Below are 288,358 nucleotides of genomic sequence, written 5' to 3'. Positions count from 1 at the left end.
ACTGAATTATAAGCAATGGCAATCTATTAATGGGGAAAGGGCAAGAGTGCATAGAGAGACACCCTCTGTGGTGCAAGCATATAGGAAAGGCCAAAAAAGCTGAGATTGAACCAGAAACAATGAAATAAACTTGCTCACATCTTACCCTTCATCAAAAAGCACAGGATAATACTTTGAAAATAGTAATGTACTAAAGCATCACTTTTTAAAGCCACAGCAAAAAGAAAAGCCAGACCTCATGGTCTGATATGACAGACTGAACCACACACACATGAACAGCCATACAGGGTAAGATTTCAAGGGGAAACATGAGAAACATTTTCCTGAACGCATCTCCTCGAGCAAGGGAAACAAAATAAAAAATGAACAAATGGGACTACATCATGCTAAAAAGCTTCTGTACAGCAAAGAACACCATCAGCAGAACAAATGGGAATCCTACAGTATGGGAGAATATATTTGTAAATGACGTATCTGACAAGGGGTTAACATCCAAAATATATAAAGAACTCACATGCCTCAACACCCAAAAAGCAAATAATCCAATTAAAAAATGGACCGAGAATATGAACAGACACTTCTCCAAAGAAGAAATTCAGATGGCCAACAGGCACATGAAAAGATGCTCCACACTGCTAATCATCAAGGAAATGCAAATTAAAAACACAATGAGATATCACCTCACACCAGTTAGGATGGCCAACATAGAAAAGACTAGGAACAACAAATGCTGGTGAGGATGCAGAGAAAGGGGAACCCTCCTACACTACTGGTGGGAATGTAAACTAGTTCAACCTTTGTGGAAAGCAGTATGGAGGTTCCTCAAAAAACTAAAAATAGAAATACCATTTGCCCCAGGAATTCCACTTCTAGGAATTTACCCTAAGAATGCAGGATCCCAGACTCAAAAACACATATGCACCCCTATGTTTATTACAGCACTACTTACAATAGCCAAGAAATTGAAGCAACCTAAGTGTCCATCAGTAGATGAACAGATAAAGAAGATGTGGTACATATACACAATGGAATATTATTCAGCCATATGAAGAAAACAAATCTTACCATTTGCAACAACATGGATGGAGCCAGAGGGTATTATGTTCAGTGAAATAAGCCAGACAGAGAAAGACAAGTACCAAATGATTTCATTCATTTGTGGAGCATAAGAACAAAGCAAAAACTGAAGGAACAAAACAGCAGCAGAATCACAGAACCCAAGAATTGACTAATAGTTGCTAAAAGGAAAGGGACTGGGGGTGGGGAGGTGGGAAGGGAGGGATAAGGGGAATAAGGAACATTACAATTAGCATGCATAATGTAGGTGTGGGGGTATAGGGAAGGCAGCATAGCATAGAGAAGACAAGTAATGAGTCACTCTACAGCATCTTACTATGCTGATGGACAGTGACTGTAATGGGCTATGTGGTGGGGACTTGATAATGGGGGGAATCTAGTAACCACAATGTTGCTCATGTGATTGTATATTAATGATACCAGAATAATAACAAAAAAAAGTAATTTGCTAAGAGAGTAGAACTTATATATTCTCACCAATAAACAGAAGGTAAACATGAAAAAAGAATACTTTGAAGCAAATGAAAATGAAAATACAACATACCAAAACTTCTGGGATGCAGCACCATCAGTTCTAAGAGGAAAGTCCATAGCAAAAACCACCAACATCAGAAAACAAGAAAGAGGGGGGAGGAAGATGGCAGCATAGAAAGAACCTACCTCTTCTAACCTACACACCAAATCTAGTCCTATACACAGAGCATTTCATCCTGAAGAACTGAGGCCTGAATGAACACCTCCTTTACAATGACATGTAGAAAAATCACATAAAAAGCAGGAGAGATGGAGATGGGACAACAGTGGAAACCCCACCCCAAGCACTGTGTCCTGCTGAAGGGAGAGATGTTACTGAGAGATCTGGGGAGAATAACAACAATAGAAATACAACAGTTCAAAACCTTTGTGGTACAGGAAAAATTCTAAGAGGGAAGTTTACAACAATACAGGCCTAACTCAAGAAGCAAGATACCTCAACTTAACTCAGCAATCTAACCCAACACCTAAAAAAAGGAAGAATAAGCAAAGCCCAAAGTTGGTAGAAGGAAGGAAAAGATCAGAGTGGAAATAAATGAAATAGAGACAACATATAAAATAATATAAAAAGATCAATGAAACTAAGAGCTGGTTCTTTGAAAAGATAAACAAAACAGAGAAAACTCTGGTTAGATTCATTAAGAAAAAGAGAGGACTCAAAATCAGAAATGAAAGAGGAAAATATTTACAGCCAACACTACAGAAATAAGAATGACTCTAAGAGAGTATTATGAAAAATTAACCACAAATTGGACAGCTTAGAAGAAGTGAATAAATTCCTAGAACTATCCATCCTCCAAGACTGTACCAGGAAGAAACAGAAAATGTGAACAGACTGATTACTAGTAATGAAATTGAATCAGTAACCAAAAAACTTCCCCAAACTAAAGTCTAGAACCAGATGGCTTCACAGTAAAATTCTACCAATCATTCAAAGAAGAGTTACTACTTTCCTACTCAAATTATTCCAAAATATTGAAGAAGTAGGAAAGCTTCCAAATTCATTTTATCAGGCCAGCATAATCCCAATACCAAAAGCAGACAAAGACATGACAAAAAATGTAAAAGAAAATTACAGACCAATATCCCTTAAGAACATAAATGCAAAACTCCTCAACAAAATATTAGCAAATTGAATTTAAAAATACATTAAAACTATCATTTACCATGACCAAGTATTATTAATTTCAGGAATACAAAAATGGTTCAATATCCACAAAACAATTAATGAGACACACAAATTAACTAAAAAGATAAAAACTATCTGCTCATCTCAATAGATGTTGAAAAATCATTTGACAAAATTCAGTATTCATTCATGATAAAAACTCTCAAAAAGGGTGTATAGAAGGAACACACCTCAACATAATAAGAGCCAAATATGACAAACCCACAGCTAACATGATGCTCAGTGGTGAAAAGCTAAAACTTTTCCTGTAAATTCAGGAACATGACAAGGATGTATGCTCTCCCTACTTTTATTCAACATAGCACTGGAAGTTCTACACCCAGTGATCAGACGAGAAAAATAAATAAAAGGCATCCAAATTGGTAAGAAAGAAGTAAATTGTCACTTTTGCAGATGACATATACAATAGATAGAAAGCTCTTAGGACTCCACCAAAAGCTACTATAATTAATAAATGAATTCAGTAAAGTCACTGGAAAGGAAATTGATATAAAAAAACCTACTGTGTTTCTATATACAAATAATGAACAGAAAGAGAAATAAAGAAATCAATCTCACTTACAATTGCATCAAAAAGAGTAAAATACCTGTGAATAAATTTAACCACAGAGGTGAAAGACCTGTACTCTGAAAACTCTAAGACATTTGTGAAAGAAATTGAAGACACAAATAAATGGAAAGCTATTCAGTGCTCACAGATAGGAATAATTAGTATTGTTAAAATGGCCATTCTGCCCAAAAAAATCTATAGATTTGATACAATTTCTATCAAAATACCAATGACATTATTTACAAAGCTAAAGCAAATACTCCTAAAATTTGTGTAGTACTACAGAATACCTCAAATAGCCAAAATAATCTTGAGAAAGAGTAAAGCTGGAGACATCACACTCCTGGATTTGAAACTATACTATAAATCTATGGTAACCAAAACAACATGATACTGGCACAAAAACAGGCACAGAGATTAATGGAAAATATTAGAAAGACCAGAAATAAACTTACACTTACATGGTCAATTAGTAAACTCTTGAACATCAGCATTAGTAACTTTTTTCTGCATCCATTTCCCTGAGTAAGGGAAACAAAGGCAAAAATATACAGGTTGGACTACATCAAACTAAAAAGCTGCTGCACAAGATGAAAACCATCAACAAAACAAAGAGGGAACCTATTATATGGGAGAATATACTTACCAGTGATACAGCTGATAAGGGGCTAATATCCAAAATATATAAAGAACTCATAAAACTCAACACCAAAAAAAACAAATTATCCCAATTAAAAAATGGCAGAGGACTTGAGTAGACATTTTTCTGAAGAACACACACGTTTGGCCAACAGGCACATGATAATTGCTCAAAATCACTAATCATGGAAATGCAAATCAAAGCTACAGTGAGATATCATCTCAGACCTGTTAGAATGGCTTTTATCAAAAAAAAAAAAAAACAAGAAATAACTAGTGTTGGTGAGGTTATGGAGAAAAGGGAACACTTAAGCACTGTTGGCAGGAATGTAAATTGGTATAGCCAGTATGGAAAACAGCATGGGGGTTCCTCAAAAAATTAAAAATAAAACTACCATATAATCCAGAAATCCCACTTCTGGGTATTTATCCAAATGAAATTAAACACTTACTTGAAAAGATATACTCACCCCCATATTCACTGCAGCATTGTTTGCAATAGCCAAGACATGGAAGCAACCTATATGCCCATCAATGGATGAATGGATGAAGAAAATTTTATATATACATAATGGAATAATATTCAGCCATGAAAAAGAAGGAAATCTTTCCATTTTTGACAACATAGGTTGACCTTGAGGCTACCATGTTAAGTGAAAGAAGCCAGACAAAGAAAGACACATACCATATGTTCACACTTATATGTGTATCTAAAAACAAACAAACAAAAATAAAACAAGGTCATAAGTACATAGAACAGATTGGGCAGGAGGTAAGAGTGGGCAAAATGAGTGAAGATGCTCAAAAGGTACAAAATTCCAGTTCTAAAACAAATAATTCCTGAGATGTAATGTGCATCATGGTGACTACAGCTAATACTATAGTACTGTGTATTTGAAAGTTGCAAAGAAAAGATTTTTTTCTTAAAAAGTTTTCAGCATAAGAAAAATTTGTAACTGTGTGGTGATGGGTATTATAGACTTACTGTGGTGATTATCTCAAAATATATACAAATATTGAATCATTATGTTGTCTACCTGAAACTAATATAATGCATATCAATTATATTTCAATTAAAAAAAAAAGGAAGGCAGAGTATTGCCTTGTTTGACCTCAGTTGAGAACATGCCTATTGGGCAACTTAAAATTTGAAAATACAGAATCCACAAATAACAAGGACCAACTTAAATTTGTCTGGTTAGAAGGATATAAAATATTTTATTTAGTAGTTTACTGGCTTGATTTACAACCTTTAAATATTTAGACATATGGAATTGAAGGTTCGATTTTGACTCTTACCCATCCCCACAGATGCTAGAGGCAGGCCTGCTCCTTGACCTAAGGGCCAGGCCTGGACAGAACTGTGAGGCGGGCAGAGTTTGTGGCTAATGCCTTTAAATCCATACATTTTGGGGCATATAATACCTTATTTTAGTTCCTAGCCTCTTAATCCTTATTCACAAATCATCACTTCCCTATGCTTGGACACACATACACACGACTTTCTTTAGCAACCTATTATAGTTAGAATGGAAACCTATGCTAGTTAGAAAAGAAAACTCTGATGCACTTTCCATCTCACCGTACATCAAAATCTACCTGTCCCTGTCCCATTTCCTCAGGGCCCTATGATATGGTAGATAAGAAAATGGTGACTAAATAAATTCTTTTAAGATAGTAGGCTATTCCGCTCTATTAAACTGTGCCAATATGCTGCCATTCCCCGGTGATATCAAGCCTCAACTAAATTGACTTACTTTTTCTGGAAAATCCCTGAATAATGACTCAGTGGATTCAGTGAAGATTTTTAGATATGGTAGCAGATCTTTCTGGAAGTTATTTGAGGGTCACACATAGCTTTCAAATCATATCATCAAATTAGACTCTATTCCATGGGACATTTCGTGCATTAATGTGATCCTTTTCCCTAGAAGTCAGCCAAAAATATCATTAGGAAGAACAAGAGATACCCCGCTGTGTGTCCTGAAGGAGAATTAATGGGCCATTTAGCCAGGCAGAAGTTAAAACATCAAAGGATATAAGCTATGGGAGTGGACACAGACCACAGCTCTGCTGGGCCAGGTTCACTGCGTTCTTGGACAAGCAGGTCCACATGAGGAGGAAACTGGGGCAAGACTAAGAGCAGATGAGGTCTGACAAAAGAACAGTGCATGGGGGGAGCAGGAGCTGAGTGACTCTAGAAGGAAGGAGCTTTCAAAAAACATTCCCTCCCAGTCCTAAGTCTCTGGGAAGCTAATTTTTCTTTGGGACACTAAAAACAGTGGTCTCTACACTTAGAAATTTCACTGACCACATCCAATTTTTTAAATTTAGGACCCAAAAATTGCTAGCTTTTTATTTTAATAATTGAATACTTTCTTTAAAAACTCATGTTTGCCATTATAATAAATTCCATACAAGTTTCTAAGTTCTAGTGCCAGCTCCTCCATTGATTTGTTATATCATATTTGGGTGTCATCACCTCATGGCACCTCACCTCACCTCACATCCATATGCCTCCTGTTTACTGCCTGTGAGGTGGGAGTAATGCCCCTAGAAGCCCACCTATGCTATGGCCATTGCTCCACACGTGCATGCCATCCTACATGCTCCTGATGGACAGTTTCATTCCAGATGAGCTCCTAGAGGGAGGATGACTCTGCCAAGGTGACGGGTAACATGAGTCTATTCAAATGCCCTTAAAAGAGTGAAGTACTGGCAACAGCTATGGAAAAATGACTGACAGAGCAGTCATAGCCTGCAGCAGAGCTTCCTGAATGGCTTCTGACCAGGGAAAACGCACAGCTAGTGCCCACCCCTCTATATCATCTCTGAAAAGTAAGGACCTGTTTCCACATTATCACAATAGCATTTTTCACAGCTAGCAAAATTCATAATTATCTCCTAATGTCACCTAATACCTAGTCTACATTCAAATCTCTCAGTTATCCACCGCGCTTCCCACAAAAAAACATACCTTTTAGAACCGGTTTATTCAAACCAATATCCAATCAAGTACCACACATGACATTTGGTGAATGTGTCCCTGTAAATCCCTGTAAAGGGAGAACAGCCACCCTTCCTTTTTTTCCCCTCCTTTCTTACTGAAGATACCAAAGTAATGGTCTTAGAGAACAGCCACATTCTAAATTGTCTATTGGTTTTCTTGTGATTTTATTTACATTTTTTTCCTTTGTTCTCCACAGTCCTCATAAACTGAAGTTAGATCTAAAGGCTCAATTAGATTCTGGCTAAACATTTTAAGCACTACTACTTCCAAGGTGATGCTGTATGTACCACCCTGTATCACACCTGGAGATCGCACATGGCACCTGGTTATCCCACCATTGAGGTTGACCTGATCATTGGGGTAAGGTGGTGATTCCCCAGATCCCTCCACTATAAATTCATATTCTTCCCCTTGGGACCGGCTCTGGGTCTGGGCAGTGATACTACGTGACTATCCAGTTTCCCAGCTTATTTTGTGTCAGGCATTCTTCAGTAAGGAAGAGCTTTCTCTTAACACCTGAAGCAATGCATTTGTCCTGACATAAGTCCCTGCCCTGTGCTGGATTCTTTTCCTTTAATTACTAATATCCAGAATAAGAAGCTGTTGTAGTAGTTAGTCTCAATTGTGCAAGCAAGGTTTTGCTTTGTTTGGGATTGTTCTCAGTATGAATTGAGATTTATTGATTTTTTAAAGTATATTCTATATGTTTTCATCATTTTAGTCATTTTTTTCTTCAATCCTCAATTTGTTCCACTTTGACCAGTGGGAGCCCTCAAGGCTGGCTCCTGTATCCTTTTGACAAGATCCTATTACTTTTTAAATGCTTACTTCCTTTCCAGGCTCATCTTACACATTTTAAGCCCACCCCTGAAACCAGCCATCTCCTCAAGGTGGCCTGTTCCTTTTTGTGGGAAATGGTATTGATAAATCAAAACCTGGCCATTTGGGGTACTTTGCTACTGGGATGTCATTTTAATAATAGTTTTAATACATATCTTACCAAGTTTAACTTTATTTTGTCTTCTACTATTGGATTTGATAGCTTTACATTATATCCTTTAATTCCCACCTGTGTGGCACTCACTTAAATTGCTTTATTTCCCTTCCCCTTTTCTTTTTCCCTATTTTTATAGTTTTTATTTTTTTATACTTTGTCATACATATAATATTTAAATAATATTCTTCCACTCTTATTTCCACCTTTGATTAAGTCTTAGGTCTACGATAGATTGTATCCAATGCTTACCATCCATTCTTTGGCTTAAGTATCTCCTCCAATCATCTCCCGGTTGGCTGAATCTTATCTTCTAGTAGACTGCACAGAATGAATTAATAAGTACTTGCATATTCAAAATAGCTTTTAGGTACCCCTGGTATTTGAAGAATAAATCAAATGGATGTAAAAATATTGTGTATACAGGATGGCGGCATGAGTAGAGCAGTGGAAATCTCCTCCCAGAAACACATAGAGCTATGAAAATATACCAAAGAAAAATCTTCCTAAAATAGAGACCACAGGACACAGGACAACATCCAGACCACATCCACACCTGCAAGAACCCAGCGCCTTGCGAAGGGGGTAAGATACAAGCCCCGGCCCAGCGGGACCCGAGCGCCCCTGCCCCCGGCTCCGGGCGGGCGGAAAGAAACTGGTGCGGTTTTTTTTTGGAGAGTGCTTTTTGGAAGCCTTAAAGGGACGGGCCCCCGTTGCTAGGGAGGCAGGGTGGCGGGACCGGTTAGCAGGTGCCTGGGACGGGCACCTGAGGACAAAGAATATCCCGTGTTTCTCCCTGCAGGACCGGCGGGCGGTTGCCTGAGACCGGCGCCTGAGGACGGAGGAAATCGCGCGTTTTTCCCCTTTTTTTCCTCTTTTTGGCGAGCACTTTTTGGAAGCCTTAAAGGGACAGGGACCCCGGTGCTAGGGAGGCAGGGTGGCGGGACTGGTGAGCGGGTGCCTGGGACCAGAGCCTGAGGACAAAGAATATCCCACGTTTTTCCCTGCAGGACCGGGGGCGGGTGCCTGAGACCGGCACTTGAGGAGAGAGGAAATCGCACGTTTTTCCCCTTTTCTTTTTCTCTTTTTTGCAAGTGCTTTTTGGAAGCCTAAAAGGGACAGGGACCCCGGTGCTAGGGAGGCAGGGCGGTGGGACTGGTGAGCGGGTGCCTGGGACCGGAGCCTGAGGAAAAAGAATATCGCGTGTTTTTCCCTGTGGGATCGGTGGGCGGGTGCCTGAGAACAGCACCTGAGGACGGAGGAAATCGCATGTTTTTCCCCTTTTTGTCTCTCTTTTTGGTGAGTGCTTTTTGGAAGCCTTAAAGGGACAGGGACCCCGGTGCTAGGGAGGCAGGGCAGCGGGACTGGTGAGCGGGTGCCTGGGACCAGCGCCTGAGGACAAAGAATATCAAGCATTCCTTCCCTGCGGGACCAGTGGGTGGGTGCTTTTTGGAAGCCTTGAAAGGACAGGGACCCTGGTGCTAGGGAGACAGGGCAGCAGGACCAGTGAGCGGGTGCCTGGGACTGGCACCTGAGGACAAAAAAAAAAAAAAGAAAATCGCGTGTTTTTTCCTTTTTTTTTTCCTTTCTGTTCCCTCTCTCATTGTTGCTGTTGTTGTTTTGGTTTGGAGAGTGCTTTTTGGAAGTCTTAAAGGGGCAGGACAGGTCACTTAGACCAGAGGCAGGGAATCTGGGGATCTCTGGGCACTCTAACCCCCTGGGCAGCAGGGAGCACAAAGGCCCCTTACGGAGATAAATAGCCTCCCGGCCGCTCCCCCTCCAATGGGGCTCCACCATTTTGGAGGAGCAGCCCCAGCCAGGCCAAGCCCACAGCAACAGTGGAGATAAACCCCAAAGCAACTGGGCAGGAAGCAGAAGCCCTGTCTGCACACAGCTGCCCAGCACAAGCCACTAGAGGTGGCTATTCTCCCAGGAAAAGGCCACAAACCAACAAGAAGGGAAGCTCTTCCAACAGTCACTCGTACCAGCTCTGCAAACTATCTCTATCACCATGAAAAGGCAAAACTACAGGCAGACAAAGATCACAGAGACAACACCTGAGAGGGAGACAGACCTAACTAGTCCTCCTGAAAAAGAATTCAAAATAAAAATCATGAACATGCTGACAGAGATGCAGAGAAAAATGCAAGAGCAATGGGATGAGATGCAGAGAAAAATGCAAGAGCAGTGGGATGAGATGCAGAGAAAAATGCAAGAGCAGTGGGATGAAGTCCAGAAGGAGATCACAGATGTCAGGAAGGAGATCACAGAAGTGAAACAACCCCTGGAAGGATTTATAAGCAGAATGGATAAGATGCAAGAGGCCATTGAAGGAATAGAAGCCAGAGAACAGGAACGTATAGAAGCTGACATAGAGAGAGATAAAAGGATCTCCAGGAATGAAACAACACTAAGAGAAATATGTGACCAATACAAAAGGAATAATATTCGTATTATAGGGATACCAGAAGAGGAAGAAAGAGGAAAAGGGATAGAAAGTCTCTTTGAAGAAATAATTGCTGAAAACTTCCCCAAACTGGGGGAGGAAATAATCGAACAGACCATGGAATTACACAGAACTCCCAACAGAAAGGATCCAAGGAGGACAACAACAAGACACATAGTAATTAAAATGGCAAGGATCAAGGACAAGGAAAGAGTTTTGAAGGTAACTAGAGAGAAAAAGGTCACCTATAAAGGAAATCCCATCAGGCTAACATCAGACTTCTCGACAGAAACCCTACAGGCCAGAAGAGAATGGCATGATATACTTAATGCAATGAAACAGAAGGGCCTTGAACCAAGGATACTGTATCCAGCACGACTATCATTTAAATATGATGGCGGGATTAAACAATTCCCAGACAAGCAAAAGCTGAGGGAATTTGCTTCCCACAAACCACCTCTACAGGGCATCCTACAGGGACTGCTCTAGATGGGAGCACCCCTAAAAAGAGCACAGAACAAAACACACAACATATGAAGAATGGAGGAGGAGGAATAAGAAGGGAGAGAAGAAAAGAATCTCCAGACAGTGTATATAACAGCTCAGTAAGCGAGCTAAGTTAGGCAGTAAGATACTAAAGAAGCTAACCTTGAACCTTTGGTAACCACGAATCTAAAGCCTGCAATGGCAATAAGTACATATCTCTCAATAGTCACCCTAAATGTAAATGGACTTAATGCACCAATCAAAAGACATAGAGTAATAGAATGGATAAAAAAGCAAGACCCATCTATATGCTGCTTACAAGAAACTCACCTTAAACCCAAAGATAAGCATACACTAAAAGTCAAGGGATGGAAAAACATATTTCAGGCAAACAACAGTGAGAAGAAAGCAGGGGTTGCAGTACTAATATCAGACAAAATAGACTTCAAAACAAAGAAAGTAACAAGAGATAAAGAAGGATACTACATAATGATAAAGGGCTCAGTCCAACAAGAGGATATAACCATTCTAAATATATATGCACCCAATACAGGAGCACCAGCATATGTGAAGCAAATACTAACAGAACAAAAGAGGGAAATAGACTGCAATGCATTCATTGTAGGAGACTTCAACACACCACTCACCCCAAAGGATAGATCCACCGGGCAGAAAATAAGTAAAGACACACAGGCACTGAACAACACACTAGAACAGATGGACCTAATAGACATCTATAGAACTCTACATCCAAAAGCAACAGGATATACATTCTTCTCAAGTGCACATGGAACATTCTCCAGAATAGACCACATACTAGCTCACAAAAAGAGCCTCAGTAAATTCCAAAATATTGAAATTCTACCAACCAATTTTTCAGACCACAAAGGTATGAAAGTAGAAATAAATTCTACAAAGAAAACAAAAAGGCTCACAAACACATGGAGGCTTAACAACATGCTACTAAATAATCAATGGATCAATGAACAAATCAAAATAGAGATCAAGGAATATATAGAAACAAATGACAACAACAACACTAAGCCCCAACTTCTGTGGGATGCAGCGAAAGCAGTCTTAAGAGGAAAGTATATAGCAATCCAGGCACACTTGAAGAAGGAAGAACAATCCCAAATGAATAGTCTAACATCACAATTATTAAAACTGGAAAAAGAAGAACAAATGAGGCCTTAAGTCAGCAGAAGGAGGGACATAATAAAGATCAGAGAAGAAACAAACAAAATTGAGAAGAATAAAACAATAGCAAAAATCAACGAACCAAGAGCTGGTTCTTTGAGAAAATAAACAAAATAGATAAGCCTCTAGCCCAACTTATTAAAAGAAAAAGAGAGTCAACACAAATCAACATAATCAGAAATGAGAATGGAAAAATCACGACAGACTCCACAGAAATACAAAGAATTATTAAAGACTACTATGAAAACCTATATGCCAACAATCTGGAAAACCTAGAAGGAATGGACAACTTCCTAGAAAAATGCAAACTCCCAAGACTGACCAAGGAAGAAACACAAAAGTTAAACAAACCAATTACAAGCAAAGAAATTGAAACAGTAATCAAAAAACTACCCAAGAACAAAACCCCGGGGCCGGACGGATTTACCTCAGAATTTTATCAGACACACAGAGAAGACATAATACCCATTCTCCTTAAAGTGTTCCACAAAATAGAAGAAGAGGGAATACTCCCAAACTCATTCTATGAGGCCAACATCACCCTAATACCAAAACCAGGCAAAGACCCCACCAAAAAAGAAAATTACAGACCAATATCCCTGATGAATGTAGATGCAAAAATACTCAATAAAATATTAGCAAACAGAATTCAACAGTATATCAAAAGGATCATACACCATGACCAAGTGGGGTTCATCCCAGGGATGCAAGGATGGTACAACAGTCGAAAATCCATCAACATCATCCACCACATCAACAAAAAGAAAGACAAAAACCACATGATCATCTCCATAGATGCTGAAAAAGCATTTGACAAAATTCAACATCCATTCATGATAAAAACTCTCAGCAAAATGGGAATAGAGGGCAAGTACCTCAACATAATAAAGGCCATATATGATAAACCCACAGCCAGCATTATACTGAACAGCGAGAAGCTGAAAGCATTTCCTCTGAGATAGGGACCCAGACAGGGATGCCCACTCTCCCCACTGTTATTTAACATAGTACTGGAGGTCTTAGCCATGGCAATCAGACAAAACAAACAAATACAAGGAATCCAGATTGGTAAAGAAGAAGTTAAACTCTCACTATTTGCAGATGATATGATACTGTAAATAAAAAACCCTAAAGACTCCACTCCAAAACTACTAGAACTGATATCGGAATACAGCAAAGTTGCAGGATACAAAATCAACACACAGAAATCTGTAGCTTTCCTATACACTAACAATGAATCAATAGAAAGAGAAATCAGGAAAACAATTCCATTCACCATTGCATCAAAAAGAATAAAATACCTAGGAATAAACCTAACCAAGGAAGTGAAAGACTTATACTCTGAAAACTACAAGTCACTCTTAAGAGAAATTAAAGGGGACACTAATAAATGGAAACTCATCCCATGCTCATGGCTAGGAAGAATTAATATCGTCAAAATGGCCATCCTGCCGAAAGCAATATACAAATTTGATGCAATCCCTCTCAAATTACCAGCAACATTCTTCAATGAATTCGAACAAATAATTCAAAAATTCATATGGAAACACCAAAGACCCCGAATAGCCAAAGCAATCCTGAAAAAGAAGAATAAAGTAGGGGGGATCTCACTCCCCAACTTCAAGCTCTACTACAAAGCCATAGTAATCAAGACAATTTGGTACTGGCACAAGAACAGAGCCACAGACCAGTGGAACAGATTAGAGACCCCAGAAATTAACCCAAACATATATGGTCAATTAATATTTGATAAAGGAGCCATGGACATACAATGGCAAAATGACAGTCTCTTCAACAGATGGTGCTGGCAAAATTGGACAGCTACATGTAGGAGAATGAAACTGGACCATTGTCTAACCCCATATACAAAGGTAAACTCAAAATGGATCAAAGACCTGAATGTAAGTCACGAAACCATTAAACTCTTGGAAAAAAACATAGGCAAAAACCTCTTAGACATAAACATGAGTGATCTCTTCTTGAACATATCTCCCCGGGCAAGGAAAACAACAGCAAAAATGAGCAAGTGGGACTACATTAAGCTGAAAAGCTTCTGTACAGCGAAAGACACCATCAATAGAACAAAAAGGAACCCTACAGTATGGGAGAATATATTTGAAAATGACAGATCTGATAAAGGCTTGACGTCCAGAATATATAAAGAGCTCACACGCCTCAACAAACAAAAAACAAATAACCCAATTAAAAAATGGGCAGAGGAACTGAACAGACAGTTCTCCAAAAAAGAAATACAGATGGCCAAGAGACACATGAAAAGATGCTCCACATCGCTAATTATCAGAGAAATGCAAATTAAAACTACAATGAGGTATCACCTCACACCAGTAAGGATAGCTGCCATCCAAAAGACAAACAACAACAAATGTTGGCGAGGCTGTGGAGAAAGGGGAACCCTCCTACACTGCTGGTGGGAATGTAAATTAGTTCAACCATTGTGGAAAGCAGTATGGAGGTGCATCAAAATGCTCAAAACAGACCTACCATTTGACCCAGGAATTCCACTCCTAGGAATTTACCCTAAGAACGCAGCAATCAAGTTTGAGAAAGACAGATGCACTCCTATGTTTATCGCAGCACTATTTACAATAGCCAAGAATTGGAAGCAACCTAAATGTCCATCTGTAGATGAATGGATAAAGAAGATGTGGTACATATACACAATGGAATACTACTCAGCCATAAGAAGTGGAAAAATCCAACCATTTGCAGCAACATGGATGGAGCTGGAGAGTATTATGCTCAGTGAAATAAGCCAAGCGGAGAAAGAGAAATACCAAATGATTTCACTCATCTGAGGAGTATAGGAACAAAGGAAAAACTGAAGGAACAAAACAGCAGCAGAATTACAGAACCCAAAAATGGACTAACAGGTACCAAAGGGAAAGGAACTGGGGAGGATGGGTGGGCAGGGAGGGATAAGGGGGGGGAAGAAGAAGGGGGGTATTAAGATTAGCATGCATGGGGGGGAGGGAGAAAGGGGAGGGTGGGCTGCACAACACAGAGAGGACAAGTAGTGACTCTACCACATTTTGCTAAGCTGATGGACAGTAACCGTAATGTGGTTGTTAAGGGGGACCTGATATAGGGGAGAGCATAGTAAACATAGTATTCTTCAGGTAAGTGTAGATTAAAAATTAAAAAAAAAAAAAGAAAGAAAGAAAGAAAAGGGGGATTACTCCTTAACAGGATAAAACTATTGGTAAATCAAAGATCAACGCATGCTTTAAATATCCTTAATGTTGATCACTTAAAGGGTGTCAGATGATCAGCTATGGAGGTACTCTTTTCTGATAATATTCCTTTCTCTTAATTAAAAAAAAAAAAAAAAAGCAGTTACTGTGTGCTGACCTCCAATGAGTTCTGCACAGTGGTATAGAGGGCATGTCAAAGTGTGGGCAAAGGGTCTGTTTGTTTCTACGCAGAAGATCAAGGCCTAGCTTGGATACCCAGAAAATGAACTAAGATACGATATGAGGAGGAGCTTCCGGCATCAGCACTCTCTGGAGGACTCGTGCCGGGGGATGATCATCAAAAAGCCTCCACAGGGATCCGGACGATGCTGCGGTTGTGGCTGCATCCAGCCCACCGTCTCCTGGACTTGCCATAAGAAGGAGGAGGGAGATGTCTAGGCTGGCATGTGCATACAGTGAGACAACGAATTTGACTGGATCTGTACTGTTGGAACTCAACCAGGAGTTGGGAGGGGTGCAAGTTGTAGCACCCCAAAATCTCATGACTATAGACTATCTATGGTTAAAAGAACATATGGGATGTGAACAGATCCCAGAAATGGGCTGCTTTAATTTGTCTGATGGTTCAAGTACAGTTCGAAAATATCCATCATATCATAGATAAATTTTCACAAATGCCTAGGGTGCCTAAATGGTTTTCTTGGCTTCACTGGAGATGGCTGGTAATTATAGATTTGCTTTGTTTATGTCACCGTATTCCTATTATGTTAATATGTGTGTGCAAATTAGTTAGTAGTTTAAAACCTATACATACTTAAGGTACTATACAAGAAGATATGTCAAAGAAATAATCAATCCTCCCAAGTTTCCTTCATATGCTACATCTATAGCTTTTCTTCTTCCTTCCTAATTACAAACCTTAAATAGAATTCGTGCCTCATATCGAATTTACCGAGTATCATAATTCCTCCAGGTGGTAAAGATACCTCGAGACAAGTGCTGGGCATAGAAGCCACAGGGCATAAATCTGCAAAGAAGTTAAAAGCTAACCTTTGCAAACAATATGGCTTCTCTCTCACTTACCAACTTTACATTTCCCTGTATGGCCCCGGAAGATGACTGGTTAGCCAGAGACGGGTAAGATTCCTCAAGGGAGGAACAACCTAAGACAGGCACAGTTGCAGGGGGGCCATCAGGTGAGAATTTGGGGATCAACAGAGGTGAGGCTCAGAACCTCACCCCCCCTGCTTTGAGAGAAATCTTCTGCATCCGTGGATGTCTTGCTGCCCTTGTCTAGCCTGGATTAATACTTAGTCCATAGGCACACACCTGATCATCTGATCATCTACATTTGCCTTCTTACAGCACTAAACTATGTTTTCTACTTTTATCTTGCATCTACCTACCACTTCAGCATTTTATTAAAAATAAAAATAATAATAATAATAGGAGAAATGTGGGATCAACATATAAATCAAGTACAAAAATCAAATGAATATTCATATTTGACCTGATGGTTTATAGGTCATATTGCATGATCAAAACCGAAAGTTTCTGTGATGAATGCCCTTGTACTGTTCACCATGTAAGAATTTATTCACTCTGTAAGAATTCGTTCACCATGTAAGAACTTGTTCGTTATGCTTCAGAAGATTGGAGACTGACGAGAATTAGGCTTGAGATGGATTAATGATTGTACATTGAGCATTGACCCCCCTATACTGAATTTTATTGTTGTTAACAACCATTTGATCAATAAATATGAGAGATGCCCTCTCAAAAAAAAAAAAAAAAATACTGAAACTATTTTGTACTTATATTCAGATTAGCTAAATGAAATTATATGAACCATCGATAATTTAAAGACTTTTATAAAGTTATAACAATGGTATACTTGAAAAAAAAAAAAAGAATAAAATACCTAGGAATAAACCTAACCAAAGAAGTGAAAGACTTATACTCTGAAAACTACAAGTCACTCTTAAGAGAAATTAAAGGGGACACTAATAAATGGAAACTCATCCCATGCTCATGGCTAGGAAGAATTAATATCGTCAAAATGGCCATCCTGCCCAAAGCAATATACAGATTTGATGCAATCCCTCTCAAATTACCAGCAACATTCTTCAATGAATTCGAACAAATAATTCAAAAATTCATATGGAAACACCAAAGACCCCGAATAGCCAAAGCAATCCTGAAAAAGAAGAATAAAGTAGGGGGGATCTCACTCCCCAACTTCAAGCTCTACTACAAAGCCATAGTAATCAAGACAATTTGGTACTGGCACAAGAACAGAGCCACAGACCAGTGGAACAGATTAGAGACCCCAGAAATTAACCCAAACATATATGGTCAATTAATACTTGATAAAGGAGCCATGGACATACAATGGCAAAATGACAGTCTCTTCAACAGATGGTGCTGGCAAAACTGGACAGCTACATGTAGGAGAATGAAACTGGACCATTGTCTAACCCCATATACAAGGGTAAACTCAAAATGGATCAAAGACCTGAATGTAAGTCATGAAACCATTAAACTCTTGGAAAAAAACATAGGCAAAAACCTCTTAGACATAAACATGAGTGATCTCTTCTTGAACATATCTCCCTGGGCAAGGAAAACAACAGCAAAAATGAGCAAGTAGGACTACATTAAGCTGAAAAGCTTCTGTACAGCGAAAGACACCATCAATAGAACAAAAAGGAACCCTACAGTATGGGAGAATATATTTGAAAATGACAGATCCGATAAAGGCTTGACGTCCAGAATATATAAAGAGCTCACACACCTCAACAAACAAAAAACAAATAACCCAATTAAAAAATGGGCAGAGGAACTGAACAGACAGTTCTCCAAAAAAGAAATACAGATGGCCAAGAGACACATGAAAAGATGCTCCACATCGCTAATTATCAGAGAAATGCAAATTAAAACTACAATGAGGTATCACCTCACACCAGTAAGGATAGCTGCCATCCAAAAGACAAACAACAACAAATGTTGGCGAGGCTGTGGAGAAAGGGGAACCCTCCTACACTGCTGGTGGGAATGTAAATTAGTTCAACCATTGTGGAAAGCAGTATGGAGATGCATCAAAATGCTCAAAACAGACCTACCATTTGACCCAGGAATTCCACTCCTAGGAATTTACCCTAAGAACGCAGCAATCAAGTTTGAGAAAGACAGATGCACTCCTATGTTTATCGCAGCACTATTTACAATAGCCAAGAATTGGAAGCAACCTAAATGTCCATCGGTAGATGAATGGATAAAGAAGATGTGGTACATATACACAATGGAATACTACTCAGCCATAAGAAGTGGAAAAATCCAACCATTTGCAGCAACATGGATGGAGCTGGGGAGTATTATGCTCAGTGAAATAAGCCAAGTGGAGAAAGAGAAATACCAAATGATTTCACTCATCTGAGGAGTATAGGAACAAAGGAAAAACTGAAGGAACAAAACAGCAGTGGAATTACAGAACCCAAAAATGGACTAACAGGTACCAAAGGGAAAGGAACTGGGGAGGATGGGTGGGCATGGAGGGATAAGAGGGGGGGGGAAGAAGAAGGGGGTTATTAAGATTAGCATGCATGGGGGGGAGGGAGAAAGGGGAGGGTGGGCTGCACAACACAGAGAGGACAAGTAGTGACTCTACAACATTTGGCTAAGCTGATGGACAGTAACCGTAATGTGGGTGTTAGGGGGGACCTGATATAGGGGAGAGCATAGTAAACATAGTATTCTTCATGTAAGTGTAGATTAAAAATTAAAAAAAAAAAAAAGAAAGAAAGAAAGAAAAGGGGGATTACTCCTTAACAGGATAAAACTATTGGTAAATCAAAGATCAACGAATGCTTTAAATATCCTTAATGTTGATCACTTAAAGGGTGTCAGATGATCAGCTATGGAGGTACTCTTTTCTGATAATATTCCTTTCTCTTAATTAAAAAAAAAAAAAAGCAGTTACTGTGTGCTGACCTCCAGTGAGTTCTGCACAGTGGTATAGAGGGCATGTCAAAGTGTGGGCAAAGGGTCTGTTTGTTTCTATGCAGAAGATCAAGGCCTAGCTTGGATACCCAGAAAATGAACTAAGATACGATATGAGGAGGAGCTTCCGGCATCAGCACTCTCTGGAGGACTTGTGCCGGGGGGTGATCATCAAAAAGCCTCCCCAGGGATCCGGACGATGCTGCGGTTGTGGCTGCATCCAGCCCACCATCTCCTGGACTTGCCATAGGAATGAGGAGGGAGATGTCTAGGCTGGCATGTGCATACAGTGAGACAACGAATTTGACCGTATCTGTACTGTTGGAACTCAACCAGGAGTTGGGAGGGGTGCAAGTTGTAGCACTCCAAAATCTCATGACTATAGACTATCTATGGTTAAAAGAACATATGGGATGTGAACAGATCCCAGAAATGGGCTGCTTTAATTTGTCTGATGGTTCAAGTACAGTTGGACAATATCCATCATATCATAGAAAATTTTTCACAAATGCCTAGGGTGCCTAAATGGTTTTCTTGGCTTCACTGGAGATGGATGGTAATTATAGATTTGCTTTGTTTATGTCACCGTATTCCTATTATGTTAATATGTGTGTGCAAATTAGTAGTTTAAAACCTATACATACTTAAGGTACTCTACAAGAAGATATGTCAAAGAAATAATCAATCCTCCCATGTTTCCTCCATATGCTACATCTATAGCTTTTCTTCTTCCTCCCTAATTACAACCCTTAAATAGAATTCGTGCCTCATATCGAATTTACCAAGTATCATAATTCCTCCAGGTGGTAAAGATACCTCGAGACAAGTGCTGGGCATAGAAGCCACAGGGCATAAATCTGCAAAGAAGTAAAAAGCTAACCTTTGCAAACAATATGGCTTCTCTCTCACTTACCAACTTTACATTTCCCTGTATGGCCCCGGAAGATGACTGGTTAGCCAGAGACGGGTAAGATTCCTCAAGGGAGGAACAACCTAAGACAGGCACAGTTGCAGGGGGGCCATCAGGTGAGAATTTGGGGATCAACAGAGGTGAGGCTCAGAACCTCACCCCCCCTGCTTTGAGAGAAATCTTCTGCATCCGTGGATGTCTTGCTGCCCTTGTCTAGCCTGGATTAATACTTAGTCCATAGGCACACACCTGATCATCTGATCATCTACATTTGCCTTCTTACAGCACTAAACTATGTTTTTTACCTTTATCTTGCATCTACCTACCACTTCAGCATTTTATTAAAAATAAAAATAATAATAATAGGAGAAATGTGGTATCAACATATAAATCAAGTACAAAAATCAAACGAATATTCATATTTGACCTGATTGTTTATAGGTCATAATGCATGATCAAAACCGAAAGTTTCTGTGATTAATGCCCTTGTACGGTTCACCATGTAAGAATTTATTCACTACGTAAGAATTCGTTCACCATGTAAGAACTTGTTTGTTATGCTTCAGAAGATTGGAGACTGACGAGAATTAGGCTTGAGATGGATTAATGATTGTACATTGAGCGTTGTCCCCCATATACTGAATTTTATTGTTGTTAACAACCATTTGATCAATAAATGAGAGATGCCCTCTCAAAAAAAAAATATTGTGTATAATACATACTTTCTTGTGTATCTGTAGAAATTCTTCAACAACTCTATGCATTGAATGTGGATGCTGAGAAGTCTGATGAAGCCCTACTTTTCTCTTTGCAAGTGACTTGGTTTTTTTACCTGGAGGCCTACAGATTTTTTTTCTTTACCTTTCAGATGTAACAGTTTTATTAAGACATGTCTAGAATTAACTATAAGGGGAAATTTTTCCCAAAGTCATGGTATGTACTTGCAATATGTAAATGCAAGTTTTATTTCATGAGATTTTTCTGGGATTATAATTTTTACATATTAGTCCTATTTCATTGTTTTGTGTTTCTTTTTTAGGGTCTCCAATTCAAAATGGGTGAATATTCTTTGCCTCTCTTGTAAGTATACCATACTCTGTCTAGCATACTCCACCCTTCCACAGCCGACCACTTCTGGCTTCGCTCTGCAGATTGCTTCTCTGGGAGAGCTGCACAGCTAGCATTTGGGGACTTCCCATACGTGTTATTCTAAATTGGATCCTGTATCTTCTTTCTTGGTTTATTCTCTTATTATGGTGAAGCATATTCTCTGGTAAAATTCCTGATAAAATGTACATGGTAGGTAAATATTTTGAGACCTTGCATGTTCAAAAAAAAACATGTCATTCTAGCTTCTTACTCTGATCACATGTAATTTTAGGTTAAAAAACATTTTCACACAGAATTGCATTTTTCCACCATCATCTAGCTTCCAGATGTTGAGATTAACAATTTAGAAACTATTTTTAATTTTTTTCTTTTGCATGTGACTGTTTCTTCTGAAATTTCATACTGATGTTTCTCATGTTCTGTCATTTTCCATTCCTTGTTAGGGACACCCTGTCACTTCAATCTGGAACTTATATTCTTCAACTATGGAAAATTTTCTCACTTTTTAAATAATTTATTCTCCCTCAACTAGGAGGCTCATTTTCTGCAAACTCTTATGAATCAGATGCTGGACTTCATAATTTAATCTTCTAATTTCCTCAGCTCTTCTGTTTTTCTTCTCTTTTCTCTTTGTTCTTTCTTGGTGCTATTTCCTCAACTTCATCTCCCAACCCTTTCACTGCATGGTTTATTTTTGCTATCCTGTTTTAATCTTCCAAGAGCTCTTTCTGGATCTCTGACTTGTCTTTTATGTAGCATCCTGTTCTTGCTTATTATTGCAACATCTTCTGTATCTCTTTATAGTTTCTTTGAAGTTTGCTTTTGTTCCTTGCAGTCCTTCTTTTCACTAGCTCCTTTATCTTATTGTTTATTTTTGTTGTTGCATCTTATTATTCTTGTTGCTCTCTTATTTTGATCTCCTTGGTATTCAGGCCTTCTTTTAAAAAATGTCTGCTGATCCTTGAATTTTCATTTTTATGTAAGAGGAGCACAGTGAAAGATGTAAGTATAAGTTCTGTGTACATGAGTGGGACATGACTGCTAGAAAGCTTTCTCTGTGAAGTGATCGTGTATTTAGTCCACTTTGCACTGGAGACTTTCATGTGCCAATATTGGTAGGTATTTCCTCTGAAGAGATTAGTATTTCCAGAGAAGTTTCTTTAAAATTCATGCCTGGGAATGCTTGCTGGGAGCCAGTTGAAGGAAGGGTAACAGTCTCGTATTTAGGAATGAGATATTCACTCTTCAGCCTTCTTTCAGTTGCACGTCTCCACTTTGCCTCATGTCTTCCAGTGCAGAGACTCTCTGATTCAGTATTTCCAGAGATTAGACCTCTTGCTCCTTATGGGGTGGGAGAAATCTTCTGTTAGTGAAAGAAAAGGTCAGGAGCCTAGTGATCTAAATGCTACTTTTGCAAACTAGCAAAAAATTATCTTCGGGACTTGGGGCCAGGAGTAGCTGCTGGGGAAATCATTCTCTAGCAATCACAGTCTAGCCCTACAGTAAGGATGGGAAAACACAACAGCTCTAAGATTATACAGTAGAGTCAACCCACTTCCTGGAAAAGATTAGAATTAACCATCATCTTAAAATACCTTATCTGGTGATTAATAGGGCCTCAATAATATGTATAATCAAAATAATAGACCATTTTTGATAGTTGTGAAAGTAGGTGCCAAATGACTGTAATTTTCAAGTCTTTCTAAAACCTGATAACATATCACCTGAAAGACAATGCAGGGTTGGATCTTTCTGAGTTCAGTATACTTGAAAATTCAGAGCTGCTGAATGAGACCTGTGGAATGAGGAGGAACAAGCCACCCACACTGGGTTGGCAGGTAGTTCCCTTGGCACACCTGAGCTCTCACTTCAGGGAAATAAAAACATCAGGGCTCTTTTGATTAGAGGAAGTTTTAATACAAACAAAGGAAATAAAGTCACAAGGTTTGTTAGTTACAAGTCCCAAAATGGGCTTCAGTGAGCCCGGGGAAGGGCAATCTTTTGTCCCAAATCATGAGCAAGCAGGAGATAGAGAGCAGGGTAGTAAGGCTTAGTCCTTGTAAGTTAGTTGGGACAGTGGTCACTAGTTTTTCATAGGCTCAACTCTGAGTGGTCATTTTAAAAGATGCCCTGAGAGATACTTACCTGGCAGGGGAAATACCATGATCATGAAGGTGGTTTTCCCAGGGCGAGGCTTATCCATTGCACTCTGGCTGTGCTGACCCCTGAGATTTCCCCAAATGTGGGAAACTCAGCTGCATCATTTCTGGTAGTGGGGGACTGCATTCGTACCTTCCCCTTAAAATTAAAAAAAAAAAAAAAGCCCTGAGAAAAGCAAGGTGGGAACTAGTGGGAATCCTAAATTCAGGTCCTTTGCTAAATGTCCAGATTCGCAATGTGAGCAGGGCTGTTATACTGTAAAATGCTTAGGCAGGAGCATTTCAAAATAGCTGTTTCCTCAGCATAGGTAACAGAGCTTAATCTACCCCAATTTTGGATTTGTTATGTAGCTTTGAGGTCTCTAAGGTTGCTGCAGGATAGAGGAGGAAATGGGCACCACAGGGGGCCTGTCCACACTTGAATAGGCATGGCAGGAATAGTGGTTTTGACCGGAACTAAGTCTGTCCCTCTTCACATGTTGGCACAGAAGCTTGAGATGGTCTCCTAAGCCATGCTCTTGACATGTGCCGTCTGCTTGGGGAGGCCTAATGCTATAATGCAGTCTTAGTTTACATCTACTGTCCTGGAGTAATAACTGAGAAGACTTCCCTTAACTCTCTAAATTACCTTTGACAATAACTCATATGATCACTCTACATATGACTTAATGCTGCAAGAAGAGAGAATCACAAAGGAAAGGAGAAAACCCCAGAGCCCCACCCCTTGACCTGAGAATGCTGTGGGAGAATTTGATCTTAAATCATAATTTTACAGATTCTCCAAAAGAGTAGAAGAGGTTGAGAGAGACAGCTTTAGCCTTGGAGTAAAGTCTATGCCCTCTATGAATGAGGAGCAGCATCAGAAATGTCTGTAGGCCCCCAATGATTTAGAATGTAGTCTAAGATTTCTCTAAGATTAAGGACTAAGATTAATGATTTAGAAAAGAACCAATTTACAATGACTTTGCTAATGCTAATCTAGGTGAAACTGGACAGAGATGCATATTGCTGTCATAAAACTAACATTTCCTTACTTAAAGTTGAATTTGTAAGGTTTAAACTTTGTAAATAAATAAAGCATTTGACAACAGCAATGTAGAGGCAGGAAGGACTTATATACAGTTAAATATTTCAAGGCTTATTTTTGTCAAGAGAATGGTAAAAGTAACCATTTATATTAAAGTGTAATAAGTCAAGGATGCATGTTGCAATCTCTATGGTAACCACTGAAAGAATAGTAAAAGAATGCATAACAAACTAATAAAAATGGTAGGGGGATGTGAGGAAGATGATGATGTAGAGAGAGCATGAACCCATCTCCTTCCACCTTCACACCTGAACCCATCTCCTTCCACCTTCACACCAAATCCACACCTACACACAGAGCAATTCATCTTCAGGAAAAACTGAGGACAAGTGAACACCTTCTGCACAATGAGGGATACAAAGATCAAATACACAGATCAATTCAAGATGGCGGCATGAGAGGTGAGACAGAGAACTCCTCCCAAAACCATATATAATATGAAAATATAGTTAATACAACTAATCCTAAAACAGCAACAAGAAAGCTGCACCAGACTGCATACACCTGGAGAACAGAGCAGACATCATGAAACAGGGTAACTTATGAAAGCCTTGATCCTGTGGGACCCAAGCCCTTCCTCCACCCCAGCTCACCAGCAGGAGGAAGAGAAACAAAGCGGGGAGGGGGTGGAAGCATAGGACTGCTGAACACCCTGCCCTGGAGATCTGTATTGGAACACAAACCTACATTACATGGTGCTCTGGAGATTAATGGGGTTGGAAAGATAAGCAGGCGGAATACTTGAGACACTGAGATTCCAGCCATTTGTGGAGGACAGAGATCCACATCCGGCCACTCTGGGATAAAGGAAAGGCAGGCGGTCTGAGAGGTTTCCTAGCAGCAAGAGGGCTGCTGAAAGGGTGGGGATTGCACAGAGCTTGCTGCACAGAAGGGATAGATAGAAAAGGTTGTCTGAGTAAACTCTGCCCAGCAAGTTGGGAACTTTGAAGAGCTTCAGGTGCTCCATACCCCTGGCTACTCAGCTTCAAGGCCCCCCACTGTGATACACAGCCTGCTGTGCTTTCCTCCTGGCTGCCGGCACCAGCTAGCAAACCAGCAGTCACTGGGTTGGCCTCAGGCCACCAGAGGGAGGCCACACATATGACAGCTACAGACACAAAGCAAAGAGGCTTTCACCAGTGTGCTTGGCTCACTGGCTCTGACAGTGGAGACAGGTGCTGCAGCCAGGAAGCAAGAAACAATTCTTTCCTCCCCCCAGGCACCAGCACCACTCCCCTGTGACCCCCAACCTCAGTCCATGGGCTGAGCATCTCCAGAGACTAGATCTTCTGGGCACTACAGGGTGCCACATAGAAATATAAAATGTCAGATGAACCTGGATTAGATTAAAATCTCACAAACCCCAGAAAAACGGCCAAATGAAACTGAACTCACCAATCTTCCTGAAAGAGAGTTCAAAATAAAAATCCTAAACACGCTCATTGAGGGACAGAAAAATATTCAAGAATTCAAGGACAAATTTAAGATGGAGATTCAATCATTAAAAAATTCCATATCTGAAATGAAACATACAATGGAGGAATTTAAAAGCAGATTAGATATAGCAAAAGAGATGGTAAATGGAATAGAAATTAGAGAAGAGGAATACAAAGAAGCTGAGGCACAGAGAGAAAAAAGAATCTCTAAGAATGAAAGAATATTGAGAGAACTGTGTGACCAATCTAAATGGAACAATATTTGCATTATAGGGGTACTACAAGAAGGAGAGAGAAAAATGGATAAAAAGTGACATTGAGGAGGTAATTGCTGAAAATTTCCCCAATCTGGTGTAGGAGGTAGTCTCTCAGGCCATGGAGGTGCTCAGATCTCCCAACACAAGGGTCCTAAGGAAGATAACACCAAGACACATAATAATTAAAATGGCAAAGATCAAGGATAAAGACAAACTTTTAAAAGAAACTAGAGAGAGGAAAAAAAATCACATACAGAGGAAAACCCATCAGGTTATCATCAGACTTCTCAACAGAAACCTTACAGACAAGAAGGGATTGGCATGATATATTTAATGCAATGAAACTGAAGGGCCTCAAAACAAGAATACTCTACCCAGAAAGATTTTCATTTAAATTTGAAGGAGGGATTAAACAATTCCTAGATAAGCAAGAGTTGAGGGAATTTGCCTCCCACAAACCATCTCTACAATGTATTTTAAAGGACTGCTCTAGATGCAAGTATGCCTAAGGCTAAATAGCTGTCACCAGGGGAAATAAAACCAAAGCAAAGTAGACCAATTAATTACTAACCAGATGCAAAATCAAATCAACTACCCCCAAAGTCAATCAAGGGATAGACTAAGAGTACAGGATATGATACCTACATATATAAGGAATGGAGGAGGAAGAAAAAGGAGGGGGAAAAAAAGAACCTTTAGGTTGTGTTTATAATAGCATACTAAGTGAGTTAAATTAGACTGTTAGATAGTAAGGGAATTACCCTTGAACCTTTGGTAACCACGAATCTAAAGCATGCAATGGCAGTAAGTTCATACCTATCAATAATCACCCTAAATGTAAATGGACTGAATGCACCAATCAAAAGACATAGAATCACTGAGTGGATAAAAAAGCAAGACCCATCTGTATGCTGCCTACAAGAGATGCACTTCAAACCCAAAGACATACATAGACTGAAAGTAAAGGGATGGAAAAAGATATTTCATGCAATTAATAGGGAGAAAAAAGCAGGAATTGCAGAACTTGTATCAGACAAAATGGACTTCAAAACAAAGTAACAAGAGACAATGAAGGACATTACATAATGATAAAGAGGTCAGTCCAACAAGAGGATATAACTATTATAAATATCTATACACCTAATACAGGATCACCTACATATGTGAAACAAATGCTAACAAAATTAAATGGGAAATAGATACAATGCATTCATTTTAGGAGACTCCAATACACAACTCACTCCAAAGGATAGATCAACCAGACACAAAATAAGTAAAGAGACAGAGGCACTGAACAACATATTAGAACAGATGGACCTAATGAACATCTACAGAACACTCCATCCAAAAGCAACAGGATACACATTCTTCTCAAGTGCACATGGAATATTTTCAAGAACAGATGATATACTAGGCCACAAAAAGAGCCTCAGTAAATTCAAAAAGATTGAAATTGTACCAACCAGCTTCTCAGATCACAAAGTATGAAACTAGAAATAAATTACACAAAGAAAATGAAAAATTCCACAAACACATGGAGGCTTAACAACATACTCCTAAATAATCAATGGATCAATGACCAAATAAAAACAGAGATCAAGCAATATATGGAGCAAAAAGACAACAATAATTCAACACTGCAAATCTGTGGGATGCAGCAAAGGCCTTGCTAAGAGGGAAGTATACTTCAATACAGTCCTCCTCAGGAAAAAAGAACAATCTCAAATTCGAGAAAATAAAGAAAATAGATAAACCCCTAGCCAAACTTATCAAGAAAAAAAGAGAGTCTACACACATAAACAGAATCAGAAATGACAAAGGAAAAATCACTATGGACACCACAGAAATACAAAGAATTATTAGAGAATACTATGAAAAATTATATGCTGTAACATACTGGATAACCTAGAAGAAGTGGACAACTTTCTGGAAAAATACAACTTTTCAAAGCTGACCCAGAAGAAGCAGAAAATCTGAACACACCAATTACCAGCAAGGAAATTGAATTGGTAATGAAAAAACTACCTAAGAACAAAGCCCCTGGACCAGATGGTTTCACTGCTGAATTTTATCAAACACTTAGGGAAGACCTAATACCCATTCTCCTTAAAGTTTTCCAAAAAGTAGAAGAGGAGAGAATACTTCCAAACTCAATTTACAAAGCCAGTATCATTCTAATACCAAAGCTAGACAAAGACACCACAAAATAGAAAATTGCAGACCAATATCCCTGATGAACAAAGATGCAAAAATACTCAACAAAATATTAGCAAATCGAATTCAAAAATACATCAAATAGATCATCCATCATGCCCTTCCTTTCTGGTCTGTAAGGTTTCTGCTGAAAGGTCTGATAATAGCCTGATGGGTTTTCCTTTGTAGGTGATCTTTTTTCTCTCTATGGCTGCTTTTAATACTCTGCCCTTGTCTTTGATCTTTGTGATTTTAATTATTATATGTCTTGGTGTTGTCCTCCTTGGGTCCCTTGGGAGACCTGTGGACTTTCATGGTCTGAGAGACTATTTCCTTCCCCAGATTAAGGGGAGTTTTCAGCAATTATTTTCTCAAAGACACTTTCTATCCCTTCTTCTCTCTCTTCTTCTTCTGGTACCCTATAATGCAAATATTCTTCCGTTTGGATGGGTCACACAGTTCTCTTAATATTCTTTCATTTCTAGAGATCCATTTATCTCTCTCTGCCTCAGCTTCTCTGTATTCTATTCTCTGATTTCTGATTTCTATTCCATTAATGGCCTCTTGCACCTCATCCAGTCTGCTCTTAAGTTCTTCCATTGTTTGTTTTATTTCTGTTATCTCCCTCTGGAATTCATCCCTTAGCTCTTGCATATTTCTCTATAGCTCCATCAGCATGTCTATGACTTTTACTTTGAATTATTTTTCAGGAATATTGGTGATTATAGTCTCACCAAGCCCTCTCTCTGGTGTTTGAGGGATTTTGGACTGAACAAAGTTCTTCTGCCTTTTCATGGTGATGGGATTGGTCACTGGTGAGTGGCATGTGTGTCAGCTGGGAGAACAAAGCCCCTTTCTGCTTGCCAGTTGCTTTGCCTGTCTCCACTCTCTGGGCCAGTTAACCATACACAGGGAGCAGCCTCTGGGTTAATCCACTAAGCTGTCATGGGTGAGGCAGCCTTCTAGTGGCCTAGGGCAATGGTAGGGTTTGCAGGCCAGCAGAGCATGTTCTGCCACAGAAGCAAAGCCCCTTTGTGCCTCCCCGTCTCTGCGCCTGTCTCTGCTGTCTGTCCCTGTCATTGCATGCAGGGAGCAGCCTCTGGGTTAATCCCCTGAGCTGCCGTGGGCGGGGTGGCCCTCTACATCACCTCAGGGATTGGTGGGGGTCGGAGGCAATCAGCATGTGTTCTGCTGTGAGAATGGAACCCCTTCATGCTTCCCAGACTCTGCGCCTGTCTCCACTGCTGGTCAACCGTGCACAGAAAGCAGCCTCTGGGTTAATCCCCTGAACTACCTTGGGCAGGGAGGCCCTTGGGATGGCCTAGGGCACTGGTGGGGGTCACAGGCAAGTGGCGTGTGTTCTGCCGTGTGTTTGTGCCTCCCAGACTCTGCACCGGTCTCCACTGTCTGTGCTGATGCGCAGGGGGCAGCCTCTGGGTCTGGGCTGGTTAGTCACAGGTGGGGAGAAGCCTCTGTGTGGTTGCTTGTAAGCAGGGCTGCTCTGGGGCTGTCCCGCAGCAATAGCAGGTCAGTGTTTGCTTGCAGTGCCAGCAGGGTGGAAAGAACATCAGGCTGCTTATCACTGTGAGGGACTTTGGAGCTGAGTTGCCCCCCAGGGGGTTAGGGCGCCTGAAGTTCCTGAAAGTTCCCAGCCTGCTGAGTGTGCCAGGACGATTTTGTACACCTGTTAAACCGTTATCCCTTTAAGACTTTTAAAGTGCCTGCTTTTCTTTTGTCCCAGGGCAGCCAGCTATGGGAACCTGTTTGCAGTCTTAGTCTCAAATTTTGCTTTTCCGTTCCTCTTATATCCAGAGCACCATGCAATGTGTGTCTGTGCTCCCATGGCAGATTACTAGGGCTGGTTATTTAGCAGTCCTGTGCTTCCACTCCCTGCCCACTCTGATTCCCTTCCTCCCGCTGGGTGAGCTGGGGTAGGGGAGGTGCTTGGGTCTCGGTGGATCACGGCTGTGTATATTACCCTTTTCCATGAGATGTTGGGTTCTTGCAGATGTAACCTGGCTCGTGTACTGAATCTTGTGGTCACTCTTTTAGGAATAGTTGTATCTGCTGTATTTTAAAAACACATATGGTTTTGGGAGGAGATTTCTGCCACCCTACTCACGCCGTCCTCTTGAGAATCCTCCCAGTGTCATCAATTCTTGTTTCTTTTTGGCACTTGCATCTTTGTTGGAAAATTATGCTTTGAATTTTCATTCAATTTCTTTTCAATTTTTTTAAATTTCACAATTATATAAAATCACTGTTAATGCCACATGGGTTCATCGCTAGGAATAAGGAAACAACATGATTACACCCTGTCTGTGTGTGACCTGAGTAACAGGGACTCAGTGACCAATTAGCAGCAAACTTTGAAAGAAGTGATATGATTAGTCAGGGATCATGATGTGAATCTGTTACATATGTAGTGATTTGTGGACTGAAGACTCAGCAGCAAAGTTTGTACTTTATTTAGTTAATCACAGTTACTATACTGGTGGTAACTGAAATTTGAACTGTGTTGTTGGGATACTGCTGTTATTCAACTAAATCGTGTTCATAGAAATGTATGCATATTGGAACCATGCAAAGTGAGAAGTGCCTATAGCTTCTTTTTTACTGATTCAATATACCTGATACAAAGGAAGAAAGGAGAAAACTCCATAGTGGTGCCACACCATACTGGCACACCCAGGTCAGTTTCCTCAGATTCTACAGGCCTTGTTAGTCTTTTTTTCCACTACATTCTCCAGGATGCCAAGAAAGGCACTACTAGGGCACTAGGGAGTCTGGTGGCACAGGGAACCCAGTTTCTAATACAACTTGCTCCATTTATCATCAAATGGATAGGTTCCAACTTCCAATTATCATCTGATGTCTTATCAAAACATATTTTTCCCTTTGTTTGATTTTTTTAAGGGGTAACTTTTGGAAAGTACAGTTTGTACCATTTTAGAAATAGAATTCCCTGCCTAAAAAATCACCTTCAGTTTAATTATGAAGATGCACAGGAAAATAGGCCAATTTTTCATAAGCACACCCCTACCCATTCCAATAAATTAATAAGACAATCCCACCCACCCCACCCCTCCATCATTTCCTCTTTACTCCCTACTCACAGTAACTGTGAGAAATAACTGTGCTTCCCTCTGCTTCTCCCAGAAGCCTGTGCAAGGCCACAGGACTAACCTGACTGGGGAAAGAAAGCACAGGCATGGGCCAACCACTATGAAAGTATCTCTTCTATCCAACCATGGAAAAATCTCTAACAAAGACCTTAATCTTGACCTTCAAAAATAGACTGACAATTTCAAGTGGGCCTAAGGAACATAGGTGGGACACAGGACAGGGATGGGCTATAACACAAGATGGTAGTTCCAGATCAAACACTCCAGTCTGGGCATCCCCAACAAGGAGCGTGTATGAGACTGAGGGAAACGGAGCCCATCTCATTCCAATACATACCTGATCTGGCTCTGATGCTGCCTGCCCAGAAACAAAATTTGCCTGCAGAAGGCCCTGAAGTCACTTCACCTACTGTCCGGGGGCTTTCTGTCTGGTGACACTGCTGGGCTCTTCCCACCCTCACTTTTCTCTCCATTGTGTTCTTTCCAGATACCAACTGTTCAGTCTACAATTATTTTATTAACTTGTTTAAAGTTAATAAACAATTAACTTTAGTAATTATTAGGAAATTACCAGGTGTAAAAATAACTTTGAAGTTGAGTAAATTTAGAGTTCTGGGTGTCGGAAACAAAATTCAGGTGAGGAAATTAGAAGAGCTAATTGGCTTTAGTAAACATTTCATAAATGGAGCAGCATCCCATCTAGCAAATAGAACAGGATGCTGTCTGCAGTAAAAGAAAAGCTTTTAAAGGCAGAAAGGAGGAGAAAAAAGGAAATTATTTGCAAAGAATGCATTGTTTTAGGCAGGGCTGGCCCTCCTCAGGAAAACAAAATGCCTAATCAAAATGCTGACTGGGAAATTCCAGTTTGGCTGGTTAAAAATGTTACATTCCTGGAGGACATGGAACTGCAGTTAGGTTAGGTATTAAGCCTTGGATTACTGATGTGGGCATTAACATAAGTAACTTCATTTGGGGCCTGTTGTTTTCTTATCAGACTCTCAGTTTAACTGAGAGGTGGGATCAAAACTGAAAGCATTAGTGCCCCTCTCAGCTACCACTCCTTAGTTCTTGCAACTTTCATTGATCTTTTGTGTAGTATTCACAGGTCATGATGTGTTTACTTAATCTCTGTTATATTTGCTTGCAGTTTATGCCTTCAGGTTTACAATTATTGAGTCAATCATCCTCTTCATTCCTTTTCTGCCGTTTTGGTCTTAGAGTGGTCATTTGCTTTGTGGTTAATGGTTGCAAACATGCACTTAAAGATTTTGAGAGAATATAATGCAAACAGAGAGATTACTATGATCATGATTATTATAAGCAGGACAATTCCCAAAGTTTGGAGTGCACTTCAGAGCCATCGTCCCCAAGACCCAAACCAATCAAAATTAAATGTCCAAGAAAGACCCCCATGGAAGGAGTCATCTTTTTAAGCCAGGTAGCTTGTTCAGTGATCTATTATATAATTGAGTTTTAACTTCCCTAGAAATGTTAATCCGTGTATATCAGGTGGTGTTGGCCACAGCACAGACACCTTGATCAGTTGCAAGATAATCAAGAACTATTCTGTTGTCAATAACTTTGACCAGAGAATCTACCGATCTTTGTTGGGTGGCTATTGTTTTAGCAACAGACTCATTAGTATCTTCAAGAGCTGAGAGGATTTTGATCACATTCTCACCCCTAACCAGGGAACTATGGCCCTGCCAAACGAGGCAAATCCTGGTTATGAACGCCTCTGGGTAGGCCTCTTCTAACTCGACCATGTAAATGAAGAGTCCACGATGAAATGTCTTAGTTTCCTTGTAGGGGTGCAGTTGGATAACCGAAGCCACATTGCCTGGCTGTACCAGCCATCTAGGCATTCATAGGCCCAAGGAGAATGATAACGACCACAATTGTAAGCCCTCTCAGGGCACGAACCCCTTCTACTAAGGTGACACTGGTAATGGACAGACAGGAGCTTTTTATGACAACTTCAGCAGTCTTAAAGGCAAAGTTTACCCTGCTTAGCAATGGCCTGACAGATATGAATAATGGCATAATCTTTCCAGGCCAGTGTCAGTAAAGGAAAGGAAGGGAAGAAGAAAGGGCTTTGTGTTTAAAGTATGAAATCTTGATTCTTGGGAGGAAGCAGTCTACCTAGATGTCAGTTATGTCTCTTCCTAGTCAACTTGATTCAGATGTCTCCAATGCTTATATAGCATCAGATGTCAGGTGGAGCCTTCTTTAGCTGTGAGATATATATCCAGAGATTAAATCCCTGAAATTTGGCTTCCATGTAGGTAGTAAAGAAGGCCTTGTATAGTCCCTTCTCAGTACATTCAAGTGTAGCCTTTATTCTTACAGTTCAGTTACATGATCTGAAAGTTATCAGAAATCTGTACTCTAGAGTACTTGTCAGATTCTTTTTTATTAATTTCTCTGAAGATCAAACAAATCTTCAGGAAGCTTTTGTAAAAGCGTCTGAGTAAAACAGTAACCAAAAATGTCAAAAGACTTTAAAATGACATGGTCAAAGGTCTGATCAGAATTCAACACAATGTAACTGACAATGAAATTTGGTTATTTCTGTGACATATATTTTAAGATGATAATTAAAATTATGACTGATAATATTATATCAGGACAAATCAGAATCTGGGGAATTTAATATAATTTCTAGAATATATACTAATAACATTAACCCACAGAATTGTAACCTAATATTTATCATCACTTACTTGACAATGCCTATTATGTTATTTAGCATGCCAAATAGGCCTAATTAGTTTAATATATCTCTTTGATATGTTTCAAGGACCCTCTAAAATATCTAAAAGTTACAAAAAGGTAAAAAGGACTTTATTTAGAATTTGATTTTGAGGAACTTGGCCAAAAATGTCAAAAAAGTTTTAAAACACTTGATCAAATGGATTATAGATCACTGTCATCAAAGTTGTTTTTAGTAAAAATTTGTCATTTCTGTAAATATTCACAGCTTCCAAGGTGATGCAGTTTTTAAACATAAAAGAAGCAGGTGTGTTATGAGGTGGCATACTTGACACTTTTGAATGTAAGGATCCCATTAGCTAAAGCTCTTGGAACTGAACTAATACCTAAAAGGCATATGCCTCTAGGTGGAGGATTTTGTGCATTTTAGGGTATACCTCATGGCACCTAAGTTTTCTTGAGGTTGGCAGGTAACCTAGTGTCAATCTAACCTGTTCTGGGACCAATGGATCCTAACACTGGAGTCTTTGATTTAGGTGGCAGTCACTCTAACAGCTCTTAAGGGCTTGACCCATGCCCACCAATTTTTTCAGTTTTGGCCTCCAGAATCCCTACTGTAATTAACCATTACCACATGTGCACATGAATAGAAACCAAGAGTAACTGAGTAAATGGAACTATGGACAACACCAGTAACCAAGAACTAGAGAACTGGAGAAAGGACTGAACCAGCAGACCTCAAAGAATAGGGACTACAGACTTATTCCATACATATGGAGAATTGCAGCTGCCACCAACAGTTCCCAGCATGGAATCTGAGGAACAAGAACCGGGGTTTATAAGTTACTGCAGACTAGCAAATAGAAGGCCCTGCATACACCACAAGGCTTCTGATGTTCTCAGGAGAGGAGAGCTGGGGGGAAATTCTAACCCTCCTCTCAAAGACCCTCCATTTTCCCTTCCCCTCAAGCTTCATTTTATTGTCTTTGCTTCCTCTTCAAATTGGCCAGTTGCATAGTTTCTGTGTACATAAATACACAATTACCCTTCAACCCCAGTGAAAACCAAGTCCCAATTACCCTACGTCAACAAAGGACAGGAGTTACTCTTCCAGGATTCTAGATGGATCTTGACCAAGAAAGAAACAGGACTCCTTTATGCCCCAGCACCCAGCCATTTGCTCTAAAAAGACCACTAAATGAAAAGTTCTCCCTCAAGCAGAGCTGCAGAAAGAAGCAAAGAAATTGAGGGCTGTGAGGAAAGTCATTCTAAGATTGTCCAGACAGAAAGCACTCAGAAATTAGGTGGTGGAAGGCTATCCAAGTGTTTTAATACTGGGCTCTATGTTTGGAGACCTTGTTGGAAGGGTTCAGTATTGTGTTCCTTAACCACTCCATTGCCCTGTAAGGTACTATGTGAGGCACTTTGGGAAGACAAGGTGAGAAGGACAGGATTCCCTCTTCTCACAGAACTTCTGATACTGCAGCTAAGACAGAAATGTAAGTTGATACAAAACAGGGCAACATTTAGTGGAACAATATAAGAGAAGCCAAGCAGTGGGAGGTCTAAAGTGGAAAAGTGGTTATCCCATGTGAGGGATGAACAAGTGTTCACAAAAGAGGCAGAATTGGAACTTGGCTTTAGAGATGGAATAGGGTTTGATTAGAGAGAAAATCAGAGAGAGCACCCATGGCAGAGGGGACTTCATGAGAAAAGGTGTGGAAAAAAGAAAGTGTGGAGCATATCCCCAGAATATTGTGAAGTGTGGAATGGGGGTGAGAGGGAGGGGGAGGAATGCGCAGGTCCAAGCTCCCTCCTGTGTCCTGAGGCTGCTGGACATAAACCATGACCCAGATGGAGTTGCTTTTGTTCACCAGGTCAAGAAACACAGCCTGCTGCCCAGTGAGTCATCTCTCACCTGTGCTCAACTCTCCATATTCTCTGCCCACACCTGGCAACATTCCTGTTCTGCTTTATTAATGAGTACAAGGTATGTTTCCAGAGGCAACCATTAAAACAAAAAGCTTGGCTTCTACTGCAAGGGAAACTTCTTTTAAAAGCTCATCTATAACAGCTTACCCATAAACATTTGCTTTGTGGTAGTTATCTTTACTATTCTCACATACGGAAAATAGCAAATAGATGGGTAATATAAAGGTCTGAGATCTTGACAGAGACACTGGCTTGAGTTTGGTCAGGTGAGCCAATAAGTACATACCACGGTCCAGAGTACAATTTCTGTAGGGGGCACATCCACCAGGGAGAACTCTGCAGGAGACCTCGATGTGACTCAAGGATCCTGGTTCTCTACCACAATCAGGCACCTGTGCAACTTGGTATAAAAGCCCCAGAGTGGGCCCAACAGGTCCTAGGATCCACCCTGGATCTACCATTACTCTCTACATGGCTTCCAGAAAGTCACCTCAACCTCTGCATCTCAGATTCCTCATCCCCAGAATGAAGTATCTTGCTGATCTCAAAGGCTTGGTAACCTTTCTTAAAGAAAGGTTGGGAAAGGAAATAGTCTCTCAGGCCATGGAAGTGTATAGATCTCCCAACACAAGGGACCCAAAGAAGACAACACCAAGACATACAATAATTAAAATAGCAAAGATCAAGGACAAGGACAGAGTATTAAAAGCAGCCAGAGAGAGAAAAAGATTACCTACAAAGGAAAATCCATCTTTCTATCATCAGACTTTTCAGCAGAAACCTTACAAAAAAAAGGGAGTGGCACGATATATTCAATGCAATAAAACAGAAGGGCCTTGAAACAAGAATACTCTATCCAGCAAGGTTATTATTTAAATTTGAAGGAGGGATTAAACAATTCCCAGATAAGCAAAAGTTGAGGGAATTTACCTCTCACTAACCATCTCTACAGCATATTTTAAAGGGACTGCTCTAGATGAAAATGCTCCTAAGGATAAAGAGCTGTCATGAGAGGAAATAAAACCACAGTAAAGGAAGCAGACCAATTAATTACTAACCAAATGCAAAATTAAATCAGCTACCCACAAAGTCAGTCAAGAGATACAGAAAGAGCACAAAATATCACACCTAACATATAATGAGTGGAGGAGGAAGAAAAAGAAGGGAGAAAAGAAAAAGAATCTTTAGATTGTGTTTATAATAGCATAATAAGAGAGTTAAGTTAGACTGTTAGATAGAAAAGAACCTAGCCTTGAACCACTGGTAACCACAAATCCAAAGCCTGCAATGACAATAAGTACATACCTATTGATAAACACCCTAAATGTAAATGCACTAAATGCACCAATCAAAGAACACAGTTACAGAATGGATAAAAAAAATCAACACCCATCTATATGCTGCCTGCAGGGGACTCACTTCAAACCCAAAGACATACACAGACTAAAAGTGAAGGGATGGAAAAAGATAGGAAACAATAGGGAGAAAAAAGCAGGAGTTGCAGAACTTGTACCAGATAAAATAGACCTCAAAACAAGGAAAGGAACAAGAGACAAAGAAGGACATTATATAATGATAAAGGAGTCAGCCCAAAAGGAGGATATAGCCATTATAAATATCTATGCACCCAACACAGGAGCACCCAAATACGTACAACAAATACGAACAGAATTAAATGGGGAAACAGAATCCAATGCACTCATTTTGGGAGACTTCAACACACCACATACTCCAAAGGAGAGATCAACCAGACAGAAAAGAAGTAAGGATACAGAAGCCCTGAACAACACATTAAAACAGATGAACCTAACAGAACTCTATAGAACACTCCACCCAAAGCAGCAGGATACACATTCTTCTCAAATGCAAAGGAAACATTTTCCAGATTAGATCACATACTAGGCCACAAAAGAGCCTCAGTAAATTCAAAAAGATTTAAATTGTACCAACCAACTTCTCAGACCACAAAGGAATGAAACTAGAAATAAATGTGTAAAGAAAATAAAAAGGCCTCATAACACATGGAGACGTAACAACATGCTCCTAAATAATCAATGGATCAATAACCAAATTGAATCCAGAGATAAAGCAATATATGGAGACAAATGAAAACAACAGCACAATGCCTCAACTTCTGGGGGATGCAATGAAGGTAGTTCTAAGAGGAAAGTATACAGCAATTCAGGCATACCTCAAAAAGGAAGAACAATCCCAAATGAATAGTTTAAATTCAAAATTAATGAAACTGGAAAAAGAAAAACAAATGAAGCCCAAAGTCAGTAGAAGGAAGGACATAGTAAAGATCAGAGAAGAAATAAATAAAATTAAGACTAAAACAATAGAAAGAATTAATGAAAGCAAGAGCTGGTTCTTGGAGAAAATAAACAAAATAGATAAACCCTAGCCAGACTTATCAAGAAAATAAACAGAATCAGACATGAGAGGAAAAATCACTACAGACACCACAGAAATATAAAGAATTATTAGAGAATACTATGAAAAATGATATGCTAACAAACTGGATAACCTAGAAGAAATTGACAACTTTCTAGAAAAATATGACCTTCAAAGACTGACCCACAAAGAAACAGAAAATTGGAACAGACCAATTACCAGCAATGAAACTGAATTGGTAATCAAAAAATTATCCAAGAACAAAATCCCTGGAACAGATGGATTCACCACTCAATTTTGTCAGACATTTACTGAAGACATAATATGCATTCTCCTTAAAGTTTTCCAGAAAGTAGAAGAGGAGGGAATACTTCCAAATGCATTCTATGAAGCCAGCATCACTCTAATACCAAAACCAGGCAAAGACACCACAGAAAAAGAAAACTACAGACCAATATCCCTGGTGAACATACATGCAAAAATACTCAACAGAATATTGGCAAACCAAATTCAACAATACATCAAGAGCATAATATACCATGATCAAGTGGGATTCATCTCAGGGATGCAAGGATGGCACAACACTCAAAATTCATCAACATCATTCACTATATCAATAAAAAGGACAACAATCACATGATCATCTCCATAGATGCCAAAAAAGCATTTGACAAAAATTCAACATACATTAATGATAAAAACACTCAACAAAATGGCTATAGAGGGCAAGTACTTCAACATAATAAAGGCCATATACGACAAACCCACGGTCAACATCATACTTAACAGTGAGAGGCTGAAAGCTTTTCTTTTAAGATTGGGAACAAGACGAGGATGCCCACTCTCTCCACTTCTATTAACTTAGTTCTGGAGGTCCTAGCCACGGCAATCAGACAACACAAAGAGGTAAAACGCATCCAGATTGGTAAGGAAGAAGTTAAACTGTCACTGTTTGCAGATGACATGAAATTGTACATAAAAAACCCTAAAAAATCCATTCTAAAAATGCGAGAATATCTGAATTCAGCCAAGTTGCAGGATACAAAATTAATACACAGAAATCTGTTGCATTGCTATACACTAACAATGAACTAGGAGAAAGAGAAATCAGGAAAACAATTTCATTCACAATTGCATCCAAAAGAGTAAAATATCTAGGAATAAACCTAACCAAGGAAGTGAATGACCTATATCCTGAAAACTACAAGACACTTTTGAGAGAAATTCAAGAGGACACTAATAAATGGAAATTCACCCATGCTCTTGGCTAGGAAGAATTAATATTGTCAAAATAGCCATCCTGCCTAAAGGAATCTACAGATTCAATGCAATCCCTATCAAAATAATGACAGCACTCTTCAATGAACTGAAATAGTTCTAAAATTCATATGGAACCACAAAAGACCCCAAATAGCCAAGGCAATCCTGAGAAGGAAGAATAAAGCAATGGGGTTCTTGTTCCCCAACTTCAAGCTCTACTACAAAGCCACAGTAATCAAGACAATTTGGTATTGGCACAAGAACAGACCCATAGACCAATGGAACAGACTAGAAAGTCCAGATATTAACCCAAGAATATATGGTCAATTAATATATGATAAAGGAGCCATGGATATACAATGGGGAAATGACAGCCTCTTCAACAACCGGTGTTGGCAAAACTGGACAGCTACATGTAAGAGAAAGAAACTGGATTACTGTCTAACTCCATATACAAAAGTAAATCAAAATGGATTGAAGACCTGAATGTAAGTCATGAAACCATAAAAGTCTTAGAAGAAAGTATAGGCAAACTCTCTTGAATATAAACATGAACAACTTTTTCATGAGCATATCTCCCCAGGCAAGGGAAACAAAAGCAAAAATGAACAAGTGGAACAATATCAAACTAAAAAGCTTCTGTAGAGCAAAGGACACCATCAATAGAACAAAAAGGTATCCTACAGTATGGGAGAAATATTCATAAATGACATATCTGATTAGGGGTTGACATCCAAAATATATAAAGAGCTCATGTGACTGAAAAACCAAAAAGCAAATAACCCAATTGAAAAATGGGCAGAGGATCTGAACAGACACTTGTCCAAAGAAGAAATTTAGATGGCCAACAGACACATGAAAAGATGCTCCACATTGCTCGTCATCAGAGAAATGCAAATTAAAACCACAATGAGATATCACCTCACACCAGTTAGAATAGCCACCATCCAAAAGACAAGGAACAACAAATTCTGGCAAGGATGTTGAGAAAGGGGAACCTTTCTACACTGTTGGTGGGAATGTAAATTAGTTCAATCATTGTGGCAAGTAGTATGAAAGTTCCTCAAAAAACTAAAAATAGAAATACCATTTGACCCAGGAATTCCACTCCTAGGAACTTACCCAGGAATAGAGGATCCCAGATTCAAAAAGACATATGCACCCCTATGTTTATTGCAGCACTATTTACAATAGCCAAGAAATGAAAACAACCTAAGTGTCCATCAATAGATGAATGGATAAAGAACATGTGGCAGATATACAGAATGGAATATTATTCAGCCATAAGAAGAAAACAAATCCTACCATTTGCAACAACATGGATGGAGCTAGAGGGTATTATGCTCAGTGAAATTAGCAGAGAAATACAAGTACCAAATGACTTCACTCATCTGTGGAGTATAACAGCAAAGCCAAACGTGAAAAGAACAAAACAGCAGCAGACTCACAGAAGTCAAGAATGGACCAACAGTTACCAAAGAGAAAGGGACTGGGGAGGATGGGTGGGAAGGGATGGATAAGTGTATTAAGGGGCATTATGATTAGCACACATAATGTAGGGGGGCATGGGGAAGGAAGTATAGCACGAAGAAGACAAGTAATGACTCCCTAGCATCTTAGTGTGCTGATGGACAGTGACTATAATGGCGTATGTGGTGGGGACTTAATAATGGGGGGAATCTAGTAACCACAATGTTACTCATGTGATTGTATATCAATGATACCTTAATAAAAATAGAAAGGAAAGCTGTAGACTAATACCCCTCATGAATAACAGATGCAAAAATTCTTAACAAACAATAAATAATAAATAAAATGAAGCACTTACATTTACAGTAACATGATTATAAGCTAGGAGTAGGGCTGTTCTCTCATGCATGACTTAAGAATTGAGGAACTCATCTCTGGAAAAAATGGGCAGGCAAAACTTTAGAGAAGAAAAGTCCCAAAGCAGCCCGTCCTGAGCAGGATACTAGCTTGGGGCCATGGAGGAAGACAGGTGGAGCACCAATGCCTCTCTTGGGACATGAAGAGCTGCACAGGCAAGGGGTCTGAGTTATGTTCACATCCTGGTGTTGACAAGAGGAGAAGACAGGCTGATGGGGAGCAGAAAATCCCTCTCAGTAGCCACGTCAGCAAGATTAAGAGCTGTGCATGAGGCAGAACAAAAATAGAGTCAGGCTCCTTAAAGTGCATTTGCCATGCTTACATACTGAGTGGCACAAAGACCCTTTGGATGAAAAGGACACCATGTGTGTGCCTTTAGGACAATGAGGACACCAGGTCCCACACATCACTTGTCATGGAGAGAACAGAACACCTCCAGTTAGAGAAGCTCAGGAAAGTAAGCTCATCTGGGGCTGAAAGTGGGCCTGGGCCTTGCAGGAGAAAGGACCTTTGTGGGCCTCCTCGTAGCTTCTCTGAGGATGGAGGATTTGAGCTGGTATGTGTGAGGTATTTAAAGGCTGTGTGAGGATGCATTTGTCCTTCACTAAGTGGGAAGGTTGAAGCTGGGCCAAGATGTAGGTAGGAGGGAGTATACAGACCTGCCGACCTGCAGCTGGGTTCCCGCAAGGGAGCAGGAAATATGTTTGGAAAGTAGGTCAAAGCACAGTGAGAGCACCAGGTCTCCCTACAAGTTAAGGACAGGAGGTGGATGGAGACTTTGTGCCAGGGAAGCCATGCTAACGATCCAACCATGCCCAGGCCTGGGATGTAGGGATAAAGAAACTCCCCTCTGAAAACACAATTTCCCTTCATCTCTCAGCAAAGTTTATCTCTAGAACATCTACTTTGTCTTGGTCAAATTAAGGAAAAGAAGGATAGATTCACAAGGTAGAGCATAGTGACTAAGAGTGTGCTTTCCGTAGTGAGACTACCTGAGTTCAAATCCTCGCTCACTAATTATTATATGACTTAGAATGAGTCATTTGTTTTCCCTGTGCCTCAGGTTTGGCTTCTGCAAAATTGCTGGAGATGATAATTATCTTGAGGAATAGAGTCAACATGAAATGAAATAATACAGATAAAGCTCTTGAATAATACCTGGTACATAATAACATTCATCAGATGTTAACTGTTAGCACTGGGTAACAAGGAGAAGTCCCTGGCAAAGTGGGTCTCAACTTTAATATTTAAGAACTACTGGAGACGCTTCTCTAAAAACAGATGTCAGAGAGCCTGGGTTCGATATGAGGAATCTGCATTTTTCGTACCATTAGATGACACTGATGCAGGCAGTCCAGGAGTACCCTGTAAGGAACCTGCTGCCCTCAGGACTGCATGGAGTGGTGGAAACTCCCCAGCCCAATCAGAACTCCAGGGGCCATTTGTACAGGCAGCTCCCAGAAGGAAGGGAGCTGGAGACAGCGGTGGTGCTGTTCTTTCCAGCCCAGAGCACTCCGGTTACATTTGTCTTCTCTTAAGTTCTCCCAGCAGAATGCGGCCCAAACAAGGTCTCGCAAAGAGCAATGGGAATTTGGCAGGGACACCTCAGGACTAGTAATATCTAGCATCCCTGATTCTGAAAGGGGCATTTTGTGAGAACTTCTCCCCAGTGTCAAAAGTTTTCTGCTCCTCCACTATGAATGCTCTACCTTTAAAGAGGGCTTTAATATTTCTGCTGTCCCAAAGGGACAAAGTTTGGAATTGACACTTCATGCATGAGCTTGGGAAATTCTTCTGTAGCACATTAGGAAGAAGAAATGGAAGAGTTTTCAGGGCCGTGAACATTAAGGCAACCCTCCAGATGTGCCCTCCAACTCCTCAGAATGCCAGGAGCAGACCTGAATTCCAAACAATAGCAGGCTGAGACCCAAAAATGCTCTTTGTGGTCTTGGATCTCTCTGAGCCCCATCCCAGACTGAAGAGAATTCAAAATGATGCCTAACAGATTCCCTTGAAGTCTCATCCTACAACATTCTAAGTAAACACTTGGCATCTTGCTCACTTAGCAATGTCATGGCACTTGAGAATTGCAAAGTGCATGAAGAACATATGGCTTTGTTTTTTTGTGAGATTAGGTCTGGGCTCAATGTGGGAATTACCTCTCTAACAGCCACATGCATAGAATTGGTTTGCTGGGGAGGAGAGAATGGGATGGGTGCCCTTGCCCTTCATGCTAGAAGGCTCCTCAGCTAGAGTCTCCTTCCGTGCCATCCTTCTGTGCCCCCTGCCACAGGATTTGAAATTATGGCAAAATTATCCCCCTGAGTTTCATTTTGATGTTTCCAGGCAACCGAAATGAACCATTTTCCTTATATCATCATTTCCCTATCACTTACCTATCTTCTTTTAAGTGACATTCCTGTTTTATCTTCTTCGTAGTATAACTAAAAAAACATAGACTTCAGAGTCTGACAGATCGGGCCCTGTCACTTGACAGCTGTGTGAATTGAGGCAAATTACTTAACTTCTGTTTTTCTTGGTTTCCTTATCTGTAACATAAAACTACTATGGAAGCTACTTTGGAGGTTCTTTGGAAGAAAATATGTATAACTACTACAATCCTTGTTTTTACAACCGGTCCACCATAGGTATCCATAAATTCCTTCTTCTATTATCCATTCTGTTGTTCCCATTGCCCTCAGCCAGCCCCTCAGCCAGAAATGTTTCTTGATCTAATAGGATAATTCAAAATTTCATTCCTTAAGAATCTCAGTCACTAGCCTGTCTTGGGGTGCTATAGTCTGTCATTAACTCTTATCACTGAACATGGAGGTACCAGGAGATGCCCTCGAGAATTGCTTAGGTTCTAATATACTGCTCCTTACCTACATTATGTAGCAACAACTCTATTTCCCCTTAACAACCAGGATCCATAACTCCATTCAGTGATCCCCATCTTTGCCTGTTGTTTCAGTTCCATTAGGAATCCAAAGTGACCAAGTGGCATTTTCAATTTCGAGGTTAACTGAATCTTTCTGTGTCCACTGGGGGAAACACACCTCCACTGGAAACTACACTTCCAAGATTTCTAACTCAACAGAGCCCAAAATTGCAGAAAGGGGAAGCAAAGTGGGCTAGGTACAATAGGGAGAGGAGCCAGGTTACTTCCTCCCCTTGGTGGACTATGGAAAATTGGGGAAACAGCACTTTACATAACTTGCTGGCTCCAAGTATACACCACGTCTTGTAGGACAGCACCACAGCCTATCAGGTGTTGTCTTCTTGCGGGCACATAACCGAGTACACAATAGGTCATTCTTTACTTCCTGTTCTTCAGTGCTACCCAGGAGTGTGGCTATGATGCTGTAGCTGGTGCCAGAAAATCATTTGTGATGTTCTTTAAGCCAGTTTTTTATCTTTCATTAGTCAGTCAAAGGAAGCTCCCAAGAAGTCTGAGCAAAACCTTGTAATTCTCCCCTAATGTCAGACTTTTTACCTGTCTCTGAGGATCACTGAGGATCTAACTCTGGTTATGGGTCTGGAAGTAATGTGTTAGAATGAGTTTTGACATAAATAAGCTTCCCTTTGAAATGAATTTAGTTGAGGTCATTATAGAGACTTCAAGCAAGGGTGGTTATTAGAAGAACCCAGATCACTAGAATCCATCTGGATATCTCTATTCTGGCTAAAATCCCATTCTTTCCAATCAATGCCCCACTTTTATAAAAGATTTAGTGAGTCATGAATACCAATTTGCTCCAACTGTGCAATCCACAGCATCAAATTTTGGGTCTGATCTTCTTGATACATCAACTATGGCTATGACTACAAGAGATTAAAAGGTTCTTTTAAGGCAGTCATAAAAGCTCTCTGGTTTTCTGACTATCTATGCTTTAGGCCAAGAAACTTGAACCTTGAGTTTTTCTTATTGTCTTTTAAATGTTCTCCTGTGCAGTCAGAAGCCATTATCCCACCCCATAGTCCTCACGGTCCTCTTTCTGTTTCACAATTCTATTGAAGCAATATTTGGTTCCTCAAAGCCTTGCCTTCAACAGGCACTTTGTTACAGGCAACTCCAGTTGGAATTTGAGTAGCTGTTTCACCACTATACTTCATAGCCCACCAATATGTGTTTTTCTCCAGTGAATGAGGTCATTACTGCTACAAATCTCAATAGGTCTGATCCCCATATTTCAGGGTTTGTTTCTTAGAGCCATATACTTTATCCATCAGAAAAGCCTCTCTAGATATTTCAAGGGGGAAGGAATACATCTGGAGTTAGAGGCTTTCAAAAATGCAGAAAAGGCCAGGATACTGAATCCCAGGAAGCTATCACCAGCAATCTCAGGTGACATAGACCACTTAAGTGAGCAACTTTTTAGGAGGCCACAGAGAACCTATCTGCCATTCACCAAACCCCACCCTCTGCTTACACTGTCCTAGGAACAATAATGGCTTTCTCTTCTCTTCTGCCTTCCAAATCACATGTGAATGCCATTCCTTGAAAGAATAAAACCAAGAATCCTACTGTTAGGGATTCAGAAAAGTGTGGTTTCAGCCCCCAAGACACAGGGAAGAGCATAATAATAAAAATGGTGCAGAATCTTCAACAGATGATTTTGTTCAAAACGTTTTAAAAAGTAATTTCTTTAAGGAGATGATGGTGATTTTTTGGAGGATAGCATGGTATGGATGTGTGTGCTTATGTGGGTGTGTGTGCTTAATGTTCTTACCTGACAAAATTAAAAGTTGGCAACTGGGGTGGTTATCAGGACTATCTAATTCTTTTTCTTTCAGGTCTATTGGGGAACTGACTCTCCTTGAGTTCCCTGAGGTTAGATGTGGCTTACTTTAGCCGAACAAATGTGAATAGAAGTCACATATTTTAATTCTATATGGAAATTTTTAATTGCTGAGGTTTAACACTCTACCCTATTATTCCACTCTTGGAGTAGCCAAAGAAGCAAATGTTGATATGGGGGTGCAATGCTGACCTATCATATGGAAGCCAGTTGTTGTGGAGAGTTTCCCAACCCACAGTGGGCTTTGCTAGCACAAGAAATGGATCTTTATTAATTCAAGCCACAGAGATTTGGGGGTTGTTTATATAATCTAACCTATTAGATTATATAGGTTTATTATTTATAACAGAAAGGGTAAAGGATAATGATAAATGGTAAGCTAAAATCTGTGGCCTGGGCTAAAAGATCATGCAGCAGAAAGTGAGGAAATTTATATTGGAGGCTGGGGAAATGAAATTCAAGTTACCGAGTGGCAGATCATTTGGCAAAACTCACTAACAGTAACTTGGGAGGCAATTATGTATTCACTGCAGTTGTATATATAGAATTTGAAAACAGAGTGAGAATTGTATGTGTTTATTGCTGCACTTGGCAAAGAATTGAAAAAAAAATAAAAAGTGAGTCCATAAAAGAAACGGTTTTTATTTTTGGAAACCGGAACAAAAGGAAATATGCAGTCTAGCAAGATTGGAAGATAACTGTTTCTCAACTCCAAATTTATTCAGTAAAGATAAATTTGACAAACAAAACTTCATTAAAATCAGGCTTGAAGAATCAAATCAAGAGCCATTATACTGAGAGTTAACACCTGTGAATGGATTCAGGCATTTCAAACAAAAAATCTTAATATAGGTGTTCCACCAAGGAAATTCTTTTAATGAGGCGAAATAATTCAGGGAAAACATGCTGAAAGAGCGGCTCTCCTCCTGAAGCCCAGTGAACTCAAGGCCTATATAGGCACAGTTAAGTCAAGAGAGAGAGGGATGAAAAAGCAAACAGAGAAAATCTGAGAACTAGGTCTTAAAAAGAACTGCAGATATGACTATTTGGCACACGGAATTGATTGTATCAAATAGTTAGACTACTAAGTCTTTTAAGATCTTAAGATCCTGAACTATCAAAGGAAGCCTGGGTTTGGACTGAAAGGGTCTCTGTTCAAAATTTAAGCCAATCCTTGAACTCGAAATATCTACAGACAGCAAGTGGTCCAGGAAGGCTGCTCACACCCTTTCCCAATGTTCATTTCATTTGTGGCCAATGAGACTAATGTCAAGAGAAGAACCTTACCTAAGGGTTGCGGCCAAGGGCCGCAGGTCTAGACTACACAGCCCTCTCGGAGAGCCTAACTGGAGCCTAGTCTAGTAATGTTCCACTTTAAACAGTCTCAGAGAACAGATCTCTAAGGCTTTCCAGACTTTTTCACTGAGAATTAACCATTCATCCTTGATGTTGTGAATACACTATTTTGAAACCTCTCTCGCATTAGTCCTTTATATGCATGTACATCCATCTAAACTAAGTTTCTTGAGGGTAGGTGTAAACTTTTATTCAGCTGTGTGTCTCTAGGGAACATCAAGGCTAAAGGACTCTCAAAAATATCTACCTAGGTGGATTTCAGAATTGTTACAGATCAATATCTATTGCTCGCATTTATTTCCTTTCTAAATGGAAATGTTTATTGTGGTTATTCTTTTCCTGTTCCACCACTGGACACAGGGTGAGGCACAGGGGTGGGGGGGATAACTTGTCTTCTTAGTTCATAAATCTCACAATCCAGAGCCACACCTGGACTACAAACAGAGACTCTAGCCTGCACCCAGAAATCCTTGGTTTGGGGGTCATATCCTTTATAGAGGGTATGGAGGCTTCTGTGTGTGAGAAGGAAGGGAACCCCCTTCTCGGCTTAAGCCACTGCCAACATTCCACATGACGGAGACTCTGTCATCTTGGGCTCCTGAGTGAGGACAATACAGGACAGAGGTCCTCGTTAACCTGAAGTGGATGCACACCATGAGCAGAAATAAACCTATTTTGTGGTGTTTTTGTTGCCATAATATTATACAGCATATTGTGATTGGTTTGAGTATTCCTATGTGAGTTCTCCAAGTCATTTTAAAGCCTCCTTGGTTTGTGTGATCCAGGAATCTTCCTTGAAGGAAGTCTGTACCAAATTCCCATAAAATACAGAAGTGCTCTTTGCTTCAGTCCCAGCAGACAACCATCCCGGCCTGCCCCTCACTCTCCAGGACAGGCATGCACTACCTTGAGAGGAAGAATTATGAAGTGTTCTCTCATGTGGAGCCAATCTACCTCCCTGTCATTTCAACCCATTACTCTGAGTTCTTCTCTCCTATGCAACAGAAACACATCCTCTTCCATAAATATCCTCTAACAAGTTTTCTAGGTTATTGTCTGTCCCTCAAGTGGCAGTTTTCAGACACTATTTCAGACTCCTTTCCATCTCCTCACCCTTTTTGGATTGCATTGCTAACATCCACTTAAAATATTCTCATAGGACAGATCTCTACTCTTTCCCAGTGTCTCACTGAGAATCAACCATCTCCCTTGGTATTGTGAAAACCTTATTTATACACCTCTCTGGTGGTGCCTATGTATTACAGTCATTATTATATGCATATATGTTTCCCTATCTGGACTGAGTTTCTTGAGAGTAGAGGTAAATCCATTGATCTGTGTTTTTAAGGAACACCATAGCACTGGACACATTACAGGTACTCAAAGAAAGAAAGGGCATAAGGGGGGGCCATGACTGTAGTAGGTAGAATAATGGCCCCAAAGACATCCAGGTCCTAATCCCTTCAACTTATTAATGTCACCTTATATATTAACAGGGACTTTGCCATGTGGTTAAGTTAAGAATCTTGAGATGAGAAGATTATCCTGGATTATCCAAGTGGGCCCTAAATGTAATCATACGTATCCTTAAGAGAGACAGATAGAGGACAATTCTACTACAGAGGAGATAAGGCAATGTGACAACCTCAGCAGAGATCTGAAGGCATTCACCGTGAGCTTTGAAGATACAGGAAAGGACCATGAGCCAAGGAGTGCAAGCAATGCCACTCCAGCAGCTGTAGAAGTCAAGGAAACTGATTCCATGAGCCTCTGCAGGGAATACAGCCCTCCCAGACCCATGGTTTGGTGCTAGTGAAACTGATTTCAGAGTTCTGCCTCCCAAAATGTAATGTGTGGGGGTTTTTTAATTGAAGTATAGTTGATACACAATACTGTATTGGCTTCAAGTATACAACACAGTGGTTCAACAGCTACATACATTATTCAATCCTCACCCCCACTGGTGCAGTTACTATCTGTCAACATAGAAAGATGTTACAGAACCACTGGCTTTATTCTCCATACTGCACTTCCATCCCCATGACCAACTTATATTATGATTGAGATTTTTGTGACCCTTTATTCCCCTCATCCCCCACCCACCTACCTCAACATCTCCACCATGGTAAGTACCAGTCATATCTCAGAGTCTGAGTCTACTGCTGTTTTGTTCATTTTGTTTTGTTTTGTTTTTATATTCCACAAATTAGTGAAATCATATGGTATTTGTCTTTTTCCTCCTGGTTTATTTCATTGAGCATAATACCTTCTAGGCCATCCACGTAGTTGCAAATGGCAGGATTTCTTTCTTTTCTATGGCTGAATAATATTCTATTGTATAAATGTACCACATCTTCCTTATCCATTCATCTACTAACGGACACTGGTTGCTTCCATATCTTGGCTATTGTAAATAATGCTGCAACAAACATGGGGCACATATCTCTTTTCAAATATGTCTGATCTTATGACACAGTTTGAGGCACACTCCATGCATCTGGAACAAACCAGTGCCATGTTTGATACCCATAAGACAGCTATGCTACCATAAATTAAAATTTGGTTATCTTCAAGTCACATGATTTCCCTGGCTTTCTTATAGTACTGGTAGAAAGTACAGACCACCTATCAATATTCCTTTTATTCAAACAATATACAGTTCATTAAGTTAAAATTTATCACATTTTTATTTCAGAAAATCATATTTGAAATGGAAATTTTCACCTGAGCCTCCTCATCTATCCATGAAAGGCAATACTACCAGCTTCTGGTTTCTCAATTAACAAAGTAACAAGATCTTGCAGACCCATTGACTTAGTGTCATTTCTTCAGTTTTTCTCTTTTCATTAATTTTAGTATACAAGGAAGGGAAGGAACAAAAACATATGAAAGGCAATTCAGGATGGGACATCAACAGAATTTAGACTGCTTAACAATAGAACTAAAAAGGTACAGAGAAGACACATTTGAGGGCCTTACTCTCCCAAAGTTAATAATAATCATTGATTTTTTTTTAAAACTGAATTTCAGAGACAAAGTCTTTAGGGCTTAGATCTTTGTCATTTTTGATGGCTAGATCTTTGGAACACTTTGTCCACATCTGTAATATTAATACCGTAAAATGAATCTTCACATAAAAGTGAGATTATATACTTCAACAAGACCATCAAGATCCTGTTTTAAATGATATTCCATCCTCTTTTAAAACTTAGCTATAGCCCAGGTCCTGTGCCTCTTAAGAAATCTGTGTGTTCTTTTTTAGAGCATATGATTTAACAATTTTGATGTTTATTTCTGTGTTTGCTCAGATGCATGTTATGGAGGACAGGTCAATAAACAAAGTTTGGTTGCATGGTAAGACTAGTTCTGAACTGCATCAAGCACATGTAAGTGAAAATGCAGCCTTTAAATGCTTAGATGTAAGAGTGATTCAAACAGCACACTCTCAGTTGTTGAAAGGACTAGGCCACCTAAGACCCATTTCTAGCAGCGTGCCTGCAAAGCAGATGATGCAAGTGTCTGAGCGATTCTTAAGTCCAGGCATGAACTATGCAAATGCATCTGGATATTCACTAACAAAAATCACATGTGAATTAGAAGAGTTAGTGAGTGAACTTTCATCTTCATTGAGTTCTTTATCATGAGGGAAAAAAAGTTGCTAAGATTTATATTAACTGTTTAAGCAAAGACTTATAAAGTTGCTTAACCAAACTAATGGGGAAGCCTCTACTTGACTGCGTGGGTGGGAGGATGGATTCTCCAATCTCCTTCCCAGTAACCTAAGTTTCACCCTAGTAATTTTTTCCAGAAAATTAAAGAGCCTAATGGAAATTGACCTGACTTTTAGTGCTCTTGGCCACATTACACCTCCCTTCATCAGTCCCAAGGTCACACTGAAAAAGAAATTGACTTTTCTCTCTTTCCTTACTCTAATTATTCCCAAGAAAAACAACAAATGTTGCCTGATGGCTACACTTCCAAGTTTCTACTAGGAGAGGCACTACAGATGAGTAATTCCTCTTTCCTGACTTTTCCATTTCTCCTTTCATATTCTGACAAAGAAGCACTGTCAATTGTTTTTCTTCTTTTTTTTAATTAAGGTATGACTGATATACACTCTTATGAAGGTTTCACAAGAAAAACAATGTGATTACTGCACCCATCCTTATTATCATGTCCCTCCCCACCATATCCCATTGTAGTCACTGTCCATCAGTGTAGTAAGATGCCACAGAGTCCCCACTTGTCTTCTCTGTGCTACACTGTCTTCCCCATGACCCCCAAAACACACCATGTGTACCGATCATAATTTGTTCACTATTGCTTTTGTTTCCCCTGCCCAAGGAGATGTTCCAGAAAAAGTTGCTGATGTTTATATTCAAGAGATTTTTCCCTGTTTTCTTCTAAGAGTTTTATGGTTTCATGACTTACATTCAGGTCCTTCATCCATTTTGAGTTTACTTTTGTGTATGGAGTTAGACAATAATCTGGTTTCATTCTCTCACATATAGCTGTCCAGTTTTGCCAACACCAGTTGTTGAAGAGGCTGTCATTTTGCCATTGTATATCCAGGGCTCCTTTATCATATATTAATTGACCATATATGCTTGGGGTTATATCTGGGCTTTCTATTGCTTTCCATTGAAGTATGGGTCTGCTCTTGTGCCAGTACCAAGTTGTTTTAATTACCGTGGCTTTGTAGTAGAGCTTCAAGTTGGGGAGCATAATCCCCCCTACTTTATTCTTCCTTCTCGGGATTGATTTGGCTATTTGTGATCCATATGAATTTTAGAACTATTTGTTCTAGTTTGTTGAAGAATGCTATTGGTATTTTGATAGGGATTGCATTGAATCTGTAGATTGCTTTAGGCAGGATGGCCATTTTGACAATAATTCTTCCTATCCATGAGCACAGGATGTATTTCCATTTTTTGGTGTTAATTTCCATTTAATTTCTCTCATGAGTGTCTTGTAGTTTTCAGGGTATAGGTCTTTCACCTCCTTGGTTAGGTTTATTCCTAGTTATTTTATTCTTTTTGATGCAATTGTAAATGGAATTGTTTTCCTGATCTTCCAAGGATTCTTATTCACCTAAAATCTAACTTTACCTTCCTGCCTCCATGTAGGACCTCTTCTCCTCAATGTCATTTCCCCTTCTGCATCCAGGTAATGACATTCTTCCTATCTCAAGTTTGAATCCCTGTAATCCATTCTTCACACTATAGTCAGATTAAGCCTTCTAAAACCCAGAATTTAGCATGTATTCCCCTCCTTAAAGCCCTCCAATAGATGGAGCCCTGTTGCCTCCAGGATCAAGTCCAAATTCCTTACCATGCCTTATGTGGCCCTTTAAAATCTGGCCCCTGCCTGCTTTTTCCCACCACTCAGCACCTCCCTCCCCACTACCCATGCATTCTTTGACTCACTGAAGAATTTGCCTCCCAAACTCCCCATCTCTATTTCTCCCCTCTTTTCTTCCCATCACATTGCTACAGTGTCGGGGAACACACAGAACTAAAGATGTGTCTAAGTTTCTAGCTTAACTCATAGAGTGGATGGAGCCATTCATGGAAACACGGAGGAGAAGGCACAGATGTAGGGAATATGAGAGTTGGTTTTTTTAGACATCTTAGTTTGAAGGTACCTAAGGGACAAATCACAAGTGGACAGACTGAGCATACAACTGGAAAGGAGTGGGGGAAGCTTAGGAGAGAGGTCAGGGCTGAAGATACAAGATCTAGAATTCATTAGTCTAAGCTAGAAATTGAAGCCATGGAAGCCACCAGAAACATTTTGAAGAAGGAAGAGATAATGCTAATGGCAGAACACTGGGGAGGTGGGCAGAAAACAAGAACAAGAGAATTGAGAATAATCATCAAGAGATGAGAACATAACAGGAACATATGAAAGACAAAAGAGACGGTGATTATAAGCCTGTCAACTGCAGAAAACTCCTATATGATGGGAAATGAGGAAAGACTATTCAATGTAAGACTTAAGAAGTAACTAACTAGTGGTTGTCTATCACTTTAGTACTTTGTTTGCTCTTCAAAGGACTTCCCATGTACTATCTCTCATGATTGCCACAGCCCCAGAAGTCATCCAGAATGCTGCCCTAAGACACTAACTGGAAACTTGAGATTAAGCCTCAAAGCTTCTGACTCCTACATCAGTCCCTTCTTCCACTACAACACACTGCCTCTCCAAGACACATCAGCACATGTGGGCATTAAAAAAATCAGAAGCATTCACAGACTAGTGGAGAAAACAGACATGGGGAGATCACTTTAAAGTGGCAAGTGCTACCAGAGAGATGATAAGACACCCCAGACATAAGCTGCCAGGCCTAGGCTCGACTCCTGGAGGAGCTGAAGCCTCAGCAGAGTCAGGAATGATGGGATGAGTTAGCCAGGGTGGGAAAGCCAGCAAGGGGCACGGGAGGACACCAGGGCAAAAGAAGCAAAGCAAAAACAAGCAGGAACATGGTCAGTGAGTGCGGAGAGCTACAGGAAATGTGCTGAAGCCAAGGAGAGCATGAAGTGGACCGTGGGAGGAGATGCAGTTGGGCACAGGGCAGAGCCAGTCCTTGAGGGGGCTAAGCTTCATCACCCTAACAGTGACATGGTGGAAGGTCACAGGAGGACTTTGGGCGGGGGTGTGACAGAGACCAGTGTGTACCATGGACCCATCATTCAACAGCAGTGTGGACGCAGACAGGAAACAGAGTTGTGTTAATCGAGATGAGAGATGAGGAGGACTTAAAACAGGGCAGCAGAAATCAGACAAGGAGAGGAGGAGTCCATTTCAAGAAGTATGAGGGATGAAATAATGTTTTAACAGGCAGAGCATGGGGAACACCAACAAGCTACTGGACAGACATTTCCAGAGCAGCAGTATGCTCTTCTTTAAGAGGTTGATGATGTCTGCTGGTATCAATCATAGCACCAACTTTTTGTTTGAAAAACAAGGATAAAAAACACCTTGTTAAACTGTTTCTTTCTTTGGGGCATTTCATATTACCAGCAAGCAAATGAGGAAGCATGTTTCCTTACCTGATGGAGCAGTTACCTTCATTTTCTACAGGTACTTAAACTGTTGCAACACAACTAGATTCCTCAACTAGGCTGGCAGAGAATCCCAACACTTAACCCCCCTATCAATTTCCATGGCTGGAGAAAACTTCATACTATTATCAGTTGGCTAGTTGAAATCTCAGAAGAAATTGTGTTTGAAAGCCTCTAGCTCTGGTTCTTATCTGAAAATAAATAGCTAGGATTCATGAGTAACTGGAAAACTGAAGCCATGGAGGGCACCAGAAAAAGTCTGAAGCAGGAAGAGGTGTTGATGGTAGAACACTTATGACGTGGGTAGAAAAACAAGAAACAGAGAAATGAGAAAAGTAATCCAAAAGACAAGAACACAGCAAGAACATACAAAAGACAGTCTTGCCAATTGAGTTTCTACACACACACACACACACACACACACACACACACACACACACTCCAATCTAAAAGATTGCTTTTTAATCTCACCTCTTTCTATTATTTCTGGAAGTGTTAGGTCTCTAAAACCTCTGGATTACTGGAGAAGTTAAGTAGGGTAATATATCCAGAAATACCTCTGCACCACAGCACCCTGGTGGGAGAATGGATAAGCTGGGTCCCTCACTACCTTGTCGCAGAGTTAAGGAACAAGTGACATTCCATGGAATTCTCTACAGCATATTCCTCTGCCCAACCTACTCCATTTCCACTCCCAGTGTCAGAAAGGCAACCCCAGGAACAATGAATAAAATATTGAATAAAATCAAGGTTTTCCCTAGCCTAGATCCTTACTAGAAAGGGATCAGTCGGGCTCCAGGTATACAATAGGCCCAAATAATTAAAAGCAATTCTCCTCTTGTCTCTCAAATATACTATGCTGTCTTCCTCTGCACTGTCATCAATAATTATATATTGATTATTGGTGGGAAGACCCCTCTATGTTAAAAAACAAATTCTGCCTTGAACCTGTCTTCCTTTCAATCTTCTGTTCAATCTTGTTCCTTCATTTACCAACAGACATTAATAATTATGTCATGTTGATAATGGGGGGAATCTAGTAACCACAGTGTTGCTCATGTGATTATATATTAATGATATGAAAATTTTAAAAAATCACGAAGTATAAAACCCAAATATTTCAATGTGTGATGCAGGGCCTTCCATAACCTTATCTCAGAGAAGAATGCTCTGTGTCCCCCATGTTTTGGCCATACTGAAGTCCATACCACACCACTTCTGGAACCCTCTCTGTTTTCTCCCATCTCCATGCTCAGGCCCTCCTCAAAACTCTATGTCTACTCTTACAGTCTTATTTATGAGCCGAAGTCCAGCTCCATCAAATCTGTGCCTTGGGGCTTCTCCAGATGATCATAGTCAAAATTAATTTCTCCTTCTCTCCTCTCCTATTCCACTTTATACTTCTTCAATTGCCTTTCTTAATCTGCTTTATGTCATAGTTTTTTGTGAGTAGATCTGTCTCTGTTTCCCCTCTGCCCTCTCAACCATCCCTCCCACATATACACTCACACTTGATAATGAGCCCTGGGAATACAGGACTCTATACCACTCACCTTTGCACTCCCAACAGGGCCTAACACAGATCTGGACACAGAACACAGTCTCAATAATATTTGGAAAATTAAAAGACATTGCAATCAAATATGAAAAAAAAAGAGATTTATACAAAGACACTGGCAAACTATAGACTATTCTGGCTGGAGGCAACATAAAGACTATCTCCTCTAAACACTTTATTTTACAGAAGAGGAACTTGAAGTTAGATATGTAGAGATGCAAAATAGTAACATCTGTCAAGTACCATATAAGTAATTGGTGTCACATCAGCATGGAGTAGGCCAAGTATTATTTAAGAAGGTAGGACTTAACCAGATCTCTCTGATGGAAGAGCATCTAGGGTGCTCCAAGGAGGAAGGAGGGAATCAGCAAAAGTGTGACAATCAAAAGAAACATGATGTGTTGGGGAGAAAAATAAACAAACCAGTTTGGAGGGAGCAGAAGTTTCAGGGAAGTAAGTACATCAAACTCTGAGGCCCCATAAGGATCAAACAGAGAGTTTAGACTCTATCCTGAGACATCGGGATGTTCTTAAAAATATTTTAATACTTGGATGACTTGAACAAGATGGTGATTTTGAAAGATGAATCAGATACCAGGAAGATGAGGGGACTAAACTGGAACGAACACACTAGTTAGAAAGTAGGAAGTAGGAAGTCTGGACTTCATTGTAGCAGACTAAAAAGACACACACACACACGAAAACAAACCAGACTGATTCATCAATAAACTTGGGAAAGATGAGAGGAGAGAGGGAAACATCAAGACTGGTTTAAAGATTTCTAGCTTACATGGCTGGGAGGGGAAAGGTTTGAGGAAAAATGGGAGGGCAGAGAAAATAAACTGTTAGACCTGGAAAATTCCTTACAGTTTATCTTGTTCAAGTGGTGTGTTTTACAGATGACGACTCCAGGCAAAAACTGGGGCTGGAGAAAACAGGGCTTTGCTTTCAGTCAGAGTTCTTAGAACATGGCTCTCTAACTTCAAAGGCCAGGAACATAAACACCACTGATGGAGAGCAGTATCAGCTCTATGAGGATCCCATGTGGCCCCTGGATGAGGTTCATCCTGCTTCTCTTTCTCCCTCTGTGCTGCCCTGGATCAACTCTGGGCATGGGATTGTCTTCTTTTGCTGGATCTCCATGGCTTCCTGGTTTCCCTGCTGGGAGTTGCCACTTACCTAAGTCTAAGCCTTTTATTCTGCCCCAGACTCTCCCCCACTGCTTAGACCTGCCCTGAGCAGATGCACACTATTTCCACAGCCCCCTTCCTCCATTCTTCTTCATTCACTCCTTCACATTAATTCATTCATTCAATCTTTCTCTAAGTTCTGGAAATACAAAAGTAGGCAAGACATGCTTTTTAAAATTGAAGGCAGGCTCTCACCACTAACCCCTCAAAAAAGGAAATAAATAACTTAAAATCATGATAAGTGCTAGCAAGAAAAAAAGGGCTGAGAAAGAAAATAATGGGACTTGTGAATTGTGGCAGGGAATCACAGAGTAGTCAGAGAAGGTGCTCTGGGGAGGTGTCACATCAGTTGGAACTGAAAGGATAAGGAATAGCCAGCATTCCAGGAATATGCAAAGGCCCTGGGACTTTATATGCATTCCAGGAATTGAAAGAAGGCCAGAGAGACTGAAGTATAGTGAGCAAAGGGCAGACTTACACAACAAGGGAACTAGGTGGTGAGGAGAATTCTTTTAAGAAAAATATACAGAATTTTTAATACAAAAATTAGATATAAAAGTAAGTTTGTTTAGAATGAGAAAGAAAATCACATAAATTAGAAATTTGTGAAAGCTTACAGGAACTAAAAGTTTAGATTATTACATTTTTCTAGTGATTTGAACTTATCATTATGAATTGACCCACTCTAATAATGCTTTCTATCTCCAAGTCTACTTTTTCTAATAATACACCAGTTTTCTTTTAGTTAGTTGTTTCCATGGTATCTTTTTTTCATTCTTTAACTTTCAGCCTTTTTTAAATCTTATGTTTTAATCTTTCTCTTGTATACAGCTGATCATGGGATTTCTTAAATTCTATCTAAAAAAATCTTTGTCTTGTAACTAAAGTACTTGGCCCATTTAAAGAAATTACTGCCATTTTTGGATTTCAATCCATCATCTTATTATGTCCTTCTATTTAAGCCTGCTGCTCTATGTTCCTTTTCCTGTCCTTTCATACCTTTGTTTGAATCGATTACTTTTATCATTTGGTTTTCCACCTATCAGTTTAGAAGCTGCACACACTTTGTCTACTCTTTTAATGATTATCCTAGCACATGACTGACATGTCAAAGTCTGATGCCGATCTTCACTTTCACTCTCCTTCTGGGAAATGCAAGGACATTGGTGTACTTTGACTACCTCTGCCTCCCAGATTATATGTAATGTCATGTATTTTGATAGTACACAATTAAAATCTCACAAGATATTATTTTTATTGCCTTATACAGTTAATGGTTATTTAGATTCACCTACTTATTTAGACTTTCTTTGCTTTCCTTGCTACACCACAGAGCTTCCATCTGGCATCATCTTCCTTCTTAATGAACAACACCCTTTACATTTTTCTTTAGTATGGGTCTATTGAAGTAATTTTACATTTCCATTAGCAGTGTATGAGGTTTCTAATGTCTCCACATCCTCACCAACAATTATTATTCACCTTTTTAATCACACCCATTCTAGTGGTTGTGAAGTAGACTCTTATTGTGCTTTTGATTTTCATTCCCTGAATGACTAATGATGGGGAGTATCTTTTCATGTGTTTATTGGTCATTTGTATATCTTCTATAAGGAAATGTCTACTCAAATCCTTTGCCCACTTTTAAATGGGATTGTCTTTTTATTATTGAGTTGTAAGAGTTCTTTATATATTCTGTATACAAATCCCTTCTCAGATATGTAACCTGCAAATATGTTCTTACTAATTCTGTGGATTCTCTTTTCATTCACTTTTGTGATGGGATTGTTTTTGCACAGAAGTTTTTAATTTTGAAGAAGTACAATTCACCTGTTTTTTTCTTTTGTTGCTAGTGCTTTTGATGTCACATTTGGAAATCATTGCTTTATCCAAGACTATGAAGATTTACTACTATTATTTCTAAGAGTTTTATAGTTTTAGCTTATATGTAGGCTTACAATACATTTTTAGTTAATTTGAGTTTAAAGCGAGGTGAGGGTTCAAATACATTCTTTTGCATATGGCTATTCACTTGGCCCAGCAACATTGTTTGAAAAGACTATTTTCACCAATGCTTTGTAGTTTTCAGTGTAAATTGAATTGTTTTTACCATTGAATTGTCTTGACACTCTTGTCAAAAATCAATTTACAATAATGTGTTATTTCTGTATTTTCAATTCTATTTCATTGATTTATCTGTGTTTCATGTGCCAGTACCACACTGTCTTGATTATGACAGCTTTGTAATAAGTTCTGAAATCAGAAAGTGGGAGTCCTACAACTTTGTTCTTTTTCAAGATTGTTTTGACTATTCTGAGTCCCTTGCACTCCTGTATGAATTTTAAGATTAACTTGTGACTTCTGGGAAAAAATCCGCTGGGATTTTCATAGGGATTGTTTGAATTTGTAACTAAAGTCAATTTTATTTTTTTTTATTTATGGGGAATATTGCCATCCTAACAACACTAAGTATTCCAATACATGAACATGAGATATTTTTCCATTTTTTTCACCAATGCTTTGTAGTTTTCAGTGTACAAGTCTTAAACTTTTTTGTTAAATTTATATCTAAATATTATATTCTTTTTGATGCCATTCTAAATTGAATTGTTTTCTTAATTTCATTTTCAGAATGTTCACAGTTAATTTCTAGGACCTCTAGTACAATGATAAATAGAAGTGATGAAAGGAAATATTCTTTTCTTGTTCCTTAGGTGAGGCTGAAACATTCAGTGTCACTCGTTGTAGTAACTAATTCCCTGCTGAAACTTGTAAGCTTCAAATTTATCTCCAAGAATTTAGTAACTATAATAGTTCTACAGTCCATATGTCATAATTCCAAAACTGGTATCTCTGTGGATCTACTTTTTTCTGCTGGTTCTGGCTTATATTGTTTCATCTCTTGGTGTATGTCATTGTTTCTGATAGTTTTCAGGATGTTTTCTTTTTCAATTAGTTGTAGAAGCTATTTGAGGTCTTAGATGGTGTTGTCTTCCTCCACAGAGGATTTTGTTCCTCTTCTCCTGGGCGAGGCCACAGCTATTGGGAACCTCTCGAAGTATAGTCACAGCCCATTCCCAAGGAACATCCCACTGAAGTCCCAGTCCTGAGCAGGGAGCGTTTCAACAGTTGTTCCTCCCTTGGAGGGGGCTGGACCCCAATCCTTGTCTGTACCAAGGAAGAGAATAGTTTCACCTTTCATCCCTTTCCCTGGAATGGCATACATCCCAAGGACAAAACCATTTTTGAATGTTGCAGCTCTTCAGGGTCTCAACCTCTTGACTCCAACTTGTCTTATTCCCGTGCTAACATGCCAAAAGTATAACTTTGCTCCATTTGTTGAACACCTCCAGGGCAGAAGCACCTGAGCCTCATTATTCTGAACAATCTTTCTTAAGCTGACACAACCTCATAACTATTCACTCTTTTTCCTCATTATTATTTTTAAGGCTTTTTTTTTTCTGTCCAGCTTTTTTAGTTGTCTTAGAGGAGGGTTATTACCAAAACGAGAAGATTCCTTTTCATTTTAGTAACATTGCTCTTTGAATAGTAGATAAGAGTATATTTCTCCTTATACAGGTAGCTCATCTAATTAATGAAGGAATGACAAATTTTGAATATCATTGTTTAATAACATCTAATGAATTAATGAATTTAAGTATTGATTTAATAGCTGCTACTATCTCAAAAAGAGAGACATCACAAACCTCCTAGTGGAAAAACACAAAGACACACTATGAAGTAGTTGGCCCTAAAAAAAAAAAACCCTGAATCTAACAAGGCTCCAGATCTATCTACGAATTTATACTAAAGACAAGGCAACATGTCAAATTATATCATAAAGATGTTATAAGCAAAATCCAGTCTGTGAGTTTGTTCATGACAAACAACTTGATTTCTGTTAACAATAAATTGCAAGGGGGAGAAAAGAGGGTTGGGAAGACCTAGAAATTAAAATAGGTTTATAAGACATATCAAAGGAATCAGAGTACACAGATATTTGGATTCTGATATTTTAAAGACTGTTAAAACTATGAAATTTGTGATATGCTTGCGATGTTAATTTAAATACTGACTCAAAAGTGTTTGAAGATATTTTTAAATATTATTACCATTCTAACTGCTATAATACTATTGTGGTTAAGTTTATCAAACAGGAGTCTGTGTATATGTATATGTGTGTGTACGTGTATGTGTGTGTATATATATATATGTTACTACACACACATATATATAATATGTATATATTACATACACACACATATAATAATTATGGATGAAAATATTAAGGTGTCTGAGATTTCCTTAAAACCAACACAGGAAAATAGGAAGTGGATGGTGGTGTGGATGCCAGAAAAAAACAGACTTTTGTGTGAAGAATGGGAGAATGGGCTGGTGGGAACAAGAATATAGACAAGGACACCAGCTGGGAGCCTATTTTTGTGTCCAGATGAGAAGTAATGGTGATCTGGACTAAGGGAATGAAGCAAATGTGAGGTAAGGAAGAATTTGAGACATACATGGGAGATGGCCTTGATGGTAAATTGAATGTCTGAGTCAGGGAAAGGATAAAAGCAAAAGTGACTGCTCATTTTCCAGTTTGAATAACTGAGTAGATGTGGTGGCATTTACTGAGATGACACTTTAGGGATGGGCAGGAAGGGCAGGTTGGTAGGGAATAGACTTCTGTGACTTTTTTTTCCATTTTGACTTTGAGATTTCTACGAGAAACCCACAAATATGTCAAATCGATCATTGCTGAGCAGAGATCATATAACGTGGGATGAAATTGTATCAGTGAAGAGATGATTTTTAAATCGGGAGGAATTACTAAGTGCTGGAGGCTATAAGGGCAAACGTTTATTGGACCCTAACACATCAGGCTCTGCGCACCTGCGCAGTGGGGGAGACAAGGCGAGGGCACGTGCTGTGACGAAACATGGGCAAAGCATAGAGCGGGAGAGGGCGGCAGGATCCCTCTTTACCCTAGCACCCCACCCAGTCACAGGGATGGACTGTGAATAAGAGTCAACAAATGTGAACTAAATGACTAAAATGTTGTTAGAATCTGAACTTTTCAACTTCCTCCAAAGGAAATCACCGTTTTTATTGATAATACCATTCTTGCAGCCTTATCTTTTCAAAGACTGAATTTAAAAAGCTTTAAGCACTAGATAAAATATCATGGCCAGCATTTTGGATGTCCCCAGCATCAGGACCAGAGTGGGACTGAAGCTGCTAGTCAGAACAGCCTTGGGCAAACTAGGCTCCAGATTTCCTGGGTAGAGGGCACTGAAACAGTCAAACAGAGCGGGGAAGGCAGGCCCAGACTACACTCTGGCTGGCTCACAAGGCCTGTTTATGCAACATCACATTCCCTCCAAGTTTTCTCCCACCCTGAATGCACAGACTGTGAGCGAGTGCTGGTTTATAGGCACAGCTGATTCCAATCTCTTACTTGTCATGTTCTTACGTTTTATGATGTGTTGAGAAGACTCCTGGCAAAAAAGATTTTGTTTAAATGCTTTTTATTATTTTCTTGTTTGTGAGGTATCAGGCCAGAGGATGTGGGTAACCTGATCAACCTAGTAAAAATTTTAATCCATTCTATTTTTATGGCCTTTCAGGAAAATTCCATTAAGGGGAAAAATAATAGCTTTCAGAATTAATTCACAAACATCCTATCAACATGTTACCAAAAATGGGGCCCAGCCTTCTCAGAGGCCTCAATTCCTCTAAAAGTTTTCCTAATAATTCTTGTTTGGGAAGTGCATGTCCAAGCACTTGGGAAGCCGAGGCCTGGGCAGTGGAGGGGTAGCCAGGTCACTGATGGCGTGTGAGTCTGAGTGTGGGAAGGATGGAGGAAAAGACTTGGGATTTAAGGGCACGCCAATGTGCAGTTAAGCCCTTTCCCAGAGCCCGCCGACCACTGAAACTAAAGGTCTTCCTTGCCACCAGATCCATCAGAACAGTAATCACAGCTGAACTCATAATCTTTGGTTCTTAAACTAAACCCGTAAAGTGGGTATACCACATACTAAAACCCCCACTTTACAAAGAAGGGAATTAAAGCTGGGGAAAACTAAATGACTTGCTCAGGGCTGTACACTTTAGTGGGCAGCAGACTTGACCTCGTTGCTGCTGACCTCTGTATCAACCTTGGGTCCTGCCGTATGCATGGGCCAAACTATCTTCTGCACAGAGGTTTTGCTCCCTGATAAACATACCCCCACCTCTACTCAAAGAGCCTGGGAGTCAAAGGAGAGGACATTTGAGAGCTGCAACAATCCTTCTGCACATAGCGTCAGTCTAGTGGTTCTTACCTCATTTCTACTTCAATCTCATGAGAGTTGATGTACACCTGGGATCACTTCACCAGTGCAGGAAGACCCATCTGCAACTCCACTTCTTTCTCTCATTCAAGAGAAGTATAACAGAATCTAGACAAGAGGGATATTAAAATCTGTCCTAATTTATTTTCATGAAAGCCATTCACAACATTCTATTATTAGTAATAACAAATTATTAGTAACACAAATGACTTTCAGTGCAGTTCACAGCTGTAACCAGAAGTGATGCCTGTTCCTTCATCCTGGTAATGACCACTTACTCTTTTTTACACCTACTACTGTTTCCTATCCACAACCACCTACAGCCACCTTCGTCTATCAACCTCTCAGCATCTTCTGAGGGCAGAGAGCATGGGACTTGCCATCAGAGATACTTGGACTTGCATTCTGGCTCTGCCATGATGTGACCATGGCAGGTTACTCAGTTTCTCTAAGACTCAATATTTTTTTTTGGTATCATTAATCTACAATTACATGAGGAACATTATGTTTACTAGAATCCCCCCTTCACCCAGCACCCCCATATACCCCATTAGTCACTGTCCATCAGTGTAGTAAGATGCTGTAGAATCACTACTTGTCTTCTCTGTGTTGCACAGCCCTCCCCATGCCCCCACCACACACTATACATGCTAATTGTAATGCCCCCTTTCTTCTTCCCCTCCTTTCTCACTCCCTCCTTCCCACACATCCTCCTCAGTCCTTTTCCATTTGGTAACTGTTAGTCCTTTCTTGGGTTCTGTGATTCTGCTGCTGTTTTGTTCCTTCAGTTTTCCTTTGTTTTTATACTCCATATATGAGTGAAATCCTTTGGTACTTGTCTTTCTCCACCTGGCTTATTTCACTGAGCATAATACCCTCAAGCTCCATTCATGTTGTTGCAAATGGTAGGATTTGTTTTCTTCTTATGGCTGAATAATATTCCATTGTGTATATGTGCCACATCTTCTTTATCCATTCATCTACTGATGGACACTTAGGTTGCTTCCATTTCTTGGCTATTTTGTAAATAGTGCTACAATAAACATAGGGGTGCATCTGTCTTTTTCAAACTGGAGTGCTGCATCCTTAGGGTAAATTCCTAGAAGTGGAATTCCTGGGTCAAATGGTATTTCTATTTTGAGCTTTTTGAGGAACCTCCATACTGCTTTCCACAATGGATGAACTAGTTTACATTCCCACCAGCAGTGTAGGAGGGTTCCCCTTTCTCCACAACCTCGCCAACGTTTGTTGTTGTTTGTCTTTTGGATGGTGGTGATTCTTACTGGTGTGAGGTGATAGTTCATTGTGGTTTTAATTTGCATTTCCCTGATGATTAGGGAGGTGGAGCATCTTTTCATGTGTCTGTTGGCCATCTGAATTTCATCTTTGGAGAACTGTCTGTTCAGCTCCTCTGCCCATTTTTTAATTGGATTGTTCTTTTTGTTTGTTGAGGTGTGTGAGCTCTTTATATATTTTGGATGTCAACCCTTTATCAGATCTGTCATTTATGAATATATTCTCCCATACTGTAGGATACCTTTTTATTCTATTGACGGTGTCCTTTGCTGTACAGAAGCTTTTCAGCTTGATATAGTCCACCTTGTTCATTTTTGCCTTTGTTTCCCTTGCCTGGGGAGATATGTTCATGAAGAAGTCACTCATGTTTATGTCAAGAGATTTTTGCCTATGTTTTTTTCTAAGAGTTTTATGGTTTCATGACTTACATTCAGGACTTTGATCCATTATGAATTTACTTTTGTGAATGGGGTTAGACAATGATCCAGTTTCATTCTCTTACATGTAGCTGTCCAGTTTTGCCAACACCAGTTGTTGAAGAGGCTGTCATTTCCCCACTGCATGTCCATGGCTCCTTTATCATATATTAATTGACCATATATGTTTGGGTTAATGTCTGGAGACTCTATTTTGTTCCACTGGTCTGTGACTCTTTTCTTGTGCCAGTACCAAATTGTCTTGATTACTGTGGCTTTGTAGTAGAGCTTGAAGTTGGGAAGTGAGATCCCCCCCCCACTTTTATTCTTCCTTCTCAGGATTGCTTTGGCTATTTTGGGTCTTTGGTGGTTCCATATGAATTTTAGAACTATTTGTTGCAGTTCGTTGAAGAATGCTGTTGGTAATTTGATAGGGATTGCATCAAATCTGTATATTGCTTTGGGCAGGATGGCCATTTTGACAATATTAATTCTTCCTAGCCAAGAGCATGGGATGAGTTTCCACTTATTAGTGTCCTCTTTAATTTCTCTTAAGAATGTCTTGTAGTTTTCAGGGTACAGGTCTTTCACTTCCTTGGTTAGGTTTATTCCTAGGCATTTTATTCTTTTTGATGCTATTGTGAATGGAATTGTTTTCCTGGTTTCTCTTTCTATTAGTTCATTGTTAGTGTATAGGAAAGCCTCAGATTTCTGTGTATTAACTTTGTATCCTGCAACTTTGCTGTATTCCGAAATGAGTTCTAGTAGTTTGGATTGGAGTCTTCAGGGGTTTTTATGTACAATATCATGTCATCTGCAATAGCGACAGTTTGACTTCTTCTTTACTGATCTGGATTCCTTGAATTTCTTTGTTTTGTTGAATTGCCATGTCTAGGACCTCCAGTACTATGTTGAATAACAGTGGGGAGAGTGGGCATCCCTGTTTTGTTCCCGATCTCAGAGGAAATGCTTTCACTGTTCAGTAAGATGTTGGCTGTGGGTTTTTCATATATGGCCTTTATTATGTTGAGGTACTTGCCCTTTATGCCCATTTTGCTGAGAGTTTTTATCACGAATGCATGTTGAATTTTGTCGAATGCTTTTTCAGTGTCTATGGAGATGATCATGTGATTTTTGTCCTTCTTTTTGTTGATGTGGTGGATGATATTGATGGATTTTCGAATGTTGTACCATCCATGCATCCCTGAGATGAATCCCACTTGATTATGGTGTATGATCCTCTTGATGTACTTTTGAATTCGGTTTCCTAATATTTTGTTGAGTATTTTGGCATCTACATTTATCAGGGATATTGGTCTGTAATTTTCTTTTTTGGTGGGGACTTTGCCTGGTTTCAGTATTAGGGTGATGCTGGTTTCATAGAATGAGTCTGGAAGTATTCCCTCTTCTTCTATTTTTTGGAAAACTTTAAGGAGAATGGGTATTATGTCTTCTCTGTATGTCTGATAAAACTCCACAGTAAGTCCATATGGCCCAGGAGTTTTGCTCTTGGGTAGTTTTTTGATTATTTATTCAATTTCTTTGCTGGTAATTGGTCTGTTTAAATTTTCTGTTTCTTCCTTGGTCAGTCTTGGAAGGCTGAATTTTTCTAGGAAGTTGTCCGTTTCTTCCAGGTTTTCCAGCTTGCTAGCATATAGGTTTTGTAGTATTCCCTAATAATTCTTTGTATTTCTGTGGTGTCTGTCGTAATTTTTCCTTTCTCATTTCTGATTCTGTTGATGTGTGCAGATTCTCTTTTTCTCTTAATAAGCCTGACTAGAGGCTTATCTATTTTGTTTATTTTCTCAAAGAACCAGCTCTTGGTTTCATTGATTTTTTTTCTATTGTTTTATTCTTCTCAATTTTATTTATTTCTTCTCTGATCTTTACTGTGTCCCTCCTTCTGCTGACTTTAGGCCTCATTTGTTCTTCTTTTTCAGTTTTGATAATTGTGATGTTAGAGTATTCATTTGGGATTGTTCTTCCTTCTTTAAATATGCCTAGATAGCTATATACTTTCCTCTTACAACTGTTTTTGCTGCATCCCACAGAAGTTGGGGCTTTGTGTTGTTGTCATTTGTTTCCATGTATTGCTTGATCTCTATTTTGATTTGGTCATTGATCCATTGATTATTTCGGAGCATGTTGTTAAACCTCCATGTGTTTGTGAGCCTTTTTGCTTTCTTTGTACAATTTATTTCTAGTTTCATACCTTTGTGGTCTGAGAAGTTGGTTGGTAGAATTTCAGTCTTTTGGAATTTACTGAGGCTCTTTTTGTGGCCTAGTATGTGGTCTATCCTGGAGAATGTTCCAAGTGCACTTGAGAAGAATGTATATCCTGTTGCTTTTGGGTGTAGAGTTCTATAGGTGTCTGTTAGGTCCATCTGTTGTAGTGTGTTGTTCAGTGCCTCTGTGTCCTTATTTATTTTCCGTCTGGTGGATCTGTCCTTTGGAGTGAGTGGTGTGTTGAAGTCTCCTAAAATGAATGCACTGCATTCTATTTCCTCCTTTAATTCTGTTAGTATTTGTTTCACATATGTTGGTGCTCCTGTGTTTGGTGCATATATATTTATAATGGTTATATTGTCTTGTTGGATTGACCCCTTTAGCATTATGTAATGTCCTTCTTTATCTCTTGTGACTTTCTTTGTTTTGAAGTCTATTTTGTCTGATACTAGTCCTGCAACACATGTTTTTTTCTCCCTGTTGTTTGCATGAAATATCTTTTTCCACCCCTTGACTTTTAGTCTGTGCATGTCTTTGGGTTTGAGGTGAGTCTCTTGTAAGCAGCATATAGATGGGTCTTGCTTTTTTATCCATTCTATTACTCTGTGTCTTTTGACTGGTGCATTCAGTCCATTTACACTTAGGGTGATTATTGAAAGATATGTACTTATTGCCATTGAGGCTTTAGGTTCGTGGTTACCAAAGGTTCAAGGTTAGCTTTTTTACTATCTAATCGTCTATCTTAACTTGCTTATTAAACTATTATAAACACAGTGTGATGATTCTTTATTTCTCTCCCTTCTTATTCCTCCTCATCCATTCTTTATATGTTAGGTGTTTTATTTTGTGCTCTTTTGTGTTTCCTTTGACTACTTTTGTGGGTAGTTGATTTTATTTTTTGTCTTTAGTTAGTGTTTGATTGTTCTGCTTTCTTTGCTGTGATTTTATTTTCTCTGGTGACATCTGTTTACCCTTAGGAGTGCTCCCATCTAGAGCAGTCCCTCTAAAATACCCTGTAGAAGTGGTTTGTGGGAGACAAATTCCCTCAACTTTTGCTTGTCTGGGAATTGTTTAATCCCTCCTTCATATTTAAATGATAATCGTGCTGGATACAGTATTCTTGGTTCAAGGCCCTTCTATTTCATTGCATGAAATATATCATGCCATTCTCTTCTGGACTGTAAGGTTTCTGTTGAGAAGTCTGATGATTACCTGATGGGTTTTCCTTTGTAGGTGACCTTTTTTCTCTCTCCGCATGCCTTTAATACTCTGTCCTTGTCTTTGATCTTTGCCATTTTAATTATTATGTCTGTTGGTGTTGTCCTCTTTGGGTCCCTTGTGTTGGGAGTTCTGTGTGCTTCTGTGGACTGAGAGGCTATTTTCTCCCCCACTTTGGGGAAGTTTTCAGCAATTATTTTTTTGAAGATACTTTCTATCCCTTTTTCTTTCTCTTCTTCTTCTGGTACCCCTATAATGTGGATATTGTTCTGTTTCAAAGGTCACACAATTTTCTTAATATTGTTTCATTCCTGGATATCCTTTTATCTCTCTCGGCGTCAGCTCCTCTGCATTCCTATTCTCTCATTTCTATTCCATTAATTGCCTCTTGCATCTCGTCCATTGTGCTTTTAAGTCCTTCCAGAGATTGTTTTATTTCTGTATTCTCCCTCCTTAGCTCTTGCATATTTCTCTGCATGTCCATCAGCATGGTTATGACCTTTATTTTGAATTCTTTTTCAGGAAGATTGGTTAAATCTATCTCCTCAGATTCCCTCTCAGGGGAGGATGTCGGGGTTAGTCTAGTCTATATCAAATTCTTCTGCCTTTTCATGGTGATAGAGGTAGTCATGTGCAGTTGGCACATGTGTCAGCAGGGAGAACCAAGACCCTATCCACTTGCTCCTGGCCTTCCTTTCCTGGGAGAAAAGCGACCCCTAGCAGCTTGTGATGGGAAGATGTGCCACAGACAGGGTCTCTGATTCTTGCCCGGCCGCTGTGGGTGTGGTCATTTTCAGGCTGCTGCTCCACTATGGCAGGTCCACGCCGGAGGGGGAACGGGCAGGAGGTTGTTTGTCGCCATGAGGGGGCTCAGAGCTGGGATGCCACCCAGGGGGTTAGGGCTCCCAGAGTTACCCGGGATTCCCAGCTGCTAGGCTGAGTGTGCCAGGATGCCTCCATCCAGCTGTGGGGTACCTGTTCCTTTAAGACTTTCAAAAAGCACTCGCTTTTCTTTTGTCCCAGGGGCACCAGCTGCAGGGACCCGCTCACAGGTGTTACTGTCCCGTTTCCCTAGTATCCAGCACACCATGCACTGTGTCTGCACTCCGGGTACGGCTGGCTAGGGCTGGGTATTCAGTAGTCCTGGGCTCCCTCTCCCTCCCTGCTCTGACTCCTCTCCTCCCACTGGGAGCTGGATTGATGTGCGCTCAGGTCCCACCAGGCCACAGCTTGTATCTTATCCCCTTCGTGAGGTGCTAGATTCTCACAGGTGTAGATGTAGCCTGTCTGTTGTCCTGTATCTTCTGGTCTCTCTTTTAGGAATACTTGTATTTGTTATATTTTCAAAAATATATATGTTTTTGGGAGGAGATTTCCACTGCTCTACTCACGTCACCATCTTGGCTCCTCCTTGACTCAGTATTTTTATATGTACAAGGGAGATTATAAGAGTATCTGCCTTACATACTACTATGAAAATTAAGTGAGATGAGAGATATAGGTAGATATAGACAGATGAACAAAAATAGATAGAGGATAGATGCTAGATAGATATGTAGATAGACAGATATTGTGTACACAAGTTGTCACAATGTCTGGCATACATTAACCACTGGATAAATCTTACCTATACTTTTATTACTGTATCACAAAAATACCCAATCCAGTTCCACCCCTCTCCTTTACTGTGAAGTTTTCATGGGCCTGTGTTTACTATGTAAGAGTAGCTTTTGTTCTGAACTCCCTGCTAAATAAAACAGTAAGATATTGTAAACAATTAGAATGGGAGCCTGATCAAATTAAGCATTAACATTTATAGAATTTCTCCTGCAACTCAGCGATCCTAAATTAGCTGAGTTTACCTTGTCAAGAGATATATTAGTAATAGAAATGCGTTGTGAGTTCAGTCATCAGTCTTTACTTGGTGCATTGCTGAAGATTCCCTCTGCATTTTTAAAGACCACTTACCCCCTTGGCAATCCACTGGGTTAGTTTCCTAGATTTAGGGAAGGGCTACCAAGAGCAAAGTCTAAACTACACTCCGTTTCCTTTCTGCTCACCAGCATTGGCACTTACAGTCTGGTCCCAAATATTTGCTGAAATACTGCCCAAACATGGAGAAACTGCTCCAGCTATCAGGATTGCTTCAAGGACACTAACTGAGGTCAGACAACATCTCTGCCTTCAGATTGTCCAATAAGAAAAAAGAGAACTGCCCCCATGAAGGAGGCTGTGCACAGATGCACATCTGAAGAACCACAATGGTGAATGACTCAAAAACTGTGAATCCCATCACTGTACATACAGATGTGTCAACAAGAAAAAAAGTAATGGAAATAAAAATTATACAGAAAGAAAGAAAATATAATACCAAAACCAGGGAAAGACACCACAAAAGAAAGAAAACTACAGACGAGTATCCCTGATGAACATAGATGCAAATACACTCAACTAAATATTAACAAACTGAATTCAAAAATACATCAAGAGTATCATACACCATAATCAAGTGGGATTCATCCCAGAGATGCAAGGATGATACAACATTCAAAAATTCATCAACATTATCTACCACATCAACAAAAGGAAGGACAAAAAATACATGATCATTTCTATAGATGGTGAAAAAGCATTCGACAAAATTCAACATCCATTCATGATAAAAACTCTCAACAAAATGTGCATAGAGGGCAAGTAACTCAACATAATAAAGGCCATATATGACAAACCCACAGCCAACATCATACTTAACAGTGAGAAGCTGAAAGCTTTTCCTCTAAGATCAGGAACAAGACAAGGATTTCCACTCTCCCCACCCTTATTCTACATAGTTCTGGAAGTCCTGGCCATGGCAATCAGACAACACAAAGAGCTAAAAGGCATCCAGATTGGTAAGGAAGAAGTCAAACTGTCACTGTTTACAGATGACATGACATTGTACATTAAAAAACCTAAAGAATCCACTCCAAAACTAATAGAACTAATACCTGAATTCAGCAAAGTTGCAGGATACAAAACTAATACAAGGAAATCTGATGCATTCCTATACACTAATGATGAACTAGCATAAAGAGAAATCAGGAAAACAATTCCATTAACGATTGCATCCAAAAGAATAAAATACCTAGGAATAAACCTAACCAAGGAAGTAAAGAACTATACCCTGAAAATTACATGACACTCCTAAGAGAAATTAAAGAGGACACTAATAAATGGAAATTCATCCCATGCTCTTGGCTAGGAAGAATTAATATTGTCAAAATGGCCGTCCTGCCTAACACAATCTACAGATTCAGTGCAATTCCTATCAAAATACCTATAGCACTCTTCAACAAACTGCAACAAATAGTTCTAAAATTCATATGGAACCACAAAGACTCCGAATAGCCAAAGCAATCCTGAGAAGGAAGAATGAAGCAGGGGGGATCTCACTTCCCAACTTCAAGCTCTACTACAAAGCCACAGTAATCAAGACAATTTGGTACTGGCACAAAAACAGACCCATAGACTAGTGGAACAGACTAGATAGTCCAGATATTAACCCAAGCATATATGGTCAATAAATATATGATAAAGGAGCCATGGATATTCAATGGGGAAATGACAGCCTCTTCAACAGTTGGTGTTGGCAAAACTGGACAGCTATATGTAAGAGAATCAAACTAAATCACTGTCTAACCCCATACACAAAAGTAAACTCAAAATGGATCAAAGACCTGAATATAAGTCATAAAACCATAAAACTCTTAGGAAAAAACATAGGCAAAAATCTCTTGGACAGAGGAGAACCAAGATAGTGGTGTGAGTAGAGCAGCAGAAATCTCCTCCCAAAACCATATATATTTTTGAAAATACAACTATTCCTAAAAGAGAGACCCGAAGACACAGGACAACAGCTAGACTACATCCACACCGGCGAGAACCCAGCGCCTCGCGAAGGGGGTAAGATACAAGCCACGGCCAGGCGAGACCTGAGCACCCCTCACCCCAGCTCCCGGCGGGAGGAGAGGAGTAGGAGCGGGGAGGGAGAGGGAGCTCAGGACTGCTAAACACCCTGCCTTAGCCATCCGCACTGAGAGCCCAGACACACAGTGTGTGAGGTGCTGGATACTAGGAAAACAGGACAGTAAGACCTGTGAGCAGGACCCCGTGGCCGGCACACCTGGGACAAAGAAAAGCGAGCACTTTTTGAGAGTCTTAAAGGGATAGGGACCCCACAGCTGGACAGAAGCGTCCAGGGACACTTAGCTCAGCAGCTGGGAATCCCAGGGAACTCCGGGTGACCTAACCCCCCAGGCGGCAGCGTAGCTCGGAGGCCCCTCACAGCAATAAACAGCCTCCCACCCGTTCCCCCTCCAGTGCAGTTCTGCCATATTGGAGAAGCAGCCTGAGGCTGGCCATGCATGCCCACAACAACTGCGGAGCTCCACAGCGGCCAGGCAAGAATTAGAAACCCCACCTGCATGCAGCTACCCAGCACAAGCCGCTAGGGGTCGCTGTTCTACAAGGAGAGGAAGGCCACAAACCAGCAAGAAGGGACTTTCTCTTAGCCAACACGCATGCCAGCTCCCCACAAATACCTCTAGAGCCATGAAAATGCAGAAGAATTTGATACAGAACAAGATCACAGAGGCAAACCCCAAGAAGGAGATAGACCTAGCCAATATCCCTGAAAAAGAATTAAAAATAAAGTTCATAACCATGCTGATGGAGCTGCAGGGAAATATGCAAGAGCTAAGGGATGATGCCTGGAAGGAGATTACAGAAATGAAACAATCTCTGGAAGGATTTATAAGCAGAATGGATAAGATGCAAGAGGCCATTGATGGAATAGAAACCAGAGAACAGGAACACATAGAAGCTCATGCAGAGAGAGATAAAAGGATATCCAGGAATGAAACAATATTAAGAGAACTGTGTGAGCAATCCAAAAGGGAACAATATCCTTATTATAGGGGTACCAGAAGAAGAAGAGAGAGAAAAAGGGATAGAAAGTGTATTTGAAGAAATAATTGCTAAAAACGTCCCCAAACTGGGGGAGGAAATAATCGATCAGACCATGGAAGTGTACAGAACTCCCAACAGAAGGGACCCAAGGAGGACAACACCAAGACACATAATAATTAAAATGACAAAAATCAAGGACAAGGACAGAGTTTTAAAGGCAGCTAGAGAGAGAAAAAAAGTCACCTACAAAGGAAAACCCATCAGGCTATCATCACAGTTCTCAACAGAAACCTTACAGTCCAGAAGAGAATGGCATGATATATTTCATGCAATGAAATAGAAGGGCCTTGAACCAAGGATACTGTATCCAGCACGATTATCATTTAAATATGAAGGAGGGATTAAACAATTCCCAGACAAGCAAAAGTTGAGGGAATTTGCCTCCCACAAACCACTTCTACAGGGTATTTTAGAGGGACTGCTCTAGATGGGAGCACTTATAAGACTAAATAGATGTCATCAGAGAAAATAAAATCACAGCAAAGAAAGCAGACCAACGAAATACTAACTAAAGGCAAAAAATAAAATCAACTACCCACAAAAGCAGTTAAAGGAAGCACAAAAGAGCACAGAATAAAACAACCAACATATAAAGAACAGAGGAGGAGGAATAAGAAGGGAGAAAAATAAAGAATGACCAGATAGTGTTTAAAATAGCTCAATAAATGAGTTAAGTTAGACAGTAAGATACTAAAGAAGCTAACCTTGAACCTTTGGCAACCACGAATCTAAAGCCTGCAATGGCAATAAGTACATATCTTTCAGTAATCACCCTAAATGTAAATAGACTGAATGCACCAATCAAAAGACATAGAATAATAGAATGGATAAAAAAGAAAGACCCATCTCTATGCTGCTTACAAGAGACTCACCTCAAACCCAAAGACTATAGGAACAAAGAAAGACTGAAGGAACAAAACAGCAGCAGAAGCACAGAACCTAAGAATGGACTAACAGTTACCAAAGGGAAAGGGACTGGGGAGAAAGGGAGAGAAGGGAGGGATAAAGGTGGGGAAAAAGAAAGGGGACATCACGATTAGCATGTATAATGTGGGGGAGGGGGGGCATGGGGAGGGCTGAGCAACACAGAGAAGAGAAGTAGTGATTCTACAGCATCTTACTACGCTGATGTACAGTACTGTAATGGGTTTTGTGGGGGGGATTTGGTGAAGGGGGGACCGTAGTAAACATAATACTCTTCATGTAATTGTAGATTACTGACAACAAAATTAATTAATTAATTAATTTTAAAAAAACAAAGAAAGAAAGAAAGAAAGAGAAAATAAAAAATAAAGCAGTACCGGACAAGGTCCAATCCCAGTGAGAAGTGAGATCATCTCAGGATCTCACATAAGAGGATTCATGAGATTCTGCCAGAGTCAGCTATAGCCACTCTATCAGCTGTCAGATCCATTTTTAAAATCTTAAATCTGACACTGGTGCTTCACTTACTCAAAATCTTTAATGGCACCATGCTTTTTACAAGGGATTCCCATTGAGTGATCTCCATGTCAAAAATAAAGATATGCCATCCAGACAAAGCTGGAACCCCCAGGCCACTCTCTTGTCCCTTCACTCTTCCATGCTTGGTTCTCCAGCCCTGTTGTATAATCATCACTCCAGACTTTTCCTTTAAGTCATCAAGTAGAAACAATGCACCACATTCTCCCACTTCACCTCCTACCTCCAAATGCAGAGATAAACCTAACCTCCTATTAGGAAATTTTGTTAAGATTGAAGCTTATACAACTTGGGGAGAGGGGTTCTTCAAAGAAAAGAATACACAATTATGAATATAATATTTTGTATTCATAAGAAATTACACAAAGCTCACATTTTTTAAGGCTGGAAAATATCACAATGCCATACTACATAGAAAAATTAAATAATTTTTTATGAATTAACTGCCTGAAACATCTAGTATTTTTTCTTACAGTTTTTTTCACCTGCATGCTCTGATCACCTCTTCATATGACAATGGCTTTATAACATAATTTTCTATGGAGAGAACAGAAAGATAATGCAGTCTTTGCCTTAATATGGTTGATCAAAATCTCTGGGGAGTTTTAACTGGTAATTTTTAAAAGTTTCTTTTAATTTCCCAATTCTGCTATTAAGGATGTCATGTAAAGTTTTAGAATCATTGTCAAATTTAGGTAAACCTTTAATAAATTACTTTCATATATAGGCCCTAAGATGGAAGAAATTCCCACAGATTAGCTTCTGACTCCTTTTTTTTCAAACTTTGCTTTTCCTCCACTATCTGCACACTTCTGATAGCAAGCACTGTAGAAAATGTTCATGTTGGGTTATAACCTTGGTCCTATCCCTTCAAGTTATGATACCAGGTGAAGTCAGTTCAGTGGTTAGTAGAGTATTCCTGGAAGCCATTCCTATTCCAGGATTGCTAGAAATGGCTTAACAATACACAGAAGTGACTGAGCAAAAAATAAATATATCCCACCAAACCCAAATTAACTGTATCCTCAATTCAACTTCCCATTAGCCAGATCTTTACACCCTAGCCTCTCCATTGCCAATTCACAGAAGGGAAAAGTACAGCAAAAAAAGAAGCTGGAGTGGAAAGAAACAGCAATCTTAACTACGGGCAGTTTAAATATTACAGTTGTGCAAATTTAATAAAAACACGTGAACACATTGCTAGGAAAGGGAAGGGCCTGTGAAAGTAAGAGATTCAGAAGCTTTGACTGTCACTAGATTTATGGTAAATCCACCTCTGTCTCCTCCTCCTCTAGGAGATTTGAAGTCATCCTACATGAACGTCCTCAATTCCTCTCTCTTCTATTTCAGAATGTTTCCACATCTTTAGCTATCCTCTGACCTTTGCCTTTTGTTTCTGGAGAAAAAGCATATCAACTTATTTGTACCACCAATCCTTCCATTTAATCCCCTCTCTGCTGAGTTCTTGCCCCATCTACTACTCCTTTTCTATCTTACCTCTTCCCCTCTGTTAGCTTCCTTGACTAAGCCTGGAAATGCACCAATGACCCAAAACACTTTAAGGTGTTTAAAACGCTCTCATCATCTTAACCTCCATATCTGATCTTTCTTTGCGTTCATTTTTATTATGAACCCATCATCATCCCAGACTCGCATGCTAGAGACTCTTCCATCTTTTTCCTCCCATATTGATTCTTCCGCCGAGGTTGGTCAAGTCTACATCCACAGTCTCTCTCTTATCAGACCCTTCATTTTTAGATGGCTTATATAGTCAACAAATTAGGTTCCCAATCTCTAGTCTTTTCACTCTATTATCTAGCCAAATACTGACAGAGTAGACAGTTGTTTTTGTCTGTTTGCATCCATCCTCTGCCTTTTGTCAATAACAACACCCCAATTTTTTGTTGAGGAACTACCCCTCCCCCATTCTCAGTTCATCTGAAGTCATAGACCCAAATATGAACAATCAAAGCATCCCATTTCCCTGGCCATAATTATCAGTGCAAATATGGGCATAAATAAAGTAAGCCAGACCAATAAGACTCCATTCTGAGTCTTAGGTTTAGTCTTTTCTCAATTATTGGAAACAAAGAACTGGTTGTAATATCATACTGGTTCCCTCATTAATAAATGGGTTAAATAAAATCTTGACATGTTTATTTTTAATTTTTATCGGCGTCACAGTTTTACCTTTAAAAAAATTATCTTTCTGGAGGTGCTCCACCAAGATGCCCAGTGAATTTATCTGACAGAACCAAGTACTTCATTGCCAGGAAAGTGTACCCGGTGGGTGCCTTAAGATCAGGCACATGTTTTCTTTCCTCCTCGAGATGAATGCCAAACAATCATAGAACTTGAACTCTGCTGACTCTCCATTTCTCTAGTTTGTTTTTATTCTTTCTACTAATTGTGTGTGTATGTGTGTATGTTTCATTTAGGACTGATAAATTATTCCCCATTATTGTCAACAAAGATTAAAAATTTGTTTTCAATGTATGAAACTTTACAATTTTGTATGAACTCTAAAACTAGATTAATAGATAATGGAGATCTCTATTTTTTCCTTAGAGTAAATGAAAACAGAGAATTTGGTTAGTTTTTCCTTTTTTTTTTTTTTTTTGCATACTTGAGCTCTATTTTGAGCTCAAACCAGTTAAGAATTTCACTCTTACTGGGCAGAACTGTTGTTTGATATCAAGACCACAATGTTATGGTGTTTTCTGTGCCAACTCTCAATTTGTGGCTGAAATTATAGGATTAAAGCTTTAAACTCTCTGTCTGTATGTCTATGTGTCTGTAATTCAGAAAAGCTTATACCTTTTTGTGAGTGTATAACGTTTTCCTGTCTTCCAAGGGTATTAATAAATTAGATCATGAAGTCTCTTAAAGAAGCTCTGTTTTGATTAATTTACACAATAAATAAATAAGACCAGTAGCCTTGGGCTATTTGGGGGACCTCAAGAAAAGAGGAAATCACCCAAACTTATAGATAGTGCAGATAAAATTAGGTAGAGTTTATTGATATTGGATCCCTAACTTCAAGATCTCAAATAAAACAACAAAATTAAAAGGCAATCTATTGAAAGGGAGAAACTATTTGCAAATCACATATCTTGTAAAGGGGCTAATATCCAAAACATATAAGAACACCTATCTCAATGGCAGAAAAAAAAAATCCAACTAATCAAATTAAGAAATGGGCAGAGGATTTGAATAGACATTTTTCTAAAGAAGACTTACTGGTAGCCAACACATACATGAAAAGATGCTCAACATGACACTGGGAAATGCAAATCAAAATCATACTGAGATATCACCTCACACCTGCTAGAATGGTTATTATCAAGAAGCAAGAAACAACAAGTATTGTCAAGGTTGTGGAGAAAAGGGAACCCTTGTGCACTATTGGTGGGAATTTAACATAAGTTCTTCCTGGACCAGCAACTCTCAGCAAGTTTAGCAGACTTAAACAGCCAGAGGGCTATGCACAAAACAGAATCTCATCTCCATCTTGCCATAGTACTAGGGTGTTTCCCACAGGATGCACTGATGTCTCCTATTCAGTCCCAGCTCCTCTTCCCTCTGCCCCACCCCCACCCCCCATAGCTTATACATTCATCCTGTGGTGTCAACAAGATCCTGGCAGGTACCGTCTTCCACCTGATGAACCCTGTTTCCATTGTTCCAAACTAAGTATGCTGGCTTCTCCTTGTTTCCCAGCTGTTCAAAAACAGCTCTGGTCTGAGATCAGCAGCCGGACACATCCTCTTTAGGGACCTTTCTGAAAACCTACTGAAATTTTAACTGAATTTATGGTGAACCTTAATACATTTGACATTAATTCCACTTATTTTATATTTTGGGCATTTATTTGTTTCACTTTTTCTCTGTTTCATTTGTTTGAGGGGATTTTTTTTTCCTTCCCAACTGTTGCAAGCCCCTTCTCCTCTGGCTAACTTCCTAGTGATGTCAAAGGGCCTGAACCCTTTTTCTCCTCCTTTCATTTCTCTCTCTTTCCACTTTCAGGAGCCAAACATTAAAATCGAGGACATTGGAAAACAACTGCATAGACTGGGAAAATTAAAGAGTGACTGTGCATGCACAAGAAAAGGTAGAGGCTCATAAAAGACCTGAGAAGACCTTAAGTTTACACCTCAGACTGATCTTTCACACAGCCTACAACAACTTCAACACACACACAAACAAAAACAAAAAACAGCCAACTCTGGGGAAGGAGCATACGGTTTACAAAGATACCATACTTTCAATCCAAATGTCCATGTTTCAAGAAAAAAATCATTAGGCATACAAAGAAACAGGAAAGTATGGACCATTCAAAGAAGAATAAATAAATCAACAAAAACTCCCTGGCACAAGAGGAGATACATAGACCAACAGAATAGAATAGAGAGCCCAGAAATAAACCCATGCCTAAATGGTCAGTTAATATATGACAAAAGAGGCAAGAATATACAATGGAGAAAAGACAGTCTCTTCAATAAATGGTGTTGGGAAAACTGGACAGCTATGTGCAAAACAATAAAACTGAATCAATCTTACACCATATATAAAAATTAACTCAAAGTGGATAAAAGACCTAAATATGAGACCCAAAATCATAAAACTACTAGAAGAAAATATAGGCAATAAATTCTTGAACATCAGCATTAGTAATTTTTTTCTGGATACATCTCCCCAGGCAAGGGAAACAAAAGCAAAAATATACAAGTGGGACTACATCAACTATAAAAGAAAGCACAGCAAAGGAAACCATCAACAAAACAAAAAGGCAACCTACTGAATGGGAGAATATATTTACCAGTGATATATCCAATAAAGGGCTAATATTCAAAATATATAAAGAACTTATACAACTCAACCCAACAAATATCCTAATTAAAAATGGGGAGACAGTTCTCCAAAGAAGACATACAGATGGCCAACAGACACATGAAAACATGCTCAACGTCACTAATCATCAGGAAAATGCAAATCAAAACCACAGTGATATCACCTCAGACCAGTCAGAACAGCTAAAACCATCAAGACAAGAAATAACAAGTGTTGGCAAGGTTGTGGAGGAAAGCGAACCCTTGTGCACTGCTGGTGGGAAGGTAATCGGTGTAGATACTGTGGAAAGCAGTATGGAGGTTTCTCAAACAACTAAAAATAGAAATACCATACGACACAATAATTTCACTTCTGGGAATATATCCAAAGAAAATAAATCCCTGTTTCAAAAAGATATATGCACTGCTATGTCTATTACAGCATTATTTACAGTAGCCAAGATACGGAAGAAACTTAAATGTCCATCAATAGATGAATGAATAAAGACGTGGTACATATATATATATATATATATAATGGAATATTGCTCACCCATAAAAAGGAATGAAATATTGCCATTTGCAACAATGTGGATGGACTTAGTGGATATTATATTAAGTGAAATAAGCCAGGCAGAAGAAGACAAATACTATATGATTTCATTTATATGTGAATCTAAAAAAACAGGACAAATGAACAGAACAGAACAGATTCATAAATACAGCAAATAGACTGATGGGTACCATGGTGGTGGTGAAATAGGAAATAAAGAAGCACAAAATTCCAATTATAATATAAAATTAGTCATGGGGATGAAAGTACAGCATAGGGAAAACAGTTAACAATATTGTAATATCTTTGTATGTTGTCGGATGGTAACTACACTTCTTGGGGTGAACATTTAATAATATAGATAACTGTCAAATCACTATGTTGTACACCTGAAACCAATATAATGTTGTATGTTAACAATATTTCAATTAAAAAAAAGAAGGAAAAAATACCCAGCATATGGCAGTGGGTGAGTAACTATAACCAATTTGATACTAGTATTTACAGAAGTTCAAGTGGGAGGTGGTGAATTGAAAGAAATGAGGCTAGAAAAATAGGTGTTGACTAAGGCAAAGAGAGATTGGTATGTTGGCTCAGGTACTTGGAATTACTTGTATAGGTGATGGGGAAATGTGGTAGGCTGAAAAGTGACCCCCTAGAGATGCCCACATCCTAATCCCTAGAACCTGAGAATGACTTTACATGGAAAATCTGCATTTTAACAAGTTCCCCCAGGTGATTTGCATGCACATTTAAATTTTAAGAATCACTAGTGATTTTCCCAAAGCCAATATATATAAATATCAGAACCTGACTCCAAAGCCTGAGCCAGCTTTGCAGCTGCAGAAGAACCAAGTCACTTGATAATCACAGATTGAACTCAGATATACCTGAGAGAGGAGCTCATGTCATGACATTAGGCATCAATTTTCTCATCTGTTGAAGAGTTAATTACCATAATAAAAAGCGATTCTGTCACACAGAATAAATGAGATGTTTGAACACCTAGAATAACAAATAAATTCTAAGGCAATAAAAGTTTGTCATACTGAACCCTTTTTTAAATTTAAAAAATTAAAAAAATTTAAAAACCTTTAAATTATCCTGAACGCTTTAAGATTTAAAAAACACCATAAGATATCTAAGCTGGCCTGTACATACAGTAAAACAACAAATTTGACTGGATCTATACTGTGGGAACTCAACCAAGAATTAGGAGAAGTGCAAGTTGCAGCACTCCAAAATCTTACGACTACAGACTATCTACGGTTAAAAGAACATATGGGATGTGAACAGTTCCCAGAAATGGGTTGCTTTAATTTGTCTGATTTCTCTCAGACTGTTCAAGTACAGTTGGACAATATCCATCATATCATAGACAAATTTTCACTGGAGATGGCTGGTAATTATAGATCTGCTTTGTTTATGTAACTGTATTCCTATTATGTTAATATGTGTGCGCAATTTAGTAGTTTAAAACCTATACATGCTTAAATTACTCTACAAGAAGATATGTCAAAGAAATAATAAATCCTCCCATGTTTTCTTCCATCTGCTACCTCTATAGCTTTTCTTCTTCCTTCCTAATTACAACCCTTCAATAGAATTCGTGCCTCATATCGAATTTACCGAGTATCATAATTCCTCCAAGTGGTAAAGATACCTCAAGACAAATGCTGGACATAGAAGCCACAGGGCATAAATCTTCAAAGAAGTAAAAAGCTAACCTTTTCAAACAATATGGCTTCTCTCTCACTTACCAACTTTACATCTCCCTGTATGGCCCCAGAAGATGACTGGTTAGCCAGAGACGGGTAAGATTCCTCAAGGGAGGAACAACCTAAGACAGGCACAGTCACAGGGGGGCCATCAGGTGAGAAATTGGAGATCAACAGAGGTGAGGCTTAGAACCTCACCCCCCCTGTTTTGAGAGAAATCTGCATCCGTGGATGTTTTATTGCCCTTGTCTAGCTCAGATTAACACATAGTCTACAGGCACACACCTGATCATCTACAATTGCTCTCTTACAACACTAAACTTTGTTTTCTACCTTTATCTTGAATCTACCTACCACTTCAGCATTTCATTAAAAATAATAATAATAATAATAATAATAATAATAATAAAGGGAGAAATGTGGGATCCACATATAAATCAAGTATAAAAATCAAACGAATATTCATATTTGACCTGATTGTTTATAGTTCATAATGCGTGATCAAAACCAAAAGTTTCTGTGATGACTGCCCTTGTACTGTTCACCATGTAAGAACTTATTCACTATGTAAGAATTTGTTTACCATGTAAGAACTTGTTCGTTATGTTTCAGAAGATTGGAGACTGATGAGAATTAGGCTTGAGATGGATTAATGATTGTGCATTGAGCATTGACTCCCCTATACAGAATTTTATTGTTGTTAACAACCATTTGATCAATAAATATGAGAGATGATGCCCTCTCAAAAAAAAAAAAAAATTTGGAAGGCTGTATAGACCAGAAAAAAAAAAAAAGCACCATAAGCCCCAAATCCTCTTTTTATATAAAATCCTCATTTGTTGCAATGAGATTAAGCTTATTTCTGAGTGATGTTAACAACTTTGTGCAGTGCACGTCTATCCATGCTTCTACCACTATTCAGAGGGACAGAATCCTACTGCACCAGTCATTCAACTTACAAGTGGACAGCAAAGGCAAGTCTTCCATGGAATGTTTATAGTAACTTTTCTGCACCTGGGTCTAGGCCTTTAAATGTGAAGGAAAGTCAGAATAGATTCAATTCACACTAAGATCAGATTCTGAATGAAAGCTCAATTCTTACAAAATCCAAAATGGTCCTTTATACCCCATCTCTCAGACTATTCCTCATTGACTTTTTTTTTTTTTTTGGTATCATTAATCTACAGTTACATGAGCAACATCATGGTTACTAGACTCCCCCCATCATCAAGTCCCCACCACATACCCCATTACAGTCACTGTCCATCAGCGTAGTCAGATGCTACAGAATCACTACTTGTCTTCTCTGTGTTGTACAGCCCTCCCCGTGCCCCCCGCTACATTATGTCTGTTAATCGTAATGCCGCTTTTTCCCCCTTATCCCTCCCTTCCCACCCATCTCCCCAGTCCCTTTCCCTTTTGTAACTGTTAGTCCATTCTTGGGTTCCCTTCCCACCCATCTCCCCAGTCCCTTTCCCTTTTGTAACTGTTAGTCCATTCTTGGGTTCTGGTCACTGAATTTTATTTTTCAATTTTAGAAGAAATATTGTTTTTATTTTGCTACAAAGAAAAGTTGATGCACTTTTGTTCTAGCCCTGTGCTCTGAGGCCATCTTGCTCTGCTCTGTGGGCTTACAAGAGCCTTTTGAAGAGAAAAACCATAAAACAATTCAGATTTTCTAACTTGAGAAGACAGGATTATCCACCTCAGAGAACACTGCATAGTGTACTTGCTTCCTTTGGAATTTTAGAATTGAGGACTTCTTTGGAATAAGGTTCATAGATAATTAAGGCAGCCTCACTCATTCAGTTGCAAAAATTAGCCTCAATTTCTGGTTATTTAACTCTCTCTGTAAAATGTGGCTGTTTTTAGAGCACCACTTTTATGAGGACACTCTGTACTCACTGCTGCTATGGGGTCCTTTGTATCTTTTCCCAGCTGGCAAGCTCTGTCTATTGACATCCTAGGGGTAAAACAATTAGAAAGATATATCACATCTCAGGATTTACATGGTAAATAAATCTTTTAAACCATACTTGCCCCAGGCCAAGTACTTGCCTTCTCCTCTTCAAAAGTAGAGAAGAAGCAGGTAAATATGACTGAGAGACAAAATGTTTAATAGCTCTTAAGTAAAACATATCTGGGCTCTAATATTACTGTCACTATGTTTCTTTGCACAAGTCTTAATATCTGTGTAAGCCTCCATTTTCTCATCTGTAAAATGGGATTAATCACATGTATCCTGCAGATTGTGAGAATTAAGTGAGTTAATAAATTGAAAACATGTGGCATATAACAAATGATGATGATTATTGTAAGCCAATTTAAACCCCTCCGAAAAAAGAAAAACTAAAGTTTAAAGACAAAATAAAAATTGAGACCCAGAACAGAAGTACCTCCCCTTTGGAATAAGATATCTCCTTTCCATTAGTGATGAAGACACAGACTGCTCCCCCAGTAGAGTGAAGGACATTTGTAAGGTTAAAGGATAAGTTGACTGTTGTGGAGAAGAAGGCTGCCTGTACCAGGGCTGGTGCCTCTCTGGGGCAGTTCACAAGAATTTGGAAATATCATCTCTGAACTCCCTATGCAGTCTGCCCCCTCACCTCACACCCTCTCAGAAATGAGGGTTCAGCACTAGAGCCTGGCAAGACCAATGCATTGTGACTGCAGCCTGGCCAGCAATACAGGGCAACAGGGAGAAAATCAGACAGGTTACTTTCCTGGCTACCCCTAACCACAGCTGTATATCAGAAGCTGTATATCATTCACACTCCAAAAGAGGGTACAGCAAAAGCAGCAAAACGAGGGAGACTGGGGTTAGTCTGTACCCTGCAGCAGACTCTATGTCTGCCCTCTCACCCTCTCAACTGTGACCCTGGTTATTCTCTGAAAATAAGGGATGGGACTAAATGATCATTTATGGATAGTCTGGGCCAGGCACCATCCAATACATCCCTTCTCTCACTTATCACATCTCTATTGGTGAGGTAGGTATTAGAAGCCCTCTTACAGAGACTGGCAATCTGTCCACAGTCACACAGCTAATCAGACTTAGAGATTGGAACACAGGTCTGTCTGACATCTTACAAACTGCTCAGCAGAGTGCTGTATTTGATATAGAAAGTGCTTTTACTTTTGTGAGTTTGGGTCCCCTGGTTGATTTTCCTTTGGTTTTTCTTCTCCCCTGAATACTGTAAATTTAAAATCCAACCCACTTCTTTCTAAAGACTTTGGTAAGATCCTTTAATTGACCTTAATATTAAATCTTTCCTGGAAAGTCTTCAGATTTCAATAATCATTTCCTTCCTACTGTAGGAAATTAAAAGAATATTTAAAAAGTAGAAATTCTAACCCTGTTGGGCTCTTTCCAACAGGGTTCGTATTTCTCTGAAATAATTGACTAATTTCCCCTTGGTGCATTTGTATAATACAAATCCAAGAACTAAGCAGTTTTTAGAAATTGTCATCAGGCCTTCTCAGGCAGAGGGGCAGCATGAAAGGCGGGAAAGCAGCTCAAAGGGTCTGTAGCCAGGACACCTGTTGAAAGACCTTGTGTATGTTTCTATATAATTTGTTTTCTCCTACCCTTGTTTTATGAAATTAAATTTTTTTTCACCTACTTCAAAACAAATTGCAGAGGACAAATTACTATGACTCTTTAAATGCTCTCAGTATGTCATGTGGTCTGAATTTATAAACAGAAGATACAAGTTCCAAGCAAATATTGTTTACTTTGTTGAACTAAAGGGTTACATGTGAAATGAGTCCCATTTGCTGAGGTTAGTTTTCTAGAGGTTTGGTTTTGTACATTTTTTTTAACAACATATTGCTCCATCAGAAACAATAAGACATTAGCTAGCACAGTCCCTCTGTTTGACTGATTTGTCTTTATCCCAGTGCAGATGTTTTTGAGCCCTGGAAAGACAGACCAACATTCACAGAAACAGACAGTACTAAGAGTTGAGAAAAAATGGCAAATACAACTAATCCTGAAAAGGGTACCAAGAGTGCAGAACAGACTGCCTCCATCTGGAGAAAAGAGAAAACCTCACAGAAAAGGGTAAAGAAGGAAAGCCATGACCCAGCAGGACCCAAACCCTCCCCCAAACCCAGCCCATAGGCAGGAGAAGAGAAATGGAACAGGGAGGGAATTGAGGCCCAGGACTGCTGAACATGCAGCCCTGGAGATCTCCAGGAGCACAAAACCGCATTACATGGTGTTCTGGAGATTAGCAGGATTGGAAGGTAAAGATGGGTAGAATACTTGTAGAGACTGAGATTCCAGCCCCTTGTGGAGAACAGGTATGCACAACAGGCCCCCCTGGGAAAAAAGAATGGTGGGAAGATTGAAAGGCTTCCCAGCAGTGAGAGAGGCGCTACAGGGGAAGAGATTACACAGAGATCACTGCTCAGGAGAAAGGGTAGGTGGACAAAATCATCCTGGCACATTCAGCCCAGCAGGTTGGAACTTTCAGGAGCTCCCTCTGGCTGGTAACAGAGATCCAAGGCCCCCCATTGCAGTACACAGCCTGCTGCTCCTTCCTCCCGGCAGATGCTGGTCCTGCTTACCTGCTGCCCGCACCATCACACCAGGCCAACTAGAGGACGGCTCCACCTATGGCAGCTACAGAGGCTCCTCCTTGCATGATTGGCCCACTGGACCTGGCAGTGGAGGCAAGCATTACAGCTGGGAAGGCAGGAAACCCTCCACACGGAGTACGTTCCACCCAGTAGGCACCAGTTTCACTCACCTGCAACTTCCACCATTGCTATGGGTGCATGGCGGCACCAGACAGTAGAGCTTCTGGGCACTAGAGGGCACATCCTAAACAAACCTATTATCCCATAAGAAATACTAAAAAAAAACTTAAGAGACAGAGGAATTTCATCCAAAAATTCAAGAAAAAAGGCCAGAAAGAAGGCTTAGTGGGACTGAAATCACAGAGCTTCTTGATAAAGATTTCAAAATAAAAGGCATAAACATGCTCATGGAGCTACAGAAAACTATTCAGGTCTCAGGAAGGACTTCAATAAAGAGATAGAAACTTTGAAAAATACAGTATCTAAAATGAAACATACAACACAATGGAGGGATTTAAAAGTAGATTAGATGAGGGAGAGGACACAGTAAATAAAGTAGAAATTAGAGAACAGGAAAACAAAGAAGCTGAGGCACAGAGAGAAAAAAGGATCGCTAGGAATGAAAGAATAATGAGAGCTGTGCAACCAATCCAAACATAACAGTATTTGCATTACAGGGGTACCAGAAGAAGAAGGAGAGAGAGAAAGGGATAGAAAATCTCTTAGAGGAGATGACTACTGAAAACTCCCCCAATCTGGGGAAGGAAATAGACACTCAGGTCATGGAAGTGCATAGATCTCCCAACACAAGGAACCCTAGGAAGACAATACCAAGACATATAATAATTAAAATGGCAAAGATCAAGGACAAGGACAGAGTACTGAAAGTAGTCAGAGAGAGAAAAAAGATCATTCACAAAGAAAATCCAAACAGGCTATCATCAGACTTCTCAGCAGAAACCTTACAAGTCAGAAGAGAGTGGAATGATACAGTTAATGCAATGAAACAAGGACCTCCAACCAAGAATACTCTAAGCAGAAAGATTATCATTTACATTTGAAGCAGGGATTAAACAATTTCAGATAAGCAAAAGTTGAGGGAATTCCCCACAAACTGTCTCCACAGTATATTTTGGAGGGGCTTCTATAGATGGAAGTGCTCCTAAGGCTAAATAGCTGTCATCAGAGAAAATAAAACCACAGTAAAAAAAAGTAGACCAAATAATTACTAAGCAAATAAAAAATAAATCAACTACTTACAAAGTTAGTCAAGGGATATACAAAGAATACAGAATATGACACCTAATATATAAAAAAAGAGTGGAGGAGGAAGAAGAAGAAAGGGATAAAAAAAGATCATTTAGGTTTTCTTTAAAATAGAGTGATAAGTGGATCCGGTTCCGCCCTCCCTTTAGCTGCGGACCCCCCTCCGGGGCTAGAGTCTGAGATCCCTTTCCCAGAGTGCCCTGCGCAGTGAAGAAGCGGCTCCCAGGGACTGGGGGCATTTTGTGTTGGCTGGAGCCAGAACAAGATGGCAGCGTCGGCACTGACAGGGGTCCCTGCGGGCAGGAGCCGGCGGCAGTGGTAGCAGCGGTATCGTCGCCCTAACTCACCGCACCCCTTTTCCAGCCCGTGACGTCACCGCAGAAACGAGGCTGCGGCACCCGCCCAGAAGCAAGTGGCTCCGACTTGGTAACCACGAGAACCTCCTCACAAACTGCGGCCCGGCAAAAAGAAACCTGACTGAGCGGGGGTGATCAGGTTCCCCTTTGCCGATTCTGGGCCGGTAACGCCAAGCAAGTCAGCATTTTCAGTTTTCTGCTGCCCTCCTGCGCAACCTTGCTCAGTAGACGAGACCCAGGGGCCTCAGTCCTCCTTACAGAGGTGTTGGGGCTTGGCCCCAGCCTCCATCTTCGTCTCTCAGGATGGCGAGCAGCAGCGGCTCTAAAGCCGAATTCATCGTTGGAGGGAAATACGAACTAGTACGGAAGATCGGGTCTGGCTCCTTCGGGGACATTTATCTGGCGATCAACATCACCAACGGCGAGGAAGTGGCAGTGAAGTTGGAATCTCAGAAGGCCAGGCATCCCCATTTGCTGTATGACAGCAAGCTCTATAAGATTCTTCAAGGTGGTGTTGGCATCCCTCACATACGGTGGTATGGTCAGGAAAAAGACTACAATGTTCTAGTCATGGATCTTCTTGGGCCCAGCCTCAAAGACCTCTTCAATTTCTGTTCAAGAAGGTTCACAATGAAAACTGTACTTATGTTAGCTGACCAGATGATCAGTAGAATTGAATATGTGCATACAAAGAATTTTATACACAGAGACATTAAACCAGATAACTTCCTAATGGGTATTGGGCATCACTGTAATAAGTTATTCCTTATTGATTTTGGTTTGGCCAAAAAGTAAAGAGACAACAGGACAAGGCAACACATACCATACAGAGAAGATAAAAATCTGACTGGCACTGCCCAATACGCCAGCATCAGTGCACATCTTGGTATTGAACAGAGTTGCCTAGATGACATGGAATCATTAGGATATGTTTTGATGTATTTTAACAGAACCAGCCTGCCATGGCAAGGACTGAAGGCTGCAACAAAAAAACAGAAATATGAAAAGATTAGTGAAAAGAAAATGTCCACTCCTGTTGAAGTTTTATGTAAGGGATTTCCTGCAGAATTCACCATGTATTTTAACTATTGTCGTGGGCTGCGCTTTGAGGAAGCCCCAGATTACATGTACCTGAGGCAGCTATTCCGCATTCTTTTCAGGACCCTGAACCACCAATATGACTACACATTTGACTGGACAATGTTAAAGCAGAAAGCAGCTCAGCAGGCAGCCTCTTCAAGTGGGCAGGGTCAGCAGGCCCAAACCCCCACAGGTTTCTAAGCATGAATCAAGGAACAGAAGAAGCAGAGCAGATGATTGGAGCAGCATTTGTTTCTCCCCAAATCTAGAAATTATAGTTCACATGTACACTAGCCAGTGGTTGTGGACAACCATTTACTTGGTGTAAAGAACTTAATTTCATTATAAACTGGCTCTGGACAGCATTGGTGATGCTGTGTCCTGAGTTGTGGCTGCTGTAATTGTGAATATTTACTGAGATAGTGAAACATGGTGTCCAGTTTTCTATTGCATTTTTTCAAGTGGAAAAGTTAACTAAATGGTTGACACACAAATTGGTGGAGAAATTGTGCATATGCCAATTTTTTGTTGAAATCTTTTATTTTGAACTACACTACTGTTTGAGATCTCATTTCAGAAGAATGGCATGAACAGTCTTCAGCCACAGTTGTGATGGTTGTAAATGCTCACAATTGTGCATTCTTAGGGTTTATTCACCCCTGGGGTTTGCAAATTGTTCACTTATAACATTCTAAAAGTGGCTGGCTCCTTGTTCGCAAGCCAGCTGTTGTGGTAGCAACCAAAGATTCCAGTGTTTGAGCATATGAAAGACTCTGCCTGCTTACCTGTGCTAGAAATAACAGCATCTAAAGTGAAGACTTAAGAAAAACTTAATGACTACTAGAATATCCTTAGGACTCTGCATTAACTATAATGTTCTGGTATTTAAAAAAATGCATATTTGTCACAGAAATTTAGTTAACATCTTAAAATTGAACATGTATGTATGTTGCTTAGATAAATGTAATCACTATAAACATCTATATGACCTGGGATTTTGTTTTTATTTTGAAATGGGAGCTTTTCTGTTTACAAGTTCATTAAAAACTATTATCTATTTTTAAAAAAAAGAAAGAAATAGAGTGATAAGTGATTTAAGATAGACTGTGAGATAGCAATAAAGAATGGAGGAAAAAAAAAAGAAACCTTAGATTGTGTTTGTAATAGTATACTAAGTCAGCAAAATAAGACTGTTAGATAGTAAGGAAGTTACCCTTGAACCTTTGGTAACCACAAATCTAAAGGCTGCAATGGCAGTAAGTACATACCTATCGATAACCACCCTAAATGTAAATGGTATGAATGCACCAATCAAAAGACAGAGAGTCACTGAATGGATAAAAAGAACAAGACCCATCTATATGCTGCCTACAAGAGACTCACTTCAAACCCAAAAACATACACAGACTAAAAATGAAGGCATGGAAAAAGATATTTCATGCAAACTATAGGGAGAAAAAAGCAGGAGTAGAATTCCTTATATTAGAAAAAAAAGATTTCAAAACACAGAAAGTAACATGAGACAAAGAAGAACACTACATAATGATAAAGGCGTCAGTCTAACAAGAAGATATAACCATTATAAATGTCTATGCACCCAATATAGGAGCACCTTATTATGTGCAACAAATACTAACAGAATTAATGGATGGAATGGAATGCAATGCATTCATTTTAGGAGACCTCAACACACCACTCACTCCAAAGGACAGATCAACCAGACAGGAAATAAGGAGACAGAGGCATGAACAACACATAAGAATAGATGGACCTAACAGACATCTACAGAACACTCTACCCAAAAGCAGCAGGATTCACATTCTTTTCAAGTGTACATGGAACATTTTCCAGAATAGATCACATACTAGGCCACAAAAAGAGCCTTGGTAAATTCAAAAAGATTTAAATTGTGCCAAACAGCCTCTCAGACCACAAAGGTAGGAAATTAGAAATAAATTATGCAAAGAAAACAAAAAAGCCCACAAACAAATAAAGGCTTAACACCATGCTTCTAAATAATCAATGGATCAATGAACAAATTAAAACAGAAATCAAGCAATATATGGAGACAAATTATAAAATCTTAACAGCCCAAAACCTGTGGGATACAGTGAGGGCAGTTTTAAGAGGAAAGTATATAACAATACAGGCTTACCTCAAGAAAGAACAACCCATAGAACAATGGACCAGACTAGAGAGCCAAGATATAAACCCAAGCATATATGGTCAATTAATATATGATAAAAGGGACATGGACACACAATGGGAAAATGACAGCCTTTTCAACAACTGGTGTTGGCAAAACTGGACAACTACATGCAAGAGAATGAAACTGGATTATTGTCTAACTCCATACACAAAGGTAAATTCAAAATGGATCAAAGACCTGAATGTAATAGAAGACAACATAGGCAAAAATCTCTTGCATATAAACATGAGCAACTTTTTCCTGAATGCATCTCATCAGGCAAGGGAAACAAAAGCAAAACTGAACAAATGGGACTACATCAAACTAAAAAGCTTCTGTACAGCAAAGGACATCATCAGCAGAACAAAAAGGCATCCTACAGTATGGGAGAATATATCTGTAAATGATATATCCAACAAGGGCTTAACATCCAAAATATATAAAGAACTCACACATCTCAACAACCAAAAAGCAAATAACCTGATTAAAAAATGGGTGGAGGATATGAACAGATAATTCTCCAAAGAAGAAATTCATATGGCCAACGGGCACATGAAAAGATGCTCCACTTCGCTAATTATCAGGGAAAAGCAAATTAAAACCACAATGAGATATCACCTCACATCAGTTAGGATGGCCAACATCCAAAAGACAAACAACAACAAATGTTGGTGAGGATGTGGAGAAAGGGGAACCCTCCTACATTACTGGTGGGAATGTAAACTAGCTCAACCATTGGAAAACAATATGGAGGTTCCTCAAAAAACTAAAAATAGAAATAACATTTGACCCAGGAATTCCACTCCTAGGAATTTATACAAAGAATACCCAAAGAATTTGAAAGTTCTCAGATTCAGAAAGACATGTACACCCCTATGTTTACTGCAGCACTATTTACAATAGCCAAGATATTGAAGCAACCTAAGTGTCCATCAGTAGATGAATGGATAAAGAAGAGGTGGTACATATACACAATGGAATACTATTCAGCCATAAGAAAAAAACAAACCCTACCATTTGCAACAACATGGATGGAGCTAGAGGGTATTATGCTCAGTGAAATAAGTCAGGCAGAGAAAAACAAGTACCAAATGATTTCCCTTATTTCTTGAATATAACAATGAAGCAAAACTGAAGGAACAAAACAGCAGCAGACTCACAAACTCCAAGAAGGGATGAGCAGTTACCAAAGCGGAGGGGTGGGGGAGGGCAGGTGGGGAGAGAGGGAGAAGGGGATTGGGGGGTATTATGATTAGTACACATGGCGTAGGGGGGATCATGGGGAAGACAGCGTAGCACAGAGAAGACAAGTAGTGACTCTGTGGCATCTTACTACACTGCGATGGGGAATGGGGAGGGACTTAGTAATATGGGTGAATGTAGTAACCACATTGTTTTTCATGTGAAACCTTCATAAGAGTGTATATCAATAATACCTTGATTTAAAAAATTGTAAAAAAAAAAAAAAAAAGAAAGAACAATTCCATATAAACAGTCTAAACTCCCAATTAGTGAAACTAGGAAAAGAAGAACTAAGGAGGCCCAAAGTCAGTAGATGGAGAAACATAATAAATGATCAGAGCAGAAATAAATAAGATTGAGAAGAATACAACAGTAGAAAGAATCAATGAAACCAGGAGCTGGTTACTTGGGAAAATAAATAAAATAGATAAACGTCTAGCCAGACTTGTCAAGAAAAAAAGAGAGTATACACACACAAACAGAATCAGAAATGAGAAAGGAAAAATCACAACGGACACCACAGAAATACAAAGAATTACTAGAGAATACTATGAAAAATTATATGCTAACAAATTGTATAACCTAGAAGAAATGGACAACTTCCTAGAAAAATACAATGTTCCAAGACTGATGCAGGAGAAACAGAAAATCTGAACAGACCAATTAGAAGCAATGAAATTGAACTGGTAATTTAAAAACTACCTAAGACTAAAATTCGTGGCCCAGATGGCTTCATGGGTGAATTTTATCAAGCATTTAGAGAAAACTGAATACCCACCCTCCTTAAAGTTTTCCAAAAAAGTAGAAGAGGAGGGAATACTTCCAAACTCATTCTATGAGGTCAGTATCACTCTAATACCAAAATCAGACAAAGACACCACAGAAAAAGAAAATTACAGACCAATATTCCTGATGAACATAGATGCAAAAATCCTCAACAAAATAATAGCAAACCAAATTCAAAAATACATCAAAAAGATCATCTATCATGATCAAGTGCGATTTATTTCAGGGATGCAAGGATAGTACAATATTCGAAAATCCTTCAACATTATGTATGACATCATCAAAAAGAAGGACAAAAATCACATGATTTTTTTCTGAATGGCCAATATGCACATGAAAAGATGCTTCACATCACTCATCATCAGGGAAATACAAATTAAAACTACAATGAGATATCATATCACACCAGGATGGCCAACATATAAAAGACTAGGAACAACAAATGCTGGTGAGGATGCGGAGAAAGGGGAACCCTCCTACACTGCTGGTGGGAATGTGAACTAGTTCAACCATTGTGGAAAGCAATATGGAGGTTCCTCAAAAAACTAAAAATAGAAATACCATTTGCCCTGGGAATTCCACTCCTAGGAATTTATGCAAGAAAACAACTTCTCAGATTCCAAAAGAATGTATGCACCCCTAAGTTTATCACAGCACTATTTACAATAGCCAAGACACGGAAGCAACTTAGGAGTCCATCAGTAGATGAATGGATAAAGAAGAGGTGGTGCATATACATGATAGAATATTATTCAACCATAAGAAGAAATCAAATCCTACCATTTGCAGCAACAGATGGAGCTAGAGGGTATTATGCTCAATGAAATAAGTCAGGCAGAGAAATAGAAATACCAAATGATTTCCCCTATTTGTGGAGTATAACACCAAAGCAAAACTGAAGGAACATAACAGCAGCAGACCCACAGACTCTTAAGAAGTGACTAGCAGTTACCAAAGGGAAGGGGTTGGAGAGGGTGCATAGGGAGGGAGGGAGAAGGGGATTAAGAGGCACTATAATTAGCAATCACAGTATAGGTAGATTACAGGGTAGGCAGAAAGCATGGAGAAGACAAGTAATGACTCTATATAGCATCTTACTATGCTGATGGACAGTGACTGCAATGGGGGCTGATGGCGGGGACTTGATAATATGGGTGAATGTTGAAACCACAATGTTATTCATGTGAAACCTTCATATGACTGTATATCAATGATACTTTAATAAAAATACTGTTTTTCAAATGTTTCTGATGACCCTGTGTAGTAAAGATAGATATTATCATTATTTACATGGCTAAGAAGAATTAAAGGCAGGATTCAAATACAGTTCTTCCTTGATAATGACTCCAAGACTTAAAGCCTAGAGATGAGAACAATGCTCACATTCTAGACAAAGATGAAACTTCTTAATTTCTGATATGCTGAATTTATGGAAATAGTGGAGTCAAATGAGATAGGCAGCTCTTATTTTCACAGCTTGCCTGTTTGAAAGATAATTGGTGCATAATGGCCTAACTCAGTGCAGTGTTATACCCTTCTTCTGCAGTTTAGCATTCTGAATTTCCCAGATTTGTTTAAGTATCTTTCTATTCCAAGACAGTTCACCCTGGATACCCTCTATATAAAATCAGAGTAGGCATTTGGCGTACATGACTATCTGCAGCACAATGCTGACACCTAGTGTATTGACTTATTTTCTTTCATTCATTCTATTTTTCCTTTTCTTTCATCCCTCCACCCCTCCAGTGCTCTTTCCTTATTTTCAAGAATGGCTGGTAGGATATAGTTTAATAATAGAAAACACCTATTGAGAACTCACTAAATATTATACACTGTGCTAAGTACTTTAAACATATTTATGTCATCAACTATGAACAAGTCACACCTTCACATAAAAAAGGGAAAAAAGGCTTAAAGAGTTTAATCAAATTTAATTATTGCAGAAGTTAGCATTCAAATACAGATCTGTCTGACTCTGGAGCTGGAGCACTCAATCATTATTTTTAAAGGAATCGAGTTGGATTGCTTTATTGGATGGTTACGTTAGTTTCTATGTACTCACTTGGAGTACATGTTTATACAGACTTCATTCAATACTATTCATTGGTTAAGGTAGAAAATATGACAAACCTAAGGTCTGCAAATGAGCCAGCTCTCCTCTTGATTCAATGTCTCTTTCTGTAGCAGGATATCAGCCCTAGAGTTGTCCTGATCCTTTGCCTTCTCATTCTTCCTGTGAGGCAGAGAAGACTCTGAGTTTTCTGGGTAGATTCTGGTTACCTCTGGGTGTTTCAAAAAAGGAGAATCCTTATCCTGTAAGCCATATACATTATTATATAGTTCTTTGTGGGGTGAGCCTACATTTCCTCAAGTTATCTTGATTTTTCTTCTAGACTGAGTGCTCCAAGAAGCCAGAACATGTGCCTTTCTCATTTTTGAAGGCAAAAAATTTGGCATACAGTAGGTGGCTACTCAATAATGTGCTAAATATATTGATGAAAGGCCAAGAATCTGTTATTTATTTTGTAAAGTACTTTTCTTTGCACCTTTTATTTAGTATACACAGACATTTGAGTTCATTTGCTTAGTGCCTGGTGCTAAACTGTGGTTGTGAGTACAAACCCCAAGTGAGCTGCTTAGCTTCTCTGTAAGAAAACATGGTCCCCAGGGTCTGACAGTGTCTGCTGCTACGCCACTGTCTCTGTCTAAGGGCTCTTTCAAGGGCAAGTTTTATTTCCATCTCTTTTCCTTCCCTCACAGTTTCATTGTCTCAAATCTGATACTAAGATGCATCAACTATTTTAGTGCAGCGGGAATAACATTGCTGAGAGGTTAAGTAACATGCTCAGTTTCCTGTTCCTCAGTAAGATGAAGGATAGCTTGGCTGCTTCCAAGGCTTTCCTTTTAACTTTCTTGGATCAGCCTGTAATTAAACTTTTGTAATTATGCCTCCATAGAAACTATCAAAATACTTTTAAACTAGTTCTACTATACTAGTTTTACTCCCCATTTCCAGTGTCTAGTATATAGAGACTCTCAAAAAAGTGTAATTAGAGACAATAATAAAAGCTAACATTGTTCAAATACTTGGCATATGCAGGTTCTTTGCTTAATACAGCACACACATTATTTCATTTGACAATAGTGAAAGAAAACTATTGTTATTGTTTCAACTTCACAGATTATGAACAGACTCAGAAAAATTAAGTAATTAATCCAAGGTCAGGCTCCAGATTAACATTTGACTCTAAAACACACCAACACTCTTTATAACTATAAATCCCAAGCCCAAAATTGGGCTTTTTTTTACCCCTTTTGGGTAAGAGAAGCAAATGCTTTTGTCCAGAAGACCTGGATTTCAGTTTGAAACTGTTCTCTAAATACAAATGTGAAACCAGCAATGTTGCCCTTTTGGACTGTAGTCAAGAATATTCTCTATTCTGAACACAGTTTCCATCAACCAGAGTGTCCTTTTCTGGAAAATTCTGTAAAAAATTAACTGAAATGTATGTAATTAATGACTGTCATTTTCATGATTTAAGGACATTTTGGGTAAAGGAGAAATTTAGAGTTGATTTAATACTATACTATTTCTACAAAAGTTGGACAAGTCCATAGCCAGAAATGTGGCTCCTTTTATAGAATATCAGATTGAATCATATCACTGACTTACAGTCTGTTCCAGGAAAGTAAATCCTTTGTCCAAAAACTGATGATATTAAAGATATCTAATATCTGACAGAGAACATTAATTTCATCATTCTTCTAACTGTACACATTTTGTAATTACTTCAGGAGTTCTTGACAGTCAGTGTGTAAATTCACATGGGAAGATTGTTAAGAGTTGGGATTCTTAGACCATCCTCAGGGAATTCTGAAGCAATGGCCCTGCTATGGAACCTAAGAATATATAGTTTTAAAAATCATCCAAGATAATTCTGATACAAGTGGTCCCTGAATCACATTTCTAAAATTTCAACTTGAAATAAAAACTTTGAGTAAATGTTTGAAAAATATTCCATACTAATAAGTGGTTTTCAACTATTTGATTACAATGTGCCTTGCTGTAGTTTAGTCACATTTATTCTTTGTTCATTTTGCTTCTTGAATCTGTGGGTTTCTAGTTTTTACGAAATTTGGGGAAATCTTGGCATTATTTCTTCAATTGCTTTTGCTGTCCCTTTCCCTGTTTTCTGGGACTCCAACTACATCTATGTTAAGTTACTTAAAATTATTCCACAGATCACAGACGCTGTTTCCCCCCAATTCTTTTATGGATTTTTTTCATTCTGCATAGTCTTATCTTTAATTTATTGCCATATCTGATGTTAACCCCATTTGGTGTACTTTTCATTTCCAGAAATTACAATTTGGTCTTCTTTCATATCTCCACTTCACTTGCTGGGCTGCCTTCTTGTGGCTTTTTGACTACATGGAGCATTATTTATGAGCAGCTTTAATGCCTTCATCTGCTAATATTATCACCTCAAGCATTTTTGGGTCTTCTGTTGACTGATTCATGCCACTCAAAGCTGGTTGTGCTTCATATTTTTCTGTCTCTTTGCACACTGGATTGTATTTTTACAAGATGCTAGATATTTTGAATTTTCATTGCTGAACACTGGATTTTGTCAAATCCCTTTAAATAAGGTTGGATTTTATTCTGGCAGGGTTTTTTGGGGCCAACTGGATTCTTGAGTATTGCTTTTAAGCTTTTTAAAAACAGGATAGGGCAGACCCCTAGTCTAGAGCTAATTTAAGCCTTTCTGAGGATTCTTCCCATATACTGTAATGTCTTTCCACTCTGGATAATGGGAACAAACTACTCCTGGTCATATCAGCTTTGCAAACCATTACACCTACTCTTTCACAGTCCTTTTCCTAGCCTAAGTTCATTTCCTTATCCACAGATCACAGATGCACAGGTTGGTACCCAGTGGGACCCCACTGCAGATCTCTACAGACTTTCTTTATAAAGCAAACTTTCTCTCTGGTACTTAGCTAAAAAAATTCAAGTCATTTTGGCTTTCCCAAACTCTGCTCATCTACTGCACTACACTGAGACTTGGCACCTAACTCCAGGTAGTAATCTGGTATAGTCACATGGTTGAATTTACTTGTTTCCCTTTGCCATGGAGCCCAATCCTGCACTTTTATCCTATGTATGACTGTTGTTCTATTTTCTATTTGTCTATCTGTGGGAAAACAGGGACCAGACATATTTGTAACACCTAGCTGACATGTAACTCACTTTTTCATGTAAGTCACCCAGATACCACATAGGAAGAAAGAATAAAAGGGAAAATCTCTAATAAATCAACAGAGAAATTTTTTCTTGAGCTGATTGAGAACACTTGGAATTGATCATACTATTTTTCCTGTCATAAGGTAATATCAGGAAGCCCCAGATAAAAACTGAATTATAAAAATAGTTATATTTCAAGGAACTAAGGATTCAAGATGGTGGCATGAAAGGTGAGACAGAGAACTCCTCCCCAAACCATATATATTACAAAAATATACTTAATACAACTAATCCTAAAAGAGCAATAGGAAAGAATGCTGGACCAGACTGCATACACCAGGAGAACAGAGCAGACCTCTTGAAACAGGGTAATGTAACAAAGCCTTGATCCAGCAGAACCCAAGCCCTTCCCCCACCTCAGTTCACTGGTGGGAGGAAGAGAAACGGAGTGCGTAAGAGGTGGAAGCCTAGGACTCCTGAACACCCAGCCCTGGAGATCTGCCATGGGAGCGAGCACAAACCTACATTGCAAGGTGCTCTGGAGATCAGTGGGGTTGAAAAGCTAAGACAGGTGGAATACTCAGGGAGACTGAGATTCTAGCCATTTGTGGAGGACAGGAATCCACATTCGGATGCTCTGAGACAAAGAAAAGGCAGGCAGTCTGAGAGGCTTCCTAGCAGCAAGAGGGCTGCTGAAGCAGTGGAGTTTGCATGGAGCTTGCTTCACGGGAGAAGAGATAGGTGGGCAAAGTTGTCTGGGTGTTCTCTGCCCAGCAGGTTGGGAGCTTTCAGGAGTTTCAGGCACTCCATCCACCTGGTTGACTACTCAGCTCCGATCCCCTAACTGTGATACACAAGCTGCTGACCTTCCTCCTGGCCTGCCAGCACCAGCTCACAAACAGGCAGTCCTTGCCAGGGCATCAGGCCAGCAAGAGGGAGGCCCACCTACAGCAGGTACATACACAAAGCACAGAGGCTTACACCTGTGTGCTTGGCCCACTGGTTCTGACAGTGGAGACAGGCACTGCAGTGATGAAGCAGGAAACAGCTCTTCCCACCCACCCTCAGCACTAGTGCTGGTCCCCTGCAACCCCCGACATGACGCAAAGGGCTGAGCAGCTCCAGAGACTAGAGCTTCTGGGTACTAGAGGGCACCACATACAAATATGAAACGTCAAAGGAACCTGATTCAAACAAAAATCTCGCAAATACCAGAAAAAGCATCAAATGAAACTGAACTCACCAGTATTCCTGAAAGAGAGTTCAAAATAAAAACAAACATGCTCATGAGGTACAGACAAATATTCAAGAACTCAGGGACGAATTTAGGATGGAGAATCAATCATTAAGAAATTCCATATCTCAAATGAAACATACAATGTTAGAAATTAGAGAAGAGGAATACAAAGAAGTTGAGGCACAGAAATAAAAAAATGATCTCTAAGAATGAAAGAATATTGAGAGAGCTGTGCAACCAATTTCAAACAGAAAAATATTCGCATTACAGGGGTACCAGAAGAAGAAGAGAGAGAGGAAGGGATAGAAAGTGTCTTTGAAGAAATAATTGCTGAAAACTTCCCCAAACTGGGGGAGAAAATAACCTCTCAGACCACGGAAGCACACAGAACTTCCAACACAAGGGACCCAAAGAGGACAACACCAAGACACATAATAATTAAAATGGCAAAGATCAAAGACAAGGACAGAGTATTAGACACAGCCAGAGAGAGAAAAAAGGTCACCTACAAAGGAAAACCCATCAGGTTATCATCAGACTTCTCAACAGAAACCTTACAGAACAGAAGGGAGTGGCATGATATATTTAATGCAATGAAACAGAAGGGCCTCAAAACAAGAATACTCTACCCAGAAAGATTATCATTTAAATTTAAAGGAGGCATTAAACAATTTTGAGATAAGCAAAAGCTGAGAGAATTTACCTCCCACAAACCACCTCTATCATGCTATAGTGCTACTACCTCTAGAGGGACTGCTATACATGGAAGTATTCCTAAGGCTAAATAACTGTCACCAGGGGAAATAAAACCACAGCAAAGTAAAACAATTAATTCCTAAGCAGATGCAAAATCAAATCAACTACCCCAAAGTTAATCAAGGGATGGACAAAGAGTGCAGAATATGATACTAAAATAAAAAAATGGAGGAGGAAGAAAAACAAGAACCTTTAGGTTATGTTTGTAACAGCATACTAAGTGAGTTAAATTAGACTGTTAGATAGTAAGGGCCTTGAACCTTTGGTAACTACGAATCCAAAGCCTGCAATAGCAATAAGTGTATACCTATCCATAATCATCATAAATGTAAATGGCAAGAATGCACGAATCAAAAGACATACAGTAACTGAATGGATAAAAAAACAAGATCTGTCTATATGCTGACTACAAGAGACTGACTTCAAACCCAAAGACACTCACAGACTGAAAGTAAAGGGATGGAAAAAGATACTTCATGCAACTAATAGGGAGAAAAAAGCAGGAGTTGCAGTACTTATATCAGACAAAATAGACTTCAAAACAAAGAAAGTAACAAGAGAGAAAGAAAAGGTGTCAGTTCAACATGAAGATATACCTATTATAAATATCTATGCACCCAACATAGGATCACCTCCATATGTGAAGAAAATACTAACAGAATTAAAGGGGGAAATGGAATGCAATGCATTCATTTAGGAGACTTAAAACACACCACTCACTCCAAAAGACAGATCAACCAGACAGAAATTAAGCAAGGATACAGAGGTACTGAACAATGTATTAGAACAGATGGACTTAATGGATATCTACAGAACACTTCACACAAAAGCAACAGGATACACATTCTTCTCAAGTGCACATGGAACATTTTCAAGAATAGATCAGTGCCACAAAAAGAGCTTCAGTAAATTCAAAAAGATTGAAATTGTACCAACCAGCTTCACAGATCACAAAGGTATGAAACTAGAAATGAATTACACAAAGAAAACAAAAAAGCCCACAAACACATGGAAGCAGAATAACATGCTCCTAAATAATCAGTGGATCAATGACCAAATAAAAACAGAGATCAAGTAATATATGGAGACAAATGACAACAATAATTCAACACCACAAAATGTGTAGGATGCAGCAAAGACCATGCTAAGAGGGAAGTATATTGCAATACAGGCCTACCTCAGGAAAGAAAAACAATCCCAAATGACTAAACTCACAATTAACAAAACTAGAAAAAGAAGAACAAATGAGGCCCAAATTCAGTAGATGGAGTGACATGATAAACACTAAAGCAGAAATAAATAAAATCAAGAAGAATAAAACAAGAATCAATGAAAGCAGGAGCTGGTTCTTTGAGAAAATAAACAAAATAGATAAACCCCTAGTCAAATTTATCAAGAAAAAAAGAGAGTCTACACACATACACAGAATCAGAAAAGAGAAAGGAAAAATCAATAGAGACACCAAAGAAATACAAAGGATTATTAGAGTATACAATGAAAAATTATAAGCTAACAAACTGGATAACCTAGAAAAAATGGAAAATACAACTTTCTAGAAAAATACAACCTTCTAAGGATGACCCAGGAAGAAACAGAAAATCTGAATAGACCAATTACCAGAAACAAAATTGAATTGGTAATCAAATAACTACCTAAGAACAAAACTCCTGAACCAGCTGGTTTCACTGCTGAATTATATCAAACATTTACTGAAGACCTAATACCCATCCTCCTTAAAGTTTTCCAAAAATTAGAAGAGGAGGGAATACTCCCAAACTCATTCTACAATGCCAGCATCACTGTAATAACAAAACCAGGTAAAGACACCACTAAAAAAGAAAATTACAGACCAATATCGCTGATGAACATAGAGGCAAAAATACTCAACAAAATATTAGCAAACCGAATTCAAAAATACATCAAAAAGATCATCCAGCATGATCAAGTAGGATTTATTTCAGAGATGCAAAGATGGTACAACATTCGAAAATCCATCAACATTATCCACCACATCAGCAAAGGACAAAAATGACATGATCATCTCCATAGATACCGAAAAAGCATTGGACAAAATTGAACATCCATTCATGATAAAAACTCTCAGCAAAATGGTTATAGAGGGCAAGTACTTCAACATACTAAAGGATATATATGACAAACCCACAGCCAACATCACACTTAACAGAGAGAAGCTGAAAGCTTTCTTTTAAGATCAGGAACAAGACAAGGATGCCCACTCTCATCACTTTTATTCAATATAGTTCTGCAGGTTCTAGCCACAGCAATCAGACAACACAAAGAAATAAAAGCATCCAGATTGGTAAGGAAGTAGATAAAGTGTCACTGTTTGCAGATGACATGATATTGTACATAAAAAACCTAAAGAATCCACCCTACAAGTACTAGAACTAATATCTGAATTCAGCAAAGTTGCAGGATACAAAATTAATACACAGAAATCTGTTGCATTCCCATACACTAATGATGAATTGGCAGAAAGAAACATCAGGAAAACAATTCCATTCACAATTGCATTAAAAAAAATAAAATACCTAGGAATAAACCTAACCAAAGAAGTGAAAGCTATACCCTGAAAACTACAAGACACCCTTGAGAGAAATTAAAGAAGACACTAACAAATGGAAATTCATCCCATGCTCTTGGGTAGGAAGAATTAATATTGTCAAAATGGTCATCCTGCCTAATGCAATCTATAGATTCAATGCAATTCCTATCAAAATACCAGCAGCATCTTTCAACAAACTAGAGCAAATAGTTCTAAAATTCATATGGAACCACAAAAGACCCTGAATAGCCAAAGCAATCCTGAGAAGGAAGAATAAAGCAGGGGGGATCTCACTTCCCAACTTCAAGCTCTACTACAAAGCCTCTACTAATCAAGACAATATGGTACTGGCAGAGCAACAGACCCATAGACCAATGGAACAGACTAGATAGCCCAGATATTAACCCAAGCATATATGGTCAATTAATATACAATAAAGAAGCCATGGATATACAATGGGGAAATGACAGCCTCTTCAACAACTGGTGTTGGCAAAACTGGACAGCTACATGCAAGAGAATTAAACTGGAATATTCTCTAACCCCATACACAAAGGTAAACTCAAAATGGATCTAAGACCTGAATGTAAGTCATGAAACCATAAAACTCTTAGAAGAAAACACGGGCAAAAAGCTCTTAAATATAAACATGAGCAACTTTTTCCTGAACACATCTCCCCAGGCAAGGGAAACAAAAGCAAAAATGAACAAATGGGACTACCTCATGCTAAAAAGCTTCTGTACAGCAAAAGACACCATCAGCAAAACAAAAAGGCATCCTACAGTATGAAAGAATATATTTGTAAACATACCTGATAAGGGGTTGACATCCGAAATATATAAAGAGCTCATACACCTCAACAAACAAAAAGCAAATAATCCAATAAAAAAATGGGCAGAGAATCTGAAGAGACACTTCTCCAAAGAAATTCAGATGGCCAACAGGCACATGAAGGATGCTCCACATCACTAATCATTAGAGAAATGCAAATTAAAACCACATTGAGATATCACCTCACACCATTTAGGATGGCCAACATCCAAAAGACAAACAACAAATGTTGGTGAGGATTTGGAGAAAGGGGAACCCTCCTACACTGCTGGTGGGAATGTAAGCTAGTTCAACCATTCTGGAAAGCAGTACAAAGGTTCCTCAAAAAACTAAAAATAGAAATACCATTTGACCCAGGAATCCCACTCCTAGGAACTCACCCTAAGAATGCAGTTGTCCAGTTTCAAAAAGACATATGCACCCCTATGTTTATTGCAGCACTATTTACAATAGCCAAGAAATGGAAGCAACCTAAGAGTCCATCAGTAGATGAATGGATAAAGAAGATGTGGTACAGATACACAATGGAATATTATTCAGCCATAAGAAGAAAATGAATCCTACCATTTGCAACAATATAGATGGAGCTAGAGGGTATTATGCTCAGTGATATAAACCAGGCAGTGAAAGTCAAGTTTCAAACGATTTCAGTTATCTGTGGAGCATAAGACCAAAGCAACAACTGAAGGAACAAAACAGCAGCAGATTCACAGAACCCAAGAATGTACCAACAGTTACCAAAGGGAAAGGGACTGAGGAGGATGGGTGGGAATGGAGGGATAAGGGCAAAAGAAGCGTTATGATTAGCACACATAATGTAGGGGGTGTGCACGGGGAAGGCAGTATAGCACAGAGAAGACAAGTAGTGATTCTATAGCGTCTCACTAGGCTGATGAACAGTAACTGTAATGGGGTATGTAGTGGGTACTTGATAATGGGGGGAATCTAGTACCCACAATGTTGCTCATGTGATTGTATATTCATGATACCAAAATTTTTTTTAGATGGTTATATTTGTGTGACTTAAGACATGGCATACAAATCCTCATATATCCACTGGAATATTATGCAGCCGTAAACACATTTTGGAAGAACTGTAATAAATGGAAATTTTTCATGTTAAATGAAAAAGAGCAGAATACCAAACTGTATATATGGTGTGATTCCACTTTAAAAATGTATATAGTACACAGAAATAGACACTCTAACATGTATGCTCAAAAATATTAACAGTGATAATCTCTGGAGCATGACACTATAAGTGACTTGTGTCTATCCTTTCATTTACATGTTTACTTTTCAAAATAAATATGTACTACTGGATTTCTCCCTGCCAAGTCTTTTTCTTTCTTTTTTTTTTTTTTAATATATGAGTTAGGATGTGTCCCAGGACAGGACAAGGGGAACTTGTGGCTTGCAGTACCAGGTAACATTTGCCTGGTTGGTGGAGAAGGACGCAGTTTCTTGCTGTCTTAGAACTCTTGCTGAAGTAGAACTCTTGCTGAAGTTAGTGTACAGAACTAAATGGCCAGATCTTTACATTCTCAGGAAAGAATGGAGTTTGGGGAGTTTTGTATGGGTTAGCATTTCAAAATATTCAGTACCAGATCACACTAACCCTGGTAAAACCTTCCAGAGTAGGTCCTGTGTGATCATGTTTATGTTCAGCCCTTGTCCTGGGAAAGAAAAAAAATTACTGATTTTACTGTGTTGAACATAAGGCAAGGAACTGTGAGTATAAAAGCATTAAACTTGCTGTGTTCAGAGAGTTTATCATCTAGCTGAGAGACTGATACACAAAAAGAAAGTAACCAAGTGCTAAAATTGCATGGGAAAGAGGCTATAGAAATTCACAGTATGTAGGCATGCCTATCCAAAGGAGTGATAATTATTACTACTGTTGCTATAATCTTTGGTTGTCTACATAGCTGTAAGTATCTTAGAAAAGTCCATGTATACTGTATATAGGTTTAACATGAATTTAAATATCAAAATAAAATCTTCCTTTTTACCCTCAATTTAAACTCTGTCAGAAAGGTTCTAAGGGAAGCTTGTAAATAAATGGTCACCATTCAACTCCTTAATTTTTTACTTCAAAGTAGCACAAAATGACCACAAATCTGCACTAAATCATCTCCCAGGTTGATTTAAAAGACTGACCATTTCCCAAATCAAATCAGTGCAACCAGAGTTTGCAGAAAGAGAATTTGTCTCACTTTTTGAGTGGAAACAGGAAAAGGGGACATAGAAACAAATAGTGAAGTTGGGTTCTTGAAATACTTTTACACTGTTTTATTGCAGGTAACATAGTTTCATTCTAGATATGTCTCATACAAAGGATGTGAACTCTTCTGAGTTCTGAGTAAATAAAGAAAATAACTTCATGAGATTAAAAAAAAATTTTTTTTTTTCTGGCCAATTATTCCTTTGGTTGAGGTCACAACGTAAAAGTGCCCTGTAGGATGTCACCGTCAGTAAGATGACAGCCTAGGAAGCCTTGGACCCTCCTCCCAATGACCACACCAATTCAGCAATTCATGGGTAAATTCCCTTTATAAAAATCTGAAAACTACTTCAGAGGCTAAAATTCAAAACACTGACACCACCAAATACTGGGGGAGGATACGGAGCAACGGGAACTTTCATTCAAGGCTGCAGGAAACACAAAATAGTACAGCCACTTTGGAAGATAGTTGGCAACTTCTCACAAGACCACTTACCATATGATCCAAGAATCAAACCACTTGGTATTTACCCAAATAAACTTTAAACTACATCTACTCAAAAACCTCCACAAAGATGTTTATAGCATCTTTACTCACACTCACAACTGCCAACATTCAGAAACGACGAAGATGTCTTTAGTTAAGTAAATGGATGAATGAACTATAGTCCATCTAGACAAGAGTGTATTATTCAGTACTAAAAAGAAATGAGGTAACAAGCCATAAAACTCCATGGAGGAACCTTAAATGTATATCAGTAAGTGAAAGAAGCCTATCTAAAAAGACTGCATACTATCTTACTACACTGATGGACAGTGACTGCAATGGGGTATAAGGCGGACTCGATAATATGGGTGAATGTAGTAACCACATTGTTTTTTCATGTGAAACCTTCATAAGAGTGTATATCAATAATACCTTAATAAAAAAATTTTTTTAATAAATAAATAAATAGACTGCATACTATATAACTCCAAGCATACCACATCCTGGAAAAGGTAAAACTTTGGAGAAAGTAAAAAGATCAGTGGTTGTCAGGGATTCACGGGGAGGGAGTGTGGGATGGATGAATAGAGCAGGAAACTATTTTGTATGATACCATAATGGTGGATAGATGTCATTACATGTTTTTCAAAACCCACAGAATGTCAAAACCATGAGTGAACCCTAACATAAACTGTGGACTTTGGGTGATAATAATGTGTCAATGTAAGTTCATGAATTTGAACAAATATGCCACTCCAGTTTGGTTATTAGGAAAGGTTGTGCATGTGTTGGGGGAGGGGATAAATGGGAACTTTGTACTTTCTGCTCAGATTTTCTGCAAACTTAAAATTGTTCTAAAAAAGTATTACTTTAAAAATATTAAATTAAAAACTTGGTTTCATAGATATAGGTGATCTGATAAGAACCCAAACTAATTTAAATACCCTAACATGTTCTCTGTCCTTTTTAAGATTTTTGACCACTAAGAATATTGAAAAGAACATGCTTCAAGCTGTGAAGGCAATTATAGAAAGTGCCAAAGTGCTGAATAGGTGATCAGCTACCCAAAGGTATTGCCACAGGACAGAAGCTATCTGAGTACATGAATCCTAGTAAGCTGGTAGAAAACAAAGGTCTCTTTGCTTGATAAGCATACTTTACTCAAGGGGATCACCCCAGAGTATCCAAATTTTCTTACTGCAAGTTTACTGTTTGTGTATTATTTGAATTGTATTGCTATGCAGTATTTATTTTAAACAGTACTTTCTGTGATGAGATTTGACCTGTATTAATGAGATTAGACCTACAAATTGACTGAATAGTACAATGTTATGTATCATTATCAATTACTAGGTTATCATACACTCAAAATGCTCATGATATGCTTTTACAAAAAAAAAACTTTTAAGTGTTATGTGACATTTTAAAAGAGATTGTAAAGAGCATTGCCAAAAAAGTGAGACTGTTTTAAGTATGCTGCTATTTAAAAAGCACTGCTAACAGTTTTTAAATGACATTACTTTTCCTAAGAATCAGGGCTACAGATGCCTTGATTTCTGTGCCAGATTAAAGAACACTGATTCATTACCAAAAATGTAAAACTGAAAGATTTCAATTCAAACATCTCCTCTAAATTTTAATGAAGTAGATTTTTCTATATCAAAATCACTAATTCAGATTTCCCCAAATTTCACAGTGGTTCTAAGGGACTGTAATTATTAAAAACATACACACATGCACACAAACTCTTTAAACTTTGGCATTCTCAAGAGCTATACTTTTATATCATTTATCAGTTTTCACTGGAATGTCTAGGAGTTTCACATACATAATCTCTAAATATTAGAATAATTTGTACTGTTACATGGCCTAAAGCCCATTAGTCAAGTTAAAATCTTGACCATCCTGCCTATCAATTTGGATTTAAGATAAAGAATGACTCTAAAACTTTTGAGGTGTATTCTTTCTTGCTTACATTCCCATCCCATACCCACAACATACAAAACACAAAGGGCCTCTGCCATCACCCTTAATAATGAATTCTACAATCTCACCTTAAATCAGAAGAAATTTCTGAAGGTCACTTAATCTTTGAAACTTGTCCTGGACAGAACCTTACCCAAACCATTCTTGATGAAGTTCTCTCTCTTTTCTTCACCAAATCTTTCCATGACTGTGTACTGTTTGCTCCTGAAGATGCACAAGCTAATTTTTTTCCCCGAGTCCAGTCACACTTATTTATGACTGTTTAAAACTATTGACTAAAACCAAAGGCTTATCATCACCCAGAGCATGTTCCTTCTCACACCTAAAGATACAGTCAATCTTGGTTTTACGAATCAAACATGTTTTCTTAATTATTTTTCCAAACCCTATTTCTTCAAGTCGTTCATGTGTACCACTTACCTTTGAATTTTTTTTCTTCTCTTTCCATGTGTGGAGTCCAAAATCAAGCACAAAACTCTTACAAATGTTTATATGATGTGTGAGTATTTTGCAAAACGGTTAGGATGGCCATTTCCCCACAATGTACATAAAATGCCATGTTAAGAATGGATAGCAATATGCAAATTTCCTATTTCCAAGAGTTTTCATTTCTCTGTTTGAAAACTCATTGGTTTTCATCAATGACAGTGTATCAGAGAGAAATGACCAACTGATCATCAGTTTTTCAATGGTTTTGTAAATGCTGTTGATCACACAATCTAGAAACTAACCAATCTAATTCATTCAAAAAATATTTAAAAATAAAAGAGGTGATTCAAGATTATGAACATAGGAATATCCTGAACTCACCTCCCACAGCCACCCTGAGTCCATAGCTATATATGGAACAATTTCTTCTAAAATAGACTTGAAAACTAGCCAAGCAATTCTTTCCATGAGGTAAATGAGAAAAAGGACACATTGAAGCGGGTAGAAGCTGGGACCCAGTCTCTCCATAAAACCCACCCTCAGTACAGCGACGCACAATCGAAAGGTAACCGAAAAACCCAGAACTTCTTCCTGAGGAGTGAATATTCATACGCCACACTGAGCGCCCCAACCTTTAAGACCGGCACCTGAGAGACAATTCCCCAAAATATCTGGCTTTGAGAGCCAATGAGGCGCTCGTCCAGACCTGAGGGGCGCAACTACCTGACAACAGCTCTTAATGGGCCTCCGCGCAGGTTCACTCACCCCAGAGCTGAAAGCAGAAACATGCATTTGAAAAGCGCCCAGGATTTATGTGTAAGAGGTTCTTTCGCTAATGGTAGAGCGCGGTGGACCGGGAAGGGCCTGATGAGATACCCCCAGGGCAAAGGAGGCCGTGGCCGCCGTCTTGGCTCCTGCACCCTCCCTGCTCCAAGCTCAGGAGCGTCGGTATGTCCCAGAGGGAAGTCTTATAGCATCGCATCTGCTGCCCCGGTTTTTGCATCTGGCTGCTCAGGGAATGCCCCTTGATCACCTGGCCCTGGTGGCCATGGAGCTGGCTTTCCTGGATCCCACGGAACTGTAACAATCGGAGACACGGTTCTTGGAAGACTTCCACCCGCTGGGCGCACTGCAAAAATGGCAGAAAACACCCGTCTAGTCTTCCTGAGAAAGAGGCCTATTTGTCCTGGATTCGGCCTGGGAGGCAGGCTTCAGGTTTAGCCCACAGCTAGAGGGAAATAGAACTGCTGCTCTCAGGGACACCATCCTTGCACTCTCCCCCTTCCTCACTAGCGCTCACCAGGATATCCCCGAAAGGAGCTTATTTACTCATCTGAGGCCCCAGTTTCTGCCACTGTCGTCTGGGGACACCGCCAGATCACCTGGCTCTGGTGGCCAGCAGGGCTTGCGCTTGCAGTCCCACAGGACTGCAGTTTAAAAGCTGCTGCCTCAGGATCTGGCTTCCAGTCAGCCTGAATGTAGGTACTGAGGTCCCCCTTTGGGACACTGACAAGTCTTGACACACCCTCAATTACAGGAAGCCACTATGAATAAAATAGGCTGCTTGGACAATCACCAAGGTTTGAGAGACAACCAAGAGCTAGAGAAGGGTTGAATGATTAAGGTTCATCTCAATAAGGCCACTTACTTCCTCAAGACTGAGACAGGTGGCTGTTTTCATCTAATGCACAGAAACCAACACAGAAATGAAACTGGACCACTAACTTATACCAGATATAAAAAGTTAACTCAAAATGGATTAAAGATTTGAATGTAAAACCCAAAACTATACAACTCTGGGAAGAAATCAGGTGGTAAGGAAATCAAGACTCACCACAATGTCAGTCTTGGCAGTAATTTTTTGGATCTGTCTCCAAAAGCAAAAAGAAACAAGTGGGACTACATGAAACCAAAAAGCTTCTGCACAGTAATGGAAATCAACAAAATGAAAAAGCAACCTAAGTGGGACAAAGTATTTGAAAATCATATACTTGATAGTGGGTCAATATCCAAAACATATAAAGAACTCATAACTTAAAAGCAAAATTTTAAAAACTGACTAAAAATGGACAGATCTAAATAAACATCTTCCCAAAGATTAGACAGATGGCCAACAAATACATGAAAAGATGCTCAATATTACTAGTCATAGGGAAATTAAAACCTCAATGAGGTATCACCTCACACCTGTCAGAATAGCTAATATCAAAAAGACAGGAAATAACAAGTGCTGGTGAGGATATACAGAAAAGGGAACCCATGTGCACTGTTGTTGGCAAATTTGATGCAGCCACTATGGAAAACAGCATGCCTCCAGAAATTTAAAATAGCACCACCATATGATCCAGTGACAGTTGCATTTCTGAGTATTTGCCCAAAGAGGGCAAAACACGTACTTGAAAAAATATATGCACCCATGCTCATTGTAGCACTATGAAAACCTGTATCCATCAATGGATGGATAAATTATGTAAATATGTTTGACACACACAATAGAAGTTTACATATTGTCATAAAGAAATAAAATCTTGCTGTGTGGACACAGATGGAACTTGAGGGCTTTGTATTAAGTGAAATAAGGCAGAGAAAGACAAATACACGATTTCAGTTATATGTAGAATCTCAAAACAAAAAACATACAAAAACTCATAGATGCAGAGAAGAGACTGGTGGTTGCCAGGGATGGCAGGTGGGCAAAATTTGTGAAGGTTCAAACTTCCAGTTATAAATAAGTCACATGGATATAATGTACAGCAGTGACTATAATATTGTACTGCATGCTTCAAAGTTGCTATGTAAATTAAAAAATTCCTCATCACTGGAATATTACTCAGCCATTTAAAAAAAAAAGAAATCCTGCTATTTGTAACAACATGGATGGAGCTAGAGGGTATTATGCTCAGCGAAATAAGCCAGTTAGAGAAATACCATATAGTTTCACTTATTTGTGGAATATAAAAACAAAGCAAAACAGAAGTAGACTCATAGACACTCAGAAGTGACTAGTGGTTACCATGGGGGAGGAGTTGGGTGAGTGGGTAAGGGGGATAAAAGGACACAAAAATTCTCAATCATAATGTAAGTTGGTCACAGGGATGGTAGTACAGCATGCAGAATATAGCCAGTGATTCTGTAACATGTATGTTGTCAGATGGCAACCGCCCTAGTGGGGGGTGATTTAATATGAGAAACTGTTGAACCACTGCGTTATATATCTGAAACCAATATAAGATTGTGTATCAATACTCCAATTTTAAAAACCCTCATCACAAGAAAAAAAAACATACATGTGACTTTATGGTAACAGATGTTAACTAGGCTTACTGTGGTGATCTTTTCACAAAATGTGTAAGTAACAAATCACTGTTGTATATCTTAAACTAATACAATATTATATGTCAAATACACCTCAATTAAAAAAAGATGACATGATATTCTTTCTTACATAAATGGAAAAAGACATTGATTTAAAAATACCAATAAAATTAAAAAAGCTGTATCTCTTCTCATATCATGTGATAAAAGAAACTCAGATTTAAGTGTTGTTTCAGATTTGCAGGATTGGCCCTACTGTGGACACAAAGGAACCCCATTCAAGAAGAAACTACAATCCATTTTTATTAATGAATTTTTTGGAGGTAAAGAAAACATATTTACATACATGCTTACAAACATTTGCATAAGTTTTTTTCATTTGGCAAAAGAGAAAAACATTATTTACCATAAGAATGAAACCCAGTCCCTTTATAAATGGTCATATCCTCCCTTCACCCTTTCTTAAATTCAATACACTTCAAAGCCTACTTACACTGACAGAGGATGAAGAACTAAAGTAGTATAACTAATGTTAGGACGACTCTGTTAGGAGATAATGCTATTAGTTCTGAGAACTAATAAAGATTATAAAATACAGACATTGCTTATGTGCAGGGTCCTATTCTCCCTGATGTGTTTCAGTGAAGGAGGAAAGTGAAACAGAAAAGGAGAGCGTGAGAGGGAGAAAGGCTAAGGAGGTTGGTTTGGGCACAAGGAGTGTGGAAGGGTTGTTTTGGGAGGAGGAAGAGGGTGAGCATAAAGATCATAGAAAACCACTACAGGGGTAGAATGTGCCCAACACCGTATCTGCTCACAAACATGGGGCTGCTGTTGCATAAATCTCCTGTGCTCATCTCCACTAAAAAAAAACCATGAGTAAGAATACCAGAGAATGAATAGATTACCTACTACCAGAACATTCAGGGCTACTTTAAAGAAGTTTCTCCCAGGTTAAAAGCAGTCTCTTCAGGACCATAAATGCAGGAGGATGGACACAAATCAGTGTGTTTTCTCTTCGTATCAGTCTTTTATCTTAGAGGAAATGTCTTTTTAAATGTTAAGAGATAATAAGCATTATAGAATTAAACTAGCAATACTAGTATTGAATTACCATTGTCAATTAACTAAAGGGGAAGAGAAAAATAAATCTTGGCATTGACTGCTTTAGTTCCCAAATACAGACAAGATAATTAAAACATACAGTATCCTTTTCTTGGGAATAGACAATTTGTCTTCAATAGGGTTTACAGCTTTGAAAAGAATTTTGACTATTCACATTAATTTGCCTTATAGTTTCTTATAAACCTCATTCTCATTTGAAAGAACATTATTCTTCATTTAACATGACAAAATCCCCATACAAATCTCAGTATCTCTGTTTTGCTACAAAATCCATCTGTTACTTTCCTGAGCTGATCTGAAAATGAGTACAAAACTTGATAAAGATTTATTCTTTAAGAATATTAAGTGCTGTAAGCTCTGTTTTGAGAGCGGGAAGTAAAATATATCTCCTTATCACAGTATTGCTTATCTGGGGCAGAACAATTAAATTTCAGTGAAAGTAACTCCTTTCAATTGTCCAGTTTTTCTAAAATTGTACAGAAGATGCCAGCAATGTAGATTTTTTAAAAAGAGTTGGGAAAAATAATAGGGAAAAAAAGCTAAAGATCTAACCAGAAAGCTTTTGTTACCATAGAGTATTGAAATTACTATAAAATTTCTGCTAAAGAATATTTTTCTAATATTCTAATATTTTTCTAATATTTCATTTTATAGAAGTAACTTCAGTCATGAGTTGGTCACAGAAAACTGAGGCTATTACGGACAGCCATCTCTTCAGTTAAAGAGGTAAAATTTAAAGGAAAAACAAAGGAACATGTAAGTGGTTATGAAACACTGAGGCAAAGTTCCTTTCAAGTAGTTAAGTAGTAACGATTTAAATACTGTATATTTACACACATTTCTATTACCTAAAAAATTACTTAAATCACCATTTTAAAAGCAAGCTTAAATGAATGTGGAAATATAAAAGAAAACTTAATGTAAAACCTCTACCATTACTCTTAAAATGTAAATTAGTCAAGCAACTTTGAATCTAATATTAACTCTACCATAAATATCTGAAACTGATATCCTCTAGATATTTGACCATGAACTCCATGCACACAGCAGACCTAAATTTTAGCCTGTTTTAGTACTTTCAACTGGTTTTGCTTTCCCCATTCAATAATGTAAACATTTAGTTAAAATAACTTGAGATCATGAACGTGAAAACTTTAACAAACAGCAAAAAATGCAAATCAGTTACTGCAAAGTGCAATATTTTCCTAATCCAAAACAACTGAGTCCTAGAAAGTACAAAATTAGGTGTGGCAATTATGGAGATCTGCTTCTTAAATAGAAAAATTTTAAATATTTGTTAAAACATGCATCATTGTTTTTCTCTGACAACTATACCAAGTAGAATTTTCAAGAATACACTAACTCTGCAAGATTCATCAGATTAACAAATATCCAAAAACAGCATTGTCAAATACAAGCATTTAACATAAATAGGAGGAAGCACTTTTAAATGATAAAAAGAACAGGCTGTGTTTCAATACTTAGTACAGAGTTAAAAGTGGCAATATTGGAAAATATGTAAACTTTTGAAGAGAGAATTTTTCAAGCTTTTTTAAATCAAGTTATCATGAGATTGCTCACATTCAACACAAAAAGTCATCTTTCAGTGAAGATATTCCCCAAAATCATTTTATCTAACATTCTTTATAGAAAGCATTTAGTGTTTAGCAAATATAGTCAGCTTTCTTGATATACTTTAAAAATTCTCTGGTTCTTCACCAGATTTTTCAATCTATCATATTGAGATATTTGAAATGCCAAAGACCCTGATTTAATTTAGTAAGTTAGGAAGATGTTTAAATTGTCTGAAAAGTAACAAGATTTATTTTTTGAAATAAGAGAACTTATTTCAAACAAATATTTAACTTTAACAAACTATAAGTTTATTCTAATATGTCACTGTGGAGATTCTGGGGAGAGTTTCCCCTGTAGAGCAGTTTGATGTGTCCCTGGAAAGAGGCATACTTACTCCTTTATAACTACTATATTTTTCGCCTAAACCATATTATCCAATCTAATAACCCAGCTGACCTTTCACAATTTCTAACAGACAAATACAACCCCAAAAGTCATGAAATGTCCTGACATATATTCAAAAGAACTTGGCAAAAACTGAAGATACCATAAGGTAACTACACTAAGGAAAAATACTCTGTATATACTCTCACATTTTTGCTTTAAAAAATGCAGAGATGTTTAAAGATGTTCCTTTAAAATCAGGATAATTAATTAAAATATATTCTTTGAATGTTTTGTATTCCCTGTGGGAAAATATTTGTGCATGCTAATCTTAGGATGGCCCTATTAATGGAACTATAAACTTGCTTAAATTCATCTAGGTTGCATCTCATAAACCAAATCAACAGAGCATACTTTTCAGACATATAAATCACAATTTTACATGGGAAAAGAAGACCAGTAACTAACATATACTTAAAATGAATACAAATTTCCATCATTTTTTGAAAACATAAAAATCAGTATTTTTAATTTAAAAAAATTATATCAAAGAACTATAAAAGATACATTTATAATATACTAAGTTTAGCATAGAGCTTTTTCCATTTATAAATTCCATATTCATTAATCCTTAAGAAGCTCACAAAAAAGTTTTGATTTAACAAGAATCACAGAATAATCTTTGGGGAAATTTTCCAGGAATTATTTTTATCCTTACAATAAATGTTAAGCAAGACTAATCCTGGTCCCTGATTGTGAATAAGATGATCCTGGTAAGAAATCAAAAAGTTGGGTCCAAGTAAAAAATAATCTGTAACTTTGGTTGAACCAAATTCTAATTCAGTTTCTACCAAGACAGATAACCCACTGTGTTCTTCTTAAGTCATTCGGATAATCAGCCTTTTTTTTTTTAAGAAAAGAATAAACAGATCTGGTACAAAGATTTCCACACAAGATAATTACCTTGAATTTCTACCTAACATTTTTACCTTGAATCTTTCCTATATCATAAAATGAAACAAAGGAAGTTAAATTGAACATGGATGTGAAAATGGAATATTAAAATAATTGTTTTAGATGTTATTAAAGATAATTACTTTAGAAAAATCTTCCTAACATATATCTAACAAGAACACTAATAGAGTTATTTCCCAAATCAAATGTGTTTTAGAAACAGACTCTGAGACAAGGATTCAAAGACAAGTCGCTCGTTTTGGAGGGAATCCCAGGAAACATTGGTAAATGAATGGTGAGTGAGACAGAAAAGAGGAAGAAAATAAAAAATACATATTTAACAGTTTCCTGCTGTGGGCAGTGAAGTTCAGTCCCATTTAAACTCTAGCAGACAATGAGAAATATGCCTGCACATAACCAGAAGGGTAAGGAGGCTAGAATAATTATCTAGCTCCCATCCATCACTGGCTGAGGGCTGCTCCTGGGCCATTATCCTCCCAGCCCTTCCAATCTGCCCTGTGTGCAGGCGAGAAAATCCAAAGCAGAGTTGCAGGAGCTTGCATGACACTTTATGCCAGGCCTGGAATGGTGAGAATCAAGTGTCGCTGCAAAGCCTCACCATCAGAAAGACTCAAGTAACAAGTATCTTAAATTTCACTTTAGTCACTGTCACATTACAAAGGAGAATGCATTTTACTGATGCAAGCAGTAGAGTAGAAGTTTTGAAGTCTTAAACTTTCCAGCAAACAAATCTACAGATTAGGAGTATTTTAATCCACCAAAAGAGTTCTTAAAATAATATTATCAACTATATTTCAATAAAAAAATTTTGCCTACATTAACCAAAATAGTTATTTACATGAATGATTCCCATTTTTATTGAAGTTGCAAACCCCATTACTATGTGAATTCAGAATGCTATGTCAGACAGCCAGAACCAAAAACAAAACACAGAATAATGATATAGTGTTTGTAACACACAGGACTAAAAATTAGAAGAGCTGAATTTGTGTCATAGCTCTGACACTATTAGCCATGCAAACTAATATGTCATATTATTTGTATGGGCATCAGGTTCTCTAACAGTTAACAGTAAGGTAATAATAGGTGGCCTGTTTATTACTGAGGAAAGAAAGAGTTGTGAAACATTCTACAAATCAAAAGTACAGTATATCAAATATTTTTATTGCCACAAAAAGTCAAAGGTAGAAAGGCTCTTATGAGTCATATTATTCAATTATAGCTCATATTAATAAAGAAATAAACTCTGCTCTAGAAAATAGCAGTGATTTATTTCGGCAAATTAGTAGCAACTCACTGGCAAAGATGAAAATGGATTCCAATGCACAGCTTCTAGCACTTCTCAGTATCTTTCTACTTGAGAGTTGGCTGGATGTCATTGGAAAGCAGCTAAAGCCCATTTTAGTTGTTTTAAAAACTATGCAACACTTTTCAGTAGCAGTAAACACCACAGGATATTTCAAGATCTGAGCTACAATCATGTGGCAATGGTTTCACACTTACCCGATCATTTAAATTACCATTCATTTCACTTGGTATTACAAAGAGCCTAGGAATAGTAAACTCTACCATCTTTTAAAAATTAGTAAGGAGGCTGGTTTCCACAATTAAAAACTGAAAATGAAACAACCCAATTAAACAAGTGCTTCCAGTGAAACGGTTTACACTTTCCTGTCCTTTAGAGAACACTTCACATGAAGGATGCCTATGTTCTCACTTTAAAATTCAGTTTATCAAATTGAACAAACACACCAGCTGAACATCTACTATGTGCTAGAATCAAATGGATAAATTTTAAATGGAAAGAAAACTTCTTAGAAAAATATTTTCATTTATAAAACTGTTAAGGTAAAAATACTTTTATTAAATCTAGTACAATGGTCCAAGTATTTAATTTTAAAAACTCACAAAATTGTCTGTCATTCAAATGTCAATCATGTATCATTCTAGTTTTTTAAAATTTTCATCTTGTTTTAATACTTTCACTTGAATGTATATAACATCACATTCAGTAATTCAGAGAATATTGTGGCCAGAAAAACTAAAATATTTTAGAAAGTTTACATTTAAAGATCAAAACTCAGGTTTTGCTCAATAGCCGAATACACTTGGCCTTCAATAGTTTCTTACTAATGGTATCTATATTCTCTTTGGTTATGTAGGATGACAGGAAAAAAATGACATCTAGTAAAGTTACAACATTACTTTACAGTATGAAATATGCATTTGAACATAATTCATAATTTATAATGAAAAATCAACTTGCATTGTATTATGGCTTTCAAAATCAGGAGAACTGGCTTTAATTTTTTTTCCCATTATTTTTATAGGGTAATGGACAAAAGTGCATCAGAATTAAAAACACACCGAGTAATGGGTACAAACCACATTTGGATCACCACAGAACCCTTGAAAAATGACAAATCTAAAACTCTAAGGTTATTCACAAAGTACCCAACAGGTGGAATTCATTAATGACCTAATGATAGCCAAACAAAATCCATCCACAGCAGTGATTTTAAAAGCAGAAGTCCCAGTTAACAGCACTACTTGAGGGCACTTTTACCAAATACATAGCAAGGTCAGTGATGATGATGTGACATGCCACTCAGTTGTATTTACAGGGCAGGAGAACAGGAAGAGATCAGAGAAAATTTATCTGTCAGCAGCTCCTGGCTCCCCTTCTAATATTGTGACAGTAATCGGTATGAAAATAGCAAGCTCCCTCAATACTTTTTTCTGCTCCTGATATGGCTCTGTTTCAGATTGAAGCAGCACTCCTGTTTAAGAAAGCTAAGTCACTTATTCAAAGACCAATTTAAATTTGTTTCAATAAATGATAGTTTACCTTATATCTAAGTGTTTTAAAAACCTTCCAAAAAGTATATTAATTATTCTATTCTACAGGTCCAGTGTTTCATCATTAACAATTCTTATTCTTTATGCTCTGTGTTGAAAGTTAAGGTTAAATTATCGAAATCAATTTTTATTTAAAAGTTATTTCCCTTAGCTGTTTTATACAAATGAAGTGTTTCATTTTATTTTACTCAATTCCATTAGCTTTCTTTCAGCTTGGAGATCCATAATTTTAGATCTGTACCAATAATATACCCAGGTGATGCTGATAGTATAAAGATCCTACTTTGAGAACTGCTGATCTAGTTTCTGTTTGAATACTTTCAATAACTTTATGATGGAGCTAATTTTCATTTAGAAGTTCTCATACAGAACACTAAATTTGGAACCAGAAACTTCCTTTTTTACAATTAATTTTTCCATCTAGAATAAGTTCAGAACCCCTCTATTCCTTCTTACACATGGCAGCTACTCAAATATTTGAAGAACATTCCCTCTCTTTAAACTTGTCTTCTCCAAAATTGCAGGGTCTTTGACTGCATCCCACTCTCCACAGCTCTCAGGCCCTCCATCATTCTGGTTGCCTCCCTATGAACATTATAGTTCATATGCCCCTCTTAATATGTGGTCCTTAAAACTTAACACAGTAATATGTTTCAGTCTGAGTATCAGAGTGCATGTGGTTTATTACATCCCCTAATCAGTAATAGTTTTATAACCACATTAGTGTGTATCACAGCACTTCTGAACTGCTCGTCTATGGACTGATACTACTCCTTGACAAAGTTTCAGTAATACAGAGTAAATGTCAAAAGAACAGTGTAGTAATTTTTCCCATCAACTTAATCAAGTTTATAACTCTCTTATTACGAGTTTCTGTCCTTCCTAAATATTGGTGGGGGAGAAGGGGAGAAGAGAAAGAGCAGGCAAATCTTAAATAAAGTAATGGTAATGGAAGATGGTAGTAATTTTTCCCAAGTCTTTATGAGGCAACATAAAGTTTCACATTTCACAGTCTCTCTTGAATTGCTGGTCTACTGTCCTAGAATACTCAGGTTAAAAAATTCACCTGATCCACCCTCTGCTACCATCTAGGTACTGAAGTGCTTAGAATAATTTATATAATTTGCAACAATCAGAAACTCCACTTATCACTTTTGATTAATTTATGTCAGCAAAGCAAACCTCCCAATGGTCTCCAGCAGATAAAAGGGTGTTTTAACACTAGTCCCTAAGAGTTCCTAGTTTCTTTTATCCACTCCCCACTTACCTTTATAATCCTAAATTACACTCAAACCGAGCCAACTAGACTACACCAAATTAAGAAAGGGTTAGGATGGTAGAACCTTACAACCATTTGTTGAAATTTGTATTAATAGCCAATAACTTGAACTACAAGTGACCTACCCCATGTAAGACAGGGAAAGAGCAAACTATGATCTATGGACCAAATAAAGCTCATGACCTTCTTGTGTGAAACACAGCCACACACACTCATTTATTTACACATCTGTCTATGGCTGCTTCTGTGCTACAATGGCAAAGACAAATAGCTGGGACAGGCCTGCAAAACCCCAAATATTTACTTTCTGGCCCTTTACACAAAACATTTGCCAACCTCTCATCTAGGGTAATGAACTATTTACTACCAAAGAGAAACTTGAGATCTGCAACAATAACCAGTAACTAACTCAGGACACCTACCATCCACATTGGAATACAGAAACAGTGGAGTATCTGAATAGTCCTTCAACCTATTCCTGAAAAGTTGTTGCCAGCCCAAGATAGAGCATTTACTTACCTGTTCACTGACCTAATCTTTGACATACATTTGTCAAGGGCTTACTAGTGGAATAGTGAATGAAGAATCCATGAATATACTGCTCTGTGCAAACAATCTAAGATTCAAAAAGGTTACTACAAATAAATGTGTGTAATAAAGAAGAAACTGTACAGGACTACATAATAATTTCCTTTACATTTCAGACTTCAAATACAAAATATTTTTAAAGGCACTTCAAGTAGGAAAGCTTACATTCAACAATTTAGGTAATATTAACTGCATTAAATAATGCAAATTAATTTCCCTTTTGTGTCAAAAAGACTTTCATTTTCACATATGTAAAGTTGAAATAAAAAGATAATGCTTCTAAATTCAATCATCTAAAGTGACACCAGAATCTCTAAATAGTGAAGTCACAACATTAAAGTACTTTGAAATCGGAGTCCCTAAGAGATCACCTCCAAATTTTACAGATAAGAAAGTTTCAATACAACATGAAATATTTATGGTGAGAGAACTGATCAGTAGCAGAGACAGAACTAGAACCCAACACTCAACTATAAGTTTGAAACTCTTTCTACTTTATGACTGAGTATGAAAGATATGCTCATAGTCTAGGAAAAGGTAGAATGATGAAATATTCTAGAATTTTAAATGTACAGTGAACATATTCATTAGGGCTACAGCTCATTCAACCTAAGCAACACTCTCCTGTTTTTTATTAATCAATAAACTATAAAATTATAAAGGAAAAAAAGATTCATTTTTAAGCCACTCTTATTAGAATATCAAAAGAACAACCAATTATTTGCTTAACAAATTGTCAAAGATTAGGAAAGATAGTAATCAACAGTGGAGAAGGGACAGAATGCTGGGTACTCATAAATTGCTAATTTGGTACAATCTTGCTGAAGGGTAATTGGCCACATTTTTAAAGAGACAAAACAGTTTCACCATCTAAACCAATTATCCCACTCCCATGATTTTTTTTCTGAAAGAACTAGTCTACTATAGAGATCAAATTTCACATACAAGGTGTCCACCCCACTATTACCTATAATTGTGAAACATTAGAAACAATCTAATATCCAAAGAACTGATTCAATTATGGTATATTCATACAATAAAATATTAGGCAGCCAGTTTTTAAAAATCACATTTTCAAAGACATGGGGAAATCCTTATGATAGGATATTGTTATAAAAAGTAGGGCATACAACTATACGGTCAGTATAATCTCAATATTGTTATTATGCACGCATACACTCATACACATAAGTAGCATAAACAAAGACTGAGAGGAAATACAAAAAATATTAACAGTGTTATCTCTGGTGAGACTGCAGATAATTTCTTTTTCTACTTTCAGTATTTTCTAAATTTTCTATAATAATCATGTTATTAGTTTTATACTCAGAAAACATTAAAAAATCACCAAATTTGAAATTTTTATAGTCTATATAATAAATAAGGAATAAATATAGTACTCAAAAGCATATCTAAATGATGAAAAACAAATCATTAATATGTAAGAGTATAATTTCCACCCATGTAGAGGTGGGTAATTTTGAATCCAAATGGTAACATTATTTTATCTCAATTCTTGAGTATAGAAAGCTGACATTTAATAAATAAGAAAAGCAAATCTTTAAATAAAATTGGTGCAAGGCATCTAAAAATTGTGCTATTCTGGCATAACACTGAAGATATAAACATTCTCCAATGTAACATAAATACCCAGTGTTAGATTAAAATTGGTAAAATCTAGTATATGCATGGTGGCCAATATTAAAGTAACTAACTGAATTACATATTTTCCCTCAAATGACTAGAACGGGTCTATGCTATAGGAAGAAATACAACACCATACCATTATTTTAGTTGGAAGAGCCGCACCAAAAATCATAACAAAAAATTGTAGAACAACTTTTGGTTACTGTTGTTATTATTAATGATTATTAATGATTTCTTGCTAAAAATTCAAGTAAGAGTCAAATTGCTTAAAGCACTAAAAAAGGCATAGCAGCAGTGTATGGTCTGCAATGATTTGAAAAACACAAACACTCTTCAATGTTTCCTCATTTGCAGACTACTGCCTATCAAACACAATCTTTGAAGTTAAAGACTACATGTATGTTCTTTCATCAATCTTGAATTTATATTCTACTACAATAGAGTAATGACACAAAGTGATGTCACACACAAAAAGGCAAACTATGTAATTTCAAAAGATAACTTTGAAAATATGGTTCTAATATCTGTGATTAATAAATCACATATGTAAAATATAAAATACATCCTAACATATTTTTACATAGGAGCTGAAGTTTACCACTTTTAACATAAAAATTCTGAGATGGATTTAATAAAAAAACAATTTTCATATATACCACAAAGCAATAAGTTTAAATCAGACTATTTTGATTTGTGTAGCCCTTTATTAGCAACTAAAATAGAAGGTATCTGTTGTACAACATGGGTAGTAATTGACTATAACTGGAGATTTATTATATTTTAATACAGATCATTTATAAATGCAATTTCTTTATTAAAAAGCTTCCACCCTTTTTTTGTTTGTGTACAATTTGCAAAACTATTCTGAAAGCGGAATATATGTGCACAAGTCTGCAAAGAGTGCAAATTTAGGATATGGTAAATGCTTTACAAGTTACTTTCAAAAAACTGTCTGCCACAACTGGGCCTTTACACTGCCATGGTGTTTGATCACATATTTTGATGCCAGCCTTCCTTCCACTGCCTAAACTATAAAGCATTTTTTAATGAGTTGAAATTAAGGAAGGACTACACCTACTAGAAAAGAAGAAAGTTCTATTAGTTTGAGGTTTCAGAATCCCCCCAAACCAGGACCAGTATCTTGGTAAGGGTTAGGCTGGGACCCCAGACAGAGTATGAGTGTGTGCAGGCGGTATCCCTGAGGACTCAGAGCTTCAGTGGACCGTGAGTGCTCCAGCTGCATAACTCACTGAACTGTCTTGCCAGTTTCTACACTGACTTGACTGGGCATAATTCAAAAAAGAAAAGCTCATATTCATTCCATTCTTCTGGAGTTCTGTGATAGCCTAGAAAAAGAAAAATTTGATCATTACAAACATATAAAAAAGTGAGCACTCTTTCAAAGTGTTGGTGGCTTAACTTTGTTCACTTCACAACTGAAGCCTTGATCTTATCTTTAACTCTTCATTTCTTGAATTTGTCACCTTACATTAAATAGGAAAAAGAGAATTCCTTATTTCATTTTCTCAAAGAACTTCTTTTAATCTAGCTTCTTGATAAACACCAGTCATCTTCCACCCATTATTTAATAAATTACTTCATAATAATTTTTAAAATAACAACAAAAGAAACTATAGTATCTTTTCCTCTAATCTCTCAACCAAATTGTGGCCACTTCTATTTTGAAATGTTGGAGTCTTTTCTTTGTCTGACTTTCACTAAATTTGAAATGCATATAAATTGAGTTCTAGGTATAAGGAGCATACTGGAATTTTTACTTTACTTGGGAATTGGTTCATCATTTGCTTGTTAAAATTTTGTTTGATCCAATTCAGACTTGAGAAAACAAGCGTACCTTATTCTAGTTTAAATTTCAGAAATCAGTTTAATCCCTTAATAGGCTTTTCTTCCAGTCAATGAATATTGCTTAAGAAAAAATCCTTTCTAAAAATGTACAATTTGCTATCTTTCAAATCACATTAAACTAACACTGGACTTCATGTTCCTACCATAGACCATTCTCCATTATTTCTCTGCCTCTCCAAACAATGAGTCCATTACTTCTTCTTCCTGTTCCTAAGTGTACACTTTCTTCTTTCTTAAAGAGTCTCCCATTTTCTTTCAAGAAATCCATACTGTTTTATTAGAGGAAAAAATACAATCTCTTTCAAAAACTCAAGCTAATCAAAATTCTGCCTCTTATCATTCTTCAAATGAAGTATTATTTTGTTATAAAGACAAAAACATGAAATCTGTCTTGCATTGTTAAATTCTGAGTATCTAAAATTCAAGAGCAAAATCTTCCATTTATTTATATAGAGTCTAGAACGCTAAATATTTAAAACCAAAATATTAGCAAGGTTACTTATTGGAAGTCTCTTGGAATATTACTTCATCTATATTTGTACAGAACATACAGGAATCAGCCAAGTCAAGAGAGAAAGTAGGTTTCTATTCTAAATAACTTTCTGTATTTAAAAAAAAGCACTGGCCTGCTTTCCAGTGATAAATAACTTTATTCACGTAACAAAACAATGGACATCCATATTATCTTAAGGTACTAGAAAGAAACTTGACCATATGTAGCTAAAGCCAATGTTAATAAAGTATCACAAATAGCAACAAGATATTCTGAACCATAAAATAAAATGTTTTTATCAACACTTTCTAAGGATACTCACATTTAGTAACACCCCAATGGGATGTCTTCCACATATAGTATTATGGTACTTCTTCAAGTAATTGCTAAAAGATACAGGATCTAATTGTTCTATAATACTCATACCCTAAAACAAAGAAGAGAAAAAGAAAATGAAAGAAAGAGAAAAAAAGGATACAATTTATTATTTCCTAATTACATTTTTAAATTGTTAGAGCTAAACATAATTTTTCAATAAAATAGAAGAAAATATATTAAATAAGCCTTGTGAAATATCAAACTCATTCATCAAAGGTACTCTCATTATAGTCAACTCTCAATAATATATACACTTTATTAACAGAAAACTTTATCCCTAGTTTAGTTTTCTCTCACTTCCTAGTATGTTTCTACACCAACTTCACCATTATCACTTAGCTCACAATCTTCAAACATTTCATGATTTTGTAATCATAAGAAATCTAAAATTAGATTTGATAAATGGCTGTTTTTCCCCACATCCATTTCTCCTACCTACCATTGGCATAAATAATCAAGAACTGTTGTAATTTATGTCCATACCTTATACTTATACACCAACAGTGTGCAAAGCATTTTGAATTATCAGTAATTATCAGTATGTGATAAAGAGAGTACAAACTAAGAAAAAATTTAACATATTTTTAATCAATTTAAAGCTCATAGAAGATTGCTAAAACCTTAAGCAAAACAGGTCTTCTATGAACAAATTTTAAAAAGCTTCTTGTCTCTTTATATTCTAAACTAGAATGCTTTACTTCAGTCAGATTTTAGTTCAGAATGAAAATTTTTAGACTGCTACTAGCACAACCACTATGACTGGGACTCTTGTTTACACTAAATTCCATACTCTGCTAATGTATTTAAATAACATGTCCATAATACACTAATATAGAGCAACGTTAACTTATCAGAATCAGGCAAATAATGATTCTAACTCGTTTGTTCACTAATTACCTTACCTTGTTTTCTTATTCAGATAAACTAGACTTGTGTTCAATAAACTGGTTTACTATCCTTTGGAAAACATGTAAATGGTGGTTTAACTAGGGAATTAACATATATTTTGTGTGGTTTTTAAAATTATATTTCAACATGTTTTAACAAAACAAGCACATGCAAAAGTAACTAAAGTAATCAGATACACACTCATCTGAAAAATGGGAATAATCAGCAGGTGACATACAAATATTGCAGTGGCAGTATCAAAATTTTATTTTACAAAGAATCCCTTTTCATAATATTCAAAGTCCTCCACAAGTGTTATCACATTTCTCTACAAGTATATCTGAAAGATAGGCATACGTGTGTATAATCAACTTTCAACTGCTTGCACATCAATTATCCACTCTCCAGTTTAGCCATGAGTGCTCAGTGCTAAGTTGGTTTTCCCCTGCCAACAAGGTCAACAGTCTCTGCTAACATTTGATGAGAGTTCAGAGAAATACGAACTAACTTAAAAGTAAAATCTAAGATAAACAGTTACTAGCATAATTCTGTTGGAAAGAAAACCACACAGTGTATTTCTAAACCAAGTAGTAATGCAGAGATAGAGTTGCAAATCTCTTCCATAAATAGGGATAATCAAGATATAATTGCTTAAGGATTAAGAAACTGAGGCATAAAATAGGCTAAAAGCTTGCCTCTGAAGTTCTAATCCTAGTTTTTCTCACTGATTACTCTGCTTCATACAGTGTAACAAGAGATATACTAACAATTCCTTAAATACTCTCACATAGCTACAATTGGTATTCATATTGTAAGAGAACGTTTAATTCTCCTGGAAGAAGTCTAGGACAGCTTACCTTAAATAGGACTCCACTCATTAATAAATTATGTGACACTGAGGTTCCAATGTATGTCTTAAATTAAAATCTCAAAGCACATTTTGAACAAACATCACATATATTTATATACCAACATAGGAAATTCAAAGAGAAGAATACTAATAATCACATTTGTAGAAAACAAACAATTCAAAATAATTGGCCGAGAAATTTCATATAAACAGATATAAAATTATAAATGTAGAGAAGACACTATTAAATAAAATGCTTAAAATGAGCATATAATAAATTAGAACAGGGAAAATTAAAAATTGAGATGATAGAAGTTAAGGGATTAAATTTAAACTTTTAATACTCTAATGTATGTTATGTACCTACTAGGGCAAGAATAATTCCAATATACTCAATTCAGTTAACAGGTATGCCTTTTTATAAAGGAGGAATAGAAAAGGTTCTCAAAAGTGAACCTGACCAGTTGGAAAATTCATGAAGTATGCAAGCAACATCAATAAAGATTATAAAACTGTAAAACAGGACATTTAACTAGTACAAAACATTGGCAAATATGTTTTGGTATATATTTACATTTTTTATGCTAACAATTTGGAAATTACTATTACCAAAATTCCAAGAAGGTAAAAGACAAAGTACTTCTCAAATATATGTAATTAACTTTTCTATTCCTTAAAATACTAGAATATATGATCAGTGAATCTGAAGTTCAGGTGATACAAAGCTTACCTAGGGCCTAGTATATTGAGAGTTTGTTCACATGAAGTTTATTTAATATTAATCAGTGAAGTGGGTCACTACATAATCAGCTCAAGATATGAAACAGACATTATGAACACCAAAAAGCCCATCCACCATGATTAGGGAGGGTTTCTGATGAATTTAGCAGCTTCAGCAAGAAATCCTCAGTCTGAAACTAATTCCCTACCTTAGGGAGGGGCAAGGGTGGAGGGAATACAGTATTGTGCTGACTCTCCAAGTAATGGATGAAAGCTTGGAATGTCAAATCCTAAGTGGCAATCCTAAACTAAATAGGCATTTTTAACTGACAGAGCTGCAAATTTACGACTTTGATAAAATAAAAATCTTCTCTTTTAAAAAACTTTTATCTCTATAATAATAAAATATCTAACTTTAAATTCTATCACCCAGAAGTAATCTCCCTCTAAAATAACAAAAAAAAGAACTTTTAAAAATCATGTCTCTTATTTATGAACGTATAATTGTTTGTCATAGTATCAAATCATTAGGACTGTGATCTCATTTTTTTTAAGTATCATTGATATGCAATCTTATGTTGGTTTCAAATATACAACACAGTGGTTCAACAGTTACCCACATTACTAAATCCTCACTCCTTCTAGTGCGGTCATTATCTATCAACATAGTATGTTACCTCATTTTTTTTAAAGTAAGGATATATAATTGTGTTAGAGAGATGGGAACACATACAGGGAAATAAAGTGGGGCAAGGAAAATTTCTGGTTTCTTTAATAGGCATCAAGATGGAATTTTATAGTGAAAGAAATTTTATGGGAAAAAAAACACCCTAAAGTTAACAGTGCTAAGAAGCAATATACTACTAGTAATAAATAGCTAACTTGAAGATGATCTTATAAAACTGACTAAAGACTACTAAAGAAACTAATGACCTAAGTTTAAAAGAAAGAAGCATGTCATCTACAATTGCTCTCTTACAACACTAAACTATGTTTTCTACCTTTATCTTGCATCTACCTACCACTTCAGCATTTTATTAAAAATAAAAATAATAATAATAATAAAGGGAGAAATGTGGGATCCACATATAAATCAAGTATAAAAATCAAACAAATATTCATATTTGACCTGATTGTTTATAGTTCATAATGCGTGATCAAAACCGAAAGTTTCTGTGATGAATGCCCTTGTACTGTTCACCATGTAAGAACTTATTCACTATGTAAGAATTCGTTCACCATGTAAGAACTTGTTCGTTATGCTTCAGAAGATTGGAGACTGACGAGAATTAGGCTTGAGATGGATTAATGATTGTGCATTGAGCACTGACTCCCCTATACAGAATTTTATTGTTGTTAACAACCATTTGATCAATAAATATGAGAGATGCCCTCTCAAAAAAAAAAAAGAAGCATGAATAAACAAATATGAACAATTTCACTTTCAAAAGAGTAGAAAGAAAAGAAGAAAAGTCATTGAAGGCAAAATTAAATGAAGTGACTACTAATAAATTTGGAAGGAAAGAAGTTATAAGGATGACTACAAGGACATTTTCAGATTCTCTCTGCCCAATCAGAAATAACTTGCCAAGGCCCAGAATATCCATAAAGAAACACTGGTCTATGCCAAAAGCAGTACAGAAAAAATAACATGATAATATAATACATAAAATATGTATAAGTAGACCTAATGTTTCAAGTAAAAATTTTACAAAAATAAATATCTTTAAATATGTTCTGTTTTGGTCACTGTAATTACTGAAACTGCATAGTAGTAATTACCAAAAAAAAATGATCAGGGGCTGATAATAACACAAGTTTCAGAATCTACATCTCCTCTGACTATTACTTATTTTTGTCCCAACTACAACATTTGGATGATCCAGTTTCTTTTCCCACATGTTTTTCTATACTTATGTGTTTTTCCACATGATTGATTTCTAAAATATTCAAATACTGGAGATCGAAACATTTTGCAATAAGAAGAGCTATTTTTCTTTTTCTTTTGGAACCTCTAAAGGTTTTGTTTTAGCATTTATTTTCTAACATTTAATAAGACTTTTCTGATAACAGAAAAACCAAACTTTAACACACTAATTTTAACAGATTAAATCTAAAATTCTGTACTTAAAAATAATATTTTCATTCTATTAAATTTTAAAAATGTATAATTATTACAATTCAGAATATCTAACATTTTTGTATACTTATATTTAAAAAAATCCAAATATGTTTGCTCTAAAAGGGCTGCATATGGAAACTAAGATACTGATTCTCAAATGAAATTATTTAGAACATAAAGTAACACTTTAGAAAAGGAATATAGAGAGGGATATTCACCATTTGGTCATATAAATCAATTAATAAAACATGTAAGAGTCTGCCTTACAGTGAGTGTACATGTATACACATATGTATAAAAAATATATACATGAGTTTACATACAGAGATAACCATTTTTACCAATTTATTCTAACTCCCAGAATAGGCTTTTAACTCAAATTAACAGAATACTTATAAAAGAACGGATCATATAGAAGCCATTTAAAAATCCTACCTGTAAATAAAAATGTTTCAATAAATGGACCACAAAAATAAAACTCTAAGCTAAATGTTATATTAAATATTAAATTCAAACATTAATATGAAACAAATACTCAATATTTATTCAGAAATTGTATTCCAGGTTATTTAAATACAATTTTTTAAGTTATACTCTGGCAATTTTGAACATCTAAAGCAAGGTAAATCAGATGCAGATCTTGAAGTCAACCTACAGCTTACTGGGTTTACTTACACTTTTTGAACAAAAGTATCTAGTTTCAAAGACAGAAATTAAACGCTAACAGAAAAGACCACAAATTCAGGAGAAGCTATGAGAATCATGCCAATGGGTAAATGATACTCTTTCTGCTCTGCCTCCAAGAAATCAAGGTCTACCTATCTAAATGATAATATGCATCAAGAAGGATAAATATAGCTAGTTTTCTTAATATAAGCAACAATCATGATAGGGTAAGAAGAAAACCTTAAAGAATTGTTAAGTATCAATGTTATGTATAACAAATACGCAAAGTAACAAATAATATCAAAGTATTTAAATGTGACCACAGTTCTACCGAGTTCCAAAGGATGCTATTATGTTCAGTAACTTCAAAGCACAATGTTTGGCGGAAACATCTCCTTTGTGCTGAAAGTATCAATTCACTGATTTACAAATTCTTACATTTGCAAAATTAAATGTTGCCTGATTAAAGTTAGAAAATGATTTAAATTGAATAGAATACAACGAAAGAAAAGATGAACAGAAAATTTCGTTCTACTTCAACACATCAGGGGCCATTGTAGGCCAGTTAAAATTCACAAACAAAGCTAATTTAGGAATAAAGATGTTAACTCTTTCCATAGTACTATCAGGGTATCTCCCACTACAGGTATGGACAAGTCTGTTTTGAAAAAGTTCCACAGATGGTTTCAGTTGTAAAGACATCATTTACTACTATAGACAGGATTATTACAGTCAACAGTCTCATCTGTGCCCTAGCTTTAATTACCATCTACATGTTGACAACTCCCAAACTTACACCAGACCTTTTCTCTGAGCTACAAACCAATATAGTAAATCTATTAGCAAAGTCCTGCTAATTGTTGACTATTTCTCAAAGAGATGTCAAATCTATCAACTTCTTTCCATCTCCACCAATACCACCCCGGTCCAAGTTACTATCATCCTCCCCTAAACCAGTGCCAATGCTCATTGTTGCTACTCCTGACCCTTCTATAGAATCCACTCTCTGCTCAAACACCAGAGTGACCTTTAAAATAATGAAAATTACACCATTTCACTTCCCATTACTTACATAAATTTCTTAACCTGGAATATAAAGCCCTACATAACCTAATCCCTGCCTACCTCTCTTACCACAGTTTGTATCACTCTTACCCTTACCTACTATATTCCTGCAACACTGGCTTTTTTTCTTTTCTTCTAACACACCAGCCTTTTCCCATCTTAAAGTCTTTGCACTGGCAGTTCCTTCTGTCTAGAATGCTCTTCACTCTTATCTTTACTTGGTTTGTTCCCTTCATATCATTTATATCTCAGTTTAACATTTCACCCCAGTGAAGTCTTTATCCAATCACTCAATCTAAAGCAGCCTCAAATCATTTATTTCAAAATATTTTTAATATTGTCTGTACAATGTACATCACTATTGGAAACCAATTTATATATGCCCTTACCTTTAAGGGGAAAAAAAGTATATCTCCTCCTTTCCTCTAAAGCTTCTGTGAAAGCAAGTCTGCTTGTTGATTGCCTTAAGTCCACTAGCGCCTAGGATTATAAATGCACTCAAAAATAACTGGCAAAATGAAACTGCATGTACCTACTTGATTGACATCTCCATTTAGATGTTTTAAAGGCAAAGGCAAATATAAAATCCCTAAAAGGATTTTTATGATCTCCCTTCTTCCTAAAAACTTTGGTCCTATGTTCTTGTTCTTCCCATCTAAGTGAAGAGCACCAACACCCAACCAGAAGCATAAACCACTAAGTAAGAGACATCTTCGAACATCCTTCCCTGTAAAGTTCAACTGATCTCCAAGTCCTATCATTAATTTGTCTTTTAAATATACTGAATATATCCACTCTGTCCCATCACCATCCCATCCACTGTCTAAATTACCATATCTCAGCTGGATTACCAAACTAACCTATTCATTTCTCCTTAGGCCTCCCTCCAATACATTTGCTACAATGCAGCTATATTATTTAAATACAATCTGATATAATCAAATACAATCATTTTCCTATTTCATATCCTTTAAACAGCCTGTCTTAAATTCTCTAGTTTCATTCCTCAACATTCTCCCAGCCATTCATTGATTCATTCAACAAATATGAGTACCCACTAAAAGACTGATACAAAACGGACAAAGGTCCTGATCTCACAAAGTTTATAATCTAGTAACTGAGGTTACACCAAATAAATCAACAAATAAGTCACACAGTAATCAGTAATAAATACTAAGAAAAAAAAAAAAAAAGAAGGGTAAAGCCATAGAGTAACAGCTCACCCTAGGGGCATAATGGAAAATTGTGGGAATATTTTCGGGTTGTCCCAAAAATTAGAGGATTTAGTGGGTGGGGTCCAGGGATGCTGATTGTCTTTTAATACTGGACAGTACCACAAAGAATTGTTCTCATCCCCTAACATCGTCACATGTCCATATGGGTGAAAAACCTACTTATAATTAGCTACACGCTAACTCCATTTTACATACAAAGAAGTTTTGTATGATTTTAAAATACAGTAGATTGCCCAGGAATGTGAGAGAACACTACTTTGTTTAGTTTACAACTTCACTAAGAATTTTTCACCATTTTAGAAAATCAAATCACCCAGTAATGCAACTTAGTAATGTGAGTCAGAAATATAAAATAAGTGTTTAACTTTGTATTTGTAGCTTTTTATGTGTAACCATCTACTTCATCGTGCCTTCTAATATAATTGATGCTTGGGGTATTTATATTTTTAAATATATATAATTTATTATAAAGTATTTTCATTTTATTTCTTTCTCAAATTATAGTTACAGTATTTATTTGATTTATGTATGTAGGAAGAGTATATTCACTAATTCATTTATTTGGAAGATATTTATTGAGCATCTACTTACATTCTAATCACTATACTAAGCACTTTGGATATACCAGTGAATAGAACAAATATCCTGACAAAACAGTAATAAGTAAATAAAGTATTTGGTTTGTTAGAAGAAAAAGTGGAGCAGGGTAAAGTGGATTAGGGATACTAAAAAGGTGGAGTGCAGAATGCAAAATTAAAATTAAATAGCGTGATCAGTAGGCTTCACTGGAAAGGTGAATGCTGAGAAAAGCCATAGGTTAAGTGAGATAGTCAAGTACAAAACAGGTAAAATCCATAGGCTAAGAACATCTATGGCATTATCAAGACAAGTTAGGAGTCCACTGTGTCCATACTTCCTCCGAAATATCTATTACATCTTTATATGGTAATAGATTTTCTAAGTCTCTTCAATAACTAAATTGTAAGTCCATTAAGTCAGAGACCATGTTTTCTCATCTTAGTATTTTCAATATTTCACACAGTATCAAACACACAGAAGATTAATTAATCATTTGCTTTATGAGGAAAATTAATTATGACAAAACCAGAAATGTTTTCTGAGGCAACTGAGAAATAAATCTCAGAAAAATAAGATTAAAACTAAAAGCCAAAAAAGAATGAAATGACATCATCATAAAGAGAAAAGAAAAGGCAGTAGATTAAAATCCAAAAAATTTCCAAAGGTAAAATTATTAGGCCATGAATGGATTGAAAGTAAGAAGATAAACTTAAACTATGATAAAATCTCCAAGCTACTGAATTTTCATTCATTCCATTTGGCTTTCAATAAAATATATTATATAATATAACCTACCTATAGTTTTAGTTACTGAAATGTTTCATCTGCTTTAGACTAAATATTCTTTTACTAAAACATATACATAAAGCTTTTCACACAATGGTAAAGTTGATTATAACAGATCACAGACTTCAAGACTGACAGAGTTGAAGGACAATTTAGAGACCATCTATCCCAAGTCTCTCATCTTGGAGATGACGAACTGAGTATGAGAGAACTGAAATGATCTGTTGAAGGTCAGAGCAAGTTAGTGATGTATCTGCTAGATTTACTATTCTGTTTATGAGCAGGTTTCAAAATGATTTGTATAACTTTTTAAATATTAAAACTATGACTACCATACTACTTCAAGGATAATGGCAGCAGGATCAACGTCTAAATGCACTACTGGGCTAGGTCAGAATACAATCATATTGTTAAAATTATATATTTAAAACAGCAAATTGAAATTCCACTTAAGAAAATCCAGATAGCAAAAAACAGAATTAAATAAAATAAACCAAGAATTTGATATAGTTCCTTCTGCTTAACAGTAAATATTGGCATTAGTATCCTGTTGTCTCTCAAACTAAGATACTCCCCCAGACAGTATCTAAAATCTGTATCTAATTGTGCTTAAATAGTCTCAATCAAATAAAGATGAAGGAACTTTCTAGTAATAGAACAGGGATTATGTTATAATCAATAATTATATGATAGTAAACTATACTTTGTACATATAAAGATAGGGAATGAATTATTAGTCCAGTGTATACTTCAACATGTTAAATGAAATATGTTGAATCACTAATCTGAAATTAAAGAAAATAACCTTACAGCATTAAAACCCCACACCTGAAAGACTTACCATTTTATCTAGATGTTCAATGGATCTATAAATCTCCCCCTGGGATTCATCATAGTAACTGTAACGGAACCTTTGACCTTGAAACAAATATCATGTACAAAATAAAATAGGGAAAAATTAGAAGCTAAAAAGAAAGCAAGCGCTTACCAAATAATTTCAGTTCTCACGGAAGGCAAAGCACAGCTTAAGCCTCTGGGAGAATCATTCCCAAGAGCCCTTGTACATGAAAATAAAAGGCGTATTTGGGAAGGTAGTAAAGAAATGATATATCATCAGTGTTTTATGATGTTAAGAACTATTTCAAATTGTAGAACCTTAAAGTCACAAGCATTACAAAAGACTAAGGAAACAAAACAGCTTAAAAGTTAGAAGCATTGTTAAACATATAATAATCAGTCTATAATAGAAAGTAAACCTGAAGAATATGATTTAAGAAAATGTGGTTTAAGGAACTACCTCAATGTAACAAATCAATGAAAGCTTAGCCTTTGCTGCACATATGCAAAGATTTGATTTCTGTTATTTGATCTCAGAAAAAAATGTGTTGTTCAGAGATAGATGTGGCTTGTATAATTTTCATGATCTTGATTTAAAAAATTAATCTCAATTTTGCAAAACTATCTACTTGGAAAAGGATCAGTACAAGTGCCTTAAAATAGGAAGCACAAAGGATAAATATAATAAATGTCCTACTCTTGACAATGAAATCTCAGGAAGGTACAAGTAAGAACATTCAATTCAATATTTAGCTGTTCTCCAAAGAACAGAAAGGGCAAAATGGAAGAAGCTTAAAAAGAAGACAGAAAACAGAAAACAAAAGGCTCAGAAAAATTTTTCTCCCTACTATAACTGTATGAAAACTACTGTGAATTATTATTCAGCTGATTATGTTTTATTTCAGATACATCTAAACCATATTTCAATAATGTCTTTATTTTCAAGAACTCATTACTTCTATATTTCCTTAATTTTAAAGATTCACCAAAATGCGTTTCAAAATGTATTAGAGTACACCAATTACATAAGCACACACTATGTGTCTCGGGCTCCATTTTGTGGAGCAAAGGTCACATATCCAATTATCCCCACACCTGAGGAGATGGGTTTCTTTTGGCTGGATAATTATGATTTTTAAGTTTTCTGTTTTTCTTACTAAAAAAAAATCACTTATAAATAATGAGCAGTGCAAATTTGTAAAACCCTTTCAATTTCCTTCTTTGGAAAAAACATACAGTTCTTAACACTTCATTTCCTTGCTGATTATCTTTAATGGTCACCTTTCTAAAATATACCATTTTTCCTTAACTTCATATTTTAACTTTTCACATACATTGTATGAACAATTACTCAATGTGACGGTTCTTACTTTCCCCCAAGTGCCATTACTAAATCAGTATTACATCTTACAATTCATGATATTCTAGACTCAAGCTAAGATTCTGAGGCAATTATCTGCTTTCCGAATATAACCTTTTTTTTGTAAATACTAAAGATTGCTGCATGTTGTCATTAGTATAAGATCCATTACACTCCTTGCACTAAAAAAAAATTCTTAAATAGTGACAATTCAGCACTCAATGCCCCTATATTAAATAATTCATCAGACAGTTCTTTAAAAGTTAGGTATGGCTTTGTTTTTCTTTAAAGAATGTATGTACTTCCTCCTACCTAATAATGAGCACTATATAATTACCTATTGTTCCTCTTTGCCAGGTGGCTCTCAGAAGGCTCAAAGCCTGATCTAAAATTTGTCACAGTAACTGACTCAATTAATTGATACTAAATTTCTACTTCTATTTCAAAGTTCTTTTGATAAACTGACCAAAATCTTTTGTGAAATGAACAATTAAATGAATAATCTTAGATAAGAAAATTCTGACTCACTGTCACTGTAGTAAGAGCAATAATATCCTCAGAAGAAATCAAGATGAATATTCTTTGAACCTGAACTGCTTCAGATTAATTCTAATGCACTCTTTCTAATGAACATAGCTGTTAGTTATACCTGTTAATAGCCCTGTGGATGGATTATAACTGTCTTATCTGAAAACTGCTACTCTCAGGTGCAGAGAAAAATGCATGTACTTTGTGACAGCCATGGCCACTCAAAAGTCTTTTCTGCATATTTCCAAGCCCAGAGGTGCTGTTTCAAATGGTTGAAGTTGTTCAAACCTCCCTTAATCTTAAGTGAAAAGTATAACTGTATTTTAGAATGCTGTCTGGATCATGGACCATTTTCAAAGTAACTTTCACTTAAAAACTACTTCTAAAGTATAAGAAAAATAAAATGTCTGAAATACTTTAAAATACTAAATCAACACATGTGATCTAATAAGAATGACAAAATACACAGAAAATCAATGATCAAATGTTTAATATTCTATTATCTACCTTTGCTATTCTTTAGTACCATCTCACAGTTAGTAGCTAAAGAACTGAGAAGAAATATTTCATGACCTCTAAGGAATATATGAATTAAGAAGCTAAATCTATCCTACATGTAGCCACTGCACTGAAAAAATACCTTACCTGTAACAGATCAAACTGTCTAATGATATTTAATTGAACAAATATTTAAAAATTATTTGGGTAATTCATTCTTATCAATATACATACAGAAATATACATACAGATTAGAAGCATCTAATCTGAAGTAAATAGTTGCCATCATCCTAGCCTATACATGTATGCACACATGAACACATACGACTTTAGTAAAACACCTCTTGGAATTCGAGTTCAAAAAAATCTCTTCTTGTTTGTAACTATTTAAAAGAAAAGGTTTACCATTATTTTATTTAATAAGAAATAAATGACAACACTGGTACAATACGCTGACCATTAATGTATCTTTAATGTTTATTGTTGATTTAAAATATATTATGATTTCATGTACCTCATGAGCAGATGTGTTTTGCTTCGTAATATTTCTAAATTCAGTAAAGCTCATGCATCTAAACTGAACAAATACAGTTTCCTATGTACCTGGAGAATTGGACTTGTGTACTTTTATAAGTATGAATAAAGCATATCACATAGTAAGAGAAAATTACTTACCTGAAACTTATCCTTTCAGAAGGTACACTGGGAAAATGGATTCTTTGAGCCCCTGTTTCAACTCCAAGTATGAGCTTTCTAGCTTTAAGAGCCATTGACACTGCCCCTAGGGGCAGTACAAGCTTTGGAACTCCCCTAGTGAGTATGTCAGTAGTTTCTTCAGGTGCCTTCCCTCAAGTTCTTTTCAAATTCAAAAGATGAGAGGAAAAATAACCCAAGAAAAAAAATCCTGTAAAGCAGAAACCTTACTCTTTGAGGAAAGGAGGGTAGCTCATTTGTGAATCCATTCCAGAGCACGCTTTCTGAGAAAAAGAAATACAGGTAAGTAATTTTCCCATCTCCAAAGGTGACTGGTGATTAATGAGTGGATTCACAGAGTGTGGAGAATAAGCTCCAGGGATGTCTATTTAACATACAACAATCAACTAATGAGGACAAACATAACAATGAATGGTACAAGAACCAAGACTACTTTTTAAGTACCTCAAAACAAAAAGTAAAAAATATTAAATACCTCAACATTAAGCTATATACTGTATTGTAGAAATAAACAATGAATTTATAAAGCTGATCTGTAAAGTCTCCAAAAGATCAGTCAATAAGACAGACTTTCAGACATATGTCTAGTAAAAATAGAACTGTTATATATTCACTTAATCACTTTATGTTTATATATTAAAACGTTTTCAAATATTTGAGAGTTAAAAATCACAACCACCTGTGGGATGAATTAATAGGCCATTTTATTCTAAGGACCTAAAGTGGGAATATTCATAATTGAAATCACTACCAAAGCAAAAATGTACTTCATAAAGGAAATATTATCTAAGCAGCATCAAATAAGGTAATCATTTTTATAAGCAAAATACTATAATCTTTTCATTCTGAAGTCTTAATTATAATGTAAAAGTATCAGCCTTCTCTCAAACTTGAAAAAGATCAAAACCTAAGCAGCATCAAATAAGGTAATCATTTTTATAAGCAAAATACTATAATCTTTTCATTCTGAAGTCTTAATTATAATGTAAAAGTATCAGCCTTCTCTCAAACTTGAAAAAGATCAAAACCTAAATATATGAAATCAATATGTACAAATATTTGAGAAGACAAATATGAAAGCTTGGATAGGATGTATTTCAGAAATTAGCTAACTTATACTCGAACTGATATAAATATTTAGAAAAGAGTAAGACCCTAGTACTCAAGGGAGTAACAACAGAAAGGGAGATAAATATGCATGAATAATCACTTAAATAATTTACTAGATAACAGCTAATGATAAACTAGTTAATAGTAAACTAGAAATCCAAATAAAGATATAAATTTCATAAGTATTTAGGGGAATGCCATTGCTAATTAGTGGCACATATTTATGAAAAAGAAATTGTGTGAATCTGGACAAATATATTTATAGATAAAAATCCAAAATTGCTAAAGTGACTACAGTAAACTTTGTATTTTAACAAAATAATTTATTATCAACATTTACTGAGTAAATTTATTGAAACTGATTTTTTACTTAGAGCCACCAGAAAAGGAAAATTAAATGGAAGCATGAATCAACTTCAAAAGAATCAATTTCTGTTAGATCCAGTCTCATTTAGATACTTCTTAGATCACTGAAAATTAAATTATTTCAATTAATGAAAGCTGTCAATTTTCTAAGTTTGGAAATATAAATTTCAGGGAGGTCAGAAAAACACAAATATTAACAGTATATATGGAGAAGAATAAAAATGAAACAGGAAAATAGAATGAAAATTTTATTTATTAGAAAAACTAAGAGGTTGGGATAAAACTCCTTATTTGAAGAGATCTTATAGAATGTTAGAATTTGATAAATATACAAAATACAGGGACAACATTACCTAATCATAGTAAAAATCAAACACTAGCAGCTAACATTCTTTTATTCATACTGATAGTAGCCAAGGAAGGGTCATTGTGTTACCAGGGAAACATTATCTTATTGGGCTGACTAATGCATTGTCATAAGATAAGACTATGGATAAAAGACAAATTGAAATGCATGGTTTGGGGGAGGAATTTATAAATGGGGATAGAAAAAGAATGCATAATAGAGAGTACATTTCCCAACTCTCCCTTGGCTTGTCTCACTGAAAAAGACAACTGGGAAGTATTTTAGTCTTTCTACTTTTTATCTCTCTGTCTCTTTCAAGTCTTAATTAAAGTTAAATGGGATCTGAAAGATGAACATCTTTAAAGCAAAATACATTTCTTTAAAAAAGTCATTCTTGTAACGTACATTGACTAACAAATAAGGTCAACCAGGCAAAATCCTTTCAATTACATGTAAGTCTCCGAATGTCTGTATCACCAATGTTCTCATTTTATTTTTCACAGAGGCTGGACAAAAATATAAAGAGAAACAGGACAGGCAAAATCCTTTCAATTACATGTAAGTCCCCGAATGTCTGTATCACCAATGTTCTCATTTTATTTTTCACAGAGGCTGGACAAAATATAAAGAGAAACAGGGCTAGAAATAAAAAATGTAGTCACTGCCAATACTCTAATATATTACACAATAAAACGAGAATAAAATTCTCCTGTATCTGAGTAATCTGTCAACTTATACCATAATCAATTAAGTGATTTTTCTTCAAAAATCAGCTATTTAGAAATGTGGAGTGTGTTAAGAATCTAACTCAATGAAACTTTTAAGGTCTCTGAGTACTTAAGAAACGGAATCCTATCCTTTCTGTGAAATGATATAGTATTCAGTGCAATCATTACTTCAGTATGGTAAATTCAATCTGTATAGTATCTTTAAAAAAAGGAAGATGAGGAAAAAAACCACTAAGGATTATCTTCATGAGAAAAACCTAGATTTCTGAGATGGGAATATAGCAATCATTAATTTAAGAAAGATGGCCAGTGCCACTAGAGCATAACCTTGAGAAACATGAAACTTAATTTCTAAATAAAGACATTTTAAACCATAACTAGTCATTGATTCATATAACTTCATTCAACAGGCATATAAAATGAATCTACTTAACAAGAATGACAGTTACTATAGTAGAAGGGAGACTACCAATTCTGAAATAGTATCTGTGCCAACACCATCCACTTACCCCAGATCTGCATCAAATTTCCTAATAAGAATTAGTGAAGTGCTTTCCACAAGAATAAAACAAGCACTTAATGAGTATTGTTAGTAACAGTGATACTAAAAAAAATAAACTCTTGGAAAAGTTCTATTAACCACCAAATGTAAATATAAATATGCTTAGTTTCTGGATTATTACCCTAGGTAACATTTATCAACCTTTGTAAATTTTGAATCTTTTTTTTGTAACTATTAACAGGAAATCCTATCTTACAATTTAAACATCATAATTTCCCAGAAATTAGGATATCAAATGGCCTAAATAATTTTCTGAGAATCAAGATAGAAAATAAAACTAATAAAATTCATTTTTCTCTCTAACCATTGTACTGAAATATAGTAATGGATGAGGGTTTGTTTATTTTAGAATATATTAATGAGGTAAAAAGGATGTTTCCACAGAAAACAGCAATATTAAGGTATCTATCTACTAATGTTTTATGTGGATTTATGATGTGGTTACTCATGGTGCCAACCTAGTGGGAGAGCCTAGACTCTAAAGAACAGTATCAGTGGAACTGATTAAATCATAAAGTGATTTAAAGTGATTCATAAGAGCCTTATGCGAAGAGAAAGAGGACACATGCTTCAAGAATTTTTCATTTCTAAAACATACAGACATGCTCTACTACCAACAAGAATACACAATACTAAAAAAATAGCCCATTTTTTATAATGATTCTAGTTTTTAAGATCAACTATTACTAAACTTCAAATTTCCCAAGAGCTTTTTCTACATAACCTAGCTCTCAGATCTAAGTAACATATTTAAATCCACAAAAAATAACTTATGCCAAAGGCACCCAATCAGCCAACAGGATTTGTCATTGAAGAACCGTGAGCACCTCCTAGGGAGTTTGGAGAGGTAGCATGGCTATCTGTACACCCTTAACCAGGCTTCCCAATCTCAGCAATACTGACAGTGGGCAGGGTAATTCTTAGATGTGGGGGGCTGCCCTGTGCAAAGGATGTTGATTTAGCAGCTTCCCTGGACTATACTCACTAGAGGCCAACAGCAGTCCCCACCTCGCACCCCATCCCCCCCCAGTTGTGATGACCAAAAATGTCTCCCAACATTTCCAAATGCCCTCTGGGAGGACAATCAGCCCCACATGAGAAATGAATGCCTTAAACAAAAATACTACACTATTAGGGAGGATAGTTATCCTGAACTGAAATCTCAAGGCCACTCATAACAAGAGGTAAGAGAAGAAGATACCAGCCTAATGAAGCCAGATAAATACTGAATCAACTCTGGCAATCTATGTGGAAGACACAAAAAGCCACAGCTCGCTATATCTTAGTGAGGATGTTTTTCGGGCCATACTAGCACTCTATCTTAAAATTAACGGTCTTGTGCTTTATGTTCTCCCTAAAATCAAAGAAATAACAAGAATGAACAGATACTCACATCCTTTAACGAATGAATAAATAAGTCAAAGAGATGTCCCAAAAGGAATAAGATATTCAGAAATACTCTAGAAGAGTAATGAATAAATAAGAGCAAACTGTATCCAAAGAAATCAGAAATAACAAAATTCCCTAAAAAGGGCTCCACAAATGTCTCATTTCTTTTACTTTTACTATTCACTATTTCTTTTACTATTCACTGTGAAGCTTCCTTTTTCTTTTAATTCACAGTAATAGTAGAAATTGCTTACAGGTCCTTACCCTTATAAACCATTACCAGTAAAGACCACAGTGGTACAAGCCTCATGTTACAGTCTTTGGAGGGCAGGTCTAAACTTGGCAACTCTGGACAAAAATTAAGAACCAAAGGAAAAATAGAAAGAGAAAAAGACTAATTACAAAAAAGGAAATGTGCAAAAGGATTGGCATAGCACACAGTGCTCTTCTACATTCTAAAGAAGAGCATATTTTATTTACCAAAAAACTAACTTCAGAAAATCCAACACACAACTCTACCTGGAAATGGGGTTAAAAGATCTTAACTCCCACTAACATAAGTATCTAAGCAAGGATGCCCTCACAGTGTGAATCCAGTTATACCAGTCGCCTTTGGAAATGTATCCATAATCCACTATCATAATCTGATCCTTTTTAAATGACCAGAAGACTTTTTAATTCACTTTTTAACATTACTGCTAAAAGTAAAACTTTCCAAGGAAAGTGATAAAGAACTGAAAAGCAGAGCTAGGAATGAAAAGATACCTTTAACGACAAGTATACAATATCTACCATGATATGTTAAAATCTAGAACTTACCCCAATGGCAGAAATCAGAAGAAACCACAAAGAGATTACTAGGATCCGCTAGATATTTACTGAAGAGTTTTCCGAATTCCTGTTCTTTTGACTCACTCAGAGCTCCAACCAGTACAGGAATAATGGTAAACTCATCCTTATGGCTTAAAGAAAACAGAAAAAAAAAGTCATTTAGGAAGTACAAAAATAAAAATAATTGTCCAATGTGTTGGCACTAAAAAGTGGAACATTTATTAATAGTGGTAAGGATAATATACATAATACTGTTGAATTCTTAAAATCTATAAATTGTTTAAAGAAGACCATTTTTTAAAAAGATGAGAAGTATAGAATACTAAAAATATCTATTTAAATCATAGAAATGTACAATACTTCTTTAGGTAAACAAGGCTCTTATACTACCAGGTAAAATAATATCTTCAAAAATAAAAATAAGCCCATCAGACCATCACCAAGTCAAGTCTTCTCAACTACCCATCAAAGCGTCAATCATCTACCCAATCCTTCTCCAATTTTAAAAGAGCATTAAACTCTTTCTCACCTATTAACCCTATCCTATTATAAATACCACCATTTCTGGCACTTGTTTTATGAACCTGCCAAGTGAGACCTACAAAACTTAATCTTGGCTCCCATAGAATCACCAACTGCACCTTACACCTATACTAATAAAAGCAGATACAGGACAGTCTGAAGATACAACTCAAATTTCACTGGTGGACATAGAATTCAAGGAAGTAGATATTAATTTCTAACAGCAAGAAAAAGACAACATGCCCACCCACAATGTTTATGGCATATCCACAAGTCCCTTTTTCATTCTACAGATTGACAGATTTATGGAAAAGGAACAGAGCAGATTAAATAAAGAATAACTATGGCAGGCTACAGAAACAGATGTTTATCCAAAACCTTTAAAAACTTTCATTGTAGTGAAATTTTACTTACATATATTCAATATTATTTATATTCTAAATGATCCCAGATTTGGAATTTTAGAAGCGTGAATCATGTTTGTCTGACTTGCTCTGAACAGGACTTTAAAAAAAAAAAAAATCACCATTATAATAAATGCTTTTTAATAGGATAATCTGACACTTAACTGATGTAGGGCAAACAGAATTCATAAAAGGATTTTTTTAAATACTAAATTTAAGTATTCCCAAAATAAATGATAGCCCAGCTTGATAAAGCTAAATTCAGGGCACCCAAGCGCCTCCCCCATAAAGGCCCCCTTACCCTTGTCAATTGCGAAATAAACAGATCATACAGATCTCCAGTCCCTCTGCAATGCAGGGGCTTCTTGGGCAGAATCTGCATCTATGGAGTAAGAAAAAAAGAGGAAGCTGGCAGAGGAAGCTGCCATGGGATATTTCTTTCTCTGACTCTTACCAGTTTGCTTAACAACTGCATGAATGAATAGGGGCTCTTCAATAAGTTAAGAGTCACTGTCATTTGAAAGAAAAGAATTCGAGCTCTAGTAAAAATTCCAGAAGACTGTTATGAACTATTCTAATTTCAAGTACTACCTATATAAATAAATACACTAAGATCATCAAAGATTCTGCAAGTGGTTATGACATGAGAGAGAAGCAGTTACACAGAGCATAAAAACAAGAAGTCAGAAGAAATGGGCTCAGGGCATCTCTGTCACATACAAATGTTGAAAGCATGGGTAAGTCACTAACCTAAAAATGTATTTCCTTATCTGTAAGATGATTACAATTACAATACCTATTTTGTAAAACTGTTGCAAAATGAGGAATACCATATGAAAGTATTTTGTCAGCAATAGCTGGTACACTCTGAAGAAACATCACTTCTGCTCTCCACAAGACCCATGGAACCATTTAAGCAACCTCAGTTTAAGCCTGAAAGTTTGTCTATCTATGTATGCAGAGGTAAGTCCCATGCTACTTGGAAATCTAAGCTTTGAATCAAGATTCATCCATTCATCTCTTCATCATTTCTATTTTTAAAAAATTACCTGTTGTTCTTTATCCCATAAAGCATGAATTAGAGAAAAGAGCACTCTGCTTTGAAATGTAATATCCTAGGTTTTAGAAATCAGTTTGTGACGCTGGTGTTCCCCAGTGAAGGAGTACAAAATCTTGCCCTCAAAAAACAATTATAAAACTGAACAGAACTGTCAGAAACAACCATTTCATGCTCCAGAAATCAACCAAAGGCAAAAAACACAGTGAGAAGAATTTATTCATGAAAAATAACTGAACTTCTCGAGAAGAACTGTGGAAATCTGGCATCTTACCAGTGGCTGTCTCTATCCCCCTGCCCAACTCCACCAACATGGTAGTTTCAGCAAGGGGAGGTTGGCTCTGAAAACCAGCTGCAGGTAGCCGACTTTTATTTACAGCAGAGAGCAGAAAAGCCACACACCCAGAACACAAACTCCTGCGGCTCTTGTAGCCTGAGATTTGAGGAAAACCACAAACCTGAGGAATACCTAGAAATTAACAGGGAGACCTTGGAAAGAAAGGATAGAGTCACAGAGGGACTTGGTAAATTCACGTATTCTGAGGAGAGGACTAACGTGCTCCATACAATCCTGACCAGGAGGCAGTACATATGTGCAGGAGACCCATAAGAAACCAAGCTCCCCCAGATGCTGGCTAACTGAGAGGGTGACGGCACACGAAAGGGGAAGTGGAGACCTAGGAGCAACCATGCTCTCACATATCCCCAGATGACTGGAATTCTGCAGGCACACACAGGAAGACCAGAGAAGACCCAACAGGAAGCGAAGGAGGCAGCCTTGAAAACAGCCTGATCTTTGAATGTGCTCCCCAGCACACACACACAATCTGCCAGCAGAGGGTGAAAGCTTTATTTACTGGCTTGAGTTGTTCAAGCACAACCTCCTAGCTAAGCACTAATCAATGCAGACACAGGGGCAAATTCTAGAAAGCCAAGGTAAAAAATATAAACAAGAATTTTTTTAAAAGCTGAGGAGATACACCAGTAGCCAGACACTGCAGGAAAGACAGATTCTGCAGATAGTGTCCATGAAAGTTACTTTTAAAAGAAGAAACCACCACTACCACACCACTACCACCTTCAAGAAAGTAAAATCAGAACTGAGTTGCTATAATATGCTATGTAAAAAGTCCAGTTTCAAGAAAAAGTCATGAGCCAAAGACACAGGAAGTGTGACCCAGTCTCAGGAAAAAAATGAAAGTATTCAAGTGGGACCACATATTGGATTCAGCAGACAAAATCTTCAAAACAGTTATTATAAATGTGTTCAAAGGAAACTATGCTTAAAGAAGTTTTATTATATATAGATACATAGATAGATTTATATATACACACATAAAGTTACATATAAATATATATAATAGATGTGTGTATATAAACACATGTATATGTGTATGTATATACATATATGATAAAGTTTACTAAACAAATGGTAAATATAAACAAAGAAATGTAAACTTTAAAAAGAAACAAATGGAAATTTTAGAGTTGAAAAGTATAAAAAATGAAATATAAAATATAGTAGATGGTCTGAAAACCCGATGCAATATTACATAAAGAGGCAGTGATATTAAAGATAAATTATCCAATCTGAAGAACAGAGAAAAAAGTTTAAGAAAAATATACAGAGCATTGGAGACTTACAGACATCAAACACACCTGGATGATGGAGTCCCAGAAAGAGTACAGTGAAAGTATTGGAAGAAATGATGGTTGAAAACTTTCCAAATTTTAGGGAAAACAAGCTACAGATCCAAGAAACTCAACAACCCAAAGTATGATATGCATAAAGAGACCTTCACCTAAATGTGGCATAATGAAACTGATAAAAACCAAAGACAAGAGAAAATCTTGAAAGCACTAAAGGGAAAATGACTCATCACTTCCAGGATAGTATTTTCAATAAATAGTGCTGGAATAATTACATATCCATGTGAAAAAAAGTGAACTTAGACTTCTTCCTCATACTATGCACAAAAATTAACTCAAACTAGATCATAGACACAGCTATAAGAGCTAAAATTGTAACATGTCTAAATAAGATGTAGCTAACATCTTTGGAAGGGGGATATAAAGTAAATATTTTAGGTTGTCTGGGTCATACAAACTCTGCAACAACTACTCAACTGTCACTGTAAAGAGAAAGCAGCCATAGAGAATATGTAAATGAATAGTTGCAGCTATGTTTCAATAAAAGATGTACAATCACAAGTTGTGAGCCAGATGTGGTTTGTAAGCTGTAGTTTGCTGATTCCTGTTCAAGAAGACAAAATCTCTCTGACCCTGGATTAGGCAAAAATTCCTTAAATATGATACCAAAAGCAGACTTCATATAGAAAAAAACAATAAACTGAATTCATCAAAAACTTTTGCACTTCAATGACAAAATAAAATGAAAAGACAAGTCATTCAATGGGAAAAAATTTTTGCAAATCATATATATGAAAAAAGAAATTGTATCCAGAACATATAAAATTTTTTATAATTCAGTAAAAAGACAAATAATCAAATTAAAACTAGGGCAGATATATGGAATCTCATTTACCAAAAGAAGATACAAATGACTAATAATAACACTGGAAAAAGGCTCAACATCATGAGTCATTGGAGAGATGTAAATCAACACCACAATGAGGTCACACTACGCATCTATCAGAATGGTTATATAAAAAAGATTGACAATAAGATGGATTGGCCAGAAGGTGGAGATACTAGAACTCTCATGGATTGCTCCTGAAGTATAAAATGGTGCTGTCACTTTGGAAAACTTCGTAGCACATTCTGAAAGAGTTAAGACAAAGACTTATCATACGACCCAGCAATTCCATTCCTAAGTACCTATCCAAGAAAAATGAAAATGTATATTCACATAAGGACTTGTACTAGAATGTTTATAATATTGTTTCTAATAGCCAAAATTGGAAATGATCCAAATGTCCACCAACTGTGAATGAATAACAACATGTGGTATGTTCATATAATGGAATAACTATTTGGCAATAAAAAGGAACCACTGATACATGCTACAACATGGATAAACCTCAAAATAGTATGCTAAACGAAAAAGGACAGACACAAAAGACTACATTTTATATGATTCTACTTACACGAAATTGTCAGAAAATTCGTATCTACAGAGATAGAAAGCAGGTAAATGGTTGCCTGAGGTTGAGAGTGGGAGCAAGAACTGCCCACAAATGGAAACAAAGCTTGTTTTTTTGGGTGATAAAAATGGTCTATAACTAGATTGTAAGAAGAGTTAAAAACTTTATAAATGTACTAAAAATCACTGAGTTGTACTTATGTGGGTAAATGTTATACAATATAAATCATACTTTAATAAAACTGTTATAAGACTAAGAAAAAGAAATCAATCTTTACCAATTGCAAGCTGTGCTACCTGCAGCATGTTACTTAAAACTATCATTACCCTTAATTTTGTCACCAGTAAAACTAGAGCTAATAGTAATTAACCTTACAAGGCTTTTGTGAGCAGTTTAGTAATAGAAAGTTTTATACCTTCTTTTTCTGTTCTATACCTTAAACCATGAGGCAGAATATAATATATCCAAATGTATAACAGAAAAAAAGAAATTAAAATCCCAGAACCAATAATGGAGCACTCACTTGAAAAACAAACAATATACTATATTACCAATATTCTTAATGGCACTTTTAATTGCCAAAATTCTAATAAAAAATTTGAATTCTACAGTTAGTATGGTTTCATAATTAATTCTATAGTTAATATTATATTGCATAGTTGAAAGTTGCTAAGAGTAAATCTTAAAAGTTCTCACTACAAGAAAAAAAAGTGGATTCTAATACTAATGCTCTAAAAAATAAGAAAACATAATTTAATTGGCAGTGCTTTTACTTAATTAGTGGTACATAAATAATTAAAATCTTAAAAATGATGACATTTTAAACTAGGTGAAATATTACATACAAATAGGTGCTTACTCTTCCTCTGGCATTAATTTGGTTATTTCTCCCCTGAACAACACTGATAAATATGAGAATTTTTCTTTTCTATACAAGTTCTCCCAATTTCTCAAAGGTTTTAGAAGCAGTCCAGAGCTTCTCAAAGTGAGAATTAAACAAATCATAACTAATCCAGTCAGAAGAAAAAGTATCCTTATCCTTAAGTCACTAAGGCTGTTGCCACAATACCACTACATGATTATCCTCTTCTCTTTCAGAAAGCAAATATTCATGAAAAAAAAGAGAACAAAACATATTTAGGTAAGTACAAAAAACTCTGATAAAAATAAAGTATATTCCGATCTTCTCAAATGTCTTACACTACCTGGTCATACTTTTCATGGTCATACAAACTGACATTGCCCCATTACAACCAAAAAAAGAATTTTTATCTATTATTCCAGAGTTCCTCCATCTTCTGTAATTCTAAAACCTGGTCTGATGTACATACAGGTAAGACTCAAGGGGAATCAACGTTCATGAAAAAGTAAACTAAGAAACATATAAAAATGGCATTTGCTCTAAAATCTCAATAAATGACAGACAACAAAAAAGATTGAACCACAAAACATGAAGAAATACAAGTAGCCATTGGTATGAAAGTCACAGAATAAGAACACATTTGAAAATGGCACTGCTTTTGTGGGCTGTCATTTAAGATGAACAGAGGTAGAAAATCTCAGGCTTCTTTATGTCCAGAGACAAGCCGTCCCACTCTGTTAAAGACTATACAAGAGCAAATCTTTCCATATTTCTCTTTCTGCCATACTAGTATTTGAAGACTTTGAAGCCACAAGCAGTAAGGAAAAGCAAACCTTTAAGGACTAGTACAAACCTAAGGTATTATAAAGGTTAGGATGGCATTTAAGTGAGTCAAAAATTCAAAAAGTTGGAATGGCAATACAGGAGTCTGGACCTGGAAAAAAGAAATAGGAATTCTGCAGGACAGTTAACATAGCAGGTCTTTCACTGCAGTTTTTAGAAGTGTCTGCTTGTAAAGACTGGCCCTTCACTGACATCTAGAAACTTGGGTTTTACAATGTTCCTTTTATGTTGATGAAGGCTCTTCTATCCACCTGGTACACGGTACCAGCTTGCCTACATTGTTCATAAACAATGTGATTATGGCAAACACCTGCTTTCCTTCTGGAAGTCTGGAATTTCAGTAGCTGTGACTAGTTACCCAGGCAGAGAGTGCCTACAGGACTAGCCCCCATTAAAAATAAAATTCCTAGATTTTGTATCTTAAAGCAAGTTTTCTTAGCCAGAAACATTGCACATACCGAAGGAAGTACATCTTGTTCAGCCCACCCATAGAAGCCTACACCTGAATTCCTCCAGATTCTGCCTGATGTATCTTTTTCTCTTGCTGTTCCTGCTGTGTATTATACCCTTTATAATAAACCATAGTCATGAATACAACCATGAGTCCTAATGAGTCTTCAAATGTGAGGATGGTTGTGGAACCCTCAAAACAAGTGATAAAAGCAAAGAGACATAAAGGAATCATAACCGCCATTTTTTAGGGGCCCCATAAGAAAGATTATCTCTCAGCTTTTCCTCTTGATCAAATGCACTTTTGGACCACAGGGACATACATACAAACTACATACAAAATACCCTGATTCATTATGAGAAAGAACAAACTATAAACATCTAGAAAACACCAAGTAAAGGCAAAAAACTTGAGGAGGGTTAAGAGAGAGGGAAAAGGGGGACCAAGGTGAGCTAGCTGTCAATGACAATTAAAATTAACAGTTAAGTCTATTAAATCTTTATTATCTAATCAGGTGAATCTAATGAGATTATCAAAATTAATTTCAAAGGGTATATCTTAATTTTCATTCAAGTAGATATATTGATAAGAAAGGTTTAACAAGGGGAGGGTTATGTTTTAGAGACTAGAGAACCACACTAAACTCTACTTTGGAAACTCAACCATTGGAAGTAAAACAATCCTATCATAAATTGGATACCTTTGCTATAAAAATTAAAGAGAAATTCCAGTATTTTGTTAGGAACAAATCAACATTTCCATGTTCTATATTCCCTTAAACTTATACCTATTTTTGGCTTTACCCTCTCAGATAATGAAATACTATTAGGCACTAAACTTTTGCATTATCTTAAAATCATTTCACTCCCTCACACACTAACATCTACCAAATTCTGTTGATTCTAACCTTCAAATGTCTCCCATAATCTGCTCAGTTGGCAACCCCATCCTCCACTATCTTAGTTCATAGCCCCCATGATTCCTTACTAAAAAATGTCCAGCTATAATCTATACTTCACAGTAACATCACCATCAAGGAATAATAGTCTTAGAGTCAAGTTTGAATCATTTCCCTCCTTTGCTGAGGAACTCTTACTAGTTCTTTACCAATAAAATACAGTATTTTGTCATAATTAAAAAAGTACAAATATCTTAAAATTACACTCAATGTACTCCATAATCTGGTCCCAACTGACTATTTCAACTTCCTAATCCTGTCCCTCTTACTGTATGTCTCCAAAGGTCATCTACTTAAATATCTCCAGTTACAGGTTAGTACCACATGTGTGTGTAAGTGAATTAAGTTATAAGATAACAAATAGTAGTAGGACTAATATCCAACTAAAAACACTCATATATATATGAACTTTTTCTCATTATGCAGACCAAACAAAAACATCTACAGCAGACCTCTGTTACTAGCCAAGACTTTTGCAACTCCCACAAGATAAGTCAATTAGTATTCTGTTCTTAAAGTAAGGGCTGGGCTTTCTACTCCTGTTTTATTCACAGAACTCCCTTTCCCATAAAAACCTTCTGCTCCATTCTGTGAAATTACAGCCATCTTCAAAGTCTATTCAAATGCCACCTCTACAATGAGGCCTTCTCTGTCCTCCACTAACTCAGCTGTTATCTATTACATTGCCCACATCCCCCTTTTCTACTCCCATAAACTCTTCAGTTACACCTGGTACATTCAGAATATTACATTTATTTATATAAAATTTCTTATCTCTCCTACCAGGCTCTATGCTGAGGAACTACACAATGTTTGCTTATTTTTGTATTCCTCATGATTCGCTGGGCATAGATTAGTGTAATTAGGTAGCTCTATGACATTTGAAAAATCTGTATTAAACAAAATTTTTAAATTGTGAGGGTAAATGTCACCTTAAAAACAAATTTTTTACATAAATTAACTAATACAACTTAAGGGGGAAAAATTACCATTTGGGGGGCCAAAGTGAATTTTGCTTACTAGTGTGCTAATTAGTCCCCAAAAATAAAATACATTATTCTTAACTTATAATTTAAAATACTATCAGAAAAGGAGTGTCTTGTATATTCCTGAGAAAGTAGTAAAGGGAAAAGAATTTCTTTTCCAATTCAAAGTAGCAGTATTAAATAATAAAATCAGAGCTATAAACTGGTCAAAAATTCCCCAGAGAGAAGGAAAATGATATAAGTCAGAAACTCAGATCTACATAAAAAAGGATGCACATGAGAGGCGGTATAAATGAAGATAAAAAAAAAATCTTTAGTTCATTTTATTTTTCTTATTCTTACTTGATCTAGCAGATAACAATTTATTCAAAGTAATAACAGCAACAATATTTTAGGTAATTATAGCTTATTAATGAAAAATGTTATAAGGGACAGGAAAGAGAAATTGGGAATAGTTGTTATAAGGTGCTTGTACCACTGTGGAGCAGTACAGTATTATTTGAAAGTGCACTTGAATTAGTTGCAAATGTGTGTTGCAAACTTTACAGCAAACACTAAAAAAGGGGAAAAAAGTATAATTGCTATGTTAGAAGAGGGGAAAAAACGGAATCATAAAAAACTCAATTAAAACCATGGAAGACAGTAAAAGAGGGGAAGACAAAAAGGAAATTAAGAACAAGGTCAATAAAAAAACAGTAATAAATATGGTAAGCATGAATCCAGCAATATCAATAATCCTTTATAGGGAAATAGGTAAACTGTGATAAACCACAAAATGGAATATTACTCAGAGAAAGAGAAATAAATTATTGGAAAAAAAAGACTTGAGGAATCTTAAAATTACTAAATTAAGAAGCCAACCTGAAAAGGCTACATATTATATGATTCCAATTATATAACATTCCAGAAACTATATGACTATGGAGATAGTGAAAAGATCAGGGAATAGGTAGGCATGAAGTTGGGGGAAAGGATGAACAGGTAGAATAACAGGGGAGTTTTAAGGCAGTCAAATTATTCTGCAAGGTACTAAAAGCTACATATTAGGCATTTGACAAAACCCATACACTATATAACACAGAAGGAACCCTAATTAAACTATAGACTTAGGTTAACAATAATGTATCAGTATTTTCTCAATTGTAACAAATGTACCATACTAATGCAAGTTATTAAGAACAGGAAAAACTGTTCAGTTAATAGTATATAACACCATAGAAAGGTATCTGATAGTAGTGTTCTCACTCAGGAAACTCAAAAATTTAATCAGTATGAATAAACATAATAATTTCAAGACTTAGGCTTACCCATCTGGGTAAACTATGCAAAATAAAGATTTTGTTTTTCTTAAGTAACAGACTAAATACTCCAAGAACTACCAAATCCTAACCACTCTGAATTTTTAAGAGTGGCCTGAACCTAAACCAGAAAATGGAAGAGATTTCAATACAATGTCCTATGTTTTCAAGTTGTTTATGTTTCAAAATATTGGCAATTATAAAAAGTATTATATGGCTAAGAAGTTAATGATTATATATTTACAGTGAAAAAGAACAGTTTACAGTACTGTATTTCTCAGTCCAGCACTTTCAAAGTACCTAAAGCATCCTATTTACTCAGCACATTTTTCTGAACAAAAAGCAGTGAAACTGGGGGAGAGGAATTGTTCTATAACTTTACTGTGGTGGACATACATGATACCACATTTGTCAGTACTCACAGAATTCTATGACATAATACATTTTACTGTATGTATATTACCAAAAAATTAATTAAAAATTTAAACTACAGACAAACAGTGACTGGGGATGATACAGAGGAAGGTGTAAAAGGGGAGGAAGGAAGAGGAAGTTAACAGAACAGAACATGCTAAGGATAAGAAGTTGGGATCCAAAGCAGTTAATTTTAAGAGCTAACTAGTTTTTTCAAGATAGATGATTTTTACATACTCCAATTAATTCTTACACACAAAATTATATGGAATAAAAATTATTATTAATTTCAATAGGAAAGACAACATATGGAAAAAAGAATCAGAATGAAGTACACATGATCTCTTATTTAGGTTTTAATTTATACAAATAAACACATGTATGTATAAATCTTACAAATGCATACAAACATATATAGGAGAGGCAGAGAGACTTTAACTGCTCGTTTTGTACTTCTTGATACTGTTTACATTTTCAAAACATGTAGCTGCATTTTTTCACATTAATAGGACTACTTGAATAGAGATTAGGGTCACTTTCTGTTTTCTCCTTTACACTATTTTTTTTAACTTTAATGAATATCATTTTGTAAATCTGTTTAAGATAACACACAGAATTATAAATACCTTATTTATTTTTTAACCTGTAATGATTATTTAAAATAATGAAAAAATTAAGGAAGAAGAATTAAGTGGGCAACTGATTAAAGTATTACACAGACATGTATTAAAAAGTCCTATGTATACCCAATAAAGAGAAAAAAATAACATAGAAATATGTTCATGATATGAAAAACAATAAGAAAGAACATTTTGGCCTCATTTTTAGAAAGTTTAATAAAAACATTGACAATAAAAGTATTAAAAAATGGAAAGATTCTTATTAATTGATTCAACAGTCAATTACTGAATTCCTTTTATGTCATCATAATGATCTGGGCACAGAAAACATGGAGAGGACGAGCTGCCCTGAGGCAGTGAAAAGATTCAGGAACTACCAGGAGAGGGGGACTTATCCGTAAGTGATCACCCAAAGAGCTATCCAAGTGTAGGGGTACCATGGTAGACTGTCTACAAGTACAGTCACCAAAAATTCCTCCCACCTCTGAATGCTCATGCCACTCTTCCCATTAAAAAAAATAATAAAAAGTCTATTGTTCCCTCCACTTGACCCTAGGCTTGCAATCTGCTCTGACAAGTATAATGTGGCCTAAGTAATACTGGGCCAGTTCCAAGCCTAGATATTAAGAGGCTTGGAAGTTTGTACTTTTGTTTTCTTGCTACCTGAAAGGCCACGTACTTTATGATAGTCCGAAACTATCCTGCAGGAGATAGATACCAAGAGAAGAGAGAAGCCCTATGGGGTGAGTGACAACAGGTGGAGGCAGAGAATACAAAGATAAGAACTAAGGTGCCTCAGTAGACAACCAGCATCACAGCCCCACACCGGAAATAAGGGCATCTTGGAGCCTTCACCTTAAGACAACGTGCCGCCAATGGTAGCAAATGAAACAGAGATGAGATGTCACCACTCACCCTTGACCAAATTTCTAGCCCACAGAATCATATGCCCCCAAAAAAGGCACTTTTGAGGTGATTTGTTTGCTGCAATAGATAACTGAGACAAAAAATGGTACTTGGAAAGGGTAGTCCCGTAACACTAAAACATTCAATACTGGCTTTTAGGACAGAGGGGCAAGCAGGAGCTGAAAGGGTAAGAAGGAAACTGGAACAGAAGTAAGAACACTGCTACAGGAGGCTAGGGTGAGCCATATATATACTGGCAGAATAATTAGCATAACTATCACATGAAGTAACTTAGAATATTAAAAATAAACCTAGTGAACCTCTCGATCTAGCTAAGAACATTTCCTGGCAAAATATTCAAAGTGTCAGTGGCTTCTTTATAGCCAAATATGAGAAGGTACATGAAGTAAAACATAAGCTAAAGAATTACAAGCAGTATTTAAAGGAATATTTCTAACCAGGAGTTGCTTGGCTGGAAAATAACTGTTTCTCATCACTAGCTTCTATAGATAGCAAAAGTTGTCAAAGCAACAACATGAGGACAAAGATCAAATCCACAGTGCTCCCAATAAAACATGGGCTCACAATCATTAAATCAAAAATACATTTCTGTGATCCTTGTTAAGACCTGCAAAAGACTTAATAAGACAGTCCTTGCATATTCTCTCAGACAGGCTAAAGGGCTTCTAAGAAACTTATAGGACCATAATTTGGGATCCAAAGTAGAGAGTCCTGTCTTAGAAAAAAATGTGGATATGACTTTGTCTAAAGGAATGCACTTAGAAAATTCAGTATTCAATAGAATTCTATCAGTTTGGACTAAACAAAAACAAAAAACAAAACAGTTTGAAATCAAAAAATGCCTTTAAGCCTTTAAACTGTCACATACATAGACTTAAACTGCTCTACAGAAGTAAACAAGACCCATTTCCTATGGAAAAGTAAAAACAACTCAGAGAATAGAGCCAAGAGCCCAAGGGACCCAGCCAAGAGCTGTAGAAAATAGTGAATTATGAACCCACTACCAGTAGACAAAACCAAGACTTAATCAAAGAGCACTCTGTACTCCCTGGTTAGGTTTCAGAATTGCTCTGGCCCAAAGGCTATAAGCTTCCTGTTGTTTCACTCTCCAATGGAAGTACCTATTGTGGTTGACTGTCCTGTCTCAAAATTGTGTATTCTATGTGTGTGTGTGTGTCTGTGTCTGTGTGTATTGAAGGGGGGTGAGGGGAGGGGTGTTTTAACTTCTCTTCTTACTTCCCAGATTTTCAAATCAAAAGGAGCTGCACCCACGGAGCTTCATTAACATACAACCTAAAATAATCATAAGATACTGGACCTTGAACCTGAGGTCATAACTGGATGATATTTCTGGGCACCTTAGGAAGAGTGAGTGTGTACTGCAGGTTGGACAGACGTCAGTTCTCCAGAGGAGAGTTGTGGTAGTCTATCTGCAGAAAATGCTGCCAACAATTCCTCCTATTGCTATACACAGATACTACTCCCATCTAATTCTCCTTCCCTTAAATCTTGGCAGACACTGTGTTCTGCTTTGAAAAACAAAGTTGGTATAAATGAATGCTATGTAGTTTACAGGCCTACCCCTTAATAAGCCAAGAAACTTGTTTTTGTTCTCTTGCTACCTTGATTCACCATGTAAAGAAATTCAGCTATCTTTCTAGAGAGAGAGGCCAAGCAGAGAGGAAAGCCCTGGCTGATGAGCAAACAGGTCACATAGAGAACAAATGAGGTGGCTCAACTAAAGGCCAGCAGTAAGGCCCCCCTGGATCCTCTAGCCTCATTCCGGCTACCTCAGTCAACATCTTGGGGACCACACCAAGGTATTCCCACCCAAAGCCTGACTCTAAAATTGTGAGCAGTAAAATAGTTGTAATTTTAAGCCACTGGCTTTTGGGGCAATATGTTATTCAGGAATGGATAACTGATAAAGGTAATAAGTACAACAAAGGCTACATAGGAAAAGTGCAGAGTACTTTCTAAGAGTCAGTAATAGGAATCCTACTATAATCTGGGACTTAAGGAAGGTTTTCTTGAGAAGTGATATTTTAACAGTGGCTATCTAACACAATTTAATACAGGGGGAATTATGAATAGGAATTTCGTTTGTTTCTTTTAAGTTTGTTTTCCTAAATTTTCCATATTGTACATGTTTTAGTTTTCAAATAACAACACAAATGTTATTTTGTTAAAACCTCCTGAAGGATATTGTTGGCAATTTATACTGCTTCTACTGCATTTAAATTTATTAAGTCTAAAATATATTTCCTCATGACAAAATATGCAAACATGTTAGCAAATAACAAAAGTTTTCTATTATCCTATCTAGTTGAAGAATGAGATATTCTGATTATATTAACATTCCAAGAAATAAACAGCATATATTGGCTTAACAATTTCTGAAGAATTATAATGTATTAAAACACAATTAACCTAAAATTACACCGCTTGTAATTTAATATCACACTTATTTTAGAAAAGGTTTATGTAATTACTCAGTTATTGCAAATAGATGTGGATAATGTAAGTGAGAATTAAGTAATACTATAGTAGGATTCAGAGTGGAAATGACCCAAAAAGACTACAATAATGGACTGAAACCAAGAAGAAAAAATTAAACAGAAGTAATTGAGACAACATACATACTTAGGGTTAAAAATAAATCAACCACAAAAGTACAAGAGGAAAAAATAATCCACCGTAGCATAATGAAAAGCTTGGGTTTTAGATCACAGTATATTGGCTAATAGTAAGAAAGCCACATCAGCATAAAAAATGTTAATGCAATCTCAGACTTCATTAACGCATTTAATTAAAAATATTTACTGAGAACCTAAAATACACCAATTACTTTACTAAGAGAATACAGTGCCAAGATTCAAGAAAGGAAAAACCTTATTTAGAACTAGTCAAACTATTTTTGGAATATTAAGTCCATATAAAAGAAATGATTGAAAAAATTAGAGAAATATGAACTATAAAAGAAGACTCTCTAATTTGAATATTGCCCTAAAAGAAGAAAGCTCTTTAAACAATTCTTTCGTTTTACTGAAATAAATTAATGACTACTATGTGATGAGTATTGTGCTAGGCACAGGGATATTACATGAAGAATAAAATAAATAGTGCCCTCACTCTACTTAATTGGTCTAGTGAGCACTAATAGCAGGTACCAAATAGTAATCTGTCAAGCATATTATAAAAGAGATTCATGAACTTTATGTAAGGCTGAAATAAATGAACTCCAATGTTACTTCCAAATCTACAATTTCGTGATTACTTACTTACAGTAATAAGTAATAATGTAAAATATTACCATAAAATAATTTAATTGTGATTCTGAGATAAGTAAATGTCTAATAAGTAAAATAACAGGCAAACCAACATACAACACATATATACACACATGAGTTTTTATATTTCCACCTAATAAAATAACATGTCAATTCATTTGTTCAGCTTTCAAAGGCAAACTACACAAAATCAATTTCAATCCACGTTAGGAAAATCCAATTTCAAATTTTTATTTCATTTCAAATGTCAAAAATTTTTTAAATATCCTTATCTGAATGATTATCTTGCTCTAGTCAAAATAATTCCAAAGAAATGAGTATCTATGATTTCTCTGGGATGTCTAATATTAATTAATATACCTTTCCATGGCTTTAGCTGTATAAGGCAAATGCATTTCAATACTGTGTTCATCTTCATCTGTTTGCAGAGACATGCGTTCAAACATTCCTGTCTTCCACAGTTCTCCGTAAACTAAAGAGATTTCAAAATATAGTAAAACAAATATATTAATGTATATCCTTATCCTGTGAGACTCCACCCAGTAACACAAAATACCTACATGCTTTGGCAAGAGACAAAGCACCATATAATATTCTCCTTCATTTATATTTTTTAAAAGGAAGAAAAAACTAATTTTTTACATGCCAGCAAAAACAAGAATACATGTAATGACTTAGCATTTTCTTATGTTATATAGTTACATAAAAAATATATGTATATTAGTTATATAAAAAATAGTAACTCAGATCTTTCATCAGTTCCTTTCATTGTATCTAAAATCAGCTCTGGACCTAAGCTTTTCCTTGACTTTAGTCAGCATATGCTAGCAAGAACATAGTTGATTAGAACTCCTATTAAAATATGAAATAACCACTGTGCTGCTTATTCATGAGGTTAATAATATAGTTTCTGAATTTTTACTTTTAATAATATATATGGGATTCAATCTGCCACCTCAGGATCCTGCCATACTAAGAACAGAAAAACCCCATTAAGAATATTATTTCCCTCAAAGTTAAATATTAAGTTTGTGGGATTGACCAGTACATAAATTCACCACAGTGCCGTTGTGTGATACTAAAACAATCTAGCAATTCAGACCCTTCTGATGAACTTAAAACTAGATATTATATAAGAAAAAGAAGAAACTTAATATGTAAAAAGAGGAGATATAAGACAGTTTTTAGAGAGATATAGAACAGAATCAAGATTTTTATAACTACGTCCTTAAATGGGTTCACCAATACCAAAGAAAGAATTAATGACTTTTTTCTACAAAATCATCCTGCCATTCTTTCATTAGCAGGCCAAAACCAAAATTTTCTGAATGTCCCAATAATGTTTTAAAAATAAAGTGTGTTCCCTAAAACTATCCCAGGAATAAGGCTAGTTATACTCCAACTTCATTCATAAAATATATATTCTAACAACAAATTGCTAATCCTCAATCATACTTAAAACCCTACAGTATTAAAACATAGGTATAAAAAATAAAAGAGATGCTCATTTCCTTTGCAAATGCTTGTTTCATTCTACAGAAGAATTTGTTGCAAAATTTCTTGAAACAATAAGCACCCAACATACTTAAAATATACAGTTGACCCTTGAACACATGGGATTGAACTGCGTGGATCCACTTATGAGATTTTTATTCAATAATATAGTGGAAAATTTGTTGGAGTTGCATCAGTGTGGAAAAACTTTTCTCTAGCTTACTTTAAGACTACAGTATATAATAAACATACCATACAAAATAAGTGTTAATCAACTATTTGTTATTGGTAAGGCCTCCAGTCAACAGCAGGCTATTAGTAGTTAAGTTCTGGGAGTTAAGTTTTGGGGGAGTCAGTGTTATGCAGAGTTTCAAGCGCACAGGGGATTGCGGCAGCTAACTCCCACATTGTTCAAGGTGAACTGATGAGCTGGAGGAACACACAGCAAGTTCATGATGGTGGTTACTTTGACGGTTACAATGTAAATTGAGTTTAATGAGGGGAAAATTCTGAGTCAATTGTAGATAAGAACATGAGTATTGGTTACATTATTCTCTGTACTGTTCTATATTTTTTAAATTATGCTCCCCCACTCATCCAAAAATATTATTATAAAGTCAAAAGGTTTTACTTTACACATTCAATGTATAAGATGAAATACAACTATATGAAAAAATGTGAATTTTGGAATCCTATGGAAAAAATAAATCAAAATAATAGACATGTTTTAAAAATAAAATACACTTAAGATTTATGTAGTACATTTCTTTCAGTTTCACAACTACTGTCTCATTTTTTCTCATAAACATCACTTGAGAGGAAGCAAAGGCATTATCACCATTATCTTATTTACAAGGAGGAAAGTGATATACAAAGAGGTAGACTACCATGCCCAGAATTTTTCATTGAGTTGTTGTGGGTACTAATTTCTTGTCTCACAGTACAATGAGTACATGGCATTTCCCTGAATATAAATGCACTACAGTCTGGAGACTAGTGGTTCTGACAGATTTATGTGACTGGCAGAAAAACTGTAGTTGTTTTCTATGCATATGGAGAATTTTCTTTCATTGTCTTTGTTTTCTGCAGATTAGTTACAACAATCTCTAATTTTAACTTGGAGATACTACCTATGATATTCATATTTATTTTTAATTAGTATAACTCCTACTTCTAAAAAATCTTTAGCTGTTTAAAAGCTGTAAGATTTCTATATACTTACTCTTTTGGTCAATACGAAGGTCATAAAGAGGTGTCCTATATATATCCACACTGGAAAGTGCACATCGAGAGAGGGGCACATGATGAGAAGGCCCAAGGATGAAAATTCTCCGGCTAGGAGATACACAACAAAAAACAAAGAACAATGGCACTTCTACACAAGACTTACTAAATAATGGGACCAAAAAATATAATTTTTAAAAATTACATGTGGTACTGTTTTCCTTCTTCACTGATTTCATCAACCACTACTGTGGGCTAAACTGAGTTCCCCTAAAATTTATATATTCAAATTCCACCCCCAGTACCTCAGAATGTAATGTATTTGGAGATAAGGTCTTCAGAGAAGTGATTAAGTTAAAATGAGGCCAGTAGGGTGAGGCTTGAATCCAGCATGACTGGTGTCCTTGTAAAAAAAGGAAGACACATACAGAGAGAGGCAACGTGAAGAGGCATCAAGAGGACAGCCATCTGCAAGCCAAGGAGAGAGGCTGCAGGAGAAACCAACCCTGCCAGCGCCTTTGATCTTGGACTTTCAGCCTCCAGAACCGTGAGAAAATTAATTTCTGCTTTTTTCAGACAGTTTTTGTGACAGTACTAACAAACTAATATACCTACTAATGACATGTTCCTAATTTTAATTAGGTTCAATTCCTTATCTCTGTTTTTTGTTGGAAAGCCTTCCAATACCTGGAAATACCAGTTGATGATTATCTATAGTAAATAAATCTTCTATGCTTAAAATCATCTCTGTATTCACAATGGCTAGGATACAGAAAGTTTTCAATAGCTATATTAATTGAATTTTGAACATTTCAGCTATTAAGTAAAATCTCAAAATTCTAACACATTCAACTCACCTTGTAAGACCTACCACAATTTTAATAGAAATATGTAATTGTACAAATTCTAGAAATCCATACAAATATCACTACAAAGAAGCTTTCTGATAAAGATACTTCCACATTTCTTCCATGGCAAAGAAGAACAGCATCTTGTTGAGAACAATTCTGTTTAATAAACTTTCTCTGTTCCCATTCAAGTAGCAGTCATTCTCAAACACAGAGAAATTTGATTATGTGTTATTTGCGCAGTAGTCTAAAGAAAAGAACTGGGCTGAACTGCAGCTTAAATCTTTACAATCCCTTTATCCCAACATCAAGAGTAAAATTAAGTTCCTCTCATTTTACCTCAAACATCCCTACAATCTAAATTCCAAAACGATCCAGATTCATAGGAACAGAACTTCCCCTACCACACACACACACACACACACACACACACAAACACACACAAAGTTACAGACCCAAAACAAACAAAACTATGACAAAGAAGGGAATATATGATAGTTTCTGTGCCTTAGAAAATTAAACACTATTCATTCACTCTTCAATTAATAGCCAAAAGACTGAGAAATGAGCTAGTTCTTTCATATCAAAAACTTGCAGGACAAAAACTGCTAGCAATACTTATTTTGATAAAGTTATATTACAGCTAAGACAATTAACCTATGGTCTGATATATGTTACTTGTAGAGGGAAGGCGGGGGCAGGGGTGGATAAGGAAAAAGCAATTCTCAGTTTAGAGTCCCAAAACTTCGAGATGTCACTCATAGCAACACCACACAAACACAAGACTTCATCTCTAGACCATTTCTAGTCAGAAACACCGCCTTTTTCTCCCCCTCCCTCCACTGCTAATACTCCCTTTTTGACATCATTTCTATGATCAACCTAATAACCATTTCAGAAAAAAAAAGATAAAATCTGTAGATTCCTAAATGAACAAAAGAGGTACAATTATGTTCTCTCTTAACATACATAAATATCATCACAATTTTTTAAATTAAAGTCTAATGTGGGACATAGATAATGGTAACTCTCTTTAGGTGACTTGCCTAAAGACAGGTAAAATCAAGTATGAAAAAAAGGCAGTTTTGTGATTGAGGAATGCATTTCTATGAAAAGAAAGAGGGATAGAATATTTAAAATCAGAACATTCCTGGGCAATCTAGGATATATAATTAAAATAAGAAACGACTTCTAAAATATCAATTTAAACTCAAGGCATAGATACCTTTCATAGGTAAGTGTAGTAAGATTCTAACAGTGGCCAAAAGATGAGCACTACTCCAGAAATAAACACTGGACGTGTGGGCTTGGGAAGCTTAACTGCCTCCTCCAATGCCTATTTACCTTACATGCCTTTTTGTCAGACACAACTTAAATGAAAAGATTAAGAGTTGGTGGGGAAAAGAGCTCCTACCAGTGTGAATTAACCAACTGCATACCCAATAGATTCTTTCTGTTTGGCAGAAACTTACCCATTAGCAAGACAGTGAAGTTCCACATTTGGTTAAAAGACATCACAGGAAAAAAGCAGTTTAGGTCCCATCAATACAAAACCCTTAAAAGTGATGCACCCCAAACAAATATAAAAAAGGCTAGGTGTCATTGCAAAAAGGAGAAAAAAATCATATTAAACCAGCAGTAATCTCAAAATGGTTCTCTTTGTTATATTCTAACAAAAAGAAAATTAACAGTGTAAATAAAAAATACACATTATCTTTTTTTCCTTGATTGCTGGATCCATAGACACCAAGGCTATAGGAGTATTTTGGAGAGAAATAAGTAATACAGGCATTGGGAGCAATGCCACTTTATCCTTTCAACTACCTGCAAGGTGCTTTGTCTTTAAAGGAGTAACTTTTAAATATTAGCATATCTTAACTTTTGCCACACATGTAAAACCTTTAATTTGAAAAAGCAATTAGTATACATTCTCTTAGAAATAAATGTAGTTCACATATAATATGCAAGAGAATTGACATTTGTGGATTTACTGACCATAATGAGTATAGTCTGGTGTAGTCTGTGTGCCTAATAAATAAGTTACCCTATTGTCTGCACTCATATATATTCAACTATTTATTCTAAATAATGGTACACAAGTAATTTTTTCAAGATATTTCATAGCAAGTGGAGATATTTTAAATAAAAGAATAAAATGTCATGTGGCTCCAAAGAAGGTTCCTTTTTACTCCCTTTTTCTGCACTGACAGGTTTTCTGAAAGATCAAGTTTCTAGCTAAGTACATCCTGAATTCCAGGCTTTCAATTAAGTTTTAGTAATAGAAGAGATTTTGCAACTACAAATAGGGAAAAGAACTTAATAAAATGTATTGTTTTTAAATTCCTTAAACAGCCAGAGCGCTCCATTTGAAATATATCAGATCATATCACTTCCCTACTTAAGGCTTTTCATGGTCAGAAGAACACATCCAAAATCTTTATTACCGCCTCAAATTAACCAAACCCCTTCTTGTATTACTCTTCTCCCACTGATCACAATTCTTTTTGTGTACACAAACAACTTTGCCTACTTCAAAGCTTTCAAACTATTATTTCTTTTGCCTGGCTTAAAAATCAGTCCTTCAGAGATGCCTTCCCCAACACTCTATCCTTACAACCTAAATCCAATCACCCTGTGTCACAGCAGTTCTTAGAGTGTGAACTATGGATTCCCTCAGGACCCTTTCAAGGAGTCCACAAAATCAAAACTATTTTCATAATAATACAAGGAAGTTATTTATTTTTTTCATGGTGTTGACATTCACACTTCCAGTACAAAAGTGAGGCTAAGTAAACCACTGCCAAATTAGAACTACCATCAAGGTAATGGAATCAAAACATTAATGTCATTATTCTTCACCTTCACCCACACCAAGTTTTTTTCTTTTTTAAAGCCAATTTCACTTACTTCATTAATTCTTGAAGTTGGAGTACAGTTTTACAGAAATACCCTGTATGACAACAAAATAGATTCAATTTGTGGTAAAAAATACATAAGCATTTTTGCTGCGTACTGAAGTACGGCTTCAAGGTAAAGCATTTGTGTGATTTTGAGTCATGAGCTAGACTAATCTCTTTTCTCATGGACTAACAATTTTTACTACTAAAAATGATGGTAGACAAATTATTACTCCAATTTAGCTATTTGGCAGAAATTTTCTAGAAAATAAGCAAAATGAGCCTGTCATGTCAACAAAAACATTGCCAGTGATAAAACTGAAACTTTTAAGTGAAAATTAGACTTTTGTAAAACTTACCACTGTGAGATTGATAGCTTCCCAATAATTAAAGATTTTTCTGATGAAATTAGTGGTGATATTAACAAACGGGATTTTTTGATATAGTATGATGAAATGTCAACATTTGAAAGACCTGCATAACCCAATGAACAAATATTCTCCAATGTTCCATGCAAGATGTTACAAAATCATACAAAGGTAAAGATCCATCAAAGTGCAATACAGTACAAAAGATAACCCTAGTTAATAGGTAGAGAATGGATTAGTGTGGAAGGTAAGAATGGAAGCTAGTCGTATAGAATTTAACCTTCTCTTTAGGACTGTTATTTTTCTCTACACTTCATAGCTCCCAAAATCCAAAAGGATGCTCTTTATTTTCTCAAAGGACTCTAAAGACACTGCAGATCTCAGGTATGGCCACTTACAGGAGACTACAACTATGATTGTCAATCATTATTTTTAACACTTAGATCTTCAAATTTATTCAGAATTCAATTATTATACACTAACTACAAAAATAAACTGATCATATTATCATGCACTTTTGCCTCTCTTTCTGCTGATTTCCTTTATCATTATCTTCTTAGTCCCTGGCTCGTTTCCCTTTTTATTCTTTCTTCTTTTATTCTCACTTTCCATCAACTTATTTAACATACACTTTCCACTTCTACCAATATAGGTTCTGTACCTCACAATATGTTCCTAGGCCAAATTTAATTCAGGGGTACTCTTTCAACACATAACATCATCAATAAAAATTCTGTTAAATAGAAAAAGGTTTGGAAAACACTGTTATATAAACTAATCTTGATTATAGCACATTTATAGAACCAAGATCAAATGATGAAAGCTTCTGAAAAACTTTTACAATTTCTATTTGCTCTTATTCATAAAACATATTAAAGTTTTATATTAAGTATGTATCAAGAGATTTGTTAAAAACACTCCTCAAAGCATTGTGAATGAAGCATGACTAAAACCTTACCAACTCATCATTTTATTATTAAAAATTTATTAAGAATGATTTTCAAAAGAAGAACAGCTTTTTTCTGTTTTAAAAATTTGAAGAAATCATTCAAAGGCAAAGGAGTAAACTGGGGGTGAGACTTTCTTTTTAAATTCATGAGTTATGAATTTATTCTGCTGTGAGTTACTTCTTTTGATGATTATGCTTCATCTCTACAGGTACAGATCTAACCTAATAATAAATATTTGGCCAAATTAAGATGATCCATTTTACTTATTCACATAGTGTGTATACAACTGGCAATACAGATTGGAGCCTGATATTGGTTCACATATAATGAATTAACTATTTAAGTAAAACATTGGTCAGCAAATTAAGTAATGTGGGTGGCTATTTCCCAGCAGAAGTGTTTGAAAGTTCTACAAATACCTTATTTTCTAGAGTACTTTACTATTTAATCAGTCCCAATTTGCCAGGAAGATTTTTTTAAAACTAATTTCAGAGCTGTCATTGAATGATTAAAGAGTTAATATAGTACTTAATTCACTTCAGATTCTTTAAAAAATCGATTATCTTATCCTGTCAGTGAGAAATTATTTTCTCTCATTAACTACAACTTAACAAGTGAAATAATTTTAAATTACAAAGTTATTAAAACAGGACAAAGAACTTTGCATTTTCCTTTAAATTGTTCATCTCCAGGTTTTCAAGGAAAAATTTTAAAAAACAAAATATTTAACCTTCTAACATTTCGAGAACTAAACACTTACCTATCAAAAGAAAGGTAAAAACTAAATGTTCAGACAATGGAAAATAGTATTAAAGATTTCATAACCTGTAAAAGGTATAATCAAATACATAAAAGGTCAAATTCCTGATGAAATCAAGTTTATGATAACAATAAGTATGCAAAACAAACTACTGTGACAAGTGATTATGATGTAATTCCCAATCTTCTCCCACTTAAACAGAACTATAACTATATTACTTACGTAATAGACGGATCCACTTGTTTGTAAGCATGAGCAGCACAAGACCCACAATAGGTGTATCCTGCATGGCTATAAAAGAAAATATTTTTAGTCTTAATCATCAGAATAAAAATCAAGATTTTCTAGGGGAAAAAAAACTTGAAAGAATATAGTAACTATAGTAAATATAACAGAATTGAGTGTATAGCTTATAAAGGAGTGTAGCTAATGATGTAACCTCCAGAAAATAATAGAGAACGCACAATTGTTCTGTATTCTAATTTAAAATTTTAAAAAGTATTTGTAATTTTTTTGGTCCAAAGGACAATCAGATCTTAAGATATTTCAAAGCCTACTTGAAGTTGCTAATATAACACTAATGATATATGTTTTTTAACATGCCTTTTCAGTAACATTAGCAGATTATCACATAACAGTAAGATCAAGAGCAAGCAAATCAGACCAAAACAAATACCCTGCAACTAGCCACTCATTTCTGTGTCTTCAGGGGCAAAAGAATTAACATGGCTTTTTGTGCATCATGCCTTTCATGTTCTCTCCCTATTACTTTTCTCTTTTATCCTCTGGTCTAAACTAAGCATCAGATTGCTTCACTTACCACCTATAGAGTAACTTTGTTTCCTGACCTAATTTTTCTTTCTTGACTCATTCAAGTTACATGAGTTTAGAAACCTCTCCCTCAGTGCTTACTTATTAGTGTGTGGTCAGTGTTACACTGGTAAATGTTTAACAGCTGGCTCTGCAGAAAAAAAATAATGTATGCATATGCACATAAAGGTATGTATAACACAATTTTAAAATGATGAAAAAATATATAATACTCTTTACTGCAATTTACATGGTGAATACCCATGACCAACTGATTATCACAGAATGCTTTTACTGATTTTGCTGAGCTCTGATATGCATAGTCAGTCAATGACTGCAATTTCAAGAGTGGAACAATTAAGATATATGCCTAAACTTCACTCATTCAAATGTGATGTTGACTTCTTTACTGATTACAGTTTTCAGGTACTAGAAAGAATATCTCTTTCCTCATTCTTTTGTGATATTCACAATGTAAAGGCTACAGACATAACATAATTTTAGCATTATTAACATTTTCCCCATAATTTAAGTTAGACAATCAACAAACAGTAAATAAAGTTCCAATTTATAGCAATTTGCCAATTAATGTGGAGTAAATCATTGCCACCACAGCCAATTTCAAGATGCACAGTTAAATTGAAAAGACAAAACGCAGACTGGGAGAAAATTGTAAAAAACATTATCTAATAAAGGATTTATATCAGAATATATCAAGAAATTTCAAAACAAATCCAATACTTTAAAAAAAAGAAATAGGTAACTTTGTAAGACAGAGTTCTGAAGATAAGTTGCATAACAATGTTATTACCTTAACTCTACTGAACTGAATAAGTGATTATGGTGGTTAAGAAGGGAAATTTTATGTTATGTGTACTTTACCACAATTTTCTTTAATAGGAAAAGATACCAACAGATTTTTCATCACAGAATACAAAGGGATAGCAAATAAACACACAAAAGAATAACATCATTTAGTCATTAAGGAAAGGCAAATTAAAACTACAGTAAGCTACCACAAAACACCCACTAAAATGGTTACAATTTAAAAGTGCCCATACCAAGTAAGGTAATTATATTAAATTGAAACTCAATCTATGCCTGTGGAAATGGAAAACGGTTCAAATACTTTGGAAAACAGTTGACAATTTCTTACAAAGTTAAACATATTCCTACAATACGACCCAGTCATTCAACTCCTAAGGAAAATGAAAAAGCACTATGTCCACACAAAGACTGTACACAAATGTTCATCCCAGCTTTTATCTGAAATAGCCAAAAACTGGAAACATCCAAATGTCCCTCAGAAGGGTAAATGAATAAACTAATTGAGGTTTATCCTTACAATGGAATACTTTTCAGCAATAGAAAGGAGCGAACTTTTGGCACACTCAAAATAGCTATGCTAAAAAATGGTAAAAAAAATTACAGAAAGAAATATGCTGAGAGAAGCCAGACAAAAAGAGGTCATACTATATGATTCCCATTTAAATAACTCTAGGAAATAAAAATTAATCTATAGTGACAGAAACTAAATCAGTGTATGGAAGGAATGGCAGAGGACTGAAGGTTAGAATTACAAAGGGGCACAAGAAACCTTTTAAGGATGATGAATATGTTCATTATCTTAATTGTGGTAATAGTTTCACAGGAGGGTACATATTTCAAACTTATCAAATAGGACGCTCTAAATATATGCAGCCATGTGTTAATCATAGCACAATAAAGCTCTATTTTGAAAATGGTTCTCATCCGAACAAGCTTACGATAGGAACTGAGAAAGAAAGATTCACATATGTCAATCACAGCAACACAAGATAAGTAGTATGCTAATCAGGAGTTAAGTGATGTATGGGACATACATTTAAGCACACTGAAATCACTGAAGGCTTTATTGGTTAGATTAGTGTTACTCACTTTATCCTTATATCTTTGGCAAGGGAGCCTGTCAAGTTGTCTCAGTATAGCAAGTCTTGCAACCCAGTTCTAAACTTAGCCCGAAGGAAATACAGGTGCTCTATTGCTCAGCACATTCAGTTTTGCTGCCATCCTACACAGATCTGGATACTCTAGCCTAACCAGGGGCTCTATGTCTTCTGGTTGTATCACCAATATTCCAGTACCCAAGACCTCAATACTGAATGCTTCAGATTCCTATGTCAATTCAGAAATATGCCATCTTGCCTGGCCATGTGGACCTTAAGAACATGTGATCCATAAGTATCTGCCCTGATCTTTCCCAAACCAGAATGACATCTTAGATTTTGACACAGCTTTGCTCTCTCGGTAGTCACTCATATTCCACCCCTCCAAGTCCCAATCCTTATACGTAAACTGGTCCATCTTAGATCTGCTTTTCAGACTTTAGTTCCTATTTTCCATTCTTGAATTTAAAGGTCCTTACCCCCATCCACATTCTATTCTCAAAATCAACCTTTCTTTCTAGTCTGTGAGTCTCCCCTGGTCTTATCAATCCTATTCCTATTTCCAAGCTCAGGTCTGAAAAGACAGAAAATCTTCTTAAAAATACTGGATTCTGGAAGTATGGACAGGACAGAAATAGTAAGAGTAGAAGGTAATAAGGGCACGAAAGAAGGGCATAAAAGTTGAAGAAAGAACATGAGGAAATGTCCAAGTATATGATGTAGATGAGAAAATATGAGACTACCCTGAGTGCAACAAGAGAATAATGCTAAACCACAGTCAATCTGAAGAGTCTGGGCTTGATAAAACAAGTTACCTGTATGCTCTTGAGCAGAGGAGTGGCAATATGAAACTGTTATTAGCCTAATACTGAACAACATGAGCACAAAGGACAGATCAGAGGTAGGAGGTGGTAAATGAAGCTCTCTTGGAAATTGTGGCATGAGGTAATAATGTCATGATCTAGAATGGTATCAGTGAGAAATGAGAAATGAATGCTCTAGAGTTGAAAAAGAAAAACTGACATAGCCTAGTGACTAAGTAAGTATATTCAGAAGTGGACAATTGTGATAATGGGAATAACTAACATTTACTGAGAGCTTATTATGTGTCAGGCACTCATCTGTGCAATACAGAGCATTAACTCATTTAATCCTCACACAAACCCTATGAGATAAGAATTATTACTTTTCTCATTTTTTTGGATGAAGAAACTAAAGTAGAAAAGTTAAGAAACTTGCTCAAGGTCATGCCAGGATTTAAAGCCCATAGTAAGAGCTCCAGAACCCATTCTTAATCACCGCAGGAGAACTTTACACATTTGAAGGAAGACAGGAAGGAGTATGAAAAGCAATAACCCTAAAATCTAGAAGAATCCTTACAGAATCATATATCCTGTAAGACTGCAGAGAAGGGTAATAGTTCAAAAACATGATTAACTGAGATAAATTAAGTATGTTGTATAATACAACTCAATTATCATGGTTTCAGGCCTTTCTGAGGTTGACAGCTTAAAAGCCTGCTTGAAGTAAAGGTAAAATAGTTGCAAAAAGAAAGGGAGAGTATTAACGTGGATAGAGAATACACTGCAGAGTATCTTTTGAAATAATCATTAAGTGTACTATCTCTCTTCACTCCTATCATGAGAAACTACTTCATGTAAGGACAATGACTATAGTCAAAGAGAATTTCTAATACCTTCCATTATGCTGGCCCAGATACATGGTAATGAAAAAAGCCAGAATAATGATCAACAAATATCACCACTCATCTCTGACCTGTTCCTAAACCCTTCTCTTGCTAAAATAATCTATGATTCTACATGTATGTGGAAACACAGTTTCATCAAGGGATCACTCATAATAAAGGAGGCTTTATTAAGTGAACATTAAAGGATTTTTTTCTTTTGTGCATAACAGAACAATGAAAATTTGAGCTCAGTAGATATTTAAATATGCATCATAATATGTGTATCCTAGTCATTTTCCTAAAAGTTCTTAAAATCCTTAATGCAAAGTCATTCCTGCTAGCTTTTCCAGGTCACTCTGATTCCCAATGTAACTTCTCATGAAGGCAAATGCAAAATTACCCCTTAATATCTGTAACTTGTCATTAGCTACAACCATGCCTCTAAATACTGATCCTTCTTTTAACAGAGTACGTTTGTTTCTCCTTTTATGCTACATAGTAAACTCCTTACATCAGCAGGTCCAGCCCCTAACTCTCCAGAATTTCTGTGCCCCACACAGAGTTGCAATCAAATAAGGATGCAAGGCGATGACTGTCTTATGATCATTTACTGGTTAAGTGACAACTTCCTACACAGCAGCCTTGCAGAGTAGGTATAATTTAAATTCCTAGGTGAGGAAAATTGCCAATTACTACGTAACATGGACTTTCACTTGTTCATTCTGAGCCCTTCAAGGTTATACGTGAATAGTATAAACTGTGAATGCCAAAAGTATATACCACACATTCTAGGAAAGGCTTTTCATCAAAGAGGATAAGAAAACAAAAAAAGGACATTTACCTGGATTCAACAAAGTCTGGCTCCCCTGTCCTAGTTCTACTTAATAGCAGCAAAAATGCAAAATAGAAAGATTGGACAAGATGAAACAAGATGTCCTGCAGCAATAATAATAATAAAAAGATCTACTTAAGCTATGATCTAGAAAGCTAGAAACTAAAATTTAAAATACCTCTGAACATATAGGATAAACCTTTAATGACAATTGACCCTAAATAGTTTGCAGAAGCGTAAGCCACTGCCTTTTTCTATTTTCTTTTTCTGCACCTAACCTTTTATTCTTTTCTTTCAAATGCACGCTCAGTGATTCTCAAGATCCCTGCTTCAATAAAAAATGAGATGATTAGATCCAAAAAAATGTCTGGATTATTACATAGTCATTATTCGGAATATTTTATTTTTATACAATGTGATCTCACAAGTACTAAATAACAATACTATGAGCTAAGGAAAGTTATCAATGTTATTCAAGCCAAATAAGAATAAACTAACCACAGTGTTGAACATCTTGATGTTTTTAATGGCAAAATATATAAGATCAAGGATAATGCCATGAATAGCCAACTGCTTAATGTAAAAAAGGGTTAGAAATAAACAAGTTACACACCTCCAATAACTTAAATTAACTGTATCATTTATGAAAATTCATTATCTCATGATATACACTTGTAGAGCTCTACAGGTACACTTCACTATATATAATCTAGTATTGTTTATAAACATTTCTTAGCTTTTAAAATTTATAGGTAGTTTTTATATTAAAATAACACATGTACACAGTAGAAAAGTCTAACAATAAAGAAGAATCACAGTGAAAAGTTGAAGTATCCTTTACTCCCTACTATGCCTATGAGGTTACTGCTAACAAATCAAACTATTTTAGATGTATGAGAGGGGCTTCAATATTCATAGTACCTGCTTTAGAGTAAAAATTATTTCATCATAACAATTTTGGTATCAAGATATTTGGCAATCATGGTAGGAAGGTTTTTGGAACTCCTAGTTCATGAAATCATTTCAATAAATATACTGGTGCTGCTGGGGATATATATCATTTCAATATACATCCTCCAGTCTGCTGCACCTCAAGAGAAATAAGGTAGTTCCATATTCAACCACAAGGATATTTTTAATCAAAATAAATTATTTTGCATCTCCCAAATGTGCTTACCTATGCAATATAGATTAGAATTCATTTAGAGTGATCAATAGTTGGGTTGATGAGTCAATATTTATTCTAACAATGAAACCATTCTATTTAATCTACATCAATATGAAAACAAGCAATCTATACAAGCACTTTAAAAAGTGCTATGTATCAAAAAAAGTTTTTTTTAATAAAAATAAAAATAAATAAATAAATAAAATTAAAAAAATAAAAAATAAAAAAATAATAAAAATAAAAAATAAATGCTATGTAGATTCTGAGTTTCTTTTTTTAAGGTTTCTCCTTATATGATTTACGCCTATGAAGGCAACATCTAAGAAAAGCTGGTCCCAAAGAGATAGAATTTATAAAATTTAAAGTATGTTTTTGGTAGACTTGAAATAAATTTCGTAAACTGGATTTGAAATAAAAATAGAAATTTAGAATTTTTAACTTCTCTAAATACTAGATAACCATGCTCTTACAATGACCTTTTTGCACTTCCGTAACAGCATTATTTGTTGTTGCATATCTACTTCAAAAAAAAAGGTAACACTGGGGAGCCAAGATGGTGGCATGAGTAGATCAGCGGAAATCTCCTCCCAAAACCATATATATTTTTGAAAATACAACAAATAAAACTATTCCTGAAAGAGAGACCAGAAAACACAGGACAAGAGCCAGACTACATCTACACCTGCGAGAACCCAGCACCTCATGAAGTGGGTAAGATACAAGCTGCAGCCTGTCGGGACTCGAGTGCCCCTCACCCAGCTCCCAGCGGGAGGAGAGGAGTCAGAGAGGGGAGGGCAAGGGAGCCCAGGACTGCTAAATACCCAGCCCTAGCCATCCGCACAAGAGCACAGACACACAGTGCATGATGTGCTGGATACTAGGGAAACAGGACAGTACGACCTGTGAGTGGGTTCCCACAGCTGGCACCCCTGCGACAAAAGAAAAGTGAGTGATCTTTGAAAATCTTAAAGGGACAGGGGCCTCACAGATGGATGGAAGCACCCTGGCACAATCAGCCCAGTAACTGGGAATCTCGGGGAACTCCGGGTGCCCCAAACCCCTGGGCAGCAGCGCAGCTCCGAGGCCCCTCACGGTGATAAACAGCCTCCTGCCCATTCCCCCGCCAGTGCGACTCCACCATAGTGGCAGCAGCCACACCCAGGACAACCAGGCAGAGCTTCTTCCACAGCGGCCAGGCAAGAATCAGACAACCCATCTGTGCGCACCTGCCAGCACAAGCCGCTAGGGGTCACTGGTCTCCCAGCAGGGGAAGGCGACAACTAGCAAGAAGGGACGTTCTCCCAGCCAACACACACACCAGCTCCCCACAACTACCTCTATTGCCATGAAAAGGCAAAAGAAGTTGATCCAGACCAAAATCATAGAGTCAACCCCTGAGAAGGAGATAGACCTAACCAATCTTCCTGAAAAAGAATTCAAAATAAAGGTCATAACCATGCTGATGGATCTTCAGAGAAATATGCAAGAGCTAAGGGATGAAGTCTGGAAGGAGACTACAAAAATGAAACAATCTCTGGAAGGACTGAAGAGTAGACTAGATGAGGTGCAAGAGGCCAGACATGGAACAGAAATCAGAGAACAGGAACATAGAGAAGCTGACGCAGAGAGAGATAAAAAGACCCCCAGAAATGAAACAATATAAGAGTACTGTGTGAACAATCAAAAAGGAACAATATCCGCATTACAGAAGTACCAGAAGAAGAAGAGAGAGAAAAAGGGATAGAAAGTGTCTTCAAAGAAATAATTGCTGAAAACTTCCCCAAACTGGGGGAGGAAATAGCCTATCAGTCCACGGAAGCACACAGAACTCCCAACACAAAAGACCCGAAGAGGACAACAACAACAGACATAATAATTAAAATGGCAAAGATCAAAGACAAGGACAGAGTATTAAAGGCAGCCAGAGAGAGAAAAAAGGTCACCTACAAAGGAAAACCCATCAGATTATCATCAGACTTCTCAATAGAAACCTTATAGGCCAGAAGAGAATGGCATGATATATTTAATGCAATGAAACAGAAGGGCCTTGAACCAAGGACACTGTATCCAGCACGATTATCATTTAAATATGAAGGAGGGATTAAGCAATTCCCAGACAAGCAAAAGTTGAGGGAAATTGCCTCCCACAAACCACCTCTACAGGGTATTTTAGAGGGACTGCTCTAGATGGGAGCACTTATAAGACTAAATAGATGTCACCAGAGAAAATAAAATCACAGCAAAGAAAGCAGACAAACCAAATACTAACTAAAGGCAAAAAGTAAAATCAACTACCCACAAAAGGCGTTAAAGGAAACACAAAAGAGCACAGAATAAAGCAACCAACATATAAAGAATGGAGGAGCAGGAATAAGAAGAGAGAAATAAAGAATCACCAGACAGTGTTTATAACAACTCAATAAGGGAGTTAAGTTAGACAGTAAGATACTAAAGAAGCTAACCTTGACCCTTTGGTAACCACAAATCTAAAGCCAGCAATGGTAATAAGTACGTATCTTTCAATAATCACCCTAAATGTAAATGGACTGAATGCACCAATCAAAAGACACAGAGTAATACAATGGATAAAAAAGCAAGACCCATCTATATGCTCTTCAAACCCAAAGTCATGCACAGACTAAAAGTCAAGGGATGGAAAAAGATATTTCATGCACACAACAGGGGGAAAAAAGTAGGTGTTGAAGTACTAGTATCAGATAAAATAGACTTCAAAATAAAGTAAGTAACAAGAGATAAAGAAGGACATTACATAATGATAAAGGGCTCAGTCCAACAAGAGGATATAACCATTATAAATATATATGCACCCAACACAGGAGCACCAGCATATGTGAAACAAATAGTAACAGAACTAAAGGAGGAAAGAGGATGCAATGCATTCATTTTAGGAGACTGCAACATGCCACTCACTCCAAAGGATAGATCCACGGGACAGAAAATAAGGAAGGACACGGAGGCACCGAACAACACACTATAACAGCTGGACCTAATAGACATCTATGGAACTCTACATCCAAAAGCAACAGGATACACATTCTTCTCAAGTGCACATGGAATATTCTCCAGAATAGACCACATACTAGGCCACAAAAACAGCCTCAGTAAATTCAAAAAGATTGAAATCCTACCAACCAACTTCTCAAACCACAAAGGTATAAAACTAGAACTAAATTGTACAAAGAAAACAAAAAGGCCCACAAACACATGGAGCCTTAACAGCATGCTCCTAAATAATCAATGGATCAATGACCAAATTAAAACAGAGATCAAGCAATATATGGCAACAAATGACAATGACAGCATAAAGCCCCAACTTCTGTGGGACGCAGCAAGGCCAGTTCTAAGAGGAAAGTATATAGCAATCCAGGCTTATTTAAAGAAGGAAGAACAATCCCAAATGAATAGTCTAAAGTCACAATTATTGAAACTGGAAAAAGAAGATGAAATGAGGCCCAAAGTCAGCAGAAGGAGGGACATAATAAACATCAGAGAAGAAATAAATAAAATAGAGAAGACTAAAACAATAGAAAAAAATCAATGAAACGAAGAGCTAGTTCTTTGAGAAAATAAACAAAATAGATAAGCCCCTAGCCAGGCTTATTAAGAGAAAAAGAGAATCTACACACATCAACAGAATCAGAAATGAGAAAGGAAAAATCACAATGGACCCCATAGAAATACAAAAAATTATTAGAGAATATGATGAAAATCTATATGCTAACAAGCTGGAAAACCTAGAAAAAATGGACAACTTCCTAGAAAAATACAACCATCCAAGACTGACCAAGAAAGAAACACAAAATCTAAACAGACCAATTACCAGCAAAGAAATAGAAGTAGTAATCAAAAAACTACCAAGGAACAAAACCCCTGGGCCAGAAGGATTTACCATGGAATTTTATCAGACATACAGAGAAGACATACTACCCATTCTCCTTAAAGTTTTCCAAAAAATAGAGGAGGAGGGAATACTTCCAAACTCATTCGATGAAGTCAGTATCACTCGAATACCAAAACCAGGCAAAGACCCCACCAAAAAAGAAAATTACAGACCAATATCCCTAATGAACGTAGATGCAAAAATACTCAATAAAGTATTAGCAAACCGAATTCAAAAATATATCAAAAGGATCGATCATACACCATGACCAAGTGGGATTCATCCCAGGGATGCAAGGATGGTACAACATTCAAAAATCGATCAACATCATCCACCATATAAACAAAAAGAAGGACAAAAACCACATGATCATTTCCATAGATGCTGAAAAAGCATTCTACAAAATTCAACATCCATTCATTTTAAAAACTCTCAGTAAAATGGGTATAGAGGGCAAGTACCTCAACATAATAAAGGCCATATATGATAAACTCACAGCTAACATCATACTGAACAGCGAAAAGCTGCAAGCTTTTCCTCTGAGATCAGGAACAAGACAGGGATGCCCACTCTCCCCAGTGTTATTTAACATAGTACTGGAGGGCCTAGCCGCAGCAATTAGACAAAACAAAGAAATACAAGGAATCCAGATTGGTAAAGAAGAAGTTAAACTGTCACTATTTGCAAATGACATGATACTGTACATAAAAAATCCTAAAAACTCCACTCCAAAACTACTAGAACTGATATCAGAATACAGCAAAGTTGCAGGATACAAAATTAACACACAGAAATCTGTGGCTTTCCTGTACATTAACAATGAACCAATAGAAAGAGAAATGAGGAAACAATTCCATTCACAATTGCATCAAAAAGAATAAAATACCTAGGAATAAACCTAACCAAAGAAGTGAAAGACCTATACCCTGAAAACTATAAGACTCTTAAGAGAAATTAAAGAGGACACTAACAAATGGAAACTCATCCCATGCTCTTGGCTAGGAAGAATTAATATCGTCAAAATGGCCATCCTGCCCAAAGCAATATACAGATTTGATGCAATCCCTATCAAATTACCAACAACATTCTTCAATGAACTGGAACAAATAGTTCAAAAATTCATATGGAAACACCAAAGACCCCGAATAGCCAAAGCAATCCTGAGAAGGAAGAATAAAAGTGGGGGGGATCTCACTCCCCAACATCAAGCTCTACTACAAAGCCACAGTAATCAAGACAATTTGGTACTGGCACAAGAACAGAGCCACAGACCAGTGGAACAGATAAGAGACTCCAGACATTAACCCAAACATATACGGTCAATTAATATACGATAAAGGAGCCATGGACATACAATGGGGAAATGACAGTCTCTTCAACAGATGGTGCTGGCAAAACTGGACAGCTATATGTAAGAGAATGAAATTAATCACTGTCTAACCCCATATACAAAAGCAAATTCAAATGGATCAAAGACCTGAATGTAAGTCATGAAACCATAAAACTCATAGAAAAAAACATTGGGAAAAATCTCTTGGACATAAACATGAGCGACTTCTTCATGAACATATCTCCCCAGGCAAGGGAAACATAAGCAAAAATGAACAAGTGGGATTATATCAAGCTTAAAAGCCTCTGTACAGCAAAGGACACCATCAATAGAACAAAAAGGTACCCTACAGTATGGGAGAATATATTCATAAATGACAGATCAGATATAGGGTTGACATCCAAAATATATAAAGAGCTCAGGCACCTCAACAAACAAAAAGCAAATAATCCAATTAAAAAATGGCCAGAGGAGCTGAACAGACAGTTCTCCAAAGACGAAATTCAGATGGCCAACAGACACGTGGAAAGATGCTCCACATCGTTAGTCTCAGAGAAATGCAAATTAAAATCACAATGAGGTATCACCTCACACCAGTAAGGATGGCCACCATCCAAAAGACAAACAACAATAAATGTTGGCGAGGTTGTGGAGAAAGAGCAACCCTCCTACACTGCTGGTGGAAATGTAAATTAGTTCAACCACTGTGGAAAGCAATATGGAGGTTGCTCAAAAAGCTCAAAATAGAAACACTATTTGACCCATGAATTCCACTTGTTAGGAATTTACCCTAAGAATGCAGCAGCCCAGTTTGAAAAAGACAGATGCACCCTTATGTTTATAGCAGCACTATTTACAATAGCCAAGAAATGGAAGCAACCTAAGTGTCCATCAGTAGATGAGTGCATAAAGAAGATGTGGTACATATACACAATGGAATATTATTCAGTCATAAGAAGAAAACAAATCCTACCTTTCGCAACAACATTGATAGAGCTAGAGGGTATTATGCTCAGTGAAATAAGCCAGGTGGAGAAAGACAAATACCAAATGATTTCAGTCATATGTGGAGTATAAGAACAAAGAAAAACGGAAGAAACAAAACAGCAGCAGAATCACAGAACCCAAGAATGGACTAACAGTTACCAAAGGGAAAGGGACTGGAGAGGATGGGAGGGTAGGGAGGCATAAGGGCGGGGAAAAAAGAAAGGGGGTATTATGATTAGTATGTATAATGTGGGGGGGGCATGGGGAGGGCTGTGCAACACAGAGAAGACAAGTAGTGATTCTATAGCATCTTACTATGCTGATGGACAGTGACTGTAATGGGGTTTGTGGGGGGGACTTGGTGAAGAGGGGAGCCTAGTAAACATAATGTTCTTCATGTAATTGTAGATTTATGATAACAAAAAAAAATGTAACACTGAAAAGAAAAATAATTACTTCTGGAACTATAATAAGATAAACCTGACTATTCAAAGTTTCCACATGTTAACAAAATGGAAATGACCTACATGCATAAACACAATTTCAAAGTCAGTATATAGCAGAAACATGAACACCACAGCCAAAACTATTTTCAAAAATTCATTTTAAAATCTAAAGTAACTTGGGAATCTTTTACAAATCAATGTATTTATAACTTAAGAGTCAAACATTTCACTCCCCAGGCCACTGCCAACAATTTTAATTTAAAACTAACTACAAGAAAGAACAAGTCAAACTACATTTTCATGAGAACTAACCTCAACTTAATTATGTGTTGATACAGCTCAGCTCCTACATTTAGAACAAGTTTTAACTAGGAAGGTAGCATACCATAACAGCCAAATATATCAGCAAAGTAATGGGAATGAGAAAAGAACCTGTATCAGGAATTATAGTAAAGAGATGATTATTAATCCATTGTTTCTCATCCAATCAAGGATCTCACTTATGCAAACTTCCCCTCTTCTCCAAAAATCCCTATATTGTTTTTCTTTCTCCATTGGATCAACATTATAAATAACATCTCCCACCTTAAATAAAAATCCTCCCCTGACACCATATTCCCATTGCCCTACTTCTTTGATTTATAGCAAAATCTCTCCAAAAAAAAGAAAAAAACTATCCACACTCACTGTCATCATTGCCCTCTGTGATTCTTTCTCGAACCCATTGCAATCTCGTTTTCATCCTCATGTTGCTCTTATCAAGATCACCAGTGAGCAAAAGCCAATTGTCAATTCTCAGTCCTCATCTTATTAAACCTACTAGTGGAATTTTACACAGATGATTTTTTTTTTTTTGTTACACAGATGATTTATTTGTTATCCTTTTGCCTCCCAGACACCACTCACTTTTGGTTTTCCTCCTTTCTTTCTGGTCTGCCTTCATTACCTTCTTTGGAAATGCTCACCTTCATCCTGACCTCTAAAGTTGGCTTGCCTAAGGGCTTAGTCCTTGAACCTTTTATCTTCATCTTTATTGTATTCTCTAGGCAATAATAGCCTGTTTAGACTTAAAGTGTGATGTATACACCAGCACAGCCTGGCCTTTCTTTCCTGTACTCCAGATTCACATATCTAGCTGTCCATTTGAAATCTTCACTTGGACAGCTAATAGGAATTTCAACATTAACATGCTCAAAATAAAATCCTAGATCTACATATGCTTTTCAAAATCTACTCCCTACCTCCACCTTGTTCATCTCTTACCAGTATGAAAGCAACTCCATTTTCCAATTTCCCATGCCAAACACTTAAGAGTCATTCTTGACTATTCACCTATTTTATAGGTCCTACCTTTGAATTATATCCAGAATACACTGCTTCTCACAACCTCCACCACTAGCCGCCAAAGTCACTACATCACCTCTCTTTTCAGAATAATTATTAATAAGCCTCCTAAACTGCACTACCTGTTCCCATAAAACAGAATGCCCATACAACAGCAAGAATAATCCTTTTCAAACCTACATCACATCAAGTCACTTTCCTGCTCAAAAATTCTCATGACTTGCCATATTCACTTGGAATAAAAACCAGTTTTAGTGATGCTCTACAAAGTCTCTCCATGATCTAGCTCCTGCTACCTACCTCATCCACTACTCTTTCCCTTGCACATACATGCCACTCCAGCTACACTGTGCTCTTTGCTTTCCTCAAATTCACTAAGGATATACTGCCCCAGAGTCTCTGCACTTGCTGTTCCTCAACCTGAAGCCCTCTTTCCCTGGGTATCTGCCACACATCCGGAGGCTATAAAGGTTCTCAGGCAATGTTAAGCCAGAGGACACCATCTTCGTACTCTCCCTCAGCCTCGCTACAAGTCACTGGACTGGTACCTCCCAGAAAGGAGATCATCTGAAGTCCCAGTTTTTGTAACTGTTACCCAGAGGACACTTTCAGATTGCCTGGGCAGGACTGCCACAGGACTGCATATTTTAAAAGCTGCTATCTGAGCTGTAACTCAGCCTGAAACCAGGTGCTGACTAATCCCTCCCTCTGGGACAGACAGGTCTTGACACATCGTGAATAACTGGGTCCTATCAAGAATAAATCAGGATACCCAGACAATCAGAAGAGTTCAAGAAACCAAGTACTAGGGAAGGTTGAAAGATAAGGTCCATCCACCCAAGGCCATTCCTTCAAGATTAGGAGAGGTGGCTGCTTCACCTGATACAAAGAAAAAACAAAGACAGTCAAGCACAATGAGCAACAAAGGAATATCTTCCAAATGAAAGAACAAGATAAAACCTCAGAAAAAAACTTAATGAAACAAGCAGTACTAAGAACACCAGGCAGTTAGCCTGGTACACAGCCTGAGTGACTAATTAGCAATAGTAAGGCATTGTGCTAAAAGGTTTTATAAAGATTAGTTCATTTAATCATGAAAAAAAAACTGTATGGAGGTACTATTATTATTCCAATTTTACTACTGAGACAAAGGCATAAGAAATTAAATAACTTGTATGTCACACAGCTTTTAAGAGGTACAGTCAGCCTCCTGTACCTATTAAATGAGATTGTTAGATAACACAAATGGAGTATTTAACAAAATGTTTGCATATAAAATTCCTAACATTTATGGAATACTTATTATGTGTCAAACATTAATGCAGGTTCTTTATATGTATTTACTCATTTAATTCCCATATTGTTTAAGTTGTTGCCATTATTTCTTTTTAATTGGAATATAGTTGATATACAATACTATATTGGCTTCTCATTACAACACAGTGATTCGATAATTATACACATTATTATATATTCACCATAGTTAAGTGTAGTTACCCCCTTACCATACCAAGATATTACAATATCACTGGTTATATTTTCTATGCTGTACTTCCATTCCAGGGATTAATTTATAATTTGAAGTTTGTACCTCTTACATCCCTACTCACCTATTATATCCATCTTCCCACCTCCCTCCCCTATGGTAACCAATAGTCTATTGTCAGTACTTATGGGTCTATTTCTTTTTACTTGTTTGTTTTGTTTTTTAGATGCCACATATAAATGAAATCATACAGTATTTATCTTTCTCTGTCTCACTCATTTCACTTAGCATGATACCCTCTAGGGCATGCACATTATTGCAAATGGCAAGGTTTCCTTCTTTATGGCTGAGTAATGTTCCATTGTGTATATGTACTACATCTTCTTTATGCATTCATTTATCAGTGGGCACTAGGGTTGCTTCCATATCTTGGCTACTGTAAATAATGCTGCAATAAACACAGGTGTGTGTAGATCTTTTGTCACTATTATTTTCACTATTATTTATCAGAACACCAAAAATAACTCAACAGAAGTTACATAAAAGATGCTACTGAGAGATAAATGACACAAACTCCAAAATTTACTCTTCTCAGAAAAGTGTTAATATATGTCTTAAAACAATGTGTTTGAAGATTAGAACTGGAAACCAATTCAAAGTTAGCTGAATTCATATCATATATAAACATATCATTAACTGTGTGTTTGCTATCTTATAGTTCTAAAAAGCCCTCTAACATTCAAAGACAAAATAGTCACAGATTTCTTTATTTAAAAAATCAACCCCTTCCCCAAAAATCTGGTTGCTACTCCATATTGCACTGTATTCTGGTTAATGCATTTTTTTCATTATAAGTAAAAAATTGTCTAGATCAAAATATATCTATTTAATGTTTAAAATAGAACTTATTCATTTATACCAATCTGAAATCACTATGTTTACATACTGTAAACAACCCTCTGCTTTAAAAGTCAGTTTTATTAACAAAAATAAATTTTAAATCACTGCCAATTCCTTTCTCCTGAGTTAAAGTGAAAGCCACAGGAATTATGAAAAACTGCTTCATATAATTTCTTTGGCTCAACATAGCATTTGGTTTTTAACTTTTAGTTCAAACTGTAGATACCCATTCCTTTATTAATAATTAGCATATGAAAGATTCTGGGTAAAGGGTAAAGACCCTTAAAACTTACGGTGCAATAATGGCTCTAGCAGGTCTTTTTGTAGACTGTACTTGTGAGAGCCAACCTTCTAGCTGTGCGTTCAGCTGCGGTCCTATAAAAAGAGAAGAGGGAAATTGGAGTCAGCAAAGCAACGTACTATAGATAACCATATGTGACACACAGTCCTCACTGAACATATTTGGAACTAAAATAGCTTACTGGGCAGTGGGATCATCAGTTTGGATGTTAATGTTTGGAACCTAACCAACTACTAAGCAAGTCAAATGATCAGACCAAGTACTTATTAAATAAAATTTGCTTTTATCCATTTACTTATTTATTTACAATAGTCTTCATTCCAGAACAACACAATCTACAATTTGAAGTACTGCCTAAAAAACTAAAACGAGAAGCAAAAGACCATTAGTTTATGCAAAGAATCAAGTATTTTTTAGAGCATCAAAACCTGCTATAATCACTGAAATCACATCCACAGAATGATCGCTCCCACATCCAGAGACTTTTTCTTCCCTCCACTCCAGCTTCCTACTCCCACAATCATATCAATAACCGGTAACTACACCACCTCAAAAATTTCTATTTCAAGCATCTCACTCTCTCCACTTCCTTTCTTTCTAGTTCGCTCCTAGAAATCGGTCGACGCCAACAGATTTGGAGTCACTTTTACCACTGTCCTTCATCCTCTCTTCTTCCCTTCGTATCCAGCCTGAGACTTGATACATCACTCTAAGCACCCCTGTGCCTATGGCCTCACTTCTTTGCTCCTCTCTTCCTCCATCATAATCAAGTCATAGTTAAAGCCAACCGTCCACTTAAACCAGTACCTCTCCCTGAACAGCTGAATGAGACTAAGAAACATAATCATACTTACTTTGAAATTATACCTATAACTTTCAACAGACACTTAGCAAAGTTCAGAAATCATACCACATTATTCTAGTAAATGTGCTCTCCCATCTTTAGAACAGTATGCTAGACAGCTTCTCTTTTCAACTTAAACCTTCATCTCCTTCTCTCTCTCAGAAGATGATTATGCTTTTCATTTTGTCAAGGAAAAACAATCAGAAGCAGGATGACCAACCATCTGGTTTACCTGGATTTTCCCAGTTTTAACACTGGAAGTACTGCATCCTGGAAAACCTCTCAGCCCCAGGCAATTTTGAATGATTGTCACCCTAAATTCAGAGAAGTACTTCCTCCTTCCCATCACTTATTCTGCTTTCCCTCCTGTGTGAACAAATTGTCCTTGCTCCTGTCAAAAGCCAAAGAAATAACTGACAAACTGACTCCCCCTGTGATTTTCTTACTCAAGGACCCTGCTCCTACAACTGTCTCTGTCTCCTGCACTAACTTGTCCCTTTTTACTAGATCATCAGCATGCAAATAAATTATACTAGCTAACTGATTTCCCCTCAACTACCACCCCATTTTTCTGGCCCCCTTTTTCTCCAGCTCTCTTTTTAAACTTTTAATCATAAAATACTTAAATATTACAAAAGAATCTAGATATAACACCCATGCACCACTATCCAAATAAATCTTAACATTCTCTTATTTACACTTAAGATTTTCCTCCATTTAGAAATAAAATATTAAAGCCACCATTGAATATCTTGCTGATTCCATTATATACCTCCCTCCTTAGAGGTAAACACTTTCTGATTTTGGTACTTTTTTTGTAAATACTTTCACTAATATATGTATCCATAAATGATATGTGATATTCTGCATTTTTAATGTTATAAAAATATACTATATATATTATTCTGCAACTTGTTTTAGTCACTCAACATTATGTTTAACAATTATATGTGTTGATATACATATAGCCCTAGTTCATTCACTTCCAATGCTGTATATAGTATTGTACTATATGACAAAATTTGTCAATTCATTCTCTTATTCACAGACATTTTGGTTGTTTTCATTGTTTCGCTGTTAATATAAAAGGCTACAAGTCTCTTATAAACGTGTGTTAAGTTTCTCTGGGATTGATCTAAAAATAAAAGTACTGGATCATAGGGTACGCACATCTTCAACTATACTAGAACCCTGCTAAACTGCCCACTTAGCTGACAGATCAATTTACCCATCAGTGTGGGGGCAAATAAAAATAAGAGGTTTGATTCTCTGTTAAAAATAAGGCAAGAGACACCCCACACACACACTTTTCTTACAGCATTGTCTCTAGAAAACTTGTAAATTCTTTCTCTTTCCCTCTGAAATCTATGAAAAATCTTTTAGAAGCTAAATAAGCCTTTACCCAGCAAGCCAGGGCTGTCTTTGTCAAGGACCTGGTAGGCATCTCCTTGAAATGGGATCATCAAGGGAGACAGGGCTCCTTTCTGCCAGTTTCTGTTGGAAGATAGGAGCCTAACTTTAGCTGGCCATCTAGCTCCAAGTAGCAAAATTAACTCTGGTCATAAAGATACAAGGGTTTTTTGAGCCAATTAGCTAATACATACAATTACCCCAATTACCAAGTGAATTTAGGATGAACTGTGTGTGGCAAATATTGTTAACAAGTCCTCTTGAGAACAACTTACAGTTTATCTTGAGAACACGTATGTAATGGGTTGTTATATGCTTGGCTGTAAAAAAGGGTGAGTTCTTTTAGGTCTTTGCAATCTCTTAGTAGATTGCCTATGATGTTGTGGGTAAAATTGTAATATTTTCAGAATATTTTGCCTGGCTTTGGTACATCTGCATATCAACAGACATTCCTCAGGAGTGAAAAGCGGGAGTTCGTCTCCATATCAGTGGGCAATTACCAGGGCAACAGAGGGCTTATCTGAACCTGAGAGGTTAGGGGGAGCTCTTGCTTGCTTCTGCAGGAGCAGGAAACAGACGGCTCCGTACTGCAGTTTGTAAGCAATAAACGGCTTTTAAACTTTATTTCTCTCTTTGACTGATTTCAGTTTCAGAGGTATTTTGCCCGGGGATTTTCTTTCCCCACAGTTACAGATGTGCATCGCATTTTGGCTTAATACTTACTCAAAAATAAAATTGTACTCTCTTACTATTGAAGTGAGGCTTTCTGAGATGGATGAGGTTTTGGTTTAAATTATAGTTCTCCAAAATCAGCAATGATTAAAATTCCCATTTCCCTTCATCCTTGCCAAAATTTGGTACTGTCTGAATTAAATTAGTTTTTTGCCATTTATTAGGTATGAAATGGTATCCCTTTATTTCTTCTAATTTGTATTCCCTAATAGCCATTGAGATTAAGTATCTACTGATTTAGAAATTCCCCTGTTTATATTTAGGACTATACATATAAACAAGTTTATAATGAACAGTCCATCTGTAAATTACTAAAGTACAAAAGGTCTGACTCAGCAATCAAATGATGTAGTTTATTTTAAAAACTTACATTTAAGCAAAATTTCCCAAAAAACTTATATCACATAATCTCATTAACTCAATGAAAAACAGTTCCTATTTCCAAAGTAAATTTTTTTAGTGCTTAATAAATTTCATATTAAAATAAGTATTGTTCTAAATATTTCAACATTACAGGAAGTTTACAGAACAAAAACTAACAGATAAAAGCAAAGAAAATAATATCTTCCAATTCAGCCACCCCACTGCCAAGAACTTCACTAAGTTTAAGTACTAAACCAAGCTTTCTTATCAGAGCTTCTACAAAAAGACCAATTTCTTCAGACAGATCCTAAGGTAAAACCAAACTTTAAGTTTCTTATTTATTTTTGAGTAAGATTGAGTGTATCCACTTATTACATGTGGTTGCTTAATTACTCATCTATAAACTGTCAAGTAAAAAATGAATTTGTGTTCTTCTACAGAGGCTAATTTATACTTGGCAATATGGTATCCTTAATACAAGAAGTTGATAAAGAATACATCCTTTGTATTTCAAATACCACTGGATAAAGGCACAATGACGAATGGAAAAATCTAAAGCATTATTAAATCCTAGCAAAACTACTTAATGGCTGTGCGCTCTTACCCTGAGAGGGATAAACAGGCATTTACTTCTTTGGTAAAATAGTCAAACCTGATTCTCAAAGGATCATTGCTAAGGTATTTCCCTAAGAAACAGATGATAAAGAATGTTCTACAGGTCAATTCAGTAACTTCTGTTTCAATCCTTAAATCAAACAAGATTTCACCTGGTGACAAAACCAGAGAGATATGAAACACACATATATACAGCCCCGATTTTCAGAAATTTCTATGCAACTTATTAATAAAACCATTCTAAGATGTGGTAATTAAGTAAGCCAAATTGGTTTTCTACACTTTCCTGTTTGCCTATTCCTCCTATTCCTCTTTGCAACAAAAAATACCAATGGCCTCCTCATTCAGAACACAAGTCATGTGTTCCGTAAACTTCGTTCAAAACAATGTTACAATGAACACCCGAGGATCTTATTAAAAGGCTAATTCTGATTCTATAGTATAGTCTGGAGTAAGGCCTGGGATCCTGCTTCTCGAGTGGACTCCCCAGGTGACAGCAATGTTTGCTGATTCCACAGCCAGCAAACAGGAGCGTTGTGGAACGCTCCTGGTTCCACAAACCTATATACTCACCAAGGTTTACCCAGAGAAAAATATAAGATCAATATGGGTAAGAAATATGCACTCATTTAAAAGTGTTAATGAAATTTCCCTTCCCTTTTTTAAATTTATATTTTCCCAATCATCATCTAATAAAGAACTACTGTCATATAGGAAATTTTGTACTTTCTGGTATGATGTAGGTTCCTAAAAGAAAAGGAGGGAGAATACACTTTGAAAAATCTGAGGACCACTGTATCACATTCTAGACCTATCATTTATCTTTACTAAATGTATATGAACTGTGCAGCCTTATTTACTAGAGCTATTGAATAAACTATCACATCATAAGGTTAACTATGACCAATAATGATTTACTGTCACAAATAACATTGCCTCCATTTATTAATTGAACATATATTTATAGAACAGCTATTTATGTGCCAGGAAGTGGGATGGAAGCTATAATTATAGCAATAAAAGAGACAAATGCAATACCTGCCTTCATGGAGCTTATAATTGTCAATGTCTTAAATCCAAAGAGTGGCTGAAAGATGAAAATTTCAGACACCAAGCCAAGCTAGTAGGAGAGACATTTTTGGTTAGAGGAGGAGTCTTCCAGTATTGCTCAAACAATTCCACATAAAAAGGTAAAGAATGACCAATTGCCACTGCCACAACTTTTTTACCATTCTTCTTGAAGTGGTAACTCCCTATTAAGACTGGAAACTTAATTCCACAGGATTTGTTAAAGTAAAGTAACAAGAGACAAAACAGAAGCACTAATTACATCAACAAAAAAAGAGTGGGCTGGCAGCACCTAGTGTCTCATTTTTAATCATTTTGTGAAATCTCTTCCACAAAATTAAAAAATAAACTCTGAACTGTGGTGAAAAAATCTACAATATGATTAATATGTTAGACTTGTTATAACAGTGGCTCCTGGATCTCTCAATTTCATGAACCAATAAAATTTCAAAAAATTGGGGGGACCAACACTGGATTGCCAATTTTTTTATTTTATGGAAAAAGGACATTGAAAACACATCAGCCATTTATCTATGATCATCATGATTTCATAAAATAAATACCCTAACACCAAAAAGTTTAAGAAGAATATAGTTTTAAAACAATCTTCATCCTGTACATTGAATAAATTAATCACATCCATTGACTCCAAGACAACATCAGTATCAAGGTACATCATTATTCTACATACTATTAAAAAACAAAGAAAAAACCCTCTGAATTAAGCTATGACATATGGTTTCTGATCACTTAGGATTTTTTATCTATTTGTTGAAAAAGCTCTTTTAAACTTACTTAGACATAAATTATTAACACCCTTGTGCTTATATAAAAGAACAAAAGCAAAGTAAATTCAAAATATTCTTAAGTTTTTCTTCACATTCACAATCTGATATTACTTTATAATAACTTTTTAACTGAAGAGTCATTGGTAATCTTGTTTTTCCATAGTTATCATCCTAGGTAACATTTAGAGAATTAATGATGCAACGTTTATCCTAAAAGTGTTCCCCCTAGATAATATCTGAATTCAGCAAAATTAATACACAGAAATCTGCGGCATTCCTATACACTAACAATGAATTAGCAGAGAGAGAAATCAGGAAAACAATTCCATTCACAATTGCATCAAAAGAATAAAACACCTAGGAATAAACCTAACCAAGGAAGTGAAAGACCTATACTCTGAAAACTACAAGACACTCATGAAAGAAATTAAAGAAGATACCAAGAAATGGAAATACATCCCATGCTCATGGATAGGAAGAATTAATATTGTCAAAATGGCTATCCTGCCTAAAGCAATCTATAGAGTCAGTGCAATTCCTACCAAAATACCAACAGCATTTCTTCAACAAACTAGAGAAAATCGTCCTAAAATTCATATGGAACCACAAAAGACCTCCAATAGCTAAAGCAAACCTGAGAAGGAAGAATAAAGCTGGGGCAATTATGCTCCCCAACTTCAAGCTTTACTACAAAGCCACAGTAATCAAGACAATTTGGTACTGGCACAAGAACAAACCCATAGACCAATGGAACAGACTAGAGAGCCCTGATATAAATCCAACCATATATGGTCAATTAATATATGATAAAGGAGCCATGGACATACAATGGGGAAATAACAGCCTCTTCAACAGCTGGTATTGGCAAAACTGGACAGCTACATGCAAGAGAATGAAACTGGATTATTGTTTAACCCCATACACAAAAGTAAACTCTAAATGGATTAAAGACATGAATGTAAATCATGAAACCAAAAAACTCTTAGAAGACAACATAGGCAAACATCTCCTGAATATAAGCATGAGCAACTTCTTCCTGAACCCATATCATCGAGAAAGGGAAACAAAAGCAAAAATGAACTCATGGGACTACATCAAACTAAAAAGTTTTTGTACGGCAAAGGACGTCATCGACAAAACAAACAGGGATCCTACAATATGGGAGAATATATTTGTAAATGGCATATCTGACAAGGGATTAACATCCAAAATATGTAAAGAACTTACACACCTCAACACCCAAAAAGCAAATAACCTGATTAACAAATGGGCAGAGGATATGAAGAGACACTTCTCCAAAGAAGAAATTCAGATGGCCAGCAGACATATGAGAAGATGCTCCACATCAATAATCATCAGGGAAATGCAAATTAAAACCACAATGAGATATCACCTCACACCACTAAGGATGGACAGCATCGAAAAGTCTAAGAACAACAAATGCTTGTGAGGATGCGGAGAAAGGGGAACCCTCCTACACTCCTGGTGGGAATGTAAGCTAGTTCAACCATTGTGGAAAGCAATACAGAGGTTCCTCAAAAAACTAAAAATAGAAATACCATTTAACCCCAGAACCCCACTCCTTGGAATATACCCAAAGAATACAACTTCTCAGATTCAAAAAGACACATGCACCCCAATGTGTATCGCAGCACTTTTTACAATAGCCAAGATATGGAAGCAAACTAAGTGTCCATCTATAGATGAATAGATAAAGAAGATGTGGTACATATATACAATGGAATCTATTCAGCCATAAGAAAGAAACAAATCCTACCATTTGCAACAACATGGATGGAGCTGGAGGACATTATGCTCAATGAAATAAGCCAGGCAGAGAAAGACAAATATAAAATGATTTCCCTCATTTGTGGAGTATAACAATGAAGCGAAACTGAAGGAAAAAAATGGCAGCAGACTCAGAGACTCCAAGAATGAACTAGTGGTTACCAAAGGGGAGGGGTGTTGGAGGGCAGGTGGGGAGGGAGGGAGAAGAGGACTGAGGGGCAGTGACTGCATTGGGGTATGGGTGGGGACTTGATAATATGGGTAAATGTAGTAACCACATTCTCTTTCCATGTGAAACCTTCATAAGAGTGTGTATCAATCATACCTTAATAAAAAAATTTTTAAAAAGTGTTCCTCTACTGCCTCTAGAACTCTTATCCAAGCAGCTGACACACATTGTCCAAGCCTCAATACCATACCTTTCCTGGTCCTACTAAAAGGTAACATGAGAAGATGTAAGTCACAGGTTTCAAAAGACAACCCAGAAATGGTCATCTCTTCCATAGATGGTCCTTAAATGGCCTGTTAACTGAAATGTCAATGGGATGCGATTGTCCAGTCATACCAGCAGGATTAACCATTAAATTCACATACATATAAACAGCAAGAACTATTATTATAAAATGGACAATGATTTTAAGATGCCACTGACTATAAAACACATCTTTATTTCAGAAATGTTAAAATGTGGTAAAATGTACATCTGAAAAATCAATGAAATATACTAACACTATGAAAACCACACTCACTAAAATGTCCTTATATTTTTCATTTCAATGCAGAACAGCAAAAAATTCAAAGACCAGCATTTGGGAACTATTGCTTCTCACACAATGAAAAGTTTTTGAGAAGCCACATCAACTACAATAATCTCATTAATTTTAAAAATAAATAACATTCCAGCAGTCCTCCCCAAATCCTTTCTCTAATTACTGACATCCTACTATTTTCACATACTTAATATTTATTGTTGTGCTCCTGTTAAACAACAAAAATTCAACTGGGTTAAGTTCAAATACCTTATTGGCTTTATTAATCAATTCAAAAATGGGGTAACATTCCATCTATCTAGTAAAGGGGAGTGCCACTGAGCTGCAGAGAAGGAAAGGTTTCTAAAGGTAGAAGCAGAGGACAAAGGAAATTATCAGCAGAGTAGTCATTGTTTTAGGTAAACTCATCCTCCTAAGGGGAAACAAAAGGGCTTATCATTAAATTTCCTACTACTGATGAAGAAATTCCATGTTGACTAGTTAACATTACACAGGGTGGGGGATGGGGGACTGTGAAACAACAGATTAGGAATTAATTACTGGTTTGGTGACCTAGACAAACATGAGTGACTCCATCTTTAGGCCTTCTTAAGACAATTTGCAAAACTTAGTGTCTTATTTTTTGATACATCTCAAGGGATATTGTTTGCTTTATGTATCTATGATAGGGCTCCTCACACAGAAAAAAAATAAGCCCTTGGGAACATAAGAACTGTCACACTCAATCTGACCTAAAACCCATCCAGAGCAGCACTGCATCAAATCAAAAAATAAACTCTTGCTGTGAATAACATTAATTGTTCTCCTTGATATAAACCTCAAAGATTAGGCCAAATCCAAGTATCCTGAATTCCTTATTATCCACTAATGTGTTTAAACATTGTAAGAATTTACTTACATTTTTAGCTAACTCTCTAATTCAGAATATAATTCCATAGGGGCAATTAACCATCTAAATGAACAATCTTTCTTTTGGGGTCCACCAACCAACTTTTGTGTTTGACAACTGAATGCCACTTTTCTACTAACTCATACACAGACTCTCAAATTTTTCATGTACTTACTTAATACCATTCCATTAGCATTTCATACCTGAAAGGATTGCAAATTTGGAGGATCACGGTATACTTTTCCCTCCAGGCCATTTACAAAACTGTAATCTGAAAATAGGTTTAGCATTATCAACAATGTTTAAATTTGAATTCTCTATTTCTAATCCTATTTATACAAATTGCCTATCCTTCTCAATGATGTACTGCAGGAGGACTAAAGATGGAGGTGTGAGAAGTGAAACAGAAACCTCCTCCTAAAACCACATATAATATCAAACCATAGCAAATACATGAAATCCTGAAAAAGCAACAGGAAAGAAGGCGACACCACACTGTCTACACCTGGGAAAACCAGCAGAACTCAAGGAAAAGTGTAAACTACCAAAGCCGTGATCCAGAGGGATGCAGCCATTCCCCACCCCAGCCCAACAGAGGGAGGAAGAGAAACAGATCCAGGAAGGGGTGGAGGCCAAGGACAAACTGAACACCCAGCCCTGGATATCTGCTCTGGGAGCACAAAACTACATTACATGGTGCTCCAGAGATTAGCAGGGCTGGAAAGCTAAGACAGGCAGACTACTAGGAGAGACTGAGATTCCAGTCACTTGTGAAAAAGGGGATCGACATCTGGCCACTCTGGGACAAAAGAAAGGCAGGCAATCTGAGAGACTTTCTAACAGCAAGAGAGCTGCTAAAGGGGCAAGGATTGCACAAAGGTTGCTGCTCAGGAGAAAAGACAGGTGGGCAAAATTCTCTGGGCACATTCTGCACAGCAGATTGGGAACTTTTAGGAGCTAAAGGCGCTCCACCCCCCTGGCTGGCTACACAGCTACGAGGTCCCTCCACTATATGCAGCCTGCTGCACCTTCCCCCTGGTCAGGACCTATAATCTGAAAATAGGCTTGCAAACCGGCTTCCTGTGCACTTGTACCAGGCCAGCCAGGAGGCAGCCCCACCCACTAGCACTACAACTGCAAAGCATACAGACTTCTCCCTGCATGCTCTGCCCACTGACCCCTGCAGTGGAGAAAGGCACTGCAGCCAGGAAGCAGGAAAAACATCTTTCCTCCCAACAGGCACCAACGCCACTCCCTTGCAACCACAGTGATGCCGCCAGGGAATAAGCACCTCCAAAGAGTAGAGATTCTGGACACTAAAGGGTGCCACATACAAATATGAAACATCAAAGGAACCCAAATCAAAATCCCACAAACACAGGAAAGAGGGCCAAGTGAAACTGAACCCATCAATCTTCCTAAAAGAGATTTCAAAATACAAATCATAAACATGCTCACAGAGCTACAGAAAAATATTCATGACCTCAGAGAGGAACTCAGGAATGAGATACAAATGTTCAAGAATACAGAATCTAAAATGAAAATATAACAGAGGCATTTAAAAGCAGATTAGGTGAAGTAGAAGAGAGTGAATGAAACAGAAATTAGAGAAAAGGAATACAAAGAAGCTGAGCCACAGAGAGAAAAAAGAATCTCTAGGAATGGAAGAATACTGAGAGAACCATGTGACTAATTCAAACGAAACAATATTCACATTAGAGGGGTACCAGAAGAAGAGAGAAAAAAAGGAATAGAAAGTGTCCTTGAGGAGATAATAGCTGAAAACTTTCCCAGTCTGAGGAAGAACATAGTCTCTCAGGCCATGGAGGTGCACAGATCTCCCAACACAAGGAACCCAAGTAAGACAACACCAAGACATAGAATAATTAAAATGGAAAAGATCAAAGACAAGGACAGAGTATTAAAAGCAGCCAGAGAGAGAAAAAAGATCACCTACAAAGGAAAACCCATTAGGCTATCATAAGACTTCTCAACAGAAACCTTACAGGCTAGAAGGGAGTGGCATGATATATTTAATGCAATGAAGCAGAAGGTCCTGAACCAAGAATACTCTACCCAGCAAAATTATCATTTAAACTTGAAGGAGGGATTAAACAAATTCCAGATAAGTAAAAGCTGAATTTACCTCCCACAAGCATTGTATACAGTATATTTTAGAGGGACTGCTATAGATGGACATGTTCCTAAGACTAAATAGCTATCACCAGAAGAAATAAAACCATACTAAAGAAAGCAGACCAATTAATTTCTAAGCAGATGCAAAAATCAAATCAACCACCCCCAAAGTCAGTCAAGGGATAGTAAAGAGTACAGAATATCATACCTAATATAAAAAGAATGGACGAGGAAGAAAAAGGAACCTTGGATTGTGTTTGTAATAGTTTACTAAGTCAGTAACATAAGACTGTTAGATAGTAAGGAAGTTACCCTTGAACCTTTAGTAACCACAAATTTAAAGCATATAATGGCAATAAATACATACAAATTGATAATCACCTAAATGTAAATGGTATGAATGCATTTCAAAAGACATAGTCACTGAATGCATAAAAAAGGAAAACCCATCTATACACTACCCACAGGAGACTCACTTCAAACACAAAGACATACACAGACTAAAAGTGAAGGAATGGAAAAAGTATTTCATGTAATAAATAGGGAGATAAAAGCAGTAGTTGCAGTACTTGTATCAGACAAAATAGACTTCAAAACAAAGAAAGTAACAAGAGTAAAAGAAGGACATTACATAATGATAAAGGGGTCAGTCCAAGAAAAGGACATAACCATTATAAATATCAATGCACCAAACAAAGGAGCATCTACATATGTGAAACAAATAGTAACAGAATTAAAGGAGAAAACTGAATGCAATGCACTAATTTTAGAAGACTTCAACACACCACTCACTCCAAAGGACAGATCCACCAGACAGAAAATAAGTAAGGAGATGGAGGACTGAACAACACATTAGAAGAGATGGACCAAATGGACAACTACAGAACTCTATACCCAAAAGCAGCAGAATACACATTCTTCTCAAGTGCACATGGAACATTTTCAAGAACAGATAATATACTAGGCCACAAAAAGAGCCTCAGTAAATTCAAAAAGATTGACATTGTACCAACCAGCTTCTCAGACCACAAAGGTAGGAAACTAGAAATAAATTAAGCAAAGAAAATGAAAAATCCCACAAACATATGGAGGCTTAACAACATGCACCTAAATAATCAATGGATCAATTACTGAATAAAAACAGAGATCAAGTAATATATGGAGACAAATGACAATAATAACTCAACACTGCAAAATCTGTGGGATTCAGCAAAGGCCATGCTAAGAAAGAAGTATATTGCAATACAGGCCTGCCTCAGTAAAGAAGCACAACCCCATATGAATGGTCTAAACTAACAAAATTAAACAAGAAAAAGAAGAACAAATGAGGCCCAAAGTCAGTAGAAGGAGGGACATAATAAAGATTAGATGACAAATAAGTAAACCAAGAAGAATAAAACTATAGAATCAATGAAAGCAGGAGGTGATTCTTCAAGAAAATAAACAAAAGAGATAAACCCCTAACCAGACTTACTAAGAAAAAAAGAGAGTCTACACACATACACAGCATCAGAAAGGAGAAAGGAAAAATCAGTACGGACACCACAGATATAAAGAATTATTAGAGAATACTATGAAAAACTATACACAAACTGGATAACCTAGAAAAAATGGACAACTTTCTAGAAAAACACAACCTTCCAAGGATGACCCAGAAAGAAACAGAAAACCTAAACAGACCAATTACCAGCAACAAAATTGAATTGGTAATCAAAAAACTACCTAAGAACAAAACTCCTGAACCAGCTGGTTTCACTGCTGAATTTTATCAAACATTTAGTGAAGACCTAATACCCACCCATGTTAGAGTTTTCCAAAAAGTAGAAGAGGAGGGAATACTTCCAAACTCACTCTATGAGGCCAACATCATTCTAATACCAAAACCAGATGAAAACAACACAAAAAAAGAAAATATCAGAACAATATCCCTAATGAACATAGATGCAAAAATATTCAACAAAATACTAGCAAATCGAATTAAAAAAATACATCAAAAAGATCATCCATCATGATCAAGTAGGATTTATTCCAGGGATGCAAGGATGGTACAATATTTGAAAATCCATCAACATCATACATCACATAAACAAAAAGATGAACAAAAACCACATGATCTCCATAGATGCTGAAAAAGCATTTGACAAAATTCAACATCCATTCATTATAAAAACTCTCAACAAAATGGGTATAGAGGGCAAGTACCTCAACATAATAAAGGCCATATACGACAAACCCACAGCCAACATCATACTTAACAGCAAGAGGCTGAAAGCTTTTCCTTTAAGATCAGGAACAAGACAAGGATGCCCACTCTCAACACTTCTATTCAACATAGTTCTGCATGTCCTAGCCATAGCAATCAGACAACGCAAAGAAATAAAAGTCATCCAGATTGGTAAGGAAGAAGATAAAGTGTCCCTGTTTGCAGATGACATGATATTGTCCATAAAAAACCCTAAAGAATCCACCCTAAAGGTACTAGAACTAATATCTGAATTCAGCAAAGTTGCAGGATATAAAATTAATACACAGAAATCTGTTGCATTCCTATACATTAACGATGAACTAGCAGAAAGAGAAATCAAGAAAATAATTCCATTCACAATTGCATCAAAAAAAATTAAATACCTAGGAATAAACCTAACCAAGGAAGTGAAAGACCTATACTCTGAAAACTACAAAACCCTCAGGAGAGAAATCAAAGAAGATACCAAGAAATGGAAATACATCCTGTGCTCATAGATAGGAAGAATTAATATTGTCAAAATGGCCATCCTGCCTAAAGCAATCTACAGATTCAATGCAATTTCTAACAAAATACCAATAGGATTCTTCAAACAACTAGAGCAAATAGTTCTAAAATTCATATGGAACCACAAAAAGACCCCAAATAGTCAAAGCAATCCTGAGAAGGAAGGATAAAGCGGGAAGGCTACCCTCCCCAACTTCAAACTCTATTACAAAACTACAATAATCAAGACAATTTGGTATTGGCACAAAAACAGACCCAGAGATCAATGGGACAGAATAGATAGCCAAGATATGAACCCAAACATATGTGGTCAATTAATATACAATAAAGGAGCCATGGATATACAATGCAGAAATGACAGTCTCTTCAAGAATTGGTGTTGGCTAAACTGGACACCCATATGTAAGAGAATGAAACTGGATTACTGTCTATCTCCATACACAAAAGTTAACATGAAATGGATCAAAGACCTGAATGTAAGTTATGAAACCATAAAACTCTTAGAAGAAAACATAGGCAAAAATCTCATGGACATAAACATGAGTGACTTCCTCATGAACATATCTCCCCGGGCAAGGAAAACAAAGGTAAAAATGAACAAGTGGGACTATATCAAGCTAAAAAGCTTCTGTATACAGCAAGGGACACCATCAATAGAACAAAAAGGTGTCCTACAGTATGGGAGAACATTTTCATAAATGACAGATCCAATAAATGTTTGACATCCAAAATATATAAAGAGCTCAGGCACCTCAACAAACAAAAAGCAAATAATCCAATTAAAAATGGGCAAAGGAGCTGAATAGACAATTCTCTAAAGAAGAAATTCAGATGACCAACAGACACATGAAAAGATGCTCCACATTGCTTGTCATCAGAGAAATGCAAATTAAAACCACAATGAGATATCACCTCACACCAGTAAGGATGGCTACCATCCAAAGGACAAACAACAACAAATGTTGGCAAGATTGTGGAGAAAGGGGAACCCTCCTACACTGCTGGTGGGAATGTAAATTAGTTCAACCATTGTGGAAAGCAGTATGGAGGTTCCTCAAAATGCTCAAAATAGAAATAAATACCATTTGATCCAGGAATTCCACTTCTAGGAATTTACGCTAAGAATGCAGCACTCCACTTTGAAAAAGACAGATGCACCCCTATGTTTACTGCAGCACTATTTACAATAGCCAAGATATGGAAGCAACCTAAATGTCCATCAGTAGATGAATGGATAAAGAAGATGTGGTACATATACACAATGGAATATTATGCAGCCATAGAAAAAAACAGATCCTACCATTTGCAACAACATGGATGGAGCTAGAGGGTATTATGCTCAGTGAAATAAGCCAGGCGGAGAAAGACAAGTACCAAATGATTTCACTCATATGTGGAGTATAAGAACAAAAGAAAACTGAAGGAACAAAACAGCAGCAGAATCACAGAACCCAAGAATGGACTAACAGTTACCAAAGGGAAAGGGACTGGGGAGGACGGGTGGGAAGGGAGGGATAAGGGTGGGAAAAAAGAAAGGGGGCGTTATGATTAACATGTATAGTGTGGGGGGGGGCACAGGGAGGGCTATGCAACATAGAGAAGACAAGTAGTGATTTTACAGCATCTTACTATGTTGATGGACAGTGACTGTGAACGGGTATGTTGGGGGGACTTGGTGAGGGAGGAAGCCTAGTGAACATAATGTCCTTCATGTAATTGTAGATTAATGATATCAAAATAAAATTTTAAAAAAAAGAAATAAAATTCCTTCTCAAACTCCTCTATACTTAGGCCAATTTATATATAGACAGATAGAGATATCCACTCAACCAACCTTAATTCTGTAATTCAGCATTTCCCAAACTGTGTTAAGCAAAATTAAAATTACTAGAATTCTGTAGCTAAATAAACTGGAGGGGGTGATTGAAAGAATCAATGATGGCTATAACTAGGGGCTAGATGAATGATAGTACCAGTATTAATGACAGATTTAAGGAATACCATGAAGTCTGTTCTATGATGAATACTTAGACTTGGACATACTGAAAGTTTTAGGAGACAATAAAGAAACCAAGTAAAGTTGCCTAACTGGTAAAGAGTAAGAGCTTAAATGCAGAAAAGGAATCAAGGACAGAAACATAAGAGTCATTTAATTAAGAAGGTGAAAGACAAGGGAATGGGTAAGAGCCATTTGAGTGTGTATAGACTGATGATAACAGCACAAATGTTTAAAATGTGAGTCTTGGTCTTACTTGGGAATATAAGCAAGAAGCAGAGTGAAAGGAAGGCGGAAAAGAGGTGCAGCTCAAGAGACAGAGGGAGAGACAGTATTAGGGAGGCAAAGAGATGAGATCTTCAAGATCGATAGAATGTGATGCTCTGTAATGAATGAGCACAGTAAGAACAAAGAAAATGCCAGTCAATATATTTGGTGATTACTCAGTAACCTCGGAGTCGTTTTCAGTGGTTTGGGGTAAAAAGTAAGTTTACAAATAGTTACAGACAAGATAATGGAGAGAGCAAATGAAAGCCACTCCAAGAAGAACTGAAAGCAACTATCATTTCCTTTTTTTCCTTGTCTCTAAGTCTCCCAACTTGAAGTCTCCAACACCTCAACTTATGAACCATAATGTTAGGCATTAGTAATCATATTTTTATACCTCTCAACAAAGAAAGCCATCTATTAATGTCTTACGAAAGTTGACACTCAGGTATGCTATTAGAATTTTATCCAAATAAAGAGGAAACAACCTAAATCTGAGTGTAATTTTTAGAAGACAGTTTCTAAGATTTTCTCAACATTCACATTAAATATGTATTACAGGTAAACAATCCTGCAGCTGCTCTATAGAACTCAAATCAGTATTTTATGTTAAAAAAGAGAGAGGTAATTAAAAATACTAGCATTTGGGCATAAAGAGGTGCAAAGATTCTCAATCGTAATATATGCTGATCATGGGGATAGCAACACAGCACGGAGAATATAGGCAATGATTCTGCAACATCTTCCTATGTTGACAGATAGTTACCTGCCCTTCGGGCAATGAGGTAATTGCTGAATAGAGTAACTGCTAAACCACTGTGTTGTATATCTAAAATCATGTAAGATTGTATATCAATGATACTTCAATTTTTAAAAAGGAAAAAAAATACTAGCATTTGGTTTTGATAGCATTATTTTCATCAAAGGACATCAAACAACTTTAAAACATCTATTAATTATGATGTTTAAACTATCCTGTTTGCTGAAGCAGAATACAAGCCTGAGCATGATTCCATTCTACCCTGATGACACAAAATGTAATTTAAAACATCTGTGATTAATATTCAATAATTATAACAAATGGAGATACAAGTTATTTTGTATAAAGTTCTTCAGAATGAAAAGTAAGATCTATTCAATTTGAACTTCAGTAACTGTCATCCAAAAAAATGTAGAGAAGAACCAGACCAAATTTTTTTATTCTATTTAAGAAAAAATTTCTTAAGCAAATACTATGAACAAGGTAACAAATGCAACAAAAGTGTACTGTTTTCAGCTACTTTAGATATACTTGATGTTTGATTCAAAAAGGAGGTAAAATATGACAGAACTGCAAACTGGGAGGACAGCAATAAGCAGAACTTAGAGTGTACTTACAATGTGATAGGCACAGTACTGGGGTTCCTTAAAATGTTATTCTTGTTTAAATGCCACAGTAATTCTATGATACACTTACTATTATCTCTGGCTTACAAATAAACAAAAAGCCAGTTTCCTTAAGTTCATACAGCTAGTATGTGGCAATGCCAAGATTTTGAGCCTCGTTAGTCTGTCTCTGAACTGCAGGGTTGTCTTACTGCACAGCACACTGCGTACTCCTAGAGGCAAGAGATACAGGTTATATACTTTCTCACAGATGTAGGCCTCAACTTCCTCTTCTGTAAAACAAAGAGGGTAAACTCAATTATGTCGGTAATTACAGTCTAGTGTAATATACTAACAGGTAGAATTATTTAGGTTGATGGTTAAAGAAGATAAATTATCAATCATTTGTATGTGTTTTACTAGGTATGACCCTGATTACTAGATAAGCCTTTTATTCTGTGTTTTATCAGAAACAAAGAAAGATCAACATTAATAGTTGATAGAGCAAATACCAAGAACCTTTTTTCCAAAAGTGAGAAAAGAAGAATATTAAGTACTACATAAAACATTTTAATGACTCTTAAGAAATTATCTTTCTTGATAAAAATCCTCATACAAAACCTTTTAAAATAAAGCTTTGAAAATTAGGAATTTCAATATATCTTTGCCATCAAAAGTATCACCAGTTATTAATTAATTGCCAACATTATCAAGGAGACTTTGACAATTTGATTTTGTTTAAGTGAGTAAAAAGATCAGGGCTCCTTGGAAAAATAGTGGATTCCACCCACATCTGGGGCAGGAAATGTAAAATGAGGCTTAGAACATCTCATACCAGATGTAATGGTTAAGTTTATACGTCACTCTGACTGAGTTATGGCATGCCCAGACAGTCAAATTTTATTCTGGGTGCATCTATGAGGGTGTTTCAGATAAATTTCAGTAATTTCAGGATGAGATTAACATCTGAATCTGTAGACTGAGTAAGCAGACTGCCTTCCTTAAAATGGATGAACTCCATCCAATTGGGTGCATGGGTTTCTTCAAAAACAATGAAATAAAATTGCAAGGAATAAAACAAGAGACAGTGAATGAGATAGAGGGGGAATATGTAGGTTTAAAGATTTAACATCAGGAACAAAACAAGAATGTCCCATTTCTCATCACAGTTTTTCTATGAAACTAGAAACCCTAGCTAATACAATGAGACAAAAAAAGGAAATAAGAGGTATAAAGATAGGATTAAAGACTCAAAACTGGCCATCGAAGTAAATGCCATGATCATCTATGCAGAAAATTCAAAAGAACTGACAAAAAAATAAAATTCTTAGAATAAATAAGTGATTATAGCAAGGTTGCAGGATACAGGATAAAAAACAAAAGTCAATCACTTTTCTATATACTAGCAATGAACAAGTATAATTTCAAATTAAAACAGAATAGCATTTACATTAGCACACAAAAAAATGAGATAATTACAGTCTAACAAAATATGTATAAAATCTCTATGAGGGAACTACAAAATTCTGATGAATGAAATCAAAGAATTGGGAGATATCCACATTCAAGGATAGGAAGAATCAATATTGTCTTCTTAAGAAAAGAAAAAAAAAGGAATTATGACATCAGGAAGAATGTGAACATTAACTGCATATGAAGTAATTAATGGGCTTTTTCAACAGTAAAAGTATGATTTTAAATTTTTTTTAAATAGTTTATTTTAGAGCTATATTCTGAAATGTTTACAGATAAGATGATATTCTGGGATCTCTGTCAAAGTACTGTGGGAGGAAAAATAGTGTTGGGGACACAACTGTAAGAGGATAAGATGAAACAAGTTGGCAATGGGCTAATAATCTTGTAGTTCTTTAAGGGATAAATGAGAATTCCTTATATTACTCTCTCCATATGAGTAAAATCACTTGAGATTTTAGACTTGGAAAGAACTTTAGAGATCAGATCATAGTAAACATAAGGGAAAGAAAGGAAGACAAAGTCAGAAATATCTGAGTGTGTGACCCGAACAAAAAACCTTGAATTTCAGTTTCTTCATCTATAAAAATAAGGATAAAACACCTTATATGGGGTGGTTTAGCATTAGAGTAACTTGTAAAAACATGTTTCTTAAAAGCCAGCTCCTTCACCTATTCTAAAATACTAAACAAACACTAGCTCAATTAGCTTATTCTTATTTTAAAACTAAAGAAAATTCTCAGAAGTCTACATGCAGTTAGCTCCTTTTTCCTAACACCACCTCTTCATTCCCAGTTTACAGAGAGTTACTCTGTGTACTCCCCATGCTTAAATGGACACTTATTTTAGAAGTAACAAATTTTACAAAGTTGCCAACTGCCAGTCATCTGGCCACTGTTACTTACTACTACTGGTTATTTGGGTGATTTATCATTACAGTTGTAAGTAGACACACTTCTTTTAAAAAAGGTAAGGTATTTATAACCGTTTCCTCTATTAACTGTTTGCCATTAAAACTAGGCCTGATATTCAGATCCCAGAGAATCCTAAACCACTTGATGCTGGCTCTCCATGCATTTCAAGGATCTCACATACACTCTTTTAGATAAAATTTATTAAAAATTAAAAATTTAAGCTAAAAAATCTTAGAAAAGAATATTGTATTTGGGCAAAAATAACCTCACATAGATGTTGCCAAATTTGTAAATGGTATAAAACCAGTATTTGTGCAATGGTTATTTTTTAGTGTCAAAATATATATTCCTATTTTGGTCATCCCTATAGCTTCTAATTTTTCTATAGTAACCAAGTATTTTTATGATAGCAAAGAAGCTTTGTATAAATATAGAATAAAACAGGACTTCCTTCCATAAAGGAAGACAGGTACAATAATAACACTAAATTGTTTTGTAGTTATTGACACAATTTCATTAAACGAAAATTGCTATAAGAGATATGTTAGTTAAGTCCCCTCCATATAAGAAAGTAAACTCAAAATGGATCAAAGACTTGAATTAAGTCATGAAACCATAAAACTCTTAGAAGAAAACATAGGTAAAACTCTTGAATATAAACATGAGCAACTTTTTCATGAACATAATCTCCTTGGGCAAGGGAAACAAAAGCAAAAATGAACAAACGGGACTACATCAAAACGGGTCTGTACAGCAAAGGACACCATCAGCAGAACAAAAAGGCACCCTACAGTGTGGGAGAATAAATTCATAAATGACATATATTCAATAAGGGGTTAATATCCAAAAATATATAAAGAGGTCACATGCCTCAACACCCAAAAAGCAAATAACTTGATTAAAAAATGGGCAGAGGATCTGAACAGACACTTCAAAGAAGAAATTCAGATGGCCAACAGGCACATGAAAAGATGCTTCACATCGCTAATTATCAGGGAAATGCAAATTAAAACCACAATGAGATATCACCTCACACCAGTTAGGATAGTCCACATTCAAAAGACAGGCAACAACAAATGCTGGAGCGGATGCAGAGAAAGGGGAACCCTCCTACACTGTTAGTGGGAATGTAAATTAGTTCAACCATTATAGAAATCAATATGGAGGTTCCTCAAAAAACTAAAAATAGAAATACCATTTGACCCAGGAATTCCACTCCTAGGAATTTACCTGAAGAAAACAAGATCCCAGATTCAGAAAGACATATGCACTCCTATGTTTATCACAGTACTATTTACAATAGCCAAGAAATGGAAGCAACCTAAGTGTCCATCAGTAGATGAATGGATAAAGATGTGGTACATATACACAATGGAATATTATTCAGCCATAAGAAGAAAACAAATACTATCACTTCTAACAACATGGATGGAGCAAGAGGGTATTATGCTCAATGAAATAAGCCAGGTGGAGAAAGACACGTATCAAATGATTTCACTCATCTGTGGAGCGTAACAACAAAGCAAAAACTGAAGGAACAAAAGAAACAGACGTAGAGAACCCAAGAATGGACTAGCAGTTACCAAAGGGAAGGAGTTGGGGAGGGTGGGTGGGAATGGGGGAGAAGGGGATTAAGGGGTATTACAGATAGCACACATAATATAGAGGGGGGCATGCAAAAGGCAGTATAGCACAGAGAAGATAAGTAGTGACTCATATAGCATCTTCCTATGCTGATGGACAGTGACTGCATTGGTGGGGGGGGACCCCAATAATATGGATGACTGTTGTAACCACAATGTTGCTCATGTAAAACCCTCATAAGATTGTTAAAAAAAAAAAAAAGAAAGATACCTAGGTAGTTCTAATGTAAAAAAATAAAAAAAGATGTTAGTCTCAATCATTTGGCAGTCAGTAAATAGAAACTATTTTTAAAAGAAATATAATTCCTTAATAAAACTTCTTAGTTTATTTTTTTTTTAGTGTGTGTGTGTTTAGTGAAAGGTTTTAAATTTTTGAGTTGATGTTTATACAGTTAGAGTTCTGAAAGTAGTCACCATGATACTACTGTTCTGACCTCTATTCTCAATTATTATCTTGGGAGAGACACCTGAGACCTCAAAAAAATTAGGGACTGACCAGAATGTTTAGACAATCATCATCAAAACTCACTACTGCCAACCAAAAATCAGGAGACCTCCTGTGTCTCTCATTCTGTGGTTCACGACCACATTCAAGAAAATGCTGGTGTGCTTTTATAAAAATCCAGTCTTCCCCCACCCCACCCCCCACCAAAGCCTAACCCAAAAAGACTGAAACAGAGTATGTATCAAGCCAGGACCTCACACATAAAAGCACTTCATTGAAGATTTTTTAATTTTCTTCCAATAAGCCTTAAATATCTTCCCCCAGACAACCCATGAAACCATCTCACATCATTTAAACAGTTCCAAGTATATGTCATCCTGTGAAGTGATCTTAGTACTGTTTCTGCCTCACTTGGCAATAACATACATCTGCAGACATGAGCTCCTTCTGGCTTCAATTACCACCACAGTGCCCAGGTCTGCCTACACCCAAGGCAGAGCTGACTGCAAATACTCAGTCACCCTGGGATCACCAAGTCTGCTCAGCTCTCATGATAATCTGATGTGGAAGTCTCTGACTCTTGCACTGCCTGCTTCTCCTAACAGTATTAGCAGGTTTCCATCTTCTGGTAGCAAACCTTATACTTATTAGACAGTCTCTGTTCTGCTAGTGACCAAATTACAGAGTGACAAATCCTCCAAGTGCCTCAGATTAATTACAAAGGAGGTCTCTCCTTCCTTTTTCATTTTTATCTCCTTGATTTCAAAAGTACCCTCCATTTCATATCCTTGCATTCCAAACTCCATGCTTCCCCTCAAAATTCCTCACATATATACTAAGTGTTTTGTTTTACAATTCAATGTCTATTTGTGCTTTTTGTTTTCATCCTAATTGTATTGTCAGTGTTGTCCATTTAGATAGTAAATATGTTCTCTCTCTAAACAGGACATTTCTATTCCAAGTGTTTAACCCTTTCTCATAATCTAGAAATACCAAAGTCCTTTCTCAGTGTACAGCATATTTGAAATGACAAATTTTGAAGTTTAAACTTAAAAAAAAGGTGTAGTAGTATTGGTTGATAAGCTACTAAAAAATTAAAATGCCAAACCATTTCATTTGATCTAATGTGCATAATATATTTTTATTCATACTTACTGGTGTTCATTTTGGATGTTATAAACAATTTAATACTTATGTCTTGCATAGGAAAAGCTAGTTACTACATCCAGTTAGCCATTTAAGACTATATTAATTACACAGGAAATTTTCTGGCAGGATACCTAATCCCCAATATTTCAACCAAAAGTTCCACATGCTGGACTTAGGGATAAGTGAATTCAGCAGGCTACAATGGGGGGGGGGGCGTGTGTGTGTGTGTGTGTGTGTGTAAAATTATCCCATTTTTATATAAAGGCATTAAAAAAAGGTAAGAAAAGTTATTTTAGGATCACAATTTATTTCAGAAGCTTTAGATTATCTATATTTTACAAGTTTTCTATAATGTACCTGAATTACTTTTGTCATAAAATTAACACAGATTTTTCTTTTTTTATAATTTTCAACAGCCATTTCTCCAAAAAAAGGAACAATTCTGTTACTGGGCTCTCTCAACAGTTTTACATATAGTATGTAATCCTATTCTTGTATTTGAATTTTTTGTAGTGTATTTTAAAGAGCTAATGTTAGTTGATCTCAGCCTCTTTTATATTTCAGAACACTACTCAAGCAGTTTTAAAGTTTGTTTTTATTGATTCATCCATTTAACCAAACATTTATTAAGTACCTATTCAGTGCTAGACATTTCACACAGCCTGGCTTTGGCTTCCTAATCAATCTTGGGGCACTATCTGTTAACATCTTTCTTGACCAAACAGCTTCGTTCCCATTTACACTTAGAAAGTACTGTCATTCACATTGGGAACAAGTTGAAAAAAAAAAAGGCACTTTCATTCCTACTGGGATTAAGTAAGCAAAACACTTTTCATTAGCACTGCTGACTGCTTTGCCCCATCTAAAACAATACTGCAGGTTGAAAGTTATTTCATATAGTCACCCATTACCCAGACTAGAAAAGCTTTACTCCCTCCACACCTCACTTTAAAATTTTACCTTTTTTACATCTTTGGGTTCTTAATTTACACATTGGTAGACTCTTATGGACGCTAATAACATATCCTGCAAGTAATGAGAGTATTAAATTATAAAGATTGTAGGCAGACCTTTCTTTCTTGAGTATAAACATAATTAAAGTACAACTAAAACCAAGCACAGGGAATATGCAAAGACATAAAATTGCATCAAGTAAGTCTTACGCCGCAAGATCCAGGCAGGTACAAATTTAGGTGTGTAATACAATTTTTGTTGTAATCTTTTACTCAATATTTATATAACTGATGTAGCTTGGATGTGCTCTGGATGTCTGACAAACTTAACTGTTTGAACTAATGCACAGTAAAACGAGTACACAGCCTCTTCTGGATGTCGTACTTGTTTCCAATTCCTCCAACTGTTGAAGTACATGAAACACACTGGGCTATGTCAGAAACATAACAATTCAAGAAACAATTTAACAAGAAAAAACTTAGATGTCTATTAAAAAACAATTTAAAAGAGGTTAATGACCTTACAGAAATGAAATAGATTATAAGAGAATACTATGAACAACTGTACACCAACAAACTAGATAGCTTAGATGAAATGGGCAAATTCCTAGAAACACAAATTTCAGAACTGACTCAAGAATAGAAAACCTGAACATATATACAACAAGATATTGGGTCAGTAATCAAAACCTCCCAACAAAGAAAGAATGAACTCTCCCAAACATATAAAGAAGAATTAATGCCAATCCTTCTCAAACTCTTTCAAAAAACAGAAGAGTGGAAAACACATCCTAACTCCTTCTATGAGGTTTGCATTACCCTGATAACAAAGCCAGACACAGACGTCACAAGAAAAGTACACCAGTATCCCATATGATACAGATGCAGAAGTCCTCAACAAAACGCTAACAAACTAGATCCAGCAATATATTAAAAGGATTATAGACCACAACCAAGTGGGATTTATCCCCAAAATGCAAGGGTAGTTAAATATATGAAAATAAAACAATGTAGCAGACCACATTAATAAAATTAAAGGCAAAAAACACAGGATCATCTCAACTGATGCAGAAAAAGCATTTCACAAAACCCAACACTAGGATTTAAAATAGACTTGAAATAGAAGGAAACTTCCTCAACCTAATAAAGGAAGATTTATGAAAACACTCACAAGCAAACATCATAACTCAATGGTGAAAAACTGAAAGCATTGCCCCCAAAATTAGGAGTAAGACAAGAAAGCCTATTTACTTCTATTCAATATTGTACTTAAAAGTTCAAGCCAGAGAAATGAGGCAAGAAAAAGAAAGACAAGGCATCCAAATTGAAAAGATGTAAAACTATCTCCATTCACAAATTTTTTTATACGTAACAAATTTTTATATGTAACATGACATGATGTTACATAAAAAAAATACTAAAGAATCTAATTAAAACTATCAGAGCTAATAACATAATTCAGCAGTGTTGTAGGATATAAGATCAACAAACAAAAATCCATTGTATTTCTGTTCACTAGCAATGAACAATTCAAAAAGGAAATTAAGAAAATTTGATTTATGATAGAATCAAAAATACTTAGCAATGAATTTAATAGAGGATGTGAAAGACATACATACTATGAACATTACTGAAATAAAGAAAATTTAGATAAATGAAAAAACATCCAGTACCTATGAATTGAAAGACTTAGTATTGTTAAAATGGGCAATACTTTCCAAAGAAATCTACAGATCCAAAGCAATCCCTATTACAATTTCAAGCCTTTTTTGTGGAAATGGGAAAGCTGATCCTCAAATTCACATGGAATTTCAAAGGGCCCTAAATGGCCAAAATAATCTCAGAAAAGAACACAGGTGGAAGACTCTCATTTCCAGATTTCAAAAACTTACTAAAGCTACTATGAACAAAACAGTGTGGTACTGGCATAAGAATAGACATATACACCAATGGAATAGAATTAGGAGTCAAGAAATAAGCCAAACATATATGGCCAAATGATTTGAACATTCAGTGGGGAAAGAAGAGTCTCTGCAACAACTGTATATCCACATAAACTTGGACCCTCACCTCACCCCATATGCAAAACTTAACTCAAAATGATCAATAACCTAAATTTAAGAACTAAAACTGTAAAACTCTCAGAAAAAAATATAGGGGCAAATCTTCATGACCTTGAATTTGACAATGGTTTCTTATATACAACATCAAAGGCATGAGCAACAAAAGAAAAAAATTGATAAAATCAGACTTCATCGATATTTAAAACTTTTGTACATAAAAGGATATTGTCAAGAAAGTGAAAAGACAACCTCCAGAATATGAGAAAATGTTGCAATTCCTGTATCTGACAAAGAATTAATGACAAGAATACAGAGAACTCTTACAACTTAACAACAAAAGGACAAACAACCCAACTGAAAAATGTGCAGAAGACCTGAATAAACATTTTTCCAAGTAAGATATGCAAGTGGCCAATAATCATATGAAAAGATGCTCAACATCATTAATGATTAGGAAATGTAAATCAAACCCCAATGAGATACCACTCAGACTCATTAGGATTGCTATTTTTACAATATCAACAATAACAAGTGATGGAGAGGATGTGGAGAAACTAGAATCCTCATGTTTTGTTGATAAGGAATGTAAAATAGCACAGCCACTGTGGAAAACAGTTTGACAATTCCCAGGGAGATTAAATGCAGAATTACCATATGATACAGCAATTCTAGTCCTAAGTAAATACCCAGAACTGAAAACAGGCATTCAAAAGATTGCTCCATGCAAATGTTCATAATAGTACTATTTACAAATGCCAAAAAATGAAAACACCTCAAGTTTATCAACAGATGAACAGATATAATATAGTATTACATACAACAGAATATTATTCAACCACAAAAGGGACTGAAGTACTGATACATGCTATACTGTGGATGAACCTCAAAAACAGCATATTAAGTGAAAGGAGCCAGGCACAAAAGGTCACATATTGTATGGTTCCAATTATATGAAATATCCCCAACAGGTAAATCTACAGAGACAGAAACAACATTGGTGGTTAATAGGGGCTGGAAGCAGGGATGGGGAATAACTGCTTAATAGGTATGGGGTTTTATTTTGAGGTTGTAAGAATGTTTTGGAACTTGATATAGGGAAAGGTTACATAACATTGTGAATGTATTAAATGTCAATGAAATGTACACTTTTAAAAAGCTAATTTTATATTATCTGGATTTCACCTCACCAACAAACAAGACAACTTAGACAAATCTTTAGTGTAAATTCATAAAGATTATATAAATGAAAATCAGCAAATCAGAAACTGCTCATTTCTCTCTCTCCCTCTCCCTCCAATCTTTTGTACCTGCTTAATACCATGGACATCCACAAAAGATACTAACTTGTTCTATAATACTAAAATAGGGACAGACACTTATTTACTCGCTATGTTTTTGATTGACACTCAAAAAAGAAGCTAAGTCACTTTATCAGATCATTTGCAGTTAACAATTTAAATAGGTGAAAGTTATTTACAATTAACATAATATTGGTTGGAAAAAATCACACTTCTAGATTTTACATTCAAAACATGATTGTTTTAAAAAAACCACATTACACATACCTAATAAGATGATTTATGTAATGGATACTTAAGATGATTATGTAATGGATATTTTTTTAATGACTCAAACTGGCTTCTAAGTAAAACTTAAAACATGCACATGCATACAGTTTGTTTTCTCATGGCTTCAATATCTCAGGAAATACAGCATTTCAAACAACAAAACACTAATAGACTTATGAAAATCTATGGACTATGGACAGACATAAGAGTAACAAAATCTAAATCAACTCTATCTTGTGTTTGTAACTGCATGCCACACACACATACAAAAATAAAACAATGGTCATAAATAATAAAAATAACTAATGAAATCATAGAACTTATAAGGGGCACACTAATTTTTCTTAAGCCAGAAGAGAAATACCATAAAAAATAAGGTTTCTCCCATTTAAACACTGCAATAGGAAAGTCAAGCTAATGTAAAAAAATTATAATGTTAAAAAACATAAATACCAGTTTGGTGAGTATTATGACACCATAATTTATGCATTCTCCTAAGACAAAGCTCCTCTAACTAGCCAAATTCTCTTTCCAGATCTGTGACAGGGAGGAGTCAGCAGGCAATGTATGTACATACAGTAGGGCCTTAATGGCCTCAGTGAGGTGAAAGTCTACACTCCTCCTCAAACCATGCTCTACCACCTAGACACAGGGAAGATGCCACCCAGATCTCAAGAGTACTGAGCTTACACATTCTTTAGTGGAGTATCTATAAAGAGGCAGTTTCCTACTTTGATTTCTTCCCCATACCCCATGTGGGCTGAGTACTAAATACAAACTGTCTTTGCCTAGAAACAAAGTGTCTCTAGAAGCAGTCTCTCTAGAGACTGAAAGGAAAGGAAAAGAAGTACACTGCAATGCTGAGCTGAGAAAGGATTGTAGACTCTAAAACATTTTAACTGGCAAAAATGTAAAATGCTGAAAATGTCAAAATATATATTTTATAATGACATAGCCTTAGTGGTCACTAACAGGCCACATTTCTAAAACATTCTAAAATATATCTACTCATATACTAAAAAACAGAAAGAGATGCCATTTGCAACATGAATGGTCCTAGAGGGTATTACACTAATGAAATAATCCAGGCAGAGAAAGATAAATTCCATACAATTTCACATATTTGTGAAATATAAAAACAAAATAAAACCAACAAAACAGCAGTAGACACAGACACTGAGAAGTGACTGGGGGTTACCATGGGGGAGGGGCTGCAGTAAGGAGGGGGATAAAAGAAAAGAAAAATTTCAATCATAATATAAATTGGTCACTGGGATTGCAGTACAGCATGGAGAATATAGCCAATGGTTCTGTAACATCTTATGTTGACAGTAATTGCACTAGTGGGGGTGAAGATTTAATAATATGGGTAATTGTTGAACCACTGGGTTGTATATCTGACACCAATGTAAGATTATGTATCAATGATACCTCAATAAAAATACATAAAGAGACAATAAAAAAGAACCCATAATGTCTAGAAAGTTTCACTGCACATACAAACCAGTTTCTCTTCAAATGATCCATAAATTGTGAACATAAGTTTAAGTTCCATCTAGACTCTTAATATAACTAATATTTCAATTACTTGTAATAGATGTTTCTTCTGAAATTAGTGCTCCTCAACTAAACACTGAATAAAGTGGCAAATGAAGAAGCAAATTATGAGTTTATAGTTTTTAGACATTGAAAAACACTAATGAACAGTGCAAACAAGCTAAACTTAAAAGCTTACCCCATGAACATTCCAAATTTAGAAAGAAATATGCTGAACTATAAGGAATGTATTTTCAAAACCAGTGTGAGATATTCAAGGAAATTGCTCTTAAGTATGGATAGTTGAATATATCAAATGTCAAGGGAATATCCATTTTCTAAAAATTCACAATATTACTATATCATATTCTTGCTATTTACACAGATTAACATAAAACACAGCTTTTTCCCCCTTTTTTAAGAGCTCCGACTTTTCACATCTTGATTAAACACCAAAATTTTCCACAAGAATATAAATTTTCAGATTACAAACTTTCAGATTGATATTGAAACAGGATGAACAAAATGAAATATGAAATGTTTTCTTTAAAACATTACTGACATTGCATGTATAGCTTTTTATCCTCTTTTTCACTAGCAAGCAATTATTGAGCAACTTGTGTGTATAAGACAGCAACCACAAAAAGGTATCAATGACAGCCATTTCCATTGGGAGATTTATCTAGCTGGGGACACAACTAAATAAAACAAGGCAGAACATATACCCAATGCTTAATGAGGGATTTGAGTTCAGAAAAAAGAAAAATGCTGGGAAGAAAAATGACTTAAATTAACTTAGATTTTAGAGTAGAGCCAGAGGAGGAGAAAATGGCAAGGTATTTGCAAACAAAAGGAAGCTATGAACAAAAGCACAAAAAGTGAAAATGACAATTCCAATAGCATGAAACAAAAGCCAGTATAGTCGAGAGGGGAGATTTACAATGACCCTTTAAAGTCCATGTTAAGAAATTTGCTTGTTTTCCATATAGAGAGAAAAAAGGGAGCCACTAAAAGTTCTTATGCTTGAAAATGTGTTTTAATTACAAAACAACACATAGAAACATGTGCACTGTACGGTTTATACAATATTCATGGCTAAAAACTAACTTTACATATTTAGGAATTTTTTAAAGATTATCTTGCTTTTATTGATATTACACTATGAAAACCCACAAAATAAAATATTTTACAAGTTGAGTGATTACTTAACATTTTATTTTCAAATAAACATGCACATTTAATAATCTAGGACATTAATTTATTAAAACTTCTGTATGAGAAGCAATATGAAACAATGGTTAAGAGCTCCAGCCCTAGAGTCCCTATGGTTGGAACACCAGTGTCAACTTCATGACCTTGAACAACCCAAGCCTCAGCTTCTTCATGTGGTTTTTGTAATTAAAAGAGAAATGCAATTGCAAGTACATGACACAGAGTACAGACCCAGTAAATGTTAGCTATACCATTAAATAGAATCCAGAAAGCCCTTCCACTAATTGTTGGCTCATTTGAACTTTGGTGAGGGTTCATTTGTACTTATCGTCTACCTCCCAAAATTCTTACTGAAACACTACCACGTATGAAGTAAATACTTCCTGATTAACTGATATGTAGAAATCAGCCACTTATTACTGTATCAAGATGGACAAACTGAAAAACACTGTCCAAGTCCAAACACAAAATGTCTTTTAACTGAGTTATTCAAACCCAACACTTTAAAATTTTAAAAGAATTTAAAACTGATGATTAAATGATATTAATGTTAAAACTCACATAAGCAAAATAATTATTAAACACTTTAAGAACTTTTTGATTTTCAAATCACTACTGTTCATTTCATATAATTAAAATTATAAACACTTTAATGCCTGATCAAAACTATTTCTGAGTTCGTTCATTTCACATAGCTTCCCATTATAATTAGAATAAAACCCAAATCATTTTACCAGCCCTACAAGACTGTATGATGTAGTCCTAGCCTCCAGTGCCAATGTTCTTCACTGTATTTCAGCCTCATATTCCCTCTAACTGGAAATCAAACTCCCCAAGAACTCCACGGCATTTGGAATGTCAGTTTAATTTTTGCCTCCAGAGTAAGGCTCCTCTAACCACTATTTAGACTAATTTCTCCCCTAGTCACTTCTGTATTACCTCTTCACCACAGTCAAATGCAGAGACAAGTAATACCAAGTATAGTAATATAAGGCCATATGACCTTTCCAATCTGGTCACAGCTGACTATATCAGGAATGCAGGGACAGGGGACTGAACCCAAGAAGAGCCAATCTATAGGTTGGCCAACAGCCAATGAGGTATCCTCAGGAGTCAAAGAGTTTTACACAAAGTATAGAGCCTAGCTAATTTAAACAGCTCCCTCCCTTCTACTTCTCAGTTTAAGTTAGTCAATACCACCATTTCAGAAGATGCAAACCCTGAATCTCCAAATGACAAATCACTAGGGCAAAAATACTCATCAGAAACACCTGTACAGCTTTAAACACATACACACAGAGGCCAAAATCCACATTCCTAGAAGAGTCTTGACTCAACAGATCAATTTGGCATGCATCCACGAACAAAATTTCCTTTGTGGGAGCCATGGGATCCAGCGCTTTATGCCAACAGACCTGGGAGGACTCTCACTCACCCATGTGTAGAGTAATAGGCAAACAGACCTTGATTCTGGCTCTAGACCCCACAGTGGCCTGTGAGGAAGCTCCAGCCTCTCTGGGCCATAGTTTGGGAGCCCCTAGAGAACACTGTCTTACATAATCACCCACAAATGAGAGAACCTTTGTGCAAATGTAGGAGTCTGGTGAAGTACCAGCACATCACTGGAGCAAAAAAAAGAATTACATGTTTAAATGTACTAGAGAAGGTAAGAGACCAGTTTGACTTTATCCTTGTCACTTGGACCCAAGGCACAGCTCAGTGCCAAGAGAAACCTTCTCTGCCCATAATTTCTCCCATGAAGCAAAAATGAAAGGATGCGTGTGAGCGCCTGGCTTCCCCAGTTGTGTAGGACAGCTTCCAGAGAAGCCCATTTCTCCATTGCTGCATTATTCATAATAAATAGCCAAGACATGGAAACAACCTAAGTGTCTGCCAACAGATGAATAGATATAGAAAACATGATACAACTGCACAGACACACACACACAATGGAATATTATTTAGCAATTAGAAAGGAAATCCTGACATTCGCGACAACATGGACAGAACCTGAGGTCATTATGCTAACTGAAACAAGTCAGACAGAGAAACAAATTATGTATGATGTCACTTACATGTGGAATCTAAAAACATCAAACTCATAGAGACAGAGAGTAGAATAATGGTTACCAGGGGCTGTGGGGTGGGGGAATTGGGGAAAGGTTGGTCAAAAGGTAAAAACTAACAATTATAAGTAACTTCTGGGTATCTGATGCACAGCACGGTGACTATAGTTAACAAAGTGTACTGTCTACTTGAAATTTGCTGAGAGTAAATGTTATATGTTCTCACCACAAAAAGGAAATGGTAATTATGTGAAGTGATGGAACTATTAACTAACCCTTCTATGGTAATCATTATCATTTCTCAATAAGGGTACCAAATCATCACATTGCACATTTTAAACTCACACAATGTTATATGTCAACTGTACCTCAATAAAGCTGATAAAAGGAGGTAAGTGTATTTTTGAAAATAAAAGATAGGCCACATATTTCCAAATCGCTAAAATAAAAGCTATAATGCTGGAAGTGGTAATATACCTAAAATACTCAATCCAAAATGACTTCTTCTTGTATAGTCATAAATAGCAAAGGCTGATTGATTTACAAGCTTATTTCCCAGCAGAAATTACTATTGCTCCCCCTTTTATTTGTCTGAACAGCTGTTTAGAATCATGCTTATTTATTTATAAATAGAGAAATGTCTATTCCACAAGTAATGTTATAAACCAGAAACCTAATCTGTGTAAGATAATTAACTTGATAATCCAGTAGAACAAAGTTACTCATGTAAAGTCCTTAATTATTAATAAAAATAACTGTTACCTTTAAGATATTACTGAGAAAATTAATGATTTTCTTCCATATTCTTCTCACTCACTTATTCATCTATTTATTTAATAAAGTTTACAAAATGCCTAGACTGTTTCTGGTACTGAGAAACAATAATAAAGATGACAAGCAGGCCTATGTTCTCATGGAACATATATTCTAGAGAAGGGAGGCAGAAAGCAAATAAGTAAACAAGGTACCTCAAATTGTGATCAATGCTATAAATTACACAGAACTATTGATTCCACAGCCACTCTATGGGCAGTAAAGAGAGGCAGAGAGGGAGGAAGGAAGATGGGAAAGGCACCTAAAGTATATGACAAGTGAATTGAGACCTGAAGAAAAAGAAGAAAGAACCAAGAAAAGAGGTTAGGGAAAAGATTTCCAGAGAGACTAACAAGATACTACACCTCAGTAGAGCCATGAGCAGCTTAGCAAGTTAGAGGAACCAGGGAGGAAATATTACCAGTTTCATGAATATAATAAACAAGGAAGGGGAGAATAACAAAAAATGAGGTAGGATATGCAGGTATAAGCCACATCATGTAAGCAATCTATAATCAGAAACCTAAATATAACAGAAAATCATTAAAGCAGTAATCATTAAGCAGTACAGTGAACAATATTTGTTTACTTTAAGTTCTAAACATACACTTGTAAGCACACTTTAAAATATAATTAATACAAAATGTGAGGCTAACTCGGTCATCATATATTTGGCAAACTGGTATCATAGAAATAACATAATAATTTAGTCAGATTAGTCATTCAATCATTCATAAAGCATTTAGTGAGCTCCTGCTCTGTACCAGATACTGCTCTGGGTGCTAGAAACAAAGATGATAATGGTGATGTCACCTTCCACTCTGAGCAGTAAATACAAAACTGATAATTATAATATCACCTTTTATTCTAAGCAACCCAGTTTCCATCCAAAAGTTTCAAAGCAGTGGTTCTCTATGCTGTAAGAATCACCTACAATATATGGTAAAAATGCAGACACCTGGGTCCCACCTATCAGCAATCCTAATTCAGCGGGATCCCAACAGTTCCTCACCACACTTTAACAAACATAAGTGAAAGAAGAAGTATATCAAAACAACTTACGATTTATAATTATATCTCCCCACGGTCCTGTTGAGAACATTGCCAAAATGAGCCATTATAATTAATGTAAGGAGAATACAGTATACCCACTAGGGGTGTGTCTGTATGTTTTCTGTGTATGGAAAGAGTTGATAACTACTACAATGGAAAATTCTTGGTTTTTGTTTTTGCTTTTGTTTTGGGGGAGGAGGTGGTATATTATTACCATAATTGCCAAGGAAGAAGTAAGGATGTCTACAAACCAGAGGTTCTCAAAGTAACATTCTACAAAAGTAAAAGTTCTGGAGATGTCCTTGTTTTGGAAGATAATGATTTTCATTAAAAATGCTATCAATAGATAAAACTATTGGTAAATCAAAGATCAATGCATGCTTTAAATATCCTTAATGTTGATCACTTAAAGGGTGTCAGATGATCAGCTATGGAGGTACTCTTTTCTGATAATATTCCTTTCTCTTAATAAAAAAAAAAAAGCAGTTACGGTGTGCTGACCTCCAATGAGTTCTGCACAGTGGTATAGAGGGCATGTCAAAGTGTGGGCAAAGGGTCTGTTTGCTTCTATGCAGAAGATCAAGGCCTAGCTTGGATACCCAGAAAATGAACTAAGATACGATATGAGGAGGAGCTTCCGGCATCAGCACTCTCTGGAGGACTTGTGCCGGGGGACGATCATCAAAAAGCCTCCACAGGGATCCAGACGATGCTGCAGTTGTGGCTGCATCCAGCCCACCATCTCCTGGACTTGCCATTGGAATGAGGAGGGAGATGTCTAGGCTGGCATGTGCATACAGTGAGACAACGAATTTGACCGGATCTGTACTGTTGGAACTCAACCAGGAGTTGGGAGGGGTGCAAGGTGTAGCACTCCAAAATCTTATGACTATAGACTATCTACGGTTAAAAGAACATATGGGATGTGAACAGATCCCAGAAATGGGTTGCTTTAATTTGTCTGATTGTTCAAGTACAGTTGGACAATATCCATCATATCATAGATAAATTTTCACAAATGCCTAGGGTGCCTAAATGGTTTTCTTGGCTTCACTGGAGATGGATGGTAATTATAGATTTGCTTTGTTTATGTCACCGTATTCCTATTATGTTAATATGTGTGTGCAAATTAGTTAGTGGTTTAAAACCTATACATACTTAAGGTACTCTACAAGAAGATATGTCAAAGAAATAATCAATCCTCCCATGTTTCCTTCCATATGCTACATCTGTAGCTTTTCTTCTTTCTTCCTAATTACAACCCTCAAATAGAATTCGTGCCTCATATCGAATTTACCGAGTATCATAATTCCTCCAAGTGGTAAAGATACCTCAAGACAAATGCTGGGCATAGAAGCCACAGGGCATAAATCTGCAAAGAAGTAAAAAGCTAACCTTTTCAAACAATATGGCTTCTCTCTCACTTACCAACTTTACATTTCCCTGTATGGCCCCGGAAGATGACTGGTTAGCCAGAGACGGGTAAGATTCCTCAAGGGAGGAACAACCTAAGACAGGCACAGTTGCAGGGGGGCCATCAGGTGAGAAATTGGGGATCAACAGTGGTGAAGCTTAGAACCTCACCCCCACTGTTTTGAGATAAATCTTCTGCATCCATGGATGTTTTATTGCCCTTGTCTAGCTCAGATTAACACATAGTCTACAGGCACACACCTGATCATCTACAATTGCTCTCTTACAACACTAAACTTTGTTTTCTACCTTTATCTTGCATCTACCTACCACTTCAGCATTTCATTAAAAATAATAATAATAATAATAATAATAATAAAGGGAGAAATGTGGGATCCACATATAAATCAAGTATAAAAATCAAACGAATATTCATATTTGACCTGATTGTTTATAGGTCATAATGCGTGATCAAAACCGAAAGTTTCTGTGATGAATGCCCTTGTACTGTTCACCATGTAAGAATTTACTCACTATGTAAGAATTCGTTCACCATGTAAGAACTTGTTCGTTATGCTTCAGAAGATTGGAGACTGACGAGAATTAGACTTGAGATGGATTAATGATTGTACATTGAGCATTGACCCCCCCTATACTGAATTTTATTGTTGTTAACAACCATTTGATCAATAAATGAGATGCCCTCTCAAAAAAAAAAAATGCTATCAATATTAACATGCAATGGTGCAATGGGTGTATTATTGTTATTTTCAAACAAATTTAAAATTTCTCAGTTTTAGTTTCTGATCTGATATAAATTAAACATAACAAAAGCTCCTTAGGGTAATCAATCATTTTGAAAAGTGTAAAGGGATTCAGAGACTAAACCGTCTGAGAACAAATGGTGGAGATTTAATGATATTTTATTTAGCTACTGAACTCTGGTTCACTTTATTGAATACATCATAAGTATCTTCCTTTGAAGAATCAGAATAAGCAATGACTAAAAATAGGTGTGATAAGTAGAATAATGACTCTATAATGTGAAAAGATCTTCAAGTATTAAATGTGTTGAGCATAAAAAAGTATAAAATAATTACACAATTTACTACCATTTTCTTCTGAAAGAAGAGAGAAAATGATCATGTATTCATATGTGCTTGTATATGCATAAAGAAACACTGGACAGATACTCATTAATTAAAGCAACTGCCTATAAGGGAAGGGGAATATGGAATACACAGGGATGGTATATGAATGATACTGTTCAATGAATACCTTTAATTATTAAAACATGAATGTAGTCAAAAACAATTTTTTATTTATAATTTAACTTAATGGAAAATAATCCTAAACTAATATTAAACCATAATGCAATATTGAACTTCTAGATTGTTCTAATCTCAGAAAACCAAAGAACTTTTACTCTTTTATCAATCCTGAGGAAAAACAGTATTGCTTAGAAGAATAAGCATTGGTCAATTTGATTCCTAGGACATGAACAGGTAAATTTTTTAAGACTATAAATAAATCCATCAATGAAAAAAACCAAAACAGTAATCAATAAAGGAATTAATAAGAAAATACTCAGGTGAAACCAGCAGTTATCTTATTAACACTTTTTTAATTAAAAGATGTCACTGGTGAGATTAAAAGCAAAATCAGATATTGGAACAATAACAAAAAAAAATCACTGACCCTGAAAACAAAGCAAAAGAAATTATTCAAAAGTACAGAGAGAAAAAAATTAAAAATAATTTTCAGTGAACTGTGGCAGAGAATTAAGCTAACATACTTTTAATTGGAGTCTAGAATACAAAGGAGATGAAAAAATATTTTAACTAAGAGTGGAAATGTTGAATCTTATCCAAATTTGCTGTAAATTATAACCTACAAAACCAGGAAACTAGGCAAATCCCAAACAGGATAAACTCAAAGTAAATGATTCAAAGGCACATGACAATAAAATAGCAGAAAAATGGCAGTAAGTGAAAAAAAATCTTAAAGCAAGTAGAGAAACAAAGACACTACTCAGCGAAAGAAATTTTTTTGTTGTCGTTATCATTAATCTACAATTACATGAAGATCATTATGTTTACTAGGGTCCCTCCTTCACCAAGTCCCGCCAACAAACGCCAATATATTCACTGTCCATCACCATAGTAAGATGTTGTAGAACCACTACTTGTCTTCTCTGTGTTGCACAGCCCTCCCCATTCCACCCCACCCACATTATACATGCTAATCGTAATACACCCTTTCTTCTTCCCTACCCTTATCCCTCCCTTCTCTCCCATTCTCCCCAGTCCCTTTCCCTTTGGTAACTGTTAGTTCATTCTTGAGTTCTGTGCTTCTGCTGCTGTTTTGTTCCTTCAGTTTTCTTTTGTTCTTATACTCCACATATGAGTGAAATCATTTGGTATTTGTCTTTCTCTGCCTAGCTTATTTCACTGAGCATAATACCCTCTAGCTCCATCCATGTTGTTGCAAATGGTAGGATTTGTTTTCTCTTATGGCTGAATAATATTCCATTGTGTATATGTACCACACCTTCTTCATCCATTCATCTACTGGTGGACACTTAGTTTGCTTCCATTTCTTGGCTATTGTAAATAGTGCTGCAATAAACATAGGGATGCATCTGTCTTTTTCAAACTGGGCTGCTGCATTCTTAGGCTAAATTCCTAGAAGTGGAATTCCTGGGTCAAATGGTATGTCTATTTTAAGCATTTTGAGGAACCTCCATACTGCTTTCCACAATGGTTGAACTAATTTACATTCCCACCAGCAGTGTAGGAGGGCTGCCCTTTCTCCACAGCCTCGCCAACATTTGTTGTTGTTTGTCTTTGGATGGCAGCCATCCTTACTAGTGTGAGGTGATATCTCATTGTGGTTTTAATTTGCATTTCTCTGATAACCAGCAATGTGGAGCATCTTTCCACGTGTCTGTTGGCCATCTGCATTTCTTCTTTGGAGAACTGTCTGTTCAGCTCCTCTGCCCATTTTTTAATTGGATTATTTGCTTTATGTTTGTTGAGGTGCCTGAGCTCTTTATATATTTTGGATGTCTAACATTTATTGGATCTGTCATTTATGAATATATTCTCCCATACTGCAGGGTATCTTTTTGTTCTATTGATGGTGTCCTTTGCTGTATAGAAGCTTTTCAGCTTGATGTAGTCCCACTTGTTCATTTTTGCTTTTGTTTTCCTTGCCCAGGGAGATATGTTCATGAAGAAGTCACTCATGTTTATGTCCAAGAGATTTTTGCCTATGTTTTTTTCTAAGAGTTTAATGGTTTCATAACTACATTTAGGTCTTTGATCCATTTTGAATTTACTTTTGTGTATGGGGTTAGACAGTGATCCAGTTTCATTCTCTTATTTTACATGTAGCTGTCCAGTTTTGCCAGCACCATCTGTTGAAGAGACTGTCATTTCCCCATTGTATGTCCATGGCTCCTTTATCAAATATTAATTGACCATATATGTTTGGGTTAATGTCTGGAGTCTCTTATCTGTTCCACTGGTCTGTGGCTCTGTTCTTGTGCCAGTACCAAATTGTCTTGATTACTATGGCTTTGTAGTAGAGCTTGAAGTTGCGGAGTGAGATCCCCCCCACTTTATTCTTCTTTCTCAGGATTGATTTTGCTATTTGGGGTCTTTGGTGTTTCCATATGAATTTTTGAACTATTTGTTCCAGTTCATTGAAGAATGTTGTTGGTAATTTGATAGGGATTGCATCAAATCTGTATATTGCTTTGGGCAGGATGGCCATTTTGACTATATTAATTCTTCCTAGCCAAGAGCATAGGATGAGTTTCCATTTGTTAGTGTCCTCTTTAACTTCTCTTAAGAGTGTCTTATAATTTTCAGGGTATAGGTCTTTCACTTCTTTGGTTAGGGTTATTCCTAGGTATTTTATTCTTTTTGATGCAATTGTGAATGGAATTGTTTTCCTGATTTCTCTTTCTATTGGCTCATAGTTAGTGTACAGGAAACCCACAGATTTCTGTGTTATTTTTGTATCCTGCAACTTTGTTTCTATGAAATATCTTTTTCCATCCCTTAACTTTTAGTCTGTGCATGTCTTTGGGTTTAAGGTGAGTTTCTTGTAAGCAGCATATAGATGGGTCTTGCTTTTCTATCCATTCTATTACTGTCTATCTTTTGAATGGTGTATTCAGTCCATTTACATTAGGGTGATTATTGAAAGATACGTACTTATTGCCATTGCAGGCTTTAGATTCATGGTTACCAAAGGTTCAAGGTTAGCTTCTTTAGTATCTTACTGTCTAACTTGACTCACTTATTGAGTTGTTATAAACACTGTCTGATGATTCTTTATTTCTCTCCCTTCTTATTCCTCCTCCTCCATTCTTTATATGTTGGTTGTTTTATTCTGTCCTCTTTTGTGTTTCCTTTGACTGCTTTTGTGGGTAGTTGATTTTATTTTTTGCCTTCAGTTAGTATTTGGTTGGTCAGCTTTCTTTGCTGTGATTTTATTTTCCCAGGTGACATCCATTTAGCCTTAGGAGTATTCCCATCTAGAGCAGTCCCTCTAAAATACCCTGTAGAGGTGGCTTGTGGGAGGCAAATTCTCTCAACTTTTGCTTGTCTGGGAATTGTTTAATCCTTCCTTCATATTTAAATGATAATCATGCTGGATACAGTATTCTTGGTTCACGACCCTTCTGTTTCATTGCATTAAATATATTATGCCATTCTCTTCTGGCCTGTAAGGTTTCTGTTGAGAAGTCTGATGATAGCCTGATGCGTTTTCCTTTGTAGGTTACCTTTTCCTCTCTCTAGCTGCCTTTAAAACTCTGTCCTTGTCCTTGATCTTTGACATTTGAATTATTATGTGTCTTGGGTGTTGTCCTCCTTGGGTCCCTTCTGTTGGGAGTTCTGTGTACTTCCATGGTCTGAATGATTATTTTCTCCCCCAGTATGGGGAAGTTTTCAGCCATTATTTCTTCAGAGACACTTTCTATCCTTTTTTCTCTCCTCTCCTTCTTCTGGTATCCCTATAAGGCAGATATTACTCCTTTTGGATTGGTCAACAAGTTCTCTTAATATTGTTTCATTCCTTGAGATCCTTTTATCTCTCTCTGCGTCAGCTTCTATGCGTTCCTGTTCTCTGTTTTTTATTCCATCAATGGCCTCTTCTATCTTATCCATTCTGCTTATAAATCCTTCCAGAGATTGTTTCATTTCTGTTATCTCCCTCCAGACGTCATACCTTAGCTCTTGCATATTTCTCTGCAGCTCTGTCAGCATGGTTATGACCTTTATTTTGAATCATTTTTCAGGAAGATTTTTTAGGTCTATCTCCTTCTCAGGGGTTGATTCTGTGATTTTGGTCTGTATCAAATTCTTCTGCCTTCTCATGGCAATAGAGGTATTTGTGCGGAGCTGGCACATTTGTCGGCTGGGAGAACGTCCCTTCTTGCTGGTTTGTGGTCTTCCTCTCCTGGGAGAACAGCGACCTCTAGTGGCTTGTGCTGGGCAGCTGTGTGCAGACAGGGCCTCTGATTCTTGCCCAACTGCTGTAGAGTTAAGCTCTGCAGTTGCCATGGGCGTGGCCGGCCTCAGTCTGCTGCTCCAACACGGTGGAGCCGCATCGGAGGGGAAACAGGTGGGTGGCTGTTTATCACTGTGAGGCGCCTCTGAGCTGCGCTGTCACCCCGGGGGTTAGGGCACCCGTAGTTCCCTGGGATTCCCAGCTGCTGGGCAAAGTGTCCCGGGACGCTTCCATCCAGCTGTGGTGTCCCTGTCCATTTAAGACTTTCAAAAAGCACTCGCATTTTTTGTCCCAGGGACACCGGCTGCAGGGACCCGCTCACAGGTCTTACTGTCCTGTTTCCCTAGTATCCAGCACACCACGCACTGTGTGTCTGTGTTCTGGTGCAGATGGCTGGGGCTGGCTATTTAGCAGTCCTGGGCTCCCTCTCCTTCCCCGCTCCGACTCCTCTCCTCCCACTGAGAGCTGGGGTGAGGGGCACTCGGGTCCCACCTGGCCGCAACTTGTATCTTACCCCCTTTGCGAGGCGCTGGGTTCTCACAGGTGTAGATGTAGTCTGGCTGTTGTCCTGTGTCTTCTGGTCTCTCTTTTCGGAATAGTTGTTTTTATTGTATTTTCAAAAATATATCTGGTTTTGGGAGGAGATTTCTGCTGCTCTACTCATGCCGCCATCTTGGCTCTGCCCCTCAGAAATTTTTTTTTTTAATCACAGAATCTCAGAAGCTGTGCAAGCCAAAATACAATAGAATATTTATAAAGTGCTGAAAGAAGTAATGTCAGGAAAAGAATTCCATTCACAATTGCATCAAAAAGAATAAAATACCTACTAGGAATAAACCTAACCAAGGAAGTGAAAGACCTATACTCCAAAAATTACAAGACACTCTTCAGAGAAAGAAGAAACCAGTAAGTGGAAACACATCCTGTGCTCACAGATAGGAAGAATTAATATTGTCAAAATGGCCATCCTGCCTAACACAATCTACAGATTCAACACAATCCCTATCAAATTACCAACAACATTGTTTAACGAACCAGAGCAAATAGTTCTAAAATTCATATGGAACCACAAAAGACCCCTAAAAGCTAATGCAATCCTGAGAAGAAAGCATAAAGCAGGGAGGATCATGCTCCCCAACTTCAAGCTTTACTACAAAGCCACAGTAATCAAGACAATTTGGTACTGGCACAAGAACAGACCCATGGACCAAAGGAACAGACTAGAGAGCCCAGATATAAACCCAAGCATATATGGTCAATTAATATATTATAAAGGAGCCATAAATATACAATGGGGAAATGACAGCCTCTTCAACAGCTGGTGTTGGCAAAACTGGACAGCTACATGCAAGAGAATGAAACCCCATACACAAAAGTAAACTCAAAATGGATCAAAGACCTGAATATAAGTCATGAAACCATAAAATTCTTAGAAGAAAACATAGGCAAAACTCTCTTAAATATAAACATGAGCAACTTTTTCCCTCCTCAGGCAAGAGAAACAGAAAAGAAAATGAACAAATGGGACTACCTCATGCTAAAAATCTTCTGTACAGCAAAGGACACAATCAGCAGAACAAAAAGGCATCCTACAGTATGGGAGAATAAATTTGTAAATGACATATCCAACAATGGGTTAACATCCAAAATATATAAAGAACTCACATGCATCAATACCCAAAAAGCAAATAACCCTATTAAAATATGGGCAGAGGATCTGAACAGACACTTCTCCAAAGAAAAAGTTCAGATGGCCAACAGGCACATGAAAAGATGCTCCACATTGCTAATTATCAGGGAAATGCAAATTAAAACCACAATGAGATATCACCTCACACCAGTTAGGATGGCCAATATCGAAAAGACTGAGAACAAATGCTGGTGAGGATGCAGAGAAAGGGGAGCCCTCGTATACTGCTGGTGGGAATGTAAATTAGTTCAACCATTGTGGAAAGCAGTATGGAGGTTCCTCAAAAAACTCAAAATAGAAATACCTTTTGACACAGGAATTCCACTCCTAGGAATTTACCCTAAGAATGCAGGATTCCAGTTTCAAAAAGACATATAAACCCCTATGTTTATCGCAGCACTATTTACAATAGCCAAGACATGGAAGCAACCTAAGTGTCCACCAGTAGATGAATGGATGAAGATGTGGTACATATACACAATGGAATATTATTCAGCCATAAGAAGAAAACAAATCCTACCATTTGCAACAACATGGATAGAGCTAGAGGGTAATACGCTCATGAAATAAGCCAGGCAGAGAAAGACAAGTACCAAATGATTTCACTCATCTGTGGAGCATAAGAACAAAACAAAAACTGAAAGAACAAAACAGCAGCAGCAGACTCACAGAACCCAAGAATGGACAAACAGTTACAAAAGGCAAAGGGACTGGGGAGGAGGAAGGATGGGAAGGGAGGGAGAAGCAGAATAAGAGGCATTATGATTAGCACACATAACATAGGGGTGGGGCACAGGAAAGGCAGTATAGCACAGAGAAGACAAGTAGTGACTCTACGGCATCTTACTACACTGATGGACGGTAACTGTAATAGGTCATGGGGACTTGATAATAGGAGGAATCTAGTAACCACAATGTTGCTCGTGTGATTGTATATTAATGATACCAGAAAAAAAAAAGAGTTGCAGATGACTTTAAAAATGTATACCTATCTGTAATTTTAAACTTTTCTCCAATAAACATATATTATTAATATTTTTTTAAAAAGAGGTAATGTCAACATACTCATTTACTTGACACCTATAAAACTACCTTTCAAAAATGAAAAGCTAAAGTAATCAAAACAATGTGGTAAATGGCATAGGATGGACAGATATGTAGACCAATGGAATAGAAGGGGGAGTCCAGGAATAAACCCAAACATTCATAGCCAATGTATTTGAACATTCAGTGGGGAAAGAAGTATTTTCAACAAATGGTGCTGAGGAAAGTCAATATCCAGGTGCAAAAGAATGCAGCTGGAACCCAACCCACCACCATATACAAAACCTAACTCAATGTGGATCAGTAATCTAAATGTAAGAGGTAAAACTATAAAACTCTCAGTAGAAAACAGAGAGGCAAATCTTAGATTTGCCAATGGTTTCTTAAATACAACACCAAAGCAGTAACAAAAGAAAAAAATAGGTACAATTGAATTTTATCAAAATTAAAACTTTTATGCATGAGAGGGTATCACCAAGAAAGTAAAAAAAAAATCTCAAGAATAGGAAAAAATACTTGCAATTTATATATCTGATAAAGGATTAATTTCCAGAATATACAAAGAACTCCTATAACTCAGTAACAAAAAAGCAATGACCCAATGCAAACAAAAATGGAAAAGAACCTAAATAGACATTTCTCCAAAGATGATATACAAATGGCCAATAAGCACATGAAAAATGTTCAACATCGCTAGTCATTAGAGAAATACAAATCAAAACCATAATGTACAAGTTCACATTCATTGGAAGGCTATTATATTTTAAAAAGAGGAAAATAAGCATTGGCATGTATGTGAAGAAAATGGAACCCTCATGTGCTGGTAGGAATGTAAAATAGTACAGCTGCTATGGACATTGGTTTGGCAGTTCCTCAAAAAGTCAAACATGGAATTATTTTATGACCCAGCAATTCCACTCCCAGACAAATACCCAAAAGAACTGAAAGCAGGGACTCAAGCATATACACCAAACCAACATTCATAGATAGCAATATTATTCACAAAAACCTAAAGGTGGATACAACCCAACAGTCCATCAACAGAAGAACTGATGACAAAATATGGTACAACTACATACATTCAGCCTTAAAAAGGAATAAAATTCTGATATATGCTACAACATGGATGAACTTTGAAAACATACTAAGTAAAACAAGCCAAACTAAAAGGGAAAATATTTTAAGAGTCCACTCATATGAAGCATCTAGAATACACAAATTCATAGATAAAGAAAGTAGAATGGCAGCTGATAGGGGCTGGGGGTTGGGGCTAAGAGTCAACAGGGAGTTAGTATTTAATGAGTACAGACTGATAGTTGGGGAGGATGAAATGTTGGTTACAGTTGCAGTATGGTGATGGTTGCAAATTTTATGAACGTAGTTAATGACACTGAACTATATACTTAGAAACTGGAAAGATAGTAAACATTATACATGTATATTTTACCACAATTTGTTTTAAAAAGTGTCTTTCTACACCTGGGCCTCATCACATACTTTATGCTAACAATGTGACTCATACTGAACTCCTGTTTCTGTTCTGGCACCCACTGTATCACTGTGACCTGTGCAGGACAGAAGACGGCTGGAGACTGAATACTAACATCAGTCACAGGGGTGCTCCATGCCTACATGACTGACCCCCAATAAAAACCGTGGATGCCAAGGCCTAGGGTGAGCTTCCCTGGTTGGCAACATGTCACACTTGTTGTCACACACCATTAATGGGAGAATTAAGCACTGTATAAGCAAGTCTGCTGAGAGAGGACAGCTGGACACTCATGCCTGGTTTCTCCTGGACTCCACATTATGCATCTTTTCCTTTTCATGGTGTTAATCTGTATCCTTTCTCTGTAATAAATTGTATGTAATAAAAAATATAACAGCTTTTCTGAGTCCTGTGAATCACAACAAATCATCAATCCTGAAGGCAGTCTTGGTGACTTCTGACACAGAGAGAAAAGCATATGCCATGTAAACATTAACCATAAGAAAACTGGATTGGCTTTGCCCGTATAAAACAAGAACACTTCAAAACTAGAAATATTACCTGATATAAAGAGGGACATACATAATGATAGAGTCAGTTCATCAAGAAAACATAATCCCAAACATGTACATCAAATAATAGATTCAAATACATAAAACAAATCAACAAAACTTAAAGAAAAAATAAGCACATCCATAATTATGGTTGAAAATTACAACACTGCACTCAGAAATTGACAGAACTAATTTTTAAAAGGAAAGTTAATAGTAATATAAAAGATTTAAATAAAATAACCCAACCTAACCTAATTAACATTAGACAGCATTCCAACCCACAACTACAGAAAACATACATTATTTTTAAATAAACATGGAGCACTCACCAAGACAAACCACGAGCCATAAAACAAGTCTACTGTTAGTAATCTGGCCCATGCAAGAAAGACATCCAATATTTCCTAAACTTATTTGACCATAAAACCTTTCTTGCAAAGTCATCTCCAGGACTATTTCTCAAAACACTGTGAGAAAAGCTAGCCCACCCATTTTCATTACTTCTTCCAATTTCTTCTCTGACCTGTCACTATCCAAAAAAAGGGGGGGCATCAATAAAAATATCCTTTTCTTAACTACCTAGCCAGGATTAGTCAATCTTATGTAGTACATGCAAAGTCCTAAGGCAGAAATAAGTCTGGTGTGTTTGGGGAAGGCTAAGGAGACCAGAAGAGCTGGAGCAGTACAAAGAGTGAGTGGTAGGAGATGAAATCAGAATGTCAAGCAGAGGTCATGGAATGCAAGACCTTCTAAGCCTTGGTAAGGATTTTGAAAGTGGTTCTAAGTATGATAGGAGGATTTTGAAGAAAGATTATTATCTTATTTACATTTTAGAAGATCTCTTAGGCTGCTGTGTAAAGAACAGAATGGAAAACATGCAACCAGTTAGGAAGCTCTGATAGTAGTATAAGAGATGGCTAAGAACAGAGTGGCTTATACCAGACTTAAAAGTGTATGTCAAAGAAAAAAATGTCCAGGCAAATCCACATAAATTGTGTTGAGATGCCTTATTTTCTTTGACTCCCAAGACATTTCATTCTCCTCCTCCTGAGATGCTTCATCTGTCTTCCTTACATGATCTCTTTCACGTCCCCTCAACCTCTTCAAGTAGGAAATGTTCTAAGGCTCAGTCAACCTCTTTTTTCTAGCTACTCTCATTCTTATGGTAATTTCACCCTGACGCTGGTTTTACATATCATCTGTATAATGATAATTTGCAATTATACTTCTCCAGTCTGGAACTCTCCCCTGAACTCCAGACTCATGTATCCACCTGACTATACTGTAAACAATTCAAACTGAACAAACCGAAACGGAGCTTCTAACCGTCCCCCTCCAAATTTATTTCTCTTAAATCATCCCTATCTCAGGTAATAGCAACTCCATTATTGCAATTGCTCCTTTCTCTGTTCCTCTTTCCCTGATACCCCACTTAAAGTATGCTGACAAATCCTTTCAGCTCTACCTTCAAAGAATATCCAAGTAACCAAACACTTGTTACCCACTTTCACTGCTATTACTCAATCCAAGATGCCACCATCTCTCTCTCTGGGATTATTGCTTTCCTCTTATAAGGGTCTCCCTGGTTCTGCCCTTGCCACTGCTTTCACCAACTGAGATCAGGTCATCATCTGCCAAAACCTTCCAATGGCTATCTCACTCAAGTAAAAGTCCTTACAGTGGTCTTCAAGACCTAATGTCATCTGGCCAAAACACTTCTGTACCCCTGCTCCAGCCATTTACCTAGTAACTTCGTATCAGGCTACTGTATCCCAGGTCACTTCATTTCGGTTGCAATGGCCTGCTTGCTGTTCCTCAAACACTCCAGGCCTGCACCAGCCTCAGGATGTTTGAACCTGCTATACCCTTGCCTAAAATTATCTAGTCCCTAAATAATCTGCAATTCAAAGTTTGTTCTTTCACCTACTTAAAGTCTTCACTCAAATGTCATCCCAGTGATGACGTCTTCACTTTCCATGCTTTTTAAATTGCAAACTTCTCTCCAATCTTTTAACATTTCTTATATGCCCACTCTGCTTTATTTGCTTTATAATTCTCCATAGTACTTTCCTCTAACATATTTTATTTATATATCTTAGTTACTGTCTATCTCCTTCAAATAGAATATATACTCTAGGGACTTTTTTATTGTTTCATCTCCTGCTATACATCTAGTCCCTAGAGCAGCACCTTTCACACAGATTATCAGTTTGTTCAATACTGAATCACCGAATGTTAAATAAAGCCTCTCTGTACCAAGTTTTGTTAGGCCCAGTACAAATTCTGGGAATAGCCTAATTAAAGTAAGCCAATTCCTTTATCAGTATTAATACCCTGTGAATAATATTCACTATTCATAAGTTTTGGGTTATGCTTTTTATCATTTTATAATCTAAAATATTTACCTGACAATCATAGAGATGCTTACTGATTCCAAATAGTTCAACTTCTTTCTTACTCTGGCATTACTATAAATAGAAAAAACAGTAGGCTTCATCCCGAAGTCCTACATTCAAATTCTAGCTCCACCATTGACTAGCAGTATGACTCAGGCAATTTTGCCTCCTCGAAGTCTTAGTTTCTCTTAATAAAACAGCAAAGAAAGGGTGGATTAAAGATCTGCCTGCCTTACCTATCCTATACCTAATAATAGGATTATTGTGAAAATCAAAAACATATAAGAAAATGCTTTGTACACTACAAATGATATACAAGAGTGAGTTAAATGGCCATACTGTAGTTTATGAAAAACCTGAAATGAAACAGAAAAGTTCATTGTTTGAGGCAGCATATCTCACTATACATCCCAACCCCTTACACAAAACTCTAGGTAAGGAGTCAAACTGGCTCATCCAATTACTTATTATACCTTAAACATAAGTTTCTCACCCTCTCCTAGTCACTGTTTCCACACCCATAAATAATACCAACCCTGTAGTGCCCTTTGGAGAATTAAAGATTATATACAGGTATATGTAATGTACTGATGGAATACACATAATGCACCTTTTTATTTGTTGTCTTCTTGATCTTCTTTCAAATGGACAGAAACCCAAAAGCATATGATACAAACTACACCACGGAGGTACGGAAGAGGATAATTTTGACTTGAAAATTGCATGTGAAAGGACAATGAAGAAAATGAGAAAGAGCTAGAGGTAATCACGCAATAATGAACAGTTTGCTTATTAAATTTCTTTCCTTCTTGCCTTTCTCCAAGATAAACTTAATAGACATGCAAAGAAAAATCAGCATACACATCATATTTAATAACTTAAAAAAGTTAATTTCAAAACCAATATAGTCTTTTCTCCTTGAAGGAGAATATATTTTCAGTTTTTCAATTTCTCACATACTAATTTTGACACTCTAGAACTCAAGGTACATGACAGAAAAACAAAACAGCTGTTTTCCAACTACAGTACACCAATTTTGCTAACCTTATGCAGTTATCATTACTGTGCATTTATTGTGTAATTATTATCAAGATTATTTTATTATGTTTAGAAATACAGCAAAATGAATAAAACAAACTTAAGAAAAACAGCAATGTTTTTTCTTCAAAGGACACTTGAAAAATGTTCTTTGAAGTCCTTAGACTTTATTTCCTCAATTCTATGACACCAGTAATTATAAGATACAGCAATATAGCAACCACTTTCTAGGGGGAGGAAAAAAAACCCACACTAAGTATATACACGAATTTCGGAAAACGTTAAAATGTAACGTATCCCTATGAGATGCCGAAAATGTACTACTGATCTAAGGGGCTGGTTACATAGAATATATTATAATTGTGGATATTCATCAAAGTGTATACTTTATTTGTATACTTTTTCTATATGTATGTTTATTTCAACAACAAATAAAAGTCTGTAATGTACCACTACTTCATACATATATGGCTATCAAATGAGGTGAATTCTGATCTAAATATAAACGATAAAAAGATAAAGCTTTTAGAAGAAAATATAAGAAAGAAACTTCAGGACACTGAGGAAGGTAGAGATTTCATAAATGGAAACAAAAAGAGCCAACTGATAAAACGGACTTCTTTAAAATTAATTACTTTGATTCACAAAAACACTAAGATCGTGAAAGGGCGTTAGCTACAAAGTAGAAGATAACTGTAATACATGTATCTAGCAGGATTGTATCCAGAATATATATAGAACTACAAACCATTATGAAAAAAGTAAACAGCTTAATAGAAAACGGGCAGAAGACTTAACACACATTTCACAAAAATAGAAATTCAAATGGTCAATAAACACAGTGCTAACATAAAAAACTAATTAACTTCATTAGTCATCAGGTAAATAAAAGCTACAATGTAATACCACTACACACCACTCCAGAATAACTAAAAATAACTGACAATACCAAGGGTTGACAATGATGTGGAACAACTGGAACTCTCATACACTCATGGTGGGAGTATAAATTCATAAAACCACTTTAGACAAATGTGTAGACATATGCACAGGATACTACGGAAATAAAAAGGAGCATCCAAAACAGCTGGGGGAGGCAAGGCATCAGGGTAGGCTTTCTTGGAGGTGTTAACACCTGAGTCTTTAAAAGATGAGTAGGAGTTACCCTGTCAAAGTGCAATCCAACAGAAGAAACAGCTTAAGTAAAAGTACAGTGATAAGAAACAGCACGGTGTATTTAAAGAAATGATTAAGAACTGGTGTGGGGTGGGGAGAAGTGGCGAAAGAGATAGGAAGATGCCAAGTCATGATGGAACCCAGACTTTACCAACAGGCAAGATGGGTCTGTGAGTTTTATGCAAAGAAATTATGGGTCAGATAAATTACTCAGGGAGCTATGTAGAAGATGGATTTAAGGAAGGGATAAGGCCATCAGAAAGGCCAGTAGGAGGAGTTATAACTGTCCAGAAGATAATAAGGGCCCTGAAATAAAATAAAAACTGTAATAAATGTGGAGAAAATACAAAGTATAGATACATTATGCTACTGGTCTAGAGATCACCCTTTGAGAATCATTACATTAATTACAACTTTTTCCTCTAAAGGGCCAAAGAGTAAATATTTTAAGCTTTCTGGGCCACAAAAAGTCTCTACTGAATTTCTTGGTTTTTGTTTGTTTTTTAAACCCTTTAAAAATTAAAAACCATTCTTAGCTAGTGGGTTCTACCAAAAAAAAGGCCACAGGGTGGATTTAGGCTGTGGGCATAGTTTGCTGATCCCTGCTGTACACCAGTAAAGAAGTGAGGATTAACCTTCCTACGAGATTAATTTTCCTAAAATGCTACTTGCATGAATTCCCTACTCAGAAATTTCTCCATTGGTCCTGACTGCCTACGCTGAATAAGTCAAAACCCTATTGAAGTATAGTTCACAGGCTTCCCTACTTTAGCTCCAACCTACTATTCCAGGCTGATGGAAGTAAATCCTGGCATGAACCTTCCACTCTTATTAAATCGACCTACTGATATTTACCTGTTTTTGTATCTTTGCAGCATCCCCAATGTTTTTCCCTCCCCTCTAAACCTACCCAAATACTCTTCCTTCAAAGCACAATTCAAATCCTACTTTGAAGTGATTCCACCCTCCTCAGGACTTTTAAAAGTACGTCTCAACTTTTGATACTTATTTGCTGTTAAGTTATTATTTACTTCAAATAAACTGTAAATTCCTCAGGGGTAATTTATACTTCTATCATTGGATCTAGCATTTAACAAGGAGTAAATAAAAAATGAAGATATATGGGTGCATATATATGTGTGTATACATACATAAACCCTTTTTTTCTGAATTAGCTATTTAACTGAAGCAAAGGAGATTTTACCCTTACTTGTATCAGTAACTGTACACTTTAATTCTTTGGACACAATCTTAATGTTGTAGATACTACAGAATGATAATCTACAAATACATCTGTCTCTCTCATATTTAGGACTAGTATACTAGGAAAACAACACAAGTGGAATTCTTTCAAAGGTCAACGTTATCAATATAGGATAATGGGATAATATTAAATATAGAAGTTATTAGCAGTTCACTTCTTTTTAAATTGCAAATTAAGCTTTTAACAACACAACTGCTTTAAATTAAACCTGAACCAAGTTAAAGTCATACATACACAAGCCACACGCTAAATTTTTTTTTAAACAGTAAGGTTCTCTATGACAACTCACATTATCAAAATGGCATTATTGACTTCATTGAGAATTTAGGGAAATAAGGAGCTATTTAAAATTTTAAAGAAGTAGTCCATTTTACTTTACTATTGACAAACAGCTATAACACAGAATACTTAGAACTGGATTAAAGAATTCTTATATTTGAGAATATTACCAAAGAAGTCTTTTCAAGTCTGAAGTGTGCCTTATTTTATTTACTACCCAAAGAATGTTCAAGAATCTATAACGATTCATCCAGAATCATTTGCCCCATTTCAATGCAAACTACAAAAAAAGTTCCAAACATTATAGAAAGGTATAGAAAAAAAGCAACAGAAATAAACTAAAAGATGGCCATGACAGTGAACCAAGACGTTTTTAACTCTTCCAAACACACTGAGAAAAAAGCTTAGCGATTTTCAATCCTGGAAACTTTTATTAATTGATGACCTTAATATTAATAATACACTGACTGGAGGACAAACACAGAAGCCAGGACTGCCATTTCTCAGATTCCTTTCTGCCACTGACCAGTACAAAGTCTTGAGCACATCCCAATATGTTGAACAAGAAAAGCTTAACTGACATTCTCAGGTTGTGAAAATTGATTAAATGTTTATGAAGTACTTTAGAACCATGAAGGGAAGTCACTGTAACCATTAAGTGTCATTTGCTTAATACAAAATTGCAACTACCTGTAAGGCTTGCAAATCCAATCAGCACTATTCTTTTGTGTCTCAACACAGCAAACCATCAGTGAGTCAGTAAAGTGCATGTATTTCATGAGCTAGTTTAGCAACCTCAGAAAAATGAATTTTCTTCCAAATCTTTCTTTTCTCACAAACTATGTCACTATCCAATCCACCTATTTGCAAAGAGAAACATGATACGATTCAGATTAAAATTAGGTCTAGTTAGTGATAAGCCAATACCGAATGACTGAAATCTATTAGGAATCACAGTGGAACTTTCTTTGTAAACTTATAGAAATGTGATTCCTGAAAGTAATTCCAGAAAACAGTCGTTCTAACCCGAGCTTTATTAAAAGGAAAGTCCTTACACTTTCTTACATAAAGAATTCTGAAGTGTTTTAGACAGTGCTGAAAGAAGGCTAAAGTCAGTCAAAACCTAGTCTAATTCGTTGGGTAGATCCAGCACCTGCTGGGTGTTGAGCGACTAGACACGGGTGAGGCTGCTCAGGGAAGTGCTGATGCCAGCCAGCTCCAGCTGCCCCCTTCATGAAAGACAGTAACAATAAAAACACCGACAAAAGAGCTGGGAGGCCACCCCAAGCCTCTCTCTGCTCAGCAGTACTTCTACCCTACCCCCAACCTACGGAGCTGCAAATCCCAGGAAAGGCCCTCCTCTTAGAGATTTCACAGGCGGAGTCCTGGTCTCTGGTCTGGCAACGTGAAAAAGTACTACCCTTCACTCCTTTCAAGAGGCTGGGCACCTTAAAGGTGAGGGGGGAAGTGCTGCCTCGTTCTAAACTGCCGGAGAAAAAGGAGAAGACTTCCTGCCAGGAGACGGGTGAGCAGAACCGGCGTGCACACTGACACTGAGAGCACTCGCACCGCCCGCGGGGAGGAAAGGAAAGCGCGTCCCTCGCTTGGCAGGAGAGCGGGGGGTCTCGCGGCTCCCGCGCCGGGCAAACCGTCCTCCCGGGTGGCAGCGGTCGGCCGCCCGCGTCCCGGGAACCGGAGGAGGCGACAAGCAGGCTCGGGTCCCGGAGCACATTCTTTCCTCCCGCCTGGTCCCGAGGGAGGGCACAGGCTGCCTAGGCGGCAACTCTCCCTCTCGCCCAACTCCGGGGTGAGCGCGAGGGCGGCCGGCCCGGGCGGCCCGGCGGGATGCGCCCGGGTGGGGGAGGCGGCGAGGCCGGCCTCCCGCCCGCTCCCTCCCCACGCGGCCCGCGGCCGTCGGCCGTCCGCGCCCTGGTGCCTCCCGCCGCCGCGCGGGGCCGGGCCGCCGACCTCGGCCGGCCGGGCGCGGGGCCAGGTGGCAGCGGCGGGGCGGGCGGGCCGGCCCGGGGCCCTACCTGAGGCTGTGTACCAGCTCCCGGCGTGACTGGCTTCCCGGCAGACCACTCGGTTGGACATCTTGGTGCCTGTGCCGCCTATGGTGCACGAGGATGAATGAGGAGGCGGCGGCGGCGGCGGCGGCAGGAGCGGCTCCGCGAGGGGACGAGACACCGCGGGCCCAGCCCAGGAGGAGGCGGCAGCGGGGAGGGGATCTGCCCGGCCCAGGAGGAGGAGGAAGAGGAGGAGGCGGCGGCGGCCCAGGAGGAGGAGATGGCAGCCGGGGCGGTGGCGGCGGCGGCGGCGGCAACAATCACCACAAACTCCGGCGACCGCCGGAAGATGGGGCCCGCGGCGGCCTCCCCGAAGCCCGGAAAGCTCTGGCCCCGGCCCCCGGAGTCGCCGCTGCTCCGCAGCCGGGGCTGGTTCCGCCGAGCAGCCCCCACGGACCCCTCCCCGCCCGGTTGGCCTCCCCAAGCCACCGCCGGTGACCCCACCCCCGTGACACCGCGCCCGCCCCCTCCCCCCCACCCCCCGCGGGACTCCCCGCACCCACCCCACCCCCGGCAGGGCCCTCTGCCCGCCCGGCCGCTGGCCCGCGGGCCCCGGCCCCGCCCCTCCTCCAGCCGCGCGGCGAGGTTCACGGCGGAAACCGGACAGGCCAGACGGCCTCTGGGGCCGAGTGGCCCCGCGAGGAGGCAACGGCGGCTGCAGCCCGGCGCTCACGAAAGCCCAGGGCCGGGGCCTGAACCGGGAAAGGCAGACCGGAGAGGAGCCAACGCTTCCTTACTCGCCACTCCTAACGGGTCCTGCCCACTGAGCATGCCCAGCAACCACTGTCAGGCCCACCGAGTAATCTCAACGTGAACGCTCCACTCTCCGGGGTTTAGCGGCAGCAGCGGCTGAAAGCGGGGAGGGCTCGGGGAGCAGGACGCAGCCGCAGGGCAAGCCTCCCGACCCCAGCCAACTTCCGTACATGTAGAATACCGAGGACGCTCGGATGCGGCTTTCCACGAGGATTGTCTGGTTCGTGCCCCCATCACACCCGGGAGTCCTTAGTGGATTCGCACCCGTCTGTGGCCACTTTGGGAAATTTATTTGCAGAAACAGGCACATGGTAGTGTGCCTGTTTGTGCAAATGCTAGTTTTTGCTTCACAGGGCCACTCATACCACCTACCTGTGGCTTGGATATTGTAAGCACTTAAGCATATTTCATGTTTTGTAGTAATGTAGGTGGCATGTCTTAACTCCCTACCTAGACCAAATAGTGATTATGCTAGCCTCAGCTATTCTCATCTGTAAAATGGAGACAACAGTACTCTAGTGGTGTCCCTAGGAATATGAGTTTATAAATACTAAGAGCCTAATAGAGTAGGCATACAACAAACATTACTTCCAACCCCCCTCCCCGCCCCGGCCTTAAAGATTCCAGTGTTCCACGTAGCTGTCAGGAACAAAGAATTTCTTTAAACGCGTATTAGAATCACAGTAAAGTAGGATATTTTGGACCTCTGAGGAAGTGTTACGAAGTAGACCATTCTAAAACTGTAGAGTAAGAGAAAGTTTCATGTTTTCAATGAAAGATTTTGGGGTTAAAAATATAAAACTGTTATATTTGAGTTTCATACTAAATGGTTCCCCTTGAAGAGTCCAAAGCAAACAACTGGCTGCCTAATAATCGTTCCCCTTGCGCCATAGTACACATTTTTTGTAAGTACTGCTCTGTTCCCACCTCTCTTCATTTTCAACTTGTTTCAAGGCTCTGTGTGAGATCCCAATCCTAAAGCCTAATCAGTTACTCGAACACTTTCATACTTTTTCTAGTTATTAGGTTAAAAAATCTCCACTGAATTTAGGTATTTTTTCACTCAAGTTTTAACCCTCTGACTCCACCACTAACCTGCCCAAATATTAAGATATTATGCAGGAAAAAAAAAACACATGCCAGGTAGTCAACTTAGGGTGGGAAAGCTGGAGTTCTGGTTCTATGGTACTCTTCCTGAAGTACCAAAACTCAATGGTAACTAATGAAACAATAAACATTTCACTGTAAATTTCAAGAAAAGGAAACTGTTACTATGATTGATACTGGTATTGATGACAGATAGCTCTTTGAGTTAATTATTGTTGATTCTGATTCTATGGCCAAAAAAGGGAGAGAAGGGACAATGAACTACCTAAGAAAGCTACATATTTCAGGCATACCAAATTAGAAAGCCAGATTTCAGTCCTGGTTCTGTCATTCATCAGCTGTGAGATCATGGGCATTTAGTAATTTAATCTATTCAAGCCTGTTTCCTCATCTGTCAAATGCAAACAGCAGTAATATCTAATACACAGGCTTGGTGTTAGAATTATTAAGTAGATATGTGAAAACAATTTATAAGCTGTTGTTTTAAATCTACTTTAAAATTAAACTTCTTTCTCCCATTAAAATGCTCAGTTGGAGACTTCTTTCGTCAGATTTCTTATCAAACACATCAAAGACCACAGTGCCAACTGAAGTGAAAGGTTAGAAAATCATCTATTATCTCTAGAAAGCGCTCAATGTATCTCATCACTAGTCATCTTGTTCATCTTATTCTGGCTGCCTTATTCAAGGATAGATTGATTTAAAAAAGTAAATTGAAATTTTCACTTCACCTCTCCTAAATTAAGGAAGATTCATATAATGCAAAATACTCATTTCATATCCCCAGGGAAGCCTGTCTGGCACAACTGTACAAGTCCCATACTTTTAACAATTTCCATATATCCATTAGGGATTTAAGTTGGACACTCCATAAATATTCATACTGAAGGGCAAAGAAGAAATCTTCATTAATAGAAAAGTCTTAAGGACGGACTTCAATAAATAATGCACCAGCAGTCCCAGAATCCAACATAGCTTCTGAAACAGCACATCACAAATTCATTGCATCAGTCTGTAACAGCAAATGACTAGAAACCACCACAATGTCCATCAATATGAGACTTGTTAAAATGATACATCCATACATATGCACCCATTAAAAGAATGAGGTGGTGTTATATTCTGGTATGGAAGGAACTCCCCCAGAAATGAAAAAAGCAAACTGCACAGCAATGTATGAAGTATGCCACCATTTGTGTGAAAATGAGTACTTATATTCTCATACACTTTTATATACACAGAATCCTTCTAGAAGGAAAAACAAACAGGTAACAGTAATTATTTGAGTGGCTGAGATACAAGGATGGACAAAAGATTTAACCTTTTCAATGTACACCTTTGTGTATCTTTTGAATTGTGTGCCATATAATATACTACCCAAACAAAAAGCTTAATTTATTTACATCTTTAGGCTCAATTTTTGGAATCTACATGGAAATATTAAGTTGACCATTTTCAGATTTTACTTATCCACAGCTGACATTTGAGTCCTCTAATTACTAAAAGCTCTGTGTAAGAAAAATATTCTATTTTGATAATACCACACATCACTTGATTTTGAACAAATCAAGGTTGAGACAAGAGCGTAGCATAAAGATACACTTTTGATTTCCATTAACAGCTTACTCTAACCTAGCATCAACTGGCTTCCCCCTTCTTTTTTAGAAACCAAAGTTAATATGTAACATTTACTAAACATTTACTATGTACCCAACACTGGGCTATGTACTTTACATACTTAATGATTCTTATACAATGTAAATGTGTCCACTTCCTTTTTTTTTTTTGGAATAAATTTTTATACATAAAGCTTTTTATTCAAGTTTATTGTTTATTGTTTGTATTTTTTAAGATTCCCACAAATGAAATAATTGAATCAAAAAATTTAAACTTTCTCTTAAAGGCTGACAAATTTCTTTATTGTTTTTAAGAAAATCGTTATTCATTATTGACTGTCCCTTTTATCTCTGGTGACCAATTTTCCACTATTATATTACTTCCCTACTTACCTAATTTAAATCTAGAGATTTTTCAACAAGTGGATTCTCAGTGATATCATTTACACCATTCATCTTTTGTCCCTCATTTCTACCATTTGATGGTATCTTTGAGGCCTCCAATTTGTTAATGCCTTTTTGGAATCCAGTCCAGGAAAATATCTGGCTACACTATTTTATACTGTTTCTTATAGGAAGTTATCAATCTTAAATTCCATCTACCTTCTCTTAAATGAGATTTAAACAAAGGTTCAATAACTCTTCTCAAAGGTTCCTCAGAAATAGGTAGACAGTGCCCTATCCAAATTACAGGAACCTTTGAACAATGCTGGGCTCAGGGTTGCCAAACCCCTCCTTACAGTAAAAAATCCACATGTAACTTTTGACTCCCCCAAAGCTTAACTGCTAATGGCCTACTGTTGACTAGAAGCCTTACTGATAATATAAAGTTAAGACATATGTATAAAATACATATCTTGTATATGTATTATATACTGTATTTACAATAAAGCTAGAGAAAGGAATTTTTTTCTAATTGTAACAAATATCCAAAAACTTATCCAATGATTTATTGAAAAAATCTGCATATAAGTGTACGTGTTCACTTCAAACTTGGGCTGTTCAAGGGCCAATTGTACTTTGCTATTTTTGAATTCAAAGTCTCTATTTCCTCTATGATTCTATTCCTAATTTACTCTACTGGGTCTCCCACTAAACCATCTATCATAATTTAACATAATTCAAGAATTCACTCTATAAGATACAGTACTTTTTACTCTACTTATGTACTTGTTTACTAAGCAGTATCTTCCCCATTAGGTGGTCAAAGCAGGAACTGCTTCTATAATATAGTGGTCAGCTACACATAAAATACCTCATCAAAGTATTGTATATCAAAGTATAAGTAGAGTGCTTTTTACCTAAGTAACTTACTGGAGTAAGTGATGTTCTCCATTTCCATACTAAAATACACTAACAATGGCCACAAGCTTGGACTCCTGAAGCTGGTAGACTACACTTTTTTGGGGAACTCTCACACTATTGCACTCTCCTCCCAGGTTTGTGTGTATAACTACACGGATCAATTGTGTTCTCCAACCTATTTATATCAGTTATACTAGTACTGCCATTACATAGTTTAATTAAATACTACATAAACTAATGAAATACAAGTAATGCAAAAGATGTGTGTATACCATGTAAGAACTTGTTTGTTATGCTTCAGAAGATTGGAGACTGACGAGAATTAGGCTTGAGATGGATTAATGATTGTACATTGAGCATTGACCCCCCTATACTGAATTTTATTGTTGTTAACAACCATTTGATCAATAAATATGAGAGATGCCCTCAAAAAAAAAAAAAAAAAAAAAAAAAAAAAAAAAAAAAAAAAAAAAAGATGTGTGTATAAAAATTAGGTGGAATGCTTTCAAATGATTCAATAAAAACTGTCAAATTAGAAGCAGATGAGGTGACTGAAGGCTAGAAAAAAAATCAAGAAGGAAGTGCAGAATTCTATAAATTACTTAAGTATCTAAAATCTTACTCTATTTTCCAAAAATCTGAAACTGAAATTTTTAGACCACACAATAGAGGAGTGGTTTGCAGAAGAAAAATGATACAGAATTCCAAATGACCCTTACCCAGAGAAAAAACTGAAATCAAAATATTACAAAGTAAATGTAGGTATTTTTAAAAATTTTAAAGTATTCAGTGTCATTTATGATTCCCTACTAAGGCTCACTTTGTTACACTAGCCAGGTAAAAGGGCTTTACTGTACACACAGAAGGCAATTGATTTTTCCTCCCCCAAGAAGTTTAAGCACAGGAGAGAGCAATGTAGCAGTTAGCCATCTGCAACACATTGGTAGGACTGGGTCTGAATGCCCATGCAAGCACTTACCAGCAGTATGATCCTGAGCAAGTCACTTAACCTCTCCAAATCTGTTTCTTCATCATCTGCAAAATGGGAATAGTAGTATCTACTTTGCAGGGCTGCCATATTAGAGATAATTTAAGTGTAACAGAGCTGTGCCTGGCCCATAGAATTGCAATAAATGATAGCTATTACTGTATTATTACCATAAAAGTTGGTTGCATGGGAGGACATTTTACCCTCTGCAATGCTTTTATCAGTATTCCAAACTTTATTATGCAACAGAATAATATGTGATGTTTGTTAAAAGCTGAAGATGCCCAGATCCCACACTCCGAGAGATCCAGTGACAATGCTGAGAAAAAGTAGCTGAGATTTTTTTATATTCAACTTGACTCTGGTATATTTTCAAACTGCAGCATTCTGAAGCAATTCATGAAAGCAACTGAATCATAAAATATCTGTCATATAGAACAAAGACTATTTTAAAATAATGACATTTTAACAGTTTATTTTGAAGATCATTTTAAAAACAAAGTTAAAGACAATCTAAGAAAAAAATTGCACAGAATACCACTCATTAAATAACTATGGTGATTAAATCAAAGTAAGGGTGATATGTTTTCTTCTGCAATTCCAGAAATAAGTTCTGTTGTCCTCAAGGTTCTTATACTTCCAAAAAGGCAGAAATCATGGCAATTAAAGCTGCTCTTAATCACATAAATCTACAGTAGAAAACAAATTTTCCTGTTCTTTCCAATAAGTCAGTTTCGATCTTCAAACTGTGCCTTGTTTTTTAAAAGATACGATGCTAGAAATTCAATGGGATTTGGTGGTCTGTAAGGGAAAAAAAATCCAAAATTTAGAAATTTGTATTCTGGATGTTACTTTAAATGTATTATTTCAAAATGAAAATTCTCCTTTTTAACTTTTTCATTGTATACTCAAGGGCCATTTGTAGTAAATAATAGTGAATGACATAAGCAATCAAGTTAGCCAACAATGTAATATAAAGAGACTAAAATTTTTATATGGCTTAAACCTAGTAATGAACTCAATTCTGAAGTACAAGTTTCAAAAATGTACTGACAGTTATTACCCAAGGGGAATAACAGCTTGAAGAGTCACAGGGGAAGCTTCTGGGGTGCTGGCAATGTTCGATTTCTTGATCTGAGGGCAAGTTATATGGATGTTTGGTTTCTGAAAACTCATCAAGGTATACACCTGTGATAGGCATAATTTCATGTCTAAGTATTATCCTTCGAGAAGAGTATAAAAACAATATAGGAAAGCGGCTGTAACATCACTGAGACAAGATGAACTCCTGAACTGACTAATCACAGGAAGCAGTACTCATTTGGACAAGTAAGTTTTATTCTATTTCTTTTTAAAAGTCACTTATATTTCTCTTCAAACATTTAAACACACCTAAGAAGTGAAAACTAATTTTAAATTAGGAGGTGGGGGGAAAGGGAATTGGAGGAAGGTGGTTAAAAGATACAAACTTCCAGTTATAAGATAAATAAGTACTAGGGATGTAATGTACAATATGATGACTATAGTTAACACTGCCACATGATATATAGGAAAGTTGTTAAGGGAATGGATCCTAAGAATTCTTATAAGGAGAAAATTTCATCTTTTTCTTTTTATTGTGTCTGTATGAAATGATGGCTGTTAACTAACCCTATGAGATAATCATTTCACAATACATGTAAATGAAACCATCATGCTGTACATATTACTTATACAGTGATTAATGTCAATTATTTCTCAATAAAACTGGAAAAAATTTCATAAAGGTGTTATTTCATGTTTATCACTTTTATAATTTCTTACTAAAAAAACCAGTCCAAAGATCAAAAGTTGGTGGTAACATCTACTTTAAACCCTACAATGAAAAGGCATATTTAAAACTGATTTACAGTGATGTCAAAACATCCCCTTAGCACTTTGAACTTGCTAGACATAGACAGCATTTTTCACATACTATTTACTGTTAAGTTGACTATTTTGCCAGACCTCCTTACTTTAAAATTGTAATTACTCTTACCATGTTATGTGGAAATTCAAATTTTTTCATCTGGCATTAGTACTTAGAATTTCTAACATATTAGCCTTCTTTAGAGAAATAACAACACAAACAAAAAGAAAAAAACATAAAAGATGCCCGTATTTTAATTCTCAGTAGTAGAGCCAAGATGATCTTGCAGTCATAAATAAACCCAGTTTTATAAATATGTACTCTATGTTTATTCACTTCATTTTTACACAAGCTAATTAATATACCTATTCTAAATCAGAAAATCACTGTAAGATGAGACATATTTCCATCAAGTTATTTATCAAGTTACGTTATTTTGCTCTAGTGTTACTGTTCTTTGAGTAAAATGTAATTTATATCTAACAAATGTTGACCAATACTATGCTTTAAAATACTCTTATTGCATCTGTTTTTACAAAAAGAACTTAGGTAGAATTACTGGTGGGGGGGAACATGTATAAAAAAAAGAAGAACTGTAATCTCGCTAATAATAAAATGTAAATTAAAACAACTTGACCAAAAAACTTATAACACTCACTGTTGAAGCTATAATGACACTGGAAGAATTTTAAGGATAACTTTTTGGGCAGAAATATGATATCAAGTGTTAAACACATAACAGTCATGTCCTTTGAACTAGTAAACCAACTCTTGGGAACTTTAATTAAACAAAAACAAGAGGCATGAAAACAGATAAACTGCTTGGTGACTGAGAAAACTGGACCTAAACGATCAACAATGAGAAAATGGCTAAGTTAACTATGGTGTTATTATAATTTAAATTATAATCACAAAGGCTATGCAGAGATATGGAAAAAGTTTTATGTTAATAAAAAGATATAAAATTACAGGTACACCACAATTACAAATCTTTACAAGTATGCGTATGATCTAAAACTAGTAGAAAAAAATGAAAGTGTCTGAATTGAGATGGCTGGCTTATTTCTAAAAACTGTTAATATCATAAATTCAGTATATAGTAAAAAATAATTATACATAACTAATATTATTTCCATTAGAGAAGTCCTCTTTTTACTTTTTCTTGTAACTCCATTTGCAGATACTAGTTTCTTACCTTTCCTTTGCAAGCACAGCAAGTCCCTGTAATAAGATAGGCACAACTGTCTGATCCAGGTAGGCACGAGTTGGCAAAGACTGGAGATCCACTTTCTGTTTTGATGACTTTTCTGCATTTATCTTCTCATTTTCTACTATCCTCTAGTGAATTCAAACACATGGATGAATATTACAAATAACTAGATTGTTCTGAGTGCAGAGCAAAAACTAATGGAAATTTAAGACTAATAGAAGGTAAATTAATGACTAGAAAGCTGGTATTGAACTGCCAATCTTTCTACCACAATAAAATCAGACCCATCTCTAAATTTCATTCAAAGTTCTCTCAAACGTATAATACAGGCATACCTCAGAGATATTGCAGGTTCAGCTCCAAACCACAGCAAATAAAACTAATATTTCAATAAAGAAAGTCAAATTAATTTTTTCTTCTCCCAATGCCAATAAAAGTTATCTTTACACTGTACTATAGCCTACTAAGACTGCAATAGCATTATGCCTAAAAAAAATGTATATACCTTAACTTAAAAATGTTTTATTGCTAAAAAGGCTAAAAGCTCATCACTTGAGCTTTCCACGAGTTTTAATATTTTTGCTGATGGAGGGTCTTGCCTCAGTGTTTAGGGCTGCTGACTGATCAGGCGGTGGTTGTTTAAGGTTAAGGTGGCTGTAGCTATTTCTTGGTATGGCTGCATTGACTGACTCTTCTTTCATAAGCAATTTTTTTTCTCTGTAGTATATGATGATGTTTGATAGCATTTTACACACAGCAGAAGTTCATTCAAAACTGGAGTCGATTCTCTCAAACCCTGCCACTGCTTCATCAACTAAGTTTACATAATATTCTAAATCCTCTAATGTCATTTCAACAATACTCACAGTATCTTCTCCAGGAGTAGATTCCATCTCAAAAAAACACATTTTCTTTGCTCATTCATAGGAAGCAACTCCACATGTGTTTAAGGTTTATCACGACATTGCAGCAATTCACTCACATCTTCAGGCTTCACTTCTAATTTGAGGTCTCATTATTTCCACCACATCTGCAGTTACCTCCTCTGCTGACATAGCCCTCAAAGTCACCCATGAGGACTGGAACCAACTTATTCCAAACTCCTATTAATACTGATATTTTGACCTCTTTCCGTGAATCATGAATGTTCGTAATGGCATCTAGAATAGTTTATACTTTCCAGAAGATTTTCAATTTATGTGGCCCAGATTCATCAGAGGAATCACTATCTATGGCATCTATGACCTTACAAAATGTATTTCTTTTTTTTTTCTAATTATCAATTGTTTATTATGGCTGGACCCTGGAGGATGGCTACATAGTGACACTTCTTTTATTTCAGTACAAAATGTATTTCTTAAATACTGAAACTTGAAAGTCAAGATTACTCCTTGATCCATGGCTACAGAATGGATGTTGTGTTAGCAGGCATGAAAAAAACATTCATCTTATTGTACATCTCTATCAGCGCTCTTGCGGGAATAGATGTCGATGAGAAGTAATATTGTGCAAGGAATCTTTTTTTCTGAGCATTAGGTACAAAAGTGGGCTCAAAATATTCAGTACATGTTGTAAACATGTGCTGTCATCAGCCTTCCATTTATAGACCACAGGCAAAGTAGATATGGCATGATTCTTAAGGGCCTGAGGGTTTCCAGAATGGGAATTGAGCATTAGTTTCTACGTAAAATCACCAGCTGCAGTAACCCTTAATATTGTCAGCCTGTCCTTTGAGGCTTTGAAGTCATACATTGACTTCTATCTAGCTATGGAAGTCATAAATGGCAGCTTTCAATATAAAAGCTGTTTCATCTACAATGAAAGTCATTATTTACTGTAGCCACCTTCATGAACTATCTTAGCTAGATCTTCTGGATAACTTGCTGAAGCTTCTATATCAGCACTTGCTGCTTCATCTTGCATTGTTAGGTTACAGAGAGAGCTTCTCTCCTTAAACCTCATGAACCAACTAGATTCAGACTGTTCTTCTGCAGCTTCCTCATCTCTCTCAGTCTTCACAGAATTGAAGAGAGTTAAGGCCTTGCTTCGGGATTAGACCCTGGCTTATGAAGTGTTGTGACTGGTTTCATCTTCTATACAGACTGCTAAAACTTTCTCCATACCAGTAATAAGGCTGTTTCATTTCTTATCATTCATATGTTCACTGAAACAGCACTTGTAATTTCCTTCAAGACCCTTTTTTTTTTTTGCATTCACAACTTAGCTAATTGTCACAAGAAGCCTAGCATTTTGCTTATCTTAACTTTCAACATGCCTGCCTTACTAAGTTTAATCATTTCTAGCCTTTGAATTAAAGTGACAGACATGACACTATTCCCTTCACTTGAACACTTAGAAGCCATTGCAGGGTTATTAACTGGCCTTATTTCAATATTGTGTCTCACATAATAGAGAGGCCAAAGAAAGGGAGAGAAATGGGGAATGGCCAGTTGATGAAACAGTCAGAACACACACATTTATTATGTGCACTGTCTTATATGGGTGTGGTTCATGGTGCCCCAAAACAATTACAATAGCAACATCAAATATCACAGATCACTGTAATAAATATAATAATGAAGAAGTTAAAATATTCCGAGAATTATCAAAATGTGACAGAGACACAAAGTGAGCAAATGCTGTTGGAAAAATGGTGTCTATAGACTTTATCAATGCAGGGTTGCCACAAACCTTCAATTTGTAAAAAAATGCAATCATCTGCAAAACCCAATAAAATGAAAAGCAATAAAGTGAGGTATGTCTGTATCTCATTTTTTTAATGTCATATTTCCAGATCCTACTCTTTCTCCCTCTCTGTCTGCCTTTTTAGGAATTAATACAAGTCCTTTTTCTTTTTTTCATGCGAACACCTTCCTACAGTGTCCTTCAAAATATCTGGCTATGACCCTAAGTAGCACTGAATCACAATAAGAAAGTGAGCCCTGTTTCAATTATTTTAACATCAAGGAAAAAGTCTTGAGTTTGGTATTACTATGCCTTTAACTTTAACTTCTGTAACACTTGCTAAACTTTCTTAAGAGAGAGGATACTTCAGGCTCAGAGCCTTCCACTGGCAAAAGAATCTAGCTAACCTTATTACCATGTTTTGTATTCACTATTTTCATTTTTATGGTTACTCTCTATCACAATGAGAATGCTTTTCCATTTACGTTATGTTTCTTTTTTAAAGAAATGCATCAGTGATTTTTAAAAGTGAAGAGATTCAGAAGAAATACTAAGCAAACAACAGCCAAAAAACCAGAAATGACTACTATGAAAAGGATCATTGATGTGATATTTAAACAATGTTTAGGAAACAATTAAGTATACTCTCTCCTCCTAAGAACTCTCAAATTTTGGGCTTTTCACATAGATTCAGCTGACATCCAGAGCATCAAAACTACTTCACTGAAACTTTGCTTTCTTATGCAAATCTACCACTTTAGAAATTTAGAAATAAGTGGCTATTAAAAGACAAAACACTATTAAGAGGACTTTCATTTAAATGAACTTCCACTTCAATCATACTGAAATTGATATAAATGAGTCAACAACAAAAACATTTTCTAGACTTTCTATTTTTACTCTTAATTTTATTTTGTAAAAAGTGAGAAAAAAAATTTAATTACATACCTACAACATATATACCATGGTTTCCAAGACAACTCCCACAACTATGGCAGACAACTAATCTAGTTTTGCTATATTTATTATGTATAAAATAAATTATGTATCATTTTCTATATTTATTAATGTATAAAATAGCTACTTATTTGCCCATAGATTAAGAAACTTATTGTTTATCAGTAAATTTTAACAGCTAATATCCATACATGGTAAAAACTAAAAAGTTATGTGACATTCCAAAGCCTTTAATAAGATACAGTAGTGCCTAAGCAACTCCTATAGATTTTACAAAAAATTCCTTGATCAAATCCTGTCATTTATTTCATTCAAACATTGACTATCTACTATGTGCCAATTTTAAATACTGAATTAACCTTAAAAAAAATACATATATATATGTATATATATATATATATATGTGTGTGTATATATATATATATATAGCCAAACTACCACCAAAAAAATAAATAAATAAAAATAAGCTGTTAACAGTATGTAACAGTGATCACAAAAATGGAAAAAAATAAAGCAGGCACTAAGATTGCTCCAGTTTCTACTTTCTGCTTGGAGAACTTGGAGGAGGCGATGCAGGGAGAGAGAACCCAAGCAGAAACCAGCAGTCTCCCTAAATTGAGCAGAGAGAGTTGTAAATCCAGGGAGATCAAGATAACTAGAATTTGCAAGGTTCAGTACTGAAGAGGAGAGTTGCATGGAGAGAAGAGAGCAGCACAGGAAAAAACTAAAGAAACTGCCTTCTGGCCTTCAGGTGAGTATCAGTGCACGGATGTGGGGCAACTACCTAAGGCTGAGGACAAAACTACCTGGAAAGAGCAGGAAGGACAATCCCTGGAGCTCACACAAGGCCAGAAATAGTTCATATTCCTGTGAGCCAGAATGGAAAAACCTGTAAAACATGAAGCACTGGGTAGAATACATGAGTGGAAGAAATTAGACCTAACCAAAAGGCTGGTCTGATCCCACCTAACAAAGCTCAAAAGTAAACCTCAAATAGATCAAACTGTTTCCAAGTAATTTCACTGTGACCTAGGAAAAAAGCTTAAGAATGTTTGAAGGAATACAAAAATAACCAGTATCCAACAAGGCAAAATTTACAATGCCACACCTCCAGTAAAAATTACCTGGTAGGCAAAAAAGCAGGAAAATACTACTCATAATGGGAAAAAAATCCACAGAAACAAACCCAGAAATGATACAGATGACAGAATAGGTAACAACACTGAAACATTTCTTATTCCCTGTATTCAAGAAGATAGAGGAAAGCACAAGTAAATTAAGTTAACAAAATAACTGCAAATATCTGAAGAAATAATGGCTGAAATTTTACCAAATTTAATGAAAACTCTAAACCCACAGATCCAAGAAACTCAATGAATAGCAAGCACAAGAAACATAAAAACTAAAATAGCTACACCAAGACACATCATAATCAAGCCATTTAAAATCTGTAATAAAATCTTATAAGCATAAAAAGACATTTAAGTATGGAGAAGGAAAGACAGAAATTATAGCAGATTTGACAGTGGAGCAAATCTATACCCAGCAAAAAATATCTCAACAACAAACACAACATAATGACTTTTTCAGACATTCAGAAGCTTAAGAATTCACCAACAGGTCTGCACTAGAAGAAATGTTATAAGAAGCCCTTGAGGTAGAAGGAAGATGACACAAGGTGGAAATTTGGATCTGCACAAAATAATGAAAAGCCCAGAAATGATAAATATGTAAGTAGACAGGACATACTCCTCTCATTGTTTAAATCTCTTTAAAGATAATTGACTTTTTAAAAAAATAATAAAAATAATTAACTGCAGGGTTTACAATATATCCATTAGTAAAATATATAACAATAGTCCAAGGACCAGGAGAAAGGAAATGGAAGAATACTGTTGTAAGTTTCTCATACTATACATGTAAATATATATATATATACCACTTGAAGGTAAATTGTGAAGTTAAACCTAAAATAACCACCTAAAAAAAAGTTGTAAGGAGCCAATAAAAGAAATAAAATGGAATCATAAGAGAAAAAAGAAGCAACAAATGTAGAGTGCTGGTATCCAGACTTGCAGATACCACAAACAGGTAAATTAGAAATAACACAATGTAACATAGGGTTGTTATATAATGCTGTTTGCCAAGTAAAAACTTAAAAACAAACAAACATAATTATTATTTTACTATCACTATCAATTCAAAAAAGAATGGGCATTTTAAAATTATAGATACAGGAAGAACATTCACCAAGTGATGTGTCATTATCAAACTCCACTCTCATTTTTCTCACTTCCCATTGGTCTGAGGATTTGAGAAAAGGCATTTGTGTATCACTGTTCTACCGTCACAGCACTGCCTTTGTATACAAAGTATACAGGGTAGGTGCAGAGTGTCTTCACTTGATTCAGTGTATCAGTTTCTTAGGTTTCTTAATTTTAATGTGCAGTTTTTCCAAAGCAATATCCCAAGAGATGCATTAATAGCCAACAAGCAAAACGATTCTGACAATCTTCATGTGTGTTTGTTTCTCTGTATCACTTTCAGAAGTCCAATCTCTTGACTCAAAACCTATCAGTTCAGTTATAAACTACACATTGAAAAGAGACACATTCTCTTCTTAATATTGCTATCAAACTAATAAACATTTCTAGCAACTTAATAGGCACAGAGTAGCCATTCCAGATCCCAGTGAACTCCAGGAATTGGTTAGGATGGGCAACAGAGTTGTACCACAAAAATGTCAACCTAAGTTTAATACACAAGCTCTCCTCTTACTTCCTGGTGACCTTAGACAAGTTACTCAACTTCTCTGAGCCTTAGAGGGCTGAAGACACAACACATGCAAATTACTCAGGTGGGTGCCTGGCACACAGTAAAAATGCTGAAGAAAATTAGCAGTTATTACTATTATTAGCCTTCTTGGAAACGCTCCTGCCTGCCCTTGTTTATCCAAACATTGGTAATGTCTGCCTTTCCTTTTTTTAAATAAAATATACACATCTATTCCAGGAAGCCTTCATTATCTTACTGTAAATAAGAAATACTCTTATTTCTATTTACTTACATGAAAAAGTTCTACAGAAGAACTTTTATACATTATTTTGTATATGTTACACACAATACTCTCTCAATTAACCATGTAAGGCCATGTGTTACAGCTTTATGTACTGTTATAGCTTCCAATGGCCACCTGCTAATGAACTTGAAAATAAATCAACATTTACTAAATGTTGACTCTACCAGCACACTATTCTGCTACAAAGACGACAGGTTTCTTAATTTTAATGTGCAATTTTTCCAAAGCATATTGCTTTGCATATGCTTTCCAAAGCATATCCCAAGAGATGCATTAATAGCCAACAAGCAAAACGATTCTGACAATCTCCATAATGTGTGTTTGTTTCTCTGTATCACTTTCGGAAGTCCAATCTCTTGACTCAAAACCTATTTGCACTTCTGTATACCACGAAGTTTTAGTACCGCTAATACAACAAGCTATCCATAATTTGTAACGATTCAGTTCGTATAAAGTTTCCCCTTGTATAAAGCAACCTAGTAAAAATGGATCCCAAGTTTGCATAAAACGCACAGATACACACAGGCAATGGGCGAGTTACCTCAACGTTGTCTGTGAGACCATACTCAGAATGCGGATTTTCTGCAACCTATAAAACAAAACAGGTCACAGAGACATCAACCACCGTTCCCGCTGCATGCGCACCGCCACCCCGAATCCAGGGCCTTCTGGTACCTGCGTCTGTCCCTCCAGCATCTGCTCTGGTTCCATGGCGGACCCTGCAAGTCACAGTCCCCGAATACCAGTCTTGGAAAACAAGAAGAACCGTGAGTTACCGGGGAGATTTCAGCCCTAAGACGCCAGGATGGAGTCCAGCCCAGCCCCCGACCCCGCCCCTCACCCCCACCTGGGCGCGGAGCACCCCGAGCAGTAGAGGAGCAGGGTGGGGCAGTCCACGACCAGGCTCCTGCATCAGGTCCGGAAGTTCCACAGCAGTCCCAAGAACCTAGAAGAAGTGGGGAAACGGGAAAGGGAGCTGATTACCCGCGCCCAAGCCGTTCGGATCCTAAGAGCCCTGCACCGCGCCAGCAACTCCTAGGAAAAACCGCTTAGGTCGTAAGTGATGGATGTCGCACAACTGTTCCTAAGAGCCCTGCACCGCGCCAGCAACTCCCAGAACACACCGCTTCGGTCGTAAGCAAAGGATGTCGCACAACTGCTGCGCTTGCGCAGAACTCCCCAGTGGGCCTAAGGGCGGGAGGGGAGGGGACGCAACTGGGTTTTGAGTCTGTGCTGCTGTCTGCGGTCTACAGATCCCTGGCCGAGGTCTCGCCCAGGGGGCTACCGGAAAATTGTTCCTCAACCTGCCTACCGAAGGCTAGGACGAGCCCTGCTCTTCCTCGCGGAACTGAAATCACTTACTCTCCCTGTGTTTCTTACTAGAAAATCACAGGTCAAAGCTACAGTCTATGAAAGAATGTCAGTGTTAAAACTCCAAAGCCAAAGGTGGGGGGAAAACAGTGTTTGGGGGTTTCCTGGTAAGCTTTTATCCAGTCCTTATATTTGTGAATGTGCTATGTTAATGCTACTTGACGTTCGTATGAAGAGTAGCAATATGCAAACTGGCTTTGCAAACTGTGATACTATTAACACTATTGTGTTTGTAAAAAAGGATAATTTGTTTCCTACACACAATTTATACAACAAAAATCGGATAGTTTTAATTCCAATAAGTCCCATTTATTTTAATATAATATAATATATAAATACGTGATATTAAAGACCTTGCCTTTGATTCAATAATTCCATTTGTAGTTGCACTTTGTAATATGAAAATTTGAAAACTTAAAATCACATATTTGGAGACTATGGTATATCAATATGGAATATACACCATTAAAAGTCATGACTAAATGTGATTATAACATTGTTTTTACGCAGGTAGAATACAACTTCACTTTGCTACTCTGTGAAAACTGCATGGATGAAGAGTAAATAAAATGTGTTTAGAGCTAGACTTGTGGGTATGTTTTTAGTTTTATGTGTTATTGAGACAGGGACTGTGGATGTGGTCAGAGTAGGGTGAGGGCCTCCAGAGGGGGCAGGGTGGGATATTTGCAGTTAGAGGAATGCAACTGCAAGCAAGGCAATCCCCCTGCTAAAACTCTATGTTAAACTTTAAGCTTAAGTAAAGTTAGTTAATGTTCCCCAGATAAAGAAGAGTAGCACATGTTTTATTATGCTAACGATTTATAATAATGTGTAAGGTTCTCTAGCATACTAAAAGGCCCAGGCCTATGTGCTGTCTTTCTCCTTCAGATCTGATGAAGTGATTTTGCAAACTGGGCAACTAATTTAGCAAGTAAGCCCAGGCATTAACAACACAGTAAAAGGCAGGAAGGATTCCACCTTAAAAATAAGATTGCATTTTAATACCCATGAAGTTAAGACCTTAGAAATTCTTAACTTACTCTTTAGCAAACAATGCCTCAGGCCACCTTGGGGGCTGAGCCGGTGGCCTTGTTTCATATGCCCCCAGACGAAGATGCTGGTATCCCAGAGAAAAATCATCAGAGGAAGTTGCTTGTGTTTAGTTAATTCTAAATATTCAGAGACCACTTAACAAGTCCACACCCCCAAGTTTTTTCATGTTCTCGAAAAATCCTCAGCTGCCTATAAAACTCCCTAGACAACACACCACTACGGACTCTCTTGTCCCCTCCTGGCATGAGCCTGGAGCTCCGTCCTTTCACTGTATCTCTAAATAAAAGCCTGTACCTTGCTCTCCTACCTTGACTGTTTGTGAAGCTCATTCTTCGGCTCCGCAAACAAGAACCCCGGCATCATTATAATGTATACTTGATTAATACTGTGATTGGTAACTATCACCATGTGGCACTTAGAGGATTTTTCTTGTAGGACTGATGAAAAGATGTATGTGCACAGGATATAGAAATTGACTAATATGTATATTAATTTTATTTAATATTAGATGCTTTTTAGGAGTAGGAAATAACAGCAAGTAAGACCAGAGAATTGGGAAAACTTAAGAGAATAGTTATGTGCATTGTTATAAGTCTCATATCCATACATTTCCCAATACATAGTAGGCACTGAATAAAATATTTCCAAACTCCAGAAAGTAACTGAGAGCTGCTAATATCCCCTTCTAAGTACTGACAGTTTAGTAAAATAGAAAGCTAGACTGTGAGCTTCTTCAGGGCAGGGACCTTGTCTTATGCATCTTTGTACCTTGCACAATACCTAGTACATTGTATGTACACAACATACACTGAGTTGATTGATAGTAAAAATTGGATAATAATATATGCACTGACATTACTACAGACAAAAAAAGACAATATAGAAATAATTACTGAAGGGAGCAACACAGAACAAGTTAACCTAGCCAGGTTTCTCTCAATCTAGTGAAGACTTAATAGTGTGGTTTTCGAAAAGCTTTCACTAAAGTTTATACAGTTACAACTTACTAATTGAAAGATTCTGAGACCACGCCAGAGCAGCAGAGAGATGGAAAGAAAAAATGACAGCAAGAAATTATATAAAGGGATCAGCAAGAAAGTAATAGGAAACATAAAGTTAATTGAAGGTACAGCAGAATGCTGAGTTTTGTTATGAAATTAAAGACTAAACCGGATGGCGCTGGGAACCATGATTATGACACAAATTTGCAACAATGTGCACTGTCTACAGCAGGATAAATTAAAAGAATGAGAAGAACATGTAATTCATTTAGACTTGTAGTGCCAAACTTTGCTGAGGACTCCTCTCATCTGCTTCTATTATGGCCTCCTATTATGTATGGTACTTACCTCATTGTGCCTTATATATTATTTATAGTTAAATACAATTAGATTTTTTAGTTCTTCAAAGGCAAAGATCTTATTATATTCATCTTTATTTGTTTCTTATATTCAGTAAGTGTTTTTTTTTTTTCAAAAGAAGTGAATTTACAGCACAGGGAGGGATGTGCAACACAGAGAAGACAAGTAGTGATTCTACAGCATCTTACTACGCTGATGGACGGTGACTGTAATGGGGTTTGTCGGGGAGGACTTGGTGAAGGGGGGAGTCTAGGAAACATAATGTTCTTCATGTAATTGTAGATTAATGATAACAAAATGAATAAAAAAACAAACAAACAAAAAAAGAAGTGAATTTATAGGGAAAACAAGCACTTGCACCACAGTACTACTCTCTAGATTTCCTGTCTTTCTTGGGTTTTAAGGAGCGAGTAGTTATACATTCTAGAACTAGAATTCTAGAGTCTAGAATAATAAAGAAAAACTACTGTGCTTGATATCTTTTTTCAGGCTTGGTGCAAATTCTATTTATAAAACATTAACTTAGGCAATATTTAGGAATATTATTTAGGAATAATATAATATGTATAGTGGAGAAATACTTGATTTGAGATTAGAGGAGTATTAAAACCTGGTTCCTTCACTTGTCTGCATGTGGAATTAATCAAATATTTTAACTCTTCTGAGCTTTATGTATTTTTCACATGTAAATTAGGATAACAATTCTTACTTCATAAAAAGAATCAAATGAGTTTAGATGCTTTGTAACCTATGAAGTAACGCAAGTGTAAGTGAAACATTCTATTTTCTCTGCACCCACTTCATTATTATAATGTCCTACTTTTTTGTTATTGTTTCTATTCTTTTTTACCTTTTAACTAATCTGCGGGAAAGAAAGTCTCAGAGAAATAACATGATCCAGTGTATACACACACACACACAAGAAATCCATAGAATGTACTGAGTGTACATGAGCCCTCTGAGCAGTTTTTGGGGAGGGACACCAACCACCTCTTAAGAAGTCCTAGAAATAAATATTCCAAATTTGGTAAATCTCTTTCAAGGAAATGCCTTTCAGTGGCTAATATAGGAAGACAGCTGCTGTACCTATAGCTCCCTTGTCCACTAGCAAACCCTGGGCCCAAGTTCCCTTAGCACCAACCCCATCTCAGAAATGTTATCAAGGAACAGACCAATGGACTTTTTAAAAACATGAGTATAGTGTGTTCTTCTGATTTTTACAATATAGACATGATCTCAGCAATGACTGCAATAAAAATGAAGAAAACAGCTAAACCTAATACCATTTCCAATCACTAAATTGTCAATTATTTTAGCCATTTTTCATAAGAGGTTATATTTTTTCTCTAAAATTTCCTAAATGACTTTCAATTTTTTAATGTAACTTTATGCTTTGTGTTTTCTTTTTAGAATCCAAATAAATTTATGTTTACAAATAAGTCACAGATTATTAAGTAAATAGGTATAATATATAACCTTAATATCTTTTAACTTTAAGATATCCAGAGCCAGTCCATGTTAATTTATGTTGAAACCATTTTTCTTCTTAAAGACAAACTTGGGCAGTTAAATATATACTGATAGTTATGCCATTTACTTTTAATATAATATTGTTTTTCTCTATAATATCATTATCAGGATGCATTACAAGGGGAGAATGAGAGGAAAAAAGTTGAATTAGGAGTCCAACTTTGTTAAGGTACCCTGCAGAGTGATTTATTTATACCACATAATGCTCTAATACCCTTCTAATATGATTATCCCTAGAAAATGAGATGATAAAATAGAATCAGAAAAATTCTCACCTAAGTAACTATATGGCCAGTTGAAATTTCAACCCAGATCCATCAAATTCAAAAGGTTGTGTTCCTGGCTGTGTGTAAATAGAGAACAAATGACTTAGTATGTTTTTGGTATCCAGTAAGAGCAATTCTGCCTCAAATTTGTTAAACAAAAAAGGAGACTTTGGCTAACAACTAAAAAGCCCAGTAGCAAGATGGGCATCAGGCAAGGTTTACTCATTGCTCTTAACACTGTTTCTGTGATTTTCTCACCTTCATCTCTCCTCTATACATCATCTTCATCCTCAGGTTGTTCTTCTCATGGTTGGATGAGCATTCTAGAACACTTGTATCAGTTTTTTTGTTATTTTGTTTTCTGTTTTTTTGGTTTTTTTCTGTGTAAAAATGTTTATTTGTACTAATGTTTAAGAATACAGGAACTAAGAAAGCAAAGAAAGAAAAATGACACTTCAACTCCAAATCAACAGTGAATTAGGGCCTGCCTATGGCCAAGGGCAAGGCCACTTCAGGGTGTCCTGGTATGGACTATCCCGCCTCTACTTAATGTTCGTGTCACCGGGCAGAAAAACTGAGTAATCAGGGTGTGAAGACCTTACCAGCTGCTAGCTGAGCAGGCAAGGGAAGAAAGGGATGTCTGCCTGGCTTCCCTGTGACCCAGGAGCCAGGATAAACAGCAGGAGGAAGAGGCTCCCAGTTTGGTTAAGGGCAGGAGCTGAATGCCCAGGTCTAGGAAGAACAAAAAGGAGATTTCAGAGGTAGGCTTTTCATCGAGTTAAAAAACAGGCACATTATCCAACATCTCCCTGTGGCCCCCAAGCTTCTGGCCTGGCCCCTTGATGCTTCCCCTCTCCCCACAAGCTACATGCTTTCTTTTTCACATTTAAGGAAAGAAAGCATCACTTATCATAGGTTTACCCATTGACCAAAAATGAACTTTCCTCTGATCTGTCCAACTTGAACCAGTTATTTTAACAAGGTGGATGCCATGTGTGACTGGCACAGACCTGAATTACTGCCCATCCTTGAAAAATGACAAGGGTGTGACCTGGTAGTAATTAATCCCACTTGAATTGGATGACTGCTAGTAATGGGAGAAGAATGGTTCCACAAGAGAAAACCTTAGAATGGCTAAGAAGAGGAAAGAAAGGGAATGGATTCTGAGTAGTGAGCCTAAAAATATTCATTACCACAAATTAAGAATTCCTGCTCAGTATGAGTTTACCATAAAAGGGATAAACAAAATGAAGTTTTCACTTTGACACAGCAATTCTACTTCCAGGACTTTATACCATAGAAATACAAAAAAGTACAAAGATATAAAGACACTTGTATGAGTTTTCAAACAAAGAGATTGAAATAGGTTAAATTATGCTATCTCAATTCAATGGACTATTGAATTGAGATAGCCACTGAAAAGAATGGGATAGACTTACAGGTACTGACATAAAAAGGCATTCACAAAACATAATTTTGTTTGAAAAAATGCATATTGTAGGAAAATCCATGTGGCGAGTTCTATTTCTGCACATATATTAGTATATGCATAACAAAAATCCTTGGCGAGATGTAAAACAACAGTGGTTGCCTGTAGAGAGGGAAAATGGGGAGGTTAAATATTTGCTTTGTAGAGACTTTTATACTGCTTGAAAATTTTTTTTCACCAAAAGCATGAATTTGTTTTAAAATTAAGAGGGTAAAAATATTTAAACAAATTTTAATTGTAAAATAAAATTCGTACATTTTTAAAAATTCATTTAACACATACAGTGATGGGAAAGAAATATTTATGTGAATAAGGAGTCTAACCTCTTGTATGATAGTATTAAAAGAAAAGATTTCCAGCCTGCTCTTCCCTTCATCCAAGTATTTATGGGTAGGGTGCAGAAAAGGATTAACATAGTGGGCCTGAGACTGCTCTCTTTAGAAAGGCTGCTTGAAAGATTGACTGGTGTCTGGGAATTTGAATGATAAACAGTTCCCTCGCTGATATAAAACATTCCCTAAATGATGAGAGTGGCTTGATGTACCTAACTATTTGTGCAAAGTGATTTATGTTAAGCACCTGCTTTCCTTTAAGGCATCTGGAATTTTGGTATGTATTAGGCAGAGGGTACCTACATGATCTGCCCCAATAAAACCCAGAGTTCCTCATGAGACTCCTTGGTAGAAAACATTTCATACATGTTGGCAGAATTCATTGCTGGAGGATTTAAGTGCATCCTATGTGACTCCACTGAGAGAAGACATTTGGAAGCTGGCACCCGGAGGGATCCAGACGTTGCCCCATGTGCCTTTTCCCTTTGCTGATTTTGCTCTGTATCCTTTTGCTGTAATAAATCTTAGCTATGACTATGACTGTATTCTGAGTCCTGTGAATCTGCCTTGTAAATCACCAAACCTGGAGGTAATCTTGGGAATCTTAAACTCTCGGGGAGTTTAAGGTAAATATAAATCATAGTGCCTGCCCTCATAAATTTGAATTCTAGTTCAACTTGATCAGGCATATATGTGATACATTTAAATGCCAATATAAGACAGTAACTGATGAAAGGTTAAGATGAATGATAAACAGCATAAATTCTGAAGGACTTTAGATGAGGTTGAGATAAATGTTAAGTAGGTATCTTTGGAGCAATATTAAAGAACAAGCATTTAAGCAAAGCTGAGAGGAGCGCAGAGTGGGGACGTTATAAACTGAAACACTAACGAAGGGAGTAAATGAAGAACCTCAGGTATCCTTAACCAGAACATAGGAATTCAGCTTATCTGACAAGATGGAGAGGAGAATCCCAAGGATGAAGAAGTCTTTCTGAAACCACTGCAGTTGTTCGAAACCACCCTTGAACAGACAACTCCTTTTATGTGCTCCAACATTCATACGGTGCTAACAATTCCAATTACTCTGTTTTTCATGTGGGCTAGGGTAAACACAACCTGATCACCATAAATATAGAAATGTAATATGAAATTTATATACCCAAGTACTTTGTTTAGAGTCATGATTGAGTAACAGTCTCTGATATCAAGACTGCCATTCTAGGGCATTCATTTAAAATTCTGTTTAACTGACTTTGCTACTTCCACAGCATCACAGCTTTAAAAATCAAGTTGGGCAGGTTAGGCAACAACTTACACTCTTACGCCTACTACTATTTCAAAACCATTAGCTCAGTCACACTTTCACTAGTCACAACAAATCTTCTATGAACTAGAGAATCTCAAACTGGTGTCTCAGTTTTGTTTCAGTTGGTTTGTTTTAAAATTTTGAGTCAGTATTTGTTTAGGAAAGCAATATATTTTCACGTAACACTCAGAGTTCACATTTCTCTCAAAATGTTTTAAAAATCTGACAACAGTAGCCATATATTCCTGAAAGGCAAAAATCACCTGGAGCTGAGTAACATCTGTCCCATTTAATAAGGGGGTGGTACTCTCTAGTTCCTCACAATCACTATATACATTTATGAATTCCTCACCCACACATGGAATTCATGTCTGATCACTGTTGCCATTTACTCTTTGAGCTTTTTTGCCATTGTATTAGACTGTTATTCCCTACCATAATCCTGACATCTTATTCATTGTCTGGCATATTCGTAATACGTGTTTGTTGAAAAAAAACAAATGAATAATATGTGCTACAATGTAATGATTGTCTACAATTATATTGTTTGTTAACAAAGTTATAGGGTTATAATACCTTAATCATTACTCTACTCCGCCCATCCCTCAACTCCAACCATGTCTTTTGGTTTGTTTCTCTCCTTTAGGTTTTCTGCATTTTTTCAAAATAAACCACCTCTTTCCTTGTTTCTAGGTGTGCCATTTTATTACTATTTTTTTTAATTGAAAAGAGGTCCTTAATATCCGTAATTGGTCTCTTCTTCAAATCTGGCATCTCTCAAGCTGAAGGTTTGGGGAGTTCCTTAGAAGAAAATTAGAGCTAAAATACCCAAAAAACTCTGTAAATAAATTAATAGGTTAAAGTGATAAAGTGACCAAATGTCCTGGATTAGTTAGCACAGAACTCAGTTCCTCCTTTTTGTCCTGGTGAAACTGGCCCAGATTCCATTCAAGATTAAGTGTCCTACAAGTTCTTACCATCTGAAAACTGGGAGGCTGTCACACTATGGGTTAAATGGCTGAGGTTAGGATCTTTAGGCAGATTATAAGGCCAGGGTAACATCTAGGCACTATTTTTCTTGATACAAATTTAGTAAGATATTAACTGAGAAAATGGACTTGACTGGAATGTAATTCCAAGAGGCAGAACATGTGGATTGAGACTACTAAAAATTGAGATCCCAGTAGAGTCTGAATACTGGAATGACATTAGAGGTATGAGGAAAAAAAATGAAATTTATTGAGTCCTTTTATGTAGCAGGTATTATGCTGGAGGTTTTAGCTGTATTCTTTCATTTTGTAATTTAATTATTATTCCACCTATTTCACAAAGGAGTTAACTAGTTAAAGAATTTGTTCCATATCACACAAATAATAACTGGCAGAACCATACCAATCCTGGTCTTCTGACACTCAACCCCATATTTTTATCATACAAAAAAAAAATGGCAAAGATACAGAAAAGCACAATCTTCAGTATAACTGAATAGCAGAGACTTAGCAAGTGGGAAGCCAGAGTCCAGACACTTAACACCAGAATACCCATGCCTACCCCAGTGACAAAAAATACATATTATTATTATTTCATAATTAATAAAATATAAACAAACCACATAAAAACGTTTTTCTTTGGAAGCCTAGATTTTCACCTTAAAACCCTGAAGTAGTATGTGTCATTAACTAATATGTAATGTTGAGCCTAAGAAAAGACTGTTAGAGCCTCAAATTCCCTGTTTTAAAAAATGGAGACAATAATGCTTAACTTAAATTGTGAAGATTGAATAAGACAGTAAAAGTTAACTTGCTTAGCCTAGAATATGGGTTCAACAAATGTTAGCTAATAGTAGCAGTTAGAATCATCCTTGGTGTTTATGTAATTTAACTCATGATTGGAACTAGGGGATTTTATCATTCAATAGAATGACTGGGAAATGCTTTCTTAGATGAGCAATCCATTTAAGCTCCAATACGATCTTGTAAAAGGAAAGTCTATACATAATCACTATGGTAGATTACTTGTAAAGATGGCCACAATACTTCCTGCCAGCCAGTGTGATACGATTTTGCCACTCCTCTATCTTCGGAATCTATTTTCCCATCTCTTACACTGGAATTGGCCTTGTGACTTGCTTTGACAACAGAATGCAACAGAAATGCACTGTGCAGCTTTAGAGTTTAGGCTTGCAGAAGTCTTGCAGCTTCCACTCACATCCTTTTGGGAGCCAGATACCACATAATAAAGTCTGGAATATCCTGCTGGAGACACATGGCTCAGCAGATAGCCACCATCAATAGCATCTGGGCATGTGAATGAGTATAGCTAGGCTACTCAGCCCCGGTGAAACCATCGGATGACTGCATACACATGAATGATGCCAGGCAAAGCCAGCAGAAGAACCACCAGATGAATCCTGCCCAAATTACTGATCCATAGAATTGTGAGTAAATAAATGTTATCTTAAGCCAATAAGATTGGACTAGTTAATTACACAGGGACAGATATCTAACAACAATAACCACATTTGACCCGGTTTTCAAATTATTAATATTTAGTAAATGAGAACCATAAACAAGGCATCAGGCTAGGCACACAAAGTGAGCCACAATGTGTAATGTAAGAATATAGTAATTTATCCTCCATTTGCCCCATGGTCCCAAGCACATAAGCCAGTGAGAATTATGCCTGGGCTTGCCTGGGGCTTGACTGGGTTTACCCTGCCTTATCTCTAAACATCCCGACCCTCCCCCAAAACAGCAGACCAAGCAGATCCACAATAAAAGGAACCACGCTGCTGCCCTCTCTCTCTCTCTCTGTCTCTCTGTCTCTGTGTCTCTGTCTGTCTCTCTGCTGCTCCCTCTCTCTCTCTCTCTCTCTCTCTCTCTCTCTCTCTCTCTCTCCCCATCCCCCTCTGGGGCAGCCACTCTCTTTCAGATAATAAAGTCTCTTGCATGGGCCTGTGTCTCCTGAGTCATTCTGGGTAAGGAGGGTCGCGGCGAGACACCCTTTCATTGGTGCCATGACTCGGATGAGGCTCTCCCATTGACTTTGCTCTTCCTCTGGGAACCTGAGCTGCTTTGGGAACCCTCACTGCCCAATCCTCCTCCACGGGCTCACCGTCCATTTCCCCGGTCGCTTGTCTTCTCGCCCAACACCGGCCTTCGATTTGGTGAGTCTCCCTTTCATGGTCGACTTAAATGTCCCTTTGGAACCTGGGAAGTGACCGTTGAGTGTCTGGCACCCCCAAGGGCTCCTCTGGGACAACGACTTTCAGAGTCACGGTTGATCCCCATAGTCGACCCTTCTCTGCCTCCCCATGGTGAGAACCCTCATCCACTGAGGCCTAGTCTCCATTTATCTATGTTTCTACTTGACTCAAAAACTCCTGGTACCAGGAGCCTCCCCGGCATTTTCACCTCAACCCCACAGTTAGAGGTGGTGACGACCCCCTAACTGTTCCTGGTCTTCTCTGTGACCTTCTCAATTGCTCAGGGATGCCTCAGCGACTTCTGAACAGTCTCGTACTCACCATAGGATCTGGCCCCTCTGTTCCCGCAGATTCACCGCTAGAGTGCTTACTCAATAAGCTAAAGACTCTCCACCTCACTCCAGATCTCAGACCTGTTCGCTACTGTAATGAGATCTGGCCACAATATCCCTTAGACAATCAGTCTAAATGGCCCCCCAATGGCTCTTTAAATCCTAAAATTCTCCGCAATTTATACAACTTCTGTGAGCATACGGGCAAATGAAAAGAGATCCCATATATCCAGGATTTCTCCTACCTCTGAACCAAGCTCTCTCCTACCTCTGAACAAAGCTCTCTCTCTGTCTCCCCGGCAATCCTAAACACCTACTACTTGTCTTAAAGTCCACACCTCTAAGCTTTCTTCACATTCCCAAATATCCTCAACTGCCTAAAAGACTCCTAGACAATGCACCACCACAGGCTCTCTTGTCCCCTCCTGGCTCATGCCAGGAGCTCTGTCTGTCCTCTCACTGTATCATTACGTCTCAATCTGTATGTTTGTGTCTAAGTGTGTGAATGAAAAATATTTTTCTACCTCCGGATGGTTTAATAAAAATTGATTTAAAGACAAGCACTTGTAAAAATTGGGCATTCTAAAAGTTCCAGAAAATTCTAATAGAGGATATTAAGCATTAATGCTCATTTAAGTTGAACTGAATAGACATGTCCTTATGGTTACCAGCTGCCTAAGTTTTTCTAAAGTCATTTAAGCTGATGGTATCTGTTAAATCTTTCAAAGAAAAAATGCTTAAAGTGAAGTGCAGCTTTGTCTAATGTGAGTAACTATTTAAGTAAGTGCCATAAAACTTTTAACAACTTCCCAAAAGCAAATGCAAAAAGGTTCTTTTACCTCTAGTTCACTCTGATATTTTCCAGAGGCCCCTGGAACATGTCGGGAATTTTTTCTCATTGGAGAAAATATTTGGCTAATTTGGCTTATTTACCTGCTTAATTACCTGGAAGGCACTATCACAGAGAATGATGCTAAACTTTGTTACTGAATGTTTTGTGTTACAGAAAGATCCAAATTTCCTATGACAACTGTCTTACAGTAAGCTCTCATCAGATCTTTAACCATTGTCATTTGTAAGTCTTTTGTCATCTATACTCACTGATTTATTATTCCTAAACTAGTAAAAACCTAGATTTCAGCAGAACAGGTATTAGTTACATAGAATTAAGTAAACTAAGGAAGATGATTTGTGGCTTTTTGTTTCAAATGTTGATAAAGTGTTTTAAGCTTTTTCTCTTAAGCTGACAACAGTTTAGTAAATGACTGTCTTTATAAGCAAAATTGAAACTTTATCTTTCTACCTGATCCCTCCAGAAATAAAAAACTCTCAGTGACTATTTTTATATTTCATGGCAGTATGTTTATTTTCGTAAGTTCAATAAGAATCTGCTTTCCTTGTAAGAGGACCAATTAAAAACACTGGTTATATTACCAGGGCTTTGACTGGAAAGTCATACCTGAGAGATACGTGTGTAAACTCAGATATGAACAGACAGCTTTAAGGAACTAAGATTGACTTTATAAAGCCAACAAAGCCCCTTAGAAGAACTGGCCTGGTACCTTGCTTACAGAGTTCCCAGCAGCCTTGCCAGGTGAGTAAAGAAGGTCACTTCCTGGCAGGTGCAGGAACCTCAGGAAGAGAGGAATTCACCCAAATCTACAGGTACTGCAGGTACAACCTGATAGCAAGTCCGGCTTAGCTGTCTGGCCTTGAGAAGCCTTTAAAAGTTCAATCTGAAATTCCTTCCAAAAAGTTCCAGCAAAGCACATTTAAAAGATCCCATGTAATCAATTGCTCTTCTGCACTTATGCAAATAATCAAGCCAACTGTTAACTGTTTGCTTAATCTGGCTACTTCTAATAAAAATGAGGGTGATTTTAGAGGAAAGTATTGTTTCAATAGTGCAGTCTTATCTATACTAAATCCTAATACTAGACATTGAGATGTAAACTCGATCCAGAATTCTAGTTTCCCCATGATACCTGGCTATGATTCTCAATTAGACTCTTCATATTTCTGGTTCTCATATTCAGCCATGCATTTTTAATCTCATCAAGTTTGTCCTTCGAGGTTGGAAAATCCAACTCCAGATGTTGCTACTTAACCTAATAACAATTTGTTCTATCTTGCCTAAAAGCCACAAAACTGCAAATAGTAATACAAATAAAATCCGGAATAGAAGTGCCAACCTTCTGAGGCCCTCTCAACTGGCCAGCGATGGAGACCTAGCTGCACCCTTTACTGCGCCCCCTTCTCAGCATGAAGCAGCCAGAGCGGTCATCGTCCCCTTTCCCTAGCAGCAGCTAGAGTCTCCATCTGCAGAGGGGGAATGAGACAGGGACCATAGGCTTAAAATAAGGTGAGAGCATCTGGAGAAAGCAAGGCAGGATATTTGCAGTCAGAGCAATGTAAAACTACATGCTAAGAAACAACCCCCTACTAAAACTATGTTGAACATTAAGCTTTAGAATCATTCTTCAGTGAGATCAATGTTCCCCAGATAAAGAAGAGTAGCACATGTTTTATTATGCTAATCATTTGTAATCGTTTTATTATGCTAATCATTTGTAATCGTGTATAAGATTCACTTTAGCATACTAAAAGGCCCAGGCCTATGTGCTGTCTTTCCTCCTTCAGATCTGACGAGGTTATTTTGCAAACTGAGCAACTAACTTCGCATGCAGACCCAGCTGTAGACGGCATAGTAAAAGGCAGGATTCTTTAGCAAACAGACAATACCTCAGCCCACTTTGGGAGCTGTGCAGGCAGCCTTTTGATATGCTCCCAGACCAAGACTCTGGTATCCCAGAGAAAAATCAAGGCAGGAAATTCCTTATGTTAATTTTTAATATTCAGAGAACACTTAACAAGTCCTTCCCCAAGGCTTTAGGGATAGTCCTCACCTTTTTTGACAGGCTCTAGCCCAAGACCTCAAATCCCTTACTCTCTTGAGCTCCACCCTCCTTCAATATGTAGATGATCTCCTCCCATGCAGTCCCTCCCTACAAACCTCTGAACAGGCTACTATTCTCCTTTTAAACTTTCTCTCAGAACACAGCTATCGAGTTTCACCCTCCAAAGTTCAGCTGTCTGCTGCTCAGGTCACATACCAGGGAGTTCAGCTCTTCCCATGCTACAAGGCCATTACCATAGACAGGAAAAAGCTTCTCCAAACCATGCCCATTCCAAACACCAAGGAACACCATCCCTAACTCCCAAATGGCAAGGACCATACACAGTAATCCTTTCCATGCCAACTGCAGTTAAACTCCAGGGTCTTCCCCTCTAGATACACAACTCCCACCATAAGGCGTTTGTCTCCCCTTATTCCCCTCCCACCAAATCTCCCACAGGTTCCTACTCCTCCACCCTGATGGGACCTCTTACTCTCTGCATTTCGGGCTGCTCATCTCCGCTTCCACTCATCACTGAAGAAGTTTCTGCCCACACAGTCCTAAGACCTCCCTTACAACCGCCATTCATCATTCTTTAGGATTACTAACCCTGGTCTCAACACTTACTCTCTCACCAGACCTATATTCCCAAAACCTGCCCTTCTCTTTCAGACTAAAAGATTGCACCATCAAAGATTCCCTTTGCCCTACAGGTTGCTTTGCTGCCTACACATATGTCCCCCAAAATGCTATTAATTCAGCCACCCCTGAAGGGTCCCCACCAGTAAGATGGCAAACTTCCGGCTTCTCTTCGGGGTCCTCAGTTCCCGTCGGTGCCACCTGAAGCCCAATCACCTCTCGCCCCCCTCCCAATCCCAGCACCTAGCCAACAGCCAACAGCCCCATAGAAGTGACACCTCAATCAATTCATGCCCCCTCCTATATAACCCAGCACCTTTCCCTAATAAAGCGGAACTCTCCGGTGAATTGCTGCTATGTGTCGCTCCTTTCCTTTCAACCCCATGTAAACATAGCAATCAGCCCAAATGCAAAAAAATTTCTAATCAAACCTTTAACCAGCTTATATTACAGGATTACCAACCCCTCTCCAAAGACGATGATCCTTACTGAACCTGGAAAATGCCATCGCCACTGCAGACCAAGGGCTCATCTGAGGACCGCCCCCCATCAATACAAAAATGAACTTCATCATCCCTAATCAGCAGGAAGCAGTTACTGAAGACTGACCTGCACCCCTTCCCAAATCCTCTACCACTTATAAAACAGAAAAGGGAGGAATGTAAGAATATAGTAATTTATCCTCCATTTGCCCCATGGTCCCAAGCACATAAGCCAGTGAGAATTATGCCTGGGCTTGCCTGGGGCTTGACTGGGTTTACCCCACCTTATCTCTAAACATCCCGACCCTCCCCCAAAGCAGCAGGCCGAGCTGATCCACAATAAAAGGCACCTTGCTGCTGCCCTCTCTCTCTGTCTCTATCTGCTGCTCTCTCTGTCTCTGTGTGTCTGCTGTCTCACTGCTCTCTGTCTCTGTCTGTCTCTCTGCTGCCCCCACCCTCTCTCCCCAACCCCCTATGGGGCAGCCACTCTCTTTCAGATAATGAAGTCTCTTGTGTGGGCCCGTGTCTCCTGAGTCATTCTGGGTAAGGAGGGTCATGGCGAGATATCCTTTCATGTAACATATGGCCACTGTCTTTAAATAAGTTTATAATCCATATCCAGAGGTGACAGAGTATTTAAATAACTATCACACAATGCAATATATTAGAAGAGCCATAAAGCAAAACAACAACAGTGTCGTATTTTAAAAATAGGATTATATCTGCTGGAAGTAATAAGGGAAGGATTTATCAAGATTACATGAGAGCAAGTTTTGAAGCATTTTGACAGTGGACATAGAAGCGATTCTAAGGGAAAGAAAAATGGCCTGAGGATAATTATGGTCTAGGAAAAAGCATATACTTAGAAACTTGACAGTTCATTTTAGTTGGATTATAGTACATATGTATACGAGAGAACAGTTCTTCATTCAACAAAAATCAAACAGCAACTTCAGTCTAGGCACTGCCTACTCCTCTGTTATTATATAATAAATGAGGAAGCTGAGCCACACTAGTCCAAGATCATAGAAACTGGTGGGATAGGGATTTGAATGCAACCAGTCTAACTCCAGAATCAACTACTATTGGCCTATGTCTTGGCCAAATTAAACAGTTAGATACATTATGAAAGGGAAGGGGACTGGGGAGGGTGGGTGGGAATGGAGGGATAAGTGGATTAAGGGGCATTATGATTAGCACACATAATATTGGGGGGCTGTGGATAGAATTGAAACATCCGGAATATCTTACCTGACTTTAGTGTATATGCATATCAATAGGCGTTCAGAGGTGGAAAGAAGTATGGCTTTAGTATATTTGAAGCTTTCCTCAGGGGTGGAGAAGTTCATCTCCACATCAATGGGTGATTACCTGGGTAACAGAGGGCTTATCTGTACCTGAGAGGTGAGGGGGAGGGCTGGTGGTTGTTGCTAGAGCAAAGAAAGACGGACTGGGACTGCAGTTTGTGAGAAATAAACGGGTTTTAAACTTTATTTCTCCCTTTGACTAATTTTGGTTTTTAGGGGTATTTTGCCCCGGGATTTCCTTTCCCCGGACTGACAGGGGCACACGGAAGGAAGTATAGCACAGAGAAGATAAGTAGTGACTCTATAGTATCTTACTATGCTGATGGACAGTGTCAGTATGTGGTAGGGACTTGATAATGGGGGGAATCTAGTAATCACAATGTTGCTCATGTGATTATATATCAATGATACCTTAATAAAAGATTTTCAAAGAAAAAAATGTTACTTAAACAACAAGAAGTAGCACCACACCAAATATCCATCAACAGTTAAATGGTAAAATTAATTTTGTTAAATTCATATAATAGAATACTATATAGCAAGGGAAATAAATGTACTATAGCTATACAAATCAACAAGGAAGAATCTCAGAAGTTAAATATTGAACAGAAAAAGCTAATTCAGAATACATGCAGTATGATTACTGTAAGATAAATTCTAGCCGAAATAAGCAGGCAAAGAGAGGCAACAAAGGGCCAGGTAGTTTATTTGAACCCAATTCGCAGGTGATGCTCCCTGGTCTGGCTGTCACAGGCCTGGGAAATCATGCTCAGCAGGGCAGGCAGCAAGTTTTTAAAGAAGGCAGGGGGAGGGAGAGCAAAGGTATACATTGGCACAAGGATTGGCTCATCTAGGGTACGTGGGGGTCTCTCATTGGCCTTTAGCCAGGTATTTGAAAGTTACCACTAATCTTCTAGCTTGGGGGAAGGACTCTAGTTAGGAATGTTAACTGATCAGGCCCTGGAATGTTGTCAGACTGGAACCTGTTGGTCTCTTCGCCTTGTTTGGTGAGGCCTGAGCTTGTCCAGCAGGCTCACCCCTTCCCCTGTGCCTCCAGCTTTACATTCCAGCCTTTTGGTTATAATGGGCGATGACTCGATCTGGCTACTTCTGGCTGATAAGGGGCGTTGTGGCGGTGGGGTTGAAGGCTGGTTGACAGCCATAGGAGGTTCAGTCGGGAGGGGCGAGTACTTGTGCATCAACAGTTGGCTAACTTTCATGTGTGAAATTTCTGCCATGCGCTGTTGAAGGAACTTGAAAACACATGGGCAATTAAGAGTAAACCACAAACTGTTATTAAGGGGCCTAGCAGAGGCATTAGCCAGGCCATTATGGGAGAGTGAAGCCACCCCTAAGGGCCGCCTTCAGGTACTCATGTTTTGTGGAGGTCTTTTTGTAGTTTTTGTAGTTTTTTTATGCTTTGTTCTACGACCTCAGACTCACTGATATAGTAGCAGCATTCTTCTTGCAAGAAAATACAGGTTCTGCCTTTTTCTGCAGTAAGCAGATCTAAGGCCCTCTGATTTTGAAGGGTGACCTGGACAAGGGAAGTAAGTTGTTGATGGAGGGAAATAAAGGAGGTCGAGGTTTCTCTCAAGGTTAAGCTCACTCTTATCATCTAATGCCACCAATTGATGTGCTAGACTCTGAGAGCTGACTAAGCTATGGCTAACGCTCTTGCCCCTGTGGTGGCCGTGGCTACTGCAGTAACTAGGCTCACTTTCACTAGCATAGGTAGAAAAACCGCCCTCTTATGTTTAGTGTTTTGATATATAGAGTATTTGTCTAGTGCCTGTTTTACCTCAGGTTTGCTGTATAATGTTAGTTGGGGCACTAGTATTACTGAAAAGCAGAGTCTTACTGTGGTGCTGTTGATAGATTGGGTAAGCGTATTATTGCACCAGAAGATTTTGCCCCCTTGAAGGGAGATTCGAGTGTCTATGGTTACTTGTGATTGGCATTGGCTTCTCATCGACAATTCCAAGATGGTGGAACACTGGGTCAGGTAGCAGGTCAGTGGGGACAGTGGTTCTTTGCACCATTTTCTGGTGGCCCTGGATTTATGTTGAGCTTCGGGCTTACGGCTCGTTTTCTACATCGGTACCTTGCTTAAAGGGAGGCTGCAGTTTTTTTCAGAGGAGTTTACTGGTTGAGCCTGGAAAAAACTAACGGGAACTGCTGCCACCAGGGGGGTTGGAGGGAGGTGCAGAGGAAACAATCGAACACATTGCTGAGAATATGTGAAGCATTAAGAAACCACACTGTTTCTCTAATGATTCTGACCCAGGAAAGTGGTGCTCCTACTGGTCATAGAGAGTGGGGGTAGGGATCCGACTGAATCTTCTGTTTTAGTGCCTGTTCTGTTCTTAGAACATTACTTGATACTTGTGCTTGGGTGTTTAGAATTTCGGTGAGAGTGGGATTTACAGTGGTCCATTCCCTCTTTATGTATACTGTGCCCTGTGGGGACTATTGGTAACTATTGTATAGCATGCCCTATACTCTTTTTTTCCAGCGTGAATCTCTTAGGCCACTAATGGTAATGTATAGCTTATCTTGTATTCTGAAGAACATGTTGTCAGAGACTCTTCTTGCTGTTTTTTTCCACTGCATGATCTCTATATGTGTCTAATTCAGGATGACATCTCCTATACATGTCGGACTGGAAAATACATGTATGAGAGATTTGGTCATATGGACAGCACAGCGTAGGGTTTGAAAAAGTGTTTAAGATGTCTGTGTGTACTGGTATTTGAATCAGTGCCTGACAACTTACATGTGGGCAACTTTGGGTGCCTACTTCTCGGTTGATTCCATAAAGAGTTAGTTGGAGCTTAAACTTCTATGCAGAATAACTCTGCCTGCAGACCACCAGGCTATTCATCTGGTTGGTTGTACTTGACATGACTAACCCGCAGCTTAAGAGGACCCACCTCACAAGACACTCTATCAGCATGTCTAGGTGCCCATTTGAGCTTAGAAAGGTGATACCAGTAGGAATGCCCATGTAGTTTGACTCCTGAGGGTGTACTGAGGATTACTGTATAAGGCCCTGTCCAGCGGGGTTGGAGAGATTTTGGCTGGAGTTTTCTTAGGAGTACTTCATCTCTTGGCTGAAGGATCACTACGTCTCCTGGGTTGTTGGATGACATAGGTTGGGGTAGGAGCTGGTCTGCATGTTTTTTAAGAAGATGTCTCAACAGTGTAAAGTAAGGAAGGTAGGAGGCCAAAGGAGGAGAGGTAGCTGGCAGGCCTGTGTGTAGTAAGAAGGGCCTGCCATACATCAGCTCAAATTAGCTTAGTCCAGCTGGTCCCCGGGGGGCAGCACACAGCCGAGCGAGAGCGATGGGGAGAAGATCGGGCCATGAGAGCTTTACCTCTAGAGACAGATTAGTTAGTTGGTCCTTTAAGAGACTGTTAGCCCTTTTGACCTTACCCAACGATTAGGGGTGGTAGGGTATATGGAGGTTCCAGGCGATATTGAGAGCTTCGGCTGTTAGCTGAGTGACCTGAGAGATGAAAGCAGGCCCATTGTCCGACTGTTGCGAGGCAGGCAGGCCAAAGTGGGGGATGATATGTGTCACCAATGTCTGTGCTACTACCAAAACTGTTTCCTGGCTGGTGGGGAAGGCTTCAATCCACCCTGAAAAGGTATCAACTAGAACTAGTAAATACTGGAGCTTTTTATGCTTAGGCATGTGGGTGAAATTGACTTGCCAGTCCTGTCCGGGGATTGTTCTTCTCATCTGGTGGAGGGCTATCCAGATCTTCAAAGCACCTTGAGATGAGATGCAATGACAAGTAGTGCAGGCTTGGTGCACCTGATCTATGGCCTTGTGGAGACTGTAAGGGGCAAATATGGGGGAGAGAAACCGGTGTGTGCCTCCAGCCTAATGTGTAGAAACTGATGAATTTTGGATATGGTATCTCTGCCTTGGGCTTGGGGGAGGGCAATTCGTCCCCCAAGATATATTTATCCCTGATCTCTCAACATCCCCTCTTGATGTAGAAGCAGTCGCCATTCGTCATCGGGGTATTGGGGCAATAGAGAGGGGGAAAGAAACAGCACAGAGGGTTGCCTAGACCCGGATGTTAATTTTTGGGCCATGGCATCTGCCAATGCATTACCTCTGCTTACTGGATTGTTTCTAGTTTGATGTCCTTTATAATGCACAATGGCCACTTCTTTGGGGTCTTGTAGGGCCTGTAGCAGGCGGCTGATAGCCCTACCATTGATGATCGGGGTTCTCTTAGTTGTAAGGAAGCCCCTTTCCTACTAAATTGCAGCATGAGTGTGTGCAATTAGGAAGGCATATTTAGAGTCAGTCTAAATTGTGGCCCTCTTTTCAGCTGCCAGCTGTAATGCCCGGGTAAGAGCTACTAATACAGCTTTCTGGGAGGTGGTCCTATATGGGAGTAGGTTTGCTTCTATCATCTGTGACAGAGTCACCACTGCATAGGCCACCCTTCGCATCCGGTCAATCCTCTTCACTGACCTTCTGTCTATGAAAAAGGTCAAGTCAGGGTTTCGAGGGTCACATCTTGTAGGCTTTCTCTAGGTTTTCTAAGAGCCTCTACAATCTCTACACAGGAATGAGTGGGCTGATCTGCCTGATCGCTGATGGGAAGCAAGGAGGCTAGGTTAAGGGGTGAAGAAACTTGAAGGGTATTTGTGGATGTTCAATAAACAGGAGGTGGAATTCTTGTACTCTTGAAGGACTCAAGGAGGCTAGGGATTTATGACTCAAAAGATATTGTAACTGGTGTGGGGAATACACAGTAATGGGCTGTTGGAGAGTTAATTTCAGGGCTTCTCAGGCCAGACTTCCTGCAGCTGCCAGAGCTCGGAGGCAAGGCTACCACCCTCTGGCAGTGGTATCTAACTGTTTGGAGAGAAAGAGACTGGGATGGCACCCCGGCCCCACTGGCTGTACCAGCACTCTAGTGGCCACCCCTGCCCTCTCTGCTGTATATAGAGTAAAGGGCTGAGTTAAGTCAGGGAGCATTAAAGGGGGGTGGGTGAGAGCAACGCATCCCGCAATTGATTGAAAGCAGAAGCTACCTAGGCAGGTGAAGTTAGTGGACCAGTAGGAGTCTCTGTGGCAGCTGCATAGAGCGGTCTGGCCAGAAGGGCAAAGTTAGGCACCCAGGGTCTGAAAAACCCCACCAATCCTAGGAAGGATAGTATCTCAGCTCTTGAAGTAGGTGGCAGGAGAGCTTTAATTGCAGCTGCTCGGTCCACCATCAGGGCTTTAGTGGTGGGAGTTAGAATTAGCCCGAGGTATGTAACCTGAGGTAGAGACAGCTGTGTTTGGCAGGGGATACCCTGTATCCCATGTCTGCCAGGAAATTAAGAAGGGATGTGGTGTCTAGGACTGAGGCCTCCTTTGAGGGGCTGCAAAGTAAAAGATCATCCACATATTGGAGGAGAGTACTCTCGCTCTTTGAATGTCATGAGAGGTTCTCTGCCAGGGCCTGTCCAAAAAGATGGGGGCTATCTCTAAAACTCTGAGGTAGAACTGTCCAGGTCAATTGTCTAGATTGACAGGTGTCAGGGTTTTCCCACATAAAGGCAAATAGCAGCTGTGAGTCTGAGTGGAGAGGTATAGTGAAAAAGGCATATTTAAGGTCCAGTACAGTAAAATGAGAGGTACTGGAAGGGACCTGAGACAGAAGAGTATATAGGTTAGGCACTACTGGGTGTAAGGGAATAACAGCCTTGTTAATTATACAGAGGTATTGAACGAGGCGATATGCTCCAGAAGGCCTTTTTACCAGCAAGATGGGAGTATTGCATGGAGAGTTAGTTGGTACTAAAAGCTCCTACGAGAGTAGACAATTAACAATAGGCTGTAGTCCCCTTCGGTGAGCCTGCGAAATAGGAAATTGGTGCCAAGAGGGGAAGCAGGATGGGTCTTTAAGGCATATTAAAACTGGGGTGCAGTGGGTTGCCACCACAGGGATGGAGATGTCCTTCACGACTGGATTGACAGCAGTCCAGGAAGTCAGGAGACTCAGGTTACCGTTGTCTAACTCCCCTTCGCTGACCAAAGCAATGAGGGAGTTTCTGGCATCCTGTAAGCATTTAAAAGGTGGGAGGGAAATAGAGGCTCCTAACTTATAGAGCAAATCCCGTTCTAACAGAGGGGTAGGACAGGAAGGCATGACTAGAAAGGAATGGGTAAACAGGATGCCTTGGTAGGTGCAGGCCACCGGGCCCATCTCTAAAGGATTGGAGGGGGTTCCCATGACCCCAACTATGGAGATCTTGGCAGGGTTCAAAGGCCCTTTAAAGGAGGGGAGAACAGAGTAGGTAGCTCCTGTATCCACTAAGAAGGAGATGAGCTTACCTGCTGCCCACAGCTTGGCCCTGGGCTTGGTGAGGGTGAGAGGGGTGTCCAAGTCCAGGCGTCTTCAGTCTTCGAGGATGCCCAGCAGGTCTGAAGGGTAGTCCTTTGAGGGCTTCCATCCCCCACAGGGCTCTGCCGCTGGAGGAGGACTACCCCAGAGTGGACAGTCTAATTTCCAATTACCTCACTTACTGCAGCTGGAGCACAGTCTGGTCAGTCTGCATGGTTGGTTGGGGCACTTCGATGCCTAGTGCCCTTCTTCACCGCACCGAAAGCAAGGGCCCGGAGGTTCAAGTCAATCTTCAGGGACACCCCGACGATCTCTATGAGCCGGCTGCAGAGAAGCTGTTATGGAGCAAGTCTGTTCTGCCATTCGGACAGCTGACCTCTTCTCGCTCTCATCCTCTCGGGCATGAAAAACTTTAAATGCCATATCTACCAGGTCTCTAAGAGGGGTCCGGGGACCATCCTCAGCCATTTTTTTTTTTTTTTTTTTTTTTTGCTGTCCCTTGCAACTTTATTCTCTTTTCATAGAGACATACATTTTTCTGAGGACTTGGGAGCACTCTGCTTAGTAAGAAAAGGCACTTTATGTTCAGCTATTTGCATGTTAATGCTGCTTTTCCGACCTTCATCTGGATGATGTATGGGTGATACTGGGTATTAGATTACTTGCTCTCTTGTACTTTAAATGAAACTGTGAACTGGAGAGAATAGACTCTCCAGTCTGGCTGCAGGTGGGACCGAGGACAACCTTGAAAAATCACTTTGCTTCTGCAACTTCTCTCTCTCCCTTTGTGAAATTAGGACAGTGGTGTATTTAATCACTTCTTTCCTTGGGGAATCTGACCCATGGGAAGAAAGTTTACAAAAGACTTCAGTGGCTTTAGGGAAGATGTTCTATCTGAGGCAATAATAGGAAATCTTATAAATCATGAGACTAGATGGTATGTTGTCTGGATACAAAATAATCATGTTTCTATTTTTTTTCCTTATAGGTTATTTATTTATTTATTTATTTGGTATAATTAATCTGCAATTACATGAAGGACATTATGTTTACTAGGCTCCCCCCTTCACCAAGTCCTCCCACATACCTCCTCACAGTCACTGTCCATCAGCGTAGTAAGATGCTGTAAAATCACTACTTGTCTTCTCTGTTGCAAAACCCTCCCCGTGTCCCCACACACACTATACATGCTAATCGTAATGCCCCCTTCCTTTTTCCCCGCCCTTATGCCTCCCTTCCCACCCATCCTTCCCAGTCCCTTTCCCTTTGGTGTTAGTCCATTCTTGGGTTCTGTGATTCTGCCACTGTTTTGTTCCTTCAGTTTTCCTTTGTTCTTATACTCCACATATGAGTGAAATCATTTGGTACTTGTCTTTCTCCACCTGGCTTATTTCACTGAGCATAATACCCTCTAGCTCCATCCATGTTGTTGCAAATGGTAGGATCTGTTTTTTTCTTATGGCTGAGTAATATTCCATTGTGTATATGCACCACATCTTCTTTATCCATTCACCTACTGATGGACATTTAGGTTGCTTCCATATCTTGGCTATTGTAAATAGTGCAGTGATAAATATAGGGGTGCATCTGTTTTTTTCAAACTGGAGTGCTGCATTCTTGGGGTAAATTCCTAGAAGTAGAATTCCTGGGTCAAATGGTATTTCTATTTTGAGCATTTTGAGGAACCTCCATACTGCTTACCACAATGGTTGAACTAATTTACATTCCCACCAGCAGTGTAGGAGGGTTCCCTCCTCCCCACAACCTCACCAACATGTATTGTTGTTTGTCTTTTGGATGGTGGCCATCCTTACTGGTGTGAGGTGATATCTCATTGTGGTTTTAATTTGCATTTCTCTGATGACTAGCAATGTGGAGCATCCTTTCATGTGTCTGTTGGCCATCTGAATTTCTTCATTAGAGAACTGTCTATTCAGCTCCTCTGCCCATTTTTTAATTGGATTATTTGATTTTTGTTTGTTGAGGTGCATGAGCTCTTTATATATTTTGGATGTCAACCCTTTATCGGATCTGTCATTTATGAATATATTCTCCCATACTGTAGGATACCTTTTTGTTCTATTTATGGTGTCCTTTGCCGTACAGAAGCTTTTCAGCTTGATATAGTCCCACTTGTTCCTTTTTGCTTTTGTTTCCCTTGCCTGGGGAGATATGTTCATGAAGAAGTCGCTCATGTTTATGTCCAAGAGATTTTTGCCTATGTTCTTCTCTAAGAGTTTTACAGTTTCATGACTTATGGTCAAGTCTTTGATCCATTTTGAATTCGCTTTTGTGTATGGGGTTAGATAGTGATCCAGTTTCATTCTCTTACATGTAGCTGTCCAGTTTTGCCAGCACCATCTGTTGAAGAGACTGTCATTTCCTCATTGTATGTCCATGGCTCCTTTATCAAATATTAATTGACCATATATGTTTGGGTTAAAGTCTGGAGTGTCTCTGTTCTGTTCCACTGGTCTGTGGCTCTGTTCTTGTGCAAGTACCAAATTGTCTTGGTTACTGTGGCTTTGTAGTAGAGCTTGAAGTTGGGGAGTGAGATTCCCCCCACTTTATTCTTCCTTCTCAGGATTGCTTCCACTATTCAGGGTCTTTGGTGTTTCCATATGAATTTTTGAACTATTTGTTCCAGTTCATTGAAGAATGCTGTTGGTAATTTGATAGGGATTGAATCAAATCTGTATATTGTTTTGGGCAGGATGGCCATTTTGACAATATTAATTCTTCCTAGCCAAGAGCATGGGATGAGTTTCCATTTGTTAGTGACCTCTTTAATTTCTCTTAAGAGTGTCTTATAGTTTTCAGGGTATAGGTCTTTCACTTCCCTGGTTAGGCTTATTCCTAGGTATTTTATTCTTTTTGATGCTATTGTGAATGGAATTGTTTTCCTTATTTCTCGTTCTATTAGTTCATTGTTAGTGTATAAGAAAGCCACAGTTTTCTGTGTGTTAATTTTGTATCTTGCAGCTTTGCTGAATTCCGATATTAGTTCTAGTAGTTTTGGAGTAGAGTCTTTAGGGTTTTTTATGTACAATATCATATCATCTGCAAATAGTGACAGTTTAACTTCTTTTTTACCAATCTGGATTCCTTGTATTTCTTTGTTTTGTGTAATTGCTGTGGCTAGGACCTCCAGTACTATGTTGAATAACAGTGGGGAAAGTGGGCATCCCTGTCTTGTTCCCGATCTCAGAGGAAAAGCTTTCAGCTTTTCGTTGTTCAGTATGATGTTGACTGTGGGTTTATCATATATGGCCTTTATGTTGAGGTACTTGCCCTCTATACCCATTTTGTTGAGAGTTTTTATCATGAATGGATGTTGAATTTTGTCGAATGTTTTTTCAGCATCTATGGAGATGATCATGTGGTTTTTGTCCTTCTTTTTGTTGATGTGGTGGATGATGTTGGATTTTCGAATATTGTACCATCCTTGCATCCCTGGGATGAATCCCACTTGGTCATGGTGATGATCCTTATGATGTATTTTTGAATTCGGTTTGCTAATATTTGCTGAGTATTTTTGCATCTACATTCATCAGGGATATTGGTCTGTAGTTTTCTTTTTTGGTGGAGTCTTTGCCTGGTTTTGGTACTAGGGTGATGTTGGCTTCATAGAATGAGTTTGGGAGTATTCCCATCTCTTCTATTTTTTTGTAAAACTTTAAGGAGAATGGGTATTATGTCTTCTCTGTATGTCTGATAAAATTCTGAGGTAAATCCATTTAGCCTTGTGGTTTTGTTCTTGGGTAGTTTTTTGATTACCACTTCAATTTCTTTGCTGGTAATTGGTCTGCTTAGATTTTCTGTTTCTTCCTTGGTCAGTCTTGGAAGGTTGTATTTTTCTAGGAAGTTGTCCATTTCTTCTAGGTTTTTCAGCTTGATAGCATATAGATTTTCATAGAATTCTCTAATAATTTTTTGTAATTTTGTCGGGTCTGTCATGATTTTTCCTTTCTCATTTCTGATTCTGTTGATGTGTGTTGAGTCTCTTTTTCTCTTAATAAGTCTCGCTAGGAGTGAGTGCTGTGTTAAAGTCTCCCAAAATGTATGCATTCCATTCTATTTCCTCCTTTAAGTCTGTTAGTGTTTGTTTCACATATGTTGGTGCTCCTGTATTGGGTGCATATATATTTATAATGGCTATATCCTCTTGTTGGACTGAGCTGTTTATCATTATGTAATATCCTTTATCTGTCACTTTCTTTGTTTTGAAGTCTATTTTGTCTGATAGTAGTATTGCAGTACCTGCTTTTTTCTCCCTGTTGTTTGCATGAAACATCTTTTTCCATCCCATGACTTTTAACCTGTGCATGTCTTTGGGTTTGAGGTTAGTCTCTTGTAAGTAGCATATAGATGGGTCTTGCTTTTTTATGCATGCTATTACTCTGTGTCTTGTGATCAGTGCATTCAGTCCATTTACATTTAGGGTGATTATTGAAAGATATGTACTTATTGCCATTGCAGGCTTTAAGTTTGTGGTTACCAAAGGTTCAAGGTTAGCATCTTTACTATCTTACTGTCTAACTTTACTTGCTTAGTGAGCTATTATAAACACTGTCTGATTATTCTTTATTTCTCTCCCTTCTTATTCCTCCTCCATTCTTCATATGTTGGGTATTTGTTCTGTGCTCTTTTTAGGAGTGTTCCCATCTAGAGCTGTTCCTCTAAGATACCCTGTAGAGGTGGATTGTGGGAGGCATATTCCCTCAACTTCTGCTTGTCTGGGAATTGTTTAATCCCTTCTTCATACTTAAATGATAATCGTGCTGGATACAGTACCCATGGTTCAAGGCCCTTCTGTTTCATTGTCTTAATATATTATGCCATTCTCTTCTGGCCTGTAAGGTTTCTGTTGAGAAGTCTGATGGTTGCCTGATGGGTTTTCCTTTGTAGGTGACCTTGTCTTTTCTCTCTGGCTGCCTTTAACACTCTATCCTTGTCTTTGATCTTTGCCATTTTAATTATTATGTGTCTTGGTGTTGCCCTCCTTGGTTTCCTTGTCATGGGAGTTCTGTGTGCTTCTGAGGTCTGAGAGGCTATTTCCTCCCCTAGTTTGGGTAAGTTTTCAGCAATTATTTCTTCAAAGACACTTTCTATCCCTTTTTCCTCTCTTCTTCTTCTTCTGGTACTCCTATGATGTGAATACTGTTCCGTTTCGATTGGTCACACAGTTCTCTTAATATTCTTTCATTCCTGGAGGTCCTTTTATCTCTCTCTGCATCAGCTTCTCTTTGTTTCTGTTCTCTGATTTCTAGTCCATTAATGGTCTCTTGCATCTCATCCATTCTGCTTTGAAGTCCTTCCAGAGATTTTTATTTCTGTTATGACTTGTTTTGAATTCTTTTTCAGGAAGATTGGTTAAATCTATCTCCCCAGATTCCTTCTCAGGGGAGGATGTGGAAAATGTCTGCGTTACTCTGGTCTGGATCAAATTTTTTTGCCTTTTTATGTTGATAGACGTAGTGGTATACTGTTGACTTGTCTGTCTGCTGGGAGAGCCAAGACCCTTTCCACTTGCTCCTGGCCTTTCTTTACTGGGACAACAGTGACCCCTAGCAGCTTGTGTTGGGCAGTTGAACATAGACTGGGTCTCTGTTTCTTGCCTGGCCGCTATGGAGGAACCTCCCTTGCTGTGGGCATGGCCAGCCTCAGGCTGCTGCTCTGCTATCACGGGGCACTGGAGAGGGAATCGACTGGGGGGCTGTTTATCACCGTGAGGAGTCTCCAAGCTGCTGCCCAGGGAGTTAGGACACCCAGAGTTCCCCAGGATTCCCACCTGCTTGCTACATGTTCTGGGACGCTTCCATCCAGCTGTGGGGTCCTTGTCCCTTTGAGACTTTCAAAAAGCACATGCTTTTCTTTGTCCTAGGGGTGCCAGCTGTGGGGACCCGCTCACAGGTCTTACTGTCCTGTCTCCCTAGTTTACAGCACCCCACTCATGCTCTGTGTCTGTGCTCTGGTGCAGTGGCTAGAGCTGGCTATTTAGCAGTTCTGAGCTCTCTCTCCCTCCCTGCTCTAACTCCTCTCCTCCTGCTGGGAACTGGGGTGAGGGGTGCTCGCGTCCCGCCAGGCCGCGGCTTGTATCTTACCCCCTTCGCCTGGGGCTGGGTTCTTGTGGGTGTGGATATAGTCTGGCTGTTGTCCTGTGTTTTCTGGTCTCTCTTTTAGGGATAGTTGTATTTGTATTTTCAAAAATATATATGTTTTTGGGAGGAGATTCCCACTGTCGTACTCATGCCGCCATCTTGGCTCCGCACCCCCCCCCCCCATCCTCAGCCTTTTTAAGCTTCTGCCTGATGTCGGGAGCTGACTGAGTTATAAAATGCATGGAACTTAATGCTGAGGAGACAGGAACTTAATGCTGAGGCTGGGTCAATCTTAGTAGAAGCTCTTAGAATTTCTTTTAGGTGCTTGAGGAATTCTGATGGGTTTTTGTCAGGTTTCTGGATAATTTCTCTAAGCTTATCATAATTGATAGCCTTTTGGGTGGTTGAGTTCATACCTGCCAATAAATAGTGAACCATGCTATCCCGGCATGCTTCACCCTTGGGAGAATTATAATCCCACAGGGGTTCTTTTAGAGGAATAGCTCATCTGCCCATAGGTTCCTGCTCATCTGTGGCATGGGCTTCATTGGCACAGTGCTGTGCTGCCGCTGTGACACGGTCATATTCTTCTGGGGTTAGAGTGGATTGGAGGACTACATTTACATCATGCCAGGTGAGCTTGTAAGCTCGAGTGAGATATTTAAACTGTTTAGTGAACATTACGGGATTGGAGGAAAAGGACACCAATTGCTGTTCTACTTGGGACAAGTCTTCCAGGGGAAAGGGAACATGAACCTGCACTACCCCTTCAGCCCCTGCTACCTCCCTCAGAGGAGCCATCACATGAGCTTGAGACCACTGTGACTTAGAGTGGGTTACAGGAGGGCTAGACCATTTGGGCGCCAGCCATGGTGAGTAAGACGGTGGCAGGTTTGAAGGAGGGGACGGAGGAGGCGACCTTCGCAGTGGGGGATACAACCTGGGAATCGATGTTGAGGTTGAAGGCAGGGGACTGGGGTATGGGGGAGTTTTATCTGCTTTATCTCAAGTGTAGTCAGCACCTGTGGAGCAAGATGGCGCAACTGGAAGAGAAGGGGAACAAGATGGTGAAGAAACCAGAAGAGAAGGAGAACAAGGTGGTGGAGAAACCAGAAGAGAAGGAGAACAGGATGGCAGAGAAACTGGAAAGGAAGGAGAACAACATGGTGGAGAAACCGGAAGAGAAGGAGAACAAGATGGCAGAGAAACCGGAAGAAAAGCAGAACAAGATGGTGGAGAAACCGGAAGAGAAGGGGAATAAAACGGTGGAGAAACCGGAAGAGAAGGAGAATGAGGTGGTGGAGAAACAGGAAGGGAAGGGAATAAGATGGAGGAGAGAAATATTGAGGAAGGGAGCTGGCCACCACGGTGGGCCTGGAGGAGTGGGAAGTGGGTTAGCCGAGATCCTCCACCAAGTCCGTCAGAGAAGAGCCTCCCAGTAATAGGAGGGGTAGAGATCAGCAGTCTTTGGCAGAGGCCTGGGCTAATAAAACTTGGAAGGAGTACACTTAACACACAAATCTGGGTGGATGCGCAGAGTCCAAAAAGCCTGCACATATGGGATTTCACTCCACTTTCCGCTCCGATGGCAATAATTAGTTAAGTCAGTGAGGAGGCCAAAATCAAAAGTTCCCTCAGGGGGCCAGCAAGATTGGTTGTCCAAGGGACACTAAGGCCAGGCCTGAGAGCAAAGGAAGAGCAGCTTCTGTTTGCAAACTTCTTGGGACAAACATAGAGTAGCCAAATTAGAAACAAGACACCACAATGGGGTCTGAGCCTCTGCTTTTGAGGGCTGGTTCCCCATGTCTGCGTCACTCCCCAACTAATCCCGCTGAGAGGAGTGCCCAGTGTCCCAAGCGCGCCAAGTAAGGGGAGACGTCCTGGGGCTTGTTTTAGGGATGTCTCCCACACCGCAGGGCTAGGGGTGGGCTGGATGCCCAGGGGCCAGATGCCCTGACCTGGACATGGCTATGATTTCGAACGGACCAGGTGAA

General features: G+C 37.4%; 2 protein-coding genes, 1 non-coding gene and 1 pseudogene across 9 annotated transcripts; 2 read left to right on the top strand and 2 right to left on the bottom strand.

Moving 5' to 3' along the window:
- The first annotated feature begins 23,490 nt into the window (after positions 1–23,490).
- On the top strand, positions 23,491–23,654 carry LOC118970743 (U1 spliceosomal RNA). The gene has a single exon (XR_005058831.1). It is a non-coding gene; the product is annotated as a U1 spliceosomal RNA (small nuclear RNA).
- A 65,661-nt stretch (positions 23,655–89,315) lies between these two features.
- Positions 89,316–91,141, top strand: LOC108398542 (casein kinase I pseudogene; annotated as a pseudogene).
- Positions 91,142–113,676: 22,535 nt separating this feature from the next.
- Positions 113,677–242,108, bottom strand: MEMO1 (mediator of cell motility 1). Of its 6 annotated transcripts, XM_073214649.1 has the most exons (10): positions 240,710–240,838; positions 188,386–188,477; positions 186,132–186,213; positions 169,245–169,313; positions 163,198–163,310; positions 160,842–160,953; positions 144,734–144,876; positions 136,318–136,394; positions 126,510–126,614; positions 113,677–125,174 (listed from the first exon to the last, which is right to left on the bottom strand). In XM_073214649.1, exons 2-10 carry the CDS (start codon positions 188,444–188,446, stop codon positions 125,043–125,045), a joined length of 894 nt encoding a protein of 297 aa, XP_073070750.1. In that variant the 5' UTR covers positions 188,447–188,477; positions 240,710–240,838; the 3' UTR covers positions 113,677–125,042. The 6 variants fall into 6 exon arrangements, 5 of the variants coding, with proteins under 5 accessions (XP_073070750.1, XP_017518113.1, XP_036865287.1 ...); XM_017662624.3 differs by lacking the exons at positions 188,386–188,477; positions 240,710–240,838 and adding an exon at positions 241,480–242,108; XM_037009392.2 differs by lacking the exon at positions 188,386–188,477 and having other exon boundaries at positions 240,710–241,468.
- A 4,861-nt stretch (positions 242,109–246,969) lies between these two features.
- Positions 246,970–257,454, bottom strand: DPY30 (dpy-30 histone methyltransferase complex regulatory subunit). Of its 2 annotated transcripts, none has more exons than XM_017662626.3 (5): positions 257,315–257,454; positions 257,006–257,077; positions 256,872–256,919; positions 249,595–249,737; positions 246,970–247,312 (listed from the first exon to the last, which is right to left on the bottom strand). In XM_017662626.3, the coding sequence occupies exons 2-5, from the start codon at positions 257,039–257,041 to the stop codon at positions 247,240–247,242; spliced, it is 300 nt and encodes a 99-aa protein (XP_017518115.1). In that variant the 5' UTR covers positions 257,042–257,077; positions 257,315–257,454; the 3' UTR covers positions 246,970–247,239. The 2 variants fall into 2 exon arrangements, with proteins under 2 accessions (XP_017518115.1, XP_017518116.1); XM_017662627.3 differs by having other exon boundaries at positions 257,178–257,359.
- Between the last annotated feature and the right edge of the window lie 30,904 nt (positions 257,455–288,358).

This window comes from Manis javanica, chromosome 1 (assembly GCF_040802235.1).
Source record: "Manis javanica isolate MJ-LG chromosome 1, MJ_LKY, whole genome shotgun sequence".
Lineage (NCBI taxonomy): Eukaryota > Metazoa > Chordata > Mammalia > Pholidota > Manidae > Manis > Manis javanica.
Note: the sequence above shows the minus strand (reverse complement) of the source record. Positions and strands in the feature narration are given on the sequence as shown.

What these genes read in the sequence shown, in the direction of transcription:
- DPY30 (XM_017662626.3), bottom strand. Translation starts at nt 257,041, where the DNA reads ATGGAACCAGAGCAGATGCTGGAGGGACAGACGCAG. An exon ending in TGCTGGAGGGACAGACGCAG is followed by an intron (nt 256,920 to 257,005) that starts GTACCAGAAGGC and finishes TTTGTTTTATAG; the next exon opens with GTTGCAGAAAATCCGCATTC. An exon ending in GTCTCACAGACAACGTTGAG is followed by an intron (nt 249,738 to 256,871) that starts GTAACTCGCCCA and finishes TGAATTCACTAG; the next exon opens with AGGATAGTAGAAAATGAGAA.
- MEMO1 (XM_037009392.2), bottom strand. Translation starts at nt 240,770, where the DNA reads ATGTCCAACCGAGTGGTCTGCCGGGAAGCCAGTCACGCCGGGAGCTGG. An exon ending in GAGCTGGTACACAGCCTCAG is followed by an intron (nt 186,214 to 240,709) that starts GTAGGGCCCCGG and finishes CTCTTTTTATAG; the next exon opens with GACCGCAGCTGAACGCACAG. An exon ending in GCTAGAGCCATTATTGCACC is followed by an intron (nt 169,314 to 186,131) that starts GTAAGTTTTAAG and finishes TTTCTTTTATAG; the next exon opens with CCATGCAGGATACACCTATT.